We start from the raw sequence: 288,358 nt of genomic DNA, 5'->3' as shown, positions 1-288,358 counted from the left end.
AACATAAGCTATTTGCTGACAAGCAATTGGAGGTGCAAATAGCCCATTAAAATTCCTACTGCAGTAATAAAATATGTCAGCTGATCATGATGCAGCCCAGGTCACAGAGCGAGATTGCTCAGTGGTATTGGCAGAAATTAATTTACATAATAATTATGCCCCTCAGACAAATAGTTCAAACTCCCATCAGAACATTTTCCAGCAACATGTATTCCATAAGTGAAACCATTACTCAAGTTTTTTGACCAGTTTCATAACTACTTAAACAACTTGAGGGTCAATCTGATTCAGCATCTCGATCCAAAATATTAACTATCCCTTTGCCCTTGGAGTTGTTTAGTTTAGTTTAGGAAGGAACTGCAGATTCTGGTTTAAACCGAAGATAGACATAAAAAGCTGGAGTAACTCAACGGGACAGGCAGCATCTTTGAAGAGAAGGAATGGGTGATGTTTCGGGTTGAGTTTCTTCTTCAGTCTCGACAGTATGACAGACATCACCAACATCAAATCAAGTTGTTTCATAGAAGCCATTGTATTAATATTGAAATGAGCTGCTGGTTGGATTTGAATAACCCGAGGATAAGCCCAAACTATATTCATCGGCCACGAATTAAAGGAAGATAATCAAGTGAAAGATAAACAAAAGTGATAGAAATCTATCCATGGAATATCATGCATCATGTGCAGAACACGTCCATTCATTTGCCAAGAATGACACTTATGCCCCTGTCCCACTTAGGAAACCTGAACGGAAACCTCTGGAGACTTTGTGCCCCACCCAAGATTCCCGGAGGTTCCCGGAGGTTTTTGTCAGCCTCCCTACCTGCTTCCACTACCTGCAACCTCCGGAAACCACCTGCAACCTCCGGGAACCGCACGGAAACCTTGGGTGGGGCGCAAGGTCTCCAGAGGTTTCCGTTCAGGTTTCCTACTGTAAGTGGGACAGGGGCATTAGTTTCCAGTTGCCTGTCACTGGCACCCGCACATCTCTATCTTTGTTATCTTTCGCTGTTCCAAGGAAGCCCAGTGTAGGGACCCAACAACCTCAGATAAACGTTGCAGCCTTTGTTGAAGTTGGTGAGTTCTAGAGTAAGAGAAGGAAAATCTGGGGGTGTTCAGTGGGCTGAGCCGCTTCTGTGGGGAGGAAGTACAATTGATATTCTGAGCTGACAATCTTTAGTGATGGAGGTCATCGACCTGGAGTTGTGGTTTTATATTTTTCACTACAGATACCACCTGACCTGCCGTGGGCTCCCAGCCGTTTCTGTCTTTGTTTCAGATTTTACATTATCTGCAGTGTTTTGTTTTTTCAAAACATGACAGTTCCAATGTAATCCAATTTTATGCACACCACTGACGGGCTTTCCAGGTGTTCTAATTTATTTCAGATTTCTTGTCTCTAATTCCCGGGATGGCGGGACTGACATATGATGAAAGAATGGATCGAATGGGCTTATATTCACTGGAATTTAGGAGGATGAGAGGGTATCTTATAGAAACATATACAATTCTTAAGGGATTGGACAAACTAAATGCAGGAAAATTGTTCCCGATGTTGGGGGAGTCCAGAACCAGGGGTCACAGTTTAAGAATAGGCCATTTAAGACTGAGATGAGGAAAACATTTTTCACCCGGAGAGTTGTGAATCGGTGGAATTCTTTGCCACAGGCGGCAGTGGAGGCCAATTCACTGGATGCTTTCTAGAGGGAGTTAGAAATTGCTCTTAGAGCTAACGGAATCAAAGGATATGGGGTGAAAGCAGGAATGGGGTACTGATTTTGGATGATCAGCCATGATCATATTGAATGGGGGTGCTGCTAGCTCAAAGTATGGAATGGCCTATTCCTGCACCTATTTTCTGTGCTTCTTTGTTTAGTATCTATCAGTTCCATTTTCCTGTTTCCTTTCTCCTCCATTCTCTGCCAATTCCCGCCTCTTCCAGACTGATTAGTTGCCAGGAACAAACCGTCCTCACCCCTTCGCATTTGACACTGATCAGTGTCATCCATCTTCTTTTGGTCTTAGCCTATTTCCTTTGTTCTACCCAGCCTGCTCACCATCCCCCAACCCCACCTCAATTGTTTTTTTTTTTAACTTTCCCAGCTCTAACATTTTAGCAACTGTTTCTCCGATTATGTTGCCTGACTTGCCAATCAGTCCAGCGCTTTCTGTTTTTATTTCAGTCCCATTAACTTCAAACAAACCAAATTTTTGAACCAAGCATTGAACCAATTATTTAAGCAGATGATCAAAGACAAATTCTATCTGGTGGTTTCCATAGTATGGAACACGTTATGCTCTAAGTCCTTTTAAATTTTCAATGAAAATTGTATCCAAGTTGAAAGATGAAATCCAGTTAATATTTTTCCCCCAGCAAAGCATTGCAGTATGCTAAACCTTTGAATTTGCTGAAAAATCCAACTGCTAAAACTATATATTGGATGAGATGTTCCATGCCAGATGTCCTCATTCTTTAGGAAACGGGGTTGCCCACTTCCATTAGAGATGAGGCTCTCACTAGTGTCTCCTTGATATCCTGCAGCTCCGCCCTCGCTCCCCCTCCCCCCATTCGTAAAAGCCTCACCTTCCACCCCATCAGCCATCACATACAACGTACAATCCTCCAACATTTTTGCCACCTCCAACAGGATCCCACTACTGACAACATCTTCCCATATCCACCCATTTGTGCTTTCCGCAGAGACCGTTCCCTCCGAAATTCCATGGTCGACTCGTCCCTTCCCACCCAAACCACCCAATCCCCAGGTACTTTCCCTTCCAACCGCAGGAGATGCAACACCTGTCCCTTTACCTTCCCTCGACTCCATCCAAGGACCCAGACAGTCTTACCAGGTGAGGCAGAGGTTCACTTGCTCCTCCTCCAATCTCATCTACTGTATCCGCTGGTCCAGGTGTCAACTTCTCTACATCGGCGAGACCAAGCGCAGGCTCGGCGATCGTTTTGTTGAACATCTCCGCTCAGTCCGTCTTAACCAACCTGATCTCCCGGTGGCTCAGCACTTCAACTTCCCCTCCCATTCCCAATCTGACCTTTCTGTCCTGTGCCCCCTCCATTGTCAGAGTGAGGCCCAGTGCTAATTGGAGGAACAGCACCTCATATTTCGCTTGGGTAGTTTACACCCCAGTGGTATGAACATTGACTTCTCTAACTTCAGAGAGCCCTTGCTTCCCCTCTCCATCCCCCCCCCCCTCCCCTTCCCAGTTCTCCCACTAGTCTTACTGTCTCCAACTACATTCTATCTTTGACATCAGTCTGAAGAAGGGTCTCATCCCAAAACATCACCCATTCCTTCTCTCCAGAGATGCTGCCTGGCCCATTAAGTTACTCCAGCATTTGTGTCTATCTTCGATTTAATCATTAAAGCATCTGGAGTTCTTTCCTACACATATAAATTTTTTCAATTTTGTTTTGAGATACCCGCGGAAATAAGCCCTTCAGCCCACCAAGTACGCACCAACCAGTGACCCCTGCACATTAACACTATTCTACACACACACACTAGGGACAATTTACAATTTTCACTTACACCAGCCAATTAACCGACAAACTTGTACGTCTTTGGAGTGTGAGAGGAAACCGGAGCCCCCGGAGAAAACCCACACGGTCACGGGGAGAACGTACAAATTCGGTACAGACAGCACCCATAGTCAGAATCAAATCAGGTTCTCGGGCGTTGTAAACGTTGTAAGGCGGCAACTCTACCTCTGCGCCACCGTACTGCCGAGTGTAAGTATTGTAATGAGCCTTCATGGATTTTCGTTTAAGATTCTGTATGCAACTGACACGTACTTACAGAGACGCCATTGGCATCAGACACTGTCATTAACACTAGGCTGAGAAAGTAAACAAAAATATTGTTGCATTGCTGATCTACACCATTTAGTAAAGGCTCCAGCTTGCAATAGATTGAAGTCAATGCATGTTTACATGTGCACAAAGACCTCTACTGCAGGATAAACCATTGGAAGTTGCTCAGAGAGGAAATCCCATTGCGTGGAAAGAGAGGATAGGGATTGTGGATGGGGAAGGGACGAGTGAGTCAGCCTGGGGTGGAGGAGGTTGAGAAAGAAATCAGGCACGGAGACGATAGTAGCACGTGCGTGGTGGCCATCATTGGAATAATCCAGGAAAAAGTTAGGAAAAAGTAACAGAGTCCAATCCCACAGAGTATGAACTGTAGGATTGCACGTCTCATGGGTCTGGACATGGCAGTCTGGACAATGATGAGCCCCACTCAGTCTATGCCGCTTGCGAACTCCAAGACTGCCGATGATCCAGACAATGACAGGAGCAGGACATGTCATCAGCCGGAGGAGATGGAGCTTGAAAACTGATGACTTTCATAGCAAGAGGATTTGAGTATAGGAGCAGGGAGGTTCTACTGCAGTTGTATAGGGTCTTGGTGAGACCACACCTGGAGTATTGCGTGCAGTTTTGGTCTCCAAATCTGAGGAAGGACATTATTGCCATAGAGGGAGTGCAGAGAAGGTTCACCAGACTGATTCCTGGGATGTCAGGACTGTCTTATGAAGAAAGACTGGATAGACTTGGTTTATACTCTCTAGAGTTTAGGAGATTGAGAGGGGATCTTATAGAAACTTACAAAATTCTTAAGGGGTTGGACAGGCTAGATGCAGGAAGATTGTTTCCGATGTTGGGGAAGTCCAGGACAAGGGGTCACAGCTTAAGGATAAGGGGGAAATCCTTTAAAACCGAGATGAGGAGAACTTTTTTCACACAGAGAGTGGTGAATCTCTGGAACTCTCTGCCACAGAGGGTAGTTGAGGCCAGTTCATTGGCTATATTTAAGAGGGAGTTAGATGTGGCCCTTGTGGCCAAGGGGATCAGAGGGTATGGAGAAAAGGCAGGTACGGGATACTGAGTTGGATGATCAGCCATGATCATATTAAATGGCGGTGCAGGCTCGAAGGGCCGAATGGCCTACTCCTGCACCTAATTTCTATGTTTCTATGTTTCTATGACATCACTGCGACCAATCCACCAGACTGAGTTTTTCAGTGAAAGCACATATCGGGATTGAGTCACTCTGCTTTCAAGAGCCCATCTGTCTGTTATAATTATAGCTCGTTTTATTTTCCTTTGATATTGCCAAACCTGTTGGGCCTGCTATATCACCTTGCTACTGACAAACCAGAGAAATAATGTTTAAGAAGGAACTGTAGATGCTGGAAAATCGAAGGTAGACAAAAATGCTGGAGAAACTCAGCGGGTGAGGCAGCATCTATGGAGCAAAGGAAATAGGCAATGTTTTGGGTCTCGACCCGAAACGTTGTCTATTTCCTTTGCTCCATAGATGCTGCCTCACACACTGAGTTTCTCCAGCATTTTTGTCAACCAGAGAAATAATGTGTTTTTCAGAGTCACTTAATTGCCCCCATTAATCTATTTGGTCTCACTAAAGAAACATTTCCTTTGATCTACCCACCCAGCCCTACATTCTGTGCCACCATAACTAACTGGTTTCTCCCTCTCTCTCTCTGTCTTAGTTCTGACAAAGGGCCCCAGACCTGAAACCTTAACAGTTTCTCTTTCCACAGATGAGTCTTTCCAGCATTTTCTAATTTTACTTCAGATTTCAAGTAGTTTATTTGATTCTTGGGCCCCAGTGTTTTCTTCTTTTACATTCTTGTCCTTAATGTACTTATTCAGTACTTTGGGATTTTCTTTCATCTCGTCTTCCGGTGATAATTCATGCCACTCTTTGCCCTTCTAATTTATTTATTAAGTACCTCCTTACAATTTCTGTACTCCTTAAAGGGCTTCCCTATGTTCAGTTCTCCGCAACTGCCACAGGTTTCTATGTATTTTTAATCCAGCCCTTGATATCCATTCCCTTTAACTTTTATAAGGACAAGATAGTCCTGAACACTTATTATCTCATTTTTAATGGATGTGAGGATGTGCTTGTTGAACTTACTGTGGTGGATGTTTAATTTGTGTTTATTGTATGTTTTGTTTTTATTGGTTCTGTGTATGACTGCAGGCAACATAATTTCGTTCAGACTGAAAGGTCTGAATGACAATAAAAGAATCTAAAACTTGCCCACAAATTAGCCGTTCCAAGTCTACTTTTCAAGATCCTGTTCATGATATTCAAATTGGCCCAAGCAGAACAACTTTTAGGCAATCCTCATCCTTTTTAATAACTACCTTGTAATTATAGTCACTAGCTCCAAAATTCTCTATATTTGATGCTTCAACATTTCCATTCCCAAAGATTAGATCCATTACTCTCACTTTTCCAGTATAATTAACTACACACTGTTTCAAATTGGCTTCAGTAAGAATTGTAAATTGTCCCTCGTGTGTAGGATAGTGCTAGTGTATGGGATGATCACTGGTCAGCACGGACTCGATGGGTCTAAGTGCCTGTTTCTGCACTGTATCTCTAAATTAAAATAGTTCTTGGATGGAATTCAAGAAAATCTTGTCTAATAAAGCACAGAATACACTCCCAGCAATAGTAGTGAAAGCAGATTCACCAGTTGGTGTAGAAGGGGAATTGGAGAACAAATGAAGGGCAATGAAGAGCAGGGGAGTAGGCTGTTTACACAGGTGGCCTGAAGAGTTGGAACAAATTCAGATCCTATACCTTGCTTGGCTTAGCGATAAGGCTACTGTCGATCCTGCCTAGGGGTGCTTGTCTGTATGGAGTTTGTGCGTTCTCTCCGTGATCTGCATAGGTTTTCTTCGGTTTCCTCCCTCACTCCAAAGATGTAGAGGTTTGTAGTTTAATTGGCTTGGTATAAAATGTAAAATTGCCCTCGCATGTGTAGGTTTGCGTTATTGTGCAGACAACACTGGTCGGTGCGGACTCATACTCTAAACTAAACTAACGTAAAGGTACACAAAAAAGCTGGAGAAACTCAGCGGGTGCAGCAGCATCTATGGAGCGAAGGAAATAGGCAACGTTTCGGGCCGAAACCCTTCTTCAGACTGATCGGGGGCGGTTAGCACCTCATATTCCGTTTGGGGAGTCTGCATCCTGGGGGCATGAACATCGAATTCTCCGTAAACCTTGCCTTAAACCCATGCTCTCTGGTTATAGACACGTCTGCAGAAGAAGTTCCACCCCATCTGAGCCCCTCATAATTCAGATAGCAAACAAATCCTTGCTCTTTTCTAATCTCATGGCATTTCCTCGCAAAATTAATGCTCCACAATTATATCATTGTTACAGTATTGTATCTGTTTTAAGAACATTATGTATTTTCCTTCTAAGCACATTTTATATATATTGTGAGCTTGCGCAATAGCAAAGATAATGTCTCAATTTTACTGATCATTGATATTTAATCATTATACCATGAACAAGCATTTATTTTTAATGTTATTTTCTCTCGGGGAATGTAAATCTGCCATTGCACTTGTAGAGGTCGGTTGTACATGAAACATAAAAACATAGAAAATAGGTGCAAGAGTAGGCCATTCGGCCCTTCGAGCCTGCACCGCCATTCAATATGATCATGGCTGATCATCCAACAGTATCCTGTTCCTGCCTTCTCTCCATACCCCCTGATCCCTTTAGCCACAAGGGCCACATCTAACTCCCTCTTAAATATAGCCAATGAACTGGCCTCAACTACCTTCTGCGGCAGTGAATTCAAGAGATTCACCACTCTCTGTGTGAAAAAGGTTTTCCTCATCTCGGTCCTAAAAGATTTCCCCCTTATCCTTAAACTGTGACCCCTTGTTCTGGACTTCCCCAACATCAAGAACAATCTTCCTGCGTCTAGCCTGTCCAACCCCTTAAGAATTTTGTAACTTTTTTTGGAAGGTTGCACAACCAGTAAACGCCAATATACAGTAGATTATGTGCTTTCAGTAAAGGTGAGTCAACCCACAATCTCTGTCCAATTAGCTTTTTGTCAAGAACACTCCCCTCGCTATGGTTTTGTATGGAAAATGCCATTGTTTAGTTTAGAGATGTAGTGCTGAATAAGGCCCTTTGGCCCATCGAGTCCGCGCCGAGCAGCAATCCCCGTACACTAGCACAATCGTTCACGCTAGGGACAATTTACAGTCTTTACCAAAGCCAATTAACCTACAAACCTGTACGCCTTTGGAATGTGGGGGGAAACCAGAGCACCCAGAGAAAACCCACACGGTCACGGAGAGAATGTACAAAGTCCATACTGACAGTACCTGTAGTCAGGATCGAACCGGATCTCTGGCGCTGCAAGCGCTGTGAGGCAGCAACTCTACCGCTGCGCCACTGTGGCGCCCAACGGGAAATGCACAGAGTCTTTTACCCAGAATAGGGGAATCAAGAAACAGAGGTCATAGGTTTAAGGTGAGGGGGGAGAGATGTAATAGGAACCTACGGGGCAACTTTTTTTTACACACGGGATGGTAGGTATATGGAACAAGCTGCCAGATGAGGTAGTTTAAATTTAGACAAGTACATGGATAGGTTAGGTTTAGAGGGATAGTGGCCAAGCGCAGGCAGATGGGATGAGTGTCTATAGGGCATGTTGGTTGGCGTGGGAAAGTTAGGCCAAAGGGCCTTTCCACACTGTATGGCTCAATGACTCTCTGACAAAATTATAAACTAGCAATAATAAAGAAAAACATGCATATTGATGTTTATACTAAAATAAGATGAGATTCCAAACAGACTAGAATAAACTGCAAAGTTAGACAGAAGAAAACATTTAAACTAACAAATTATTATTTAGATTAACCCCATTTATTGCAACCGTGTAAAAATTATAGCAAAGGACATTTGTTTGGGGGTCTTTATTACAGTTGAAATACTGGTCCTTGGTAATATTTTCCGTTGAACTGAGGACTTTTACCTGAAAGATTCAATGGTCTGTATTTGCCAAAGATGCTGACAGACTGTTTCCAGAACCTTGTGTTTCTGCATTCTAACTGATTGTTTTCAGTGGAAGAGGAGGTGGGTTATATTGTGGGTGTCTGGGAATTATGCACATGATAATTGACTGTAGGAAATTGTTGTAAAGTTATCATATCCTTGTTTGTGCTGTGACCAAGAAACAATGTTATTGGTGTGAAAGGAAGATAAAAAAAAGTACTATAATGTGTCATTCAACAAACTGTTAAATCATCAATATCAAACCAAAAAATACCCTCTTCGTTAACTTTCTGTTAGTTGGTTCTCTTATAATTGAACTTTCTCCAGTTTACAACAAAATATAACATTAGATGGAGGCCTATGATTTTAAAGTGTGAAACATTTATGTCATAAATTACACCGATCAAAAAAATAAGAAATGATTTACGTAGCAGGATATTTTCATGTTGGAGGGAGTCATTTTTAGTTTTGAAAACTGCTGCATATAAAGGAGTTTGTTTGGGTGGGTAATAACAATGAGTTTGATTATCACAACATTCAGCTTAGCAAAATGCCAGACAATGTCGGATGATAATAATGTATCATGTGTCATACGAAGATAATCCACCCCTTGATTCCACTGGGTCAGCGTTGCCAAGAAAGTGACACATTACCCAGTCCCAGCAGGCTGCTTGAGTACAGACTGCTGAATGTTTAAAGTAACTTTCTGGTTTTGTGGAATGAAATCTACACTTAGAATGAACCTTAGCGAATAAAGAACGGTTACAATGTTGTTTTGTAAGGCAGTATTGATGTTTCCTCATTGCTTATCCACTCCACCAAATAAAGTATATCGGGTCTTAACTCAAGTGAGAAAGACGTAATGTCAAAAACTTCATTATGTAACCCCAAAATAACTGGCTACAAACAATAACGTCTGAACTTTCTCTCCCAAAATCAGATGATTAAGTTTGTTGGTATTGTTTTCTTTAATTGTCAGGTGTACCAAGACATACCAAGACAGTTTTGTGTGCTATCATGCACATCAAACTCTATATGGTTGTAACAATTAGTACCAATGAGAAAATAAACAGTGTACGCAATATACTGTTACAGCTTCAGATCCAATGAGTCCCTTGGGCAATATAAAGAGTGTAGGAGAGAATTTAAGAAATAAATCATGAGGGGAAAATGTCATAAACTATCCTTGGCAGAAAGGATTAAGGAGAAGCCATTGTCCTTTTTAAAAATATATTTTTAATTATATTAGGAGCAAAATTATAACTAAGGAAGTAAAGGGGGGGGGATAGGTTCTGAGGGACACAAAAGGGAATCTATGTGCAGAGCCAAATTAATTTTTTTTTCATCTGTATTCACTAAGGAGAAGAATTTGGGGAGTTCAGGGAGAGATACTAGAGCATGTCAGTATTTGGAACCTGGAAGATATAAGAGTGGATAGCTCCCCCAGAACCGGATAAGATCTATCCAAAAATGCAATGGAAAGTGATGGAGGAGATTGCCTGAGTCCTGATGGAGGTCTTTTCTTCTTCATTAGCCATAAGAACAGTACCAGAAGATCGGAGAATAACTAAAGTTGTTCCTTTAATTAAGAAGGGCAGTGTAAATAAACCAGAGGCCTACAACTGGAGAGCCCAATGCCAATGGTGGGGGGAAATTGAAGAAAATTCTAAAGAATAGTTTGTATAAAGTTTATGGGAGAGTCTAGGACCAGAAGGCACAGCCTTAGAATAAAAGGGCATTTTGTTTAGTTTAGTTTAGTTTATTGTCACATGTACCGAGGTACAGAGAAAAGCTTTTGTTGCATGCTAACCAGTCAGTGGAAAGGCAATATATGATTGCAATCGAGCTGTCCACAGTGTACAGATACAAGATAAAGGGAATAATGTTATTTTTATGGACGTACCTTTAGAATGAGGATGAGGAGGACTTTTTTTAGCCATAGTGTGGTAGATCTGTGGAATTCATTGCCACTTTTTTTAGCCAGAGGGTGATCAGTCATTGAATATTTTTAAAGTGGATATTGATACGTTTTTGATTAGTGAAGGTGTCAAAGATTACAGAGGGAAGGCTGGAGAATGGTAAGGAAAGGGAAAAACAGATCAGCCATGATGCAGACTTGATGGGCCTGGTGCCTAATTCTGTCCCAATATCTTATGATCTTGTAATCTTACACTTGGAAGGGAAGAGCCTGATTATGGATAGTCAGTACATTTCTTTGCAGGGAATATCCACTCTCACTAACTTGAAATCTTTTGAGGAAATAATAAAGGTAATTAATAAAAACTGAGCAGTAGATATATAATAAATGGACTTTATTGAGGCATTAAAAAGGCTACAGTGGGATATCCATCAGCAAGAAGCATTGGCAGATGGAATTTAATCTCGACAAGTGCTGTCCAATACGAGTTGAAGATATACCATAAATGGTAAGGCACCAAGAATGTTAATAAATGGTGAGCTCCAGGGAACCAGGTCTACAGTTCCCTGAAAGTAGCAATCCAGCTTGATAAGGTGATGGAGAAGCATATGGTATCCTAGTTTTCCTAAGTCAGGACGTTTAGTTTAGTTTTGAGATACAACAGGCCCTTTGTTATTGGGATGTTATGTTGCAATTTAGTTAAAAACACTGGTTAGTATTGTGTGGAGTTCTGGTTGCCACACTGTGGAAAGGTTGTGATTGTGCTGGATAACATGCAGAATAGATTCAGCATGATGTCGCCTGGAGTGGCGGACTTTACATAAATGGGGAGAGATTGAAGAGGCTGGGCTTGTATTGAGACTGAGCCTGTACCAAAGGAGGCTGAAGGGTGACCTGATAGAAGAATGCATGTTGTCCTCAGGTAACAAATGGATTCCGTTTTTACAGATGTCTAGAACTTGTTTTGTCCACACGCAACTCGATTTGGAACTGTACCTCCAAAAGGACACACCTTTAGAATGGAGATGAAGGATGAAGATAAAGGATGATACAGCTGATTTGAAAAAACAATTACTAAAAATGGATAGAAAGAGGAACCAGCTCTGGCCTTTGTAGGAATGAACGTATGTACAAGTTGGACCTTTGAATTTAATAACATATTGTAAGTTCGCTCAAATATAAATTGTGTTTGTAACCTGCGAATAGTCTGTATAATGTTATGAGAGGTGTAGACAGGTCAGATAGGCAAAATCTATTTCTCACAGTACATGTATCAAAAGAAAGACAGCATCAGTTCAGGGTGACAGCAAGGAATTTGAAAGGTGATCTGAGAGGTATGTTTTTTTTATACAGGGAGTGGTTGATTACTGGAAGACCGTGCCAGATAAGTTAGTGGGGTCAGATACAATTACTATTTTTAAGAGGCACTAGACCAAGTGGGACCAGTTGGTTCCCTGTCACATGGGGGGCCTTGTCCCCCAACGCAACCCGTTTCCCAACGCAATATTCCACCACTCACACATAGCCCCCAGGGGAGGCCTGGTCCCCCAATGCAACCCATTCCCCAACGCCATATTACACCGCTCAACCATAGCCGACAACTACGCAGGTGCTGATCATTTTGCCTTATGCACCCTCCCTCATTTTTAAACTTTTAATAAAATGCATTTGCACTTGCAAGCTAGCAGAACTCAGTGTACTGTGACTTTTAAAAAAAAGACATTTGCACTTTCAAGAAATGGCCGAAATCAGTGTACTTGGATAGCAACAATGTTGTGAGCAGGACTACAATCCCATTGTGACGTCACAGATGTAAGCACAGGGAAAAAGCAGTTATTTTTTCCCAAGTTTCTGCACATTTGTGATCATTTTGATAAACAATTACGCAAGAAATAAAGCAGAACATTTTCACACACACACACACACACACACACACACACACACACACACACACACACGCACGCACACACACGCACGCACACACACGCACGCACGCACACACACACACACACACACACACACACACACAATTAGGTGAGCCTCAAAGCATTTATTAAAACCTATTAAAACCTAATGGTTGATCTACACCAGACCAGGGACAGAACAGCCAGCTACAACTTGCATGCAGAATAAGGGAAACCCGGTTTGTTCATCTGTTTATACAACTACTTCAATAAACACCCACTGGAAATAATGACTGGAAGATCTGTTCTATTAGGTCTGCATAAGATCACTCCTACTTACCTGTGTAGTAACGGCAACTGAAAAAGAGGACACTGGAAAAGTTGGAGATTTCCATTACATGTAGATTGGCAAAAAGGTCACCATGGACATGTTGGGCCTGTGTTGTACAATGCTATAACTCTAACTCTCCCAGATTCTACCACTCATCTACAAACCAATGCCAAGTCACAGTGGCCAATTTAACTATCCATACATTTTTGGAATGAAGGAGGAAAACGGCACATACATAGCAAATCCACACGGTCACAGAAGGAATGTGCAAACTCCACACAGACAGTGCCAGAGGTCAGGATTGAACTCTGGTCACTAGAGTTGAGAAGCGGCTGTACTGTAGCAATGTTACTTCACCACCCATCTAAACAACAATGAGCAATTCATGACACATGTCACCGTTGAATCTGGTCGAGTGCATCTCTCACTAGAGTCTCCAAACTTGTCCAGAATATGTCCAAAATGACCTTATTTGCCAACGGCACCTGGATGATACTGGTCCTCTGAAAGAATTTGGGAACCTTGGAATGGAGTAGTGAAAGGTTAAAGATGTCAATGAGTACTTCTGCCAACTGGTCAGCGCAGGTTCTGAGAACACAGATGGGGACTCCATCCAGTGATTGCCTTCCACTGGTTCACTCCGAGGAAGGCCAATCTAACATCTTTGACAGGGACGTGCAGGAAGGAACTGCAAATGCTGGTTTAAGCCGAAGATAGACACAAAAAGCTGGAGTAACTCAATGGGCACGGCAGCATCTCTGAAGAGAAGGAATGAGTGATATTTCAAGTTGAGTCCCTTCCTCAGGCTGGTGAAGAAAGGTCTCAAACCGAAAAAAGTCACGGTATGTCGTTGTCACTTGCAGGCGGAGCACCAAGGCAAATTCCTTGTATGTGAAAACTTGACCAATAAACTTATTAATTCATGCCGATGTTCCATTTGATCCTGTTTCTATCTGCCTTGCATTCTGTTTTACAAGCTGTTGCTATATGCCCTTTCTTCTGACATTAGCACTTAAACTCTTTAAAAGAACAGTTGTTGAGCGAATGACTGCTGGTAACTATAACAGTGACTTGTGCCATTGTTGTCCCATAATACTGTCATTGTTTCGGGGAGTTATCCTCTGATTACAGACAACTCTTATATTTATGGCTGGAAAAGCACAGAATACCCGGGCATTCTTGACTGCAATCTCTATGGAAATAACAACCTTACTTACCAACTTTTTGCCTGCCAACTTCTACTGAACCCATTTATCTCCCAGAGTATCACACATCTGTCTCCAAGTACACAGTCCAAAGGTCCTCACAGTGACACTATTAGCAAAGTCATTGAGTATGACATTGTAGTCACTCATGGTTTAGCTTTACAGGCTGAACATGCAACTTTCTGCTATCTCAAATGGCATTGAGTTGAAATATTCACTCAACAACTGAATTACATACAGAGGTAAGAGGGATTTAGCTTTTTTATGGACATTTACTACTAAGTCTGTGAGTTTGAGTCACACTTTGGGCCCGATTCCATAAGTAATGTGGCTCTCTTACCTTCCCTCCTTTCAGCATTAATATGTATATTCTCAGCATGGCTTTTCAGATCAGAAATATGATTAGCTATTAAACACGCTTCCTAAACGAGATCTTCAGCGCGTCGTCCACAGAGCGCAGAGGATTATTGGGTCACAGCTACCAGCCTTGGAGGGCATCTACCACACACGGTGCCTCAGGAAGGCCGTCAGCATCCATAAAGACTCATCACACCCTTGTAATGGATTGTTCGAACTACTTCCCTCCGGCAGACGTTACAAGGCATTCTACGCCCGAACCTCCATTCAGAAACAGCTTCATTCCCAGAGCTATAGCGGCTCTGAACCGGCACTGCTGAGTGCCCCCCATCCCCCCTGGACTGTCTCCCTCAGATGGTCACGTCGCACATTTTATTTATTTATTTATTTTTTGACATCAGTTGGAAGCTGCAGACCAAATCTCGTTGCAGTGATGTGCAATGACAATAAAATATATTATTATTATTATTATTATTATTATTATTATTATTATTATTATTATTATTATTATTATTATTAATTATTATTATCATCCCATTGAGGGACGTGAGTGGCTCACATCCCTTGGTATAACTTCTAGGCTACCTACAAAGCCAGCTTGTATTTGGGTCATGTTTTTATTCTACATATTCCAAAAATAAACTTTACTCATTATAAAACATATACACAAACAAATTTTGTACAAAACTCTTCTAGTTGGCACAGCGATAGAGTTGCTGTCTTACAGCGCCAGAGACCCGGGTTCGATTCTGGCTACCGGTGCTGTCTATACGGAGTTTGTACTCTCTCCTCAAGACCTGCATGGGTTTTCTCCAGGACCTCCGGTTTCTTCCCACACTCCAAGGAAGTACAGGTTTATAGGCTAATTGGATTGGTAAAATTACATATTGTCCTTTGTGTGTCAGATAGTGTTTGTGTGTGGGGATCGCTGGTCGGCATGGACTCAATGGGCCAAAGGGCCTGGTTCCGCGCTGTATCGGTAAACTAAACTAAACTAAACTAACCTACATTCTCAGTGTGAGGGGCACGATTTGCATCCTTCTCCTCCCCAAGTAGTCCTACGCTGATCAAGCATCCTGTGGTTATACTTTTATTCTCAATTTTCTCCATCAATTTTAGGTTTACATCAACCTCCTTGACTTGATTTGACTTCAAACCTCAGTAAGTCCAGCTTTAAGTGTGACTGCTGGTATTCCAAAGTGACATCACTTCTTCCTTTGATCACACAATTTATTAACATGCAAAAATGCTCCACAATCACCTCTTGCCAAATTCGTTGCATCACTGTCCACAAAGTGCCCAGCATGCTATTGAGATCAAACTGCCTCACATGAATCTTCACTTTACACATCGTTGTCACAGACACCATTTCCTGTCTCCACAGGCTTTGCAGCATAATCATACTTTTGTGTTAAACTGCTTGAATCCATGGAGCCTTACCTTATGACGTGAATGTGTTCTTCAATAACACTTAGTTAGTTATCGAGGTACAGTGAAAAGCTTTTTGTCGCGAGCTATCCAATCAGTGGAAAGACTATATGATTATAATTGAGCCGCCCACAGTATACAGATACAGGATAATGGGAATAAAGTTTAGTCCAGTAAAGTCCGATTAAAGGTAGTCAATCAATCAATCAATCAATATCAGTTTTATTCGTCACTTGCACATAAAGTGATTCAGTCCGTGTGTCTCCAATGAGGTAGATAGTGGCTCCGGACCTTTCTCTAGATGTTGATAGGATGGTTCAGTTGCTAATAACAACTTAACATGCCTTACATGGATTACACGAAATGGAACGTAGTATAATGAAGCCCTAATTATCTGACTTTATCGACCACAAGAGGATTTGGGGGGAAACATTCATTCTGATGAAACATGTTAACTGCATTAAAATGTAGTCTGTCATGGGATCATAAAGTAAAAGATGAGGTCAGCCATGCTTGAAATCATTCATAACATGAATTTCCTGAATTGGTCCCAAATCCTCATCAGAGCTTTAAAGTATAAGACCAATTCCCTTTTGAGGTGTATTATTCCATCACAAACTCAGGAAGTGCTTTCCAGATTGTAGCAAAGTCACAGTGAAAACAAAGTTCACCTTCTCTCCAACATGTTTGCCTCACAACTTCAGCAATGCTGACCTCGAGTGCTATCGGTGTCGACTTTGCACATTCTTCTTGTAAATTTCTTCCCACATCCCAGATTGGAGGCTGGTGATTTTAAAAGCAGTGCTGTAACTAAGCTCTTATGAGTTGGAGGAGACACAGGAATCTGCAAGCAGTGAGCCAGATGCCAAATCATCAGTATTTCCAAATAATCAGAGAACATATTCTGAGTTTGAGCCTGAAGAAGGGTCTCGACTCGAGATGTCACCCATTCTTTCTCTCCAGAGATGGTGCCTGTCCTGCTGAGTTACTCTAGCATTTTGTGTCTATCTTCGGTGTAAACCAGCACAGCACAGCACAACCACACAGAGAGTGGTGAATCTCCGGAATTCTCTGCCACAGAGGGTAGTCGAGGCCACACAGTTAATTGGCTATATTTAAGAGGGAGTTAGATGTGGCCCTTGTGGTTAAGGGAATCAGGGGGTATGGATTGAAGGCAGGTACAGGATACTGAGTTGGATGATCAGCCACGATCATATTGAATGGCAGTGCAGGCTCGAAGGGCCGAATGGCCTACTCCTGCACCTATTTTCTATGTTTCTATGTTTCTATCAGCAGTTCCTTCCAAAAATTATCAGAGTTTTACTGATTATCGCAATTAACCAGAAAGCAACTCTGGATGAAGGTGTGAAATAGAAACATGATCTGGAATAAACATTTAATTTCAAACTAAAGATAGACACAAAATTAGCTCAGCGGGACAGGCAGCATCTCTGGATAGAGGAATGGATGGCCTTCTCTCCAGAGATGCTGCCTGTCTTGCTGAGTTACTCCAGCATTTTGTGCCTTCCTTTGGTTAAAACCAGCATCTGCAGTTCCTTCCCACTAATTTCGAATAGTTCGACTGTTTCATGGTTTCAACTGTTGACAAAAAAAATGGGAAAGGCTCTGAAGCAGATCTAATCATGATTGTTGCTATGATCAGTTGATGAAGTGGCATGTGAGAAATTCTGTAGGATGTGGCATGGAAACCCTAATCAAGCCATGCTTCGTATCACAACACTCTGTTATCTGCACAAATCTGACAAGGTCGCCACAAAGATAAACGCTCACTTTTTGAGAGGGTTAACTAACCTCCAGCTAGACTTACTATTGCCATTCAAATCAGCCATCAGAAAGAAGAAAGAGTATTACTGTTGACAGTTTATAGCAATGGCAAACAAGGAATTTTCATAGAGGTTGTACTGCTCATGAAACAAAGCCTTTCACTGTATCAAGGTGCATGTGACAAGAATAAACCTAAACCTAAATAAATAATGGTGCATGAGCTATTCAGCGGTAAAACGTCCAAACACAGAAACACTCAGAATGATTGTGCATTTATCCATGTGAATCCTTTGAATGGTGAGAAGAACTGATAGGATAAACATTGTCTTCAACGTTCAAAAATCCATGACATCTTGAAACAGTGACTGTTAGTTGAATTTGTGTTGGCCAATTGCCAGTTGGACTTGCCATGGAAGTTGATCTAAGTATCCAATCAAATTCACAGATATTTCAATAAATATTCAAATTACTGCAGATAAATAAGACAGAGGTTTATACCTCCAACTAGTTTTGTCCAATGCCATTGAATTTCCTTCCTTAATCTTGTATATTCCACTTTTTCCTGTTGTTAGTCACCCATTCTAAAGTGTCTACCTTTGATTCAACATGGTTTTATCACCTGAAAACTTTTTTGAAGCACCTTGGTATATGTTGAAATGCATTATTTGAATGCAAATTATTATTGTTGTTGCTAAATACTTTCAAGCAATCCAGCAGCTAAATAGCATTGGGTAATACACTGACAGAATGTTTACATTTATAGAGTTAACACATTGAAAATGATTACATCTTTGTGTCAGTATTTGAAGAAAAACTTAGATCTTAAATTGAGGTTGTCTCTCATTTCTACTTAGGGCATGGCATTCAGTTGCAAATAACAGCTTAAATCCTTAGTGTGTGACTTAAGCCTCATTTCAATGGAAGTCCTTATAGTCTGCTGCTTTTCATTAATGGCTCTATTCTCCTTTGGACATAATCCACGGAATAATTAGCCTTTAGTGAGATCTGACATCTACATAAAAGGTGGCTCAATGAAAAAGATTGTTTCCAGTCCCATTGCCTTTGACTAAGACCCAGGACATATGGAAGAACAACTCATCATCCTGTTCAATAAATAGTTAATTATGCATCAGCAGCTTCTGAATTTAAACATTTTGCAAATAATTTTTCAGCATTGTGGTCTCACTCCTCCTTTCATTATATCTTAGTACATGGAGGAATACAAGTTCTCAAATCTTTATAAAAGAATGTCTCTGGGAAATAAAGGAATGTGATTCTGGTACATTTTTCTTAAGATTAAGAACACTGGGAATAGTGATTCTATTCAGGAAATAGTAAATATTCAGAAATAACAAATATCAGCTCACGTTTATTTCAAGAGGGGTAGAATATAAAAACAGGGAAGTAATGCTGAGGCGCTGGTCAGGCTGCATTTGGAGTATTGTGGGCAATTTTGGGCACCATATCTGTGGAAGGATATCTGTGCTGGCCCAGGAGAGGTTTACAAGAATGATCCCAGGAATGAATGGGTTAACATATGATGAACGGTTGACAGCACTGGGCCTGTGCTCGCTGGAGTTTAGAAGAATAAGAGGGGACCTCATTGAAACGTGTCGAATAGTTAAAGGCTTGGATAGAGTGGACCGCCTTCCTCATTGTGATGGAAGGCAAAAAAAAGTTTTAATCTTTTCCCTTAGCTGGGGGCCTCAAGCCGGGATCATCTTGACTCTCGTAGCCGGTGGCGTTTAGGGCCCTCCGTATTGAGGTGATCAGCTCCTGCATTGGAGGGATGTCAGCTCCCCTGCGCCGGACGATCGGATTCCACGTCGGGGCTGGTCGAGCCTCTGTGTCGTTGGAGCTTCCTGACTTGCCTCTCCGAGACTGCGAGCTCTTGATAGTAAGTCTGCATGCGCGGTTTGAGTAATCCCAGGCAAGGGATCTGTTCCGATGTAAGTCCACGCCCTGCAGTGAGGCCCAAAGTCAGTCCGAGGAGGCCTCCAGCTCCAATGTATGTTTGGCTGCAGAGCAACCAGAGATGCAATCTGAAAATTAATCGCAGCTCCGGCAAGGTAAGAAACTGAAACAAATATTTCCCTAAACCCCTCCACTTCCCCCCACATAAAACAAACCGGAGAACATTTACACAGACTTTTAACACACATTAAAAAATTTAAAAAGACAAAAAAACACACAGACTATTGGCGGGGCTGCCAATCGTGCCAAAATGTTGCCAAAATTAAAGGTGTCACTTATTTATCCAATGCTTTAAGTGTGGTACCAGTATCACCCTGAATGTCTCTGGGTGGATGAAAATGTACCCTCTATAATAGGCACATGTGGTGCAGTTGCACAATGCACAGTGAATCCCAAATATCCCACTTCTGCCATTTGAATTTAAGAAGGAGAGGACAGAGCACAGAGCATGTTTTACACATACACCAAGTCAGGACCCTTCCTCAGCCTGATTGTGGTGGTGGGAGTGGAGAAATCTGGAAGTGGAGGGACAAAATGATTTTGCCAATTTTCTGTGGCAATTATTTCATTGTAAATGGTGCTACCCTCTGGCAAATTACTGCGCTGGTTGGTGTGGAGCTGAGGCACATAGATAAATAAAATACATCTTAGTCTAAATTATCTTGTTTTATCCCAGTTGCTGAAAATTATCTAAAGATCCAACAAATAAGACATTGGAGCAGCATTAGGCTATTCAGAGTCTCCTCTGCCATTAGAACATGGTTGATCTATTTTTCCCTCTCAAGCCCATTCTCCGGCCTTGTCCCCGTAACCTTTAACCCCGTAACCATACAGCCCACCTTGTGTGTGCCCGCCTCACAGAGAAATCTAAATTTCCATTTATCCTCTTCTCCCCACATTCCCATCAACCTACCACCTTCCCCCCCATCCTTTCACTCACCTGCACACCGCCTATGGGCAATTTACAGAAGCCAATTAACTTACCAACATGCACGTCTTTGGGAAGGAAACCCATCCACTTGAGAGAAACCCACAATGTCACAGAGAGAACATGCAAACTCCACAGTAGAGGTCAGTATTGAACCTGGGTCACGGGAGGTAGGAGTTGTCTGGCTGTATCAATGTACCATTACAATATAGAGGAGTGATAAATTATTCAGAGCTCCTATTCCAACGATTATGATGCCTCAGTTGTTCACCAAGTACCAAAGATTCCCAGTTCCTATCTATTCCCAGACTAAATTCTAGAGACTCACAGAAACTGATCCTCTAAATCAGAAACATGGAGAAAGAGAAGTATTTTCATAAAAGCAGTTCATTACTCCCATTGCTTCAATAACCAGCAAGGATCATTATAGGCTGCATCATAAGGCTGGAGTGGTGCCTATGTTTCCATAGCTCGAAGTTTGGATATGGTATATTTAGAATGTTATGTAAAGAACAATTGAAATGGCATAATAAGTAAGTGTGTGACAGAGTCTTGAAGGGCTCTGCAGTTTAAGTCAATCAATTCTGACTTTTCAACAATCATGTCTCCCTTAATATAGAACACGATCAGAAAGAAAGCATACATGAATTCTCGCTAAAAAGGGAACAACCACTGCATTTTAGTGTAGGAAGGAACTGCAGATGCTGGTTTAAACCGAAAATAAACACAAAATGCTGGAGTAACTCAACGGGTCAGGCAGCATCTCTGCCATTGAAGGGTCTCGACCCGAAACATCACCCATTCCTTCACTACATTGTAATGCAATTTTCAAGCAGGTAAACAGCATGGAACAACTCATGAGAAAAACACAATTGAAACTGCACAGTTCAAGCCACAAGAGAAAGTTTGTGCAGCAGTGTAACCTTTGTACCACAAATATGCATTCTTACTTGATGCAATAAAAAATAAGGTTCAAATCATTTGATGCACAAAAAAAGATCAATATTCTAATTTGTTGATACATACAAATACTTGGTAAAATTGTATGAACATCAGGTTTTATAAACATTTCTAAAATTCCCAAATGGGATAAATTATTAAAATAGATCACTGTGAGTATCAGTGGAGGTTTAAAAATGACACATCTTGAATAAAGTTTGTCATATGACCCAATGGCAACTGATGTATAGTCATTTTAACCATGAAAAGGGAACACACCAGACCAAAACACTATAAGTTTCACATTAGCTCTCTGTCATCTGTTCCACGGTCCATTAATCTTTTAACATTAAAGAAATACAGACATGAGAATTGGAGATCAAGACGAATGGAAAACAAGCACAAGACAAATGAGAAGATTGCTGCAGAGGTCATTGTTGCAGAGGTCATTGCATTGTTGTTCATCAGAATGCTGATGTTTTTGGCCGAAACTCAAACAGTTTCAACACACCAGGTTCTCAGTAAAATAACATCATAAAGGAGTGATATATCCTCATAATTTGTTTGAGCAGCTTACAACACAGTGGTACGAATATTGATTTCAAGTAACCCTCAAGTAACCCTTGCATCCTCTCTCTCTCCATGCCTCCCCGACTCTAGTTGTCGAAAGAAAACTGGAGCACTTGGCGGATACATGGTCACAGGGAGAACAAGCAAACTTCACATAGACAGCACCCGAGGTCAGGATTGAACCTGGGTCTCTGGCACGGTATGGCAGCAGCTCCACCAGCTTTGTTAAACGACATAATATTATCTGAAAAAGAATTAAAATATGTTTGTGTATCACAAGGATTAACATCAAATCAACTGGAAAAATCTGTTGATTCTGCATCACCAACGTCCCATGCACGCCAGATTATGGGAACGTTACTTTACCTGGAACAGATCAGTGGAGGTGATGGGTTGGGATAGGGTGGACTACTGCAGATGGTGATTTTAGTCAGTGGACCAGATCCAGGATGAGCTAGCCCAATATAGCCTAAACTAATGCAAAATAGGCATTGAAGAAACAAATATAGTGTTACAGCATCTGTCTGAGTTCTAAAAGAAAACTAATTGCTGGAAGAACACTTCAGCCAAGAAGGGAAATTAGCAGACAACCTTTCGGACAGGGACTCTCCTTCAGTCTGAAGGAAAGTCCCAACCCGAAATCTCATCCATATAACCATATAACCATATAACAATTACAGCACGGAAACAGGCCATCTCGGCCCTACAAGTCCGTGCCGAACAACTTTTTTTCCCTTAGTCCCACCTGCCTGCACTCATACCATAACCCTCCATTCCCTTCTCATCCATATGCCTATCCAATTTATTTTTAAATGATACCAACGTACCTGCCTCCACCACTTCCACTGGAAGCTCATTCCACACCGCTACCACTCTCTGAGTAAAGAAGTTCCCCCTCATGTTACCCCTAAACTTCTGTCCCTTAATTCTGTAGTCATGTCCTCTTGTTTGAATCTTCCCTATTCTCAAAGGGAAAAGCTGATCCACATCAACTCTGTCTATCCCTCTCATCATTTTAAAGACCTCTATCAAGTCCCCCCTTAACCTTCTGCTCTCCAGAGAATAAAGACCTAACTTATTCAACCTTTCTCTGTAACTTAGTTGTTGAAACTTAGTTAGTTGTTAATGCATTTCGTTGTCTCTGTAATGCATTTCGTTGTCTCTGTACTGTACACTGACAATGACAATTAAAATTGAATCTGAATCTGAATCTGAATCTGAAACCCAGGCAACATTCTAGTAAATCTCCTCTGTACTCTCTCTATTTTGTTGACATCCTTCCTTTAACTGGGCGACCAAAATTGTACACCATACTCCAGATTTGGTCTCACCAATGCCTTGTACAATTTTAACATTACACCCCAGCTTCTATACGCAATGCTCTGATTTATAAAGGCTAGCATACCAAAAGCTTTCTTTACCACCCTATCTATATGAGATTCCACCTTCAAGGAACTATGCACGGTTATTCCCAGATCCCTCTGTTCAACTGTATTCTTCAAATCCCTACCATTTACCATGTACGTCCTATTTTGATTTGTTCTGCCAAGGTGTAGCACCTCACATTTATCAGCATTAAATTCCATCTGCCATCTTTCAGCCCATTCTTCCAAATGGCCTAAATCACTCTGTAGACTTTGGAAATCCTCTTCATTATCCACAACACCCCCTATCTTGGTATCATCTGCATACTTACTAATCCAATTTTCCACACCTTCATCCAGATGATTGATGTACATGACAAACAACAAAGGACCCAACACCGATCCCTGAGGCACCCCACTAGTCACCTGCCTCCAACCTGACAAACAACCATCCACCATTACCCTCTGGCTTCTCCCATTCAGCCACTGTTGAATCCATCTTGCTACTCCTGCATTTATACCCAACAGTTGAACCTTCTTAACCAACCTTTCATGAGGAACCTTGTCAAAGGCCTTACTAAAGTCCATATAGACAACATCCACTGCTTTACCCTCGTCAATTTCCCTAGTAACCTCTTCAAAAAATTCAAGAATATTAGTCAAACATGACCTTCCAGGCACAAATCCATGCTGACTGTTCCTAATCAGACCCTGTTTATCCAGATGCTTATATATATTATCTCTAAGTATCTTTTCCATTAATTTGCCCACCACTGAAGTCAAACTAACAGGCCTATAATTGCTAGGTTTACTCTTAGAACCCTTTTTAAACAATGGAACAACATGCGCAGTACGCCAATCCTCGGGGACTATTCCCGTTTCTAATGACATTTGAAATATTTCTGTCATAGCCCCGGCTATTTCTACACTAACTTCCCTCAATGTCCTAGGGAATATCCTGTCAGGACCTGGAGACTTATCCACTTTTATATTTTTCAAAAGTGTCAGTACTTCTTTTACTTTGAAACTCATAGTATCCATAGCTACTCTACTAGTTTCCATTACCTCACATAATTCAATATCCTTCTCCTTGGTGAGTACCGACAAAAAAAAATTGTTCAATATCTCCCCCATCTCTTTTGGCTCTGCAGATAGCTGTCCACTCTGTCTCTCCAATGGACCAATTTATCCCTCATTATCCTTTTGCTATTAATATAACTGTAGAAACCCATTGGATTTACTTTCACCTTACTTGCCAAAGCAACCTCATATCTTCTTTTAGCTTTTCTAATTTCTTTCTTAAGATTCTTTTTACATTCCTTATACTCCTCAAGCACCTCATTTACTTCATGCTGCCTATAATTATTGTAGATCTCGCTCTTTTTCCGAACAAGATGTCCAATTTCCCTTCTCATCAGTCCATTTTGTTCCATAGATGCTGCCTCCAGTAATTTTGTTCCACTGAGTTCCTCCAGTAATTTGGATTTTGCTCTAGATTCCAGCATCTACAATCTCTTAGAGCAACTCACCTCTGTTGAGTTTGAGCATGTTTCCTTTCATATAACTAACAGCCATATTTTAAAAGTATCAATTAAATCATCCCTGAGGTCATGAAATATGGCATATTAATGCTGATTCTTAATTTCATTCTTTCTGCTTGCACCTGCCTCTCTCTAGTATCTTGTCTGAACAGCTATCCATCATCTGTGAGCCTGGATTCTAAGTATTAGTAGTCTATTTAACCGTAGGCACCAAGGTCATGTCTGTGTACACTGGTTGATAACGAGGAGTATAAATCCTGTCATCTTTTTTCTTCTCTATCACTTGCTTGGGGCCATAGGGAAAAATTAAAATCTCTATTCACCTTCCCATCCCCCAATCCACAGCCGCCAGAGCTAAGAACAAGTAACAGTGCAAATCATATTCCAAGATGGAGGTTTTATGATGTACTTTGTATTATTCCATTTATCGTAAATGTTGATGATCGCAGTTATCATGAGAGCCAACATATTTCATTGTAATAATGTTCAATAATGTATAATGTAATATTCTAATCAAATTTCAATAAAATGAAAGTAATTACAGGGAACATTGAAGGTTATTTATAAGGGGGTGTTCACTTACGGCTTAGTTTAGTTTAGAGATGCAGTGTGGAAACAGGCCCTTAAACCTACCAAGAACCTGCTGACCAACGATCACCCCTGTCTAACCTACACATTAATAACAATTTGCATAAGCCTATTAACCTACAAATCTGCACGTATTTGGAATGTGGGAGGAAACCAGAGCACCTGGAGAAAACTCACGTGGTCGCGAGAGAATAGGCAAACTCCATACAGACAGCACCCGCGGTCAGGATTGAACCCAGGTCTCTAGCACTATAAGGCAGCGACTCTACCGCAGTGCCAATGACCCGCACCTGGGAGTGATTTTGCCGCATTGCAGATCTACACTGATTGATAGGAAAGTCATTTTCCCAATGCAGCCTTTCTTAATGCCTCTGTAGAATGAGGGAAATGCTGCTCAGTTAAGTTGAGGGTACATAAAAATTAGGTTCCACTTTCACTTTGTACCCACACCAACAGCACACACTGGATCTACAGCAAATAAACCACAAACTGCTGACAAAGCCATCCCAAATCATTTTAAAATTAATAACTAGTTTAAAATGAGTGTTCAATGTGGCTTACACTATCTGGCTCCAGTTCCTGCAATCAAAAGTCAAACCTTACCTATTTATCCAGACTTTTAAAGATTTTTTTCTGCATTCTTCCTGCTGTACTATGCTCGCTTATTTTAGATGTGATTTTGCATAGTGTTTGTTGGGTCTCCTCGAACCATTTCTAGATGGAATTCAGAAGATGATTATACTCCTAAAAAGACACAAAATGCTGGAGTAACTCAGCAGGACAGGCAGCATCGCTGGATAGAAAGAATGGGTGGCGTTTTGGGTTGAAACCCTTCATCAGACTTCAGGCTGCCTGTCCCGCTGAGTTACTCCAGCATTTTGTGTTTACTGTATCTTTGGTTTAAACCAGTATCTGCAGTTCCTTCCTACACATGATTATTTCCCTGTATGATCCAGCCTGTGTCAATGTTGACCTGCCCAACTGGAGTCACAAAGCAAGGTTTCAAGTGCCTCTGACACAGATTCGTTTTTGTTGACTTTTTAAGCATTTGCCTCCCAGTACAAACTTCTTCACAGTAGCATAAACAAAATTTGAGAACTGGTAAATGCATGCCTTATGTTGCAGCGTGATCACTTGTTATTTAATAAGTTCATAAGCAGAATGAAACAAGGGCCGTCCAACCCATAGTGTCAACTCCACCATTCGATCTACATGTATTTTTCCCCATTCTCCTCCCTTCTCTCCATAACCTTTGACACCCTTACTCAATAACTATTCTGCTACAATGCAGTAATATGGCATCATCTATAATCAGATCAATGATATCACTGGAAAGTGATTGAGTACCTTGGCTTGACTATCCTATTGAAAGGCCATTCCTTCTAATGGGAAATACAAGAGGTCACAAGTATAAGATACTTGCTAATAATTTCAAAAAGGAATTTGAAGGGATGTTTACAAATTGCATAGAAGGTGGAACTCACTACCACATGGACTAGTTGGGGTGACTTGCTCTGATTGTTTTTTCACTTAATGAAACTATTGAGCTTTTGATCTCGATGTTTCAATGGTACTTTATAGTTCCATGCACTAAGGTACATTGAAATTCCATTTTTGCATACAGTTCAGTAAAAGTATTACTATATATAAGAACAGTCTTAGTTAAGTATGTGTATAGGAATAGCATGCTGAGACAGTGTACTAAGAATCGCCATGTGGTGGTGTCACTTTTCATGAATCAAGTCTGAAAGTTGTTATAATTGTAGAGATCTTGACTTGGCCATAAAGACCCATTGTCCTGGCGGCGCTGCAGAGTCAGATTGGTCAAGCAAAGTTGTTGGTGTCCTCCACCGTTGCTTCACTGCTCCGCGCCACTGCAGGCTGCGTTTGGTCCACATACTTGGCCTCTTGGAGTGGCACCTGATCCAAACGAGCCCCAGGCTGCTGCAGGGCGTCCAGCGACCCACTATCTTTCCCCATTCTCCTCGCCTTCTCCCCATAACCTTTGATACCCTTACTAATCAGGAAAATTAATTTCCTTTTAACTCTTTAATTATTTTGTTACAATGCAGAATAATGTGGCATCATCTATAATCAGATCAATGATATCACCGGAAAGTGGTTACCTTGGGTTGACTATCCAATTGAAAGGTAATTCTCTCTAATGGGAAATGCTAGAGATACTTGCTAATAAACCCAAAATGGAATTTGAAGGGACGTTTACAAAGTGCGTAGAAGGTGGCACATCCAGGTCTGAATCTACGTTGACCTCTGATTGGGATTCAACAAGGGCTTGTTGTATAAACCAGATACAACCCAAAACATGCTCAGCCTGGTGGTGAGGAGGAATGTGAAATGCATTGATCTATTGTATTCAATCTGCCATTATGGAATTCAATTTTGTTGCCCTTCAAGTTTTTCTCATCTGTTACATATTTTCTGAAATTCTCCACTCCATTTCTCCATTCTGATTTTGTACTCTATTTTTTAAAAGCACTTTTATTTATCAATGTCTTTCTGGGAAAGGAACATCAATCATTAGCATTCACTGGCAAACCTCGTGTGCTGCATTCATGCGTATGCTATCATTACACACGCAAAAACGCTCTTGAAAAGGTCAGTACTTCATTTAACAAGACATTGAAAGATAGAAGACAAATGATATGTGTTCCTGGTCAAATGTCCCTAATTAGAATATTCCTCTGAATCTGAATTCTATGCGGCTGCGTAAATAAAAATAAACACAAGGAAGGAATAGCGTGGAAAGAAAAGGTATTGTTAGTGGAACAAAGCTAATATGAAAGAGAGAAAGCCACAATGGGAATTGTTGATAGGAGGTTATGCAAAAAGGTTATGCAAAAATACTTTGGAAGAATGATCCAGACTTTACATGAAAACATTTAAACAAGCATCTGGGCCCTAAAAACAATGACATTTTGTAATAATGTTGGGAGGAACCTACACAACAAATGGCCATTTTTCTCTTGAAAGTTTAGTTTAGTTTAGTTTAGTTTAGTTTAGTTTAGTTTAGTTTAGTTTACTTTAGTTTAGTTTAGTTTAGAGATACAGAACCCTTCAGGCCCTTCGGCCCACCAAGTCCGCACCAACCTGCAATCCCCGACAATTTACACTTCCAAGCCAGTTAAACTACAAACCTGTACGTTTTTGGAGTATGGGAGGAAACCGAAGATCTCGGAGCAAACCCAAACAGTCACAGGGAGAACGTACAAACTCCGCATAGACAGCACCTGTAGTCAGGAATTAACCCGGGTCTCCGGCACTGCAAGCATTATAAGGCAGGAACTGTACCGTTGAACCACCTTGCCTCCTTCCAACTTACATAGGTACTCTCTGCACAGACTTCAACTCATCTGCTGTCGAAACCCCCACCCATGCACTTATAACCTCCCAGATACAACAATTCCAATGCTTTCTCAGCTGGCATCCCACCTGCTAAACTTGAGTTCATGCAAACAAAAACCCAGTGACCCCATCTGTCTATCTTGGCTCTCTGTGTAGAGATTAATGGTGGAGAACCCCAACCACTTTACAAAAACCTCATGAATAGAACAGTTCTACATTTGCAGGCATTTTGACCGAGATTAAAATATACGCCAATTGGAAAGTCCTGTCTCTTTGCTGAATGCTTTAAGAAATTACAAGTTTGTTCCTTTACATAATATGTACAGCTTTGCAATTATTCTTTAAATTAGGGATCTTTTACATTTTCCTTTGTGGGATAAAAAGCTGCCTATTTATTCTGGAACTGACTTTCACACACAAGATGGGTCACAGGCATTCATCAGTGCTATACATTTACGGTTCTTACAGTGCATTCTTTCTGGCTGGGATTTGTACTGGGGAATCACTCTGGGCATTTAATGATTTTAGTTAAAAGTAATTTACAGTATTGCATGTGCAACTAATATATTGAACAATTACATAATTCCAGACACAAAGCAATGTTTCCATTGCAATGTTTTTCATTTTACAGTAATTCAGCAAATCCATCTCAGTATTGTTCATTGTTGTCTAACCTCATCCCTCATTCAGTTAATGTGTCTCACATGCTAATAACCTACAGGCCCAGATGCATGCTCATTAATACAAAGCGTCCTCCATGAAATCAAAAGGGAAATCACGGGAGGAGTAGGACTAACCCTTTGGCAGATGGTATAAAGGCAGTCAGAAAGAGAGAGCTTGATTTTATAATAAACTTCTTCATTTTCTATCCATGATGGCCATGCCAGATTAGGAGGAAATGATTTGCATGGCAATAGCCTCCAGAATGAATACTATCCATACAAATGCATCGCATGTTTACATACTTGGCTAATAAATTAATTGCAAATGACAGTATCTCCTATTTAAAAAGGATAAGAATAATTGTTGGTTATGGATAATAATATAGGAATTGATCTTTACAGCTTCCTCCAAGGCAAAATGAGACGAGCTTTCTTCAATGACATTAGATGAATAATAGATTGTAGGAAGGAACTGCAGATGCTGGCTTACACCAAAGACAGACACAAAATGCTGGAGTAACTCAAAGGGTCAGGCAGCATCTCTGGAGAAAGGGAATAGGTGACGTTTCGAGTTGGGATACTTCTTCAGACTGAGAGTCAGGGAAGAGGGAAACTAGAGGCATGAAAGGTACAGAACAAATCAGAGCTGGCATAAAGTGCATGAATAATACCTGGATATTACATCATCAAGGCTGTCCTTTATGAAATAACAAAAGAAAATGGCCACAAATTTCACTCTTAAGCGATACCTTTTGGTCTCTCACATAGGATCGTGCAACCCACAAGGAGGAAGGCTATTTAGCCTGTACTGGGTCTTTTAACGCATTATCCATTCAGTTCCATTCCCCAATCATGCACTGTGGCTCTGCAAATATATTCTTCATGGGTCTATGTCCAATTTTCTTTTTAAGTTAACTACGCAGTTTTATTTAAAGCTATACTATCAGAGAGTGTATTAGAGATAATAAAAACTTGAGGCCTGAAAGTTAGTGTGGATGCCTTTACGACTGCCTTCCGATCCTTACATTCCAATTCTCTAGCATTTGGTGCCTTCCTCTAATAAATAAACAGACTAATTATTTATGTTACTAAGGATGGCTGGCAACAGAGTTTCCTAGATCAATAAATTCAATTGGATTTTTTTTTGTTTCATTCATTCACAGATCATGTTTCGTTCAAATAAACAGTGTTTACTGCGCAGTCATAGTGGCGTTTGCAAAAGCATTGGGGAGTAGCCCTAAAGTCTGCAGACTGTGTAGTGAAGGTGTTCCCATGGAGCAGATAGACAGAGATTGCCAGAATGCGAACACCAAACAGTCAAAGAGAAAAAGGAAGCCTACACTAAGGAAGAAACAATCTTCCCGATGTACTATTGGACAAAAATTGATCTAGGGAGACAGAGGAACTGAAAGAAATTTGCATCAGGCGAGAAATAGTATTGGGTAGACTGATGGGACTGAAGGCTGCTAAATTCCCAGGGCTTAATGTTCTGCATCCCAGGGTACTCAAGGAGGTGGCTCTAGAAATCATGGATGCATTGGTGATCATTTTCCAATGTTCTATATATTCAGGATCAGTTCCTGTGCTTTGAAAGGTAGCTAATGTTATCCCACTTTTCGAGAGAAAAAAACGGGGAATTATAGACCAGTTAGCCTGACATCGGTGGTGGGGAAGATGCTGGAGTCAATTATTAAAGAAGTAATAACGGCACAGTTGGATAGCAGTAAAATGATTGGTCCAAGCAGCATGGACTTATGAAGGGGAAATCCTGCTTGACTAATCTCTGGAATTTTTTGAGGATGTGACAAGTAAAATGGATGAAGGAGAGCCAGTGGATGAAGTGTATCTAGACTTTCAGAAAGCCTTTGGTAAGGTCCCACACAGGAGATTAGTGGGCAAAATTAGAGCACATGGTATTGGGGGTAGGGTATTAACATGGATAGAAAATTGGTTTGCAGACAGGGAACAAATAGTAGGAATAAACGGGCCCCTGTCACATTGGCAGGCAGTGGCGAGTGGAGTGCTGCAAGGCTCAGTGCTGGGGCCGCAACTATTTACAATATATATTAATGATTTAGATGATTGAATTAAAAGTAATAGTAGCAAATTTGCAGATGACACAAAGTTGGGTGGCAGTGTGAACTGCGAAGAGGATGCTAGGAGGTTGCAGGGCGACTTGGACAGGTTGAGTGAGTGGGCAGATGCAGTATAATGTAGATAAATGTGAGGTTATCCACTTTGGTGGCAAGAACAAGGAGGTAGGTTATTATCTCAATTGTGTCCGATTAGGGAAAAGGAAAGTGCAACGAGACCTGGGTGTCCTTGTACACCAGTCACTGAAAATAAGTCTGCAGGTGTAACAGCAGTGAAGAAAGCTAATGGCATGTTGGCCTTCATAACAAGAGGATTTGAGTATAGGAGTAAAGAGGTTCTTCTGCAGTTGTACAGTGCCCTGGTAAAACCAAATCTGGAGTATTGCATGCAGTTTTGGTCTCCTAATTTGAGGAAGGACATCCTTGCTATTGAGGCAGTGCAGTGTAGGTTCACAAGGTTAATCCCCTTAACTAAAAGTGTTAAGTCTGCAAGGTTGCTTTCATTATCATCTCTGAGTTGTGGCCATGAATAAAATTGTTTTTTTTTCAGTAGGCCTCTGAGAATGTTTTATTTTAAAGACAAAAACTTAAACCGTACGAATATATTAAACATTTGGGAAGGTTGGATCTTGAGCACTACCTTGAGTTCAAGTTCAAGTTCAAGTTTATTCAAATGTATTAGTCACATTTAAGAAAAGCACTAGATGACCTCACTCCTCCTCGTCTCGGTATCAAGTTCAGTTCCAAGAATTACATTCCTGTCATGTTGACTTCTTGGCATCTGATTTACTTTGGCCTTCCATTGAAGGTCATTCCATCGGCTGCCCAGGTCCTATCCTCTGCAAATCTTCCTAAACCTTCCTGTCTCAATCCCTTCTTTTGATATTTCTTATAACAACCTATCTCTTTTATCAAACTTTTGATTACAATGGTTCAATAGAACTGTATCATCAGATGTACCGAGGGTACAGTGAAATTCCTTTTTGTCATACAGTTTAGTAGAAGTGCTATTATACATAAGCACAATCTTAGTTAAGTACAAGTGTTAAGAATAGTACACTGAGCCGCATTCAAGAGTCGACATGTTGAGGCACCATTTTTCAGGATTTAAGTCTGAAGTTATAAATGTAGAGTTCTTGACTTGGCCATAAGTTGTTCCGGTAGTGTTGCAGAGTCAGCCTGGCCAAGTGAAGTTGGTGGGTGTCTTCCACCGTTGCTCAACCTCTCCATACGTCCGATCCACGTGCTCAGCCTCTTGAAGCGGCGTCTGATCCAATCGGGGCTCAAGCACCTCCAGCAACCCACTCCACAAACTCCTCGATCCGGATATATCAACCCGCAAACCGTTATACCTTACTTCACTCGTCACCATTCAGCCTTCGTGTCCCAGGGTTGCCTCCTGCAACCAACCTCCTAGGTAAGACCCCAATCCGTTTACCGGCACCTTTGTTTCCCCGAATTCGCCATCTTGAATCTAAACATTCAATAGACAATAGGTGCAGGAGTAGGCCGTTCGGCCCTTCGGGCAAGCACCGCCATTCAATCATCCACAATCAGTACCCCGTTCCTGTCTTCTCTCCATATCCCTTAACTCCGCTATCCCTAAGAGCTCTATCTAACTCTCTTGAAAGCATCCAGAGAACCAGCCTCCACCGCCCTCTGAGGCAGAGAATTCCAGAAGCTCACAACTCTCTGTGTGAAAAAGTTTTTCTTCATCTCCGTTCTAAATGGCTTACCACTTATTCTTAAACTATGGCCCCGGGTTCTGGACTCCCCCAACATTGGGAACATATTTCCTACATTGTACAACATTCGTAGTTGACCAGTTCCGGAAATCGGCACTCACCGCCCTCCTCTATTCACCCTCCTCTCTGGCCCTCGGGTACAGACAGGGTGCGGCGGCTTCCTCTCGCGGGCACCACCGACTGCTTTGTGGCACACGATCTCCTGACCAATGAAAATTTGTTTGACTAAGTCATCAGAAGTTGGTCAACCACATGAAAATAAATTGCTGTTGTTAATCATTGTTAGATCAAAAATAAAAGTAATAATAATGATGGGTTGATATGAACAACTGGTGTGTGTAGGTTCGTAGGTTACAGGGCAGGTTGAAAATGCCTTCACCTTGTACTGAACAGTAACCGAGGCCAATATTTGTCGGGCTGTGGAGGCCCATCTACTGTTGCCAAGGAATGGTAACGTGTGTGTTTACACCCATCATCACCTACGTATTTCAAGCCAGAGGAGGACAGGTCACAGCCCTATCATTGTCTCATAGTCAGCATGGGGTATTAATGTAAAATTAAATCTGCTTGCGCCTCTGCACAGCACAGAAACTGGTTTGACAGGGAATTATAAATAACAGGAAGAGGAAGTTGGTTATTCTCAGCTGATTCAATGGGATCATCTGATTGATGTGAATTTAAAGATGTTGCCCAACCTCTTGTTTCTGCACAACCTCGCCAATATTGCTAATGTGAACTCAGTTATTAACCCATAGCTTTATTTATTTGTGGAACATGGAAGTAGTTGGCTAAGTCAGATTATTTTTTTTCAATATGTCGAAACAAGGAACTCCGGATGCTGGTTTACTATGGTGCTATGGTGATTAGGTCCAAATGCAGATGACCCATCAGTGTCTCCTCATGAGCAGCTCGGGTATAAAGAATATAGAAAGACCCAAAATGCTGGAGTAACTCAACGAGTCAGGCAGCATCCCTGGAGAACATGGATAAATGATATTTTGGTTCACCTTTCTATGTTGTTCAGGGATGCTGCCTGATCCGCTAAGTTACTCCATTATTTTGGTCTTTCTATATTCTTTATACCCTAGCTGGTCACACAGAAACACTGGTGGGTCACCTACATTTCAACTTAATCATCGTAGCACCGCAGTTGGGTTCCCTCTGTTTTCACCTTCCAATCTACACAGTCAATATATCACCCACATGATTTCTGACCCTGCCACAAACTTTATCCCCACTTTATTCTGCATTCCAAAAGGACCGCTCCCTCTACAATGCTCTGGTTCATTGTCCAAATAAGAGCAACACAGCTTTTTCTTCCAAAGTCAGACTCCTGAGTCCACGTTGATCACATTAGTTCAATGCCATCCCACTTTCACATGCCAGGCCAATTTACAGAGGCCAATTAACCCGCACGTCTTTGGGCTAAGGGAGGAAATCAGAGTATCATATGGTCACAGGGAGGATGTCTAAACTCCACACAGAAAGCATCTGAGGTTAGGATCAAACAGCTCTACATGCTGCGCTACAGTGCCATCTCTTTGAGGTGTTGAGCATTTCCAGTTTTCTATTTTTAAAGCATAACTTCCATAATATTAGATTCTTCAAAACCATGTTTGATCGAATGCTAGTTTGATGAAACCTGACCAAATTCTAACCAAAAAACAATGTGCTGGAGGAACTCAGCTGGTCAGGCAGCATTCGTGGAGGGAAATAGACAGCCAACACCCTCTTACCTCTGAATTTCAAGAATGGATTAAGGTCCTAAAGAGGTCTGAAGTTAAGTGCTCAGAGTCAAACTAAAACTTCTCATGGAGTGATTATCAGTAACTGATTACTTATTGCCTGTTTACATGCTTGAGAGTAGGTGGATAGGTTAAAACCTGAGCCAACTGGATTCCTCCTCTGGTGGTACATGGATATGTTACATGGGTGAAATATCTCTGGGTAATTTTCTACACTTGTTGGGTTACTGGTAGTGTTGTAGATCTATAGGAATAGAAGCACACACTTGGCTAGAAACACACACTTTAATAGAAGCACACACTTGGCTAGAAGCACACACTTTAATAGAAGCATACACTTGGCTAGAAGCACACACTTTAATAGAAGCACACACTTGGCTAGAAACACACACTTTAATAGAAGCACACACTTGGCTAGAAGCACACACTTTTTTTTAGCACTGCACCAGTCTATTTTAGGGACCTTTAGCCTTTGGTTAAACTACTGAGCTCATTGATTTCTTCATATCATGTAATGTGAATTGAACTGGCTGAAGACTGGCTTGTGTTAGGAGAAGACTGAGAACGATCTCTCCCTAACTCTCCCAATATTGTACAATGGAGAAATTAAGGTGCTTATTGTTGCTAGTCTTCATGACCTGGACATAACTTCTCTGAGCCCTGCAAAGCCAATGTTACATGATAATATGAACCCTCTGTTTCGCGTGTTTCATACAACTACCTCGTCCTTCACTCTATTCATTGAAGCTTACAGCATTAACTAACAAACAATCTGACCCAAATCCAACACACTATTTGATCCAATCTGAAATACAAATTGAACCAAACTAAATGCACAAATCAACCCAATTCCAATTCCAATTTGGCATGTTCCAATCTTTACATTTTGCTACCTTAAAGGTGCAATAAAAATGTAGACTAAAATATTAAAAGCAGTTTCAGTTACTTTAATTTAAAGTCATCCAAGTTCTCTGAAATCTTGTTGCTACAGTCGTGCAGTCTACATTTATAACAGCATAATAGACGGAAGAAGGTTCTCGACCGGAAACGTCACCTGTTCCTTTTCTCCAGAGATACCGCCCAACCCGCTGTTACGCCAGATTTTTGTGTCTATCTTTGTTTTACACCAGCATCTGCAGTTCCTTCCTGCACTTTATAACAGCACAAGAATTTAAGCCTAATTACAACAATAAGCGTCATGTAGCTAAAATATTCTCTATCAGGGTTTCATTTAGTTTGGTATAAATCGAATGTTGAAAACTAAATATTCTTTGTGAATGGGAAGAATGATACTTGTATTTAATATTAAATGGTTCTGCATCACAAATATACTTTCACTATTTTGAAATCACAACTTTAGCACTAAAATAGGATTGGAATTCAGGAAACAAGTTCAGTTAGTTAAACAAAGAAATTATAATTGATTTACACGTCACATAAAATTGGCATTACTCCCAGTTATATGCTTTCTCTCTGGTTATTCATGCCAAGATTCATAAGTAAAGTTCACAGCAGTTAGAAATTAATTCATTGTGATGTATGGTATGGAACTAACGCTTCGAAAATAATTGCACTTCACATGAAATCAAAGCCATGCATTGTAAGGGTGAGATGTAAAGGGAGCACACTTAAAAAATAATTAACATGCTAATATATTCATTGAAACATATCAAGTTCATGAGCAAACATGGGAGGAGTGATATCCTCATTGTAAAATTATTTAACACAAAAAATAAAATGCAGTCCTCTTTGGTATGGATGAGGGAATGAATTACAGTTACCTCCAACTAGCATCTATCAAAGTAATGTTTAATTATGTAATTCAATTGCCTGCACAAGCAGAAATTATCTAAATCTGGAGGCCAAAGTCCATCATACAAGGAAGTAAGGTCTGCTTGGTCAGTAATAACATCATAATGTGGCATAAAGGTCTCTTTGTACAGTCACAAACTGGAATTTCAAGTGTAATTAATATGTGTACCATTGTGAGAGAATTGACAAAGTTAAAATAAAACCTTATACATTTGGCTGAGTATTCTGTCAATGTTGGCATAGGATTTAAAGAGATTGGGTTAACCAAATCACTCAGTGTTCAATATATGAAGAAACTTTGTTAACTACTAAATGAATTAAAATTAAGACTCTCTTATTCCAATTATACTAAATCAAGTAAAAACAGTATCAGCTACTTGGGCAATTCATGGATTCCAATTAATAACATTAACAATCCTTCTGAAATGTCCTCCTTTCTTTGGTACCTTAACAAATCGTTGATCATGAAAACACTTTACAGCTTTGCAATTTATCTAAAGGGCTGCTTTGCACTTCCATCCCTGACAATTGATATTTTGTGATAAAGAACATGATAAAACAATCAGTTCGATCCTACTTTCCTGTACATAGCCCTTAAAAGTTGGGCACACTTAGAATACAAATGTATTAACTTAACCAGCTATTATCTAATCACAATTTATATTTAGCTGGACATAGCAAAACCTCCAAAAATTTAAATCATTATCTAACAAGACTTGACATTGAACTACATGTGAATTTATTAAGGCCAGTAACTAATACTTTGGTTGACAAAATAGTTGTTTTAATGTAATGCCTTAAAAAGAAAGGACATGTAAAGAAGCAATGGCCTTTAAGGAAGAAATTCCAGAGATTGAAATGGGTGAGGTGATTACATTTATGGATGACCAAGAGGCCAGAATTTGTAGAACCTGGATTCATATCCTGTAAGCTTGTGGGGGGTTAAAGATTACATATATTTGGGATAAGGGTGTGCAAGGCCATGGGGTGAGTTAAAAATGAGAATGAGAAATGTTAAATGTAAACTTTGCTTCATCAGGAGCGATCACAAAGTGTGGTGAGTAAATGGGCCTCTACACAAGTTATCAGTAGGGTTCTGATAGCCTCTCATTTATAGCAATGCATCAAAGTGCACTGAAAAAGGCAAGACTTGAAGGAAACAGATTCATGCTTCATTATTTCACATCAGGTGATCAGACTCAGAGTTAGATTTGGACAGCATTTCAGGGGTCTTAATGAAGGCATGAATATGAGACCCAAACAACAGCTTTGGATCAAATAAGATACCCAATTATGATGGTTCTGTTCAGGTTTAGTCCCCTAGACGTCCCCTTCCTTATTATTCTTTGGCAAATTTAGAATCAAAGTATTTGAAATAGTAATGGGAACTATCAGGAATTACATGGAAAGTGAAACTAGGTTTTTGGATGATGACTCTGAACAAAAGCAAGTAGATGAGAAGCAGGAAAGATCAGGAGTAGATCCTTTGGCAACACCAGAGGTGTGGCACCTTAACAATAAGAAGAGGTACTCCAGGGCTACATAGACTGCAACTAACAATGAAACCCAGCTACAGTGGTCCCGCCCAGTAGCAGGATGGTAGAAAGATTCAGATTCAGATTCAGATTCAATTTTAATTGTCATTGTCAGTGTACAGTACAGAGACAATGAAATGCATTGGAGGGTAATGGTACAGTTAGTAGTGTCAAAGCAACAGATGAGAAAGACGGGGAGGGACAGGCGACTTTTCCAAAGTCATATATTGTTTTAATTGTAATTTGGGTTTATTGTTTTATTATTGTAGCAGGAACCTGAATGGAGAAAATGAAACACATTCTCTGGGGAAAAATAATACAAATTTGAGGAGTAAGTGCACATCAATACTTGGTGTAAGGAAAATTGGAGATGAAGTGTCAGTTTTTAGAGACAGATGGGTTTGTCATGGAAGAGTTAATAACAGCAGATTGTGTGGGAAAGAGAACATTACCTAAAGAGAGAGAAAAGGTAACAATATTAAGGGGGATATTGGGACAATTTAGTGGGCTCTGTGTAACGTGAACTACTCTTTTAAGTTCAGTAAATTGCATTTCACAGATACAGGAGATACGCGGTAACTTGTTGCACTGCTGCACATCAGGGCACCTTACAATAATGGCTCACAACAAAATATTATACATGGACCACTTTAGATGGCATGAGAGCTACTTCTCAGTAAAGACACAACATCAATGAAGAAGTACGTCACCACGCCCAGTGCACCAGCACAGTCTTCAGACATTGAATAAAAATCTCTAATCCCAGCATAAAACATAGTCTACCATGTGGAAGTGATTCTCGCCCTGCTGTATACCCCGGAGATTTTAACTATCTACAGCAAGCATCTCATGCAAGCAATGGAAATTACCATCAATCATGTCTCTGCAAAAGACTCCAAGTTTATGAAAAACAGGCTACTGTCAGGCCACCATCCCTAGCATTCAGGTTATCAGCTACTCAGCCAGCTCCAACAGAGAGGCTATAATAAGCAAAGCTAGAACCATGTGTGCAGGAAGGAACTGCAGATGCTGGTTTATACCGAAGATAGAGACAAATTGTTGGAGCAACTCAGCAGGTGAGGCATCATATCTGGAGAAGAGGTATTGGTGAAGTTTCGGTGGGAACCCTTTGGTTTGGAAGCAGGTAAGGAGTTGGGAGAATGCAGATATGTAAATATAGAACAGTTGTTGAACCATTTACTGTAAGTGGGCTGTTAAAAACGCATCATAGATTCCCTGGCATTGTAAATTAAGGCACTGAGTACAAAACTAAATAGATATGCTAACCATTGTACAACCACTGTTTAGACCCCAGTTCCTGATTAGTGCCAAAGCTGAACACTGGGCAAAAGTACATGTATGTCAAGGTCATGTAGGAAGTAGTGGCAAGATTTCTGAAAGAGTGGTACTGTACATTATAAAGAGAAACTGAGATGGTTGTTCTTAGCCTGGGGATTATAATTTGTTGCCTGTTTGTGATCCTGAGACTTTTCACAGATTAAAAAAGAAGCTACCTACAGTGACGGACAGCTAGAGATCACAAGGGATGTGCAATTTTACATGAGTTTCAATGATCTGGGATGCATTGCCTGAAGGGATGATACAAACCGATTCCGTAACATCTTTCAAAAGAAAATTGGATGCATACATGAAAGGGGGATTTTTAGAGTTGTGAGGAAAGAGCTAATGAAGATATGATGGACGGAATGCCCTCAATTTGTTCTGCATCATTCTATAATTGTATTATCTGGCTTTCCAGTATGAACAAAGGAATTTCTAACTCTATTCAGGCACCACATTTATTCTTTAGAAAACATTTTGCTCTCTGTTTTAAGAAAGCATCGGATGCTACAAAAGGTGAGGGGATCTTGCCAAAAGACACAAAGAAATTCAACTTTGAATGGAGTACAAAAATCTTGTAGATAAGAATGAAGTACAAATATAGTTTTAGGCCAATTCTGGAGAGAATGGCATCTTCCTCATAAAACACATCTGTAATTCATCTCCTGGCCATCTGCTGTCTGTATCGTCAGGGATTCAATGTTTTGCACTCATATGAAACCAGTCACCAAAATGAACACTGCAGCAAAAATGGCATCACTGATGAATAATAACATTGGTATGTGGCAAAATAATTCAATAAGAAAGGCTTTATAAAATAATTCAATATGCAAAGGCTCTAAGACTAAACACGTTTTAGCCTGAAAGCAAATTTTATCTTCCCACGCCAATGAAAATGTCCATAATAATTAAATGCATTTCCCTGTACCGATTTATATTCCTGTCAAACCAGATATGTTTTTCCTATTCATTTTACCTCATCCAGAACAAACAAGCTTAATTTTAACCCTTGACCTGTGCTTTAGATGTATATTTTCACAGTGAATGTACATCAGGGCTATATTCCATGCACTTCATGAGCCACATTCCTCTCACCGCTCTGCTACTGATCTCCGGTACAAGTTAGTGACATTAATTAAATAACATTTAATTTTGTGTACAATTGGTGTACAATTTTGGTCGCCCAATTATAGGAAGGATGTCAACAAAATAGAGAGAGTACAGAGGAGATTTACCAGAATGTTGCCTGGGTTTCAGCAACTAAGTTACAGAGAAAGGTTGAACAAGTTAGGTCTTTATTCTTTGGAGCTCAGAAGGTTAAGGGGGGATTTGATAGAGGTCTTTAAAATGATGAGAGGGATAGACAGAGTTGACGTGGATAAGCTTTTCCCATTGAGATTAGGGAAGATTCAAACAAGAGGACATGACTTCAGAATTAAGGGACAGACGTTTAGGGGTAATATGAGGGGGAACTTCTTTACTCAGAGAGTGGTAGCTGTGTGGAATGAGCTTCCAGTGGAAGTGGTAGAGGCAGGTTCGATTTTATCATTTAAAAATAAATTAGATAGATATATGGATGGGGAATGGAATGGAGGGTTATGGGCTGAGTGCAGGTAGATGGGACTAGGGGAAAATAAGTGTTCGGCACGGACTTGTAGGGCCGAGATGGCTTGTTTCCGTGCTGTAATTGTTATATGGTTATATCGTTATATTTCAAATCTAGAATACAAAATTGCCAGAATAAGTAGGCCATTCAGGACTGAGACGAGGAAAAATGCTTTCACCCAGAGAGTTGTGAATTCTCTGCCACAGAAGGAAATGGAGGCCAATTGACTGGATGTTTGCCAAAGAGTATTAGATATACTGTAGCTCTTAGGAATCAAGGGATATGGGGAGAAAGCAGGAACAGGGTACTGATATTGGATGATCAGCCATAATCATATTGAATGGCGGTGCTGACTCGAAGAGCCGAATGGCCTACTCCTGCACCTATTTCCTAAGTTTCTATGTTTTGAAGTATTGGTGCAACCAGTATTTTGAAACAAATCACTAAAGTTTCAATTTTACACTCCCCTAATCATCCTAGAAAAAATGATTAATTTGCACAAATGTAATCCACATTTCTAAATTGATTTCATTTGTAAGTAAATGGAAGAGATAATCAATGAACAAAAGGCCGATACCATGATGGAGTAAACCACAAAATGAACTTTATTCTTTTGAGATGAATAGGAATGTTCCTTTGATTGCGGAGGGAAAGTTGTTTGGCTTATCAATTGCTAAAAAACACAATGAAATTGATTCAATCTGGATCCAGATTTTATCGTACAATGCCTAGCAGCTTTGATTGCAAGTTTCAACTTCAATAACAGACGTTTTCAGGCTCAGAAGGAAGCAAACTATTCAAGAGAACATATTCTTCTTGGTCATGATGTCAAGGACAGATGCTGAGTTGAGGAAAGATCTGGCGTGCTCCCCTATAATGAAAGGGTTCAGAAAAGTTTTGTAATTTAAAAATATTTCCGACTGTGAAATTATACGATACACTTTATTTCACTGATATTTGTTATGGTCCATTCTCTGCTGAATTTGCCAAGACGTATAAACAGCTCACAATATGGAATGCCTTGCAGTTGAGAATACACATAGGTCATGACTTCAGACTTTGGTGGCATTAAAAGCAGTTATTCTGCTGACTTAATAAAGGTTTATACTTTTTAATTAACAAGCATTATTTGTTATAATTAATATATCAGATTTAGACACTTGCGGGTTTTTATTGAATATATCCAGGACCAATGATCTGTAGGATTTCTGACAATCTGGTTAAGATTTTTAGTTTAATGTATAAAGAATCCAATGTCATAGGTAACATTTTAAAGTAAATCAGAAGACTGCTGAAAATTATGATTCCTGAACTGTGAATAAAAACAGAAAATGCTAGAAATGCTCAGCAGGTCAGACAGCATCTGTAGATGGACAAACAGGATCAATGTTTCTGGTTGTAGGCCCTTCAATGGAACTGGAAAAGGAAGAAAACAGATGAGTTTTAAATTGCAGGGAGAGTGACGAATATCCTTGATGTGGTGCGACCAGGGTAACCATCATGTTTTATCGGTAGACGTTAGGAAAATAGAGATGCAGTGAAACCTGAATGCCCTTGTGCACCAATTGATGAAAGTACGCATGCAGGCAAATGGCACATTTGACTGCATAGTCAGAGGAATTGAATGCAGGAGGAGGAAATGCTGAAATCTGGAATAACTCGAGGAACTCAGTAGGTTAAGCAGCATCTGTGGTGGCAAAATAATTTTTACATTTTGGATCAAAACCCTGATTTACGATTAGGAGTGGAGAGAGAAGATGGCTGGAAAAAGGGGGAGGAGGAGGATTGGTGGGACAGGGGCAAGGGGGTGACGGTGGGCCAAAAATGGGTGAAGGAACATAGGTAGATCAAGCCAGGTAAGGGAGAGGGCAGGCTGGAGTTGAGAAACAGAAGCAGGTGGATGATAGATGGAGGTAGACAAACAAAAAGCAGATCGTGTCCGGTAGAGAGAGGGAAGGGGAAAGGTGGAGACAGCTAGATGAGTGATAAACAGCAATACAAAGGTTACTAGGAAAGACCACAACTTGCAAGCTGTGTGCAGTTTTGATCTCCTATCTTGCTCTGGAGGGAAGATTCACGAGACTGATTCATGCAGGATTGGCATGTGAAAGGAGGAAGGGACAAAATGAATGATATTTGTTAAATTACCAGATGTAGAAGGGACCTCACTGTTACATATAACATCCAGATGTGACTAGACTGATTAAAACAAATATCTCAGATAGTGTGGAAGTCCAGAACCATGATACTGGGTAGGTCACTTAGGACTGATATCAGGAGGAATTTCTTCACCTTCATCTAAAAATTGGATGAAGAATGAAATTCTGTACCATAGGATACCAATTTTTTAAGTATATTGAAGATGGAGTTATATATAGTTCTTATTGGTCACACGTAGATACTGTGCATTGTTTTGGAAGCATACCAAAAGAGAGTCACAAAGGCACCTGCTAGGATGAGTGAGTTGTCCTCTCAAGAGTGGGTAAAGAAAGTACATCTCAATTCCCTGGAGTTCAGTAACATCTGGAGTGATTTTATATACGATCCTTAGAGAGTACGATGGGTAGATGCTTCCATCAGTGGGATGACCTGAAATGAGGGATGAAGTTATAAGCTCACTCACTTAAAACTGGGTTGGTAATCTGTGAAATTTTCTATCCTGGCAATTTTGTATTCTAGATTTGAGGATTTTTGAAGGAAATTAATACACTTGTGAAACATAAGGAAATTGGAGAACTGGCGAAGAAGAGGAGAAGGGACCTGAAGAAGATTAGCTATGACAGAGCAGGGTAGAGGGGCTGAATGGCCTATTACTGCTCCGATTTGCTACACTCATGTTCTGATAGACAAAGAGGTCAAGTAATATGCAGAGAAAGCAGTAACGGTGCTGACTTTGCATGATGATATGAATGATGGAGCAGGTTTTATGGGTTAACCTGCTCTTAATTTCTACGGTTATTTGTTTCTATGATTAGTTAAATAGTTGTGGATGAAGCGATGTGGCCGATATTTTCATGCTGCAATCACAAGGGAGAGAGAGAGGGAGAGAGAACGCAGACAAAGGAACATGAAAAAATTGTGAAACGTACAGGCCAAAATCAGGCTATACCGGTGAAGAGTAAAAAACAGAAACATATTACAGTTTAGATAAACCAGAGAAAATAACGTACTTCTATTTTGTGAATTGAAATAGAAATTAATGAATGCAATATTGATTCCAATCTATGCAGAAGATGAGGTTTGGTTCCACAAGTATACATTTGGACTTGCAGTAACAATGTAGGAGCCATGGACAAAGAGATTAGAGTGGGAGAGGGTTGAGGGATTAAAGTGACAAGCAACGGGAAGCTCAGGATTGCTACTGTGTACTCAATGCAGGTGCTTGGCAAAGCGGTCACCCTATCTGTGCAATTTCCAATTGGAGGAGACCATATCATGAGCAATAAATGCAGTACACAAGACTGGAAGAAATACATAAGAACCAATTGTCAATGTTGAAATAATTGAATATACAGTATATCAGCAAGAAACTCCACTGATGTGTAGGCACAACCTGCATGTTGCTTTAATGTCACCTGTGGCACAGAGGTCTGAACATTGGGATGTGAGCTAGTTCAGAAAGCAGAACATTACAAAGTGAGAGTTGACATCAAGTGAATTCAGGCACGCACCAGCCCTTGTGGCTCAGTACCATCCTGTACACTACAATACACATCTCAAATTGTATAACCAAGTTTTTTAGTTAAAAACGAATGCCCAGCATTTGTCCCCACAGATTGATTTAATCGTGCCAACATAACATGGGCCTAGAAATGACAAGTCTTTACTGGGTGGACAACCAAACATGCTTCCTCATTATGTTTTCTTTAAAAAAACTCAACCCCCATTTGGATGACAATAAGATGGATCTGTTTTAGATTTTTAAAGTCATGTTTATTATGTATTTTATCTTCATCTTGAACAGTCCTTTGTGGTAGTGGATTCTGAGACGACAACAAGTCCTGTGAAGTATCCGCAATTGTTGCCTTCTATCGGGATGTAGTACAGTCTGCGCTGTGATTGTGGTGCACATAGTGTCACACAGCATGGAAACAGGCCCTTCAGTTCAACGTGCCCATGATGACCAAGATGCACTAGTCCCAGCAGCCCGCATTTGGCCCATATTCCTCTAAACCTTTCCAATCCATGTACCTGTCCAAATGTGTTTAAATGTTGATATAGTGCTTGTCTCATCTACTTCCTCTGGTAGCTCATTCCATATACGCACCACCCTCTGCAAAAAAACTTTTGGTCGTTGTGCTGAGAGCCAACACGTGCTCTATTTAGGGAGACTACAAATGTTTTGCACATTCCCAGGTTTCACTAGCAATTTGAATGGTGTCAGGCCTAAGTTCTTGTCATGTCTAAGAAGGATAAAACATTTGTTTCAATGACGCTTTGAGGACACCATTGTAGTGTCTCATTTATCCTACTGGAAATCTCTTGCTGTGATGCAGTTTGGCAGTGGGTATTCATTTCAGGAGATAGGTATATAGATGTGTGTTCATGGTCCCATTGAAGTTGGTGAGCTTCAGACCAAGAAGCTCCTTCCATAAACTAGGGTACTGTTCCATTCACCCCAGCCCAATTGCAGACATTGGACTTTGTCTCTGGAACTGGTGTGTTACAATGCTGAGAACTACATTCTGCACTTTGTCTCTTTCCCTTCACTCTACCTATTATAAGAGTTTGGCTTGATTATATTTATGTGTAGTATTATCTGATTTGATTGGATAGCACGCAAAACAAATCTTTTCACTGTACCTCAGTACACGTGACAATAATTAACCTAACCTGTTGATATGAGGGAGGACATCCTCCCAGAATGTCCAATCTGCCAATATATTTGAAGAGAAGGGCCTCAACCCGAAACGTCACCTATTCCTTCTCTCCAGAGATGCTGCATGTCCCACTGAGTTACTCCAGCAGTTTGTGCCTACATTTGATTTAAACTGGCATCTGCAGTTCTTTCCTACACAATATATTTGAAGGGTTTTATGGAAGCAGTAATGGTGATACTTACAATCTGCTTTGAGGTACCTACATAAAGTTATTCATTTGTATGAGTCATACGTTGGGAGCAGGATCATTGTTGATCTGTTGACCCTCAGCACAGTGGCGCAGCTAGTAGAGCCACTGCCTCACAGCACCTGAGAACTGGGTTTGAACCTAACCCTGGGTGCTGTCTGCGTGGAGTTTGCACGTTCTCCCTGTGACCGCTTAGGTTTTCTCCAGGTACTCTGGTTTCCTCCCACATGCCAAGGATGTGCGGATTTGTGGGTTAATTGACCACTGTAAAATTGCCCTAGAGTGCAGGGAGTGGTTGAGGAAGTGGGATAACATAGAACTAGTGTAAATCGATGGTAGACGTGAACTGGGTAGGCTGAAGGGTCTGTTTTCATGCTGCATTTCTAAACTAAAATAAACTAAACTAAGAATATACACACAGCGCTGGAGTAGCTCAGGCAGCATATTTGGATAACGTGAATAGGTGACGTTTCGGGTCAGGACCCTTCTTCAGACACCTAATTTTAAGACAAGCTAAACTAAGGCTAAGAATCCCACTATGCTTTTCCCCAGTCACCTGCTTTGGTGCACTAGAAACAGTAATGTATATGTCCCATGAGCCGGATTAACTATGCAACCCGAACAGGTGACCTATTGGACGGTGTTAATACCCTTTCTATTCACACGTAAAAAAGTAGCGACAAAGAGGGCGAGGCGGGAAAAAATGTGACAAGATTTCATTCCTGATGACCATTATATATTCCGTGCAAGAGGTTCCTGACCTGTGATGCAGTGTTCTGCAAGAGAACTTTTGTTGCACTTTGCTTTAATCTGGGCCGCGACGGGACCAATTGTCCTTTATTTCCGAGGTAAATGTCGGGCTGTTGTATAAACACTGTGTTAATTGCAGCTTTGCATTCCCATTCGCTTACTGTGCACAGGCCTCCCTCGCTTCACCTAAAAAGTCGGTCTGGGTAGTAAAGAAGCATTTAAAGGGGATCGGATGCACAGAATGTAAATACAACGGCTGCCTTGTACTTTTGTTACCGACTGTCGGTGCCTTGGTGCGAGGTTTGCAATGAAACATGCCCACGTCAATCAGGAGAGAGGGCAGCCAATGGTGCAGCTGGCTGCGGGCTTCCCTCTTCCCTGTGGGTGGACGGGAGGAGGAGAGGGAGGGAGGGATGAAGGGGCGGGAGGAGAGGGAGGGTGGAAGGGGAGAGAAGAGAGGAGGGTAGAGGGGAGGGTTGGGAGAGAGGGGTGGGGATGGTGGAGAGAGAGGGAGGAGAGAAGAGAGGGGAGGGGATGGTGGAGAGAGAGGGAGGAGAGAAGAGAGGGAGGAGAGGAGGGAGGAGAGAAGGGAGAGGCGGGACTGGTGTGAAACTGACAACAGCTGAATCACGCGGAGCGGTGGCATTGCACAGAGAGAGCAACAGTGAGCGGCGGCGGCGGCGGCGGTGCACAGACACACAGACAGACAACAGTGAGCGGCCGTAGCGGTGCAGACACACACACACACACACACACAACAGTGAGCGGTGGCGGTGCACAGACACACAGACAGCAGTGAGCGGCGAGAGCCCGGTGTCCCGATCACTGGCCGGGACCGGCACTGTAACCGTGTTTGCGCTGAGAACAGAAAGGAACAACTTGTGCGCCTGTCTACAGAGAGCGGGAGCGGCGGGCAGCAATGCTCCCACACTTTCTCCTGCAGACCAGGCAGAGCCTGATGTTGCATAAGTGTTTGGGGAGAGGAGTTCGCGTCCCCTGGATCGACGCAGCTGTCAGGACGGGAGCGTGTCCCACCAGCCGGCGAGCCCACATCCAGCCACCGGGCGCTGCAACACTGCCCGCCCGCATCGGTGCACGCAGGGGACTGTACACGGTGAGAAAAGCGGTGTCGGCTTTGTAATCTTCCCATCATAATCCTTGCAAAGCTCTCGCTAGAATAACTCCGCCGCCTGCCTTTTAGGCATAGGTCCGCTGGCCACCAGGATTTTTTTTTTTTTTTTTTTAAAAAGGTCTCAAACTCTTTGCTGTTTGTTCAACATGTGAACCTCGGGATGGAAAGTTGTTTTGTTTTTTTTGTACAAGCGGCCGGATCGATCTTTGAGCAGAAAGTCAGACATGTGCTTCCAACAATTTCCATATTGCTTCCAGCTCCTCGCCTTCGGGCTGAATTTGAAAATAATGTTAAAGCGACAGAAGGCAAAAAAAAAGGAAAACATAAGAACGCGCGGCTGAGTACTCGGGGTGGTATTTATTAGTTGTCAAATGTTGCGCATTAGCTGATCCAAGGTCAATAAGGAGATGGTTGGATTTGTTTTAGCGGGTTGCAAGAAGCGCACAGATAAATCTGAGGACATCTCCCTAATCCCTCCACAGTCCGTCAGTTCAGTAGCCTGAAATATAAAGGGAATGGGAGGTGTGGCTGCTCAGAGGAGTGACTGTTGGCATATTAAGGCGTGGTTTTTAGTCCACTGTTTTAAAATAGAACAAAACTGTTTACACAGGAGAATAATCCAACAAATCCTCCAAACAATTACAAAAGTAATAGAATATTTTGCAAAACATTTTTTGTATTATATTTTGCATCTTGGATTTCGGATATTTTAAACTTAAAATCTTCTGAAATCAATATCAGCTGTCGACGACTAAAGGGTATGTAGTGCGACAGTTCATGAAAATCATATTCTTGGGATTAATTCTTTGCAACAGAAAAATGAGGGGTATTTCCTTGTAAACTACTGATCATGGAAACTTTCCCAGTAGAGGGCTGTGTTATTTTTTTAAAAAAAGAGCAAGTAGTGAAGTATGCTGCTTTGGCATAGAGGTTATCTGAAACATTTAAAATTCCAAAGTTTACTGATGATGTAATGGGGAAAGAAAAACGCACCGGATTAAATGGTAAAGACCTTAATTACTGAAGAATGGCAGATCAGACATGTGCAAACCAATAAACCTTACTTTTTTCCTGTGTAAAAGCTGCAGGGCGAAAACCATGAAGATTATTGAGATTAAAGTACATTACAATTTCGTTTTCTGGAGATAATATGATTCACATTTGAATCATATGAGAATTTATGCTTTTTATTCATTTGATATGATGAGCAATTTATATAACTTTTTTTCTTGAGAGAATAATCCAATAATTTAGATGTTAATATTATTCATTCATCATGTGCTATCAAGTAATCTGCAAATTATTGAAATGAAATAGGCTTTATGTTTTCATAGATGTAATAACAGCCATAATATCATAAGTTCATATGTAATTTAAACAGTATCTTGAAAGAGTAATCTAATGCAGTTATAATTCCACATAATATAGTACACAAGGGACTTCACAATCTGTCATGTTATTACTTAAAGGAAATTCTGAGCTCCACTGATAAGTAATGTAATGAGTTCTTCCTATCTTTCATCCAAGGATGGCTTATTGCTCCTATTTACATTACTTACTCGCTCATTCATCTTGCTGTCCCAGTTTTTCAGTATTTTTTTCCATTGAGAATGAGGAATGAAATAATTTAACCAATGACAGGGAATTTCATATGAAACTTGTGGCCCATGAAATTGATCTCCCTTGTCACATGAAAATTATGGCCAGGGACCGAGTTTAAACAGAAACAATTAGTCAGCTGTGGCACGCTGTATCACGGTGACCCAGGTTTTGTAGGATAAAGCAGAGCAGAGTATTCTGGGTCAAATCCGTCTGGAGCTTGGGATGAATTAGGTTCTTTAAAGCCTAATGCCTGCAGGGCTCTGGAGGCTAAATACAGCATGTGCACATTAGCAAAGTGGAAGCTTGGATTACCCCTGCAGACCGCACCACATTGTATTGTGGGAGTGCTGCAGTTGGTGCCATTGTCTTGTAGGGCTGGGGCAGAGTGAAAATTCAAAGCTGGTCCTGTTTTCAGGTCACCATTTGGTCGTGACCCCCAGAGAGTCATATAACACGGAAACACTAATCCTACAATAATCTTGTTTTATTCTCCCCGCATTGCCATCAACTACCCTGAGATTTTACCATTTGCCTACACAATAGGGGCAGTTTTCAGAGGCCGATTAGCCTGCCAGGCCACCTGTCTGGAACACCAGGAGGAAGCCCACACAGGAAGAACATGGAAACTCCACACAGGCAGCACTGGACGACAGGGTGGCACAGTGGCGCAGCAGTAGCGTTGCTGCCTTATAGCGCCAGAGACCCGGTTCAATCCCGACCCTGAACTACAATCCTGGTCTGTACAGAGTTTGTACGCTCTCCCTGTGACTGCATGGGCTTTCTCTGGTTGCTCTGGTTTCCTCCCAGCCTCCAAAGATGTACAGGTTTGTAGATTAATTGTCTTCAGTAAATGGTCCATCGTGCGTCGGATGGTGCTAGTGTACGGGGTGATTGCTGTTGGCACAAGCGCGGGGTTGGGGGGGGGGGGGCAGGAAGATGGAGGGAAGAACCTGTTTTCCAGGCTGAATGATCTATGTCTAAAGGATTGAATCCAGGTCACTGGAGCTGTGCTACTTTGATATGGCCTTGTTCTGGTCTGATGGGTGAACACAGTACATGCTTAGACAACAGATCGGGGCAAGACAAACAGCATGACATGTTTCCCAAATAATGGCAGCATTGAGCCAGATAGTAGTGAGATCCTGATGACAAAGAGACCGTACCCCTGCAATTCACTTACACTGATGGGGACTTTGGAGAAGTGCAGATGCAGTTCTATTTTCCAAAAGATCTGACAGCGATAAAGCAGCGTTTAGCTGTTACATCTGTCCACCTTTATTTTGACATGACTGATCAAAAAGTTGATCGCTACACATGCGGGCATTTTTTTCCCCCACATCCTGTCTGTCAGAAGCTCAAGAGTAGTTCCAAGTATTCACATTATCTTTCTCGCCAGCCAGGTATAGTGTATCAGGGAGGTACCGGGTGGGGGAGGAGGGGGGGGAGTGGTGCTGGAGAAGGTATTTGGAAGCAAGGCCCCTATCATGTGCAGAAGCAGAAATCATAAGTTGCTTGGCTGAATTTGTTTGTTTACAGTTTTATTAAAGGCTGCAGATCCCCACGGCATTACACACTGTAAGGGTAGGAAAACACGGTTTTATAAACAGAGCTGACAGCTGTATAGCGTTTCCTGAAAGGACTTGCTGAGAAAAGTTGTGTTTTATTGACTTCAGCTTTTGTAGAAATCAGAGCTGTTAAGTAAATACTTTAATGAGAGGACTCAAAGATAAAACTTTGGAAAATATTTTACAATGTTTAGAATTATTTTGTGAAATTTGCTGTTTACAAATAATACATTCTTACATCAGAGCTATTTTGATGTCCTGGCTAAGGGGAAAGACCTATTTTACTCAAATTATAGTTGGAATAATATTCTTGAATCACATTCATTTTTGTTTCTATATATCCAGCTGCCCCTCTTTATGGAGTTGCATTGAAGTGTAAAGTGGATCAGAAGTCCTCGTTCTTATGTTCACCCCTCCTTCCCTGTAGTGGAAAAGTGCTTTGTATGTGTTCCCTTACTATAGCGGGAATGGAACACTGGCTCCAAGCTTGATGTTGGAGCTGTATCGTAAGGTGTTCGCCATAACTCAACTGTAGCACTTTTGTCACATTCAGAGGTGATGTGGGTCAGCTCAGAACACTAACCTGAGCTGGTACTCAAGTACTAGGGTGGCACAGTGGTAGAGTTGCTGCCTTACAACACCAGAGACCAGGGTTCACTCCTGACTACGGGTGCTGTCTGTACGGAGTTTGTACGGGTGACCTGCCTGGGTTTTGTCTGGGTGCTCCGGTTTCCTCCCACACTCCCAAGACCTATGGGTTTGCAGGCTAATTGGCTTGGTAAAGTTGTAAATTGCCCCTAGTGTATGGGATATGGGTAGTGTATGATGGTCGGTGTGGACTCAGTGAGTCGAAGGGCCTGTTTCTGTGCTGTACCTCTAAACTAAATTATTTTCTTCTAGACAAGACATTAAAATCAGTGCCGCATCTGACATTTGGGTAGACCCCACGGCACAGCTCAAAGAAAGGGGAAATTCTCCAAGATTTAACCGGCCTTTCAAATATCGCCAGGAGAGTACACTGGGTTAGCATAATATTGCTTTTTGTCAAAGCTGTGTTAGAGGCAAGTTGGCTGTTCTGCTACATTACAGCTGTAACTTTCCATGGTGGGTGGAGTGGGTGGAGGCTTTATTGGCTATCAAGTGCTCTGGGATATCCTATGAATGTGAATGGAAGTGTTTTACTGTCAGGAAGAAACGTGTGCAGACACTACCGTGAGGATTAAATTGCACTGAAAATCTGTTTCTTGCATAATATAGCTAGAGCAGTTACAACATTGAGCTGTGTAATAGTACAGCAATTACCTTTGGGTAAATATGAAAGGTACATTTGAATTTTATAAAGGTCCACAGCGAGGGGGGATGGCTGGTCCATTTAATTTTTAACTGCATATGAAGTGAATGGACAAAAGCTCGCTTTATGATCTCTGCAGAAATTCTCGTTATTTCTTCACAACGAACTTGCTGGCGAGATCGCAAATCAAATCTGCCCCCTCAGCTGAGCGCAAGAAGCCCTGCAGCATCTTTCTAAAGAGCGGGGTCCTGGCCAGTATTCATCTTTCAAGCAACTTCATTTAAAACCAAATTACAGACTAACTGGCTGTTGTTACATGGGTCAAGGGATTTGGCTTTTCCTATTACAAAGTAATTACATTTCAAAAAGATCTAGTGACGATTGTGAGTGAAAATTCACCAGACTTTCTCAAAATGGTACATTTGGGGGGAATTGAGCCAGTCTGACCTCCTATTTTGTAATGTGCAGGTGACTTTGTTGAAAGGTGGAGAATTTTCACTAGAGTTAACAGGGTAGATACAAGAAGGATGTTTCCCCTGGCTGGGGAATCTCAAACTAAGGGATTCAGATTCAAAAGAAGCGGACTATTTAAGAATGAACTGATTTCTGGATATTAAAAGGGTCGAGTGACATGGGTTTAAGACAAGAAAATGGCATTGTGCAAGAAGATTAGCAGAGAAGGCTTGAGGGGCTGATAGGCCTTCACCTGCTCTTCATTCTTATGAATGTGTTTGGCAGCCTGAGGATATGAAAGGTGGAGATGCAAGGAACTGTGAATGCTGGAACTCATAAAGTGCTGGAGGAACTCAGCAGATCAGGCAACATCGGTGGTGGAATGGGAAGATTACATTTTGGGTTGGGACCCTTTGTCAGACTAATTGAAGGGGTGAGGGGGGCGAAACCTGGAAAAGAGGTGGGAAGGTGCTGAATAAATGCATGCCATTTTTTCCCTTAAATGTGCATCTTGGAATGGAATATCAGAAAAATGAGCTTTCTGCTTTGGATGGGCAAAGTATGTGGTCTCATGGGAACTAATCACATTAGTTGAAATGGGTTTTTTTTTTCTGCGAACGGGTCCATTCCAGAGTTGTTGCATGATAGCTTTCATCACCATGATTGTTCTTAAAATAATGGAATGATGACGAGTCCATGGGAATGCAGTAAAAAATGTCTAAACTTGGCAATCAAGACAAAATTACCACTTTTCACGACTGATGAACAAAGAAACTTTGGCTGGGTGGTGAAGATGAAAAGATACACAAGAAGAGGATTTATGCATTCAGCAAGTGCAGCTCCTCACTGTTGTGTGTGTGACCTGATTCATACCACTGGGATCATCTGAAAAGGTCAAGGAATAAGTTTGCGAATGAGCCTGCTTTGGATTTAGACAGAGAGCTGCTTGTTCAGGCCCAGCATTTGGATGAATTGATCTGATGACAGGATTAAGGATGTTAGAAAACTTGGGCTGGGTATAGTTTGCAATATGTTGCTACAACTTGCATTCCATGGCAGTGTCAGTAGTGTTTAATGCATTGGCATGACCAAGCCTTGTCTGCCATTTTTAACAAATGTGTAAATCCATTTTATGATAAATTTCTGCATTAGAGTGAAGGATCATTCTAATTTTTCCCAACAAGGATATAATACCATAAGAGATTGTGTAGTATCTGCAGTACAAAGAAATTATCTGTAAAGGAGATAAATGCTTTTGAGGGGGAAAAGATTTAATAGGAACATGAGAGGTAACTTTTTCACACAAAGGGTGGTGGGTGTAATGAACAGGCCGCCGGAGAAGGTAGTTGAGGCGGGTACTATGGCAACATTTAAGAACATTTAGACATGTACAAGGATAGGACAGGTTTAGAGGGATATTGGCCAAATGCAGGCAGGTGGGACATGTTGGTCGGTGTGGACAAGTTGGGCCAAAGGGCCTGTTTACACGCTGTATGGCTCTATGACTAAATTATTTGAATAGGAAACTAGGGCTGTATAGGAAAACAAAAGGTGCATTGTCTAGCACTTTGTTTAAGAAGCTAACTGCAGATGCTGGAAAATCGAAGGTAGACAAAAATGCTGGAGAAACTTAGTGGGTGAGGAGCATCTATGGGTGAGACCCGAAACGTCGCCCATTTCCTTCGCTCCATGGATGGTGCCTCGCCCCTGAATTTCTCCAGCATTTTTGTCTATCTTTGTCCAGCACTTTCATCCCATTGGCCTAAGGCCGATCATGGTCATTGGTGATGGTACCTTTAGGGCTTTGCTTTTCTCATCATGTATTTTTGTTGCTTGATGTCTCCCTTCCCTTGCTTCTTGCAGCTGTGTCTACAGGGGTCAAGCACGCTGCTTAAACTTGTTTCCAGTTGAGCAAATTCTTCAGATGACCGCACCGTTTGATTTTCGGCACATGTAGGAAGCGTCGCTGTTTGTCCAGCAAACATTACGTTGTCACGTACCCACCCGGAGAGGTCTCCACGTTTGTATTTCACTGGATTTTGACATGTTTGGTATAAAAGGAGACTATTACATTTGCTATCCACATCTGCTACTTAACTGTTTCGACCTGTTGGATCACAATATGGAGTCAAACATAGACATCAATGGCATAAATGCATCTATACTAAACTGGTGCTTTCCCCACATATTTCACCAGTCATCTACACTAGGAACAATTTACAGTTAGCCAACCAACCCACGTGTCTTTGGGATGTGAGTGGAAACTGGAGCACCCAGGAGAAACCTATATAGTCACAGAGAGAACGGGTAAACTCGACAGTAGCTGCACTGGAGATCAGATTGAACTCTGGTCATTGGAGCTACCAGGAAGCAGGTCTGACAACTGCCACCAATGTGCTGCCATTATTATTGCACCTGATGGAAGTCCTCTGCAGTCAACATTTCTGAATGGTATAAGGATACCCTGACACATATCCTGCACACTGCACATCAATCCATCAAGGCAAGTTACAGCCACGTATGACTATGGTTCAAGAAGTAATTTTAAAATTCAGATTATAAATTTTCTTCATGCATTTAATACCATTAGTAATTGTTAAGGGAACTGGGGTTTGAGATTTAATACTCCATTTCATCTCCTAGCCGATTGATCAGTTTAATGTACACTTAATGATAGCAACACGGGATGTTTGGAAGTGGTGATGGGATAAAGGAGCAATGTCAGCAGTTCGCAGTATGGTCTGATCATGAGTTCACCGTGAGCATTCTGTTTATGGTCCACTTTTAAAAATTATATCTCTACAACAATCAATCAGTCAAGGACGACTTGAGAGTCATACAAAGTTCAAAGCTTTGTTGGACTAGGAGATCGGGCAAACTGATGGCTGGCCTCTTAACATTTGATTGCCAAAATAATAGAATTACCCATTTACTAAGTAGGCAATGTAAGAAGGACCTCTCTTCACTGTGATTTGATCGGAGGCCTAGAAACATCCAGAGGGAATAAAAAATGGATTATTTAATATTAACATCTATTTAAATCATGGATGGTGTCAGTAACTGAAGAAACTATTCATGTTGAAGATAGACACAAACCAGGAATAACTCAGCGGGACAGGCAGCGTCTCTGGAGAGAAGGAATGGTTGATGTTTCGGGTCAAGACTTCTTCAGACTGGTTAGGGATAAGGGTGGAAACTATTCATGTTTATTGCTTTAGAGCTATATATACTTAACCAAAGATGAAATTGCACCAGCTAAGGCCATAAAATTGTTGGTCAATGCAGAGTTTTTAAAGAAGGTTGTTCAGGAACTGTATAGGATCGAAAAGCAAAATTAAAATCTGTGCCAACAAGGAATGTTTCTTGTGAACATTGAGACTGTCAATGTAAAACTGGGTGAGCATACATTATGAACGTGGTCATAAACCTGCATTTCAAGGAAGCTTTGTGGTAAAAATACTAAAATCTGTTTTGTGAGACTGATCATAATTGGGACTAAACAAACTGCCTGCAGAAGCTTTGAAGGTTAGAGCTCTAATGGCAATAAATCATATCAGAGACACTAATCTACAAAGGTTTAAAAAAATGCCATGTCACGATTACTGTTGTGATTCAGTATTTGCAAACAACTTACATAGGATAAAGCTACATCGATGAACAAGGTCAGAAATGTACAACTTGGTCTTGTTTTACAATATAAATCACTTTGTTCTGTAATATCCTTGTAACATCTTTCCTCTTTTCCGCACCCTACAACCCATGTTAATTTAATTATCCCAGGAACGTATGTCGTAAATTTGTATCCAGTGCTTGAACAGAGATTGAGTATACTTATTCCATACCAGAAAACAAATGGCAAAGATGTTTTACAAATTAAGTTCTATCAAAGAGGACCAGGAATTCTTGGGGTGATTGATGTGGGCGGGTTTTTCCCCAGAGAATTTGGTAAACCGCTCACTGATTAGTCTGCGAGGTCGTTTTCCAAAGTGTGTTAGCCTGAAAGTAAGTTCTGTATAACGACAAGGCCGTCACCACTTGGAGTGGAACCAATCATCATTCTACTGTAAATCAAACTTGGCAACACACCATTAAGTGTTTGCACTTTGTTAATAGTTTGCAAGAAATTCTCTGCATTTCTGTGGAGAATTTTACCCTGTTAATGCTTGACAAGTGTTTGGTATGCAGGGTGGTGTTTAGCATGAGATTAATGCACTTTCTTATCCCATTCAATGTCGGGATTGGTGGATGTTGTGTATAAAGAAGGAAATTACAACCTTTCATAGAACACAAAATGCCAGAGTAACTCGGCAGGTCAGGCAGCATATTTCAGTCTGAAAAAGACTGCATGTGAAATCTGAAATGTTGCCTATCCATGTCCTCTAGAGATACTACCTGACCAGCTGAGTTTGTCCAGCACTTTGTGTTCTAAGCATGATTCCAGCTAATGCAATTCCTAGTGTCTACCAACCTTTCACACAGTCAAGGTATTTAAGCACAACAGACATATTTTTAGTTTATGACCATATTAGACTTTACTTGAGACTTAATATGATTTTGATGAATAAATATTGACCAAAACCCCTGTTTTTATTATTTCAGTAGTAGCATTATATGTTCCTATTAATTCCACACTTGCAGAATTGTGTGTAGTTTTCATCCTCTTCCCATAGATAGGATATACTTTCAGCAACAAAGGTTTAGCAGATTGATATCCGAGATGACAATATTGTATTGGGGAGATGAGGGGAAAAATTTGCCGAGTTTGTAAGCTTGAATTTCTGAAATGGACTTAAGGCCCACCCCTTTGAGAAATAGACGTTTAGCTTAACGCTATCAAACTGCTGTATAGAAACTAAATGTCTAATGTGGAAAATAAACATTTAGTGCTGACTGATCATGGGTTTTTTTAAATTTCAAAGTCAATTTGTAATGCATGAAACGATTCCGAGTTGCATCTGCCCAGCAAAGAAGTGCGCTTGGATTATTTACTCCTGGGTAAAGCAAAGGAATGGCACTGTACTTTCCTGAATGCAGAGGTCAATTTGTGAGTCACTCTGGAGACTAATAGAGGCTGTTAATTGAATAAGCTTGAATGTAGCTACATTACAACACCTAAAAATTTAGTGGATCTTTTTGCAGAGATTGGTACGACATACCCTGGAGACTGACTCGTCTTGCATTTAAACGAGAAGCTTTAGATTCCGAACGCAATCTGAATGCAATGACTATAACCGCTTGCCTCATGGCTGTCGTTAGTGCAGGTTCAATGTTTTATGCTGTAGGAATCTCTATGGGTTCCAAACGGAAGTGTGTATGATGGTACAATCAATAATACCCTAGCTTATTGTCAATAATACCCTAGTCACAGCTTAAAGATAATTAACAAATAATTTCCAGGAGTTAATGCTTTATCTGATTTTTAAAACTGTTCAATGCAGTGTGTACTATTTTAATAACTGAATAATTCTGCATTCAGAGGATAGAACATTTCTAGAATTTAAGATCTTCCATTGAAAAGCGTTTTTATTTAGTCTGAGGTCTTCATCGTTTACCTTTAATTAAAAGACTAATTAGACTGCCTTTGTGATTCATCTGTTCCATGAGTATTAATCGAATGGAACAGATGAAATCTATGCGTACAATTCACTGTTTGTACCCTTGTAAAATATCTCAGAAACTGCTGAAAGATTGCTTAGTTGATGAAGAAACATCAAGACCAAATGCAAAATTTGCAACAGGAGTGTCAGTGTCCAGGAATGTCTTGCTCCTCCTTAGAAAATGAGGACTTCATTGAAGTTTCCAACGTCTTGCAGATAGATGGTTGAGAGAAGTGTCTGCTGTACTAAAGGGATGATTATTTTGAGCATGTACTGAAACTCTGTAAGTTTCAAATCGAGAACAGATTGCAATCTACAGCATAAAACGGGACCTTCATCTCACTGAGTCCACACTGACCATCGATCACCCATTCACACTAGTTCCAAGTTATCGCATCCATTCCTTACATACTGGATGTAATTTACAGTCCAATTAAGGCCTACAAACCGGTACATCTTTACGATATGGGAAGGTACTGGAGCACCCTGAGGAAACCCATAAGATCACGGAGAATGTGCAAATTCCACACAGACAGCATCCAAGGTGAGGATCGAAGCCGAGTCTCTGGCACTGCGAGGCTGCATGCAGCTCTTCCAGTTGTGCCACTGTGCCGTCCCAAAGATCAGGTTTTCACCTTAAAAGGAATCCTGTTATGGGCCTTTTTTTGCCAAGGAAGGTCACTAAAGGTGACGGTATAAATGGATTCAGAAGCCAACATCACTGAATTACTGGAGAAAGGAGGGTTCACTGAACCTGTTGTTAAACCAATTTAAAATATGCACATCTATAAACTCGGTGAATCACGTTTAGAATTTCAGCGGGTGCAGCAGCATCTATGGAGCGAAGGAAATAGGCAACGTTTCGGGCCGAAACCCTTCTTCAGTCTGAATAAGGGTTTCGGCCCGAAACGTTGCCTATTTCCTTCGCTCCATAGATGCTGCTGCACCCGCTGAGTTTCTCCAGCTTTTTTGTGTAACCTTCGATTCTCCAGCATCTGCATTTCCCTCTTAAACACGTTTAGAATTTGTTGTGTTGCTGAGTTGAATTGAGATCTCTATTTAATTCCCAAGGAGGTCTGGTGAGTACAGGACAGTATGAGTTCTGTTTCGGGTGCCTCGGTTGTATTTAAACGTAGTGCAGCAGCTGATAGATCACCACATTGCAGGTTCCGTCTGGAGTTCCTGTGAGATGAGAACTGCTGAGCCTGCTAACAGATGAGCTGGAGGTGAATGGGTGCCATCTGACTTCAGCGCTCATCTGTGTGGGTGGATGCTTGTTTTAATGTCAGGGGAGCATTTTGCCCTTCTCTTCGGAAGATGGGGTGGGAATGATGTGGGGAATGTGCGTGGGCATTGGAAATGTATGGTAAGTTTCCGCGGTGATGTGGCAGTGTAAGGCAGGTGTGCGCGTTTCGGGGGCGTGAACGGAGGGAGGAGAGGGGGTGGGGGAGAAGTGTGGCGTGGGGAAGGTGTGACACAACAGATCAGTTCGTCCATCCTGCATTATAATGGAGGTTGCTGGTCAGTCACTGGTAACAATGATGTTGAATGATGGGAGCTGTAAAGCTACTTGGAGAAATTATATGCTGGAGTAGGAAACCTATGAACAGTTTTAAAGACACAAATTAAAAACCGTTTGCTCCAGCTGCATTTCTGTGGTGAACGGACTGCACAGCTGTATTTTACCAAAGTCTTTGATGTTGCTTCAGCTTATGGTTATTGCTAAAACTGCCTGCCTGTCTTTTGGGATTGAGATTGTGATAATGTAACAAAGTGCTTCCTCTCTGATGTATGTGAGTCTGTTAATCTGTGAAAGTCTTAGTGCTGATTATCTCTGCTTGTTGGTACTATTTTTCCAGTTGGTTTAAGAAAGCCCGTAGGAGTAAAAAGTAACAATTTTTTTTATCACAAGTATTTTTTTACTCGTGGACATTTTATCACAGTGTTGAAAAAACGTCACCAGTTACCGGATTTCCCGAGTACCTACCGTTAGCATAACGAGCCGTTACGAGACATCCATGAACTCCTATGGACCCACTACGGACATTCTCCGAGTTCGAATCGGGAAAACTCGGGAGAACTCGTGAATTACTTCGTACAGTGGGACAGGCCCTTAACCGTGAAGCAAACAGTAACTGGACTTCAGGAAGCTACATTACAGTATGTGTAAAGAAAAATAAGACACAGTGTCTTTTTTTGCACACTCAGTCTGAAGAAGGGCACAATACAAAATGTTGCCTGTCCCTGTCTCCAGAGGTGCTACCTGACCTGCTGAGTTACTCCAGTACTTTGTCTTTTTTGGTACACCAGTAGCTGCAGTTCCTTGTATTACAGTATACGTGCAAGCAATTTGTTTTTCACTTGATTGCTGATGGGATTAAATGCTGGGACTTTCTGTTATTTGTCATGTATATAAATGACTTGAATTAGAATGACTGTAATCTGATAAATTGCTGACCACACCAAGATTGGTGGGTTATAGATTGTGAGAGTGGCTGTGCAATGATACACAGGGCCATAGATCTGCTGAAAAGCTGGACAAAACCGTGCAGATAAAACTTAATCCAAACAAGTGTGACATAATGCATTTTGCGTTGTTTACTACTGACCATACAGTATCTAGACTTTAGAAACGACAATGGATAGTGTCTGATGAATCTTGTGTTCTTTGAGGATGTTGAAAAGTGTTGATGAGGGCAGAGCTGCAGACGTTGACTACCTGGATTTGAAGCAAGGCATTTGACAGGGTTCTGCTTAGTAGGCTGCTCTAGACTGTCAGATTGCATGGGATCTAGGGAGAGCCAGCGATAGGATAGAAAATTGGCTTCATGGAAGGATGCAGAGGGTGATGATGTTTATTGGACTGGAATTCTGTGATGACTGGTGTGACCCTGGGAGTGGTGTTGGGCTCAGTGGTGTTTGTGGTTTATATTAACAATTTGGATGAAAGTGTACAAGGCATGATCAGTAAGTTTACAGATGACACTAAAGTGGGTAGTATTGTAGATAGTGAAGATGGCCATCAACAATTATAGCAGGATCTTGTTCAGTTGGGCAAGTGGTCTGAGGAATGGTTATTACGATACGATACAATAAAACTTTATTCATCCCCGGAGGCAAATTGGTCTGCCAACAGTCACAACACACAACAAGGTACACAAAAAAGTTGAAATTAAAATTAAATTTAAAGTGGAAAAAAAAAGAAAATGACAAGCGGCTGTTGGCTGGCTACCGTGTGCACAGCGCCTTAACCCAAATAAACAAACAAACAAACAAACGAGTGAAGGCTTATCTCCTGGACAGAGGATACTAAAACTAGAGTGCCCCGCCCCCCTCCCACACACTGTGTCCCCCTTTGTTCTCCCACCGTTCCTCATAGCGGCCCCCCCACGCCGAGTCCTCCATTGGGTAGATAAGTGTGACGTATTGTATTTTGGGAAGTCAAACCAGGCCAGGACTTTCACAGTGAATGAAAGGGCTCAGGGGAGTGTTCTAGGAGTGTAGGCACTTCGTTATTTGAAAGCCTTTTTTATCTTCAATTTCTTAGTAGATGTAACGTTGTATTCTGCACTCCATTTATTGCCTTCTTGCACCATCCATACTAGTAACTTTTGGTATGATTTGCCTGGATAGCACGCAAATCAAAGATGTTTAGTTTATTGTCATGTGTACCAAGTTAGAGTGAAAAGCTTTTGTTGCGTGCTTTTCACTGAACCTTGACACATATGACAATATTAAACCAATACCAATTATTATTTGCATATTCCCATCAACCGATACTATTGCCTATACCCAGAAGGTAAATTACAAAGGCCAATTAATCTACCTACCTGCATGTTTAGTTTAGAGATACAATGCTGAATCTGGCCCTTCGGCCTACTGTGTCCACGCCAACCAGTGATTCATGTACACTAGTACTATCCTACACACAAGGGACAAATTACAATTCACCAGTCTGTATGTCTTTGGAGTGTGGGAGGAAACCTTGAGCACCCAGAGAAAACCCACGTGGTCACGGGGAGAACGTACAAACTCCATACAGACCGCACCCAGAGTCAGGATCAAAACCGTGTCTCTGGTGCTATAAGGCAGCAAATCTACCGCTGCACCACCATGTGCACATCTTTGGGATGAGGGAGGAAACTAAATATCCATGCAGTCAAAGGAAGAATATGCAAATGCCACATGCATAACAGCATTGGAGGTGAGGATTGAATCCAGATCTCTGGAACTGTGCCACCTTGCTGATATTTCCCACCCCGCGGCATGCAGGAGAAAAGCTCACATAATAATTCTGAATCTTCAAAGGAACTTTCATGTTGCTGCCACCATCTCCTTCCTTCCTAATCTGCCTTGCTCAAAATTTGTAAGTGTGGATCAAAGCTAGAATTGTATTAAACAGTCAAACTTGAAACAAGTTTTAAGCACCAAGCAAGCTGTGTTTAGCTCTACAGTGGGGCTGAGACCAGACTTTGGACTGATGCTGACCAGATCTCAGTTTGTTCTGATAACAGGCTCGGTACCTCCTTGCACTATCAGTTCTGGAGTCTTTGAAAATGCTAATTGGTTCAAGCATGTACAGTTCGGAAGGTAGCAAATAGGGTGTGGAGACAAATGCAAGGAGCTGGGCTATGGAGGGGGATGTTTACAGGAGCTGTGCGATATGAGAGTGGTGTGTGGTCGGGTCCACAGCTGCAGTGGAATGGATACAGAGCTCGTGAACGCCCTTGTTTTCTCTTCCTCACCAATATTACATTCCAATGTGATTGCTAAAACATATGTAAAACCTTCAAGGACAGGGTTGTTTTAATCATGTTCCAGCAAACTAGTGTTTATTTTAAGAATTGCATGTTTTTAAATATTGTCCATCAAGTAACAATAACAACTCGCACTATACACAAATAAACGTTCTTAATCTATGACTCTACCTATGTCATTGATTTTCCAGGCCTGTCTTTCCAGTGGTCACTTGGCCGAAATTCTGGAGGTGATTATATATATATATGTGTGTATATATGTGTGTATATATATATATAGTATAATATATAATATATATATGTGTATATATATGTGTGTATATATATATATATATATATATAATATATATATACCATCATCCAGAACAGTTCCCTCTACGGTGCACCTATAGAAGTTAGTAAGAGTCGTTTGAGACATGCCGAACTTCCTTAGTCTTTGGAATTGGTGTGATTTCTTAGCAGTAGCTTCAGTACCAGATGGCCCTGGATAAATTGTTGTTGAAATTTTTGCCGAGGAACTGAAGCTCTTGGCCATCTCCAACTTGGCACCATTGATGCTCCCTGTCTTGCTGCCATTGAGGGAGAGGTTGTTGTCTTCCACCACGTTACTAAGCTCGCTGTGTCTTTCACCCACTTTCAACCCACTACAGTGTAAACCGCTAAATGGAGTTAATGCAGAATGTTCCCATGTAGTCATGAGTATATAGGGTATATAGGGTGTATAATAGGTTGCCGAGAATGCATCCTTGTGGGACCTTAGGGCACTAGTGTTGAGAATTATTGTGCAGGACATTAGTCTATGGGTCAGGGAGTCACGGTTCTAGTGCCTGAACGGAGTGCTAACTCCTAGATGCAGGTGTGTGAAGAAGTGTTTGGTTGGGATTAGGGTGGCGAGGGGGGAATCTATTGTTAATAACATAGGTATGACGTAGGTGTCCTTGTTATGTAGATCTTCCAGGGATGAGTACAGGACCAGGGAGATGACGTCTGCCATGGACTTTTTCCAATGATAGTCAAATTGCAGTGGATCAAGACTGTCTGGGAGGATGTAGTTAATGTGAGCCATGACCAGCCTCTTGATACAATTCAAGATGGTGAATATCCTGGCCATTGGGCGGTAGTCATTAAGGCATGCTGTGTTACTTGTCTTTGGCACGGGTATGACAGTGGCCTTCTAAGAACTGGCAGGAATCTTAGAATGGAGTTGGGAGAGTTTACAGATGACTGTGAGTACTCTTGCCAGATGGCCTTTGCAGGTCCTTGGGATGTGATCCATCCAGGACAGTTGTTTTCTGCCTGTTCACTCTTAGGAAGGCTGATCTGACATCTGCGATGGTTGCCATAGGTACATGAACACCCGAGGCTGTCAAGGTGGATGATGTCATTCGACCAATCTTCGGCTCAAAGTGAGTATAGGATACTCGTCAAGGATGTGGTGTTTCCAGTGATACTGCCTGGCTTTGTAGCCCATTTTAGCGTGCCAGCTTTGCCACAATTGCTGGGTGTGCAGTTCATTATTCCGTGACTCTAGCCTGGTCCAGAATTCCCTCTTGGCATCCTTGATGGCTTTGTGAAGCTTGCAAATAGATTTAATGTACTGCTCAGGATTATTTGTCTTGAACCCTCCATACCAGGGCCACCTGGGGAATGGGCCTAACGATGCATCTGTGGCTTCAGGTTGAGGAAAACGTATATTGTCTTCTTTGACATCCATTCCTCTACACACTTACAAATGAAGTCTGTGACGGCAGTGGCATATTTATTTAGGTTGAAGATGCTCCTTTAAAATCTAACAAGGCCACTTATTAAACATTGGGTAAGTGTTCCTGTGTCTCTGTTTTTGACACATTTTTTCTTAACATTTGTGTGAAGCACTTAGAACTTTTTATCGTGTAGTTAGCGATCAACATGACAACCACTGCTCCCTCTGGGTATCTTAGTATTCCTGTTTAGAGGTTGATTGTGAACACATTGTACTAGCAAAGTTCACTTCAAATGTCAACACTCTTCCTTGCAGAGTATTACCCAGCACAATACTTTTGTATAAACCTACTGCTTCCATAATCATGAGTTATGCTTCCAAAGGAGTGGTCAGCCTAATCGTAAAAGATTTGCTTAAGGTGATTTACAACCTACTGTTTTTTTTGTATCATTGCTGTGGGTGTGACCAGTATTTAACCAGTTCTGTAGCATCTATGGTGTTTGGTTCCTGCTTGCAATATCCTGCTTTTCAGTTATGTACTGCACCAATGGACTTATTCACACAGTAATTTGGCTGAATAATCCATTTTTTGACAACATGACATAATATGTGGGGGTGGGGTGTGGGATAACAAAAGGAGGAGCTGGGTGCTTTGTAACTTTGTCTGTGCCGTAGGTGGCTGCTATTTGTATATACATTTGGTATGCAAGCAAAGAATTTCCCTGTGCCTAGTCATATGTGACAATAATGTATTCCATTCCATTATATTTTAAAGCACCAAATGATGATTATAAAAGCTGACAAATAAAACCTTTTAATCTTTCTCTGTCGTTCAGAACAATCACGGCTGATACCGTATTCCCACTCTATACCCACATCCTTTCATGCCGAGATATCTACCTATATTTTAAATATTCAGTGACATGAGCTCTACCCTGTTCGGTGGTACAGAATTCCATAATTTCGCCACCCTCCCAGTGAATAAAGTCCGCCTATAACTGGCCTAAATGCCTCTCCGTCTCAGTAGCAATCCGAAACCCAAAGTGCATTTTACATTTATACTCTTAAGATTAAAGAAAATAGCAGATTATTTAATACAATTTCAATACCTACAGCCTGTTAACCACCCTGTTCCTTTCCCCATCTCCATGTCATCTTTAATCCCAGAGTCCCACATTTCTCTACTATTCCCCCTTCTTTCACCTCCCTCCTTTCCTCTTCCATCCATATCCCTCCCTGCAGTGTTACATTTAATTTCTACTGTTTTGTTTGACTGACTCTGTTTTTGCCACCTTTTCTCCATTAACCTTTGTCACTAGGTTAGCTGTCTTCATGTTTTTTGGTAATCTTGCAAACTTCAATGATACTTTATTGTCACATGTGCCAAGGTACAATGACATTCCTTTTTTGCTTACAATTCAGTAAATAATCTTACAACACATAGGCACAATCATACAAGTACAATATACAAAATCAATTACACTGACGCAGTACCATGTTCAAACTTAATGTTCACTCCCTTTCTTCTGTGATTGCTTGATTATTTTCCCCCATATCTGTTTTACCTCCATTGAATGGTCCTGTGATCCTCTTCTGTAGTTCCCATGTAGCAACTGAGGTTCGATGTTGTGTGAGTTTCATCTTCCCACTTTTCAGCCCTCATTACTGCCATACCACCTGCTGCAACCTCCCATCTGACCCTTCCTCCCAGTGTGTCCCATCAGCTCCCTGGCACATGTGTTGAAATCACAGTGCAAACCGCGTGTCGTCATTGTCGTGCCTGCAGCGTAGTCTCTAAAGCTTCAGACTTCCACCGCAGCTGCTTGTCATGTACCACCAATCATTACTCTGCCTGTTGCCAGGCTCTCTCGCATGATCAGCTTATTGTCCAACCATGGCCATTTCGTGCAAGAGATTATTAACCTCCTGGTCAATATTAACACAAATGTACAAAGTTTCTTATTTATTTAGTGATTGTGCCAGCCATTTGCATCATGCCTCCTGAGAGCTTCTTTAGCAGATAATAAACAACAGTTGCATTTTCATCCGTGGTATCCTGACACCACAGACATTATGGGGAGAAGGCAGGAGAATGGGGTTAGGAGGGAGAGATAGTTCCGCCATGATTAAATGGTGGAGTAGACTTGATGGGCCGAATGGCCTAATTCCACTCCTATTCCTTATGACGTAATGACACTGCCGATAGCAGTTTCTCACTAACACTCAAATAACCCTATGAAACTTTTCAATAAATGATCACAAAGTCAAGGAAGCAGCCTCCTCTATGGACGATCCTGCCTCTAGGTTTGTCCTAACTCGTGCTTTGAAAGTTAATAGGTTGCAAATGTTCTGCACCATCACTTTAACACACAAATCTCTTGTCGATCGACCATCAGAGATCCAGTTCAGGCAGCATTAAGTCTGTGGATCCCCTTCAATCCAGCACCACCTTTGCCTCTCTGCGTACCCGAAACGTCTGACTGCGAATAGAACGCACTCTCAAAGTTCCATTCAAATGTCAACATTTATTTGAGTGCAGAATGTTACTCAACAGCATGATTATGCACAAATTTGCTCATGCTGCTCAAGCATTTCTGAGCCTCGCCCCTGTACAGGTGACCAACCCACCAGCAGTACCTTAGCACCACGTATCAAATGCGGTTCACAACCTGCTATTGTATTCCATATTCTCTCCCTCTATGTCTAGACATTGTACTGTTGTGTGGCAACAAGTATCTGGTTTGTTTACTTGGAACTAGCTCTGGCATCTGTGGTATCTGGTTTTTCTTCTTTGAATAAAGTGCTCTGTCTTCAAACATGCATTTTGCCAGCAATTATATTCACAAAGTCAGTTTTGTTTTGTTTGGTAATGTGACACTACTGTCTTGATGTAATCAGCACAACTTCAGCACATTGAAAGAAGTGTACTGATGTATGTTGTTGCTTCATAGTCTGTTCCTTCTCCTCCCCCAAATCCCGTACCCTGCCTTTCCAGTTTGTTTCCAATACTGCCGTCATCAGCTTTGTTTCTTGCCCTGTTTGCCATTCACAAAGATGCAGGGTCAGGCTCGGATAAAATGTGTTGAATCCTGTAGCACAGACAGTAGCCATTATGCCGTTGTGACTGTTCAACAAGAGCTTTCTCCTGTGGGGAGATGCCACCTTAATGCCACTATGAAATCCCAATTTTATTCTGCCAGTCTCAATTTGTTATAATTGCAGACAATGACAATGACAATGAGCACATTTAGAACAGGCCAAAGCTTGATTGCACAGTGGCGCAGCGGGAGAGATTCTGCCTTACAGCGCCAGAGACCCGGGTTCGATCCTGACTGCAGGTGCTCTCTGTATGGCGTTTGTACGTTCTCCCTGTAGCCGTGTTGGTTTTCTCCCGGTGCTCCAGTCTCCTCCCACGCTGCAAAGTTTGCAGGTTAATTGGCTTCGGTAAAAATTGTAAATTGTCCGTAGTGTGTAGGATAGAACTAGTTGGCGTGGACTAGGTGAACTGAAGGGCCTGTTTCCACGCTGTATCTCTTGAGGTCTAGGTGAAATCTAAAAACAACAAATTTTCATATATGCTAATCTTTTCTGAAATTGTGACAAGATATGTCCAGCTTTGTTCTCCCACCAAACTGGGGTGCTGTAACATTGGTGAGCTCAGCAAATGAAGGAGTCATTGCTTGGCTCTAGAGAGGCATGAGCACATTTCTGCAACTGTAGGTAGCCAGTATGCATGCAAACTTGGTAAACCTAACTTGATAACATGGGGGAGTCTTATTGATCTACTGCTGAGAGTCTTCATGGTGCGGCCAATTTTGAAAGGCAAGTGCATGTCATGAAGAATTTACCTCCATGAGTTTTCAATTTGAGTTTGCCAAAATATTTTAGCTGTTTTTTTCCGTTTAATTTTGATGATTCTGTGTTGCCAGTATATCTGTTCCATGTGGTTTGTTTGAAGGCGGTGAGAGTAGATAAGGATAGTTGCTGCTTTCCAGTGCAAGAGTGCAACAAGATAAGAGAACAAGCAGCTGATAATGTTAACTCTAAATCAATATGGTATCTTGTTGCTTCAACGCGGCTTCTGAGAGTGATGTGAGCGAGCACAATTGACGAGGAAGGCTAGAAGTTGCATTCAACTAATTTCAAGGAAACTGCATGAAATTATACTTCGACCCGATGACATCACATAAAGTAATACATTACAAAATTCTTGGAGGAGATTAATCTTATTCATTGCTATTTTCCTACTACATAATTATAATGCATGTCTGCTGAAGATATGAACATTCTAGCTTTTTAAAATTCAGAGTTTGTAAGATAAAACCTATGGGGGATAAAAAATGCTTCCGTGTGAGGTCATATTTGACCTCTGACCCTAAACAAACATTGTCAGCATTACAAAAATGTCACGATAAACTTAAAAAAATATATATGAATCCTATATACAGTACAAAACAATATGCCTGTAATGCTTTCAGAATTAGAAGAGATGTATTGCCCAATTTTTCTTTTTTGGGGGTCACAAGTGACTAAGAATGGGTCCTGAAGAGACTGCACTTCCAACATTCTGTCTCCATATCCTGAAAATTGTTCATTTATAATTGGTGTCAAAGATCCCAACTCGAAGCGTCGCCTATCTATCTTCCAGCCATGGTGCCCACTGAATTACTCCAGCACATTGTTTGACCAACATCTGCAATTCCTTGTGTCTACATTTAACTGCTCCACTGCAAAATCTTCTTGAGGTGTTATGACTTTGAAGACGTTCTCTTCCTTTATCTACCTATCAGTTGCCAGACCGTGTCCTGTTCCACCTCTTTTCCATCTTCTCCCCACTAAAGCTAGTCTGAAGAAGGGTCCCGACTCATAACAACACCTATCCAGAGATGCCGCCTGATCTGCTGAGTCATTCTAGTACTTTTGATAAACAGCGTCAGCAGTTCCTTGTGTCGACTTTAAAGATTTTGGAAGTCTGCTTAGTTTGGAGACTGGGGAAAAGAGTGAGACAAATTTCCATGTGTGCCTAGCTAATGGGAAACAAAATCCTGGACATCTTGGGATTCTAGATTATCTGTGAGGTTTTTTTTTCATGAGATGTTTGGGTAATGAGAAACCAAACTCTTAAAATATGAAGGCTATCAAAGTCCAACATATGAAGAGCCGAAAGCTGTGAATAAGTTAATTATTATTTATTTTACTTACTGTAAATCTGTGCAACACAAGCAGCAATTAGTGCTGTTGTCTCAATTCCTGCGACTTGGATTAAAACTGTTGTCCTTGTGCAATTTGCATGTTCTCCCTGTGACCATGTGAGGTTCCACCAACTGGCATGGTTTACTCCCACACTCTGATCTGATAGTAAATTAACAGTTTATACCAAAATACCCTTTTAGAGTAAGTAAATGGCTGATGAACTGATGGGAAAAAGAAAGGTCTGATGAGATTGTTCTGCTGGAAGTTAGCATACACCTGATAAGATGATTAGCCTTCTCCTGCGCTTTTTGCAATAAAGTAATCTTTAAAAGTTATTTATTAATAATTTGGTATTGAACACCTATCTATTCCAGTTCGCTTCCTCAAGAATTCTTAAAATATTAAATCTTTAATGATTTTTTTGACTAGCAAATGCAATAAATCACTTTTCTTTAAATGTACATATTTAGAGCCATGGTGGGTCAAACGACCTCCTGGCAGAGTTACTCCATGATTCTGTGACATTGAGGATCTGGTCAAGAAATCGGCAATTTCTATTGCCTGTGCCTGTCCTGGTGCAGAGGATGGTGTTCAGTTTGAATAACGTGCCTGTTCATTTGATTATGAATACCTTTTCAAGGTAGATTATATACCAGCTTTACGGCGGCGGACAGCGCTTGCTGCCTTTTGTGGAGTTGAGACTCGGATGCCATGCCAATTCTCGGATTACACATGGAGGTAATGAAACCCTTTGTTTAATCCTGCTCTATCCCATCAGCAGGCGGATTGCTGTGTCCACCTGCTTCTGGCAGGTGGGGGCCTGAGGGGTGACTTTGGCCTAGTAGCTATTGTCATGGTAACCTATCTGGATATTGAGTGGAGGACACATAGGCAGCTGAAGCACCTGCTGTCCATTGCTAATGGTGCTGGCACCACTTCTTAACCCCAGTGTAAATTGGCAAGAGAGGCAAAACACACTCTTTAGCAATGATAGTTACCAATCATCTTTTAAATCCCACGCTTTAGATGTTAGTATAGTTTAGAGATACAGCGCGGAAACAGCCCCTTCGGCCCACCGGGTCCGTGCCGACCAGCGATCCCCGCACATTAACATTATCCTACACATACTAGGGACAATATTTTTACACATAAGCCAAGCCAATTAATCTACGAACCTCTATGTCTTTGGAAGAAATGTTGTCATTTCCATCATTGGTAATCTGCGTCATTCTTGGTGCTACAAAATATTTTTGTTAGCATTAACAATATAGTAAAGATATATTTAAGGTGGTGACAATTATTTGAAAGTTCAAGGAATTGACACAAGAAGTCTGAGACTTGGTTGTTGAATGGTGTGGCAGACCTGAGGAGCCTGGTGGTCTATTAATGCTTCTATTTTCTTGTGGTAACAGGTTCTTGTGTGGGGGCACGTAGAATAAGGCATCCACATCTCAGACTTCGTATGTGTGTGATGGGCCAGTTTGCATTCTGTACTGTGAACTTTAGCTACCCCTCCAATGATTATTTTTATGCATGAATCAAGTTACATTGCTCACCAATCTTTACTGACTCCCATTCCACCAAAGACTTCAACAATAAAGGAGTGGGATGAGGCACCCTAGCCTCCAAAGCCTGCTCCAACTTTCAATGGCTGGTCTACCCTAGACTTGAGTTTGACATTTGTGTTCAAATCTTACCATGGCCTCTTCTTCCTCCCCCTTTAACTTCTGCTAACCCTACCACATTCTGTTCTTGCAACCTTTAACCTTTTGAGCATTGCTTTCCCTGCCTCTGCTGTTGGTCGGGTGTGTTTTCAGACATGCCAAGATCCTAGTTTAAAAATACTCTGCATTTTCTTTCAAACTGTTGACTATGTTCCCTTATTGACCATGTCTTTGATTATCTCTGCTCAAGATATCCTCTAGTTTTGGTATTACTTTGAATTGACATTTTTTCTTGTGAAGAACCTATTGGGTCATGAATATTGTTCACATTGAACATACTTTTATAAATGCACATTGTGCTTTGTAAGGTCAGTCGGACACAAGTGTTGATTTGTGCCAGCTCTTTTTGATTTGTTATTCACTGTCGATGAATAATTAAGCTTAATGCACATAGGAAATCTATATTTTGACCCAATGCATGAAACCGATACTCTGGAAAGTTGATGATGAGAGCTGGCTCCAATTACTTGGATGTGCAAAATGGATAATTAACTCCTTGCACCAAGCACCCTGATCTAGCAATTCAATAAGGAAATGCATCTTTAACACAGTGTGCAACTTAATTAAAGTTAAACATAGATCTATGAAATGATCAATGTTTGCCAGCATAGACTACAGATCATGGTAGGTTGAATCGCAAGGGCCTGTCAGATTTAATGCGGCTGCACATGGAGTTTACTGGACTCAACAGCAAGGGTGTTAGTCCCTATGCAACATGTATTTGAACTCATGCCACAACATTAGAGGATGGGTTCACTGCAGTTGGGAAACTGTATGATGGAAGAAAGAAGTTCTGCTCCAGCTTTTCTTGCAGATTTAAATTGTGGGGAAATATCCCACAGAGGTTAACAATGGATTGTGCTCAATGAGATTAATTCCCCAGCAGTTTCTGCATGACGATCCTTACTTTCTGAGGGCCCAGACCATATGAATCTTGCTTTTCGGGTCTTGAATTTTCGTCACTTTTCTCGTCCTAAATTTGTGTCGTTTTCGCGTCCTGAAATTTCGTCTTTTTTGCGTCCTGAATTTTAGTCCCTTTTAGACCCTGCTTCCCAACCAGCTGCTCCCACTCCTGGTGGTGGAGAAACAGGCCCCCGGCGACTATGTTCTTGCTGTTGTGATCCAAATGCACCTGACTACTGTGAGGAACATTGTTTAAAATGCCTCATGTCAGCATCCTGTATTCTGAATTAAGCAATGCTGCTCAATCCGGAGAGTTTTGACTGGAGATATTCTAGTGTATTTGCTTAGTAGATGCTCACACACACACACCAATGTAAACTTGTTTCAATGGTTGAAAAGCAAAAAAAAACTGCAGATGCTGGAAATCCCAAATAAAAACTATTTCCAGCACTTTCTGTGGGTTGGGCAGCATCTGTGGAGATAAACAGACAATGGTTTCAAGCCAATGATCTATCTGTATAACCTGATAACAGAATATCAACCTGAAACATGAATTCTGTCTGCTGCTGGGCCAGATCTCCTGAGTGTTAACAATAATTTTGTGTTTTTTATTTTATTTTCCAAGTTTTGGTTGAGGAATTAAAATCGATTTAGAAATCGGCAAGACCTTTCTATTTAGATTATTTCTATTGCTGGTGCTACACGCATTATATAATAGTAACAGCCACCGCTTCTCTACCAAAATTCAGCCCCTTGTGACTTTATTAAGTCTAACAGCGTGGAAACTGGCCCTTCGGCCCAAGTTGCCCACACCGACCAACATGTCCCATCCACACTAGTCCCTCCTACTCCTAATTCGCCAAAGCTATCCTATCCATGCATCTGTCTGAATATTTCTTAAATGTCACGATAGCACCTGCCTCGACTACCTGGTCCGGCAACTCGTTCCACACACCCACTACCATTTTTCTAAATAAAACGTTACCCCCTCGGGTTCCTATTAAATTGTTCCCTGCCAACTTTAAACCTATATCCTCTGGTTCTCGATTCACGTACTCTTGATTTAGAGACTATGCGTTTACCCGATCTATTACACTCATGATTTGTACACCTCTATAAGATCACCCTTCATCCTCATGCGCTCCAAGGAGTAGATCCTTGTCTGCTCAACCTCTCCCTATAGCTCAGACCCTTGAGTCCTGGCTCATTTGGATGTGGTGTACAATGTGCAGCCACTATTGTTAGTTCTACTGACTAGTATTTTTTTTTGGTTTATTACTGTCAAATGCACTGTGTAACACAACTTTGTTTTGGATACTATCCAGGCAAATCATACCATGCACGATGAGTACAATCAAACCATAAATACAATAGGTAGTGCAAAAGAGAAATCGGAGTGTGGAATGCAGTGCAAATACAGATGCATTACGAAGCACTCAGCTCTTTGAATAATGACAATCTATCTTTCAACATTACCTATGGGGAAGACAGAATTTGGTTGATACCTCATCTGAAAGAGGGCACCTCCAATTGGGCAGCATTCCCTCGGGACTGAATTCAAAACCGTTTGGCTGTCCTTCATAGCCAAATAGAGAACAAAATCTTCTAGTGGACCAAGTTCAGTTTGGCCATTCTTCTTCATCAAAATCTGGTCAAGGCAGTTGTTAACATAGTACGGGGCATTTTCCGAAATCTGATTTTTGTCCTAATGGAGGAAATCCAAATGCGCATGACATCCCAGCAAGAACAGAGGTCTCTTGTTTGTTAATGATTCAGCTTGTTCTGCTCTACTGCTCCACAGACTGGCTACAGGGTCGCTACTGCAGGCAGCTAATAACTCTGCTCTCAGACATAGAGTAGTTCTAAGCAAAGATCGCTCTAAGATCTTTGGTTCTAAGAGAGTATTTGTCAATGGGTGGGATCTCCCCAGGGCTACTTCTGGCCTTTGGAGTAGTCCCTTGTTGAACAGATTGTGAGGTGCTTGCACGAAGTAAAATAAAGGGGAATAACTATAAGGGTGCATGGATTTTATTGTCTTCCCATCCTGGGTATTATGACATCCTCCGGGACATGGAAGTTGGGCATCAAATGTAACAGGGATTCCTGAAGCTGTAATGTTAAGATAATAGAGATATATGGTTCAAAAACAAAAAGTTACGGTTAACTTAAAAAATGGATACTCTTCATAATACTTGGTGTAGTTTAGAGATACAGTGTGGAAACAGGCCCTTCGGCCCACTGAAGGCCCTTCGGCCCAGACCAGTGATCCCTGCACACTATCTCACACAGACACACTACAGACAATTTTACAATTTAAACTTATACCAGCCAATTAACCTACACACCTGAACGTCTTTGGAGTGTGGGAGGAAATCGAAAATCTTGGAGAAAACCGACCCGGTCACGGGGAGAATGTACAAACTCCGCACAGACAGCACCCTTAGTCAGGATCGAACCTGGGTCTCGGGCGCTGTAAGGCAGCAATTCTCCCGCTGCGCCACCGTGCCGCCCTTGTTCCAGTTCTAGACCTTCTGTCCCCAGATATCCCGAGATAGTCTCTACACTATATGTACACTCCGAGACATCTTTGGGAGTTTGTGGGAGGGGGCATATTTTGGCATGGGTGAGCAAGTATGGCTTTCATTCACATTTTTTCTGCTGGTGTTATGAATACAGGAAATGTGGGAAATATTAAGTAAATGAGGTGAGACTTGTGGAGGGAGAAACGTTTTGTCAAAGAACTTTCAATAATATTTCCTTATGTTTGCTGCAAATTTCCAAATTCCTGTGTCGTGTTTTTTTCATTTTGTGAATTGGTTTTGGCTCTGCGATAGGGAATGCAAGACCACATTATGGATCACCCATATTTGAATTTACATTCTAATTGGGTAGGTCGTTTTGTGGGACCTGTCGAGTATTACCAACTCATTGCCTCATTTATTCTGTCTGTCGACACTCTCACCAGAATTTGAAGCACACTGCTACTGTGTGGAAGTTAAAGCAATCCTAACCGTTACCAGTCTCCTGTGGTTTAAAGCCTTGCCAACACCTGGTGAATGAGTACAGTGACATTTGTTGATTACATTGCTTTATTACAAATATAATTTACAGCCACACAATTAAAATCTCAGAATGATGTTCTTATAGATGATGGGTTTTGTAATATACCTTTGGTCTGTTAACGAGGCAGTTGCCCCCTCTCAAACCTCCAGGCCTACGTTATTGATTGAATTAATACAGTACAGAGAAACCATTAATGCAAAGCAGTCTGAGTTGCCTAGAACAAAAAGCAGAACATTGGACAAATTCAGCAGGTCAGGCAGCAGCAGTGGTGACAAAACGTGGGTCGAGGTTTCAGGTCAACATGTTGCATCACTCCTTCTGAACTCTTCCAGTGTTTTATTTTGTTTTTGTTCTGGATTCCAGCATCTGTGGAAGATAGACACAATATGCTAGAGTAACTCAGCGGGACAGGCATCATCTCTGAAGAAAAGGAATGGGTGACGTTTCTGGTCGAGGACCTTCTTTAGACTTATTTTTGGCTGTTGAGTCTATTTTGGTTGTTGAGTTTTTGAGTTGTCTTGAGTTGAAATTTAAGCTTTTGCAGCAACGGGGATCCTTCAGGCTGTGCTTTGGTAAGTCTGAACAACGTTGTACTGCAGAGCGTGAAGGATGGATCTAAATCAAATGTGTCTGCTTTGACCTGGCTGGCTGTTCACAGGAAAGGATATCCTGGATAAGATGCAGTCTTGCTGTACATTCATGGTGGGTCCAGCAATAGATGTTGCCGCATGCAGGGCCAAACTTCATGTGAAGTCCAACATAGCAGCAGTAAGCATCTTGAGCCTGCGCATACAATCAGATCGGCCAGAATCTCATTGAATACAACAATTCCTCCCGATTCAGAGACAGTTTCTTTCCAGCTGCTATCAGGTAACTGAATCATCCTACCAACAGCTGGAAAGCAGTCCCAAACTACTATCTACCTCATTAGAGACCCTTGAATTATCTTTAATCAGACTTTACTGGCTTTATCTTGCACTAAACATTATTCGCGTCATTCCCTTTATCATGTATCCACACTGTGGATGGCTCGATTGTAATCTTGTATTGTCTTTCCGATGACTGGTTAGCACGCAACAAAAGCCTTTGACTGTACCTTGGTACACGTGACAATAAACTAATTTCAAACTTAATTGTACATTCCCTTCTACCCCAGATAACCTCCCGCTCCATTGCTTATCAAGAATCTATTTCTACCTTCAAAATAAGTGACTCCGCTTCTACTGCTCTTCGATGAAGAGATTTCTAAAGCTTCTCGACCCTCTGAAACGATAACAAACATCACTCAGCCCTGTCTTAAACGGGCAATCCCTTGTATATAAATACTAAGTCCACATCCCACAAGAGTAAACATCCTTTCTATATCCACCCTGTTAAAACACCACAGGATCCAGTATATGGTGTTCATTGTGCTGGAGTTATGTTGGTGTTTGACTCTGCAGCCCTCCTGAACTGGAGATGAGAAAAAGGTTCAGGGTATTTTTATAAACGCTATAATTGAATCTCTTATAATAGGTTGTTAAATGCTTAATTTAAATACAAATATTTAAAACATTTGTAACGGTTATTACATGATACCCTGGGAAGTGAAGCTCTGCTCTCAGCCTTGCCTTTTGTGATAGAGTATGAAAGTGTACTGGGGCAGGACCCCAGCAATGTGCCTTCTGCAGACTTGCTGTGTTTTGCCAAGTTTGAGTTTGGCCCAGGATGATCAGACCTCTCCCTGTATCTGGTCCGTACAAGAAGTGATGAAGCCACGTCCAATCAAACCCACCAATTGTCCATACTTTTGAGGTTCATTCCCTGTCAACAAGTTTATATAATAATGGCTCTGCATTGTGTGTTGCCTCTGTGGTCAGTTCCATTCACTTTGTGGAATTTTGGAAGCTGGGTACTTTGTGCAGTTGCTATTATTTAGCACCAGTGACCAAGCACGAATTTCCACATAAATTTGCCTTGCATTTTTAACTGTACCCATATCATTTTTTACCCTGTAATTTAAAAGTGTGCCTGTACAATCCTTAAAGCAGTGGTCCAGGAATCAGCTACGTTGACAATGCAACGGAATTGCACCGAGGGCTGTTTAGTTCTTTACATTAAGCACTGCATTATTCTGGACTATAATTTCAATGGAACTGAAGGATCTTTTCAAATACAAGTTGCCTGATCACTTAAAGTTGAAATGCAAAGCAGGATCTGTGGTGTGACAAGGAAGCAGCGGACATCTCCCCCAGAAGTTTTGCAATTAAGTAGATTGTTGGAAATCAAGGAGCAAGCAGACTAATCAATGATCTAACAGTTAATTCAATTAAACAGTAATATTCCTCAGTCTGGCATTGGAGGAAAAGCCTAGATTTTGTACGACTGGTTCTTTTAAGGGACTCTGCTCATTGTGCATATTATATCCAACATTAGGAAGACCGTGCAGTGGCAGAATTGCAGTCCTTTTATCAATGGCATTTCAAACACAATTATATTCTGAATTTCTACCTTCAAGTGTTTATAACTTCAGAATTTCAAAATTAATTCTGCTTCAAGCTCTGCAATAGAAAGTGTCCTAAGCTGCACCTCCATGATCAATGTATCCTTCTTTGCATTTGGCAGAACATGTGGGAGCAGAAAGCAAACAGCTTTTCAGTTAGAAAATTGACACTGCTTTGAAGAGAGTAAATATCAGGATTAGCAAAATCCTAAATTCTCCTGTTTCCTTATGACACATGGGAGGCCATTCAGCCCATCCTGGATCCACCATTTCTAGGAGTGCACACATTCACTGTCTAATTCTCGCATATCCATCACCGTTTCTTCAGTCGCCCATCAAGCTAAACATTTGCAGTGGTCAATTAACCTCAATCAGTAGTCAATTCCAGCGTGTCTTTGGGATGTGAGAGGGAACTGAAGCACCCAGGGAAACACGTGTACACCACTCCTATCTGCCTGTTTGTGTACACCACTCCTAGCTGCGTACTAAAGCAGTTTTCACATAGTCTCATAAATTCATTCAGTAATTTCTCAAGAGTTGAATGAAAGTTTGCTGCAACCATTCCTGCTGGCAAAATTACAGTGACTCTTTAATCTCCTGTACAAATTAACCCAACTGATGTAAGAGTTAAAGCTGCAACTCTTTCCAAAGTACTATAAAAAACATCAGCATCTATTGCACCAGCGCGTGCAGCAAAATGCATTATGTGAAGGAAGGAACTGGAGATGCTGCTTTCCCTGTTAGTTGGCCTCTCTGAAGGAGAGAATGAGTGCCCACTGAACCTCTGTGATAAAGAATCTTCACAACCATACATTTTTGTTCTGAAATTATCACTGTAAATTGCAGAAATGTTGTGTTTGCAGGGGCTCTGCCAGTACTGGACATCTTCCCCTACTTGCCAAAGTCAACGTGTTAATCCTACTCATTTAAAGACTGTCTTCCAGTCTTTCGGTAATTGTTTTGGGGCAGTGGATGCCAAGCTCTTGTGGATTTGAAAAGTTAAATTGGTGTAATTCTCTGGGTCATTCACACAGGCAATTTTACACCATGGAGATGTTAGAACCCCGCACGATGATTCCTTTCCCCTCCTGCCCTCTTCCAGTAATGGAGTTGCTATCACCCACTGTGCTTTTTCTGAAAGGCAGCTAACTTCTCGGGCTATTTGTAGTGTATGCTTTACTACTTTCATTTGATCATCATTTGAGTGTGGAATCAATCTACGTGTTCATTCAATACCCGAGGCTGGCGAGTTCAGATTGAATCAGTATTGTGCATCCACTGTATTAACCCAGTCTAATAGAAATTGTCCAGCATGTTGTGTATCACCCTAGGTTTCCACGTGACCTGATTTCATTACTCTCACAAATCTAAGTTCTACTTTACATTTGTGGTGTTCATTTTCTTTATCGGCAGTTAAATCGTTTGCTTTCTCTGTGTTTGTTTATTGCCAGTGCAGGAGAAGATACATGCTCCAAATAGTCTCCTTATTTGTACAAGATTCCATGCACACTGTTTATTTTCAATAGCTGCTTTATCGTGAGCCTTGACAGTGATTGATGTGTGGCGTACCTACTTGTGACCTGTTGTGGCATTACTAGTTAGGAACAGCTTTGTATAGTTTGGTTAGAACTTCCCTGCTGTCAATTGTACATTTCCTACGTAAAAACATGTACTGATGGTGTGAGCCTAGCTTTTTGAATCTGCCAGTGGTCTGACACTTCTGCTGTTCATTGCCCATGTTTAATTCTGGAATGCATTGGGACATTTGATACATTGAAAGTACAATGCTATGTAAGTTGGTTAAAGTCCTGGTTTCTGATTTTTTTTAAATGATTCACAAACACCACATTTAAAAGCAAATGTAGCGGGCTTGCAATATTACTGCAGGTGGTTGCTTAGTTGTATTATAAGGACCTGCTTTTCAAGCTGAAAAATAAAAGTTGCCTGCCTTTAAAAATACAATTTCTTTGATTCTAACGCTAGGGAAAATAGTTAAATATATGTCATTTTTCTTCAGCAGCAGTTTTGTCTCTGAAGCGTTTAAGATCTTCTGACAGATCTACAATTACAAAGTACTCGGGAGACTGCCATTGAAGGAAGGGGAACAGTGAGACATTTTAAATATTAGAAAAAGCAGACCAACTTATTCAGAGGGTAGGTCGGGGAACATCCCTCAAGGAACAGACACCTTCCTGGCTGACCGCCAGTTATTCCCATTTGTCAGCACACTGCCTGTCTAGTTTACTATCAGGAACTGGTCCGTGAAAGTTTCAAATTGTGCAACTGATCAGTTAGTGCCTACAAAACAGAATTACACTTATTAAATGGGTCTTGCTGGTTCCGTTCTCAAAACTTGCGCAGGACAACTGGCCGGAATCTTTGTGGACATCTGCAACCTTACATTACTGAGGTTTGAGGTTCTTGATTGCTTTAAAAGGGCACAAATAATACTGGCACCCAAGAAAAGTAAGGTGATATTCCTCAATGACTACTGACTGATGGCACTAATGTTCATGGTGATGAAGTGCTTTGAGAGTTTGATTATGGCGTATATCAACTCCTACCTCCGTAAGAACCTGGACCGCCTACAATTCCACGATTGCCTACCACCTCAATAGATCAATGGGGATGCGATCTCTTTGGCTCCCCACTCTACACGACCACTCTGACAATAAAAGCACATACTATACATCAGGTTGGTGTTCATAGACTACAGCTTGGTGTTCAACACCATTATCCCCTCCAAATGTGTCGACAAGCTCAGGGAACTGGGTCTTTGCGCATCCCTTTGCATTTGGATCCTCGACTTCCTCATCAACAGAACACATCGGTATGAATTGGCAACAGCCCTTACTGCTCGATAACCATCAGCAGGGGCACCTCAAGACTGCGTGCTCAGCCACCTTCTCTGCTCACTCTATACCCATGACTGTAGCTGAACACAGTTCCACCTCCATCCTTAAATTCCTTGAAGACCCCTCTGTTAAATGAATTACAGATAACAATGAGTCGGAGTACAGAAGGGAGATCGATCGTCTGATTGAATGGTGCCAAAACAACAACCTTGCTTTAGTAAAACCAAGGAACTGATTGTTGATGAAGACCGAGGATTCACAAACCTGTCTTCATTGATGGGACGGTGGTGGAGAGAGTTCAAGTTCCTGGATGTGTATATATCTGCCGATCTGTTCTAGATTCAGCACATCGACGCAATCATAAAGAAAGCTCATCAATGACCCTGCTTGCTTTGAAGATTTGAAATGTTGATGAATATTGTCTTGAACGTCTAAAAATATACAGTAGAGAGCATATTGATTGGTTACATCACAGCCTGGTTTGACAGCTCAAACGCCCCGGAACAAAGAAGATTACTAAAAGTGATGAACACAGCGCAATCCATCATGGGTACAGACGTTGCCACCATCAAAGAGGTGTACAGGAGGCACTGCAGACTGAAGAAGGGTCTTGACCTGAAACTCCATTCCTTCCCTCCAGAGATGCTACCTGTCCTGCTGAGTTACTCCAGCTTTTTGTGCCTTTCTTCAGTTTAAACCAGCATCTGCAGTTCCTTCCTATACTCCTGAGATTGAGGTTGACTTCTGTTTTGAAGATTCTGAGGTGGTGATGAAATCTCGGTGTGAACCACAGACTGCGCTGTAGTGGGTGAGTGGGTGGGTAGTTTGTGTGGTGGTGCACTCCTACAGCTACAGCGGGCCTCTGTGCTGCTTATGAGTGTCCTCAAGATTCTCAAAAGCATCCCCGATATTCATTTCACTCCAAGGGGCAAGATGTGGTACTGCAGTTTGAGTTGGTGTACAGGCAAATTAGGAAGACTAGACCAAAAGAAAGTTGTTTATGAAGTGGCTCGTTCCCAAACCTTTGACTGTCTGATCAGCTCTTCAAACAGATCCACTCACTTGTCAGTACATGTAAACCCAAGTATACCAGTATTAATACCAGTATTGAGATGTGTGGCCAGCCAGCCTATGTCCATACATGGAAGAGGCAAGTCACCAGGTTTGCAGAAGGTTCTTTCTCAGGACCAGCTCAAAATGGTTCCTTCAATGGGGATAAATTACCCTCCTAGGTGCTACCATCTCTTTCTACTTCCCATGTGTTGTAACAATACAGAAGGAGGCCATTCAGCCCAGATCAGCCACCCAGGAGTGCAATCCCATTTGTCATAATTGAGCCAGAGCTCCAGGAGCAGTGAAGCAGCAGCATTAACTGTGGCACTTCTCTGCCACTCATTATGCGTCATATTTCCACCTATCTTCCTTATAAATTTTTCTCTCGCCTTTTTGACCAATTACTAAAATCCGCACCAACGGAGCAGCTAGTATCCTCAGGACCAAAATACACTGAGATAGAGGCTTTTGACCAATTGAATTATTATTTTCACATGGACAGTATCTGCATAAGGTTTATTTCTGTTTCTGTACAGACTTTCATTAATAATGTGTGAACCATTTGGAAATCAGTATCTGATTCCACATGTTTTTCTTGCCCACACAAGATGTCAACATACTTTATGCTTATGTAGCCACTGCTTAAATTATCTCAAGGAATCTAATTTAATTCATTCAGAGATGTTTCTTTCTCATTCTGTTCCTACTATAATCTTCTTCCTCACTCTGTCCCTCCCCCAGACAGCTAGCAAAAATGGGCCGACAGAGAATGAAGCCAGGAGATCGGAGGATGGTGAGGATAAAAAGCTCAACAAATCCCAGCAGCTGAAACGAGTCTTCAAAGAATACGGAGCTGTGGGAGTGGTGTTTCACATTGGGATATCACTGACTTCACTTGGAATCTTCTATCTGGCTGTTTCAAGGTGAGTCTGGCAAAAGACCCTCATATTCTGAAAGAGTTAAAATTATATACATGGAATTCCTTCCTGTGGCCCAATTCAGTGTTGGCATCAAGCGCCCAACTACACTAACCCTACACTGATCTCATTTTATTTTCCACCCCTCTCCCCATTTCCCATTTATTCCTCCACTCCGTTACACTATCAACAAGTTACATCGGCCAACACGTCTTTGGGACGTAGGAATACAGAAGAACCGGGGGGAACTCACTCTGTCACAGAGAGAACACCCAAGCTCCATACTAACAGCACCAGATGTCAGGATTGGACCTAGATCATTGGACCTATGAGGCTGGAGCTCCACCAGCTACACCACTGTGCTGCCCTTAATAGTATGTGTCAGATGGGTGGTCCTGTTGTCCACCACAGGTAACATATCAGAACTGTGTGAGGATATGGGGGTTTTTCTTCTCTGCGCACTACATGTTGGTTTACTATATAAAACGCATTATCCTGATGTGCTTAATGACTGGTTAAAAGCTTCAGTTTAAAGTTTAGCTTATAAATTGCCACTTTGTGCTTAAGCTGTACAGCAATTAAGGGAATGGGATTTAGGGAGTTGATATCAGATGCATGTGATGTCCTATTTAATATATCACTCTAATATCCACATGATATCAACAGAGGATGTATATGAGTTGTGGTGGTGCAATGGAATAGTCTATTGTGAGCTTCGTGGAACTGTGAGGTGGCGACTATCTGCTGCACCACGATGGAATAGATTTTGGAAATGCCCAGTGTGATAACTTTCCAAATATTCCCCTTTTGCTGCCGTCTCCTAATGAGCACTGATTCAGTCGGGCATTTTTATGCCAAATGGCTTGGGTAATCATATAGAAACTCTAGCCTGTTAAATGCCGTGTGTGTTGGAACTGAAACTGAGCCTCCCCTCATCCTCATGTTGAAATGGCAGGAGACATTAGCCAGTTATCCCCAGCTGTGTTTAGCTAACGTAGCCTAGGTGAGTGTCTTGTTTCAGCAAGTATTGTATCACAAGTTGCTGACAGCATCAGCATACTTAAAACGCACACGTAAGGAAAAGCCGGCAGCTGGTTCAGGTCTGTTGCGGAGACGAACTGTTATTTGGAGGGGTGGGATGTGGAGTGATGAGTAGATACTTGGGGCAGGGTGGGGTGAGATTCAGTCAGTGAGTAGGGGTTTGCACAGTCAGAGAAGCTGTTGGGGTGAGGTTCAGAGAGATAACCCAGTGAGAATAAGAATTTGTTGGAGTAGAGTTTGTGGTCCAGGATCTGTCAGATGTGGCAGAGAGATGAGGTAATTTGCGTCAATGAGGTATATGGGGGAGAGGGAATGCCACATTATTTCCAAATGTCAACAGGGGCTTGAGACAGAGTGGCGATGAAAATGCAAGGGTTTGGACATGGTGGGATGAAGGAAAAGAGAAAATATACATAAACATACTATTAAGAGCAGCACAGTGATCCAGCTGGTAGCATCCTGGGTTCAATCCTGACCTTAAGTGTTGTCAGCGTGGTGTTTTCATATTCCCCCTGACAGCGTGGGTTTCCTCACGATCCTTGTTTCCCCAGGAAGATTACACATATCTCTGACTCCTTGCAGCAGATCTAGTTAGGTTGGGTCCTTTATTGCCAAAGCACGCATGATCAGTTTAATGAAGGCCTGCCTCATCGGCCAAGGCCTTGTGTCAGCCATGTATGTACAACAATTGTACACAAGTGACTTCAAAGTTTGTATCTTGATCCATTGACGTCACTGCACATTCTTGATGATCATCGTTTGTGCTTGCCATACTCAAGGAGACTAAACACAAAAAATCTGGAAGTGAGTTACTGACAGAGCAAAAACGCAAAGGCTTCCAGTGACTACTCTTTGACTAAATTTGATTGTGTAGCACATGGAAACATTGCACCAAATGGTAGTTTTATTTTAGCCCAAATATTTATCTTCAAACATTTATCTTGACCAGTGTTCTATTAATTGAATCTATGACTCTATAATTAACGTTATAAAATCAGTGGATAGCAGGATATCCATTTAATTAAGTTGCATGGTAGTCTGTGAACAAAGTTAGCTGCCATGTTCGACTACAGAATATAATTGTGATTTCAAAACTAGTGCATTGTTCGTAACCATTTGTGGAATAAATGTTCTTGAAGATAACACAAAGCTGGAGTAACTCAGCGGGACAGGCAGCATCTCTAGAGAGAAGAATGGTTGACATTTCAGGTCGAGACCCTTCTTCAGATGAGCAGGGTTTAAAATATTTTTATTTGTATTGTTTAAAATACTAGTACTTTCTTCCTCTAATAAAATCTTATAAATGTACTAAATGGATTAACACAGTGCAGATGGAAAACTAGCTTTAAGCAGTTTTTAAATGCAGTACTAGTTTTAAAACACAGATGTAAAAATCTATGTCTAGACAATATGTGCAGGAGTAGGCCATTCGAGCCAGCACCGCCATTCAATGTGATCATGGCTGATCATCCCCAATCAGTACCCCGTTCCTGCCTTCTCATCATATCCCCTGACTCCGCTATTTTTAAGAGCCCTATCTAGCTCTCTCTTGAAAGCATCCAGAGAACCTGCCTCCACCGCCCTCTGAGGCTGAGAATTCCACACACTCGCCACTCTCTGTGAGGGTCTAATGATGGGAGGGTTGTTGAATAGGTGAAAATATTAGTTGCTATTCAAAGGAATCCGAGAAATACAAATCTATTTTCCATCCCAATTCTATCAGCACAATTTTGCTGAGCTGATTTCCAGGAATTTAGTAGCCATTTGGTGGCCATTTTCAGAAGGGTTAGATAATAATACTGCATATTTTAATTCTAATTCAATGTTGTAACAGGATAGAATTTGTCTCCTTCATTGATCGTACGTTATGTCTTGCAGCATAATTTATTCGGAGCAGTTAGTTCATCAATTCAGAATTTCACTATTTTTTGCATTTTAGACATGTCAAGACAGTTTTAACTTTGATATCATATCTTCCATTTGGAATGCCTTGGTTGTTTTGCTACATTCTATTCACTCCTGCTAAATCAAATGTCTGTCTGTTCTGGTAGGAAGGCATGTGGACTGCATCACAAGATATGTGAAACTCTACACATATTGCTAGTTTGGAAGAAGCCTGATTTTAATCATGATGGGAGGATCTATATTGCTCTAGGCAATAGTGGTGATAACTGCACAAGAAACTAAAACCTCGGCACATTTTATCTGGTATTTTTTACAGACATTAGCTCTCAATATATTAAAGATAATTTAATTGGGACACTGGGTGCTTATATTCAGCTTCTTTCTGCTTGAAGACATTTCTGTCAATTCTCTGCTTTGTTCTCAATCTGTTCCCAGCCACCAAAGGGGTGGTGCTTGGGAATCTTTGCCAACTGCTATGGAAAGAATAACAAAGATTGCTTCCCCTTCATTTCCAACCCAATTCACACTGGTTTGACTGGGTTAAAGATTATAAGCTAAATAATCATAAGGTCGAGTCATTGCGTCTCATAGCCTGGGGCTTCTGAACCTCATGCTACCCTAAGTCCATGATTTCTTTTTAAGCTCTTTAACAGTGACAGCATCTCATCAGAGCTGGAATAAAAGATGCTTGTGACAATGTTGCTGAAAAAATGAGCATTTTCCAGCAGTTATTCTACCAGATTGTTAGACTATTGAGCTGTGATTTAATTTATTGAATCCATTCTCTTCTTTTCTCCCATTCTATCCAAAAATTAAACAAACTTACACGTCCTTGAACAGGTGTTTCAGAGCACAGGGCGGCAGGGGTGGAGTTGTTGCCTTACAAAGCCAGGGACCCGAATTCAATCCTGACTACAGGTTCTGTCTGTACGGAGTTTGTACGTTCTCCCTGTGACCCGCCTGGGTTTTCTCCGGGTGCACTGATTTCCTCCCACACTCCAAAGATGTACTGGTTTGCGGGCTAATTGGCTTGGTAAAATTGTGTGTAGGATAGTGCTGGTGTACAGGGATCACTGGTCGGCATGAAGTTTAGGAGAGTCCTCTTTGACATGCCTAATCTCCGTAATCTTCTCAGGAATTTGAGTCGCTGATGTGCCTTCTTTACAATTGCATCGGTGTGCTGGGTCCAGGAATGATCTTCTGATATATGCATGTTCAGGAATTTGAAGTTATTGACCCTTTCCAGCATCGTCCCGTTGATATAAACAGGATTGTGGGTCCTCATCCTTCCACTACCAAAGTCCACCATCAGTTCCTTGGTCTTACTGATGTTGAGAGCCAGGTTGTTGTACTGGCACCATTTGGTCAGTCGGTCAATCTCACTTCTATACTCTGACTCGTCCAACCACAGTGGTGTTATGGAGGTAATGGCATTCCAGCCCTGCCATAGTTGCTAAACATCCGTCTTATCCTCCAGCTTAGAGCAGAAGTCCCTTTTGGCCTTTTTGACGGCCTTACCAAGGTCGTATCTGGACTTCTTATAAACCTCTCCATCGCCAGACCTGAATCCCTGGGATCTGGTCTTTAGAAGAATGCGGATCTCATGCTTCATCCAAGGCTCTATATTCTGCTCAAAATGTCAGGAATAATATAAAATATTATTCTCAGTCACTATAATAGATATTATAATTAACACCAGTGAGAACCATTTGAATTGAAAGTGTCTTTGATCATGACTGTATACTTTTAATTGTATTCATGTATTTCTGCCTACATCCATATCAAAGCATGCAGTGGGTGCCCCTTAAGTCTAAAGTGCCTATGTGCCAACTCTAAATGAGCTATTGATTTAAGAGCAACCAAGTCACCAATAGGTAATTCTGCTATAATGCTCGTTTCCATACCACAGATTGGATACAACGCAATTCTGATCGGCTACTAGAAAACTACTGTCAAGCTACTTTTGAAATTGATCAGCAGAAAAAAAGCTGTCTTGCTGAAACAAAAAGTTAAAGGGAGAAAATGTTTCCGTTTAACCTCCCCATAGTATTCGGACACCATTATTTCTTAGAGCACAACTGCTACTTGAGTCATTGAAACTGATGAGCAATCTACACTGGCAATTACACTTGTGCAATGATACTCGATAAACAATGTAACACAGCCTTTAGTACTTTTTGCTTCCAGTAACAAAAATACACATAGCTATTAAAAATAATTTTTATTCGTGAAAATCCAGTGGGGATATAAATTGTCATTACGAGTCTGAAATGCTCTTGCCCACTAATCCCCATTTTTGCCATTGACACAATTGTTTTCCAGCATGATTTTCTATAACACAAAGTTCCTTAAGAACACAACTATCGCATTGTAGCAGAACTCCCTGTGCTACAATCACAGTACAAATTATATCATGTGTTTTATAACATATTGTGTTTGAATATTGTGGCAAGTAAATCTGAGCTGGTTTCGTTAACTTGGGAGCACTGTTCTTTCTCATGTTTATTTCAATCTAACTTCCTTTCCTGGGACTTCATCGGCAGAATGTTTTCACATTAATTGACTTAGCTTTCATTGTTCCATTCCCACTCTAGCTTGGTGAACAAATTAAAACTGTCTTTTAGTTGCAAATCATCCTTTATGTGAATAAAAGCAGCTGACACAAAGTTCCTTGAGTCGGAAAGACCATAGAACCAACTGCGTAGTAAATTTAACTGAGGAAGAGAAAAATAGCAGGCTCTGGTTAAAGTTTTGTTGTGCATTTTAACAGGGCAGTGTCTGATCTGGAGTTGTGCGTTGACAGAGTGGTTGAAATGTGAAATGTTCTATTACTACTTGAATACAAAACTGATAAACATAAAAAATAAGTGAGTTAGGTATATAATAAGCACTATAACTTAGAAATGTTATATTTGGTAGAGGGAGATTGTGCAACAGGGATCTACTGGAAATCGGTAGTGAAACGTGACATTGTACTTATAGTCTACGCAGTTAGATGAAAGAAACCTGAGATTTTATTGCTTATCAATATAAAGTGATAAGTTTAGATTGGTTTAATCCTTGTTTTGAGTTACATATTTGAAGGTACCAAATCATAGAAATGAGGACTGAAACACTGCACTAGTCAAGTATCTTCCCTTTTTTTCAAATAGGGAGGTCTGCCAGTAACATTTAACATTTTAAATGCTGACAAGTACTGCATTAATTACTGTCATGGAACAATCTGTAATTTTATTAGCTTTTAAATTTTCCTGTCACATTCCAATTATTAAGGCCTAAGAAAAGGTTCACAAATCTGGATAATAAATATGTATATAAAAGATCAGTACATCAAAATAGATTGTGGGCAGCAGCACATCTTTCTTTCTATTCCCCTGCCCATCAACCAGTTCCTTTCCCATGTTCCATCTACTCGTGTTTCCTTCCCTTTCGTTTCCAAATCCCCCTCCCCCTTACAACACTATCCCTCCCAATGGTTCTACATTTCACACCCCATCTTCCTCATCTGCACTTTCGTCTCCCCTTCACCTCCAGACTTGTGTTACAATCTCCACCCACCTGCCAATGACCCCATCTCATCTGCAATCAACTACCACGTGCAAGCTCTAACATTGCCCTTTCCTCTCCTTGCTCTTTCCAGCTTTCTCCCCTCCACTATATCAGCCTGATGGAAGGTCCTGACCCAAAACGTAATCTGTCTTGACCAGCATTTTGTGATCAAAATTAATTAAATTAGCTCCAAGTTTAATAAAAACATGTGCCTTTTACAATGGAGATGAGGAGGAATTTATTTAGCCAGAGGGTGGTGAATCTGTGGAGTCCATCGCTCCAAACAAGACATTGAGCATATTTAAAGCGGAGATAAGTTCTTGATTAGTAGGTTCATATAAGGTTATGGGGAGAGGGCAGAAGAATAGGAAGGGGGGGGGGGGGGGGGGGGGGGGGGGGGGGGGGATAGGTAGGAGATTTAATGGCAGAGGAGACTTGATGGGCTGAATGGCCTAATTCTGCTCTTATGGTCTGTCAGAATCCTTTAAAGATTTCTAATCATAAGACAAGACACTGGAAATGTTGCAAGTGTCAGAGACACCGTCTCTCTACAGATGCTGTCTGCCTTTCTGTGTAATAAGCAGTTTTTATTCTATATCATTTAATTATCCTCCTGTGCTACATAATGTATTGTTATTTGATAAATGTTTTTTTTTTTCCCCAGTGGTGTGGATGTAACTACAATCCTTTACAAGATGGGATTTAATGAAACAGTGGTGCAGTCCAGGATGGCAGCTGGAACCAGTACCTTTGTAATAGCCTACGCCGTCCACAAGGTCTTTGCCCCAGTACGAATGAGCATTACCTTGGTTTCGGTGCCACTATTAGTGAGGTACTTTCGCAAGATGGGACTTTTTAAAACTTCTCCTTCAAAACCATGAAGAACTACCGAGGAATCCCGTTTAAGACATTAGGATAGATGTGAAGTATGAGTATAGTACAGTGAAACCTATCCTGTGGTCACCCTCCCAGCCTCAGGCATGTTCACTGCTTGAAATTTATTGGCATTAAATGCTGAAATTGTCTTAACTTGAGCACCATGCAGGAGAACAGTAGCTGCTGGGTAAAATTAATCCTGGTGACAAATTCCATGTGGCTAACCTGCAATTTATGGTGCTTGTGACTATATTTACAAGTTACACAAGGTACCATAACAATGTCAAAAGGACAATCTGAATGGAGGGAACAGAATTGCTTGCTTTACCATGGTTCTTGAAGACTAAAAGGAAACTCCATTTCTTGGGCATATATTATAAATGGTATTTTTTTAAATGGCTTTCATAGGTTTATTTATAAATGCAATAATTTGGCTGTTTTAAGAACCATATTACTCATTCCTTCAGCAAGTCGTTCCTTGATGATCTACTTGAGCAGCCCTTTTGCTAATTTTCCCAACGCTCAACTTAAGTGCAAGGCAGAAATGACAGGAGGCCGTTTGAATTTTTCAGTTGGCCCATGGAAATTTGTTATTTGTCTATTGTTATTGCAAATTGAGAAAGTGTTGTGTCAAAGTAATAGAGGGCATTGAGGAAACTACAACTTTAATTTTCTCTTTCAAATAAGATATCTAGAAATATTCATTTTAATTAAATGCTTTGATCCTGAAAATCTAGATAATTGATCAGGAAAGTTTGACACTACCAGCATGTGCAAGCTTCGTTCCTGTCATAGATTGCAGGTAGTTGCTCAGTTCCATAATGTCCCAGCTGCTGTTCCTTAAATGCTCCAGAGAACATTCCTGAAAAGTTCAAGCTCTCCTTTCAAAGGTTTCAAATGTCTTTTATTGTCGCATGTACCAATTACGGTGCAGTGATATGCAAATTACCATACAGCAATATGAAAATAAAGCAACAAGACACACAACGACATAAATGTTAACATAAACATCCACCGCAGCAGATTCCCCCATTCCTTAGTGATGGAAGGCAAAAAATGTCCAATCTTCTTCCTCTTTATTCTCCCGCGGTGGGGTCAGTCGAACCATCCGTCTAGGCAATCTAAACTCCTGCGGCTTGGAGTTCCCGAAGTCGGTCTCCGTGATGTTAAGTCTGCAGGCACCCACAGTTAGAGATCTAAGGTCGGCCACTCGCAAAGGGATTGTGAGCTCTGCGATGCTACTTCTGCAAGCGACCGCGGTGGAGCTCTCAAAATCAGTCTCCAGCAAAGGCCACCAACTCCTCGATGTTAGACCGCAGTGCGCACAGATACGATACGGAAAACAAAATCCATCTCCTTCGCGATAAGAAAAAGTTTCCCAACTATTTCCTCTCCACCCCCCCCCCACATCCATCCATCATGAAACAAGCTAAAGATCACTAAAACATACATTAAAACACAAAGAAGGAAAGGACAGGGACTGTTGGCGAGGCAGGTATTGCTGGCGCCACCCAGTGGTTTATAGGCAGAGTAAATAAATCACATTTTTAAATTCAGGTTTAGCATTTTGTTGCACTCTTGTATATAATTTACCTTGCAGGACATTTAGTTAACCAACTCATATTGTGCAAGCTGCAACAAGTTTAATTCTTCGCCAATGCCAGGTAGTATCCAGCAATGTGATAATACAGTTGTGCTGCAGGTTACATCACTGATTAAATCTTGAAGTACTTAAAGTGAAGCACCACTTCAAAGGATACACATGTACCCTTCAAAGCCATTAAAATTGAATTCCTTGATCTATGGATTCCTGACAGATGATGCTTTTGCTGCAATTTCTCAGAAAACAGGGACAGAAGGTTAACTTGAGTTATTGTTTAAGTCCAGTGATCTCAAGTAAACATGTAATATTACATGTGTTGACCTATCGTGCAGAAATGTGAGATAATTACTTTGATCACAAATTGTCAACTTGTTAGTTTGGAAAAGTTAGTACATGCAAGTTTTTGACCCACATGGTCAAATGTCTTTATTGTGCATGTTTTTAAATCCACTTACTGCATTGGTTTTTTTCGTAAACATTTCCATTGATATAGGAAAGTGACTGATATGCTAATATTAAAAGAACTTTGGTGTCATATCAAAAAGATAAAACAAACAAATCTGCAAGCCTTATTGAGCCATTTCTGATAAGTAAGAAGTATGGCTAAATTACTGGATGATCAGCCAATGATCTGGACATCATACCAGAAGCATGAACCAAAATCAGACAGGGAATTTAGAGTAAATCTGGAATTAAAAATAATTGTTAAAGCTCAATCTTGTTCACCAATGCGCAAGGAAAACACCATCCTTACCTGATCTGGCCTAATGCATCTCCAAAACCATCCATTTGTTTGTTAAACTGCCTCAATTTAGTGGCAATTAGGGATGGACAATAAATGCAACATCCAGATCCCATGACAAAAACATTAGTAATATTAAACACCAATTCCTATTCTTGCAGTCTCCAGTCCTTCAACTAAAGTACATTGACCTTTTTGGAAAATAGACTACCAAGCAAAACTTGACAGTCAGCCTTCACATTTAACTGCTGCCGACACTAATCCAGAGGACAGCACAGTTGCTGCCTCAATGCCAGAGGCCTGTGCTCAATTCTGACCTCAGGTGCTGTCTGTATGGAGTTTGCATGTTCTCCCTGTAAATGCACAAATTTCCTCCCACATCCCAAAGACATGCCAGCTTGCAAGTTAATTTGCCTTAAATTATCCTTAATGTGTAGTGAGTGGATGAGAAAGTAGGTTAACAGAACTAGTGTACATGGTGATTGATGATCAGTGGACTCTGGGCTGAAGGGCTGCACCACTAAACATTAAAACAGAATTAGCAAAAAAATAACAATTTCATCCATCAGATTCACCAACTTGGGTGATGGCTAACTGTCAATTCCAAACTACTTTACTTGGCTATTTTAAACAACCAACACAAATCCTCAAGTTGCGAATGGTCATACCGGAAATGTTCTTGCTTCAAGCTTTAGTGGGAGCTAATAAAGGCACATTAAATGGCTGAAGTATCATGGAAACTATAACACTTAAGAGTACAGTGGGCAGTTTAAGATTTCTTTGCATCTCAAAAAATAGAATAGTCAACCATAAACCTGCCTTTATTTAAAATATATACATTTTCCCTTCCTGTCTTCTCCAGGATCAGAATTGATGGTCCATTTGTTCAGATTTCTTTTATCAATGCCACTGACAAAGAATAATTTTCAGACAGCACCATAACTAAAACAACCATGGCATTTGATTTAAGGGATTATAAGCCAAGCACATTAATAATTGTGAGTCTGAAACAGCATGTTATACGAGCAATAATCTCAGAGTAATTAAATAATGCATAACAGCACCTAAAGAGCTCGTGAAACACTCTAGGGTTTCACTATGCATTTTAAATAAATCTGGTGTTTGGACTTTAAAATTAAAGTAGCTGACCTTGACAGTTCAATAATGTTGGCAAGGCAAATACTTAAGCAATGGTCAAATCAAGTTTGTTGTACAATGTTTTTATTTATATCCACTTTGGTGAATTGGCATCCTATCAAACTTTGCTGTTTGTATTGTTTACACAAAATCAAAAGCAAAAATCATTTGTTACTAAAGCTTTATTTTCAAAAGTTGACTGGTTTGAAATACAAATGAAACTACCTGTACAGTAAATTTATATTGTGAACTGCATACATTTGAAAGTGTGGTATTTGTAAATAAAAGTTCTCTTTTATTGAAATAGTGTTTGGCTATAATTTTGATATTGATTTCCTTCATGTTGAACAAAGATTTTGCTGTAGATTAAATGCAAAAGGCAGGTTTTAGACCAATTTATAGACCACAGACCCTCATTTACATTTTTAGTGCAATATCACCATGCAATGTCAATATTGCTTTAAGACTCAATTTATGATTCATGTACCTTTTCATGACATTAGGAAATGGATTACATTTCACCAAGTGAAAGCCATTGAGTTTTAATTTGACAATAGATTTATGTTTACTAGAGCAAGTGCAGACCCGCTGGGTCTGTTCCCCCAACGTGTGGTTGCAGGGGGATGGCATGCGGCGTCACACACTAACTACCCCCCCCCCCCCCCCCCGCACACACACACTAACTTCCCCCCCTTGGCGCCTCTAGGGGGGGGGTAGAGAGAGGGGGGGGGGGGGGGGGGGGGGGGGGACAGGGGGGGGGGGGGGAAGAGAGACAGAAAGGGGGGGGGGAGAGAGAGAGGGCAGAGAGAGGGGGGGGGGAGAGAGAGAGGCAGAAAGGGGGGGGGGAGGAGAGAGAGAGAGAGAGAGGGGGGGAGAGAAGAGAGGGGGGAGAGAGAGGGAGGAGAGAGAGGGGGGGAGAGAGAGAGAGAAAAAGGGGGGGAAGGGGAGAGAGGCAGAAGGGGGGGAGAGAGAGAGAGAGGAAAGGGGGGGAGAGAGAGGCAGAGAAGAGAGGGGGGGGAGAGAGAGACCGAAAGGGGGGAGAGAGAGACAGAAAGGGGGGAGAGGGGGGAGAGAGAAGAGAGAAAAAGGGGGGGAGAGAGAGAGGGGGGGAGAGAAGAGGGGGGGAGAGAGAGAGAAAGGGGGGGGAGGAGAGAGACAGAAAGGGGGGGAGAGAGAGAAGAAAGAGGAGGGGGGGGAGAGAGAGAGACAGCAAAGGAGAGAGAGGGGGGGGAGAGAGGCAGAAAGGGGGGAGAGAGACAGAAAGGGGGGAGAGCAGAAAGGGGGGGAGAGAGAGGCAGAAAGAAAGGGGGGGAGAGAGAGAGAAAGGGGGGGAGGCAGAAAGGGGGGGAGAGAGAGACAGCAGAAAGGGGGGGAGAGAGAGAGAGAGGGGGGGAGAGAGAGACAGAAAGGGGGGAGAGAGAGACAGAAAGGGGGGGAGTTGAAGAGAGAGACAGAAAGGGGGGGGAGAGACAGGAAGGGGGGGGAGAGAGACAGAAAGGGGGGGGGAGAGAGACAGAAAGGGGGGAGAGAGAGAGAGACAGAAAGGGGGGGGGAGAGACAGAAAGGGAGGGAGAAGAGAGGGGGGGGAGAGAGAGACAGAAAGGGGGGAGGGAGAGGGGGGGGGGGAGAGAGAGACAGAAAGGGGGGAGAGAGAGAGACAGAAAAGGGGGGAGAGAGAGACAGAAAGGGGGGGGGAGAAGAGACAGAAAGGGGGGGAGAGAGAGACAGAAAGGGGGGGAGAGAGACAGAAGAGAGAGACAGAAAGGGGGGGAGAGAGAGACAGAAAGGGGGGAGAAAGGGGGGGGGGGAGAGAGAGACAGAAAAGGGGGGGAGAGAGAGACAGAAAGGGGGGGAGGAGAGGAGGAAAGGGGGGAGAGAGAGAGAACAGGGGGGGGAGAGAGACAGACAGAAAGGGGGGGGAGAGAGACAGAGAAAAGGGGGGAGAGAGAGACAGAAAGGGGGGGGAGAGAGACAGAAAGGGGGGGGAGAGAGACAGAAAGGGGGGGGGAGAGAGAGAAAGGGGGGAGAGAGGACAGAAAGGGGGGAGAGGAGGGAAAGGGGGGAGGAGAGAGACAGACAGAAAGGGGGGGGAGAGAGAGAGACAGAGAGAGAGAGAGAGAGAGAGAGAGAGAGATAGAGAGAATGAGGGGAGAGGATGATGGAAGGAGTGAATGAGTAGAGGGAAGGAGAGAGAGGGAAGGAGAGAGGATGAGAGAAGGAAGGAGACAGAGGGGGGGGGAGAGGGAGAGAGAGACAGAAAGGGGGGAGAGAGAGACAGAAAGGGGGGAGAGAGAGGCAGAAAGGGGGGAGAGAGAGACAGAAAGGGGAGGAGACAGAGAGAGAGAGAGAAAGGGGGGGGAGAAGAGAGGGAGAGAGAGAGCCAGGGGGGGAGAGGAGGAAAGGGGAGAGAGAGAGAAAGGGGGGGGAGAGAGACAGAAAGGGGGGAGAGGGGGGGGGGGGGAGAGACAGAAAGGGGGGGAGAGAGAGACTGGGGGGGAGAGAGAGACATGTGCAAAGATAGACACATGCTGGAGTAACTCATTTTCACAGGCAGCATCTCACTCGAAGGAATAGGTGGGATTTTTACCCTTCTTCACTCTAGCCGAAACCAGCTCCTGTCTAGTTTATTCCATTTTATTTAACATTGTTCACAATGTTTGGATGCCAGTTAAACTGCACATCTCACATATTCCAGGTTTTCCCATTTAAGGCATACATACAAAACAAGTCAGTAAAGGCAACCAAACGGGAACGGAGTCTTAAATATGCATATGGGAGAAATGAAAAAAGGTAAAGAAAGTATTTCAAAAAGTCAAATCTTTATTTTACAGCTATGATAATATCTAGACATTCATTGTACGCATTACTAAAATAAGCTTCTACTTGGATCAAGAAATTACAGGAAAATTAAAATTAGTCATGTATTCTTGAAACTGCAATCTTTTGATAATCAAATGTTGCCATTTACAGAGTTCAACGTGCAATCGTTTCACTATGCACAAGGTGTTCAGTTTAAAAGAATCCATGTTTAACAAATCCAAATAAGATCATCGTTTTTGAGCATGGTATTTGTGCAACCCAAGAAATTAACATAAACTAAACAATCCATAAAAACTGACTTCAGGCTACAAGCAAAATAAATTAGTGGGCAAAGGGAGACTGAAACATACAAACTCACCATACATCAGTACACAGATTTCCCCCATTTTAACCACCAGTCTTAAGTCAGAATTCAACCCTGCAATCATTTTATTAAACTCAACAGGCTTAACAAACCAGAACTGATGCAATCATACACACCTTTTGAACAGCAATGTCGTTTTGGAGATTCAAGATCACAATTTGGAGTTATTACAGTCACGTGTACAGATATTTACAGTAAACAGAATGCCATATAAAGCATCACAGTAGGGTTGAAAGGAATTCTACTTAATCCCACATTTTCTTTTTACATTATAACGGGCAAATTAAGAAATTCACCAATTCTTTTCAAGCCCGAGTTGTCTGTGGAAATAGTAACGGTAATTTCCAAGTTTCCCAAAGCAGACTAAATAGTGGCTGCAGCAGTACGAAAAAGTAATTGCACTGCAAAGTCTCATTCACCGCGTCTTCACCATTACCTTTCTGGTTTAGGGATTGGGATTAGATGAAGACAAAGAGGTTTTTTTCTGGGTGCTTGGTTTAGTGGAATTTTGAACCACCCATGAATGTTCAAGTACACCTTTCAGTGGCAGCCGTTGATTGGGGTTGTGCTTAAGCAATCTACTAATGAGATCCTTTGCACCCTCTGATATGATGGATGAAAATTTAAGGTCGACCTGAAAAATTAATGTTAACTACAATTAGCAATCATTGAAAACCAAAAACAAAATTACTGTAACATTGAGGAATTTCAAATGCTGCCCAGTAAAAACATTTAACCAAAAATTCGTCCTTTAACACCTTCCAGTTAAAAATTGTTATTTCCATCTGCCATTGAGACTTGGATATGGAAAGACATCGCAAATAGCATTGGCGTACAGGCACCCCAATTTATGTAATAGGTGATAATGTACAGTTAAGTGGGTCTGAAGGTGCCACAGTGACGAGGGCTCTGCCTGGGCCAGCTTTGGGGTTATGGCTGTGCCCAGGAGTCCCTTGAAAAAAGAACAAGCAATGTTCACTGGCACCATGGAGGAGTTCTGGGACATGGGGGGTTGATTGTATCCTAGATTAGGATAATACAGCAATTAGATATTTGATAGTCACCTTGGACTCTGGGAGGTGGCAGTTGAGCAGCAGAGTGGGCAAAGCAATGGGAGGAGGCGGAGGACGAAATGATTGCCGACAGGAAGTAATTCCAGATAGCAAATAAAGTCAATTTTCCTAGTTCAGAAATATACAAACATTTACCAATTACAGAACTGCCAGGTTTTGCCAGAGCATTTCAATATTCCAGTACCTGAAAATCAGTATTTTGCTGAGGAAATCAGTATTGTTAGGCGGTGCCATTTTTCTGAACAAAATGTTTTTTATGTGCCGTCATACCCATGTAAGAGTACAATGCATAACGTTTCTACCAATTGATGTCTTCTACACACCTTACTTGACAGTGCATTCATTGCTGTATCTTTGTATAATGCTGTTTGAACGGCTGCTTCCTGCTTTTAGCACCAGATGATGACGTAGAAGTCATTTTGGAAGCCTCAGTCTCCCTCCCCTACTCCCTCTATCTCTCCCTCCCCTGCTCCCTCTATCTCTCTCTCTCTCTCCGCCACATTTCTTTTTTTTCTCCCTCTTCTTCCCTTCCCCCCGCTCCCCCTTGAGCCCACCCACCTTTCTGTAAAATCAAGGCCAAACCCAATGTAACTGCAATCCCACTGGTAACCTTTCACCACTAGGCTTGTCCAGAATTCTACCACTGCCTGAAAAATAATCAAAGGCTCAACTTCCACTGAGAAAGAGAATTCCAAAGACTCATTGTTATACGAGAATTTTCCTGAACAGTCCGTGACCCATAGCGCAATGTGTAAAGCCCATAGCGCTCCAGCTGGTAGCACTATTTTTAGAACCAATAGCCCTGTAGCAAACAGCTCTTTGTTTAAATTCCCATGCGTTAAACTGACAACGCTGTTTAAACCTGGAAAGGGACACTCTGGAAAGCAGGAATGGGTGACGTTTCTGGTCGAGGCTCTTCTTCAGACTGAACTGAACTCCGTATTTAAAATCCGTATAACACAAAATCATATGTCCGTATTCTAATCGCACTTCCGTACAAAATACGGAAATTCCGTACTACTTGGCAGCTCTGCAATTAGCTAGAGCTCAAAGTTTCAGATTCAATACTTGAACTGGAAAGGGGCGCTCAATCACATTGAAGTAATGGTGAATATTAGGATATGGATCAAGTGAACTGCAACACTTAAGTGAAATCAAGGCAAAATATGGTAGGTAAACTGAAATTCATAATTAAGAATCATGATCATAATCTTTAATTGGGAATTAAGCCACTTATGCTACTCAGATCACAAAATTCCCATCTGAAAACTGAACAGGAACTTTAAGCAATTAGAGGGCAAACTGGTCCCTGCAAAAGAGTTTGCCCTATTTACTTACTTTAGATATTCTCCTAAAGGTTTCTTGGCGATCAGCTGCTTCAAATGGAGGACGGCCTACTAAAAATTCATAACACAGAACACCAAGGCTCCAAAGGTCAACATTCTCATCGTGCATTTTTCCCTCGATCATCTCTGGTGGCAGGTAGTCCAACGTGCCACATAGTGTTGCTCTCCTAAAAGTAGCATATGTATATTTTAATATATTTCATGCATCAATAATTTTCAGGCAGTTTTTCATACCACAGGTTTCAAAGTATGTAACTAATTATGGCAAAAACAAGATAGGCAAATGTAATATCCCTCATTTGCATCATATGATTATGAAAAAATATAGCACCTGGATGCAGGAGCATGCACAGACCATCCAAAATCAGCAATCTTTAATTCTCCATTTGCCCCAAGCAGTAGATTTTCCGGCTTAATATCTCTGTGAATCACTTTCTTTGAGTGGCAATATACAAGTGCATCAGCCAGCTCAGACATATACTGCAAAGAAAATCAGTGTTATTTTCAGAAAAACAAGTTAGTAACTCAGAAATAACCACAAACATTTATGTAGTAATTTGAAAAAAAATCAAGAACAAGGAAAAGGTCATTTCGTTAACTACGACTAAAGTTTAATCTTTTGTGCAAGTTGGTGAGGCCAATTTAAAACCAAATTCTGCTGGACAGATAAATCCAAAACAGGTGGTAAAGAGACAGCACATGGAGAGTAAACAATAAGCAGGGCAAATGCACGATTTTGGCCAAAAAAGCTCTACTTTCCTTCAATGGAAACAACCAGCATTTCCTTTATTGGAGTTCCCCCAAAGGAGACTATTCCCAGCTTCAACAATCTACCTATAACTTTCTCAATCCTAGAATCATTTCAATAAATCCTGTTGCCTCAAAAGCTTTCATATCCTTGAAGAATGCCAACCAGATATGGACAAACCAGATTACAGGCAAGTTTCTAATTTCCTCAATTTTGCATTCTAAACCCTACACCGGATTTTGTCAAGGGGATTTATGACTGTCCATGCACCTTTTGATATCAGCGTCCTTTGTACCACATTATTCTTCCTACCGAAATGTATCCCTTTGCATTAGTGCTCATTAAGCCTGCCATTTAAAAAACCATCCCACGAGCTAATGCCCTTTCGGTCTATCATTATACTCTAGTTCTCATTTGTATACTGTAAACTGTCCATTGTGCACCTAAAGCTATTAATGTACACAACCAGAAAAAAGCAAGTTCAATGGTGATTTTGAGAATCATCCACCTTCCTCCACTCCAAAACTAAACTTTGGTCATAATTGTGTAAATGTTGAAAGATTGAAAGTGTCCAAAGGAGTATGGAAGTCCCCATCCAAAGATCACCAAAAGTTAACATACAGATATGCAAACGGTATATTGGCCTCTACTACAAGTGGATTGTATTGCAAGATTAAAGATGCCGTACAATTATACAAGGCCCTGTGACATCGCACTGGATGCATAAGCAAGTAAGCTCGCCATTGTACACAATGAAGATTTGCTACAGATGGATTGCTGTGACAATTTATACAATCTGTGGGATAGCTGTTATAAGAGATCAAGTTGTCTTGGCCTTTGGAACATTGATAACTTCATTCAAAATTCAATGGGTCCTTGACAGACACCAGAAGGATATTTACATTGGCAGACTCTAGAAGTTAGGGCCATTCTGAAAAATGGATAGGACATACAAGAAAGAAATAGGGTGAAAGGGGTCGATAAATCTTTATAATTCACACTCAGGGGAACAAATCTTAAGAGATTAAATGAGTGTTCGAAACACTCATCTCTGACTATCGAAAATGAGGGATATGGGATATCTGAAAGCTGTGGATATTGAAGCACAGCATATCATGACAGTGAAGCAAACACTACCATTAACTGGTGACTATGTGTATTACAGCAAGTTTCAACTTGTGCCATGACTGTTGCAGTTAAAAGCACAAAAAAAGACATGTGCCACAGAACTAACATTTACTGAACAAAAGAACAAACCATCAAAATGCAGGTCAGTGCCAACCACAAACCATTTATGCAAAAGGTCAGGGACTATGATATTCCTAAGTGGATGCTATTTTAGCCAGCGTGTAGAATAATCAAGTCAAAAACATTGGATACTGGAAAAATGCAAAACACGAAAACACAACCAGGCTTGGGTATATTTTGAAAGCAAGCACCAAAGCATTCAACCCAAAATACAAAATAAGGACAAATAGTCATCTCATACTGTAGCACTTCGCCCATCATCAAACTTCCCACATTTCTGCAGCTCTTTGTAAAGTTCACCACGAGGAGCATACTCCAATATCAAATAAACCCTGGAGGCATCATGGAAGTACCCAAATAGCCTCAAGATGTTGGTATGTCTGTGGAAAGAAAAGAAAAGGTTATCCATTCAAAGAGATAGATACAATAGCAATGTTTAAGAGCTACTTAAACAGATATGAACAGGCAGGGCTAGAGGGATACAGGCCATGTGCAGATCGATGCGATCAGTTAGATTGGCATCATCGTTAGCACAGCCATTCACATACTGTCCAGTTCTGAGGAAAAACATGCCCAGCTTCCAAAGTATATTAGTATTTGCACAGCAATTCTTAACACTTTTTGAATGGGTAATTTAGTTTAGAAATATAGTATTGTGAAACATTGCTACCAAATTGCAGGTACCCATTAAACAAACTGACATTCGCTAAAATAATAATTGTATTACAGTTCATGGATTTCCCCATAACATAATTCTACCAATGTATGCAGAGACTAATTTTCTCTCAACTCTAAGGAATTGATCAAAAGTTTGTAGTTATTGCTGATCAATCTGTAGATGCGATCAGTACAATTGCTTTAAACCATCAATCTCCCAGGTACACCAATAACTATAGCAGTGATTATGGCATTCTAAAGCAAATACTAACTAGTATTACCAATAATGCCCCAAAGTTTCAAGACAGAATCTGATACATCTAAACCAAGACAATAGCATGTAATCAAGCAGACTGTTTAACATTAGAACATGTTGGTTGTGCTGCATTTTCTTTACATCCCACTGCTTATTGTGAACATTTAAAAAGAGGCAAAACTCTAACAATTAATAGTTTAGCCAAATGAAGAAACAACTTTAAAGAGGGACACACTAGTCTTACCAACTGACTCTTACTGGATTTCATTATCGAATTGCGAACCAATGAAACATGAACATCCAGGTAATTCAAAGGTATCTTCGTCCTTCACCAAGTAACTGCTAACGGTCTGATCTCTAGCAATTAATATTGGGCCTCCATATCTGAGGAATGATGTGCTGGGGTTGGAGAGGGTCCAGAGGTTTACAAGAATGATCCTAAGGATGATTGCATTAACACAGTGGTTGTTGGGTTTGGGCTTATACTTGCTGGAGTTTAGAAAAATTAGGGTGATCGTAATGAAACCTACCTTTTAATGAAAGGCCAAGATCGCATGAATGTGATGGGGATGTTTCCAGTAGTGGGAGTGGCTAGGACCACACGGTCCAACTTTAGAATAAAAAGTCCCACCTTCAGAATGGAGATGGAGGATTTCTTAAGCCAGAGGGGCGAATCCATTGCTACAGATGACAATGCAGGCCAAGTCATTGTTTATTTTTTAAAGCAGAGATCGATAGGTTCTTGATTAGTAAGGACATCAATAGTAACGGAGAGAAAGCAGGAGAATGGGATTGAGGCAAAATAGATCAGCCATGATCAAATGGCAGACCAGACTTAATAGGCTGAATGAGACGGACTCATTAACAGGAGCTGTTTGAGTATTAGGAAGTTAAATTAGAACCAATATGATTATTAACAGTGACAAAGAGGAAGAAATTCACGTACTTCAAGTATTTTTACCTGATTACTGTTTAATTCCTCTCTCCTCTTTCCTCTTTCCTCCCCCTGGCAAAACATTCAGGAGAACCCGGGATCAAATTTGAAAACAATCAAAATACAAATTGAATATTTTTCATCCAATTGTAGAGGCATGTCACTAATCTTTCTACAAGGGCAAGAAGTTCATAAATAGGTTTGTCAGTTCACTTTTATATTTTTTTAAATTGTGCATCTTCGGAACAGTACCTGAGATGTGACTGAATTTCAACTTCCCTTCTGAGTTGGTGTTCCACTCCAGCTTTCTCAAGTTGAGATTTGAATAGTACTTTTAATGCCAAGATAAATCTGGTCTGTCGTTCACGGGCCAAGTACACATTTCCAAATTTACCTTTTCCCAATGGACGGCCAATTTCGAAATCATCCAAACACCACTGTTTTCTGAAAACAACAATTTGATCATGCATTAGAATGATGCACCATTGTTTCAAATTATTTTACTGAACACTAGTTTTATTATTTTAGCAAATGGACGCCCAATCCATTGAGTATCCACATTCCAGGGGGTTTCCAAGTATCAAAAGAAAAACCCATGGGATAATTCAATAAAAACATCCACATCCTCATTAACAGGATTATGCTTTCGTAGAATTTTCTAACTTGTATGAATTTTAAACACCCGTTCAAAGGCTGAAGAATTGTTAAATCATGTGCAACATCGGAACATGGATTTCACTGATTTGTACAGTTCACCGATAACTTAATCCAAGGACACCAAATATTTATTCTCCTTTTAACGTAGTTAAAAATCAATTGGTCAAAACAAACGTTATTCCATTAGGTTATCAAAATTTACTGCAGTTTTCAATTTTAAGAAAGTATCATTAAGCCTCAGTTTTAAAGACAATTTCAACAAGATCAAGAATCTTTCCTCAAATACTTTGATGCCTAACTGTACACAAGCTTTTTATCATTTGAAAATCACAACCCAAATTAATACAACTTCAAATTACTTTCAAATGAATGCATGGGATTTGGTGTACCTTTAAAGACAATTCATTCACAGAAGCTTTGAAGTTTGACCAAAAATAAAATCACCAACCAAAGCCTGCTTAACAATCTATCACTCACTGGTTTCAAGTCAGTGAACACATTGCCATAGGTCAAAAAGTTCCAATCTTGGGGGGATGAAATGGCCCGTCATTGTCAAACAGTGGTTGGGGGAAAAATCGGGCAGAATGATTGCCCCTTCCCCCCCAACCCTTGTTTGACAATAGAGTTGCTGCCTGACAGCACCAGAGACTCGGGTTTGATCTGGATTACATTTTGGACTAAAAGCATCAACCATTTATTTAGATGCTGCACTAGTTGCTGAGTTTTTCCTGCATTTTCTGTGGGTTTTTTTAATGTACTAGATAATAAGAGTAAATCAAAACAGTGCCAAACATTTGCTTGGCCACTGGAATATTGTCCAGCATTGGAATATCTGGAATATCATTCAATCCTACACTTTGGGAAAGATAAGTAGCTGAAGAGGGTTGCTAAATTATTCCAAGGAGAGACCTTTAGTTATGCAAATAGACTGGAGTCACAGTTCTCCTTTCAATGAGAGATGCCTGATATGACAGGTCATTAAAATCAAATGTATAAACAGGAGAGAACAAATGATCCTATTATTGAGGGTGGTCAGGAACAAAAGACCAGAAAGGGTGAGGAAATTATACTCAATAAAGGGCTTGGGTCTACATGCATGTCCAGAGGAGAAGGCAGATGGAACTTGAGGAAAGAGCTGGATAAGTGTTTGAAGGAGTTGCATTGGCAAAGAGAAAGATAACCCCAAAATAATTAGTTTAGACTGGATGATTCTGCAATAGCAAATGGTTTTGGCCCAGGTGAATCAAACATAAGGCAGTTGATCCAGATCCAGCAAACAAAGGCTGAACTATTTACTTACCACAAACATTCAAGTCTACACCCCTGAGAAACAAAGTGGAAAGGAGGATCATTACTATAGTAAAACCTACGGCAAGAATGATTTTTGGAAGAGGAAAAGCATTAATGGCATCCAAGGCAATAATAATTTTTAATGGCTTGGCCTTGCAAAAATTATGTTGTGGCTGTGACTCAGTTTTGGCTATAAAAAGTTGTGGAGTACCAAGGCTAAAATGGTAAGAACCCAAGTGCATATATAAAATGACGTTGGCAGAGAAGGAATTGAAGGATGGAGCAGGTATCCCTTGTTATTCAGGAAATATGACATTAGACACGATTTTACCAGGTGGGGAGACAAATAGAGTGAAATCACTTGACAAAGCCAGTAGCCATGAATGAAAGTAGAAGAGTTTATTTGCAGAAAAATAATCAATAGAGGGCATAGACTATTGAAACATTACATTTATAACTTACTTTTTCTTTTCATGAGTGCTCTGGTCATCCACTGTTTTATTTTCTGCCGTTTTTCCTAATTAAAGAGAAAATATGCCAATGAGAGTTTGTTGTTCATACAAGTAACTCATAAATGTCCCAAGGGACAGAGCGTTTAGATTCTTTGCTCTCATAACTGCTTATCATAATTGTTAAGCATTTTTGGTCTCCTAATTTGAGGGAGGCCATTATTGTTATTGAGGGAGTGCAGAATAGGTTTACCAGGTTAATACCCAGAATGGCAAGACTGACGTATGATGAAAGGAAGAGTCAACTGGGCTTCCATTTGCTGGAATTAGAAGGATGAAACGGGATCTTATAGAAACATACACTTCTTAGAGGATTGGATAGGGTAGATGCAGGAAAAATGTTCCTGATGTTGGGAGAGTCCAGAACCAGGGGTCACAGTTTAAGAATAAAGGGTAGGCCATTTAGGACTGAGATGAGGAAAAACATTTTCACCCAGAGAGTGATGAATCTGTGGAATTCTGCCACTTTAGGCAGTGGAGAATAGTAGAATAGAATAGAATAGTTTCTTTATTGTCATTGTAACATGGGCCATGTACAACAAAATTTAAAATGTCAGCCAGTCAGTGCAGCATTCAAACATTTCTAAAGCTAACGAAACATCCACGGTAAAATAATAAAGATAAGCAAATAAATAAAAATCACAGACAAAGCACGCATACACACCCAACCCTCCATCCTTCTGTCGATTTCACCATTACCACAGTCCCTTAGTCTGTATCGCCCCTGCGTTCCTTGGCGGCCACATTTAGTGCTTTTATAGCCAATTCATTGGATGTTTAAGAGTTAGATTCAGCTCTTAGGGCTGAGGGAATCAATGGATATGGGGGGGGGGGGGGGGGGGGAGCCAGGCCAGGGTACTGATTTTGGATGACCAGCCATGGTCATATTGGAAGGCAGTGCTGGCTCGCAGGACTACTCCTGCACCTATTTTCTGTGTTTCAATGATCAATCAGGAGTTCTAACATTGTGGCTACAGCAAGCATTAATTCAAACAAGAATGAGTCTTCAGAGTACATTTACTAAAGCATATTGGAAGCAGTAATCAAATTTAAAAATGCAGCTTTGCAAACAAAAGTTGCCATCTACCAACATGATCATGAGACGTTTCCGTTAACATCAGACGAACACAAGACAATGGATTATGTTAATTGGCCTATATCAAACCAGAAATCTTCATCATAAGTTATTTCATACCATTGAGAGAGATGAAAGAAATGTCCAGACCAGACTAACTTTGGTACTTGGCACATCAAACGTCAAGCAAAATATGAGGTGCTGTTCCTCCAATTTGCAGTGGGCCTTATTCTGGCCATGGAGGAGGCCCAGGACAGAAAGGTCAGATTTGGAATGGGAGGGGGAGTTGAACTGCTGAGCCACCGGGCGATCAGGTTGATTATTGCGAACCAAGTGGAGGTGTTGTGCAAAGCGATCGCCAAGCCTGCGTTTGGTCTCACCAAGGTTGATCAAATGCTGAATAATCCAACCACATTTTTGTTTGCAAGTGGAAAGAAATAATAGAAATTGCATTCATTGCAACACGTAAAAAGAGTTGAGATACTGTTTTGTAATTTTGCTGCATGTCATTGTGGTATATATCATGTCTTGATTGGTGAATATGTTTAGTTTGTGACTTTATTTGAAGCAGAAATATGTGATTTCTTGATTGAGCATAATTCTGACTGGTAACTATGCACTTCGTCCGAGCACATTATCGAACGCGTAAAGCAAGCAGTCTTAAATGACCTTCTAAACTGTCATCTGGTAACCAAAAATGCTGTCTAGGTCATCCGGCTAGCATCAGAGAAAAAAAGTGAGAGCCCTGGACGCTGGTCAGTAACGGGATGAAACTCCCTTTGAGACAGCAGCTGATTGGAGAAATATAGGCCAAAGCGGATTTTAAGGGAAGCTGGTTGGTGATTGGACGCAACCCCCTTAGAGACAGCGGCTGATTGACCACCAAATAATCGGGCACAAAAAATTGAATAGGAAAAGAAAAAAAAATTGGAATTCAGATTTAAAACCGAAGAATATCATGCCTGGGGACAGGGTCTCAGACTTCAGATTCCTGGGCACACAAATTACGGAGGATCTCTCCTGGACTACAAACACCACCACAGCAGTCAAGAAGGCCCAGCAGCGACTCTACTTTCTGAGGATCCTCAGGAAAAACAACCTGGAGGAGAAGCTGCTGGTGTCCTTCTACCGCTGCTCCATCGAGAGTGTGCTGGCGTACTGTATAACCACATGGTATGCCAGCTGCTCTGCAGCGAACAGGAAAGCCCTACAAAGGGTCATCAACACTGCACAAAAAAAATCACTGGCTGTCCATTGCCTTCCCTGAAGGACATCTTCAGTTCTCGCTGCCTTGGCAGGGCAGCCAACATCCTGAAGGACCCTTCCCATCCTGGACACAACCTGTTCCACCTGCTGCCCTCTGGCAGACGGTACAGGTCTTTCAAAACTCACACAAACAGACTCAGAGACAGCTTCTACCCCATAGCCATACGTGCACTTAACAATGCAAAATCAGAAATAACACTCACATTCAACTGAATGGTTCTACCTCAGCTGCTATTGTTATATATCTGTAATTTTTTTTATGTATATATTTTTACCTTTTCTTATATATTTAAAATTGCTCTTGTGAATCGCACCGTGGGATTGACTTTTAAATTTCATTGTACCATGAAAAGAGATTAATTCATTCAACTGATTTTTACTATATGTAGTACTAAATTTTCCAGCAGATTCTCTAATGCAGGTGACTTGGCAAAGCAGGTATGAGACAGGAAAAAAATGAAAAAAAAAGAGGAAGAGAGATGGGGTCATTGCCCCTGGCGGAATTTATGCAGATTTTTTTTGATAACTATATCTCGAAATGACTGTTTTCTTGCACGTTTACCTGTAATTTCTTGCAGGGTCTTCCCCACTCACGCAAAACCCCTCACTGCTCACACTCGGGGAACCCACCCCTTACCTTACTCACAGGGACCCCCTCACTGCTCACTCACAGGAAACTCCTCGCCTTTGCTTGCTCACAGGGAGACTCCTCACTGCTCACTCACAGGAAACCCCTCACCATTGCTCACACTCACAGGAAACTCCCTCACCTTTGCTCACACTCACAGCAGCCCCCCTCCTCTCACCAGGGTTCACACACTCCCTCTTCTTGTTTTAAAACACATTGACACCATCAAGGCCCCGGCCTTTCCCCGTCCAGTGCCCACTCTCCCGCTCCACCAGACCTCGGCTTGTCTCGCTTCTGGACGTCTCCCTCCTCCAATTACCAAACTATATCCTCGGTCTCCCCCACACCCCACCTCTGACCGACGCCTCCCTCCAATCATCGTGCTCAATCATGCCCCCCACTCCCAACTGCCTGCTGACTGATGTTTCCCTCGTCCAATCGGTGCTCTCGATCATCAATCCCACAGTCTCGCAGAAAGTAATGTATAGATTTCAGAGATTTAAACATATTTTCTTTTTAACGAACTTCAAATCTGCAGAGAAATCTCATGCCTGTAAAGATATGGCAGCAAAACTGGCCAAGCACAAAGGAGACCATTCTGTCCCATCTACTAATTGCACAATTCTTTGTATCTTTTGTCCACCAGTTAAAGATCAGCAAGATGTTGAACCAGACTTTAAAAATACAGATTTTCTATTGCTAGATCAACTGAAAACGCATTAATTTCACTCAAATTTGCTACATGCACATGCTAAAAAATGGTCACATACATCAATTTGAGAGAACACAGAACAGAATGAAGAAAATTTTAGAGCACAGATAATTATTTAGCTGTAAAGATTGTAAAATGCTCAGCTTCATTAATATCCAAAGATTCATTTACAATTAAACATTGAGCATCTTATGCTACTTTTAACTGAATTTTGCACAAGAATACTTACCATCATTTGGCACTTCAGCAGGCTGTGGTGTGGTTGGATTTCTAGCAGGTTCACCAATTTGCTGAACATCTTTTTTGCAAGCCTGCTTCGAAAGTGGAGGCACTGGCATTGCTTGTTTTACTTGACCAGAAGGCACTTGACTTTTAGTCGGAACCAAATTATCAGACAGAACCCGCAATTGAAGAGGCTGACGTTGCTGGCCTACATTGCAAGTAGTTGCCATGCTTCTTGGACGAGGTGGATTCTGCGAAATTCGCTGAGGTTTCATAACACGATTTACACGATCCATGGCTGCCACCTTTCAAAATAATCATTTTCAGACAACAGAAGTAATTTTTTGCACAAGTAAATGCAACAAGCCTTACTCACCAAATATTATTCACTCTGTTTAAATGCACTGGCCAAAATAAATTACGCTGCAAATGCTGGCTACCAATAAAGCCCCTTGTCTCACTGTACGAGGTAATTTACGAGTTCTCCCGAGTTTTCCCCCCGATTCGAACTCAGAGAATGTCCGTAGCGGGTCCGCAGGAGTTCATGGATGTCTCTTAGCGGCTCGTAATGCTAACGGTAGGCACTCGGGACATCCGGTAACTCGTGACGTTTTTTCATCCCTGTAAAAAATGTCCACGAGTACAAAAATACTCGTGATGAAAAAAATGTTACTTTTTACTCGTAGTTAGACCATGACAAGCCGCTACGAGACATCCATGAACACCTACGGACATTCTCAGAGTTCGATTCAGGGGAAAACTCGGGAGAACTGGTGAATTACCTCGTACAGTGGGACAGGGGCTTAAGACAAATTGTTGGAGTAATTCAGCAGTATCTCTGGAGAACATGGGGAGGTGACATTTTAGGTCAAGATCATACTTCAGAATAAGATTCAGAGTAAGGGTCATGACCCAAAACATCATCTGTCCATGTTCTCCAGAAATGCCATTAGACCTGCCAAGTTACTCCAGCAATATGTCCTAATTTATGTCATGTTCTGGAAATCCCCCAAAATTAGATTCTCCACAGATCTGCTTTTAATCAATTATTAGTTGAATCAGAGACATCAAATTTCAGTCCAAATTTTCAAGTGTACAAATTTGGCATTCAGCATCCCACATTGCAGATGTCAGCCAACACCAGGGAGATGCCCAAAAATGACCATTACTACACCCCAAAAGGCAAATTTGAAAATTCTTGAGAAGAGACTCATTAACAGATCATATGTTAAGGTTATAAAGAGAACTGTTGCCTGATCTGCTAGAGGAACTCAAGAGGTCAAGCAGCATCTCTGGGGGAAATGGGCAGCCAACATCTCAGGTTGAAGGGTCTCGACCTGAAACATCACCCATTCCTTCTTTCAAGAGATGTTGCCTGTCCTGCTGAGTTTCTCCAGATTTTTGTGTCTATCTCAGGTTGAAAACCTTCAATTGGACCTCACCAGATATGCTCCAGATTACAGCATCTAAAATCTGTGTCTTTAAATCAAGTTAACCTTTCAACTGAAGTGTCAGGGCACTTGGATACAAGAATATTGCCCTGTGCCGATTTATAAATATGGTGCCCAAAATACCTTTCCAGCTGCAATGTGGCCTGTTGGTTTCTTCTCCATTTCTAACCAAAATCCTGCAAAAAGAAAGAAACAAATATGCAGCTTTCCCCAACACATACATCTGTTTCTATTGGTACAGTATAACCAATTGCAAGCCCAAGACACAGATTTAGTTCCTCAAATATGCCAAGTTCTCAGCAATAGAAACACTGGAATATGGAATTTGCAAAAACAATTGGAAAGAGTCAAAACAAGAATACACTTACAATAGACAATAGGTGCAGGAGTAGGTCATTTAGCCCTTCGAGCCAAACCATTCAATTTGATCATGGCTGATCATCCCCTATAAGTACCCTGTTCCTGCATTCTCCCCATATCCCCGGACTCCACTATTTTTAAGAGCCCTAGCTAGCTCTCTCTTGAACGCATCCAGAGAACCCATCTCCACCATCCTCTGAGGTTTGTGGAACTAGTAAATTGAAGTATGTTCTACTAAACTCATCCAACATGCATATATTCATACACCTGGAACACAATAATAATGCAAGTCACTTTCAGTTTAAAAAAAGAACTTTGTCAACCTCTTAAAAGCAGGAACTAGCAAGAACAAGGAGTGTTCACACAGAAATATGAAACACAGATTGCAATGCAGGCCATCTAGTCAATAAATCATTTTCCAATGTGCTGTGCATTTTGCTCGCTAATCTGATTAAAGCATTAAAAGATCATAAAATAAATAAAATGCAATTTCCATTGGATGTGCAAATCTGTAGATTTACAACAGGTCAAAATAAATGACAGACCATAAGCCATAGCAGAATTAGGCCATTCAGCCTGTCGAATCTGCTTCACCATTCAATCATGACTGATCTGTTTTGCCCCTCACTAATCAAGAACCTAGCCACCTCTGCTTTAAAAATACACTGTGCGTGCCTCCATTGTCATCTATAGCAGTGATTCCCAACCGTTTTTAGTTCATGGCCCCCTGGGGCTCTTTAATTTTTCTGACCCCCCCCCCCCGGACATTATTAGCAGAAAAAAAGTGCCCCCCCCCCCCCCCCATTGGAACATGTGGCCTCCTAAATCCCCAAATATTTCTGTGCCCCCCCCCCCCCCCCCCCCCTGAAATTTGCCATGGCCCTGGTTGGGAATCACTGATCTATAGCAATGAATTGCACATATTCACCACCTCTGGCTAAAGAAAATTCCTCCTCATTTCCTGTCTAAAGGTATGTCTCTTTTTTCTGAGACTGTGCCGTCTGGTCCTGGACTCTTCCACTACTGTAGACATCTTCTTAACATCCAATCTGTCTAGTCCTTTCATTATTCAGTAGGTTTCAATTAAATCCACCTTATCCTTCTAAACTCCAGCAAGTACAGGTCCAGTGCCGTAAAAGACTCAACAAACATTAACCAAAATCATCCCTGGGATCATTCTAGTGAACCTCCTCAAGACCCTGTTGAATGCCAGCACAAGCATCCAGAGAACCTGCCGCCACCGCCTTCTGAATCCTGCAGTAGCACTCCCGAGTCCTTTGATTTCTGAATTCCCTCCCTATTTCCAGAACAGTCTATGCCTTTATTCCTTCTTCTAAATTGCAAGCCAGCGAGAAAAGGCCCCCTTTATTCCCACTCACAGCTTCTGCCAGTTCACCAATTTTCTGCCCATGAGCTCCTATCTTGTTTAACAGCCTCGCATGTGGCACCTTAAAGGCCTCCTGAAAATCCAAGTAAACAACATCCACTAACTCTCCCTTGTCTATCCTGTTTGCTTCTTCCTCAAAAGATACCAACATATTTGACAAACAAAATGTCCCCTTAAAACCATTCAGACTTCAGCCTATTTTATCATGTGCTTCCAAGTACCTTGAAATCTTATCCTTAATAATGAGCTGTAAAATCTTACTAACCACTGACATCGGACAAAACAGCCTATAATTTCATTTCTTTTGCCTCGCTCCTTTTGAGACTAGTTACATTCACAATTTTTCAATCCTCTGGAGCAGTGATTCCCAACCTGGGGCCATATGGCAAATTTCAGGGGGGGCCACAGAAACATTTTGGTATTTAGGGGGCCACCAGCTCAATGAAGGGGGCCACAGAGCTATCACCCTGTTACCTCCTAAATTTCAGTTCTAATAAATTTAAATCTATGCAGTTGAAATCTATTTTTAATGTATGATTATAAATGGGTGTTTTATTGAACCCACAAAATATTTTTGATGGTTGTGGAATATAATAAAAGATAATATATGTGCAATTAATAGACCCTGATATTTTTATGTAAGGTATTATAATATTGAAGTACTTTTTTTCCGCTAATAATGTCGGGGGTGGGGGGGCACAGAAAAATTAAAAGATCCCAAGGGAGCAATGAGCTAAAAAAGGTGGGGAACCACTGCTCCGGAGCATTCCTGACTAGTGATTCTTGAAGGATCACTGCTAATGCCTCCACAACCTCTACAACTACCTTTCAGAATTCTGGGATGTAGCCCACCTGGTCCAGATGACATCCACCTTCAGACCTTTCAGCTTCCCAAGCATCTTCTCCTCAGTAATATTGACAGTACTCTCTTCTGCCCCTCAACTCTTGAATTTTTGCAATGTCGCTGGTGTCTTCCACAATAAACACCAAACAAAACAGGCATTCAGTTCACCCGCTAGTTTTTGCACAATCCGCAGGCATTATCACTTTCTTGGAACTGGTTTTAACAGAATTGAAGAGGCAATTACTTTTACATTAATCTTTTAAAGATTTAAAATGCTATATCATAACTCAGTGTTGATTAATGTGCCTAAATAACCGATCACACATTGGTGACATGTCATGGAAACCGAGGTCAAAATGTGTCAACCACTGGACCAGTGACATGGACGTTTAAATTGAAACGCGCCAAGGAATACAGGGCAATTAAAATGCACCTAACTAGTTGCCACTAGCTTAACATATTACACTTCCGCAGTTATAAATGTCGATAGACTGAAGCAGCACAAACGAACGCCAAGGAAAATCGCAAACAAGCATGGGTGGGGATATTTACAGAATCCAGAACTTGCATCCAAGAGATAGTCACCACTTAACTTGAAGGGTTCAGCCCATTGAGTATCGAATTAACGAGATCGAGTTAGACTGCGACTCGGCGTCTATAGCCGCCCTGCGGAGCCCAGGGGACTAGAGGCCATCGCTGTGGCCTACAAACTAGAGGCCGGGTCCCGGAGACGCCGACGGGACCAGGCCGCAGGGGAAACACCTGGTAGAGGGAGAGCCGGACTCCCTGCCACCCTGCCCGGGCAGCCAAACTCACCGACCAAGGCTGTGGCGGTGGGGGAAGAGAATAGAAGTGGGAGGATGATGGTGGCACCAAACCAGAGGCCGGGGCCCAATTCACCGGCACCTTCCTCCGGGGAAAGAGCAGTGGCGGCCCCCCGGGACCAAACTAGACACCGGCAGGCGCAGCACACACCGTGTGTAGGGAGAGCCGAAAGCCCTCGCACTGGGGCAGCCGACGGCCCAACTCACTCACCGACGGCCCAACTCACTCACCGACGGCCCAACTCACTCACTCAGCGACGGCCCAACTCACTCACTCAGCGACGGCCCAACTCACTCAGCGACGGCCCAACTCACTCACCGACGACCGCACCCGACCCGACCGTGCGCTTCCGCTCCGTCTGCCGTTTAAATTCAAATCCGCCGCTCTTTAACCCGCCTCGCGCTCCCATTGGACGGTGCCGCCGCCAAGCCCGACCGCTATTGGCTGAGCTGCAAAGAGCGGACATACGCATGCACGCACCGCCGTATGTAAATGAGGGTGCCACCCCACGTGACGCGTGTAGGTCTCTCACTGCAACAAGGCCAGTAATTACTCTAGTATCTTGGTTCTTGGTTTCTTGGTCCTCCAAAATATTCCAAATGGAATTTAAACTGGAGGTGGTTGAGGGAGGACTTAAGCCAGAAAGGGTTATTGGGAAGAAAGAGCTACTTTAAATTTAGTTGCATCTGGTTGGGTAACTAGTAGGGTGGAGATTATTCCATGCTTTAATTGTGCGGGGGAAGAACGAATTGCTGTATACATCTGTCTTTGTAGCTGGAATCACAAATTGGATCGAATGCCCTCCTCTGCTCCTAAATGGTATATTTGGTAATTACATTAGAAAATAGGTGTGGGAGATTATCCATTCAGTTTGATCATAGCTAATCATCCAGTATCAGTACTCTGTTCCTGCTCCCCCCACCCCTCCATATCCCTTGATTTCATTCGCCCTAAGAGCTGTATCTAACTCTTGAAAACATCCAGTGAATTGACTTCCACTGCCTTCTGTGGCAGAGAATTCCAAAGATTCACAACTCTCTGGGTGAAAATATTTTTCCTCATCTCAGTCCTAAATGGCCCACCCCTTATTCTTAAACTGTGACCCTCTGGTTCTGGACTCCCCCAATATCGGGAACATTTTTCCCGCATCTAGCCTGTCCAATTCCTTAAGAATGTTATATGTTTCTATAAGATCCCCTCACATCCTTCTAAATTCCAGTGACTAAAAATCCAGTTGATCCATTCTGTCATCATATATCAGTCCCGCCAACCTGGGAATTAACCTGGTGAACCTACGCTGCACTCCCTCAAATTAGGAGTTCAAAACTACACAATACTCCCGGTGCGGTCTCACCAGGGCCTTGTACAACTAAAGAAGGTCGCGACCCGAAACGTCACCCATTCCTTCTCTCCAGAGATGCTGCCTGTCCCACTGAACTCCAGCTTATTGTGCCTATTTGCAGTAGAGCCTCCTTGCTCCTATACTCAAATCCTCTCGCTATGAAGGCTTTCTTCACTGCCTGCGGAGAGGCCATTAGGACTGTAAACTCCTATCTCTCCAGGGACTAACTTTACTGTACCATTTTACTGTTGTGTGGTGTCTTTTTAAAATTGCTGTTTTTTTCCTTTTTCTTCCCACCCTCCCACAAATATGTAATATGTGATTCTGTTCCATTCTGGTTGTAGTTTGTTTGTTTTTTGCACGATTTGCGAGCATTGCCACTTTTCATTTCACTGCACATCTCGTATGTGTAGATGACGAATAAACTTGACTTGACTTGACTTGCTGTACATTCATGCTTACTTTCAATAACTGATGTACAAGGACATTCAGGTCTTGTTGCACTTCCCCTTTTCCTAATCTGACATTTCAATATAATAATCTGCCTTCTTGTTCTTGCCACCAAAGTGAATAGCGTCACATGTATCCACATTATACTGCATCTGCCATGCATCTGTCCGCTCACCCAACCTATCCAAGTCACTCTGCAGCCTCATAGCATCCTCCTCGCAGCTTACACTGCTAACCTCAGTTTTGTGTCATCTGCAAATGGAGACATTGGAGTCGTAGGTAGACACAAAATGCTGGAATAACCCAGCAAGTCAGGAGAGAAATAATAGGTGACATTTCGGGCCGTGACTTTTTTTCAGACTGATAGTCAGGGGTAAGGGAAACAAGAGAGAGAGATATCTCGTATAGAGAGAGATGCAGAACAAATGGATGAAAGATATGGAAAAAAAGTAACGATGATAGAGGAAACAGGCAATTGTTGGCTGTGGGTTAGATTTTAAAAAATGAGTTACTCACCAGGACGACAGTGAAACTCGTACAATGACTAGGTTGGGGAGGGACAGAGAGCGAGAGAGATAGAGAGAGATATAGAGGATACAAAAGTTACTTGACGTAGAGAAATTAATATTCATCTCCAGGGGTGCTGTCTGTCCAGCTGAGTTATCCCAGCTTTTTGTGTCTATTTTCCATGTAAACCTGCGTCTGCCTTTCCTTCTTGCACCAGTGTAGCAATAGAAAATAACAAAAATGTAAAATAAAAGCGATAAATGAAAATAAATAAACAGAATAAAAAATAGCAAAATATTGTTATTTTGTTTCCTGCACCAAAATAAATGGAGCATGTATATTATGCCAGCCAAGATGGCAATAGGTTTTAAAGCTGCTCCATGAGTTTTCCTGTTAGTGCATTGCCCGAGTTTCAAACAATGGCCACTTTTCACAAGGAACAGAAACGAAACTGCAGGCAGGAAGTACAGACAGTTGAAGCAAGGAGGCTGTAAATCAACTGTCGTTAAAGGCCAACCTACCTCTGCTTCAGTTTGAATGAGCTGTACTCTTAGTCACAGGATATGAGAAATGTTGGTAACTCACAGCATTTCATGACCTTAAATGTTAGCTGATTCTCTTTCGGCTGATGCTGCCCAAATTGCTGGAGGTTTTCAGCATTTTTTGTTTGTGTGTCCATTTAATGAGCTGCTGCCTGTCCCGCTGAGTTACTCCAGCATTGTGGGTCTATCTTTAGTGTTATCACGCTTTCCTCAATCGTTAAATGTTTATCTTTTCCTCTTTTAATACAATAATGGATTTTGATGCATTTATTTTTGCCTGGAAGGACAGCTAATCTACCCATACCTTTCTCCAAAATGCCTCCCTTCAGAAAATTCTCCAATAGAAACGTTCTTAGCAAGATTTAGCCCAGGCTTTGGTTTTAAAGTCTTAAAGGAAGATAACAGCATACACACGTTCCAAAAAAAACTGATAACAGCAGGAGCTAATTCAAACAAATGCTTGTGAGGCAAGGGACACCTTTTGTACAAAATACAAAATTCATTCTATTTATGTATCTTTGAGGTCCCAGAGGAAACTTTTCTTGAAATATTTGACCATACTCCCACAGAATGTATCATTGTGCTGACACTGCAACATACGTGGATATAGATGCGGCAACACGAGAGCTAGAGCGTGGATTGCAGTTATGACAACAGAGATGTCTAAATCTACCAGAGATATCAAGGCATAGATATGACACAAAAATGTGTTCAGTTCCTGAAAGTTGCCATGGAGATGTGCATTCTCTGTCTAAAAATGTGCGATAGGGCCAAGAACTTTGGCCTTCCCGATATTTAGATAGAGGAATTTTAGCCTTAATCCTGAGCAAAATTTTCAAAAGTATAAACATTTAAAGACAGGACAGGGGTAAGATTAACTGGATGCCAAGCTTGTACATATGGAAAGTGATATTGTATTTAAGGATGATGTTTACTAAGGCATAGCATGTTTATGAGAAATAGGATGATATGTCCTTGGGCAACATTATGTTGGATCCATCAGGTGAGTCTATGCTGATAATTCCCTCGCTGAGAAAGTAAGAATTAAAGGGTGCTCTTTTGAAAAGGAGGCGAGGAGGAACTTCTTTAGTCAGAGGGTAGTTCATCTGTGGTACTCATTGCCACGGAGGGCTGTGGAGGCCAAGGCAGTGGATATTTTTAAGGCAGCGATAGACAAATTCTTGATTAGAACGGATGTCAAGGGTTATAGCGAGAAGGCAGGAAAATGGGATTAAGTGGCAGAGATCAGGCATGAATAAATGGCGGAGTAGACTCGATGGGCTGACTGGTCTAATTCTACTCCTAGAACTTTGGAACTTGTAATTATTAAATCAGCCAAATGCAAATCCCTTCCCCATCTCCTCCACCACAACGGGATGACAGAAATGGAATTTAATACTGAAATATTAGGAATTGCATTTTGGGAAGTAACATAGGAAAGACCTACACAGAGAATGATAGGGCTCTAGGGAGTGTTGTAGAGCAGAGGGATCTATGATTGCAGTTGCATGGTTCCTTGACGGGTCGAATAGATAAGGTGGTCAAAAATGTGCTTTTGGTCAAAAATGTGCTTTCAGAATATTGAGTATTGAAGTTGGGAGGTCATGTTGCAGTTAGATAAGAGATTGGTGAGGCCGCATTTAGAGTATTTTATTCATTTCTGGGCACCCTGTTATAGGAGAGATGTCAAGCTGGAAGTGGTAGAGAGAAGAACTAAGAGGATGTTGCCAGGACTAGAGGGTATGAGGTGCAGGGAGAGGTTGAGTTGGCTGGGACTCTATTCCTTGGAGTAGTATCTTTGCTTGGAGCCCTGCACACAGACTGCGTATCCAGCCCCCCCCCCCCCCCCCCCGGTGTAACACTCACAGACTCTGCTACTAGAAGGCAGACTATTAAATCAATCCGGATTTTAACACTGTCACTACACAGACTGCTAACCAGAAGACAAGTTATTGAGTCAGGGTGGAGTTCCAGTACACGGAACTCCGTTACCGGAATCCCACTGCAGGGATACCAGCAGAGAGGGGTAAACAAACACACGAGGAATCATCTCACTGGGGAGCGCGAGGTAACTCACAGAGCATCTATGATCTTTGTCACAGAGAGCGGGGAGAGAATGGGAGGGAGGAAGGAAGAGGGAGCAGGGAGAGAAGGAGGGAGAGAGAGAGATAGGGAAGGGGAGAGAGGGGAGCAAGCCGACAGGAGGAGAGGGAAAGAGGGGAAGGAGAGGGCGGGGAGAGAGGGAGGGAAGATGAGAGAGGAGGGAGCGAGGAAGGGGAGAAAGGGCGGAAAGGAGAGAGGGCGACAGAGATGGGCAAAGATTATAGAGGAGCTATAAGATCTTTGGAGATGGGGAGGGAGACGGGAGATGGCGGGAAGAACGGACAATAGGAAGAGGCGAATGTGGACACTGCGAGTCAGAGGGGATTGGAGTGAGGTCATGGAAGGAAAGAGTGGGGAGGAGAAGGGTGGAAGAGCTAGGGAAAGGACGGGGTCAGAACGAGAGACAGCAACAGAGAGGGCAGAGGGAGAGATCGGGGAAGGAGAGAGAGAGAACAGTGGGGCCGAGTGGGTCAGAACACGAGGCCATGAGAGGAGAGAGGGGGCGGGTGGGTCGGGGAGAGCTGGGCAGACAGAGAGACTGGAATGAAACGGGGCGAGATAAAGTAGCGAGCGAGCGAGAAAGAGAGAGGGGACGGTGTGGGATACACTAGTGCGAGAGGAGGAACCAAAAAAATAACGAGTTGTGTGTTATTTGGTAAAATAATAGCAATATGACGACGCCATGACCAAAGCAAAGATACTAGAGCGGAGACGGAAGCCGGTTACGGAAATGGCGCTAAAGATTACCCATGATATACTACGGCTTCGTCGAGTGGACTATCTTGCTCCGCTCTATGATCTTTGGATGTAATTGACAAAAGCTAGCAGTGAAATGGAGAAAGAAAAGGTGTCAGATAAACAAAGTAAAGGAAGAGTAAAATGTAAAACAGTAGAGAGGGATATGGGTGGAAGGGAACAGGTTGATGGGAGAGAGGGGGGATAAAAGGGAAATGTGGAACCCTGAGATGAGAAATGAAATATTCCAGTTGCCTTCTTAAACGGTTGTTTCACCTGCATATTTGCTTTCAGAGAATGGCGCACAGGGGCACCGAGATCGTTTTGTGCATCAACATTTCCAAACCCATTATCATTTAAATAATTCTCTGATTTGCCTAATAAGCAGATAACTTCACATTTAACCACATTATACTGCATCTGCCAGGTATTTAACAATTCACTCAAACCATCCAATTCAGTTCAAAGCCTCTCTGCATCCTTTCCACAACTGACAAACACATCTAGTTTTGTTCAGTTTCGAGATACAATATGGAAATAGGCCCTTCAGCCCACTGAGTCCACTTTGAGCCTTTCACACTGGTTCTATGTTATACCACTTTCCTACCAATTGCTGCACTCTAGAGGCAATTTACAGAGGCCAATTAATTTACATACCTGGGAGGTGGTAGGAAACAGGAGCACCTGTAGGAAAGCCACGTGTCATAGAAATAATCTGCAAAATTCCACGCAGACATCACCCAAGGTCAAAATCGAACCCGTGTCTCTAGTGAGGAGGGCAGCAACTCTACCAGCTGCGCTACTCTGCACTTTGTGTTTAAAACTTACAAACACTGCAATTGCTTCCCTCGCCCAAATTATTGACCTATATTGTGAATAGTGGGGACACGAGCCTTGGTTCCTGTAGTAGCCCACATCACTGCCTGTCTCTCGAAGAAAGTTCCATTTATATCTACTCTCCTGGCTATCCAATTTTTAATCCATGCACGTATACCACCCCCAGTCCCATGGTTTGATTTTGCATTGTAATCTCTAAGTGTAGTACTATATCAAAACATTCTGATAATTCGTATACACCATATCCATTGGTTCTCCTTTATCTTGTCTCCTGGTTACATCCTCGGAAAAGGTCCTGCAGGTTTGAGAAACAGTTTCCCTTCTTAAAGCCAATATATTCATTTCCTGGGCCTGGTTGCTGGTCATTAAATCATTACTGTTTATGTTTCCAATTATGGGAAAACGACTGCTGCATGTCCTACATCGCAACGGGAATTTAACTTCAAAAACAATTTAAGGTGGACAAAAATGCTGGAGAAGCTCAGCGGGTGAGGCAGCATCTATGGAGCAAAGGAATTCGGGTCGAGACCCTTCTGCAGAAACAATTTCATCCTTTGGGATGTGTTGCATGATAGGCTCCGTATAAATGACAGTACATACTATCCCTTTAAATAATCAGAGGGTATAAAAATGTTTGTTTGGATGCATATTTTGTAATCATAAATGCCACGCAATGTCAATGCAGATCTTGTACTGATGTTACAAAAACATACACAATGTATATCCAAGGATTTACATGCTTATTTGCAATTAAAATATTTATTTTAAATATGCTGACGCCACTCTTCGTTGACTTTAATTGACAGCAACTCTTTTAAGGCGATCCTGCATTTTCCTTTACCAAGATGAAGATTACGGCTGCCGTCAGCCTCTGCAGAGAGGGGATCCGCCTTTAGCAAGACGGCCGCCCTGTGATTTCAGCCGATCACGCGATTGTTTTTAAACCTCATCACAACCCTGTTTCTTCGAGCCAGGAACCAAATCGAGGAATGAAAACCGAAAGTGACGAGGGTAGAGGTGGGGGGTGGTGTTGGTGAACGAGTGTCGCTTTATAAAGGAGGGCGAGCCTGCAGATGATCAGACGCAATCCGGCGCACAGGCAGGCGGTAGACGGAGAGATCTGTTTTGTCTTCACTGACATTTTGATTGTTTTGGTTTATTGCTGTCGCCATCGCCAGGCGGGGGAAGGAGTGAGGAGGGCAGTAACAACGCAAGGTGAGACCTACAACAGTACAGTAACCATCAGACCGGTGGAGACTGTAGCACGGAGGGGCACGGCTGGAATTTTGGTGAACATAACGTTAGTAACAATGTAGCGACTGCAGGAGGAATAGATACATTCCTCCTTCCATCGGCCGCCGCCAGATCTCGAGTCCAGACACAGATTATTCATCTCAGCCCCGTCTACTGTGAACAAAGTCCCTGCAGGAAGTAAACTGCGCAAACACAATCAGGAAGTATTTTTTTGTTGTTTAAGTGCAGTGAAAGGCTGTTTAACACCAGGCAAATTTCTGCAAAGATCCCACCCCCCCCATCTCCCCACCTCTCCTCCACAAAGGAGGTGGCCGCTTTGTGTTATAATCTGTTATACGTGATGGCCTGATTCAGGAGTCGGCCCGGCTTGTTATGTGCCTTCTGTGGATAGTTCATGTCCGCTGAAGCTGATGTCACAAAGTGGGTGGAGATTGGTGACCCATTTCTATTTCTCAAGTGCTTCGGTATTTTAATCTAATTTTCCGAAATGCTGTCTTGAGCAAAAACGAACATTGTGTTGACTTGATTCAGCAAACGGGAAGGAGGTATGTATGGCTGGAGACCGGGGGAATGTACGAAAATTCTTCTTGTCATCAAATATTTTTAAATTAAAGAGGCCTGAGAAAAAATAACAGTACCCATATATGTGTTACAGTTTTAAACAAGGGGAGCATCTTCACATAATCATCTGTCATTTAGCGCCTCCCTGTTGATATTCAATGTTGGTCTTTGTCCTAACTTTCTGAATAAATTGGCTGTAAACTGCCTGAACCGATGCCGCCCTTACGTGAGTCCGGAAATGTAAGCCTGCTTACTGTACCGGGGGTGTGAATTTACCGGTAATTCCGCGTTTGCTTTCGAAATTCGACTGATTTAAACAACCATTTCCCAGCATTTATGACTCAGTGAATTTGCTTTGATGACAATATAACTTGAAACAAGCGACCAGTTGAAAGTCATGCAGTTTGTTTACTGTCATTGCTGCATGATGGGTGGAGACCAATCTTAAAGCTGCAGCGATGCATTGGCTGGTATATTTTCTTTGACTTCAGTTGGAGGTAGTTTACCTGTTGGGAATAGGTGGATAATGTTGTTCTATGCAGCTAATCCATAACCGCCGTTGTCACTTTGGTCAAATCAAATATTTTGGCCCAGGTCTGCATTGAGACCGATGTGACAATTATGTCATTGCATCGAGCCTATCACGTTACCTTGGAAGTTTTGTTTTCTCGCTCGCCAAATAATATCCCAGTGGGATACAGCTTCCTATCAAAACTATGAATATGTGATATGAGAGCTAGCGCCATTTTCTGAAGCCTTGTAAAGCAATAACCCGGAGATGTATCCGAGTCGATTGTTGTGACCTTTATATTTTTCTTTATCTTTTGTTCCCACTGTCAAGGTCGAATTGCCCCTGTCGACATTACGTGTTAGGAATTCTGTTTCATATTTGAAGTGGACTGACCGCCTTCCAGGGAACTCAGTAAATCCAATGTTTAAATCCATTTTAATTTAAGCTTAACAGTGCAGTGATGCAAAAGTTTTCAGTTTGTCGGTACATTGGTTTGACCCCGCCTTTCTGCTGGGCTCGCAAATTTTATTGTGCAGCTGAAGGGAAGTGCTGAAAATAGGACTGATATTTCACTGGCGCTTCAGAGCACAACCTGGTACCGACCATCAGCAGATCTAACGAGCTGCAAGAAAGCTGGCTACACCGCCCTCTGGTGCTGCTGCTGACCCCGACTGGTAATAGAGTCTGGTGGGGAAATTACAGTGCCTCCATAATGTTTGGGACATTTGCCCCATTACCGGGAACTTCCGTACGATCCCGAGTGGTGTTATTTGTAACATAGTTGTTTGTAATTTAATGTCGGAATAGTATGGTGGGTGTGTCACCACGGCTTTTGTTTGTTTTCGTATCGTGCTGGTATTTAAATAAATAAATCATTGATAAATTAAAAAAATAATGTTTGGGACAGACCCATCATTTATTTATTTGCCTCTGTACTCCACAATTTGAGATTTGTAATAGAAAAAAAAAATCACATGTGGTTAAAATGCACATTGTCGGATTTTATTAAAGGCCATTTTTCTACATTTTGGTTTCACCATGTAGAAATTACAGTAGTGTTTATACATGGTCCCCCAATTTCAGGGCACCACAATGTTTGGGACACAGCAGGTTTAGTATTTTGGCGCATATCCTTTGCGTGCAATGAAGCCTTCGATTCATGGACATCACCAGTTGCTGGGTGTCTTCTCTGGTGATGCTCTGCCAGGTCTGTATTACAGCCATCTTTAGCTTATGCTTGTTATGGGGGCTAGTCTCTTTCAGTTTTCTCTTCAGCATATAAAAGGCATGCTCAATTTGGGTTCAGATCGGGTGATTGACTTGGCCACTCAAGAATTGACAATTTTTTAGCTTTGAAAAATTCCTTTGTTGCTTTAGCAGTATGTTTGTGATCATTGTCGCTGTAGAATGAACAGGCGGCCAATGAGTTTTGAGGCATTTATTTGAACTTGAGCAGATGGGATGTGTCTATACACTTCAAAAGTCATTATGCTACTACCATCAGCAGTTTTTTATCATCAATGAAGATAAGTGAGCCAGTACCTTCAGCAGCCTTATGCCCAGGCCATAACACCCCCACCACTGTGTTCCATAAATGAGGTGGTATGCTTTGGATCTTGGGCAGTTCCTTCACTCCTCCATACTTTGCTCTTGCTGTCAGTCACTCTGATATGTTAATCTTCATCTCATCTGTCCACAAGATCTTTTTTCCAGAACTGTGGTTACTCTTTTAAGTACTTCTTTGCAAACTGTAACCTGGCCATCCTATTTTTGCAGCTAACCAGTGGTTTGCATCTTGCAGTGTAGCCTCTGTATTTCTGTTCATGAAGTCTTCCCGGACCGTGGTCATTGACAAATCCACACCCGGATCCTGAAGAGTGTTTCTGATCTGTTGGACAGGTGTTTGGGGGTTTTTCTTTATTACAGAGAGAATTCTTCTGTCATCAGCTGTGGAGGTCTTCCTTGGCCTGTCAGCTCCTTTGCAATTAGTAAGCTCACCCGTGCTCTCTTTCTTCTTAATGATGTTCCAAACAGTTGATATTTGTAAGCCTAAGGTTTGGCTGATGTCTCTATAACAGTTTTATTCTTGTTTCTCAATCTCATAATGGTTTCTTTAACTTTCATTAGCACAACTTTGGAGCTCGTTGATAAACAGCAATAAAGGATTCCAAAGGTGATGGAAAGACTGGTGGAAAGACTAGGTGCTGAGAGCTCTCTTATACCTGCATTAAGGAGGCAATTAAACACACATGAGCAATTACACACACCTGTGAAACCATGTGTCCCAAACATTATGGTGCCCTGAAATGGGGGAACTATGTATAAACACAGCTGCAATTGCTGCCTGGTGAAACCAAAAGTATAAAAATACCCTTTAATGAAATCTGACAATGTGCACTTTAACCACATATGGTTTCTTCTATTACAAATCTCAAACTGTGGAGTACACAGGCAAATAAATAAAGGATGAGTCTTTGTCCCAAACATTATGGAGGGCACTGTATATTACTTCATTTCACCAGTCATCTCCATGGCTTAGAATTCCTTTGGTTCCAACAACACACCAAAGACTCACAAGAGTCAAATTACTGTGAGTTTCATGATATGGAGGATAAACAATGATGAATTTTGCATAAACAATCAGGTTTCATATTTCTTAGTAGTTGAGAGGAGGCCTATCAATTTCAGGAATGAACGAAAAATTTAATTAGATTCTTCCGGGGTGCCAAATTCATCACTTGAACCACGTTGCATTGAATTTAAAAGAAGCTAAATATAAATTTGCCAGTTAGTGGCCCAAGATCCTCAAGCACTTTTGCATTTTTTGAGAGCAGTGCTCAATGTTTGGGACAGCTTGTAAAATTATCTGTTATCTAAATACCTCAATCTATCAAAATTATCTTGCCAGTTAAATACTTTATTGATTTATATAAATTATCTGTCATCTAAATATCAGGATCTGTTATCTGAATTATCTTGCCAGTTAACAACAAAGTATAGGTAGACACAGAGTACTGGAGTAACTCAGCGAGATTGACAGCATCTCTGGGCGAAGAAATGGGTGATATTTTGGGTCGAGACCCTTGAAATGTTACCCTTTCCTTCTCTCCAGAGATGCTGCCTGTCCCACTGAGTTAGTCCAGCATTTTATGTCTACCTTCGATTTAAACCAACATCTACAATTCTTTCCTAAACGACAAAGTATAGATCTGCCATCAATAAGCTTGTTATTAAAGAGACAAACTATCCTTCCACTTTTAATATTAAGCTCAACAACTAGATTGTATGAATATTTATTAACCAATGAAAGAAGATAAATATGAAGTCATAGAGTGTTGATACAGTGTGGAAACAGGCCCTTCGGCCCAACTTGCCCACACCGGCTAACATGTCCCAGCTACACTAGTCCCTCCAAACCTGTCCTATCTATGTACCTGTCTAACTGTTTCTTAAACGTTGGGATAGTCCCAGCCTCAAATACCTCATCTGGCAGCTTGTTCCATACACCCACCACCCTTTGTGTGAAAAAGTTACCCCTCAGATTCATATTAAATCTTTTCCCCTTCACCTTGGTCCTCTGGTCCTCGATTCCCCTACTCTGGACAAGAGACTCTGCATCTACCCAATCTATTCCTCACATGATTTTGTATATTCCTCTCATGATTTTGTAACACGCCAAAAATGTGAATAAGTAGTGCAGTAGGTATGTTGCAATTTTTATTTTGAAATGTTATTTTTTATTATGGTGAGCTCTCTTGTCTAGTTTTGTATCACATGACAAAAACACAACATGTTTTTTTTAATCAATTATGATGTTATGCAAGAGGTATAGGAGCTCAGACATAAGACAGAGAAGATTTATGTTCTGTTTAACAAAGGTATCCAAATATATTTGAGGATGGATTTGGGTGTTACAGTGAAATGTGCTTATTTGCAATTGGAATCATATTTTTCCTTTTTAAAGATCTTAGTTTGATATAATGGAAAATTTGTAACAAATATTTCTTGCCTTGTCAGGATTAATTTCCCCAGCAACATCACAACACTTTCACTGATGCAGTTAATTTGAGATTTTTATTTATTGACATTTAATGCTTTGATAATTTTAGTTTTTACAAATTCATAGGAAAACTTGATGATGGAATTAAAACTGAATAAGTTGCATCATTTTAAATCCACCATGTACAATATGAGCATGTCATCTGTTAAGATTTTAAGCAGGCCAATGTATTTGTGAAACATATCAAGTAGCCGACAGATTCAGATTTGAGATCTCTGTATTTAATTAGCTATTCCCATTCAGGACAAAATTACAGCTGTTGCAAAAGCACATTATTGCAAATAATGGAAGTCTGAAGGAAAAATAGAAAAATGCTGGAAACACTTAACAGGTCAGTCAGCAACCCTGTAGACAGAAACAGACTTACTATTTAAATATAACCTAAATTATATACATTGTTGCTGATGTACTACTTGCCCACAGAAGGCATTATGTGGAAAGAAAAATTCCCATTTGTGTGACAAGTCGAGAATAATCTTTTGCACCTAAGTAACCACCAACTCTTGGCCATTTTTGATATACCAGATGACTGCCATGGGACAGAACCTGTAGTGTAAAAGATACACAAAACACTGTAGTGTAAAAGACTGGGGTGGGGGGAAGAAAATATTAACTGCATAAAGTGTGCAAACGATTGTCATTAAAAAAAACCAATGAAAATGAACAATTAAGTATATTATTTTCCCATTATAATCTGTAACAAGGCTGGAACATTTGGCTTGTTAAACTGCCTGAGACGCACTGTTACAGCACAGCAAGAAGCCTCAGTTGTCCATTGTTATTCTGTGTGTCTTTGAAATTGTCCTGTAAATGTGTCAACATATAGTATTTGTGTACACCTTTCTGTCCTGTTAGATATAGAAATTGAATTGTAATTAATGTTCAGTGGCTTATATAGTACTCTGTGTACACTTTAGGGCCAATGCTTTGTTGAAAGTGAAACTGCGTTAACTTAGAAAAATGTAATTTTGTCTGTAATGTAAGAATTAAGTAAAAACTGAAAGTTTGATGCTCTTGTGTTGTATTAATGAGATATGCACAAAGGATTTGTATGATATGTTCAGTATTACTGATGTGATTAGAGAAGAGTGCTCTTTGAAGGAATTTTGTTTGAATTGTTTAACACAACACTCACACCATTTCTAGCTTGCAGAAAATAAAACCGTTTTTAAAAATAATATTTTGATTTTTTAATATTCTACTTCTTCTTTTGAATCCATCTTGTTACAAATGTTGAGCTCGCTGTCATCATTCGTCCTGAAAAGGACACAAGCTTCCAGCGACAATCAGTGGGAGCCATCACTTGTCGCAATAGATGATGGTGGTAGCAGAATTAGCTCAGATGCTTCCAGATTCCAGCCCCCGCTTCTGCTATGGGGCCATTTTTTTAATGTTCATTATGGAGATTAGGGCAAGAATGTGGTGGACAAATCCATCATTACTCTTATCTATCAAATCCTCTCATGTATCATAAAATTACTTAAAAAAAATTTCAATCTGCTCAAATGGGAGCTGGGCATACACTGGCAAATAGAAAGTATCCAGGGAAGGCCAGTCAGATGCATTGTACAGCTGCTAAGATGAGATACTACAGTAAGTTTGGAAGGCTACTTTGCAATCCTTGAAAGGCCATCCCTTCATGTATGGGAAAACTTTGGGCTTTCTATATTTTTGCATTTAATCTTAACAGCTCTGCGAGTTCCATACTTATCCAAGTGACACTGTCAGATTCTACCTTTCCTTAAACTTAAGTAAAAGCTATTAGCTAATAATTTATTACTGAAACTTGCTGTCCATCCATCAGAGAATACTTTTGCACTTTTTGAGTGAGGCTTGTGCATATGATACGATTCAATATGATATGATGGAACTTTATTAATCCCAGGAGGGAAATTGATCTGCCAACAATCATAAAACACAATATATGAAATTAAAGTGATAAATACCATGCAGGTATATTTGTCTTTTACATTCTGAAGGGTTTTCTGTATGATGTGTGTGAATGACCATTTTACATTTTTGTAATTGCAAACTGACATATTGATAATATGGATGTGAAATAACACACTTTTGTTAACTGGTATCACATTATGTTATTTGAACAACTGCCTGATGTTCTAGGAAGTGTTCCCATTAATGTGAAAGTAAGTTGATCCTTAATGAGGAAATAATTCTCGTAGGTCTAATTGTATTGTGCACACACAGTATTTCTCTGAGGCAGAGGGATTGTATGCTGCCAACAGAATTAGGAGGAATTTATTTTTTAAACAACTGAATCATATGTAAGAGTATATTAAAGAACCATACTTGGATTCATGACAACATACCAATCTTTTCTAAATTAAATATTTGTAAATACTGTTGGAAAAAGGAAGGGCATTCTTGTCATAGAGGGAGTACAGAGAAGGTTCACCAGACTGATTCCTGGGATGTCAGGACTTTCATATGAAGAAAGACTGGATAGACTTGGCTTGCACTCGCTAGGATTTAGAAGATTGAGGGGGATCTTATAGAAACTTACAAAATTCTTAAGGGGTTGGACAGGCTAGATGCAGGAAGATTGTTCCCGATGTTGGGGAAGTCCAGAACAAGGGGTCACAGTTTAAGGATAAAGGGGAAATCTTTTAGGACCGAGATGAGAATAACATTTTTTACACAGAGAGTTGTGAATCTCTGGAATTCTCTGCCACAGAATGTAAATGAGGCCAGTTCATTGGCTGTATTTAAGAGGGAGTTAGATGTGGCCCTTGTGGCTAAAGGGATCAGGGGGTATGGAGAGAAGGCAGGTACAGGATGCTGAGTTGGATGATCAGCCATGATCATATGGAATGGCGGTGCAGGCTTGAAGGGCCGAATGGCCTACTGCACCTATTTTCTATGTTTCTATACCCCCAGCAATGAGAGATTCTCAAATCTCAATAAAATAAAAAAAAAAACCTGATTAAACCCAATAACTTGGAACCAATCATTGAAATATCACATTGCTAGGTATTTTCTAAGAAATTATGAATTTTATTATTCAGCAAAAACCGTCCTCATGTGGTCCCCACTGTTTTCACTGTTAGGATGGTTAACATATGAAGTAACAGACCATATAATGTGGGAATGCCCAAGAAACAGTTCCTGGGGAATGCAGTCAGAGGGCATTGTTAGACTGTGAGGCTTGGATTGAGAGGAACTGTTGGGTAGGACATAAAGTGCTGGAGTAACTCAGCAGGTCAGGCAACATCTCGGGAGTACATGGGTAGGTGACATTTCGTGTTGAGACCCTCAGCCTACTCGAGCACTTTGTGTCCTTTTGTGTATTAACCAGCATCTGCAATTCTTTGTTTCAACATTAGGGTAGGATTCCAGTTATCCAGTAACAACCTTTGATATCCATTGGAACCCGGGACATGCAATTTGGAGAGGGATCTAACTTTGCATTTGGCTTAGTTTAGTTTAGAGATACAGCATGGAAACAGGCCCTTTGGCCCACCGAGTCCGCGCCGACCAGCGATCCCCGGATACTGCACTATTCTATTCACTTGGGACAATTTACAATTTTGCCAAAACCAAATTAATCTACAAACCTGTACATCTTTGGAATGTGAGAGGAAACCGGTGCAGGCGGGGAAAATTCATGCGATTACGGGGATAACATGCAAACTCCTTACAGACAGCCCCCATAGTCAGGATAGAACCCGGATCTCTAGCGCCATAAGGCAGCAACTCAACTGCTGCTCCATTGTGCCGCCCATTCTGGTGCTCTTTTACCAATTGCAACTTGCAATCTGTCTTTTCCGAAACGCAAGTCCTTACATCAGGTCTTAAAAATTTCCATTTGTTTTTGCTAAAGTTAAATTATGCCTTTTCAGACCAAGCTATTTCAAATGGATTTTGGACTCAGGTGGAACGACCGTGATGTTGAAAAGGACAATCCATTCAGGGAAGCAGCTGCAGCAGAACACCCAAGACGAAACCCTAGGAGGGGTGATGGTGAGAGATATTTTTTTGAAGATTGTAGAAATATCTTGAAATCTATATCTTGGATTTAGTTTTCTTTATCTTTACAATATCATTTTCTTCCTCCTCTCCTTCATGTCTTTCTGAAGTATTCACGATTTACCAAAGTAGGAAGGCAGGTAAGTGAACTGTGTCCAAGCTGTGATGATTGCTGCTTGAAGTTGGATTGGTACAGAGCCTGGGGGAATTGGAGAATTATCTTGGGAATGGTAGAAGACTTCAAGGAAAGAGCAGGACAGTGGGATTAGATTGGGGATATAGGCCAGTGAAATCGGGTAAGGCAGTGATCCTGCTGCCATGGTTGAAGAGGAATTAACCAAGGGCACAGTGATCACATCTGCTCTATTCCATGGTTTGGAGTGCAGTCACATGAGGAGTGATTGAGCCTGGATCTAAGTCGAAAGAAAAGCGTGCTTGAGAGGGTCACTGATGAGGGACTGTTTCCATTGCATGGAGGGTTAGGAGCTACAGTGAGAGCATGCAGGTTTGGTATTAGCTGAGTTGAAGAGCAATTTCTTCACTGAGAAGAAAGTCTCCAGAATTCTCCATACTGAATGGTCAAGAATGCTTTGCATGCTATATTCATGACTTAGATGTGGGACATGAAGGAAATTAAGGATTATTTCAATTGAACATAAGAAAGTGGACTAGATACAGAATCGGCCAGAATTGCATGGAGTGGAGGAGCAGGTATGGGATGCTGACTGGTCTATACTTGGACCTAGTTCAGGTGAAGCTGCTTCTGAATTATGTGGTGCAACTTTTCATCCTTGTAAAAACTCTAGCGAGTACAGGACCAGTCATCAAATGCACCTTATACAGTGCCCCACATGATGTTTGGGACAAAGACCCATCATTTATTTATTTGCCTCTGTACTCCACAATTTGAGATTTGTAATAGAAAAAAAATCACACGTGGTTAAAGTGCACATTGTCAGATTTTAATATTCCAAACTGTTCCAAACAGTTGATTTTGGTAAGCCTAAGGTTTGGCTAATGTCTCTAACAATTTTATTCGTGTTTTGATAGTCTCACAATGGCTTCTTTGATTTTCATTGGCACAACTTTTGTCCTCATGTTGATAAACAGCAATAAAAGTTTATAAAGGTGATGGAGAGACTGGAGGAAAGACTAGGTGCTGAGCAATTAAACACACCTGAGCAATTACAAATGCCTGTGAAGCCATATGTCCCAAACATGATGGTGCCCTGAAATGGGGGGTCTATGTATAAACACTGCTGTAATTTCTATATGGTGAAACCAAAATGTATAAAAATGGCCTTTAATAAAATATGACAATGTGCACTTTAACCACATATTGATTTTTTTTTTTCTAATACAAATCTCAAATTCTGTAGTACAGACGCAAATAAAGAAACAATGTTTTTTTGTCCCAAACATTATGGAGGGCACTGTACATTAACCCTGGGATCATTCTCGTACACCTCCTCTGGACCCTCTCCAATGCCAGTATATCCTGGAGCAAGTAAACAAAAACCTTAGACATAATGCCTCTTCTGATAGCACCAGGAACTAGTTCTATCAGAGTACTGCAGCACAATGTTAACTTGCAAACTACATTTCAAAAGCACAGGTTTCAGTTAAATACTGTTGTGCTACTTTTCTTGAATTTGGCACAAATTGACTTTCTGTCAAAAATAACCAGTGTCAGTTATTGACTGTTTCTTTATTCATATGAGGAAGGTTTTATATTTATTCCTCTTACAGCCAATCAGTCTTAACCTGTTTATAGCTTAAAATAACTTTTTAATCATTTTCATTTTTTTTGTATTATCCTCTCATGCTTGTGCTTCTCATTCTTTCACTGTTGACTTTTCTTTCCTAAAGTTTGAATTAGATTGGTGTGTTTGATTCAGAATGCAGTATAAGTTTGAGCTTGGATTTGTGAAACTATCCATTAAAATGTCTTTCTTGCTTACATTATCACAATATGTTTGATAGCAATTGGACAGCGATAGCCCAAGTAAAGAGGAAAACCTAGTCGAAAAGTCCCAGAAGGCTCAAGGTTACTAATGTAATGGATCTAATGGAAAGCAGAAGACTGAATTTCGTTCCTATATCACATGATCTTTGGAAACTTTAACATTTCAGATGGCTTTATCAGATCATTTCTGATCTAGACAGTTGCCTTGACACTTATTTGCAAATTTCCTCCCTCTAGATTCGCGTCTAGTAGCAGCGTTAGGTGCTCAGGCAGACGATGTAGACTTGAACAATATTATAAGATTGGACCATGGAATTGAGTCGAGCCAGTAATGGAGTGGCTGTTTGGTGGTTTAGTTTAGAGATATGGTGTGTAAACAGGCTCTTCGGCCCACGGAGACCACACTGACCATCAAGCACCCGTACACTAGTTATGAGTTCCATGTTCTCCCACTTTTCCATCCTGCACACTAGGGGCAATTTACAGAAGCCAACACACAAAACCGCGCGTTTTTGGAATGTGGGAGGAAACTGGAGCACCCGGACAAAACCCAGAGGGAGAAGATGCAAACTCCATACAAACAGCCCTCGTAGTCAGGATCGAACCTAGGTCTAACGCTGTACCAGTGTGCAGTCTGCAGCTCTGGGAGTAAAGAAGTTCTCATTGTTTCTTGGTCAACTTGCACACACTTGCCATTTCTAACAAAAGCAAAACATGCTGAAAGATCTCAGCAGGTCAGGCAGCATCTGGAAAGAACAACAGTCAACACTGAGGGTCTGTTGCCCTTTGACCAAACAGTTTGTTTTTATTTCCAATTTGCAGCATCTGCTTTAACAAAAAAAATCATTCTTATTTCATCCATTACTTTTTGTAGGACCATGGTTTGCACAGAAAGGTTCCTGTGCATGCGGACTCAATAACACCCAGCCTACTTTCAAAGGAGCTCATTGGCTGTGAAACATTCCCAACAAAGTGAAAGATCAAACACAAATGTTTACATTTTACTTGGTCTCTCAGCGATTTTGTCTCTCAATGCCATATCTAATAGTGGCATTACTCTAGAAGGGGCATACAGTTGTTAAATGTACGGTCAATAAACAAAAAAAGCTGTAGATTCGGAAACTGCAGTGTAATCAGTTGGGTAATTTGACCGGTTTTAATTGGGGAATGTAAAATTTGTTTGAAACTACCAACTATCCTGCAATTAATAATGCATATACTCTCAGCCCAGTTCTAATTTGGTGCTTGAATATTATCTTTCTTGGATTCTTTGGATGTGATTTGAATCCAAGAAAGATGATATTCTTCAGTTCCAAATAATGTTCTTCAGAATTAAAGGACATTCTTTCAGGAAGGAGATGAGGAGACATTTCCTGTCAGAGGGTGGTGAATGTGTGGAATTATTTGCCACAGAAGGCTGTGGAGGATAGTCAGTGGATATTTTTAAGGCAGAGATAGATAGATTCTCGATTAGTGCAGGTGTCAGAGGTTATGAGGAGAAGGCAGGAGAATGGGATTAGGAGGGAGAGATAGATCAGTCATGGTTGAATGGCGTAGTAGACTTGATGGGCTGAATGGCCTAATTCTACTCCTATCCCTCGTGACCTTGATCTAACATTGAGATACAAATTTAGAAGTGGGCTCTGATAGTATATGCATTCATAGTTGCAGTTTCAAATACATTTTATTTTCCCCAGCATATTTTTCAAAATTTGCATTATGCGCTGGCCTTCTCAAACTGACTGGACTTAGTCCTGAGTAACAAATAATTACACAATGAATTTGGGAACATTCTTTAAATTTTCAGTAAATAAGAAGGATAAGAGCCTTTAGAAAAGCAGATAGCAATACACAATTTGACCATGAAATTAAAGAATATTTTTCTTGTCCATATCTTTAGCCTCTGCAGAACGTGCTTTACCACAAGGACAGCACTATAATAGGAACCAGAGAAATGCTACAGGAGCACCAGACCGGAGAGGTGGAGCACATCCAAGGAGAGCACTTTCAACTCCAAGGCCAGGGGAACTGCTACCGACCAGAGAGTTTGGGGGAAGGTACCAAGAATGTAACTTTACTCCCAATCCGAGGCATACCAGCAAGAGGCAAAATGCTGGCAGAGCGAATCAAAGCGCAATTGATAGAGTCCCCGGAGCTCAGGGCAATCGCCCAGGTCCGCAGCAGGGTAAAAGGGATCAGCACCATGAACGTAGACAAGAGCCATGGAGAAGGAATGACCTCCCCGAAGGAGGAAGAGGAAGGCAGGCAGAAATGCAAGATAATCCACGCTTTCAGAGAAGATCTCATGATGAGCACATGAAGGACAAGGAACACTATGTGAGAAAGTTGGGTTATAAAACATTGGAGAATCTTTTGGATAAAGAGTCATCTGAAATTGTTATAACATTAGCTTGCAGCGCTGGCATGATTGACCTATTAAACCAACAACAATTAAGTATTGGTTTCATCCAACTTATTTGTAAGGTTTTGTGCAAGGCTTGCAAGTCTAAGACTGACCGTCAAAGCATTCAGCATCTTCTCGGTGTGGTAAAGGACTCTCAGTTTCTGAAGGTTCACTTGCCTCACTATGTGGTTCAGATGAGTATAGATTCAGTGCCTTCCCGGAGGGGGCAGTACCCTGAATATATTGAAAAAATTCTATTCTTGCTTCAGGAGTTAATAAGCATCTTCCCTGCCAGTTCAGTTCAAGAGGTGTCTATGGTAATCTTGGTACTGGAGCCCACAGTGAATAATCTAAGGGCTGCTGGTGTTTCCATTGGTGAAGAGATTGAAAATAACATGGAAAAGATCAAAAATATAATTCAACACCTGCAGCAGAGAAAGCGAGAAGGAACACTCAAAACTGACACCCTCATGATGCTAGACAATAAAGAAATGAACCCTGAAGACAACTACAGAACAATGACAATATACCCTACGTACAATGAGGTGCATCTTGAAGAGAGGCCATTTCTGCGACCTAATCTTATTACTGAAAAGTATGCGAATGCTGAGGTGTACCTTGACACCCATTTCCGTCTTCTAAGAGAAGACTTTGTGAGACCTTTGCGAGAAGGCATCTTAGATTTGCTTCATAATTATGATGTCAAGGGCCTCAGGAGGAAGAAATTTGATGACATCAGGGTATATTTGAACACACGCATCTTGGTTCCCCTCTGCTCAGCTAGCGGTGTTGGATATAAAGTTCAGTTTGACACGCAGCCCTTGAAGTGTATCCGGTGGGAGAACTCAAAGCGTCTGCTCTACGGCTCACTTGTGTGTTTGTCCAAAGACAACTTTGAGACCTTGCTCTTTGCAACGGTGTCAGATAGAGATCCGAAGAAACTTAAGGAAGGCATCGTTTATCTGTCCTTTAATGCACGAAGCCGACCATTGCTTGCTGAGGTAGAACCCTCAGATTGTTTCTTGATGGTGGAAACAACAGCCTATTTTGAAGCCTACCGTCATGTTCTCGAAGGACTGCAGGAGATACAAGCAGAAGATGTTCCCTTCCAGAAGTATATTGTCAATTGTAACACGGATATCCAGGCCCCAAAATACTTGAATTTCCATAGTCGCTATGATCTTGAGCCACTAATGAAGGAAAAATCCAAACGCTCTGAAACGACTGGAGACCTCTTTGAATTTTTGCACAAAAAGACCAAAATCAATGTACTTGACAATGCATCATGGCCTTCAAAGGAAGAGCTCAACTTGGATGATTCACAGATGCAAGCAATGGAGATGGCACTGACTAAGGAACTGGCCATCATACAAGGCCCGCCTGGAACAGGTATGCTCTGCAAGCCACATTTTATTTCTAAATTTAGTGTGTTGCATGCTGTAAAATATATATTTGTTCATGTTCTTTCTTTCCCTTCCAAACTTCCCACCCACCTCCTGTTTTGTGTTCTGTGCCTGAACCTTCCTGTGAGTTTAATCTGAGCCATAGGCTTGTGTTGTGTACATAGCTCTTGCAAAATACTAGTGTTCCTAGATGGTTACAGGAGATGAGCACAGTTTTACTGAATGCACATTGTACTGTCTCTTCTGAGCTTCCCATTGTGCAAAAGGAAAATGATTGTCCAGAGTTAAGTAGAGAGGAGGAAGAATAGCCTGATGGCTGGCTACAACTGAGGGCCTGCGGTCTGGTTTAGTTTAGTTTGGAGATACTGAGCGGAAACAGGGCCTGGCCCACCGAGTCCGCGCCGACCAGTGATCTCTGCACCCTAATACTATCCCACACACACTAGGGATAATTTACAATTATACCATGCCAATTAACCTCCAGACCTGTACTACTTTGAAGTGCGGGAGGAAACCAGAGATCCTGGAGAAAAACCCACACAGGTCAAAGGGAGAAAGTACAGACTCCATACAGATAGGCACCCGTAGTCACGATCGAAACCGAGTCTCTGTCGCTGTGAGGCACTAACTCTACCACTGCACCACCATGCCACCCTGATCAATGAGTTCAAACTATTCCCTCTTTTAGTTCAATATATTGTTCATTTAAAATGTCCTCTTATTGGCCAGTTCCTCAGAATCAAGAAGCCCCAGGACACTTTGCTCAGATCACTAGGTTTCTAGGGAGCATTATTTGGGTATCGTTAGTTAAGTGATGACTTCTATTCTCAAAGCAAATCTTGCTGCTTGATTCAGATTGCACAACATCTTCTGGCTGACCACAGGTTTTCCCATCCTTTGAACACCCGACCGATGTTCAACCCATACGCACAGATGAGTGTTTGGGAGACTGGCGGGATCGATTTGCCCGCTGCTACAAGGCACTGGCATCCTCTGCCGTGTGGGAACTTAGTTTGCCACTGCATTTCCAACTGCTGTTGTTGTTATGATCGGTTCATGGAAACTGAACTCTGCCGTAATCCAGGGAGGATCAGTGCTGATAAAAATTAAAGCTGAGTGCACCTGCAGTGGAAAAAAGCACAATCATGAGTTTCCAAGTACTGTTTTAATTGGAAAGCTGACTGAAGGAATCAGATATCCCAGATCTAACCAAGGTTTCCTTTACATTACAAAAATAAACTTATATTCAGTCTTGTAATGCATGCTTATGCCCCTGTCCCACTTAGGAAACCGGAACGGAAACCTCTGGAGACTTTGCGTCCCACCCAAGGTTTCCGCGCGGTTCCAGGAGGTTGCAGGTGGTTGCCAGAGGTTGCAGGCAGTGGAAGCAGACTGACAAAAACCTCCGGGAACCGCACGGATACCTTGGGTGGGGCGCAAAGTCTCCAGAGGTTCCGTTCAGGTTTCCTAAGTGGGACAGGGGCATTATTGTTTTACAATATGGAAAATGCTTCTGGAAGATTTATGGTAAATAGATGTCATTCATCGGTTACTAGTTTTCTTAAAACTTTGAATAACACCAATTTATCCTTTACAGGAAAAACCTATGTAGGGTTAAAAATTGTGCAAGCTCTCCTGCACAATGAGGAAACGTGGCAAGCATATTCACAGAAGTCTCCAGTCTTGGTGGTATGCTACACCAACCATGCACTTGACCAGTTTCTTGAAGGTAAGGTTCTGGTGTTTGTCAGCTTGAAATACGTTTTCAAATTATACTGCTTCTGAGTATGGTATAATGTTGTCTCTGTACTGTACTAGCTGTAAATCTTGTGACCTGGCTGCCATTGCAGAATTGAATGGCTGCGGCCAGTGACATAGAAAATTGAGTTGTGAGGTTATAGCCCATTTGTCAAATCACAGTTGTATAGGACTCTGAATTAAGGGCAGAACCTAACAGCTTCGGCCCAAGTGACTACTTCAGTTGACATTTCATACCCATTACATGAACCACTGCCACAGTAATTTTGTCTAATAATGCAAATCACATACTCACAATACCAATTCACTGTTCTGTAACATTATTTGAAATGTCCAAATGATACAAACTGTGTTCAGAGATTTTTACCCCAACCATCCAGTAACCACACAAACTTTCTGTTCTGTTTTCTTTTCCCATCTCTGAAAATCTTTGCTTGGGAATACTGCCATACGATGCAATATTTTTATGTACAACAGGATAGAATTTTTAAGAAAACCCCAATTACTAAATCTAATTGGATACTTCCAGATATTTGATCTGGGTCCTCTGTGATTTAAAAAAAAACCCCTGCTGATTCAGGTCTTTCTGGAGGGTGACTTAGCAGCAGGATCCACAATGTCAAAGGCTGCAGGCAAGCCTGGAAAGTGAGGATGAATAATTAACAATGTTTCATAAACATTCACAGAAGTGCTATCTCAGTAGTGTTTATATTGATGTACAATTTTAAGTTGAAGTGAGTTCGCAATAGATCAACTAATTGGCAACTCTATTACCCAATTCCTGCAGATGCAAGGAATTAATGGCCAACTGTCAGATGTACAGAAGGCCCAGTGGAGACAACAAAAAAAAAACAGATTTGACAGCAGGTGATAAAATCTGGTGAGAATGATCAATAAGGGCCTAAGTCAGTTTACCTTGACAATGGACTGAACACGAACTAAGCTCTGGACCACTGTGATAGCTGGCCAACTTGTGTACATTTCTGCTCCCTGTACTGTAGCAAGGAGATAGTTATCAGAAAACCAGTGCAGTGTAGGTTAACTGTATTGATTTCTGGCATCAGGCGGTTGAGGAGAGATTGAATAAGATTAGTGTTTACTTGCTCAAGATCAGAAGAATGAGAGTTGACTTCATTGAGCCAAATAAGGTGTTGAAGGCAATGGGCAGAATGTAGGATCATGGAGTTGTGATAAAGTGCAGAAGGGAGTCAATGGCCCAGTCTGCATCTTCTGTTTTGTGGAGCAGTCCAATTAGATCCATCCCCTAACTCTCTCCCATTTCCCGTAATTATTTTTTTATTTCAAGTTATTTTTTGAAAACTATTGTTGACTCTGGTTGCATCGCCATAGCAACCATTATGATATAGAAACATAGAAATTAGGTGCAGGAGTAGGCCATTCGGCCCTTCGAGCCTGCACCGCCATTCAATATGATCACGGTTGATCATCCAACTCAGTATCCCGTACCTGCCTTCTCTCCATACCCCCTGATCCCCTTAGCCACAAGGGCCACATCTAACTCCCTCTTAAATATAGTCAATGAACTGGCCTCAACTACCCTCTGTGGCAGAGAGTTCCAGAGACTCACCACTCTCTGTGTGAAAAAAGTTCTTCTCATCTCGGTTTTAAAGGATTTCCCCCTTATCCTTAAGCTGTGACCCCTTGTCCTGGACTTCCCTAACATTGGGAACAATCTTCCTGCATCTAGCCTGTCCAACCCCTTAAGAATTTTGTAAGTTTCTATAAGATCCCCTCTCAATCTCCTAAATTCTAGAGAGTATAAACCAAGTCTATCCAGTCTTTCTTCATAAGACAGTCCTGACATCCCAGGAATCAGTCTGGTGAACCGTCTCTGCACTCCCTCTATGGCAATAATGTCCTTCCTCAGATTTGGAGACCAAAACTGTACGCAATACTCCAGGTGTGGTCTCACCAAGACCCTGTACAACTGCAGTAGAACCTCCCTGCTCCTATACTCAAATCCTTTTGCAATGAAAGCTAACATACCATTCGCTTTCTTTACTGCCTGCTGCACCTGCATGCCTACCTTCAATGACTGGTGTACCATGACACCCAGGTCTCGCTGCATCTCCCCCTTTCCCAATCGGCCACCATTTAGATAATAGTCTGCTTTCCCATTTTTGCCACCAAAATGGATAATCTCACATTTATCCACATTATACTGCATCTGCCAAACATTTGCCCACTCTCCCAGCCTATCCAAGTCACCTTGCAGTCTCCTAGCATCCTCCTCACAGCTAACACTGCCCCCCAGCTTCGTGTCATCCGCAAACTTGGAGATATTGCCTTCAACTCCCTCATCCAGATCATTAATATATATTGTAAATAGCTGGGGTCCCAGCACTGAGCCTTGCGGTACCCCACTAGTCACTGCCTGCCATTGTGAAAAGGACCCGTTTACTCCTACTCTTTGCTTCCTGTTTGCCAGCCAGTTCTCTATCCACATCAATACTGAACCCCCAATGCCTTGTGCTTTAAGTTTGTATACTAATCCCAAAGATGTGGAAGAATAATGCTGGAAAAAAAAGGAAAATAGTGGAAATACTCAACATCATCTGTCAGAGGCAACAATTATTATGAAGTTGATGCCAATTAAACATTAGCTGCATATCTCCATGTCTATGTAAACAAGGGCACTTTTCAAATTACATCAACTCTGACATTAACCTCTCCTGCCACCAGAAGAGTTATGTTTGGAGTATCATAAGATTCTCTCTCTTTCTATTTGTAACTAAATGATTTGTTTCTGAGAGGGAATCTGTGAGAATGAATCACCACATACTTGTACGTGGTTCTTTCTGACCTCCATGGCTCATAGGTAAAATTGGCAGGACCACATGATAGACCTCCACTGTCACCATTTTCACCTCTTGGTTTTTCAGGTACAACTGTCACCTTACCTCTGATCTCTGTGATGGGCCTATGCATGCCTTTGAACACATACATAGCACTTGGACCAAATAAACCAAAGAAAATAAATCCCCATCATGTACTCAATCCACCTCAATTGCATCACCAATCAGTTAAACTTAATCGCGGTGTTTAAAGTCTGAATTTCAAACCTTTTCTCAAACTTTAGCACTTTGAGTGCAACATCAATATTCCACTCACTCCAAAGTGCATATATCCTTCCTGAAATGGGATATTCAGAATGGAATGCAATTCATTTATAAAGTGTAACATAATTCCCTCTCTCTCGGCTTTGTTTATTTTGCATGGCATTTCCAAGGCTAATCCAACAGAATTACACTAATAACAACACTAACACTAAAGTACTGGATGCCACAGAATGTGAACCCAGAATGTTAGAAAGTTCTTCCAGAGAATGTGGGATGATTGTACACGGGTAGTAGACAAAGACCCCACCATTGTCCTCTCGGGCTGAAAGAGGAGAACCTTGGCCAAATAAACTTGCTTTTGTTTTGTTCAGGTATCTATGGATTTCTGCATACTGGTCTGGTCAGGGTGGGTGGAAGGAGTAACAGCGAACTACTGAAAAGATTCACCCTGAAGGAACTGAGGAATACCAGGGATTTCAGAAAAAAACTCCCTCAGCACCTGCGAGGAGCCTATTTTGAAGTAAGATTGCAATATGTATTTGGGTTCTTAGTTAGTCGCTGGTAACTGATAATTGATTGTTAATTAGTGTGTACTACTGGGGAAATCAAAATTTAGAGGTTTTTCACTAACTTCCCTGAGATTTTCAATTGATATGCCCCCCTGTCTCTACATTAATCTTCATATTCAACACACTGTCCCAGTAACCAAAGCATTGCTATTTGGTCCGTAACTTGCCTTACGTTCTTCTTCTTCTTGCGTATGGCGTGCACAGCCTAAAGTTGTAGGACAACTTGTTCTATTTGATCTTATTTGATTGTGCACACCAGGTTGATTGCATTCGTCGAAACAGTGAAGGTTGCAATCTCCCACCCCCATCAATAGGATAAATGGAGCATGTAGGAGGAGAGAAAGAGAGAGAGAGTTTAGGGGTGGAGTAACTAAAATGAGATTGTCGGAGAGAGAGTTTTACTTTTCTTTCTTCACTCTCTTGCACTGTCTTTCTCCCTTCTCTATCTTTTGTTTTTCCTTCCCTTTGCTCTAACCCCTTTTCCATTTCTCTCTTGTCCATTCCATCTTCCCACCACTGTTAAGCTATGGCTATCTTGTATTTTAGTTGTACATCTTCCCTGGCCAATAAAGCAGCACTGAAATCCCATGTCTTGAAATGAATATTAGCAACATTTGCATGAAGTAAATTATCTATAAATTATTACAGGTAACGAATCAGATGAGAGAATCTGAGCAAAAAATTTGCACCGCAGCAAGACATTTGGAGTGCACAACACAAGGAGTTCTTCATGAACAGTATTTGGAAAAATACATAGCAGGACACTGGAACAGCATGCAGAGTGGACTGGTATGTGCAGTACTGTATATCCTAGCTATTCTACTATTTTTCTCCATTTACAATCTTGTGAAGGTGTGGTTCCATAAATCCCAGTATGCTTTATCATTTTGAACAAATGATTATTCATCATATGGGTCAAAGGTGGTGAATCTGTGGAATCCATTGCCACAGAAGGCTGGAGCCCAAGTCAATAACCATATAACAATAACAATTACAGCACGGAAACAGGCCATCTCGGCCCTACAAGTCCGTGCCGAACAACTTTTTTTCCCTTAGTCCCACCTGCCTGCACTCACACCATAACCCTCCATTCCCTTCTCATCCATATGCCTATCCAATGTATTTTTAAATGATACCAATGAACCTGCCTCCACCACTTCCACTGGAAGCTCATTCCACACCGCTACCACAATGGATATTTTTAAAGCAAAGATAGATAAATTCTTGATTAGTACGGGTGTAAGTGGTTATGGGGAGAAGGCAGGAGAATGGGGTTAAGAGAGAAAGATAGATCAGCCATGATTGAATGGCGGAGTAGACCTGATGTGCCAAATGGCCTCATTCTGCTCCTATCACTTATAAACATGGATGTAGTAAGCATATTTCCTGACCGTCCTTAAATGGCATCAAGGATGGGTATCATGGCATATGGGTTTTTCTTGAGCATCCATTTCAATGAAAGCATAACTTCTATAATGCTCTATTGAACATTTCAATGCCATAATTCATTTAAAATACCGATATGAGTGTTTATATGGACTTTGGCCAGCTATAGCTGGACAATAGCGCCAAAACCTGGCTATTTTTGAATATGGTCTCAGTGTGTTGTCTCTATACATCCTGTACTTAATCTGGGATTGTATTTATGTATGGCAATAATTTTATTGAACAGTAAAAATAATTTGACTCTACCTTGGTACATATGACATTAAAGAACCACTGAACCATTGAACCATTGACATTCCCTTTACACGTGGCTCGAGCATGAAGGGCATTATGCTTAAAACAATGATTGTTTCTCTGATTTGCTGATAGTTTCCAGCATTTTCTGTTTTTAACCATACACTTTAATTTAATTTTATATGTTTTTAACCATAGTCTTTCCTTTCATGGTTAATATTGCTGGTTTTACTGAATGTTTTAATTTTGCAGATTTTTGATCATATGCTATTACCTAGAGGAAGGCATTCAATAATCTTAGAGTGGCTGGGCCTTGGCTTCATGGGTGTGAGTGAAATTCCAGGGGCATCACCTCTAAACACGGAACATGCAGGTAATAAGTTGTCCTGATTTTATTAATGCAACTCTTTGATTGTAACATAAAATTAATAATTTTTTCCATTACCTTCACACCCAGTTTGCTTGTCACAATACATTTAACCACTTAATATGATCCTAGTTTTAGTTTAAATCGAAGATAGACACATATTGCTGGAGTAACTCAACGGCACAGGCAGCATCTATGGAGAGAAGGAATGGGTGATGTTTTGGGTCGTGTCCCTTCTTCAGACAGGTTAGGGATAAGGGAAATGAGAGATATAGACCATGATGTAGAGAGATAATGAACAATGAATGAAATATTTACAAAAAAAGTAACAATGATAAAGGAAACAGGCCATTGTTAGCTGTTTGTTGGGTGAAAATGAGAAGCTGTTGCAACTTTGGTGGGGGAGGGATAGAGAGAGAGTGAATGCTGGGGCTACCTGAAGTTAGAAAAAATGAATATACTGTACCACAGGGCTGTAAGGTGCCCAAGCAAAATATGAGATGCTGTTCCTCACTCTGACAATGGAGGAGACCTAGGATAAAAAAGTCTGTGTGGGAAGGGGAATTAAAATGTTTTGCAACCGGTAGACCAGGCAAGTTCAGGCGGACCGAGTGAAGGTGTTCAGCGAAACGAACGCCCAGTCTACGTTTGGTCTCACCGATGTATACAATTTCACATCTTGAACAACAGATACAGTAGATGAGGTGGGAGGAGGTACGTTAATCTCTGCCTAACCTGAAAGGAATGTTGGGGTCAGGTGTTGCATCTTCTGTGATTGCAGTGGAAGGTACCTGGGGAGGTGGTGGTTTTGGTAGGAAGGGATGAGTTAAACAGGGAGTTGCGGAGGGAATGGTCTCTCAGGAAGGCGGAAAGGGGTGGAGATGGAAAAATATGACTAGTGGTGTCGTGGTTTTCAATTCTCGAATTAATTCAGGCCACGCGGAGAATTCTTCAAGAAGTTTAAACTTTTATTTGCAAACAAAAGTTGGATCCCCCCCATGTCATCAGTCCACGTGGAACTCTCTGAGTCACAAACAAAGGATCATCTCTTTTTATACAATTTTCAACTCTGCATGCCCCACCCCTGTTACATTTCCATATCCAATCATTTTCCACCATTCCCTCATCAGCCAATCACTTGGTACCACTTATCTCCTCCTTCCCAGTACATTTCCATATTTGCAACTGATGTAGGTAGTCACATGACTTCCTCATGTGGCCCCTCAACTGCCATGTGCTCTTAAATTATTTGTTCAGTCGTTTTATTCCAAGAAAGTGATATCCAAGAAAAGTGGACAATTCCCAGAACCCACTTCTCAAAATATAAGAGATACAATGGTCACTCAATTTATATAAACAAGACATTGTTCCCATTAAACTCTATATGTCTTGGGGAAGAATGTTACCTCTTAAACTACTAAACTAAACACAGGGGTCTAATGTTTATAATCCTAATTAAAGCACAATATATTCCCCAGATGATCTCATTATAATTCACATAGTTAAACTAACATTACCTTGTATTATAAACCTGAAAGGTATGAATTTGCTCTATCTTTGCAAACACACACCTCCTGTCTCCAGCACACAGGGGTCGTATAAATGTCACATTTGACAAATGACAATTGCTTCTTGGCTAGCTCACACACCCTCCCCCTTTCTTGTTATCTCTAGGGGTTGACATTCCAACCTCATCTTTGGGCCTCTTTTTATGGCTTTGCTTTCACACTGACAGCATTACTCAAAAGAATGTTTACATCTGCAGACCACTGACTTATCTCAGATCAAAACAAAGTTACTTTCTTGGATACATATATATATAAATAAAAGATACAACCTGCTCAAATGTATCACCTCTTATCTCAACATATGTGTAATTAAACGTATCAAACTTAATACAGAATCCATTATTATTCCAGCCTTGTGGTCTTGGATGTATAACCAGTCCATAAATCCTGAGTCATGTCATTACAACACTTCACAAGAATGAGACATCGAGAAAGAGCAAATGACCTGTGACCAAATGGCCTGAGAGACCCACTGCCTAATCAGACTTTTTAAGACATAACTTCTTTTCAATACAAGATTATATAAAATACATTTAATATAATATATACTATAGTGGTAGGGTCCCGTTGAAGGCGGTGGACATTTTTGAGGTTTATGTGTTGTATGTGATGGCTGATGGGGTGAAAGGTGAATGGCAGATGCAACATAGATGGAGGAATTTTGAGTAGGGGATAGAGTCTTTGCAGGAAGCAGGGTGGGAAGAAGTGTAATCGAGATAGTTGTGGGAGTCGGTGGGTTTGTAATACACGTCAGTCGATAGTTTGGTTTAGCTTCGAGATACAGTGGGCCGGCCCACCGAATCTGTACTGACCAGCGATCCCTGCACATCAACACTATCCTACACGCACTAGAGACAATTTACACTTATACCTAGCCAATTAACTTCCAAAGCTGTACGTCTTTGGAGTGCGGAAGGAAACCAACAATTTCAGAAAAAACCTAGGCAGTCATGAGTAGAACGTACATGCTCCGTACAGACAGCACCCGTAATCGGGATCGCACCCGGGCTTCCGGCGCTGTAAGGCAGCAACTCTTCCCTCTGTGCCACCGTGCTGCCCGCTTAATGATAAAACCATTTAACATGTACATACAAATTGACTACTGGAATATATCACTCGGTGAAGCAGAATGTTATGGGTGTACTGTCATTGCACCCATTGGGAAAAAGGAGGAATGGGACACTGCTTTTAGATGATCAGCCATTATCATATTAAATGGCGGTGCTGGCACGAAAGGCCTACTTCTGCACCTATTTTTCTATGTTTCTAACCTATAGAGTTGTGATCACTGTTCCTAAAATACTCTTCCACTGACACACTAGTCCCTGACCAACCCCTTTTCCCAGTACAAGTCCAGTATGGTCTCTCCTCGAGTTGGACTATTCACATATTATTTCAGGAAATCCTCTGAGATATACCTAACAAATTCTCTTGCACCCAACCCTTTGGCATTGAGTATGTTCCAGTTATAATTAGGGAAGCTAATGTTCTCCATAAAGTGCCACATAAAAAGATTACTGCATCAGATAGTAGTGCACAGTTAGTGATTATATATTGGCATAGATAGGGGAGTGGCTGGTTGACAGAAAATAGACCAAGGGTAACTGGGCCAGCTATGCCCAAGAAAGTCCAACCTGCAGTTAGCCATCCGTACATGCATGCTATTTGTTGTTTTGTTTTGTGCACTGGGGCATCCAGAACCCCTTGTACTATAACTATAATACAAGCCTAGATAAAATGGACGTGGAATGGATGTTTCCAGTAATGGGAAAGACCAGAAACAGAGAGCACAGCGTCAGAATAAAAGGACATACCTTTAGAGTGAAGATTAGGAGGAATTTCTTTAGCCAGAGAGTGGAGAATCTGGAATTCATTGCCATAGATGGTTGTGGATGCCAAGTCATTCGGTATTTTTAAAGCAGAGATGGATAGGTTCTTGATGAGTAAGGGCATCAATACTATAGTTATGGGGAGAAGATGGGAGAATGAGGTTGAGGGAGAAAATTAGATCAGCCACGATCGAATGGCAAAGCAGACTCTATGTATTGTATGACCTAATTCTGCTCCAAAGTCTTATGGTCTAACATTTTGTAGTCTTGCTCCATTTATATAAAACTTGCTTTATTATTCTTGATTCCAAACTAGATAGTGTCACGTTATCTGACATTATATGTGATTTGCCCACTTCTGCTCCACTCACTTGACCTTTCTCCCTTGGCTGGCTCCTTCTCATAACTTGCTTGCCACATGTCTTTGTAACATCAGCAAATGTGGCTATTGTATACATGGCCCTTCATTTTTTTTAAATTATTAATATAGACTAGAATTAGCTGAGGCTCCAGAATGATCCCTGTGGCAGGCAATGATATACTGAGTAGCAATCTGAAAATGACCCAGTTACCCTTATTCTATTTTCTGTCAGTCAGCCACTCCCCTGTCTATGCCAACATATTATTACTAACTGTGCACTCCTATCTTGTGCAGTAATCACTTTATGTGGCACTTTATTGAATGCCTTCTGGGAAACCAAATATATTGCACCGACTGGATCCTCTTTATTCATTGGTTTTTTTTCACCCTGAGGGAAATCTAAAAGATATTGTCAAAAATGATTTCTCCATTATAACATTAGATTGACTGCTTGATTATTATCGATGCCAGTGAATTAATTTACTGCCTTCTCAAGGAAAGAAGTGCTGTTACCACACAATGGTGTTTGGATGGTGAGATGTCTCAGGATTGATGCAAGGAAAACATTCTTCAGAGGGAGATAGACACAAAATGCTAGAGTAACTCACCAGGACAGGCAGCATCACTGGTGAGAAGGAATGGGTGACGTTTTGGGTCGAGACTCTTCTTCAGACTCTTCTCCAGAGATGCTGTTTGGCCCGCTGAGTTACTTCAGCATTTTGTGTCTATCTTTGGTTTAAACCAGCATCTGCAGTTCCTTCCTACACATTCTTCAGAGGAATCTAAGTGCAGAATTTCCAATTCTCTACTGCAGAGGGATGTAGGAGATTAATCTTTCATTACATTCAAGCTGGAGATAGATGTATGTATGGCCTCAGCATTAAAATTAAATAACTTGAGTTTGATAGAAACTGGGAGGTGAGATACACTGGGAATTTTTTCATTGACTGGGAGAGCAGACTCTATATTCTGTTCCTATTCCTTGCCTTCTAAAATGTAATTGAACCAAGGTTTGTGTGCAGATGGACAGGAGGATGAAGATGAGGTTGAAGGTGAGGAGGAGGAAGAAGATGAGTTGATTCATATCCCCGAGGAAGCAGAACTCATTCAGGCGGAGAGAGTGATTGATGGCAACGAGCTGAAAATGAGGAACAGGAAGAAAGAAGATGCTGATATTGCTGAACTGGCAAATACATTGCTAGCAATGAATCTTAACAAAAAGGGAAATCGGGGAGCACAACCCATGAATGATGAAGGCTGGATCGTAAGTCTAAAAGTTCAGAAAGTGATCTTTTCACTAAGTTATAAATGATTTAAATTACTAATGCTTATGTCATCAGCAAGCAATATATAATATTTCTGTGTAAATTCAACAGAGTACAAATTGTGAACCAGTTTAGTTTCGAGATACAGCAAGAGAAACAGCTCCTTTGGCCCATCAAGTCCACGTCGATCACCTGTTCACACTATGTTATCCCACTTTCTCATCCACTCCCTACACACTAGGGGCATTTTACAGAGGCCATTTAACCTACAAAACCGCATGTCTTTGGGATCTGGGAGGAAACAGCAACACCCAGAGGAAGCACACATGGTTACAGGGAGTACGTGCAGCCTCCACGAAGACAGCACCATTGATCAGGATCAAACCTGGGTCTCTGGTGCTGTGAGGCAGCAGCTCTACCAGCTGCGCCAGTGTGCCACCCTAATTCAGCAGAGTACAAATTATAAATCAGTGTTGGTCAGAAAAGTCTGGACTTGTGGAGGGGAAATTTTGGGAATATCGTAGACTAATTTGACACAGAAACAGGCCTTTCAGCGCAACTTGTCCATTCTGACCCAGATGCTCGATCTAAGGTAGTCCCGTTAACCTGTGTTTGGCCCACACCCATAAGTCATGAGACCAGCACATATAAGGGTGACAGGGTGGCACGTCAGTAGAGTTGCTACCTTACAGCACCAGAGGCCCAGGTTTGAGCTTGACTATGGGTGCTGTCTATACGGAGTTTGTATGTTCTCCCCGAGACCTACGCGAGTTTTCTATGGGTGCTCCAGTTCCCTCCCACACTCCAAAGACAAACAGGTTTGTAGGCTCAATGGCCTGGTAAAATTGTAAATTGTCCCTTGTGTGTAGGACAGTATTCATGTGCAGGGATTGCTGGTCGGCATGGACTCGGTGGGCCGAAGGGCCTGTTTCCACGTTCTATCTCTAAACGAAACTAAACGTGAACTCTTCTGTATTCCCAAATGTTGCTTTATATTTCAAAATAATTTCTTCATGTGGCTCTTCAGTCCTGCTCTTAGCACAGTGTTCTTGCTTTTAAACAGCAACCACGCGAACAGAAGAAGAAAATGAAAAAGAAAGCAAAGGGGGAATTGCAGAAGAGCGGCATTATGACTGCAGCGGAGCAGAAAAAAATCACCAATATCTGGCTGCTTCCTCTCAAGGATAGATGGCGTCTTTACAGGTGAGAGGATGCACATTGTCCTCAACATCAATATTTTGTGTCCCATTCTAAAACCAATAAACTGCAGAAAATCTGAATTAAAAGCAGTAAATGCTGTAAATTCAGCAGTTGAGACATCATCTGCAGAGAGCGAGTACTAATATTTTGAGTAGATGATCTGATGAAATGTCACTTACCTGAAGTGTTAAATTTTTTCCCCTTTCTGTAGATGCTGCCTGAGTATTGTCAGAATTTTCTGTTTGCACTTCATGTTCTAATTTGTGTGTGCTGCCTGAGTATTGTCAGAATGTGTGTGTGTGTGTGTTTCTGTGTGTGTGTGTGTGCGCACGCATGTGCATGTTTGTTTTTGTTGTTAATTAATTCCATGGTGCTTTTGAAAACAACTCTTTCTGCCACTTCTGTGAAGAAATGGTGCAATGCTGCCCATCGTGTTCTGTTGTCAACAAAGTGGATGCACTGGGACTATTGTCACAGTAGGTCGCCAAAGATTGCTTCACTTGTGGACTCTTGATACAAAGAATCCCAAAGAGACTTGTCAGGGTGGATGTGGAAAGTATGGTTCACCTTCTTGAAGAATCTAGTACTAGGAGTCGCTGTTTTAAATTGGACAACATCTTCTGAGAATTGTGAATCTTTGGAAATCATATCCACAAAAGTTTGGTGAAAGCAGAGACCTTGAACATTTTCAAAGCAGAGGTAGATAGATTCTTGATAAACAAGAGGCTGTAGTTTGCCATGAGTAGGCACGTGTGCGCTAGCAAGGACTTTATTAAGTGGTCAAATGCATCAGAGAGACTGAGTGCCTCCTCCTTTATATATGAAGCAGTGTGCCCATGGGGCTTTGAGGTTAGGGGAAGGAAGGATCAGTCCAGTGACATGAGCCAGGAGGATTGAGATGAGGGACGAAAGATCAGGCCTCAGGTGTTGATCCTGTGAGGACATAGTCACTGGAGAGATTTTGTGGATGATGTGGGAGATGAGGGCATGATTGGTATGGCTTGTATGAGGGAACATTTATGCTTTGGGTCAGTGAGGAATAAAATTGTGGAAGGAAAAGTATCTCCCGAATTGAGAGAATTGTGGAGAGGAACTCAAGATTAACAGTGACAGCAAACTAAGTGATGTTGGTGAGTGGGTTGCAGAAGGATGCAAGGGATTTGTCCAGCATAGTACTTATTCAAAGTTGTCCCTGGAATAAGAAATTCTGGTTCAGAATAACATAACATCAGTTCTCCTGCTATGCAAGGAATTGGCTGTTTAAATTTCCAACATGGTACAGAACAACAGGAATTGTTGCTATTCATGCTTCACTGTGGGAGAAGGGGAAAGTCCTTAGTGGAGTTCACTTTTCAATTACATGATAATTAAAATCTTCATTGGGCAATTGAAGGTTTATTTGTTTTAGATTTAAACAAAAGCATATAATTGTGAGCTGAATGCATTTGGTTTAATGCCCCCTCAAAAAAAACTGATGGATAGATAGCCAGTAAGGTTATTGGATTTGAAAAATGAATAGGTTTGAGGTTCAGATATGTGGTTCGGAACATGAACTTACACTTGCCAAACATGATACAAAAACCCTATATGATATTTTTGACACTTGTAGTTCTCTTAAGATGATGTTAATCAGCCAACTTGGTAGAAATGAATGCACTGAAATTATGTGGTTCCTGAAAAATATTTGTTCTTTTAAATTTAGACCATCTTTAGAGGCAGATACCACTCATGAGGGGGTCATATTCCCAACCTTTGACAATACAACCCTTTCCTGTTACAAAGTCTTGGAAATAACTTAGGCGGACTGCTCGCTGTAGCGTGCATGATCATAGAGTACATAAAACTTTGAAACGTGTAACATTCTTGCAGGGTTTGACAAAGTAGATGTGAGATTGATGATTCGACACGATTGGGTATTTCAGCAAAGGTCGGAACTCTAAATTAAAGGGGCAGCCAGATCTGATATGAGTAGATATTTGTTCATTTCAAGAGATTTTAACCTGTAGAATCCTCCATCAAATAGAGCTGTGGAGGCTCAGTCACTAAGTACAATCAAGATGGAGATTGATGTACTTTTACGTATTCAGGGAATTAAGGGATATGGACTTAGTGCTGAAAGTAGTGTGGAGATATGGAGCATCAGGAGGATCTATGAGCCCTATGCTTCCTTCTGGCTCAAGGCCCCAATCAGTCCCTCTCCACTAACACTACAATCTGCCTGGTAGATCTTGTTGTCACCCTCCACTTGACCTGCTGAGTTCTTCCAGCAGTTTGATTTTTGTTCGGGTTTAGAACTTTCCCTTTTACCCATTCCCGTCAAATTTGTATACATAGAGCGACCTCACTCCTGGACGATCCTGGACAGAAGGACGTGTGGCCTTCTGTGGTGCCACATGATGAAAACCTGTTCCCCACTTGTCTTTACAAAAACAAGAGACCCAGCTGACTTTTCTGTTGTTCAAGCCAGTTGCTGCCATTCCCTGGGATCGCTGGGTCTTGAGTTTGATAATAGCTATTAGGCACCCCCTAGTGGAAGAAGAGTGTCTTGCAGTGGCCCAGGCCAGAATCCTTGCACAGAAGGGAGTGGTGCGGTTATGAATTTTTCCCATCATGTTTTTATACCATTGATTACTTCAGCAATTAACTAGTATACTGTTTTGACATCATTCTAGGTTGTGGTTGTCCATGTATCAGATGGATATACGACGGCGGATAATTCAAGATGAGCAGCTCTATCAAGCAGCAGCGGACAGGCTGACAGAGTTGAGGCTGCAAGAAGACCTCTGGGTTCTAAAGGAAGCGAAAGTCGTCGGAATGACAACTACAGGTTTGATCTCTTTGAATTCATTAAATATTTGAATCCATGGTACTGTGCAATTATTCAGATTTGTTTTAACCACAGGGGCTGAAGAGGATTCCCTGTGAATTAGGTGTGAAAGTAATATAAACTAGTTTTAAATGTGATTTATTAACACACACTGCACAAATAAAACTTACTTTGCTCCTAACGACGAATTTAAAGCTTGAAGAAAAGAAACAAAGAACCGCAGGTGCTAGTTTACCGAGGAAAGACACACAATGCTGGAGTAACTCAGCAGGTCAGGCAACATCCCTGGAGAACATTGATACGTGATGTTTTCATCCAAAACATTTTGATGCGAAACGTCACCTATTCATGTTCTTCGGGAATGCTGCCTAACCCGTTGAGTTACTCATACATTTTGTGTCTTACCAATTTATAGGTTGAGATTGGGTGGCAAGGTGGTGCAGCTCACATCCTTACAGCGGCAGAATCCAAGGTTCAATTTTGGCTTTGGGTGTGGTCTGTGTGGAATTTTCCATTTTCTCTGTGACTATGTGGGTTTCCCTTGGGTGCTCTGGTTTCCTCTCACATCTAAAGACCATTGACTAATAGCAGTCAAATTATTATTAATTTGGACACATTAATAGTGTCCAATTAATTTTTTAAGGGACTGACCTACTTTCACGACCTAATTCACGACCTTGTTTACTCGTGGACATTTTTCATCATGCTGGAAAAAACGCTCCGACCTACTTGATGCCACGAGTATCTACGACCTACCTACGACCTACCTACAACCTTGTGACGACCTTGCTGCGAGTATGAGTCGAGGACAAACTCGGCAGAGGTCGTGAATTAGGTCGTGAAAGTGGGACAGGCCCCTTTAGATTACTAGTGTGTCATGACTGATAGAATCTGGGAGGAGTTGAAGGGAATTTGTGGAGAATAAAATGGGATTAGTGTAGAGCAGTGGGTTGCTGATTGTCAGCATGGATTTGGTGGGACGAAGGGCCTGGTTATCACACTATGACTGAGCTCCAAAATGTTGTAGAAATTTCAATATCCAGCCGTGTCTTCTCCTTCCATCTGATTGCCCATTGTGGATTTAATTATCCCCATTCCTTTGCCACCACTGATGATTACTTATTGCCCACCTGCTGCTGACTTTTACAGATAATAAATTAGCTCAGATGGGACATCTTGGTTGCTAAATACGAGTTGGGCCGAAGGGCTGTTTCGGTGTTGTATGACTGTTTAATGACAGAAGATGCAGTGGATTTTCCTGTTGTCAATTCAAGTTGATGCCACCACCTTGGTACCAATGAAACCTTTTAACGTGCCCTCATTGTTATCAAACTTCTGCATTTGGCTAAAAGCGCCAAAAACATGAGCATATCTGCTCTGTGGATTTTGCAAGGCCTCAAGCAGCAGTCTGTTATTGTGTCATGTTGATCAACCGCATAGAGAATTTGCACTAATAGTTCCTGCCGGAAGTTGATAACAGCAGGCTTTGCTATCCGTTGGCCTCTACAGCTCACATCCAAATTCCTGAATGTCTTGAATTTGTCACATTAAGTAAATTTTATTCAATCTCTTAAAATAGTCTAGAGCCAGACAACATGCAAATGATAGTGTTTCATAACCTCAAGCATTTAACTAAATTATTCATTCAAACAGGTGCAGCTAAATACAGGAAGGTTCTACAGGAAGTACAGCCCCGGATTGTGGTGGTAGAGGAAGCAGCGGAGGTTCTGGAAGCTCATTTAATAACAACACTCAGCAATGCCTGCCAACATCTCATTTTGATCGGAGACCATCAGCAGGTTGTTCCTCCTTTTGTTGTTGTTGCATATGTTGTTCCCTCCTTTTTGTCATTTCAGCAGTTGCACATTTGATTTATTTAGGTTGCATAAAATTTACTTGAGCCTTGCAATCGAGGCTAAATTAAAATGAATAGAACCACAAACTGGAATGACCACCACTTCAGCCAGAAGTTGGTACCTTTTATTTCCAGCATAAGGTGTTGTGCAATATTGTGGATTGTCAGCAGAAAGGCACCTATACCGAACAAATAGTGAGCCCATTCACGATACCGTTTGTCCTGTTTATAACATCACATGACTAAATGAAAAATTCAACGTAATAATCATATTAAGTGGCATATTAGGATGACACAATGATGCAGCAGTAGAACTGCTGCCTAACGGCACTAGAGACCCGGGTTTGATCCTGACTACAGGTATTGTCTGTACAAAGTTTGTACGATCTCCCTGTGACCATGTGGTTTTCTCCAGGTGTTCCAGTTTCATCCCACACTCCAACATCATAGAGGATTGTAGGTTATTGGCTTCTGAAAATTGTAAATGGTCTATAGCGTGTAAGGTATGCTAGTGTACAGGGCGATCGCTGGTCAGCGTGGATTTGATGAACTGAAGGGTCTGTTTCTATGCTGTATCTCCAAAGTGTAAAGTTTTCTATGTTTCAGGCTCATTTTTAAAAGACATCTTTAAACTCAGCTTGTTTTCACAATCCATCATTTGAGGTGTCTTATAAAATCCAAAGAGCTAATATTCTAAAATAATGGCAAGTTCAGCTGAGAAGTTGTACCATCTTCGAACGGGCGATATTGTTTAAAAATATTGCCTTGTTGATGCTTCGTTTGTTCCCGTGGGATTTTCTCATCACCATCGAAATGCAAACAAACAAATAGGCTCAAATTATTGTGGGTCTCAGTGTTAAATTGACTTGTGCTATTAATCAGTGAAGTACCAACAGAAGAAGATTATTAATCCTGTTTCCTTGCTACTAAATTATTTTACCCACATCACTAATCTCACTTAAATATCAACATATATTCTATAACTAGATTGAATATTACTAAATACAGGACATTAATGATCACTTTTTAAAAAATGTAACACATAATTAATTGACTGGGTTGAATTTTAATAACTGACTGTTGGTGAGGAAGATTTCACACCTGCTGCTTAAACAAATACACTTGACTAGTCTGATGTCTGGTGGGTGCTGCCTTGGTGAGTCCCCCTATCAACCCCAATGTTCCTTCTGCAATGGTCTTACTGCACCAAGCTCGATAATCAAAAGAAAGTGAATTGATTTTGAAACTCCCAAGTTTTAAGAAGATTTCCCTATCAGATCGACTTTATAATGCTGGTTGAGGTTATGACTCCAGCCATTAAATTTGCTAGTTTGCAGATTGTTAGTTGGAGAAAGAAGTCATGTAATATGATGGTAGACACAAATGCTGGAGAAACTCAGTGGGTGAGGCAGCATCCATGGAGAGAAGGAAGGTGACCTTTCGGGTCGAGACCCTTCTTCATGTGGATTTGGCCATTCATATTTGGATTATATGAATTATCTTGTATTTTATGTGCCTTTTTATCTTCAGTTATTAACACAGTGCTTTCTTGACAGCTTCGTCCAAGTGCAACAGTGTATGATCTGGCCAGAAACTTTCACTTGGAAGTTTCCTTATTTGAGCGACTCGTAAAAGTGAACGTTCCATTCGTACGGCTAGATTACCAGGTAAGGGCAGGAAGAATCATGACAAACAGTTTCATAGTTTCTGGAACACATTTCTATGCTATGCCCTGTTTACCTTCTAATTGCTTCACATACCCACATGTTAACCTTTAGTGATTCATGAATAAGGCCACCCAGGTCCATCTTTTAGTCTCCTAACATTTTAAAAATACTTCAATTTTCTCTTTTAATAAAGCAGTACAAATATAAACAAGTCTGGCAAGAGTTGACCCAAAAATGTAGTAGTGTCGTAATAGGACACATTGTACCAAACATCAATTTTAAAGTGAGTAAGTTCAGTGGACAGGACATGCAGGGGCAAGACAGGGTGCAAAGAAGTGTTTAAGAAGGAACTGCAGATGCTGAAAAATCGAAGGTACACATAAAAGCTGGAGAAACTCAGCGGGTGCAGCAGCATCTATGGAGCGAGAGTGCAAAGAAGATCTGATAGACAAAACAGTATTTATTTTAATACAAGAAGCCTGACAGGTTAGGTAGATGATGTCAATGAATTGATTGGTACATGGGACTGGAATAATGGAGCCATAACAGAAACTTGATTGAGATAGGGGCAGGAATGGTGCTTAATAGTCTAGGATACAGATGTAACAGGGACAATGGAGGAGGAGGAGGAGAGAAGAAGTGGTGTTATGCATTTTTGAGTCGAGAGAAATCATGGTGGTACTTATACAGAATATTCTTGGGGTATCGTCCAATGTGGCTATATAGGTGAAACCTAGAGATGAAAAGGAAATTAACACTTTGCTGGGATTGTAACCCTAGCCACTTCACCACCCACAATAATCATAGATAATTAGAGTAACAAATATGTAGGGAGATCGCAGATAGCTGGAGGGATTGCTAGTGGGCCGAAGGGCCTGTTTCCGCGCTGTATCTCTAAACTAAAAACACAATAATAGAGAAGTAAGAGTAAGTGATTTCAAGTATTCACTCGGATTGCGATAGTGCAAAGGGGTTGGATGTGGTGGAAATTGTTTATTGTTTCCCGGATTGTTTTCTCAAACAACATGTAGAATGCGAGATGTTGCATTTTGGTAAGTGAAATCAAGGTGGGACATAAATGGTAAATTGTAGGGATCTGGGAAGTGTGGTAGAACAGAGAGACACGAGGGGATAGATATATAGTGGCAACACAGATAGATGGGTTGAAGAAGAAGTCACTTAGCCATTTGGCATGCTTGCCTTCATCAATCAGTGCATTGAGTACAGGTTGGGAGATTATGTTGCAGTTGTACAAGTTGTTGATGAGACCACATTTGGAGCATTGTCGCAGTTCTAGTCACCCAGCTACAGGAAGAAAGAAAGGGTGCTTAAAATATTCAGAAGGATGTTACCAGGACTGGAAGTCTTGAGTTATAAGGAAAGGCTGGAGAGTTGGATATTCCCTGAAGCCTTGGCTACATCTTATTTATGGAGGTATATAAAAGCATGAGAGGAAATGATGTTCACAGTCTTTTTCCCAGGATAGAGCAGTTGTAGCTTAACTGTGAAAGGGAAATATTTAAAAGGGGCCAGAGGGACAATTGTTTCCACACAGAATGTAGTGGGTATATGGAACAAGCTGCCAGAGGAAGCTGTAGAGGCAGCTTGTTAAAATACATTTTGACAGATATATGGAATATGGGCCAAACACAGGCTAACAAGACTAGCTCAGATAGACATCTTGGTTGGCATGGACAAGGTGGGATGAAGGGCCTGTTTCTATGAGGTATAACTGACTCTTGTCACCATTTTCCTTTCAAACATACTTCCACATTAATATAGGTGTTTGTGATGAACTAAACTTCACCCTCACAAATGATTTCCATCTGGGGGAGATATAAGGAGCAGAAATTGAAATAAATGCAGCTTTTAAATGTTTCTGTTGCTTGTTGATTTGGTTTCCAAATCTGTGTCACACATTTCAGTCTAATGCTACAGCAATAGTCAGCAATAGCACAGCTCTGTAACAGAACCAAAGACCAACAACACCATTGGAAGTGCATTACATTCCTGTGGCAGCTTGAGCCTAACGTACACCGATGATTGTTTTTCCAATTTACAACCATAAGTGGAATGATTTAGACATGTATATAAAGTAAGATTTGTATTTCTTGCATGCATCCAACATAGCTAATGTTTTGCACCCAACCCCCCACTTTGTGCACCTTGGCTGTGTACCTCTTGGATTACTATCTCACCAATGTTAAAGACATCCACATGCCACTCTCCTTGGTACTGATCCCCTAAATTCCTTGCCCACCTTATATCAGATGCAATCACTGCCTTACTGCTATCCCTAAATCTATAACCCTATACCTTTAACCAACCAAAGTAATCTCGCCCATGACACTAACTATTTCCTCCCTTTGACAAACGTCCTGTGTAAATGGTAATGCATATTTTCCCTTCCTGTTGTGAGGTTTGACATAAGTATGAAGGAAACAGTATAGGAGAGGTGAAAGGTTGTCCTATGAAGAAAATTTGGACAGGTTAGGCTTCTAATCATACAAGTATGAAGGGGGATTTGATTGAAACTTACAACATATCAGAACATATCCTGCCCTCATTTTTGGCCTCAAAAACATTTCTAATTCTCATCATTAAATTGATTAGCGTACATTTGCAGGTCTCATCCCACAACCCTTTTTATTTTGGAACAGCAGATTTCAAATTTGCTACTCTCCGCTCCTCTGACAGCAACCCTGTATAGAAAGAGACTGGAAGAACACTAATTCAAGTGACAATCAGATCAGCAGAACAGGCCTGAGAGAGCAAGGTGGCCTGTTCTTGCTCCTACATTGTGTGTGTATTCATATATAATGCTAATCTTTTTTTTTTATCCAGCATCGCATGAGACCAGAAATTGCTGAGCTTTTAACTCCTCACATCTATGAACAGTTGGAGAATCACCCATCTGTAATGGATTATGAAAACATTAAGGTATGAACCTATAATATATTTTTTAGATTTTTAATAATGGGGAATGAAATTAGTAGCATTTATTGTCTTTGTACCCTGGTCATTGCAATGATTTAATTATTAGCTGACAAAATGCTATTACAAAAGCTTTAGTCAGGCTCTTCTCTCAGTCACTTGAATATCAAAAGTATAGATTTAAAATAAAATCTCAAATTTGACAAGATCAAGTCCTAGATTTGATGGTGCCATCCACACACTGCATTGTCATCCTGACAAACATAAGACAAACAAAGTTCCAAATGAAATTCCCAGGAAGTAGCTGGCACACCATTTTTCAGCTGCTGCCACCAACAAATATTAAACTAATACAGTAATTGGTATAACCTCTAGTATATTGTGATGCTGTAGACCTACACATATAGCCAGAACAGTTTCATTTAATTTAAAGAACTGCTTCTTGAATACTGGATGATAATGAAATAACCTAATCCTCTAACTTTGAGGGAGGTCAGGCTTCTGCAAACTGTTCCTTGGAAAAATGTTCATGGCTCTCTCAAATGTTTCCATCATCTTCCAGTAAATAATCTTCTTGTCTATCCAAAACAGTGACACAAGAGACAGCAAATGCTGGAATCTTGAGCAAAAAACTAAGCACAGAAGGAACTCAATGGGTCAGGCAGCATCTGTAGGGAATAGACAGACAAGATTTTGGGTCAGAACACTTCTTCGGATCCTCCAGCAGTCAGGAAAAGGATCCCGACCCAAAACATTGGTCTGTCCATTCCTTCCTGACTTGCTGTGCCTCTAGCACATTTTTGTTGGCGTCTCTGTCTATCTCAGTTCAAGTTAAGTACAGAATACTTCATTTTTGTTTGCGTTATTTTTAAAACCGTTCTCTTCCTCCACAATTTCTCCACAGGGAATTTCATCAAATCTGTTCTTTGTAGAACACAATTTCCCTGAAGAGGAAATCCGGGAAGGGAAAAGCCATCAAAACCAGCATGAAGCTGCCTTTGTTGTAGCTCTGTGTCATTACCTCATCTGTCAAGACTACCAGCCTTCTCAGATCACTATCCTCACCACGTATACAGGGCAGCTCTTCTGTCTACGCAAGATGATGCCTTCTGAAAAATTTGTTGGTGTGAAGGTACATGTAGTCGACAAATATCAGGGAGAGGAGAATGACATTATCCTGCTCTCTCTAGTGAGAAGCAATGAATCGGGCAAAGTTGGATTTTTGCAAATAGCAAACAGAGTCTGTGTGGCACTCTCAAGAGCCAAGAAAGGTCTTTACTGCATTGGAAACATGAACATTCTGGCAAATGTTCCCCTTTGGAGCAAGATTATGCATACCTTGCATGCGAAAGGTAACATTGGACAGTCATTGTTGCTCACTTGCCAGAACCACCCAAAAACGAAGACCTTTGTATCCAACAAGGAGGATTTCAGCAAAGTGCCCGAGGGAGGTTGCAGCCTTCCATGCGAATACAGGCTGGATTGCGGCCATGTCTGCACAAGAGCATGCCATCCATACGACGTCGATCATAAGAAATTTAACTGCTTGAAACCATGTCAGAAAGTAATTTGCGGTGCTGGGCACAGATGTACAAAATCATGCTATGAGAAGTGTGGCAAGTGTCAGGTAAAAGTGGATAAAATCATTCCGAAGTGTAAACATATGCAAAAGGTGCCTTGTTCCACGGAGCCAGAAAAGTTTGCCTGTAAAGAACCTTGTTCAAAAATACTGTGCTGTGGCCATAAATGCACAGCGACTTGTGGGGATGAATGTGCAAAGTGCAGCCAGGAAGTCTCTATCACCTTAAAATGTGGTCATAAGCAGCAAGTGGAATGTTATATGGAAACGGCTGTAAGGCTAGGGAATTGTGTTCCCTGCAGACAAAAATGCAAAGCGCTCCTGGACTGTAATCATGACTGTCCTGGATCTTGCCATCTTTGCAATGAGGGTCGCTTCCATGAGAGTTGCAAACAGCCATGCAAGCGTGTGCTGATCTGCTCACATGAGTGTTTGGAGCCCTGCACAAACCAGTGCCCTCCGTGTAAGCGGAACTGTGAAAACCTATGCAAGCACAGTAAATGCAGGAGGAAGTGTGGAGAGCTGTGCACTCCGTGTGTGGAGCCTTGTGAGTGGGCATGTGAGCATTACAGATGTCAAAAGCTGTGCTCAGAGCCATGCAACAGAGAACCGTGTAATGAGCCCTGCAAGAAATTGTTGAAGTGTCGGCATCCTTGTGTCGGACTCTGTGGTGAACCGTGCCCGAATAAATGCCGTAAGTGTCACCATGCTGAACTCACTGACATTTTCTTTGGAACTGAGGATGAACCTGAGGCCAGGTTTGTTCAGCTAGAAGACTGTAAACATGTGTTTGAAGTGACTGGTTTTGACCAATACATGAATTTGAACAATGAAGACGATAGTACGGTTATAAAGCTGAATGACTGTCCAAGGTGCCGAACACCCATCAGGAAGAGTCTTCGATATGGAGCAATGATAAAAAAGAGCCTCGGCGAAATTGAGAAAGTGAAGAAGCTTGTTCAGGGAGATGCAGAAAAAAAGAAGCAATCTGTAAAAAAATTAGTGTCTCTCTTGTACACGCAATCCATTATAGCCGAACAGTTTCCAGATATGCATGATAACTTGTTATTCTCGTTGCATTCATCTGCACCTCCAATAACTCTGTACAATTTGACTGTCATTGAAAATAAAATTGCATTTCTGTGCAGGCTGGCTGAACTTAAAAGACAAGAAATTAAATTAAATTTATCCATGAAGGGAAAGTTTAATACAAAGTTGGCTGAGTGTTTGAAATGGATAAACAAACAGCGTGGGAGATTTACAGAGCAGGAGCTTAATGACCTGCAAAGAGAAATTCAAAGGCTTACGTTCCTTGTCGACCTTTATATTCGGTGTAATAAGGCATCAAGCAAACAACTGGACCCTTCAACAGAACAGACTGTCGCACGTGTGCAGAAAATCCTCGAAGGCACAAAGAAATTCACTGAGGAGGATGAAAAGTTTGTAGAAGAGAACATGGAAAAATTGAAGGTGGCTCTGCCTGACAATGGCCTTGGTATATCTGAAAATGAGAGAGTAATGATAGTCAAGGCAATGGGCCTTCGTCAAGGCCATTGGTACAAGTGTCCAAATGGGCACGTCTATGTCATCACAGAATGTGGAGGTGCCATGGAAAAAACTAAATGCCCAGATTGTGATGCAACAATTGGAGGTACCAACCATGCTTTGGAGGATAGCAACGAGGTGGCTTCAGAAATGGATGGAGCTCAATATGCAGTCTGGTCAGATACTGCTAACATGTTAAATTACGAAGAACTCTGAGACTTTTTCAGATAATGAACAAGGGCGGTCATTCATTCCTATGCATAAGATCTTGTACTGTTTACATTAATGTTTAGATTGCTTTAGCTGAATATGATGATCCTGTTGCAACACATGGACATCAAGCTTTTTTTTGAGGGGCGGTGCCCTCTGTTTCATCCTTTGCAAATGTAAGGCAAAAAAATAAGGCTGAATTACGCTGGGTTATCTTGTGATTTATCTTAAAATGATTGTTTACTTTAGAGCAATTGAAGATCAGTCATGTATTTAAAATGCTTTAATCCAAAATTAATTTGGGTTATGCATGTGTTGTAGTCAATGCTCTTTGTAAACCCCAAGACAAGTGAGGTATGGGTGCACCTCTATTATGAGTTGCCCATTCATATTATTCTCTAATTATATAGTTTGCTTCTACTTGTCATTAAAATGGGGGCATTTGTTGTTTTTTCACTGGAAGGTAATCTACTGTTTTATTTGCAAAAGTGCACATTTGGAACCATCTATAAAGAAAGGGACACGGTTTGTTTAGTTGATTTTATACTTTACAAATTAATGTCACTGTCCCTCTGACTGATGTAAAACTGCAACCATCAACTAAAGGGATCGGAGAGCACTCAGGAAATTTCTATCTAAATATGGGTATAATCTTAAGTAAGCTTGGGGCTTTAGGAATAGCCTGGGGAAACTCAAGTCAGGAGAAGCCATGCTCCTGCCTTCTAGTGGGACATTTGTCTTAGGTACTGTAGGCCAAACTAGGTGTGTACCTCCTCTTCCCCTAGACCCAAATGCATCAGAGAAATTAGATATCAAGGAAACAATGTGGTATTGTTGTGAGTCCTCAACAACAAAAGATTTATTTTCATCTAAATTTTAATATTTTTTGGGCAAGTTTCATCCTGATGTGAAGACCCCTCTCTAATCTTAAATTTGTCATATAAACCATTTCCACGCAGAAGATGCTCTTACACAATTTCATGAATTAATTTATCAAAAGAACAAAAATTGAGTACGTTAGGTGGGTCCAAGCTTTGTGGAAGGTATTGGTTATTTTAGTCCAAATAACAGATCCCAATTTCTACAAACCTTTCTTAAGAGCACACTCTCTAAGTCCATCTAGGGTGGAGGAAGACCAATGATCTCAATACATTGCAGAGCTGCTGAAAACCTCACACTTGCCCTAGCTTCATATGCTGAGGTTTGAGGTGGGTGCATTGTGACGTATGATCGAGGAGTAATAGCCCAAGGTTATATCAATTAAAAATAAATAATGTTACATTTATAAGCAGTAAGCACTAATCCAGCAGATGAAGTAATTATGAATCTCCATAAGAACTGCACTACCCAACGTTAGGCACATTAAATGAGAACTGGACAAACAATGGGCAATAAGCATAGATGGACCGTAGTGCGAGCACACCCTGGGCAACACAGTCAGGGTTTTAACATAGTTTGTTGACCATGGAGTATGGTTTCCTTCAAAACAATGTCTGTCATTTCGACTAATGGTAAATCTCTCCGCAAAGATATGTTCAAGCAAAAATGTAAGAAGATAATTACCTACTATCGATATTATCCTTGTTCCCAGAGAAAGTGAAGAATTTGCTTTGTTCCTATTATAGTGTGGTTGTATGAATGATTTCTTATCACTTTTCTGTGGTTTTAATAGAAGGTCATTTAGGCTTTAGCAGACTTATGTTTTGCGATAGATGATTTTGTAAGAAACAAAGCTGTTTGTCACATTAAATAAACTACTAACTACAGCATTGTCTGCAACAAATATTGAACGGAATTTGAATAGCTTATCCTTCAAATGTAACTAAATACAACGTCTGTAATAAAACTCTCGAAATAAGTGAAACAAAATGCTAAATTGACATTGGGTTTGCAGTGTTAACATGCGATAAATTAAGGAAACATTATATATTGCATTGTGCTTCAGAATATGGAACAAACCCCTTTATGACTGAAAGACAGGTTCCCTGTTTGCCAATATTTATTTGATTCAGTTTGGTTGTGAGATTTTGACCAAGATGAAATTTAGCACAATTACCACTCTTATAGCACAAATCATCAAAGATGCAACAATAATGAGTTGTAATTATGTGGAAGATAGACACAAAAAGCTGGAGTAACCAAATGGGTCAGACAGCATCTCTGGAGAATAGGAAGAGCACGTTTCAGGTCAAGACCCTTCTTCAGACTGAGATTTGAGGTAAAGGGAAATGAGATATATAGACGGTGATATAGAGAAATATAGAACAAATGAATGAAAGATATGCAAAAAAAGTAATGATAAAGGAAACAAGCCATTGTTAGCTGTGGGCTGGGTGAAAACAAGTTATAGACAATGAGACTCAACAAGACGACTTTGAACCTAGTACAACGAATTAGGGCGGGGGAGGGATAGAGAGGGGATGCCAGTGTTACTTGAAGTTAGAGGTGTGGGGTGGGGGGGGCATGGCATTGGCGCTCACCTCGTAGACAGGCGCCCCCAGAGCCAATCACCCCCCACAAGGAAAATTAAAGAATTTATGGAGGCAATCAATCGTCCCCACGTTGGTGGGGGGCAAGGGATAGGGGTTGGGGGGTGCGGGCAGTGTGTACTTGATGTGTGTGGGGGGGGGGGGGGGGGTGTGGGCAGCTTTGGGGGACAGAGCCTCCCCCTCTCCCTCGATGGCGGCACGCAGCATTCTGCTCCAAGCTTCTGCTGCCGTTACCGTAGGCAACCTCTCCTTCAAGCTGTTGCTGCCATTACCGTTGGCAACGTCCCATTGTGATATGATTGTTGCACTCGGCAGCCTATGTAAATGAGATGTCATTGTGATTGGTGGACTGTGAAATGGAATTGTGACATCACTGGAAGCTGCTGGAAGACTATCGCTCTCAGAAGCCATTATTATTCTCAAGTAGGCTTTTTTTCAACTTTAATCATCAATAACGTGAAATATAGCATCAAATCTGAAGGAAACCTGATTATCGCAACGACTGGAAAAATGTGAGTAAGATTCTGTAAAAAATGTCAGCGCTGCCGAAGATACAAAAACACACACATACAAGATGAGACTTTTATAAGTATACTAGACCAAGTGCAGACCCGTTGGGTCTGCTCCCCCAATGGTGTGATTCCCCCAACCCAATATTCCACCATGCACCCGTCTCCTCCAATGGAACTGAAGCCGTTGCCAAATGTAAGTTTCCAGCACTCCCCTGCCTCCCTCAATTGCACCTCCCCTGCCTGCTGCAGCAGTGAAAAGTTCAGTGTTCCTGTCTTGCAACTTTGTTTTGAAGTGTGTTGGAAGCTGATAGGAAGGAGCAGCCGTCAACGAATCAAAAGGCAGGAAGGGATCCGTACTGCAGGCGGACGGATGGATTTGAGTTTTATATATTAATGGATAGATAGATAGATAGATTATCAAACTAATGGTGAATAGCTTGCTGAACGGAGCATCTTAAAATATAGTTAAGATTACCTTTTAAAGCAGATCTGTCTCAGAACCACAGATAAGGGTTCGATCCAGATCTTGGGTGTTGGCTGTGCGGAGTGTGTGTCTCTGACAGTGTGGGAATCCCTCAGGTAACATAGAAAATAGGTGCAGGAGGAGGCCATTCGGCCCTTCGAGCCAGCACCGCCATTCATTGTGATCATGGCTGATCGTCCCCTATCAATAATCCGTGCCTGCCTTCTCCCCATATCCCTTGATTCCACTAGCACCTAGAGCTCTATCTAGCTCTCTCTTAAATCCATCCAGTGATTTGGCCTCCACTGCCCTCTGTGGCAGGGAATTCCATAAATTAGGTATGGTTTTCATCAATTCAATCAAAAACCGGAATAAACTGGAACATATGATCTTGGTGCAAGAATTTGAGAGTGATTAAATGACACCCATGCTCGAGGTAGTTAAGGTAGATAGGCCCAATCTTTTCTGCAAAGATTACGAAGTGACCCTTAATACAGCAGAAGATGATAAATGGTATATTTTACCCTCACGGCCATTTCTCACACAACTCAATGTTGGTAGAAGACAGCAGAATTATCTGAGATTAAAAACCTTCAGGGTGTGTAACACAATGAGGTGAAATCATTGTCGAAGATACTCCAGGCAAAAATGGAAAAGATGGGTTTTTAGTGTTCGATATAACTTGTGCGATCAGGGTGATATCCCGATTGAAAACACAAAACCCTTGCATACTGTAGTTGAAGTGTTCAGAAGGTTCATCAACATAATGTTAAGTTTAAAACAAATGTGGCTTTGTGTGGAAGGAAGTGATTGATTTAGCCTGACAAATCTGTTGGAATTATTTGAGGAAATAAAGAGCTGGATAGACAAACTGGGATCAGTGGGATGTTGTTTACTTGGATTTTCAGAAGGTCAGTGTTGGGACCGTTATTTTTCACGTATATTCATGATTAAGACTGAAACAGTGTTGGGCCCTTGAAGACAGAAACAGGTGAATTTATTATGGGGGACAAGGAAATGGCAGACGAGTTGAACAGGTACTTTGGATCTGTCTTCACTGATGGGACTGAAAGCTGATAAATTCCCAGGGCCTAATGGTCTGCATCACAGAGTACTTAAGGAAGTGGCTCTAGAAATCATGGATGCATTGGTGATCATTTTCCAATGTTCTATAGATTCAGGTTTAGTTCCTGTGGATTGGAGGGTAGCTAATGTTATCCAAGAGTCAAGAGAGTCAAGAGTATATTTAATTGTCATTTGGACCCCTGGAGGTCCAAATGAAATGCCGTTTCTGCAGCCATACATTACACACAAATAGACCCCAGACACAACATAATTACATTTTACATAAACATCCATCACATACAGCGGTGATGGAAGGCCAAATAAACTTATCTCTCCACTGCACTCTCTCCCCCCCGATGTCAGAGTCAAAGTCAAAGCCCCCGGCTGGCGATGGCGATTGTCCTGCGGCCATTAAAGCCACGCCGGGTGGTGCGAGGTCGCACACCGGGTCTTGGTGTTGGAGCCCCCGGCGTGCGCTCGCAAAGTCCCGCATTCCAAGCCGCGCGGGGCAGGGTGCTAAGCCCCGCTAGGAGATTTCGACCCCGCAACTCGGGCTAAAAGTCGCCGTAGCAGGAGCCCCGAAAAGCGTCTCCCTCCAGGGATCCGCGGGCTCCCGGTACTGACATCCGATAGAAAATTGCAGTCCGACTGGCAGCAGCAGCGAAAGCAAAGAGCAGGCAGCAGCAGCAGCAGCCAGCAGCATGGCAGGCAGCTAACTAGCGGCTCCGGTCTCGGCCACCGCAAGGCTCGGTGAGGTGAGTCGGCACCTGAGTCCCCGGCTTCTTACAATATATCCTCGTTAGATGAAGGGATTAAACGTAACGTAACATAAGCAAATTTGCAGATGACACAAAGCTGGGTGGCAGTGTGAACTGTGAGGAGGATGCAGGGTAACTTGGACAGGTTGGGTGAGTGGGCAGATATATGCCCTCCCTCTGTGCGGCCCCAACGCAGAACCCGACGAGGTCGGGTCTCCAGTGCCCCCCCCCTCCCACCCCACCCCCACCCCCCCCCCCACACACACACCCAAAATAGATGCAGTTTAATGTGGATAAAAACGCGGACAGTGAGATTGTCCACTTTTTTGAAAGGTGGGAAGAATAGACCAGGAAGGCAGATTATAAAAGATTATCTGAATAGTGTTGTACCTGGACTTTCAGAATGGAAAGTACACATAGAGATTAGTGGGCTAAATTAGAGCCTTGGTTCATTGGGGGCATAAAAGTAAGCATGGATAGAAAATGCAGGCAGACAGGAAACAAAGAGTAGGGATTAACAGGTCCCTTTCAAAATGGCAGGCAGTAACTAGTGGGGGTACCGCAAGGCTCGGTGCTGGGACCACAGCTATTTACAATATATATTTAGATAAAGGGATTAAACGTAACATAAGCAAATTTTCAGATGACACAAAGCTGGGTGGCAGTGTGAACTGTGAGGAGGATGCAGGGTGACTTGGACAGGTTGGGTGAGTGGGCAGATATATGGCAGATGCAGTTTAATGTGGATAAATGTGAGGTTGTCCATTTTGTTGGCAAGAACAGGAAGGCAGATTATTATCTGAATAGTGTCGTTGGGAAAAGGGAAAGTACAAAGAGATCTGGGTGTCCTTGTTCGTCAGTCACTAAAAGTAAGCATGCAGGTACAGCAGGCAGCGAAGAAAGCTCATTAACCTCATCCTTCAAAGGTCTTTTATTGTCACGTGTACCAATTAAGGTACAGTGATATTTGTATTACCAGACAGCCATACTAAAAAAACACAACAAGACACACAACTACATAAAAATTAACATAAACATCCACCACAGCGGATTCCCCACATTCCTCACTGTGATAGAAGGCAATAAAGTCTAATCTTCGTCCCTCATTTCTTTCCCGTGGTGAGGGCAGGAACCACCCGTACTGCTCACGAAGTTCTGAGGGGGCTGCCAACGGCGGGCATTGGGGGGGATCGAAGCCCCTGCTGGGGGGGTGGTCAAAGCTCCGACGATTGGAGTCTCCCAAAGCGGATCTAACCAGTGAGGTGGGAGGTTTCTGTGCTCGGTTGACCCGGTGGAGCCGTACTGCTCATTTGAGGGCTGAGAACGGTTTAATGAGGGGGGGTCTATAAATAGTTGAGGCGAGAGAGGCGACGATAGTCGTGGCGCGGATTAGGTGTGAGGAGGAGTTTGGTAGTGAGGTATCGTCGAGGTGAGGGGATTAGACGAGGTGTAGGGGTGGAGGTGAGGGAAAGTGAGCATGGGTGAGAAGTGGGAGTCTGAGCTCAGGAAGGGAGACCGAGGTGCTACTGAAGGAGACGAGACCACTGCCTTCCGTGGCATAGAATTCCACAAATTCACAATTCTGGGTGAATTTATTTTTCTCATCTCAGTGCTAGGCAAAGAGGCATTTCAAGTAATATAATTTTTGTAAAGATTTTTTTAACTGTATGAGGCCATTTATTAAAACATAAGATTATTAAGGGTTTGGACACACTGGAGGCAGGAAACATGTTTCCAATGCTGGGAGAGTCCAGAACCAGGGGCCACAATTAAAGAATAAGCGGTAAGCCATTTAGAACGGAGATGAGGAAATACTTTTTCACTCAGAGAGTTGTGAATAGACAATAGGTGCAAGGATAGGCCATTCGGCCCTTCAAGCCAGCACCGCCATTCAATGTGATCATGGCTGATCATCAACAATCAGTAACCCGTTCCTGCCTTCTCCCCATATCCCCTGACTCCACTAACTTCAAGAGTGGATTGGCAGTGGAGGCCAATTCTCTGGAGGCTTTCAAGAGATAGATAGAGCTCGTAAAGATAGCAGTCAATGGATATGGGGAGAAGGCAGGAATGGTGTACTGATTGTGGATGACCATAGACATTCACATTTCCTTTTAACCTCTCATTTCTGAAGTCTGAGGTTCCCACCAGTTTTAAAAGGGCATCAATAATACCGGTGCCCAAGAAGAGCAAGATGATGTGCCTTAATGATTATCGACCAGTGGCACTAACGTCTGTGGCTTTGAGAGGCTGATCATGGCGCAAATCAACTCATACCTCGCCAAAAACCTGGACCTACTGCAGTTCGCATACCGCCGCAATGGTGGATGTGTTTCACTGGCTCTCCACTCTGCTCTAGACCACTTGGACAACAAAAACCTCATATGTCAGGCTGTTATTCATTGACTACAGCACGGCATTTAATACCATCATCCCCTTCAAGCTAGTTACCAAGCTCTCAGATCTGGGTCCGTGCATCCCTCTGCAATTGGATCCTCAACTTCCTCATTCACAGACCACAGTCTTGGAGGAAATGTGTCATCCTCGATAACAATCAGCACGGGAGCACCTCAAGGTGAGTACAGCCCTCTGCTGTACTCACTCTACACTCATGACTGCGTAGCCGGACATAGTGCGAACTTCATCATCAAGTTCGCCGACGACACCACTGTTGTGGGACGTATCACTGATGGGGACGAGTCAGAGTATTGAAGTGAGATTGACCGATTGACCAAATGGTGCCAGCACAATAACCTGGCCCTCAACACCAGCAAAATCAAGGAACTGATTGTGGACTTTGGAAGGGGTACGATGGGGACCCTCAGTCCCGTTTATATCAACGGGTCGATGGTAGAAATGGTCAAGAACTTCAAATTCCTGGGTGTGCATATTTCCGAAGATCTCTCCTGGTCCCAGAACACTGATGCAATTATAAAGAAAGCACATCAGCGCCTCTACTTCCTGAGAAGATTACAGAGTCGGTATGTCAAGGAGGACTCTCTCGAACTTCTACAGGTGCACAGTAGAGAGCATGCTGACCGGTTGCATCGTGGCTTGGTTCAGCAACTTGAGCACCCCGGAGCGGAAAAGGCTGCAAAAAGTTGTAAACACTGCCCAATCCATCGTCGGCTCTGACCTCCATACCATCGAGGGGATCTATTGCAGTCGCTGCCTCAAAAAGGCTGCCAACATCATCAAGGATCCACACCATCCTGGCCACTCACTCATCTCCCCGCTGCCTTCGGGTAGAAGGTACACGAACCTGAAATTTGCACCATCCAGGTTCAGGAAAAGCTGCTTCCCCACAGATATCAGGCTATTAAACTCAACTCAAACAAAACTCTGAACTTTAATAGCCCATTGCACTATCTGATTATTTATGTGTGTATATATATATTGAATAGTATATGATCACACTGATCTGTTCTGTATTTATTTATGCCTACTATATTCTGTTGTACTGAAGCAAAGCTAGAATGTCATTGTCCTATCTGGGATACACGACAATAAACTCTCTTGACTTGACGAAAAATGTCTATTGTCTATTTCATGAAATATATATATTTTGGAGGTTATTTTACTGCTTATGTGTTAGAAAAATTCTGAGCTTCTGTTATGTAAACTAACAGCAGAAAGCTTGAGAATCACCTTCAATTTATTGAAAATACAGGAGCTTCAGAACCCCCACTGGAGCTCTGCTCCTGGACCCCACCGCACCGGGGCCCTAGCTAGCCCAAATATCCTAGAGGAGCTCCTCTAGTATCTTTGAGCCAGCCTGTCGTGGACAACCCCATTAAAGAAGATAACAGTCAAGTCAAGTCAAGTCAAGTTTATTCGTCACATACACATACGAGATGTGCAGGGAAATGAAAAGTGGCAATGCTCGCGGACTGTGCAAAAAGACAAACAAACTACAAACAGAATGGAACAGAATCACATATTCTTTTACATATTAAATATTGTGGGCGTGAGGAAAAAGGGAAAAAAACAGCAATTTTAAAAAAAGCAGTGGTCCCTATGACTATGAGATAGGAGTTTACCTCGTTGCTGGTTGCGAACGGGCCCCCATAACAGTTCAAGCTTCAGGGCCCCCAAAATGTAGATCCGCCACTGACCTTGGTGGTGGAGAGGTGTTTGGGGGATTGGAAAGGCCCTGGAATGAAGTCAAGTCAAGTCAAGTCAAGTTTATTTGTCACATACACATACGAGATATGCAGTGAAATGAAAGGGTGCTGAAGTGTGATCTGGAGGTGAGGTATATGTTGACATTCTTCTCAACTACTACACCAGACAATGCTGAACCTGTCATTGCATCATTATGGCCTTATGTTGCGGGTCCACCTTACTTAAGATCTTTGCTTAACACCACACTGCAATTGATTAAACAGAGTTTGTGTGCATCGTGCCGCCCCTTCCCCCGGCTCCGCCCCCACCAGTAGCCCCGGCTCCCCCGCTCCAAGTTGCTGCGGCCGACGGGGAGGACAAGATGGAGGAGCAGCAAGTGGCGGAGGCCTCGCACTGCGCGGATGACTTGCGGCTCCCGCTGCGGAATCTGGTGCAGGGACTGCGGGAAGTGGCGTCGCAGCTGCGAGGTGAGTCCTGGCCTAGTGGCGGCTCTCGCCCATCAGGAGGAGCCGGGGACGGGGACAGGCTGGGTGGTTGGTGACTGGTGATGGCCGCCCCCGCTGCTGCATGAAGGGGGTTGCTGGTGTGGGTCTCTACCCGGAATAAACATTCCTGCTCCAGGCTCCCGGTGAGATGAAGCCTACGACTGCGACCCCACGGTGCCGGGGACTCCATACACGCCTTCAGCCTGAGGATCGTGCTGAACTATCCCGGCCATCGGCTTTAACACCACCGTTAGATTAGTTTTCTACACTGAAATCTAATGTACGGCTGTCAAGTTGACTGCGTAAAATATCTTTGTTGTATTTGTTGTAAACAGTCTGTGTTGTAAGGTGACTGTGCCATGCCAAAGCTTTCCTGGCCGGCCTGTCATCATTCCACTGTCCGTAACCTAAACCTATTGAAAATTGTGCTGGTGAATGTTTAAATCCAACTCTGAACAATCCTGTGTCAATTATTTATCTTTTGTTACTGATGTTGGAATGCTTAACCTATTTAATGCTTAATCATGTAGCCAGATTCTTAAGTGACTTTTGGCACCACAACAGCCTTACAGCCTTTCGAGAGATTCTCCAATTGGTACATTTGCTCCACTATTGGCAGCTGAGATATCTGACTGCTAACGTTTAAGATTCCCGACTTAAACACCTGTCTCTGCATTTTCCCTCAAGGTGCTGCTTAAAGCATTATTTTGATTCGGCATTTGGTCACCTGCACTGGTTTGGGGAAGCTTCAGGAGAATTAAACAACATGGCCCCTCAAGCCGACTCTGCCATAGATTCAGATTCGGGTTTACATAATAAGACACAGTGCTGAAGTAACTCAGCAGGTCAGCAAGCAACTCTGACATTTGGTTCAAGCCTTCAGACTGATTGTGGTGTGGAGTGACAATAGGTGCAGGAGTAGGCCATCGGCCCTTTGAGCCAGCACCGCCATTCAACGTGATTATGGCTGATCATCCCCAATCAGTACCCCGTTCCTACCTTCTTCCCATATCCCCTGACTCTGCTATCCATAAGAGCCCTATCTAGCTCTCTCTTGAAAGTATCCAGAGAACTGGCCTCCACTGCCCTCTGGGCAGAGAATTTCACAGACTTACAACTCTCTGTGAGAAAAAGTGTTTCCTCATCTCCGTTCTAAACGGCTTACCCCTTATTCTTAAACTGTGGCCCTTGGTTGACACCATTTAGATAGTAATCTGCCTTCCTGTTTTAGCTACCAAAATGGATAACCTCACATTTATCCACATTAAACTGCATCTGCCATGCATCTGCACCAACCTGTCCAAGTCACCCTGCATTCTCATAGCATCCTCCTTACAGTTCACACTGCCACCCAGCTTTGTGTCATCTGCAAATTTGCTAATGTTACTTTGAATCCCTTAATCTAAATCATTGATGTATATTGTAAATAACTGCAGTCTTAGCACCGAACCTTGCGGTACCCCACTAGTCACTGCCTGCCATTCTGAAAGGGACCCGCTAATCCCTACTCTTTGTTTCCTGTCTGCCAACTAATTTTCTATCAGCACTCTACCCCCAATACCATGTGCCCTAATTTTTCCCACTAATCTATGTGGGACCTTATCAAATGCTTTCTGAAAGTCCAGGTACACTACATCCACTGGCTCTCCGCTGTCCATTCTCCTAGTTACATCCTCAAAGATTTCCAGAAGATTAGTCAAGCATGATTTCCACTTCGTAAATCCATGCTGACTCGGACCGATCATGTTACTGCTATCCAAATGTGCCGCTTTTTCATCTTTTATAATTGACTCCAGCATCTTCCCCACCGCCGATGTCAGGCTAACTGGTCTATAATTCCCTGTTTTCTCTCCCCTGCCTTTCTTAAAAAGTGGGATAACATTAGCTACCCTCCAATCCACAGGAACTGATCCTGAATCTATAGAAAATTTGAAAATTATCACCAATGCGTCTACGATTTCTATAGCCACTTCCTTAAGTACCCTAGGATGCAGACCATCGGGCCCTAGGAATTTATCAGCCTTCAGTCCCATCAGTTTACCCAACACCATTTCCTGTCTTATGTGGATTTCCTTCAGTTCCTCCGTAACCCCAGATCCTCTGGCCACTAGTGCACCAGGAAGATTGTTTGTGTCCTCCTTAGTGAAGACGGATTCGAAGTACCTGTTCAACTCATCTGCCATTTCCTTGTTCCCTCCCCATAATAAATTCACCTTTTTCAGTCTTCAAGGGTTCAACTTTGGTCTTAACTATTTTTTTCCTCTTCACATACCTAAAGAAGCTTTTACTATCCTCCTTTATATTCTTGGCTAGCTTACTTTCGTACCTCATCTTTTCTCCCTGTATTGCATTTTTAGTTATCTTCTGTTGCTCTTTAAACATTATCCAATCCTCTTGCTTCCCGCTCATCTTTGTGACGTTGTACTTCTTCTCTTTTATTTTTATAATGTCCCTGACGTCCCTTGTCAGCCACGGTCACCCCTTATGCCCCTTACTCCCCTTGGAATCTTTCTTCCTCTTTGGAATGAACTGATCCTGCATAACCATATAACCATATAACAATTACAGCACGGAAACAGGCCATCTCGACCCTTCTAATCCATGCCGAACATATAATCTCCCCGAGTCCCATATACCTGCGCTCAGACCATAACCCTCCATTCCCTTCCCATCCATATAACTATCCAATTTATTTTTAAATGATAAAAACTAACCTGCCTCCACCACCTTCACTGGAAGCTCATTCCACACAGCTACCACTCTCTGAGTAAAGAAGTTCCCCCTCATGTTACCCCTAAACTTCAGTCCCTTAATTCTCAAGTCATGTCCCTTGTTTGAATCTTCCCTACTCTCAGTGGGAAAAGCTTTTCCACGTCAACTCTGTACACGTCAAATTTGTGCTCAGCTCAAATTCAGCATCTTCTGTATTATTCCCAGAAATACCTGCCATTGTTGTTCCACTGCCATCCCTGCTAGGGTATCTTTCCAGTCAACTTTGGCCAGCTCCTCTCTCATGGCTCCATAGTCCCCCTTATTCAATTGTGGAAAGAAAGTTGGAAGAGAGGAGGGGCAGGGCAAAGCCTGGCAAATGATAGATGGGTGAGTTATAGCGTCACAGCAAGGGAGAATACATTCTAGTTTGCATGTGATGTTCATTTTGCGAATCTTATCTGGGGACATGTCATTCGAGATAGGATCAAGTTAAATCTGTTAATATCATCTTTATTATTATGAATTGCAAAATAAGGTTTAAAATACCTCTCCAGACGATCTATTCCTGTGGGGCAACCCACCTCTGCCCCGGCATCATTAACCGCATGAAAACTCGTTTCACGGCCGCATTTCCGACGTGAGCTCGTAGTCATATAGTACAAGAACGGGTTCTAAGGCTCACTTGCCCATGACAACCGATATGCCCCATCTATGCTAGTCCCACCTGCCCATGTTTGGCCCATATCCCTCAAAACCTTTTCTATTCATGTTCCTGTCCAAATGTCCTTTAAATGTTGTTATACCCGCTTCAACTACTTGCTTTGGCAGCTCACTCAATATACCCACCACCCTCTTTGTGGAAAAACCTGCTCAGTTTCCTATTAAATCTTTCCCCTCTCACCCGAAACCTATGTCCTCTGGTTCATGATTCCCCTACTCTGAGTAAAGGATGCTCTGCATTCACCCTATCTATTCCCCAGGTGTTAATTTTTGCCTTAAAATGCAGATCTAACAAATTTATGATGTCATATTTGGTGATTTGAGATGATTTCTTGTTCATAATGATACATATATGCAACTTTCCTATTTTAAAAGCTATTTACAAAACAGAATTAAAAGATTGCACACTTGATTTTAAGTTTCTGATTAACTGGCTTCCATCATTTGGAATAGGAGTCTTGTTGGTCACAGTGTCTTTGTGAATTACATGGGGTAAACTTTGGCTGTTTATCCATGAGTATCCAGTGCTAAGAGGTTTGACGGGTTAGTTATGTGTGTGATTAGTCGTGGTAATAGACGTGCAAGATGATATGGGTGATATTTAGGCAGTTGAGGAATGTCAATTGCATTGAGGAATGCAAACAGTATAGAACAGCAACTTCAGAGATAAAAAAATTGGAGGGATGGATGATGTTGAGTGAATCACAAGATGCCCACCTTTTGACTGGTGTATGCATGGGTCAGGATCTAAGATTTATCTCTTACAACCTGCATTTTGCTGAACTTAAACCAAACATTAACAACTCTTGCTCCTTTTGAGTTCTACGTATGGAGATGGGCAGTGCAAGTGCCACAAAAAGCCAGTGTGGGATACAAGTGTAAGATGAGGAAGAGACAATGAGTTGAGGTATGAGCTCTTGGCCCCATGACAGAAATTGGATAGCTTGGTATGAATGGCTTTTAACGTGTTGCATTGTCATTTCTATTTTGTGAATCTAAAGTAGCATATTAATACAATCTTTTCTCTTTACAGAGGGAGAATCGTGGAAATTGGAAGATTTTGACTTGCAATTCTTCTGGAAAACTCTAGGTCTGGTATTTACTGCATTTCATTGTCTCTGCACTGCATTTTGTTGTCTCTGTACTGTACACTGACAATGACAATTAAAGTTGAATCTGAATCTAATCTGAATCTTAATATAAAATTGCAGAATTGTGAATGGTATACAGTATCTATGTAACTTTCAGTGTTCTCCACAGATACGATAAGTCTAAATATGGTGGAGGATACATTTTGAAGTTGCATATTCATACACCAAAAGGGGGTTTGAGTTTTTGAGTAAGGTATATTTTTATGTGTATTACCAGCACAGAAAAGATAACAAGATAACAAGTGAAAGGTGTAGTGGGAATTAGTTTGCTTATCTGTTCTTACAAACCTTTTGTTGATTTGAAACATTATGATGAGTTTCCATTCTCAGTATTTGTGCTCAGCTCAAATTTGTAAGTCAATTGTGGTGAGTCAATTGACTTTGACTAAATTGCACAGTGGATTCAACATTACACAGAACTATCCAGATCCTAAATATTTATAGCAATGTAAAGTTTAATTTTAAATACGAGGATTTAATTTTTGAAAAGATAGCATTCAATGGACTGCAAGCAGATTGCTATTTAAATCATGTTATGATTCACAAAGTCTTAGCAATGTTATCATGGCATTTTTCCCCACACTTTAACTGTACCTACTTTCTAAAAGCAAATAAAATATATTGAGATACTTATTGTGAATGGGGATGTATTTTTGTGGAGGATATTTGCATGAAAAGTAGTGATGTTTCTGCTTCAATAATAAATTGTTTGAAATGTTTTAGTTAATTACCTCCCTTTTTTCATTTGATGTGTTGATACTACAAGATGTAGTTTCACAAAACATCGTGTGACCCTGAACTCTTTTTCTTCCAGGTGAGTGTTTCAAAGCAGTATCTCAGGAAGCCACAAAGCTAAGTTTGGCTTTTTCAAAGCCGCCTCTGCCATCTGTACAAGTAAGTGCATAGGTTAAGATTCAGATTATGATCTCTGCAATCGCTGAGGTACACCCAAATTGTACTTACTGGTGTTTTTTGTACCAGGACTGCCAGAAGCTCACTGCTGAAATTCAGAAGAGCATCCTTAATGTAGCCAGTGTGTATTACTGGTTACCAAAGTGTCAAGGCAAGTGGTACTGACAAGACTCCAAATATATGCATTTAAATGTTACCAATGCACTAGTGAACATATGCATGAGGCAGAAATATGCCCAGTGTTTTATATTTGTAATTTTTAGTTGATATGATTTGAGCAACTGTTCTGTTGCTCAGTGTAAAAATTGTAAAGGCTCAAAATTATAGAGCGTTGCTTTTGTTAATATATATCGTGTCCTGGTAAGATGGAGTCCTCATCTACAGAATATTAAGCATGGAAATCTCACAACATCTCTCTTATGCAAATTGTGTTCACACAGTCTAATTTTATTCCAAGTACAGTTCTTTTCACAGATGTTCCATAAGACCCAATTGGTGCTTGTTTTTGTTGTCTCAGAACCACACAGAAATCAATTTGCTTGAGTTTCCAAATCAAGATGCCTTGCAGTCAGATTATAAATGCTTGAAACATCCAGAACCCCTGGGCCAAGGTTGGTGAGATAAGGGCCTTTCAAGTCTTCTTGAGGTATTGCAATAGTATAATCAATCAATCCTTGTTTTGGTTTATCATAGGCTTATGAGAGGATCATTCCGTAGTCTGATAACAGTGGGAAAGAAGCTGTTCCTGATTTTGGTGGTACATACTTTCAAACTTTTGTGTTTTCTGCACAATGGAAGAGGAGGGAAGAGGGGATGATTAGGGTGCACATTGTCTTTAATTATGTTAGCTACTTTCCCACTACAGTGTGAAGGGTAGATGGTGTTGGTGCGCTTTCTTGTCTGCAGCTTCAATGTGGTCCAGGCCCAATTGTCGGCGATATTTACATTTAAGAATCTGAAATTCGCAACCAACTTCACTTCGGCAACATTAATACCGACTGGGGCATGTACTCATGTCCAGAATAACTAACTCTTTCATGTTGCTGACATTGAAGGAGAGGTTGTTGTCATGTCACATTTTACTAAATATTAAAAGCCATGTTTTTGCTTGGCTATTATTAATCTCCCAAAATCTTAGCATGGTCTTCATGGTTTTCGAACCTCGACCTTAATCCAGCTGGGTTGGCATCCAAATAATTTCTTAGTACATTTACTTTGTAGTTTATTATGAGGCAACTGTGAAGAATATAGTGATAAAGAATAATATTAATTTAAAATGGGTGAAGACTGTCCAGGCATTAATGCAAAGAAAGATACTGAAATTAATACCAAAGGAACCAGCAGGTGGATTTTCAGAGGCCAAAAGTGTGAAAATGTGGAATGGATATCAAAACAAAACACCAATTAACGGCATACTATAAAGTATATGGAACAATAGATGGTTGACGTTCCATTTTCAGAAACTGAATTGATACATTTCCTCGAAGATGAATTACCGCAAATAATTGTTTACTTATTAGCAATTTTGTTGAAAGTTGTGCATTTAGCGTAATAATGCAACCATTAATTTGTGTTTTATAACCATCCATGAAGTGAATAGTATTTGCAGTAATATTCTTGTCACTGTCAAAAATTGCAACAGTACAGACTGATACGGTGATGCCTAGGGTGATAGGAGTGGATATTGGAAAGACAGTGTCCTCCATAATGTTTGGGGCAAAGACCCATCATTCATTTATTTGCCTCTGTACTCCACAATTTGAGATTTGTAAGAAAAAATCACATGTGGATAAAGTGCACATTGTCAGATTTTGTTAAAGGGTATTTTTATACATTTTGGTTTCACCATGTAGAAATTACAGCAGTGTTTACACATAGTCGCCCCCATTTCAGGGCACCATAATGTTTGGGACACAGCAATGTGATGTGAATGAAAGTAGTCATGTTTAGTATTTTGTTACATGCAATGACTGCTTGAAGTCTGCGATTCATGGACATCACCAGTTTAGTTTAGAGATACACCGCGGAAACAGGTCCTTCGGCCCACCAGGTCCGCGCCGACCAGCGATCCCCTCACATTAACACCATCCTATACCCACTAGGAACAATTTTTATATTTACCAAGCCAATTAACCTACAAACTTGTACGTCTTTGGAGTGTGGGAGGAAAACGAAGGTCTCGGATAAAACCCGTGCAGGTCACGTGGAGAATGTACAGACAGCACCTGTTGTTGCTGGGTGTCTTCTCTGGTGCTGCTCTGCCAGGCCTGTATTGCATCCATCATTAGCTTATGCTTGTTTTGGGGCTAGTCCCCTTCAATTTTCCCTTCAGCATATAAAAGGCATGCTCCATTGGGTTCAGATCGGGTGATTGACTTGGCCACTCGAGAATTGCCATTTTTTTGCTTTGAAAACCTCCTTTTTGCTTTAGCAGTATGTTTGGGATCATTGTCTTGCTGCAGAATGAGCCACCTGCCAATGAGTTTTGAGGCATTTGCTTGAACTTGGTTCAAACAAAACTAGATAGGATGTGTCTATGCACTTCAGAATTCATTATGCTTCTACCATCCGCAGTTGTATCATCAATGAAGAAAAGTGAGCCAGAACCTTCAGCAGCCATACATGCCCAGGCCATAATACCCCCGCCACTGTGTTTCACAGATGTGGTGGTATGCTTTGGATCTTGAGCCTTCTCTCCTCCATACTTTGCACTTGCCATCACTCTGATATAAGTTAATCTTATACCATCAGGGACTCCACACGATTGGCAGCCTCGCCAACAGTCTGTCTGTTTTTCGTCTGCTTTTTGTTATTTTTAGTGTGTTTTAAAGTTTGTGTAAATGTTCTCAGGTTTTTTTATGTGGGGGAGGAGGTAGGGGGAACTTTTTTTTTTTTCAATCTCTTACCCTGCTGGAGATGCGATTGTTTTCTGGGTTGTATCTCCGGTCACTCTGCAGCCTAACATCGTGGAGCTGGAGGCCTCGCTCGGGAATGACTTGGAGCCCCACCGCAGGGGTGTGGACTTACCATCGGAGTTGAACCCTTGCCTGTGATCGCTGCAACCGCGACCTGCAGATTTTACCATCGAGAGCTCACAGTCTTAGGTAGAGACCAGAGATATCGGGAGCTCCAACGTCACAGAAAGTTTCGACCAGCCCCGACCCGGGGTCCGATCACCGGCGGGGGGGAGCTGAGATTCTCCCCCGATGCAGGAACTTGATCGCGCCGACAAGTAGGGCCTGACCGCTAGCTATGGGAGTGCTGATCATCCCGTCAACAGAAGGCTCAAGGCCCCCGACCGCGGGAGAGCTAAGGGAAGAGATTTGTACTTTTTTTTACCTTGGATCATAGTGAGGAATGTGGAGCAGTCACTGCGGTGGATGTTGATGTTAAAATGTGTTTTGTGTGTTCTGTCGCTTTTTATTTGTATGACTGAGTTGGCAAATGAAATTCCTCATATGTTGCAAAACATACTTGGCTAATAAAGTATTATTGTATTGTATCTTCTTCTCATCTGTCCACAATACCTATTTCCAGAACTGTGGTTGCTCTTTTAATTAACTTCTTGACAAATTGTAACCTGGCCATCCTATTTTTGCGGCTAACCAGTGGTTTGCACCTTGCAGTGTAGCCTCAGTATTTCTGTTCATGAAGCCTTCTCCAGACAGTGGTCATTGATAAATGCACACCTGATCTGTCGGACAGGTTTGGGGATTTTTCTTTATTATAGAGAGAATTCTTCTGTTGCCAGCTCTGGAGGTCTTCCCTGGCCTGTCAGTCTCTTTGCGATTAGTAAGCTCTTTCTTCTTAATCATGTTCCAAACTGTTGATTTTGGTAAGCCTAAGATTTGGCTGATGTCTCTTCACAATTTTATTCTTGTTTCTCAGCCTCATAATGGTTTATTTGACTTTCAATGGCACATCTTTGGTCCTCATGTTGGTAAACAGCAATAAAAGTTTCAAAGGTGATGGAAAGACTGGAGGAAAGGTTAGGTGCTGAACGCTCTTATACCTGCATTAAGGCAACTGCCAGCGACTGTCATAGTCATAGCAGGTCGCCGAAAAACGGGCGACAACCTACGACAGCACCCACGTCAGGAGAAGTTGAGCTCCGCTCATTGGCATCAAACCCACTGTCGCCAAAAAATGTTCAACATGTTGAAAATTTAGCAGCAACCAGAAAGACACTACGACTACTCCCGGCGACCACCGGTGAATATGTGGTGACAAACTAGTCGCCTGTAGTTGCCTAAAATATCGCCAAAGTGGGACAGGCCCATGATAGACAATGGAAACTTTTTTTTTTTTTTTTCTTGGATGGTTTTTTACCAAGACGGTTTTATTTTTGCTGGTCAATTTCCAAAATAACTTTTAAGTGATTCCAGTTCTTAATCAAAATCGTGTCACAACCAATTTGGCCTGTAAACAAAGAACTGCAGATGTTGGTTTATAAAAATAAAACAACAAAGTACTGGAGTAACTTAGCGCATCAGGCAGCATGGAAAACATGTGTAGATGACATTTCGGACCGGGACCTACCTTCTGACACAGTCTGCGGTCTGCACAGCTCCAGCTGGCGTGGCGTCTACAGCCTGGGATCCCTCGTGGGGGACCAGGGGGGAAGAAGAAGCTTCCACTGCCGGCCCGCGGCCAACTTCTACCGCGGGTCCGGTATGGACTTAACATCACCCCTGGAGGGGAGCTTCGACCGCCGGCCCTGCAGACTGCGGTGCTTATGGCTGCGACGTGGAGGGAACTTTAAATCTTCGGCCGCCGGCCTATACCAACTAAAAGCTGCGGTCTCCGGTGGGGATGAGCCGACTCTGGACTTACCTGGACTTGTACCTTGTCCTTACCATCTGAACGCCCGCAGCGACTGCTGCGGAGGGTTGAGGTCCCGACCACGGGGGAAAATGGAGGAGGACTGGCCAAATTATGTGCCTTCCACCACAGTGATGAATGCTGTGGTGGATGTTTATGTTAAAATTTTATTGTGTTTTTGTGTGTGCCCTTTATCATTGTATCGCTGCTGACATATCATTTCACTTGCACTTTTTGTGCAATGTGACAAATAAACCGTTGTATTGTATTGTATTGTATTGACTGATTGTAGAGTGTGGGAAGAAAGCTGGAAGAGGGGGGCAGGACAAAGCCTGGCAGGGTTTAAAAAAACAATGTAGTAGAATGGAGGGGCAGGATAAACTGGGAAAAAGATTATGGCTGTCTACCCTATCTATGCCTCACATAATTTCATATACTTGTATTAGGTCTCCCCTCAACTTCTGGTGTTCCAGAGAAAATAATTCAAGTCTGTCCAACATCTCCCTGTAGTTAATACCCCCTAATTCAGCATCGTCGTTTTTTTTTTTTTTTTTTTTTTTTTTTTTTTTTTTTTTTTTTTTTTTTTTTTTTTTTTTAATGATGTGAATAGGGTTTATTTTATTTGTATTTAATTTTTTTATTATTGGAGATAGGTACATGATCTATTACATCTATTACATCATTATTACATCATTTTTAAATTGATAATATTGTCAGTTATTATTACATTGTCTCCAATACTTTTTGCATTTTTCTTCTTCATTTTTTTTTTTTTTTATAACTAGATAGGGCTAAAGGGATAGATGAAATAGAGAGAGGGAAGAAGGAAAAAGAAAACTAAAATAAAAAATAAAAAAAGGAAAAGGAGTGAAAGAGGTAGTTGAAGAAGAATGGAAAAATTTGTTAAAGTTTAAAAACATCATTCGAGATATGTTCGTACATTTCGAAGTATAGCATTTCATCCAATCTTTAGTCCGGGTGCTAGTCAGGTTCCTGTGCTGAACTGTTCTGACCCTTTAAATAATCAATAAAAGGAGACCATGTTCCAACGAATAATTCCTGTTTATCCAACAGGGAAAATCTGATTCTTTCCATGTTTAAGGTCTCCGTCATTTCTATAATCCACATTTTGATTGTGGGGGCCGTAGGGCCTTTCCAAAATTTTAGGATTAATTTTTTTCCTGTTATTAAACTGTAATCGATAAAGTTTCTTTGTGTTATTCTAAGTGTTTGATTTGATTCTAATATTCCGAATATTATTAATTTTGAGTTGGGTTCCAGTTGTGTGTTGATTACTTTGGATATTATACTAAAAATATTTACCCAAAATTTTTTAATTTTTGTACAGTTTGTAAACATGTGCGATAACGTAGCTTCTAAATGTTGACATTTATCACATATAGGTGAGATATGTTGAAAAATTTTATGTAATTTTGTTTTGGCGTAGTGTAACCTATGTATTACTTTAAATTGTATTAGAGAATGTCTCGCGTTTAGTGAACATTGATGTATGTGTTGTAGACTTTCTTCCCAAGTGTCTTTCGTTATTACCTGGTTTAATTCTTTTTCCCATGCTTGTCTGTGTAAGTCCGTCAAAGGAGTGTCACTATCTAATAAGATATTATATATATAAGATATTAATTTTTCTGTATTAGGATGCTTATTCCAACATTCATCTAGAATCTCTGGGTTTCTATTTCGAAAATTTTTAGAATTCGATTTAACATAATCTCTGAGTTGAAGATATCTGAAATAATCATTTCCTCGAAGTCCATAAATCTGTTGCAACTCCTGAAATGTCAAAAAAGAGCCTTCTTTGTAAAGGTGTCCTATATTTTTAATTCCATTATTCTTCCATTGTGTAAAACCCCCGTCTAAACATGAAGGCTTAAACAATGAGTTATTCACAATTGGAAGAAAAAGAGATAAGTTATCTAATTTTAATGTCTTTTTTAATTGTTTCCAAATTTTTATAGCACTAAATATTATAGGGTTTTCCTTATAAATTTTCTTGTTTAATTTAGATGTAGCAAATAATATCGCACCAATATCATAAGGCATACAATCTTCCCTTTCCAATTTTAACCAGTCTGGTTGCTGGTCTATTTCTCCCAACCAGAAGTTCATATTTTTAATATTAACTGCCCAGTAATAAAACAAAAAGTTAGGTAAAACCAAGCCTCCATTATTTTTTGATTTACACAGGTGTCTTTTGCTTATCCTATGATTCTTATAATCCCAGATAAAATCATTAACAATAGAGTCCAATTTTTTAAAGAAGTTTTTTGCCAGGTATATCGGAATCGTCTGAAAAAGGTATAATATTTGCGGTAAAAAAATCATTTTTATGGCATTAATTTTACCAACCATTGAAATAGGTAATGTTTTCCAGTATTGGATATTCTTATGTAATTTATTCAATAATGGGGGGAAATTTGCTTTAAATAATGATGTATATATCTTAGTTACATAGATACCTAGATATTTAAATTTTTCATTTACTACTTTAAATGGGAATTGTTGTATTATCTGTTTGTTATGTTCCCTTATTGGCATAATTTCACTTTTATTCCAATTTATTCTGTATCCTGAAAGTGCACCGAATTGGTTTATTAGTTTTAATAGGTTTGGGATACTAATTTCTGGTTTTGTGATGTAAATTAATACGTCATCTGCATATAGAGAAATTTTATTCACTGTGTCTTTACTGTTATACCCATATATTTCCGGATGCCCCCTAATTCTTTCTGCAAGTGGCTCAATTGCAAGTGCAAATAGTAATGGAGATAACGGGCATCCTTGTCTACACCCTCTAGATAGACTGAATTTAGATGACAGTCTTTGGTTGGTAAGTATTCTGGCCGTAGGATTTGTGTATAGCAGTTTTATCCATGTGCAAAATTTCTCCCCTAGCTGCATCTTTTCCATCACCGAAAATAAATAAGGCCATTCGACCTGATCAAATGCTTTTTCAGCGTCAAGTGAGATTATTGCTAAATCTTCATTAATAATTCTCTTGGTATATATAATATTAAATAATCTTCTTAGGTTATAATATGAATACCGTTTCTGAATAAAGCCTGTTTGGTCAGGGTGTATTAATTTATTCATCACTGTACTTAATCTACGTGCTAGTATTTTAGTTAGTATTTTCTGGTCTGTATTCAGAAGTGCAATTGCTCTGTATGATCCCGGATCTTCCGGATCTTTATCAGCTTTAGGAATAAGCGTTATTATAGATTCATTTAAGGTATCTGGGAGTTTCTGTTGGGTGTAGATATAATCATATAGTCTTTGCAAGCGTGGGCACAGCAAATCATGAAATTTCTTGTAAAATTCTGAACCTAGACCATCTGGCCCTACTGCCTTACCATTTTTAAGAGAGCCAATAGACTCCTCAATATCCTTTATCGTAATTTCCCTTTCTAATAATTCTCTATCCTTTGAATCTAAACCTTTTAAATTACATTTTATTAAAAAATCTGCTATTCCTTCTGATTGTGCTACAGTTTTAGTTGAATAAAGGTTATGATAGTATTGTAGAAATCTATCATTTATATCCTTGGGCATTTTTAATAATTCTCCTGTCTCTGTTCTAATTTTATGAATTATTTTCTCCCCTTCCATTTTTCGCAGCTGGCGTGCTAATAATTTTGTGGTTTGTCTCCAAATTCAAACTGTAATTGTTTGGTTTTTTGATAAAGTTTTATTACTTGTTCTGAGTACATTTTATTTTAATTTATATTTCAGTACAGCAATTTTATTATGTTTTAACGTAGATGGCGTTCTCGCGTTTTCTGTATCTAGTTGCTTAATTTCACTTTCCAGTGCTTTTTGTTTAATCCTGTTTTCTTTATTATAAAATGCTTGGGCAGAGATTAATGTACCTCGAACATACGCTTTGAACGTCTCCCACATAAGAGAAGCAGGTGTGTCAGGGTTGTCATTTACCTCAAAAAATATTTGAATTTGTTTAATAATATATTCCTGGCATGATCTTTCGTTCAAGATTTGCGGGTTAAGTCTCCAATATGTTTGTTTCTCGGACATTCCATTTAATTTAATCATGAATGTTACCGGTGCGTGATCTGAGATTATAATGTTATGATATTTTGAATTATAAGTAAATGGAATAAACGTAGAATCAACTAAAAAGTAATCTATTCTTGAGTATGTTTTGTGTACTGGTGAATAAAATGAATATTCCCGTCCGGTTGGGTTTTCTATTCTCCAGATATCCTTAATATTAGTGGTATTAATAAATGAATTTAAAAAAACACTTGAGTTGGATGTTGATTTTTTTTGCCTTGATGATCTATCTAAGTATGGGTCTAATGTACAATTGAAGTCTCCTCCAATTATTAATTTGTATTGTGCAAATTCAGGAATTTTATTAAATGTTTTGTTAAAAAAAGTGGGGTTATCGAAGTTAGGCCCATAAACATTTAGAAGGATCACTTTTTCACCATTTAACTCTCCAACCACTATAATATATCTGCCATCCATATCCACTATTATTGAGGAGGTCGCAAAAGGAATTCCTTTACGAATTACTATTGCTACTCCTCTTGACTTGTGGGAAAAAGAAGAATGATATGATTCAGCGAATTCAGGCATCGTTTTAATAAACATTCTTGTTTTATAGCAGAACTAGCTGTACTTGAAATCTTTAGTATGATTTGTGTTATTTAGCTAAAATACAAAAATGGATCGAAAATAACCAATCAAGGGTAAATTTCGATGTTTAATAATTGGATTTTTTTTTTGTAACCTCAGGCTTAACTTTACGTCGATTAGTTCGAAATGCCACCAAGGACGTAGTGGAGGGAGTTATTCAACTATTGAATGTGATACTGGGCACACCACTTCAAAGGTTCTAATATTTAAATCTAAATCTATGTTGAAAATTTGAAGGTGTGAAAAACAAACTTTCATTGGTGTTTAAAATTGTAAAAACAGTCTTTTTTTAAATCCACTACTTTCTAATGAAAACAACAAATGTTATGAATAAACAATTGGGTAAGGCAGCATCCGTGGGATGATAAATTGAATTAATGTGTGAGGATAAAGGCATTTAGACTGGAAAAGAGGGAAAACTATTACATTTAAATTGCGGCAATGACGGTACAAAGGATCGATGCACTGATGGTGAAAGTTAATGACAAAAGAGTGTAAAATGCTGGGCTGCGGGTCATGACAGCCAGACAGGCTGCGCTACTGATAGGGAACGCCTGAGCCAGCATCGTAGGTGGATGTGTAAATGACTAGTTTTGACACAGAAAGTGAGTTACGATGTTGTACAATTCTGGTTCTTGACCATTTTGACTTCCCTTCTCATTTGCAAACCAACCTTTCTGTCCTGGGCCGTGTGCATTGCTGGGAGTAAGACCACACTCGATCTTGAGGAAAACCACCTCTGAAGAAAGGTCTCGACCCGAAATGTCACCTATTCCTTTTTTCCAGAGGTTCTGCCTGACCAGCTGAGTCACTTCTGCTTTTTGTGTCTATCACATCTAGGGTATGGACATTGAACTCTCCAATTTTAGGTAACAATCCCCAAAATCTCCCTTTATTTTTTCCCTCTTCTCCCTGTGCCCATCTGAATGTGCACCCATTTCTCCCATAATTCTGCCCCCCGCCCCCCCGTCCCCTCCATCCATGCCCTTCCACCGAGAGCGAGGGCAACCACTTGAAAAATGTGATTGTATTGTTCTCTTTCTTATTTCTTATTTTGATTTGTATTTTGAATCTTAGTTTTTAGTAAGTAGTAGATAAGAAAAAGTGGTTTCAAGTAATCAGTTTGAAGGGGTCAAGGAAAGAGCGTTTACGTCACGGCCCTGTTTTTACCAATCTTTCCCCCACCACGCTTTGTACTAATAGAATAGAATAGTTTCTTTATTGTCATTGTAACATGAACCATGTACAACAAAATTTAAAAACATCAGCCAGTCAGTGCACCATTCAAACATTTCTAAAAGCTAACGATACATACAAGATAAAGTATTAAAAGATAAACAACTAAAATAAATATCATGAAAATAGCACGCATAAACACCCAACCCTCCATCCTTCTGTCGATTTCACAGTTTACCACAGTCCCTTAGTCTGTATCGCCCCTGCGTTCCTTGGCGGCTACATTTAGTGCTTTTATAGCAGTGGGGTAAAAACTGTTTTTTAGTCTGTTCGTCCTTGTCCTTGTAGATCTGTACCGTCTGCCTGACGGCAACAGTTCAAACAGGGAGTGTCCGGGGTGGGAAATGTCCTTTATGATACTCTGGGATTTTTTGATGCAGCGGGAACTGTGTAAGTCCTCCAAGGTAAGGAGAGGGCAGCCGACAATCCTCTGGGCGTTGTCAATGGCCTTCTGGAGCGCTTTCCTCTGAGCCGCTGTGCAGCTGGTGTACCACACGCATACACAGTATGTTAGTATGCTCTCAATGGAGCACCGATAAAAGGACAGCAGCAGTCTCTGAGTGATGTTATTCTTCCTGAGCACCCTCAGGAAGTGCAGTCTCTGCTGGACCTTTTTCAGCATCGCAGAGGTGTTCACGCTCCACGTCAGGTCCTCCTCAATATGGATTCCCAGGAAGCGGAAATCCGCCACCCTCTCCACACAGTCCCCTCTGATAATCAATGGTACCATGTCCGTTTTATTCTTCCTAAAGTCTATTATTAATTCCTTTGTCTTTAAGGTGTTGAGGAGCAGGTTATTTTCTTCACACCACACTGTCAGCTGCTCCGCCTCATCCCGGTAGGCGTACTCGTCCCCCCCGGAGATGAGTCCCACCACCGTAGTGTCATCCGCAAATTTGACAATGGTGTTGCTGTGGTGGGCGGGGGTGCAGTCATGTGTGTAGATGGTGTAGAGCAGGTGGCTCAGTACGCAGCCCTGTGGAGAGCCGGTACTGAAGCTGAGGGCCGTGGATGTATGATGGCCCACTCTGACTCACATTGTGTATATGAGGGAATTTTCTTTGTGAAATAGAATAATAAAATTGCTAACAATGTGGGTACAATGTAGCTTCTAATAGTGTTCAATATTAAATTGTACCTGTGCCTGATTTGTAAGTGTAGTTTTTTTTTTCAGTTTGTCCCAGGACCAACTGACATCCACGGGTGGAGTCTGGGAAGCGTGTGACAAGTTTTCCAAGATACCAAAAGGTAATGCAGATTTCAAATTGCAAACCAAAGTGTTTCTCCATCAGAAGGCCAATGGACAATGGTGATCTGGATAACAAGCAAAAGACCTTTTGATGTATTGGACACTATTCATCATATTAGTTTCAAGGAAACTTCGGTAAAGCTCAACATTTCACATCTCTCGTGTTCATCTATAACACTTTCTAATTATCCACGTCTCTGCAAAGATTTAATTGTTATCGTATGCAAGCGACAAAGTACGGTACTGATATTTTTCCAAGGCTGTCAACCTATTTGAATGGAAATTTGTTTGGAGTTTAACTTAATGCTTGACTTTTAAATATATCCTTTGTTCCTTGGACATTTGAAAACATCAGATACAGGTCCATGTCATAATCCATGTATTCAGCATTTTATGGTGTTTTTTGTTATGCTAATATTTTACTCTTATTTGTGTTTAAGTTTGAAACCCTTGCGTATTGTATTGCAAACATCAGCCAACATGTCACTTGATTGTGTAGATTGTTTGGTTTTTAAGACATTAGGCACAAGTTCTCCTAAAATGTAATTTTGAATATTGTTTATAGAGAGTCATATGTATCTTCATGTTATTTTTACGTATACATGGCCCTGTAAAAAATAGCATTTAGATTGTGATATTTGTCAGGTTTGCCTAGCTTAATTGAACCTGTCTGACACACTAATCTGTTTTGAACTTCCCCACAGATAATCATGCAGCTGTTCTATCCCTGATGTCCACTTACTCTGCTATTGTCGAAGATGCTTTGGAAGAAATGAAACAGGTGCAGTCTAATAGCATAAATTTAATAAATTATTTGATGAGTGTGCATTCCTGAAGGATATTGCAGATAGGGAACGAATATTCAGATTTGCTCTCTGATATGGGAAAATTGGATTACCTGGAAAATTAGGTGTTTTCATTTGAGCATTGCACTGTACAGTAGAATATAGTCAATTTAAAAATGAAAAAATGTTGAAACCTGTATTTGTGGAAAAGAGCATCTACTGAGTAAAAACTTAAAGGTGGTGAATGGACTATTCAAGATGTGGATTGTATTTATAGGATTTGGAGTTGAGGAAGAAGCAATGCGTAGATTAGATTAAATTTGAATGGGAAGGAGTTGAACAAGTGTAGGAATAATGTGCATGGATTTGTTGCTTTGATACAACATAAATGCTTTTTTGGACCAATGTTTCCATGTTATAAATTCCATATATAAATAAAAATGATTTAAAATTATACTTCATAGAATATAAATGATAAGATTATATAATTTCAGAACATAGCAAGAGGACATTTGGCCCAACCTATCCACACTGACAGTGTTACCCAATACCTTGTCCATCGCTCTCTATGCCCAAGTTATTCAAGTGTTTATCTATATGCTTCTTAAATGCTGCCAGTGACCCAGCTTCAACCTCTCTCAGGCAGTGCCTTACAGTTACTTCCCTTGCTCTGGATGAAGAATGACCCCTCATTACTTCTGAGTCTCCTTACCCTTTACCTTAATCCTGTGTCTTCTAGTTTTATTTATCTCTGATATAGGGGAATGTTTCCTGTATTCTTCTCTATCTATATCCCTTGTAATTTTCTACATCTCAATTGTGTCTCTTTTTAAACTCCTCTGCTCTTGGGAGAAAATTCCCAAACTTTTCTCCTGTCAATCCTCATAACTGAATTACTTTATCCCAGGCAACATCCTGATGAATCTGTTTTGCATTGTTTCCAGAGCTATCACATCGTTGCTATATCATGGTGACCACAACTGCACACAGTAGTCCATCTGAGGTCTGACCAAGGTTATATAAAGTTGGAGCATTACCTCCCTACTTCTGCAATCAACATTGACTAATGAAAACACAAGATAATGCAGATGCTGGAATCTTCAGTAAAATAAAACAAAGTGCTGGAGGAACTCAGCGGGTCAGGCAGCATCTTGGAGGGAAGGTTCAAATGACATTTCTGATCGGGACCCTTTGTCCAAACTGATTGGAGCACGGGAGCGAAAGGTGGGGGGAGGGTACCTGACTAATGAAGGCCAGGATCTTGTATGTCTTCCTAAACGTGTTTTCTATCTGTGTTGCCATCTTCAACTTGCACGAACTCTGAGGTCCCTCTTTGTCAATACGCCCAGTCATGGTGCATGTCCTAGCCTCAAAATACAATACCTCACTTTTGCCTGTATTAAAGCAATCTGCCATTTTCAGCTCATTTTACCAAAACATCAATACCTTCTACAATGTGAACAACTTTGCCTATCTTCATATCATATGTGGGCTTAGCGATCGTGCCTCCCACATATTCCTCCCAGACTATTAACAGTAAATAACCATTTGCTGTCCTCCAGTCATCTGGGACCACACTATATCCAGTGAAGTTTACAAAATCTCAGCCAGAGCACCAGCAATTTCTTCCCCTGCATCCCATACCAGCCTGGAATAAGTCCCATTCCGTGCTAGGTTTTCATCCACCTTTAAACCCGCCTAGGCATCAAGTACCCCTTCTTTATTGATGGAGACATGCACACAACTTTCATCTAACTCTTTGTTTAATTATCCAATTATCCTGTTTCATTTGAGACTATGGTTGAAAAGTATTTATTTAGGAGCTAGTGCATACTTTCTGGCTGCAAAAACAGATCGCTCCTTTTGTCCTTAAAGGGCCTTACTTTTTCCATTTGATCAACCACCTGTAAAGAGTTGTTGAATGGTTCCACTATCATTTTTTGTGACCATTTCTAATATCCAATTCTGTATTGAACTTGTTCTGCCATCATTTCAGACTGTGTACAATTCTTATTTACAACAACCTGATATTTATAGATCTTTTCCCAATTGTCTTAAATTAAAGTTTGTGTTACTGAGCCTTCTGCTGCAGCAAATAGATTTTCTGTGTTTAATGTTTCCAAACAGCCACAACTCTCAACATGTTTACATACGTTTATTAAGCTGTTCTGTTCCAAAGGGAACAATTTTGTACATGACTGAAGTCTCAAATTCTTAGTACAATTGTGGTAATTTTTTGCACCATTCATGGTTTTGTCCTTGTTCCTAATGTGCAATATTGGGAATTGTATACCTTGTCTTATTCCTTCCCTTTGTATTCTACACTTTTATTTTTAAAAGGGTGTACCTTCTATATATATATATATTTTTTTTTAACTTTAATTTATTCTACCATCTTTAAAACTTTTGAACAGGCATTCTCACATTTCTCTATCCAGTCACCATTTAAATTTATGCCATTAAGCTTATTTTGTTCCATTAGCACACCCATTAGCACAGTTTTTGGTAACATGTAAAATAATGTTCCTATTGCTCAGTCTATGACCTGCTGGTCAAATGTTTCCCTCTTTAATTTTCTCCGTAATTGAGTTGTAAATTTCAGCAAAGGCTGAAGTTCCAATAAGCTAATTACAATTTTTTGTGAAATTTTATTTTAAATTATTAAAAAAATGATTTACAATCTGATTTTGAAACATTGATTTCCTTGAGTTACTGGATTAGGGAGTGCCCTCATATAGTTTATTATAGCTTCTTATTTCTGTTGCTCATCCAATAATGTCACTTCTAAGAGTTCAGGAGAATTGTTGACATTTGCGACCTCTGGAGTGGAGCTAATTAGTTGCTTTAGGTTTCAACAAAAGCCTATGGCACACAAATCATATGTGATGTTGAGCTGAATGTTTTTTCTTCTGTGAACTACCATCATCCAAGAAAGAAGCTCTAAAGAGTAGATCTCTGAGCTTCTTATTTTGAACACTTGGTGGCAGCAAGGGTTACTCTTTAGATGTTACCATGGCACTTAAAAGTAGGAACTGGTGTAGACATTTTAAGGTTACTGTGTTGATTGCGAGCACTGCTAATCCTCCTGAGCGCTATTTTCTAGTACTATCTCTAACCTTTAGTTTTCCAGACATTAAATTAAATTCAGTCTTTAAAATAAAAATCTATGTTTTCATTCATTTAAATTCTGGAGAATTAAGGGCAATTTAGTTTGTACACTAAAAAAACTACAGTATCAATAAAGTTGAACAAAACCTAAGAATTTGATGTACAGCATTGCTGATCGGCATATAGCAACATTTAATGAAAACAAAATAATTATGAGATACATTACAAAAGAGCGTAATTTCTGAAGTTCATTAATCATAGGAGCAGTATTAGGCCATTCAGCCCATCAAGTCTACTCCAATCGTGGCTGATTTATCTTTCCCTCTCAACCCCAGTCTCCTGCCTTCTTCCATAACCCTTGACCCTTTACTAATCAAGAATCTGTCAATCTCCACCTTTAAAAAAAAAAAAAAAAACCTAATGACTTGGCTTCCACAGTCATCTATGGCAATGAACTCCACAGATTTACCTCCTTCTGACTAAAGAAATTCCATCTCATCTCCTTTCTAAAGGTACGTCCTTTTATTCTGAGTTTGTGCAACTAGTGGAAACATCCTCTCCCACATCCACTCTATCCAGGCCTTTCACTATTTGGTAAGAATGTAACCTAGGTAATATCATGCTCCAATTATGGATCTCTTTTCAAATCAGATGCAAAAAACTTTCTGTTCATCTGGTTATATTGACACCAGAAACATTACAGCCAATACGGAGCTTAACTAATCTTATGGTCTAGGTTAAAGTAAAATTAGTATGCATATAACCCAACAGTTAATACTCTTAGTAATTGTAAAATAGGATCCAGCTAAGTGGTGCTTTAGATGTTCCAATGGTTACATAGTCTTTTATTAGACTGAGATACAAGAAATCCAGATCAGAAAGAAGAAAAAAGAGTTCCAACCCAAAACATTGCCTGCCCCATTCCCTCCATAGATTCTGCCCAACCTGCGGACATCCTCCAGCAATTTGTTTGTTGATATTATTAGATTAATCTAGTTTCTGTGAGTTAAGGGATAGCTTCCAGTTAAGATGGAATCCAATTATGTGTGTATGGGGAAGTTACATGGTTTTGCAGCAGTTATTTGAATCTCAGAATGTAGGGAAGTTAGCCGGACTTTCTTTGTAAGTAATCGGGAGGGGAGGGAGTTGTGACCTAGACACAAAAGGACCCTGACCAGAGGTGTTGTCCATCCATTTCTTTCCACAGATGTTGCCTGACATGTTGAGTTCCTCCAGCAGTTTATGTTTAGCTTAAGATTCCAGCATCCGGAGTTCCATATGTCTATAATTCTAAATTGTCTGTTTGCTGATTATGAAATTAACTTAATGATTCGTATTTAACATATATGAGTAGTGCCCTTCGACCACCTGGTGAAAAAGATCCAACTCTCAAATTCATTCTAGCTTCATTGCTGCCTGTGTATTGAATCGTGCAATCTTCAATTAGATAATGAGCATTTGACCATGTTTCTGCGGTAAATGCATCAATCAACAATATCTGACCGAGAATGTAATTGAAAGAAATTAATTTTGTAACAGCTAATCTACTCCGAAGATTTGAATGTATCTGTGCTGTAGAAATAATTGTGATGTGTAATTGGCAGGCTCAACATGCAGATAATGCAGATCCATTCAGTAACATTTTTGAAGATGACGATTCCTACTTGCGAGAAAATCGGGACACTTACTGGTCAGAAGAAGACAAACAGGTCATAGCTCCTTGTTTGGGACTACTGAAAGCAGCCAAAGCATGTTTGAAAAAAGTCTCCGAAGCTGTTAAAAATCATGGAAAGGTAGACACGTTGCAAAACATAACACAGTTGGATGATCTGGGTGATGTCACCAATGAAATTAGCCCCAGGTAAGATTTTAATTGCTGATTACATAATTCTTGCAAATATTGTTTTGTGATGTCCTGGCAGTAGACACAGGTGACAAGCAAATAATGAAATACAAAGTAGAGTCTGTCAACATTTTGAGCCTGACCGAACATGATTTTTGATAAACATTTAGATTAAATGTTTGAAGTTAGGTTGGAGCACACTACAAACTTAGCTCAATACTTTATTCAAATCAGTATCATTTGTATTATGTTACAATGTGTGTCCTCTCTGTTGCTCAAAATTTGCAATTCATCCTAATAGAAATCAGTAGCATGTTGTGAGTTTGATAAGTTTTTGACGATTGTTAAAGTGGGTTTAGACTCTGACAGGTTTAGGGCAGGTAAGGTGAGATTGTATTTTTTCATGCCAGGACATCACGAAACAAGGTTTGCTTACGTGTGCTGTTCCAGTTTAGAAAATAATGAAGATTTTACAGGGGAAAGAGAGACTTCTCATCACAGCTATATTACTTATTCTGGTTTTCATGGCATTATAAAATCCATAGCACAGAAGGCAGCCATTTTGAACATCTAACCTAGATTGACTGAGTACAGTCCTGTTTTCCACATTATTCTGCAAACTATTCTCTCTCTCAAATGCCTGTTCAATTCCCTTTTCAAAAGTTTAATTTTGTTTCTTCCACGCCTGCATAGAATGCTGTGCAGATCTGTATGGCATTGTCACATAGATCATAAAGCTGCTGCCTCACAGCTCTGGCAACAGCTCTGGTTCAGTCCTGATTTCTGCTGTCCATTTGGAGTGTGCGTGCTCTCCTTATCCGCACCCCCAAAATATGTGGTTTAGTAATTAATTAATATTTTTCCCCATTACCTTCACACCCAGTTTACTCACATTTAACCACTTAATATGATCTTAGTTTTAGTTTAGTTTAGTTAGAGATACAGCGCAGAAATAGGCCCTTCGGCCTACTGAGTCCATGCTGACCAGCGATCCCTGTACACTACCACTATCCTACACACACTAGGGACAATTTACAATTTTACCAAGCCAATTAACCTACAAACCTGTACGTCTTTAGAGTGTGGGAGGAAACTGGAGCTCCCAAAGAAAACTCAGGGAGAATGTACAAACTTCATACAGACAGCACCCGTAGTCAGCATCGAACCCGGGTCTGTGGGGCTTATAAGGCAACAACTCCAGCATTGCGCCACCATGCCATCACTTCTATCACAATGGAAAATTGCCTTTTGTGTATTGGTGAGTGGCAAAATCTCAGACGAGATTGATGGGAATATGGGCAAAATAAAATGGAGTCCATGTGGTTTATGATCAGCTTGGATTCGGTAAGCTGAAGGTCCTGTTTCTGTGCTGTATTCGGTTAATTTTGGACCTCAAAAGAAAATATCTTAAATTTTTCCTGCCATCTTTTTATCACCAAAATGGTAAATCTGTGGAGATGCTGACTGAAGAGAACATCTTTCCTCTATCCTATTTAAACCAACCTATTCAAATTCACCAACATTGTTTTCTCAATATTAGGTAACAATCCATCCTTTTTTTCACCCCTTCTCTTTCTGGTGCCCCACCATGGTGTGCACCCAACTAATCATCTCTCCCCCCCCCCCCCCCCCCCCCCCCCCCCCCCCCCGCATTTCCCTCTCCTTTGTCCCCTTTCCCTGTCTTCATATTTCACCTTTTCTTATCTGACATCCTTTTGTCTTCTTTTCATCTCTAGCCTTTGTCTACTCGCCTGCCAATTAAAACTTCCCCTTCACCTGCACCCGCCTATCACTTCCCAGGCTTTGTTCCACCACACCTTTTCCCCAAAATTTCTCCCCCGACTACCATGAATCTAAAGAAGTGTCCCAAGCCAAAACATCTGCCTCCACAGATGCTGCCTAACCTGCTACTAAGTCACTCCAGCACTTTAATTTTTTAAATTGTATACCAACATCATGTCTTTCAAACCAGCCGTAATCTTGTGTGTCATGATCAAATTTCCAAGTAGTCTTTATTTTAAGAATGACTATCCTAGTTTCTGCAGTTTAGTCTTACAGCTGAAATTCCTGACCCCAGGAACTCAGGTTTTTTTTTCTGCATCTTCCAAGATATTACCATCCTTACTGAAGTTGGCTGACCAAAATTAGACGCACTGCAGTTGTGGCCTAACCAGTCTTTCACATGGCATTATGAACATTTATGATTATCATCTGCTTATAAATGGACTTCTTTGCTTGATATTTCATTTGAAAGGTAGATGCAAGTAACACAAGCCTTGTATTCAAACTTTATCTCGGTGTTAGCAATTACCACTGGTTCAGACCGTGATAAAATGTATACATTTTAATCTTCCAAATACATATTTCTGCTTAGACATGCACCCAACTATCATCATTTTTATTGGTGTTTAAACAACATACTGCGTTGAGTTAATTTGAAAATAGTGTTGATAAAGTTTTCTCTTTTTATAGTGTTGATGAATTGGTCTTAAGTCTTTATCCTCCAATGAATTATATCACTGTTCAAATGAATGTGAGTAGCACTCTTCATCTTGAAATATGTTGATTCTGATGTACATTGATTTCATGTATGTAATGTTTACAGGAATACAACAATAAATTAGGCTATGTGTTATGTATCTGGATGTCATCCCATTTATCTTAATTAGCATGGGTGGGTGTGTGTGTTTGTTATAGGTGCTGTTTCGTCTCTGTTGTCTGTATCTTTAATCTAGAACTAGACCAAGGGGGACCCGTTGGGTCTCGTCCCCTCAACGCACAATTGCGGAGGGCTGTGGCGTCACACACACACACACGGGGGAGAGGTGGGGGGGGGGGGGGTGAGAAAGGGGAGAGGGGAAAGATGGGGGGGGGGGGAGAGAGAGGGGGCAGAGAGAGGTGGCAGAGCGAGGTGGAGGGGGAGGGGGACGGGACCCAACGGGTCACCCTTGGTCTAGTTATAATATAAAATCTTGGATGTGGATGCACTGTAGTTGCTTGTGGATTTTGAAGTTAATGAGCTGAATGAGCATTGACATCACAATGGCTCAGCTCCTCGTGGAGAGCTGCACAGTTTTCAACGCGATGCCTGCTGGGCACTTTTTTCCAGGAGTGACGTCACCACCCTAAAAAGAAAATTATGGGGACAAAGACTGTTAACGCCATTTCATCGGCTTCTTTTAAACTGAGTACATGGATCATTGTTTTCTAAAAGAAAAAGTTCTGATTTTTAAATCTTTCTGATAAACAAAAGGAATTAATTACAACTCATAATCTCATCTCTGCTATTCAATCATCACCCATTGTCTTCTACGTTAACTAATGAGCGGTCTTTTGCTATAAGAAATGTTACATTTATATATGATTGTCTTACAGATCAATGGGAAGGTTAAATTTTGAATTGTTTTGTAATTTTATTTTTGTATTAGGCTGCGAAGGTTGCTTCTGTGTTGAAAAAATCACTGGAAATAACCAAGTGAGTCAAATATTTTTTGAGGGAATTGTACCTCTAGTATTCCCATTTTCAGTTCATTTTTCTCAAATGATGTGATGTCACTAATTTGATTCATCTAATAAGTTTACAGGCATGAGATTTCTCCGTGGATTTGCGCAGACTTTGAAATTCGGTTTAAAATAAAAATCTGTCTAAATCTCCGCTAAAAATGACTTTCTGCGAGACTGAGTGCGTGGAAATCCGCTGAGTCAATTGTAGCGGAAAGCATGTACGCGGGTGCGGACCGACCGTCTTTGCATGCGCACCTCTCTGGCTAGCGCTCAGCTCCGCACACGTAGAGTAGCGATTTTCCTCTGTACCTAGGCCTACCGTACTGGGGTTGGGGTGGGGAGCACAGAGTTACGTACACAGCGCTCACAATGTAACTACGGCCTTGGTACGTACGTGCGCTCTCCATCCAGCCAAATTCCGCGGATCCGACAGTACAAAATGTGTAAGTATGTAATTTTCAGCGAGTCATCCATTAAGTCATTAATCAGAAATTAAGGTAAGTGAGCTCATATTAGAAGCACATGTTGTGCAAAAAGGGAGTCTGTATCAAGACTTGGCAGCCCTATGAAAGATAATGGGAATACATCGCATCCATCTAGTATATGACTTGTTACAGTTTTAAAATATAAGACTTTCATTTGAAAAACAAAAGCATTCAAGTGTATGTCATACACTACAATGTTTTTCCCGTGTAATGGATACTTCTCTCTAATTAGAGTAAACAAGCAAGGAACACAGGCATGCTGTCGGGGTAGGCAAGGTAGGCACTGCCTACCCTGACTAAAATTATAAAATGGTAATTATTAAATATAAATAGCAAAGGCACGGGAGAATTATGCCCACCTAAGAGATCGATCTAGGAACATTTCCTTTTTCATATTGGATCAGACTCTTTTCCGTTGCAAGATGTGCTTGAAGAGAAACATTAAAAAAAAATAATGCAGAGAAGAAATACATTAGTCACTATAAATTATATGGTCTCATACCATTTTCTTCCCCAGTTAATATGGTTTCTAAATGCATTGGTTGGATTGCATAATACTTAAGGGATAGAGTGCTTCATAGCGTGGGAAGTACTTTTTAATTTGGATATTAAATTCCTGCAGCAACAATTCACACACCTGTACTCACAAGAACATGTAGAACCTGTTAATCTAATAAAGGTTGTCACACACACACCCTTTTCATCCCAATTTAAAACTGGCTTTTATTGTGCAATAGAATTAGATGATAAGGCAAAACTGTTGAGGGAGGGTGGAGATTTTAATTGAGCAGCAGTTTTAATTTGACAAAGGAGGTGGTAATGTGGTTATTGGTAAATGAGTTATTTGGCATTGCCAATTATGTTAAAATTACATTTAATCAAATTTATAATTGATTTTTAAACTTGGGTGTGGGCACTTTGTACACAATGGACACTTTTCAGTATTTTATAGTACCACAGTTTCATGAGCTAGGTAGACACAAAATGCTGGAGTAACTCGGCGGGACAGGCAGCATCTCTGTAGCCATGGAATGGGTGACGTTGGGTCAAGACCCTTCTTCAGAGCTAATTCTCATGTTTCTCAGAGTTTCGTGTGCTAATTCTCTTTTCTTTGGCATAGATCCAGTCACGTGTGCCTCGAATCAGAGAACAACTGGTTGCAGTTCTTAAGCGGAGCAATTGATCACAATATGGACAAAGTGAAAGATTTAACACATGGTTCTTAGCTTGTAAAAGGAGTTTACCGTTACCTGTCGCTTACAGAGAACAATAATGGACTGAAAAAGCATATGTTTATTCTATTCAGGAAACTCAACCGGTAAATAAACACTGTGGTCAATACTTTAATTGTCGATACGACTGTGTTTGTATGCCTGTGATCTATCTCCAGGGTAACCAAAGCATCTTAATTTAAAAATTGTCTGAATATTGATTCTTTAAATGCACTCTGATCTAGCATTGTTGTATATTGGCATGAATTCAGTGTTCTGAAGAAGAAAGAGTACCTTTTGTTCTTTGAAAATTGCAGTAATATTTTAACATCAAATCCAGATTTATTTTAGTTTTTGAGATAGGTTTTATCTTTCCATCAGAAATGCACAAAAGTCTTCTGTGTCTAATAAGATTGACTATGTATTACTTTAGTCTATATGAGTCCAGTTTCCATAAGATGCATGGTCACAGCATAGAATATATTTTGTTTAGTTTTGAGACACTGCATGGAAATAGGCTCTTCAGCCCACCAAGGCCCTACCAACCATCAATCACCTGTTCACACTTGTTCTATGTTATTTAACTTGCATTCACTCGCTACACATGAGGGGCAATTTGCAGAGGCCAATTAACCTAACATCCCACAAGTCTCTGGAATGTGAGGAAACCCACACGGCCACAATGACAACATGAAAACTCCACACAGACAGCATTAGGGGTCAGCATTGTACCTGGGTCTGTGGTGCTGTGATGCAGCAGTGCTACCAGCTGCACCACTGCACCACCTACATCTTATCTACTGGGGTAAATTATGGAATTTAATTAATGGGCAGAAGGATAACATTTAAGACAGTCAGAAAGTTTGCTGTGAAATTAAGGCTTCCATATAGGGTGATTTCACCAAATGTCAAAAGAGTGTAGATCCCCCCTCACGTGACCGAAAAATTTAACTGGAGGACATATGTCACTTCGGTACAAGTTAGTGAATGGGGAAACACGCACTTTCACACCCGTTAAAAACATGGAAAACGGCCGATTTTTGAGCTGAGATTTTCTGTGCTAGTCGGGGTGACCGTGAAGCACAGCGACCTAAATTTTCAGGCAAGAAAAAAGATAGAAAGTAAGGTAATTACAAGAGGGAACTGAAGGTGGAAAAACAGCGGAAGTGAACAGCAGACATTTGCCGTGGAGATTTAAAGATCCAAAATATCGGGAATTATCGCGTTTGCTCGCTGAATTTCATCAAAAGTAAGGCATTATTAACTTACTATTTTGGATCTTTAAATCTCCACGGCAAATGTCTGCTGTTCACTTCCGCTGTTTTTCCACCTTCACGGTCACCCCGACTAGCACAGAAAATTTCAGCTCAAAAATCGGCCGTTTTCCATGTTTTTAATGGGTGTGAAAGTGCGTGTTTCCCCATTCACTAACATGTACCGAAGTGACATATGTCCTCCAGTTAAATTTTTCGGTCACGTGAGGGGGGATCTACGCTCATTTGACATTTGGTGAAATCACCCTATAGACTAAAGAAAATGTACATTTTTTATGAGCTTTATTAAAGTTTATTCTGTTCTTGATTATCAAATTGTATTATTGTTTTTTTAACATCTTGTTCTTGTCCTGTCGAAATTCACAGTTTGGAATTTTGAACAAAGGTTTGACTGAATTGAAATTAAAGACCATATTGCACAATGCCTCCAATTTCTGAATTCTGAATCTTGGGGAAAAGGCAGGAACGGGGTACTGAGTGTGATTGATCAGCCATGATCACAGTGAATGGTCTACCCCTGCACCTATTGTCTATTGAGTAGCTAATTGAAACTCCTTTCCTGAGATAAATGTCATTCTACAAATAATCCCAAAGTTCATCGCCAACCTGGCCTAAACAGACCCCTATTGGCACAAATCTATCCTCGTATGTTTACAGCTTCCACTGTTGGCTTGTTGACTGTATATAAGCTGAACATAGAACAGTGCAGCACAGGAAGAGGCCTTTCACAATGTCCACACACAGCATGATGCCAGATAAATGAATCTCCTCTGCCTGTACATCTATATCTCTATAATATTAAAACTCTTTGTTTTGTTTGTGGCTGTGTGTGTGTCAATCCCTATTTTCTTCCAAACGCTAGGCCACAGCCTTCCCATTTTCACACATCCTAATCACATTTTTCCTGTTGAGGCGATAAACATTCTCGTTGCATTCACACCTATATTTCCAAACTTTTATTTGTTTAAAGTTAAAAAAACAGCCCACTCATCCATTTCCGCAACGAGTGATGTTACAATGTACTCTCCAGCGGAATTTTGCAGATTTTCAAATGACTCTGGGAGAGAGGGGCACTCCAGTCCTCCAATGACAACTCGCAAAGCAGGACGGGCCACTCCGGCTGGGAGGGGCGCTCCAACGCTCCAACGCCACTATGCACATTTCCAAACACTTAAGTTTCAAAAACGACTTTGCCATTGGTCTCTCTTCCACGCTGCAACTTCGCCATTTGTCACTCTTCCAACCGCTCTTCCACAACGTTCTTCAAGCCCTCCCAAAACAGTCAGGTGAAGATCGAGTTCAGTTATTTAAAAAAGACTTGCCGATTTATTGACATTTATTTTTTATAAATCGCCGCTTTTACATTTATTGAAATTGCCGAATGTTTTGATTAATCGGGATTTCACAATTTAATTAGATTGCTGCTTGCAAAAAAAAATTGTCATTTCATTCATTTGCTTTTATTTTACAACAGTTGCCTTTATTTAAAAAAGACTTGCCAAATTGCATTTACTGACATTTACTTTTTTTTTAAGTTGCCGCTTTTACATTTATTGAAATTGCTGATTGTATTGATTAATTGGGATTTCATACTTTAATTAGACTGCTGCTTGCAAAAAAAAATTCCCATTTCATTTATTTCCAAATGCCAGCCCACAGCCTTCCCATTTTCACACATTCCACACATTTTTCCCATCGCGGCAATAAACATCCTTCCGTCGCATTCCTACCTATATTTCCAAACTTTTTAATCGTTTAAAGTTGTAAAAAGAGTTTGAAAACTCACCCATTTCGGGAAAAAAAAAACGAGTGACGTCACAATGCAATCGCAAGGCTGGATGGGCCACTGTGGGAGGGACGGGCACTCCAGCGTCCGCGATGGTGGCGGCTGCTGGCACCCGACGCCCGAAGCCCAACAGGAAGGGTGGTGCTGGAGCTGGAGTGAGGGCCGGGCCCGTGGCTTGGGATGGGGTCATAACCGGGGCCGAAAAAGAAGCCGTCGCTGGAACCTAGGACGAGCCTGGGTCTGTGGTCAGGGACGAGCCCGGAGATGAAGTCGGAACCTGCACTATAGCCCAGGCGGCGGTCGAGCTGACAGCTGCAGTCTACAGCCAGGGCCGGGCCAAGTACAAGAACCAGGCCGCACCTGCATAGATGGGGGTTGTGCATGAGTGGTGCAATATTGCACTGGGGGAAAGGCTTGCATTGGGGGAACGGGTGAGTGGTGGAATCTTGCGTTTGGGCGTAGGCCCAACGAGTCTGCACTTGTTCTAGTTATGTTATAAAAGGAGAGAATGTAAAGGAAGATGGGAGTTTAGAGTTAATGTGTACATGGTAGATTGTATGTTGCGCGTGGTGAGCCTGCTTACATAAAATTGCTCGCTGATTAAAAACAGGTTTGGCAGAACTGCAAAGGGTTTTGTGGCTAAAAAGGGAAGTGGCCCAATACCAAGTAGAACTGCAGAGAAAAACATGTCTGTTCTAGACACGACAAGAACCGGTGCAGAAATGTGCTGATTGTGGGATTAGCTGGATCCGTGACTACTCATGTATGAATATACTGCCCATGCACAGAATAATTGAGTGAGACCACAAGGGACTACAAGTATGCAACCATACTTGGGGTTGCTCTCCCACTCCCGCATGCGTAATAAAGAGGAATTGTTGTATAGTAAAACTGACTAATGTGTTTTGTTTGATAGCGCGGATAGAACTTTAACACATTCACAACTACCAAATTTGGCTCTACTTCCATGCAAATTTGCATATGTCACCACCATTGTGGACCAGATCACAAGCAATGAGAAGCCAGAATACAGAAAGGAGAGAGAGAGCGAGCTTAGTAACATAGTGTTAAGAAAACAACCTCTCGTTCAATGTCTGTACTCAAGGAACCTGTCATTGACTTAAGGAATTGGGTGGAATATACGACTCAGTACTTATAAATGGTGTAGAAGGGGAGATAGTTGGGTTTTAAATTTGTAGGTGTAATTTTCACCACTCGTATGTACTGGTCCAAACAGATTAATGCTATGGCCAAGAAAGCACTACAATGCTTCTACTTCCTCAGAATACTAAGAAAATTTGACACTCCCCCAATGACGCTTACCAATTTCCGCTGGTGCACTGGAAAGGCATCCTATTGGGATACATCACAGCTTGGTATGGCAACAGCTCTGCCCCAGACTGCAAGAAATTGCAGAGAGTTGTGAACACAGCCCAGTACATCATGCAAACCAGCCTCCCTTTCCAAAATTAACTCCATCTACACTTCATGATGCATTGGGAAAGTAGCCAGCATCATCAAGGACATTCACGCACACTCTGGTCATTCTTCTTTCTCTCCGCTCCCGTCGGGCAGAAGATATGAAAAATAACAAACATATTCCACCAGTTTCAGGAATAGCTTCTTGTCTGTTGTTAAAGGCCATTGAATGGACCTCCCATAGGGTAAGGATGAAGTCCTGATCTTCCCATCTATCTCGTTGCAGCCCTTGCACTTTTTTGAATCGGCACATTCTCTAGCTGTAACATCATATTCTACACTCTGCTTTTCTTTTTTTGCATTAGCAGATGTACTCGTGTGTGGTAATGATCTACCTGCATAGCACGGAAAACAGCATCTTTCACTATCTCAGTCGATGTGACAATAATAAAATAAACATACCAATATCTCCAATTCTATGTTTTGACTTTAATATATTAAGTATTGTTATTTTCTGCTTATTTCTAATTTTATTTGCTATTTGCTTAATTCTCTTGCATTTCAATGTCTAATCACAAATGCCTTATAATCCAGTCAATCTAGCAAATTTGAGGGGGTTACCCATCACTAATTGCAAAATAATTCATTCTATTGCAGTACATTCCAGTATGATCCTCTAAACACCATACTAAAAGTCCTAAAAAAGCTTAGCATGGGAAAGTGGTGTAATTTGCATAATATGCAAATTAGCTTCCATAAGAGAAAATTAATATTTCATAATTTATTACATGAATTCAGGAACATGGCAACTTGTCTAACTGGTAGCAGTGGTACTCCACAGTTCAGTCCAGAAATATCTCTTCATTAGCATTCAAACAACCTTCTTTAATAGCCTTTGAATGTATTCTAATTATCTTCACGATAATTTTAGCCTTCAAGAAATTGGCATCAAATCTTATTAAAATATTTCAGCTCTCGAGAAGACTAATAGTTTTGATGAAATTCAGCGAGCAAATGCGATAATTCCCGATATTTTGGATCTTAAAATCACCACGGCAAATGTCAGCTGTTCATTTCCGCGGCTTTCTACCTTCAGTTCCCTCTTGTAATTACCTCACTTTCTATCTTTTGTTTTGCCTGAAAATTTAGGTCGCTGTACTTCAGGGTCACCCCGACTAGCACAGAAAATTTCAGCTCAAAAATCCATGTTTTTAACGGGTGGGAAAGTGCGTGTTTCCCCATTCACTTACATGTACCAAACTGAGAGATGTCTTCCAGCCAGAATTTTCGGTCACGTGAGGGGGGATCTACGCTCATTTGACCTTTGGTGAAATCACCCTATAGAGCATTTGAAGGCTTTTTGAAGGCTGGTATGGCTGCATAACCTGTCATAGTAATTTCAATACTATTAAGCATTCAAATGCATTAAAATACTCTGTTTTGTAGGTATGAAGGGAATATAAATATTGTGTATTTAAGAAAGGGTTTAAGAATTACCCAGTTGAACCCTAACCTAACCCTAACCTTAACACGAGTATTATCTCTATTTTCAAATGAACAACAGATAGCCATGGCTGAGTGTGTTTTCTGCAAGAAAAGTTTAAAAGATGGCCAGGATACTGCAATACTACGAGAAAAAGGGAGTGAGAGTATCAACAAGGCCAGTGAGCAGCAAGGAAGGAGTATAAGAACGCATAAAGATCAGCGAGTGTACACAGAATGCAGACGGGTTTTCACTCATCCACGGACGATTGCAAAGGTGGAAAAAAGTAACTGATGAGGATCAGCGCTCACCATGTGTCATTCGGTCAGAATCTCTAACATTCCGTTTCAACAGGCACTGCTTATTTTGCAGTGAATTAGCTAATTACAATGAGAAAAAAACATAATGGCATGGATGTCTATGCAGTAGGAACTACATCATTCCAAAATACATTCATTTGAATAAAGGAAAGATGAATGGTCTACGTTAGTTGCAGGCAGAATTGCATATGCTCAGGATCTGATTGCAATTGATGCAGTGTCATCAAAGCTTTAATGTAAACTTCAGGACTGGAAAACAAATTCCTCAGCAACATTCTTCGAAACTTGGTAATGTTGCAAAGGCTTGGGAGATCGAAAGAAGTAGAAAGACATGAAGCGTTCCTGTTGGTTGCAAAGTACCTGGAGGAAAATGATGATGAACAAATTGCAATAACAGAATTGATTGAGAAAATGGAGACATGTCTTAAAGGTGCAGAGGTTGCAGCTTACGACTTCACACATATGAAAATTAAGCTGGTGGAACATTTCAGTGACAACATCATAATCACCGACCTGAATGGGAAGCCAAGAAGACCAAGGAGCTCATTGTAGACTTCAGGAAGTCCAGAGGCGGCACGCACACCCCCATCCACATTAACGGGACGGAGGTGGAACGTGTTTCTAGCTTCAGGTTGCTGGGAGTCAACATCTACGATGACCTCTCTTGGACCCACAATACCTCAACTCTGATCAAGAAGGCTCACCAGCGTTTCTTCTTCCTGAGGAGACTGAAGAAGGTCCATCTGTCTCAGATCCTGGTGAACTTCTACCGCTGCACCATCGAGAGCATCCTTACCAACTGCATCACAGTATGGTATGGCAACTGCTCTGTCTCCGACCGGAAGGCATTGCAGAGGGTGGTGAAAATTGCCCAACTCATCACCGGTTCCTCGCTCCCCTCCATTGAGTCTGTCCAAAGCAAGCGTTGTCTGCGGAGGGAGCTCAGCATCGCCAAGGACTGCTCTCACCCCAACCATGGACTGTTTACCCTCCTACCATCCGGGAGGCGCTACAGGTCTCTCCGTTGCTGAACCAGCAGGTCGAGGAACAGCTTCTTCCCGGCGGCTGTCACTCTACCCAACAACGTACCTTGGTGACTGCCAATCACCACCCCCCCCCCGGACACTTATTATTATTTATTCAAATCATTTGCTATGTCGCTCTTCCAGGGAGATGCTAAATGCATTTCGTTGTCTCTGTACTGTACACTGACAATGCCAATTAAAATTGAATCTGAATCTGAATCTGAATCAAATGTTGCTTCAGCAGCAAATATTCTCCATGACTTTTACCAGGAGCAGAAAAAAGAGGATCCCGATTACTTCTTGCTTTATCCAATTTTTCATGCTTGCTTTCCTATGACTTTATGTTTCGGTGCAATTTTTTGTATCAGACACACAGATGCAAAGTTATCAGACAGTTTTTATTTTCTCTGATTGAAAAAAACGAATTAATGCATGTTAACCATAATATTAACCTGTGAATATGTTCATCATTTTCACAGATCATGAAAACATTGTTTTGGATACTTGAATTGCTGCTTATATTATAAATAACGCAATGAATGTGGAATTTTCTCTAATGGCAGAAGCCAATTTGCATATTATGCTAGGATGTTTTAGGACTTTTAGTGTGGTGTTTAGGGGACCATACTGTAATTCACTGCAGTAAAATAAATTATTTTGCAATTAGCGGTTGGTGAAGGTACGAGTTTGACTGGACTATTACCACCCCCTTTTACCCAGCTTCATCGTCATTCGGTGTCCCCTCTTTGGATGTCTGACCTTTATGTTTTGTCCTCCCCTGCATGTCATTCAGTAATAAAAGTGTGAGCTCCAAATCAATCTCTGCTGCATGGAGTGTCAGATGAAGAATTTGCCGAGACTATCCATAGAAAAAGGTTGGGCAAATTTAAAAGAGAGTTAGATAGAGTTCTAGGGGTTAGCAGAATAAGGGGATATGGAGATATGGCAGACACGGGTTACTGATTGTGGATGATCAGCCATGATCACAATGAATGGTGGCGCTGGCTCGAAGGGGCAGATGGCCTCCTCCTGCACCTATTTTCTGTGTTTCTATGTTTCTATGATCTTGCTTCGAAAAATGTTGTTACTCATTCAATCGATCAATCAATCAATCAACCTTTATTGTCATCTTGCAAGCAACAGTTGTACAGTGCAAAATGAAAAGACGTTTCCCAGGGAATACCGGAGCATCCTACATGAAATTTAAAACATTTCACACATAATAGCAGGAAAAACAACGTTAAAATACAGTAAAACCAATCATAAAAATGTCCGGGGCAGCTGATTTGAGTGGCCAGTGCCAGTTTTTAAAGTGTCCGTGCCAGCCGCAGAATCAAGTGACTGTGCGTACAGAGTGACTGTTTAGCAGCCTCACATCCTGTGGCAGGAAGCCGTTTAGCGGTCTTGTAGTCCGGGCTTTGATGCTGCGATATCTCTTGCCTGATGGCAGGAGATCCAGGTGTATGTGGAGGGGATGCAGTTTGTCCTTAGCAATTCTCTGAGCTTTTTTCAGACAGCGGCTCTGGAACAGTTCTTGTACCGAGGGTAGGGAGACGCCAATGATCCTCTCTGCTCCCCTCACTACCCTCTGCAGAGTCTCCCTGTCCGAGCAGTTGCAGGTGGAGTACCATGTATTTATGCAGTACGTGAGTACAGACTCCACCGTACCCTTGTAGAAAGTCCTGAGGATGTTGGTGGGGAGTGAGGCCTGTTTTAATTTCCTCAGGAAGTGCAGTCGCTGATGGGCCCGTTTGATTCAGTCCACATGTCTGTAACTTTGCCAAAAGACAAAACAACTGAATTGGCACAATCATGTAACAATTTAATGGTCAACGAGCGACCAACTATTCGACAAGTAGCAAGAGTAATTGGGGAAATGGTAGCAGCATTTCCGGCTACACAATTTGGACCTTTGCACTATCAAAACTTACAAATAGCAAAGGTACAGGCACTAAAACGACATACAGGTCATTATGATCGTATCATGAAATTACCCACTGAAGCAATATCAGAACTACAGTGGTGGGCAGAAAACGTTTGGCATAGTTTCAGCCCTATCATCATCATTAACCCTACTTTAGTTATTCAAACAGATGCCAGTGCTCAAGGCTGGAGAGCGACTAACTCCATATCCAGCACAGGTGGTAGATGGACTAACCTAGAGTCATCATTACTACTTACACTGGGCATTAACTATCTAGAGATGTTGGGTGCCTTTTGTTCAAAAGCATACGCATCCAATGTGCATCACTTGCATGAACGGTTTCAAATAGACAATACTACGGTGGTGGCCTACATTAACCATATGGGCGGCATAAAATTGATATCATGCAACAAATTGGTCAACACAATTTGGCAATGGTGTGTCGAAAGACATATTTGGCTATCAGCAACTTACCTGCCAGGTAAGCTAAATACAGTGGCAGACACCAGGTCACGCAAATTTAATGACAACACTGAATGGATATTAAACCCCAAAGTGTTTGCAAAGATTATTAAGCAATATGGCACGCCAGATATCGACTTATTTGCATCAAGGCTAAATCACCAGGTACCTATGTATGTCGCTTGGGAACCAGACCCTGAGGCAGCAGCGGTAGATGCGTTAGCGCTGGATTGGGGACATTTCTTCTTCTATGCATTTCCTCCCTTCTGCCTCATCAGCCGTGTACTACGCAAAATGCAAATGGACTCTGCTTCAGGTATTTTGATAGTACCCGACTGGCCTACACAGCCATGGTTCCCATTACTCCACGACATCCCTCCGAACATCCACAAGAAAACAGTACTTGTCCAGCATCAAAAAGTGGGAGAAGTACTGCTTGGATACAGGGACCACCTACTCAACCGCTACAGTTACCAACGTACTGGAATTCCTGGCGAACCTTCACCATGATGAAGGACTCAGCTACAGTGCCATCAACACAGCTAGAAGTGCTCTGTCTGTCTATTTAAAACAAGCTCCAGGACACCAGACCATGGGGTCCCACCCGCTGGTGGTCAAACTAATGAAGGGTATTTACAACTCTAACCCTCCTAGACCAAGATACACCCATATATGGGATGTCAGTGTGGTCCTGACATACCTCAGGGGATGGCCACCAGCCAGATCCCTCAACCTGGAACAACCTACGCTCAAAATGCTCATGTTGATGGCACTTGTATCTGCACAGGGTCCAGTCACTACACCTATTGCGACTGGACAACATGATCACAGCTCCAGACCAAATCTCTTTCATTATCCAGGGACTGATCAAACAGAGCAGACCAGGAACACCTAATCCAGTCGTGGAATTCCGGCCTTACCCGCCAGAACCACGGTTATGTGCCATGACCCACCTACTGTCCTACATAGACACAACCAAAAATATTCGAGGGAGTGAAAAAGCCTTATGGGTCAGTCATAAAAAACCTTATGGTCGGGTGATGAGCCAAACCATTTCGAGATGGCTCAAGCAGGTACTAAAAGCTGCTGGGATTGACAGTAACATGTACAAATATCACTCCATCAATGGCCGAAAGAATGGACGTGCCGATAAACCACATCCTAGCTATAGCAGGATGGTCAAGGGAAACAACGTTCAGAAAAGTTTATAACAATCCGTTGGCAAAACCTGTTTTATTTGCAGAAAATATTTTACAGACTGCAAATATTTAATTTAAGCCCAGGGGAGCAGTTTAATTCTTGTTGTTATTGTTAACAAATACCTTTGTGTTTTTCTACAAACAGATTCATTGGTTGATTACGATAACACACTTCCTCCCTCAAGGACTTCGGCAGTGAGTGAAGTAATAACTGTTACACGGTTTGAAATCACAGAGCTTTAAAATCTTCACGTAGTCACTCACGTGATTCCAAAGTAAAATAGTAAGATTAAACGAGAACTTACTAGTTTGAAGTTTGATCTGTATTTTATGAGGAGTTACGATGAGGGATTACGTGCCCTCCGCTCCCACCCTCAATAATATGGGTCAAACTGATAACTGATGTCTCCTTTTCTTTACTATGTTTATTTCAATAACTGTGTCTATTTGTGATTCCACACCGCTGCTTTGAAGTATGCCGCACATGCGCGCTGAGTGGGTTCTTCACGTAATCCCTCATCGTAACGCCTCATAAAATACAGATAAAACTTCAAACTGGTAAGTTCTCGTTTAATCTTACTATTATACCTCATGTTATAAACTGCATGTGTATATTCACACAACCAATCATACTAACAAGCTGCCCACCCTTTGTATTATCTTTTTCCTGCTGGGTTGTGCGAGCCTCCGAGTTATTAGTTCACTGTAATTGAGAAAATGTCACTTTCCTTGATGTTCGACCATAATCACATATGATTGATGGAACAAACTCTAGGTTTATCAGCAATCTGAAGAATTTATGAATGGGTTTCACTCCATCAATCCAGATGTGGAGAAATCCAGATGTGATGAAGCCGCATGTGGGAAGGAACTGCAGATGCTGGTTTACACTGAAGGTAGACACAAAATGCTGGAGTAACTCAGCAGGACATGCAGCATTGCTGGAGAGAAGGAATGGGTGATATTTTGGGTCAAGGCTTCTTCAGACTGAATGATGATGAAGCCATGTTTGCTATTCAGCTTCTCTCAGTACACAGACTGCCCTTAGAAGTTCACGAAAGAGCCCTTTACTCTTCATGACATCCAGGGATATTAAGGATGATTCATTGTTACGTAAGAGGGCCTCAAAAGTACCTTAGGCACCCAAGCCTTTTAATCTTAGTTTGGTTTAATGCACACACTGCAGGCCACGCCACATAACTTTTACTGATGTGCTGCCACCCCTCTCAGGTACGAATAAGCTGGGTATGTTGTTATTATTCAACAGTTTCTTTGGATTGAGGATAATTTGCTTCAATTCAAGTTTTATCCATTCTAAGGTGTCTCATGAGGCCAACATGGGAACCACAGATTATTCTATTAATAGAAGAGCTGGGTGAGTAGTTTGTGAAGTTCTCCACTCCATCTGCATATGCTCCATTTCATGGGTCACAGATTGCAAGGAGTCAGTGAAGATGATACAGTTCTTCAGGAAGTCTTTGGGTATGTCAATCTACCTGGTAATCTCATGAAGGTCTCAGAATAAATTGATTCAGAAATCCCCTGGTGGGCAAACAAAGAGTATGTTCTGCCCAATGCTGCTGATTGTAAATAGGATCTCAATGTTATAGATATTAGCCTGTGAAATTGGTTTCCTTGTCTTTCCAGTGAATTTCGACTGAGGCCACATCTGTGCAACCACATGAAGACCCACAGAATTATTTTGCTTGAATACAAATTGGACATTGAATTAAATACATGATCAGAAAGTTGTGTGTGCTTAACTGTTGCACTATGCATGGGTGAGAAGTCCATTGAAGTTGAAAAACTGAGAACTCATTTTGATGCTTGCATCCTAGAGGCTTAATTGACAGAAAGTCACAGAGCTGCCATACGGCATGGAAATGGACCCTTTGGCTCAACTTGTTCCTGGCATTGTCCATGTTGTCATTCTCGACTAGTTCCATCTGTCTATATTTGGCCCATATTCCTTTAAATCATTCCTATTTATAAATCTGCCCCAAAATGTTTTGAAATATATAATTTTATCAACTTTGATCATTTCCATTGACAATTCCCAGTCCTGAAACCTGCCAGTGCCTCAGCCTGTATTGTATCTGGGCCACACATGATGTGCAAGACTATGCTTCTGGTGGAACCAGAGGCAAAATTAAACAGAATTGGTGCTTTTCACAACCAGTAGATCCACCATCTAGTGGGTCTCGTTCTTTGATGACCATCTGACAAAGCATTTGAGAAAGTGTTACACGAGATTGTGCCTGTACACTCTGTCAACCCTGCAATCTTGACTGCTTTTCTCCTTTGTTCCCTGCAGTCTAACTGCAGCTTCATCCCCATTACCTTACTGCTTATAATGCTGATGGTTTACTTTTGTGAAGTGTAGGTATGACACCAGCCACCTGCTGTTACTTGTGTCGACAATTGAGACTCTGTAAACAGGCTTGTCACTCTCACTAAACTATTCCCCAGAGGAACTGAGAAATCAACTGTAAACTCTGAATGTTACACAAAAAAGCTGGAGAAAGTCAGCGGGTGCAGCAGCATCTATGGAGCGAAGGAAATAGGCAACGTTTCGGGCCGAAACCCTTCTTCAGCCCGAAACGTTGTCTATTTCCTTCGCACCATAGATGCTGCTGCACCCGCTGACTTTCTCCAACTTTTTTGTGTAACCTTCGATTCTCCAGCATTTGCAGTTCCTTCTTAAACACTGTGTAAACTCTGAATCATTGTTAAGGATAATCACAGTGTTCGAGTGGTTTTGCAGGACTCTCTCTGGATGAATAGTTGACTGTGGTTAAATTCTCACTTGGCTTTGTTTGGATCCTAAATTATTCATTCTACTTTATACACTCCCAAGGCCCAAATCCAGAGAGCAGTAGTTGAAAGAGCATGTTATTCTCATGTTAAGAATGTTCCCGCAATTTGCTAGTAAGTTTTCAACTCACTCATGTCCTTTGCTTTGAAATAAAGCTCCTGAGGTGTTCGTACACAAATAATGATTTGTTTTTCTGACAATACTTTGCAATCTTTATGGGGATGTTAATCTGAAAAAAACAAAACACCTGCACCATGCAAGATCCAGCAGCTGAGAAAGTTCTTACAGGCTTCATTATTTTTCTTTAATTATCTCCATGGGGGGATAACTCAATCTAGTCTCTGCTTCGCTGACAATAACTTCCTGTTACCTGGAAACCTGTACAAGAGGCTTTAAGGTTAACTGCCATAATATCATGAAAGGAGCCTCATTTAAAAATCACAGTATCTGCCCCGTATCATTGGATCATGTTACCTGGATGTTGTTAGACCGGCATTCAACCAGAACCAGTCAGCCACGATAAGTTGCTGGCAAGTTTCCAGCATTTGAATTCCTATTTCTAACTTCCTTGTGGCATTGGTGAGAGGGACTACAATATCTTCCAACATGTTCTAATAGCAAAATTTGCAGAAGGGTGAAGTACAAGAACTCCAAAGATCCTGTCAAAAGCTTTGTGATGGCAGGTGAGTTTAATTTTAGAATTTCATCTAGGGGTTGTGGTAAATCCATGCTTTCCATGGTTTCATGATCAGGCAGCCATGTCGTTCAGTCTGGTTGTTAATCCCAAAACCTAATCAGACAGTTTAAACCAATCCTGCTCATTGACTTTGGTGATTGGTGAGCAATTGAAAGAAATCTTAAGATATTTTCTTTTCATGACAAATTTCTCTCAACCGTTCCGCAGTAACAACTTGCGAACCTGGCTTATACCTTCTGCTTGAATGTACATGCTTGATATTTCTTTGTCTGTGATTGCAATGGAGATATTACCTCTTTCAAAACAAAAATCACAAATGTTACAGTGGCTCTGCAGGTGGTGACCCAGGTAGATGCTGACATAGAATGCATTCAGAAAGTATTCAGACCCCTTCACTTGTTGCACATTTTGTTATGTTACAGCCTTATTCTAAAATGGATTAAATTCATTTTTTTGTCATCAATCTACATACAATACCCCATATTTAAAAAAAAAACCAAAAGCAGGTGTTTAGAAATGTTTGCAAAGTAATCAAAAAGAAATAACTGAAATATCACATTTACATAAGTATTCAGTCCCTTTACTCAGTACTTTGTTGAGGCACCTTTGGCAACGATTGCAGCTTCAAGTCTTCCTGGGTATGACGCTATGAGCTTGGCACATCTGTATTTGGGTAATATCTTCCATTCTTCTCTGCAGATCCTCTCAAGCTCTGTCAGGTTGGATGGGGAGCGTCGATGCACAACTATTTTCAGGTCCCTCCAGAGATGTTCGATCGGGCTCTGGCTGGGCCATTCAAGGACATTCACAGACTTGTCACAAAGCCACTCCTGTGTTGTCTTGGCTGTGTGTTTAAGGTCGTTGTCCTGTTGGAAGGTGAACCTCCGCTCCAGCCTGAGGTCCAGAACACGCTGGAGCAGGTTTTCATCAAGGATCTATCTGCACTTTGTTCCGTTCATCTTTCCCTCGATCCTGACTAGTCTCGCAGTTCCTGCCGCTGAAAAACATCCCCACAGCACGATGCTGCCACCACCATGCTTCACCATAGTATGGTATTGACCAGGTGATGAGTGGTGCATGGTTTCCTCCAGACATTCAGGCCAAACAGTTCAATCTTGGTTTCATCAGACCAGAGAATCTCCTTTAGGTGCCTTTTGGCAAACTCCAAGCAAGCTGTCATGTGCCTTTTACTGAGGAGTGGCTTCTGTCTGGCCACTCTACCATAAAAGCCCGATTGGTGGAGTGTTGTAGATATAGTTGCCCTTCTGGAAGGTTCCCCCATCCCCCACAGAGGAACTGTCAGAGTGACCATCGGGTTCTTGGTCACCTCCCTGACCAAGGCCCTTCTCACCCAATTGCTCAGTTTGGCCGGGCAGCCAGCTCCATGAAGAGTCCTTGGTGGTTTCAAAGTTCTTCCATTTAAGAATGACAGAAGCCACTGTGCTCTTCGGGACCTGCAAAGGTGTAAACATTATTTTATACCCTTCTCCTGATCTGTGTCTCGACACAATCCTGTCTTAGAGGTCTAAGGACAATTCTATCGTCTTCATGGCTTGGTTTTTGCTCTGACATGCACTGTCAACGGTGGGACCTTATATAGACAGGTGCGTGCCTTTCCAAATCATGTCCAATCAATTTAATTTACCAGTGGTGGACTCCAATCAAGTTGTAGAACATAAGGATAATTAATGGAAATAGGATGAACATCAGCTCAATTTTGAGTGTCAAAGCAAAGGGTCTGAATACTTATGTGAATGTGATATTTCGTTATTTAGTTTTAATTTATTAGCAAAAATTTCTAAACACCTGTTTTCACTTCTTCATCCTGAAGTGAAGGGGTCTGAATACTTTCTGAATGCACTGTGTATGTGGAGTTTGCATGCTCTTCTTGTGATTGCGCAGGTTTTCACCAGACGCTCTGTTCCCCCCCCCCCCCCCGGTGCCAAAGACAGTTGGGTTTTAAGGCTAATAGGCTGCTGTGAATGACACCAAGTGTAGGTGGCTGGCTGGGGAATTAGGGGGCGGGGAGTGGGAAGCTTTAATGGGCAGGAGCAGGAGACTGATTTGAAGAAAGTAAGTGAGGGGTTAACCCTGAGAGCTGACACATAGTTGATGGGCCAAATGTCCCCCATCCTTGTCATAAGGAAATATTTAAAATAAATGGAAATAAATGAAAAAGCAATTTCTTGAAGCAAATTTACATTGTTTGTAAACTGAGTTGTTTTCTGTAGAAATTATTCAAGGATATAGCTTGGTTTCAGAGAGGGTTACAGATGAGGAACATCGTTTCGGGTATTCTCTTCTTGCCAGCTCAGAAATCAGTTTAGAAACTGCTTCAATCAAAACAAAAGCTGTGGTTATCAACTGCTGGTGTTAATTCACTGCTTTGGCATGACAAACTGCATGAGAAGATGACATGTTTCGGTGTTTTCATTTAAATAAGGCACATTGCAAAAAAAAAACAAGCAAAACTGTCTACGGTAAGAAAAATAGCTTTCTAATATATTTGCAACTCTTGAGTGTTCACGTTGCTTTGTTTGAGGAATTGATTGAACTGTTCCTTGTAATGTGGCGGGCACTATTTCTTAAAGTGAATGTTGTTGATATGTTAGATAAGAAATGTTTTGTGGTTAACGGGTACATTGTCTTTGTTGAATTTATCTGGTAGGGCAGAAAATGGTTTTAATCAATTTCGCCATTGTGATTTGTGAATAAAATGCGATGCTTTGCTTTGACACAAAGTAAATAATTCCATTGACTTTGTGAATAAAAAAAACTCAATTATTTAAAAAAGGAGCACGCCTTTAATGATCACGTGGTGTGTGGGGCAAATAAAGTGAAGCACAAATCATATGCAAATTTTGATCGCATGTTAGTTATTCCGTTTCAGTCATTATCATTTTACATCAAGGTGTGTGCACAAGTGTGTTTGCGAGAAACAAAGAAAGGCAGCCTACACTTCATACAGCATGGCAAGCAGTGAGTGAAAATGCAGGATTACTTGTTTGCTTTCATTTGCTTTCATTTTTACTTCTTAAGTTTTGATCAGATATGAACAACATACACCTAAAATGAAGGAACTGCAGATGCAGGTTTAAACCGAAGATAGGCACAAAAAGCTGGAGTAACTCGGCGGGACAGGCAGCATCTCTGGAGAGAAAGAATGGGTGACGTTTTGGGTCGAGGAGGAAGAGGCTCCAGCTTTTTGTGACTGTCTCCGACTAAAATGAAGGAGCAGTGTTTGGAGGATTCAGAGCTGCTGCAGGTCAGCTTTGTCTGGTAGTTGGTTTGGTCTTTTGTACTCTTCTACTTCGTGAAATAAAAGGAATGCAGTTTGCAGCGAATAAAGCTGAAGGTTAAAATTCAAAAGATGAAATCTCTCATCTGGCGATAGGAAACACTGCAGATGCTGGATTCTTGAGCAAAAGCTAAACTGCTGGAGGAACTCAATGGGTCAGGCAGCAACTGTTAAGGGGAATTGTCAGACAACGTTCCAGGTCAAGACTTTACCATTGTACTGAATGAGTGAAGGGGAGCTGGCCAGTTTCCCAACATCAACTATTTTAATTCACAGATGTTGCTTGTCCCACTGAGATCTTTAGTTAGTTATTTTCTAAGTTAATCGGTATTTCAGTCTGAGAAAAGATTGTATGAATATGCTGCTTTGAAAATATCTACATACAGAAAATAGTGAGGTATTTTTTCTTTGGTTAGTTTTGTTTCTCAGCACATGGGAGAGCATTCAGTGATTCAGCAAACAGCTGAAGCAGACCTTGATGAAACTTGTACTGGAAGTATTTATATGATATTAGAATATTGCGTTCAGTTCTGGGCATCGTGCTATAGGACAGATGTAGGCAAGCTGGAAAGGGTACAGAGAAGATTTGCAAGGATGTTGCCAGGACTAGAGAATCTGAGCTATAGGGAAAGGTTGAGTAGGCTGGGACTCTATTTCATGGAGTGCAGGAGGATGAGGGGTGATCTTATAGAGGTGTATAATATCATCAGAGGAATAGATTGGGTAGATGCACAGAGTCTCTTGCCCAGAGGAGGCGAATCAAAGACCAAAGGTCATAGGTTTAAGGTGACGGGGAAAATAATTCATAGTAATCTGAGGGGTAACTTTTTCACACAAAGGGTGGTGAGTGTGTGGAACAAGCTGTCGGAGGAGGTAGTTGAGGCAGGGACTATCTCAACATTTAAGAAGCAGTACATGGATAGGATGGGTTTGGAGGGATATGGACCAAATGCGGGCAGGTGGGTCTAGTGTAACTGCGTCATGTTGGCCGGTATGGGCAAGTTGGGCAGAAGGGCCAGTTTCCACACTGTATCACTCTATGACTAAGACTCTATGATCAAATGTGTCAAAAATGATCATCAACAAGGAGGTGATCGCACAAGATGTTGGAGTAATTCAGCGGGCCAAGCAGCATCACTGGAGAGAAGGAATGGGTGACGTCTCGGGTTGAAACCCTTCTGCAGACTGATGACAGGTGAGTGGGTGGGACAGAGATAGAATGTAGTTGGAGACAGTAAGACTAGTGGGAGAACTGGGAAGGGGAGGGGATGGAGGGAGTGGGAAAGCAAGGGTTATTTGAAGTTAGAGACGTCAATGTTCATAATGCTGGGGTGGAAGCTACCCAAGCTGTTCCTCCAATTTGTGCTGGGCCTCACTCTGACAATGGAGGAGGCCCAGGACAGAAAGGTCAGATTAGGAATGGGAGGCGTAGTTAAAGTGCTGACCAGTTCAGGTTAAGGCAGACTGAGCCGAGATGTTCAGCGAAATAATACCCGAGCCTGCACTTGGTCTTGTCGATGTAAAGAATTTAACACTTGGAACAGTGGATACAGTAGATGAGGTTGGAGAAGGTGCAAATGAACCTCTGCCTCAACTGAAAAGACTGTCGGGGTCCTTGGATGGAGTTGAGGAGGGAGGTAAAGGGACATGTGTTGCAGCCTCAGCAGTTACAGAGTAAAGTACCTGGGAAGGGAGTGGTTTTGGTGGGAAGTGACAAGTTGACCAGGGATTTGCAGAGGGAATGGTCTCTGTGGAAAGCAGAAAGGGGTGGAGATGGGAAGATGTGGCCAGTAGTGGGATCTCGTTGGAGGTGATGAAAATGTTGGAGGATTGTTTGCAGCGGCTGATGGGGTGGAAGGCGAGGTCAAGGGGGACTCTGTCCTTGCTGCGAATGAGGGGGGGTGGAGCAAGAGCGGAGCTGTGGGATATCGAGGGGATCCTAGTGAGAGCCTCATCTATAATGGAAGAGGGGAACCTCTGTTTCCTAAAGAATTTCCGATGATCTGGAAAACCTTATCCTGTGCGCAGATGAGGCATAGTCAGAGGAATTGGGAGCAGGGGATAGAATAGAGTAGGGGATAGAGGAGATGGAGGTGGTGTTGGAGTTCTTGAAGAGTGTTAGGGTGGATAATTCCCTGGGGCCTGGTGGGATCTGTCCCAGATAATTGAGAAAGGTAAGAGAGGAGATAGTAGGGGACTGGACAAAGATCTTTATATCTTTTATATCTTTATATATTTTACTCTCCAATGGTCTGGAGAGTAACTTCAGTTTAAAAAGGGAAGTAGAGTTAATCTAGGGAATTGTAGACCGGTGAGCCTCATGTTAGTAGTAGGAAAGCTATTGGATGGGTTCCTCATGATAGAACTTACTGACATTTAGAAGAGGATGGGCTAATTAGGGACAGTCAACATAGAAAGTTATGTCTTATCAACTTGAACATTTTGAAGAGGTGATGAAAGTGGGACAAAGGTTTCTGGTGGAAGGGTATTATTTTTGCTGGGATTCTGTGACCAGTGGTGTTGCAAAAGGATCTGTGGTAGGATCTCCTTTACGTATAGATGACAACAAAATTGGTGGCGATGTGGACAGTGAAGAAGGGTGTTGCTATATACATTTTGGGAGCTCAAATGTAAGCAGAAAGTACACAGTTAATGGCATGACCCTTAACAGAAAGTGATTTACAGAAGGATCTTGGGGGTCAGTCCATAGCTTCCTGAAAGTGGCAACAATAGTAGATAAAGTGATAAAGAAGATATATGGTATGCCTGCCTTCATCAATCGGGGCAATGAATGTAAGAGTCAGGAAATCATGTTGGACATTTATAGGACTTTGGTTAGTCCGTATTTGGAGAATCGCGTGCAGTTCTGCATTACGGGGAGGATGTGGTGGTTTTGTAGAGTGTACAGTCGAGGTTTACCAGAATGCTGCCTGAATTAGAGACTATTAGCCATAAGGACAAACTTGGATTGCTTACTCTGGAACGTCAGAGTTGAGGAGAGACCTGACAGATACATATATAAAATTATGAGTGGCATAAATAGGACAGGTAGTCAGAACCTTTCTCCTAGGGTCCTCCAGTCCTGACGTCAGACTCCCATCACCCCGGCGAGCGATCCTGAACATCGCGCCACCCGTAGCGGCGACAGCAGGGGGTTCGGGAGCCCCCCGACCACGGGAGGACAACAGAGGAGGATGACTGAATTTTGGAGCCTTCCCTCACAGTGGGAATTTGACCCTGCTGTGTGGGGATGTCTGTGTTAAAGACTTTCACGTTCTGTGCTCTTTATTATTCGTATGGCTGTATGGCGACCACACATTTCACTGCACCAATTGGTACATGTGACAAATAAATGTATCTTGTATCTTGTAGGGTGGAACTGTCAAAGACTAGAGGACATAGCTTGACAGTGAGAGAGAGAGAGAAAGTTTTAAGGAGATGTGTGGGGGATTTTCTTTACACATAAAGTGGTTGGTGTTTGAAACCTACTGCCAGGGATGGTCTTTTAGGCAGGCAAGGATAGGCACATGGATATGCACGGATATGAATCACATGCAGGGAGCAGATATTAGTTTAACTTGGCATCATATTCGGCACAGATGTTGTGGGCCGAAGGACCTGTTTCTGTGCTGTACAGTTCTTTGTTATGCCACATATGTAACTGGAAAAAATGTGAACAAGTAAGCACTGAGGTCCATGGTACAGGTTGAAACAATTTATCTGTCAGCAATGCCTCTGCAAATTAGCAATCATTTTGCAAAACACCAAATGTCAGCAGTTGACTGGAGCTCTGCACGCTACTCTCAATAAGCTTTCAATTTATTTGAGTAGCACTGATAATCTGCACACAGGGTGACTGACCAAGACTAGAAATGTCACAGAAGGTTATAGGGTTAATATAAAAGAGTGATACTGCGATAAAAGATCAGCCTTGATCTCATTGATCTTGTGAGGGGCCAAGTAAGCTACATTTGCTTTCATTTATTTTGTCTATGTGAGTCCTGGTTTAAGTTTTTGCTGCTTTGACCAAAGTAGTTTCCCCTGGAGCTGGAAAGTGTTGACAGACATTGTTCAAATTCCTCATTGTGCCTCACTGCACTTGTACATATGACGATAAACATGACTTTACTTGTCTCCTTTCTGACACAGCAATTGTACCCTCCATCTACAGCAATAGTGTTTACATTGCAGCTATGAATGTTATTGCAACATTCACATGATTACAGTATTCCGGTTTTGTGAGTGCAGCATAGTTGATATTACTTATTTCACATGAAAAGATTTACTATTCGCAAAGCAAAGCCATATTCCAACACTTTTGTTCTTGATAGTTTTCCACTTATCTTCCTCTAGGTTAACAATTTTCTTTACCTATCAACTGGTACTTTGATTTCTTCTTATCCTTATTCCTGAACCATCTGACCGTATTTTTTGCTTGCGTAATAAACCTGAGGATTTTTTTCAAGTGCTTGACCCAACCTTAATCCTTCCCATGAAATGGAACTTGAAATAGTTTTTTTTTAATTGGACGCACAGTCTCTTGCTAAGAGAAGGGGAATCCAGAACCAGAGAACATAGGTTCAAGATGAGGGGGGTGGGGATTTAATAAGAACCTGTAGGGTAACCTTTTCACACACAGGATGGTGGGTGTATGGAATGATCTACCAGAGGAGGTAGTTGAGGCAGACCATATCACAATGTTAACGAAACATATGGACAGGTACATTGATAGGACAGGTTTAACGGATGGGGGCAAATGCAGGCAGGTGGGACTAGTGTAGATGGGACATGTTGGTCTGTGTGGGTAAGTTGAGCCGAAGGGCCTGTTTCCACACTGTATGACTCTATGACTATGAAGCAAATTCTATGAGCAATTGTGGTAATTTCTGATAGAGATGGTCTGTATATTTTTTAATAATTGTGTTAGTGTAACATTCATATTCTTAGTTTAAAATTAGGCCATTAAAGCATATTACTGCAAATATATGTTAATTGTTCAAAGCTCTGAGATTCAAAACAAAATGTTTTATAAGATACATTTTTTGTTGTGGAAAGAATATATTCTAGAAGTCAAATGACGAATGAATTCAGAGGTAAAAACTGTCTTATGGAATGATATTGGTATATTAAATATTTAATTTGTTTATATGAAATTCCACACTTTTCTCTCAATGTAACAAGTCCCATTAAATGATTATGATGACATTATGGTATTGTGTTGCACATTAAGCTGCTATATATTTATATCTAATTACCATTATAGGCAAATGAAATATCAGCTTCAAACGGGAGGATTAATAGGTGAACAGAGCTTTACCTAGCAACACCAGCTCTGCAGCATTCAGCATTGGCTGATCTTCACCATTTGTGTTTGCTCAAAGCTGCAGGAACTCAAAGCTTAACGCATCTTTTTCTTTCCTTAAGCTGACTTTGGTGCCGGACGTATCGTGAGTTATGTTGACTTTCATTGTGGGAAGAACAACCGAGCACACAGAACTACTGAGATCAGTACCAAGCGACTAATAATCCGGCGAGGCCAGACTTTCCACATCACCATCCATTTCAATAAAAATCAGTATGATACAGATAATGACAGACTTATACTTGTGGCTCAGACAGGTAATCCATTTGCATTTAGTCAAGGAAATGAAAATGATTAGTTTTGGGCACAACGATTGTTAGTTTTGTCGTTGGTCTTATTGTTTTCCTGATTTAGTAACACATTGTGTTTAGACTCTTATAACACCCTCCCTTTGAATGGTTTGCTAAAAGCGTTAATGTCTGGCATTTGAAATGTAAACAAATTGTATTAAAAGGACACAATGGCTGATTCATTTTGTGGGATTTGAATATTCACCCATATATCAGACAGGAAATATTTATGATATTGTAGGTGCAGCATCAGTTCTAAGACATGGATTAATTATATAGCCTCATTACTCCAACAGCGAGGAATTATTGGACAGCTAATTTTTTTAAAGCCATTGTTACTAACAGAATGTTAATGGACTCTGTGCTTAGTCACTTGTTTGTCGTCTGCAGAATAACGACTCCTGAAATCTAAAGATGGAAAGTAGAATTCGTAAATACGTACTCTCAATATAGTGAGCAAGAAGGAATTTTGGCAGAGTATTGATTGATTATATATGTTTATTTATTTGTTTTGGGAATCTGGACGCCATGGGCATTTGTTGCATTTAATGTTTGGCTTCAATTGATCTGCTGTCAAATTAATCTTGTAAAATTCCTTTTACTTTAGGGCCAGAGCCGTCAGAAACTTCTGGAACCAAGATACTGTTTCCACTGACAGACTCCATAAATAAAAGGCGATGGAGTGCAGTTTCCTCATCATTTTCCAGGGGCAAATTGTCCCTCGAAATGTCTTCGTCACCGAATGCAAAAATTGGTCATCACGTTTTAATTCTGCAGAAGCTGTCTTTGAGCCAGACTGAGAACTGTCATCTTGGGGAGTTTGTGGTGCTTTTCAACCCATGGTGCCCAGGTAGCCCTTCTTTTAATAATAGATTACAATGTTTGCTGCAGTCAGTGGAATAGAACCAGGCACCAAGTGAAACATTTACTTTAAAGTAGGATTGCCTTCACAGGTCATGTCATCAGAACAAGAAAATCCCATCCTGATAATATTGGCGTTATGGGCTCTGGACCAGGGTTCTGCATTCAGAGTTAGTTTCCTGATCTTAGTAGAGGAAATGAGACCTACATGGTATATAAATATATTTAAAACAAATTTGGGAGACCACATATGATAGTTGTGGTTTGGTTACAAGGCAATTGGCTGCCTGGATATTTCCTATCTTCCTTACAAAACCTTGCTTTTTATGTTCAAAAACCATCGGAATATCTTCTTCATTCTCCACAGTCTTGGGTTATGCTAACTTGCATCATTTCACAAATATTTTGTAAATCAAACCAAAGTTATGTACCCAAGTCTATACAAGCTAAAAAACAAAGAATTAATGTGGTCTCCTGCACACCAGCGGGACTAATCGTAGACTCTGGAACTGTTGCCTCGAACACTTATGCTTGGTCTGCCAAGGCCTGTTGGATCTCTCGAGTTGCTTCGCATTGTAACTCCTTTCCCAATCGCATACTGACCTTTCTGTCCTGGGCCTCCTCTATTGCCCGACCAAGGCGACACAAAAACTGTAAGAACAACACCTTGTATTCCGTTTAATAGCTTACAACCTAAGAGTATAAACATTGAATTCTAAAATGTTAGACAACTGCATAATTCCCCATGTCCCTTATTCCCCCATATAAATCACCCACCCCTCATTTCCACCACCCCTCTGTGCCCCACCGGGACTTGCACCTATTTCTCCCCTCTCCTTCCCACCTGCATTCCTTCCACTAGCTTCACAACTCGCAATTCTCCAATCCTTTTGAGTCACACCTTCTGTCTTTTCATTGCTGGCCTTTGTCCAACCATCTGCCGATCAAAAAAACTTCCTCGCCCAGTATCAACCTATCACCTGTCAGGCTTTGTAGAGATGGGACAAGCTGCGGAATGGTGCCAGTTTGTCTAGAGCCTAGATCAGAGCTGCAGGAAGAGAATGGGAACATCTGCAGACCCTGACAATTGGGTACAAAATGCATAGAATGGGTTGGATGAATGCAAACCAGGACATACACATTGTAAATAATGTTGCAAAGCTTTATTTTGCTGGATGTTGATTGGATTAAGTATTGAGCCTTGTCTGGTTTTCTTGCATATCAGGGCACATGTTGCGATGTTCGTTTCCTCTGAGAAACACTGTTTGAATACAATGTATTAGCCACTGTATTATTGGGTTAGGGAAATGTCTGTCATGTATGGGGTTAATCGATATCTGTTATTGGATTGTAAAGAGACCACCCCCATGTGGTTCGGCCCCTCTAGGTCCGGGGACTTATAAAAGTCCGCTACCTCCCCTGACATCAGTCTGAAGAAGTCTCTCGACCCGAAACATCGCCAATTCCTTCTCTCCATAGATGCTGCCTCACCCCCTGAGTTACTCCAGCATTTTGTGTCTACCATTAATCTCCTTGATATTTTAACTCCTGAAACCTAGCTACTTGCTAGAATAGCAGATATAAATAGCTTTTCTCTACTAACTGCGCAGAAAAAAATTGACCTAAGTTCTTAATGGAATGAACGGTAGACAAAAATGCTGGAGAAACTCAGCGGGTGAGACAGCATCTATGGAGTGAAGGAAATGGGCAACGCTTTGGGTTGAGACCAAAATTATTTAGTATCCAAATGTGGAGAGCAACTTGTAAGCTATTTCAATATCTGCAAAGTGGCTGCTCAAAGTGTTATGAATGGAGTGGCTGCGAAGCTCTCTGGTGTGTAAGAGGTTGAGAAGATGGTACTAACGTTCACAAATTCACCATCGATTCAGCTGTTACAGTGTCTGTTTTTTATTTCTTTTTTAGAGGATGAAGTCTATCTGAATGATGAAGAAAAGCTGAAGGAATATGTGCTGAATGAACAAGGAATTGTCTTTACTGGTTGCGCTGATTATATTCAGGGCGTGCCTTGGAATTTTGGACAGGTGCTGTAACGCTGGGGAAAATATTCTATTGAACTTTCTTTGCACGCTATCTTTCACTGCACTAATTCCAATAAACAATGAATCTCAATGATATTCCATAGGGCAGCTAAGACTGTGGAGTGAAGCTGATAGTGGATTAGGCATTTTCTTGGAATCAAGCAAATATTTTATGCAAAACACTACCATATCACTCCTGGTGTCAGATTACAATGCCCATTCCAATAAATGTCCTCCCTTGTCTCAGTCACAAAGTAAAATTCCATCAGTTTTACACGGATCTCTGTGAGGTAACCAATGCACAGGGTGACTATTTTATTCGGTGTTTCCAATTGTACCCAGGAACAAGGAAGTAAAAGAGGTCATGAATAGAGATGTGTGCCATGTGCTGTTGTGCCAGGAACTTGATGCAAACATCTCCCCTGCCCTGTACTGGGCTAGAACCATGGTGCAGGACACCTGGTTTGAACCCGTGCACCCCCCCCCCCCCCCCCCTCTTTCTGGTGCTCTTGTAGCAATCTCAACCACCCATATCTTGGTGTGCAGAAGCTGTCTGTGTGGGCTGATGTTGGGAAGGCTAGGCTGGGTGAAGCAGCTGTATCCTGACTGTGTGCAGTGATACTGAACCATTGATGGAGACTGACTGACAGTTGCTTCTCCTCACCAAGATTGTAATGTTTCACTCATTGCTTCCTGTTGGATATGATGCAAGTTTTTGTGCTATCCCCTCACTCCCCTTGTTAGACATCACATTCCCTCCAATATGGAGGCTTCTCAATGATTTGAGTTTAGAGAACTATTTGCCAGACAGTTTCCCCTCTCCACTGTTGCTATCCAACAGAATGGCACCTGGCAAACTGAGTAGCCAATGCAGAAAGAATAAAACATTATTTTTAGCTAATGTTTTCTAACACTTTACTGAGTGATCAGTTAGAACTGGAATGTACAAATAAGAAAAGTTGAATGTCACAGAAAATCTTTAATGAAAATAAAATTATAATTACTTAATATTGATTTTGAAATAGCTACGCAAACTATAATCTGCCCACATTTCAGTGTTGATGGATCAGAAACTATTAATCACTTATTATGACCTTATAAATATCAGGATCTCAGGCAGAGCATAATATTTTTAAGGATGTGTTAAAGTCATATTACTGGGCAATATTTGAAATGCTTCCTCTTCTAGATAATTTCCATTGATGTTGTTAAAATGTCTCTAACATAATGATGGGATGCACTGAATTACTGATAGCTTCTTGTCTGTTTTGTTGCGTAATAGCAGTGGATGCCATTAAAACTCAGTATCATTATAACCACAACATTTAAGCAATTAAGATAGTTTCTGCATGCATTGAACACTGAACAACACAGCACAGGAACAGACCCTTCAGCCCACAATGTCTGTGCTCAACATGGCACCAACTTAAACTAATTTCCTCTGCCAGCATATGATCCATATCCTTCCATTCTTTGCATATTTGTATACCTATCTAAAATCATTTTTGATGTAATTCTTCTATCTGCTCCCACCACCATCCTTGGCAGCATGTTTTAGACTTCCCACCACTCTTTGTGTAACAAAACAAAATCTCTTAAAAATGCTGCCCTTCTCATCTTGAATCGATGCCCAAAGGTTTTTGACACTTCCACCGTGGTTAAATGGGTCTCACTGTCTACCATATCTATGCCTTTCATAATTTCATATACTTCTATCTGTTCTCCCCATAATCTCCAATGCTGCATAGAAAACAATCCAAGTTTATCCAGCCTCTCCTTATAACTAATACCCTATTCTGTGAGCACCCTGGGAAACCTCTTCAGCAACCTTTGCAATCTTCCTGTAATGTGGCAACTAGAACTGTACACAATACTCCAAATACGGCCTAACCCAAAGTTTTATAAAGCTACAATGTGACTTCCTGACTCTTATAGTCAATGCTCCAGCTGACGAAGGCAAACATACCTTGTGATCTTCTTTACCACTTTATTTACTTAGGTTACCTCTTTCTGGGAGTTATGGACTTGGATCCCAAGATCCTGCGGTACATCAATTCTGTTAAGGGTCTTGAACTGTTTACTTTCCCTTTACATTTGACCTTGCAGCATCGCACTTGGCTAGATCAATTTCAGTCATTCCACCATCCATGTTTTTGGTTTGAAGTCAGTGACTTTTGTTTTGTAGGCAAAAATGTGCTGGTACATATATCAATTAAAAAAAAAAAAGCTTTATTTAATCAACAATTTTCCATCAATATACCACCACTTTTGGTGTGTGATCAACCGATTTAATGAACTAATAATTGAAGAATATAAAATCAGCACATGTTAAAAATTAAATATCTTAAAATAACAAAACACTAAGAAACTTACCAGACTTTCTTTGCTAGAAGATTCCAAATTTTGTCCAAGTTATCGTCAAAGGCAATCTCCCAACTCTGGGCCTTACTGTCAATGCCCAATGATTAAATACTGATGTTGATTTTCACAGACTTTGATATAAAAATTCACAGGACGTTATTGTCTGCTGTACATTGAACAATTATTGAGTTCTACTCTACCACCAAAAGCTGTTTCAGGGCCTAACCACCTAATTTGATTAATACATTTTTTTTCCTTTCATAAACTTTTTGTAATAAAACGGATAATGTAAGATTGACCATACCAAAATGACCATACCAAAATTTCATTTTTAACAAGACGATCATAACTTCACAAAAAAGCACTGTCTGAATCTGATCTACATCCCACTGTATCCTTTGCAGCCGTCTGCAGTCTGCACTCCACCAAGTCTGCAATCCACCAATTCTGCTATCATCTGCAAACTTACTAACCATCCTATCTACATTTTCTTCCGTAATTATATGTATGTATCTAATGTGGCGTCAAGGATTATGCTGAGTTCAGCGGTACTTTTGTGATAGGTTTTATTTATAGTGAGTACAAATTCCAGGACGACATAGAGATGCTGTCCCTTAATATCAGGGCATATACGTAGAGGTACTTTTGATCTCGGGCTTGTCCTGGCAGCTCAGTCCTGGTCTTGAAGGAGGAGGTGTGATGATCTTGGGCTTCTCCCTGCCCTTGACACAAAAGAAGGCAATGGCGGTCTCAGGCTTACCCAGGTGGCTCAGATTTGGACTTGAAGAGGCAGCCCTGGCAGTCTCAGGCTTAACCTGGCAGCTCACTCTTTGCCTCTGTGTGCGGGCACAGTCCCTTGTTGTGTGTGAACAGATAAGAGGCACTGCAGTCTCATGCTTGCCCCAGTCATTCAGATGGTGATTGTGGAGGCACTGACTGTCTAGAACTTCTTCCCAGCTGCATAGTCTTGACCACACGGTGGCGCTGGTTATCTTAGGTTAGTCCAGTGGCTCAGTCTTCCTCAAACCTGCAACAGGGAATGGAGTTAGCAGCGAGGCGCCCCACATCCTTTCTCCTCCTTTCTTGGTTCTTCTTCTTCTTTATCCTTTCTCCTTCTTTCTCCTCTATTCTTCTTTCTCCCCTGATTATTCTTCTCCTCATTCACTGGAATGTCTGGGTTTTATCAGGCGTAAGCTGATGTTCTAATTGGACCCAGCTGTTATTAATAATACTGAGAAATGGCCTTTCCTGACCTGTGAGCCAGAGATTGGGATCAGAGCGAGGAGGCGCTATCGCATTCTGTGCGTGCGTGTGTTTCTGTCGTTTTGTGTTATCCAAAGGCTCACAAGTGACAGAATTCACATCATTTGATTGGTTCCTACAAAATTGATTCACATAATAATCTGTTTCCTTTTAGTTTGAAGAAGATATATTGGATATCTGTCTTAAATTATTAGACAACAGCCCTAAGCATCTGAAGAATCCAGCAAAGGATTACATGCGTAGATTTGATCCTGTTTATATTTGCAGGACTGTGTCCGCCATGGTAAGAGCAAGAATGTTAAAAGATTGTAAATTTGTTGGTTGGTTTTGCTTTAATTATGATTTGTCAACAAGTCTGGGCCTCTTCTTGTGTCCTTTTAAATTTCATTTTAAGCCCATATTGCTTGTAAATTCACATCACATTAACAAAATACATGGCTGTTAATGTGAAGAACAATGACCTAGAGGGCAACAGACAGAGTGCTGGGCGGAGTGAGGGGTGACGGTGTGTGTGTGTGTCTCGTTTACAATGGGCTGGAGAACATAAAGAGTCCAAAAGAAAGTTGAGTAAAATGCAAAGAAACTGGTGGAAGCACAACATCTATACTGAACTCTGCCATTGAGGAGATTCCGAGGCAGTCAGAGAAGAAGATTTAAGAATGCGTTCAAAAACTCATTGAAGAAATTCAAGTTCCCCACTGATTTTGAGGAAGGCCAATCTCAATCTTGAATTCACCCAATAACCAAACATTCATGGTATCCTGAGGAAGAGACTTCCAAAGATTTACACGGTTCTTGCTGGGCTGACTCATGATACATAACAAATTAGCACAAAGGTACAGCAAACCATTAGGAATATGAATAGTAAATTGTTTGTTATTGTAAAGAGATTAGAATGTAAATTTCAGGAAACTTTGGCAAAATTGTGCAGGTCTTTAGTGAGACCACACCTCAAGAACTGTGCAATTTTGAACATTTAATATCTGAGTAAAGATGTATTATCTATTAAATTAATCTACCTTAGATTCTTGAGATTAACCTTGTTGAGTAAAATTGGCCCATAGCCATTGAATTTTGGATGATGGAGAGATGGCCCCATTGAGACATCAAGGATTCTGAGAGGGATTGGTGGTGTAGATATTGAAAGGCCAATTCCTCAGACTCAATGTTCTGGAGCAATGGAGCATAGCTCAGCTGGGCAGGGGTCTTTGAGGATTGAGATGAAGAAGCATCCCTTTATTCATGGCATTGAAAATCTTTGACCCTCTCAGTCAGAGAATTATCGTTGAGAAAATTGAAGACTGAGATTGAGGTACATTTGTACACTAAAATAGTTGACTGAAATAGGGACTTGTGGCACTGGAACAATTATGATCATGCTGAACAGTAGTGCATGTTTATGACCTACTATTATTTATTAAGATTTTATGGCTTTGAGTTCTTTCATATCCCTTGTGATTTTCCTGGTTGATTGTAACTGGAATTATTTATCATGAAAACAGATAAAACGATCTTAAAGCACACTGAGCAACTAAAGTGCTCTTTGGTGGAATTATTTTTAGTACAGCTGACAAAGGTCAATGCAACGGGAAAATGGGAGATGCTTGCAATAGCTCAATTCATAAAATGGTTAGAGCTTATGCAATAGACTTTACTGTCCATTGTTGTATTTGTCAACTTTGCAAGACTGTCAACACTATAATACCCTTACAGGTGAATTGTAATGATGACAATGGAATACTTTTTGGCAAATGGGATGATCCTTATACCGATGGAGTCTATCCAGGGAAATGGAATGGAAGTGTTGCCATTCTTCGTCAGTGGAACAACAATAATTATCAACCAGTTTGCTATGGACAGTGTTGGGTCTTTGCAGCTGTGGCCTGCACAGGTACTGGGCTTCAATTATTACACAATTATAAAGTATTTTCCTGGATATTTGGAGTGCATTTTCATGATATGTGAATTCTATGTAGAAAATATTTAAAATTAAATTGAAACGTTGTTATTTCTATGCTTTTATATTCTATGAGAAATATTTATTTCTTTATTGCATTTTACAAGGCATTTAGTTGAAATTGACAAGATAAATTACAAGCATTTTACTGGTGCTTGTGATTTACCCTGTCAATTGCAACTAACATTTGCTTGTATTTGGCATTTCGTCCCAGTTTTTTTTGTTGTTGTTGCCATTTTCTCTTCTTTCATAGCAATAACTACTTATTGCTCGTATCTGCATAAGGTTGTTTATATAAACTATGCTTGCTTTGTGTGTTTTGGACCTTTAACAGGCAAAATATATAGACTGATGCACACGGAGACACAGAGAGCTTTTCAAGGTCCATCTCTAGAACATCCTACTCTCACTATGACTGCTGTCTGTTCAACTGCTGCCCAATGTAAGCTTGTGGAACAGCAGCTGATCTTCCCTTTCAACACATTGTAATGCTCAGGATGCTACATTGAATTTAACAATTTCAGATAAGCACCTGTTTGCTTCAGTGATGATGCAGTGTCATCCAGCTGTAACTTTAATTAATTTTCTCTTGAAGGTAGACACAAAATACTGGAGTAACTCAGTGGGACAGGCAGAATCCCTGGAGAGAAGGAATGGGTGATGTTTCGGGTTGAGACCCTGCTTCAGACTGACGACCCAAAACATCACCTATTCCTTCTCTCCAGAGATGCTGCATGTCCTGCTGATTTACTCCTGCATTTTGTGTCTACCCTCAATTTAAACCAGCATCTGCAGTTTCTTCCTACTCGTTTTCCCTCATTCAGCATCTGCTGACTGATCTGCTGGATGTTTCCAGCATTCTGTCTTGTCTCAGATATTCAGTAATTACTTTGTTCTGATTGTCGTGGTTCCAACATCTTTTGTTTGTTTTGGTTCTCTGACTGTTAGCACTGCTGGTCAAGAAAAAAAACGTACATTTCACCAATCTTTCCACCACCACACACAAGAAGCACAAGACAGACACCATTGTATGCAGATGCCGAGATGTGTGTTCAGCTCTGGCTGAGCAACTTCTAATTTGGTGTGTACACTCAATAAGAAGAAGCACCAAAGTTAATGTTTCTGGACAACCTTGTCTTTTTCCTGCAACATATAATATATTTGTCATCTTAGTTTTCCAGTTCTGATGAAGGATGATTGAGCTGAATTGTTAACTCTGTTTGGCTCTTCACAAATCTCCAGCACTTTTTGTTATTGTTTAGGATTGGCTTGTTGTTTGGTTTGATACATATTTAAGCTTGGCTCCCTTTTATTCATGCTTTGCGTTTTTAAACATATTTTCACATTGTTCTGGAAGTTATGTTAAACACAGTTGGATGCTAAAGAGAATTTTTCCAACCTACCTTCAGCTCTCAGAAGAACCTTAACCTCTAATAAAGTCCATTGCAGAGACAAGAAGCACAGAACTTATACAAAATATGTGCCATTTGTTAAGGATCCTTTGCATCTCTGCAAACTTGGATAAACATTCAAGGAGCTGATGGCCTTACAATGAAAAAAAAAGTTCAAAATTAATACATTACAGACTGGAGTCTATATCTACAATGGACATCAGAAAAATGCAGTCAATATGATCTAATTGAAGGTTACACAGAAAAGCTGGAGAAACTCAGCGGGTGCAGCAGCATCTATGGAGCGAAGGAAATAGGCAACGTTTCGGGCCGAAACCCTTCTTCAGACTGATCTAATTGAATTTTAGCAGTTTTATTATACTTCAGACTGGCCAACTCCTATTCTAACTATTGCAAAACCTAGCTCCCTTAATTAATGGCTCCAGTCTTTCTGCAAATGTGTTATTGCCAATTGTTCCAACAAACATATGTGTCACCATAGTTTCTGTGCAGAGTTTTGCTGCATTAAATCAGCCCCGAAGTTTCTGAAGTGAGAAACATAACCCTGAATCATAAAACGTTTTTGTAAGATTTATCTCGAAATATAATTCCAAATTACTGACTGCCTTTCAGAGGATTCCTGGTCTATAATGGTTGTAATTAGAAATACTTTACTCATATTTGTTCTTCTTAGTTTTGAGGTGTTTAGGAATTCCTACCCGTGTGGTTACAAACTTTGAGTCTGCTCATGACACCAATGGGAATTTAACGATTGATAATGAATACGATGATGAAGGGATGGATCTGGAAAGATCAACGGATAGCATTTGGTGAGTTACAAGTGAACATAATCTTTCAATGTATCATGCTCTTCAATGTATATCTGTTTGGAAATTGGATTTCCACTGTTTAATTTGTGCTGAAAGATTGCGTGAAGTGTTCGTGCAAAATTATGCTCCCTTCAAAAATTGTCCAACCACATTAGGATGACTAATACCCCAAAAAGAATCACGTAAACATAGTGTGTACCTTTGCCAATGTCCAATTAATTCATGGAATGTTAGTGTAGCTATAATTACTGCCCACCAGCAGTTAGGGAGTGTCATCCACTATAAAAGATGCACCGCTCTTGGCAGCGCAGTGAATTTGGGCTGTTGCGGTGGGGAGAGAGAAGCCTTAGGGGAGTGGTGGACAGAGGTGCAGCTCCAGTTAAATGTGGTAGGAGGGAGTCCCTGCATACTGAGGGGGCAGGACACCCACCGGGACCAAAGTAAGAAGATCCAACCAGGACACGTTTCCTCCAGAGGTGAATAATCCCACACAATAGCACATAACCAAATAACGTTGATGACCCTTCAATGCCAAGGTGATCTATACATTACCCATATTAGTGCGGTCTTAAAAATGAACACTTAGACATAAATGTAGATACACACATGAAAGGTGTTTTTGTATCAACACCTATTGTGTGTCTACCCTTATCTAAATCACCCTCCACTCTCACTGCACCATTGACATTCTATTCCCCTGATCCCCCACGTAGGTATGAACCGTACAGTTGCATGACTGTAAAAACGTTATCTTTCAACTCGTCAATTTGGGCTAAACCATTGAGGAACAATGCGTAGAAAGGGGTCCCCCTTAATGCAGCAACTCATTAAACCAGAACCAGAAGTCCGTGTTAGCTATTACAGCTTGCTCTGACCCCCTCCTTATTTTATATTATTTAAATCACTTCACTGACAATTTGGCTGATGCAACGCATCTCCTTCACCCACCCATTAAACTTTGATGGTACCATCAATCTGGTCTTTTGCCGTAAGTCTGTGGAACTGGTTCCTTTTTAGTGAATTAGTTTATTGCATTCTCAAGGGTGTTGCAATCTTGCACAAGGCCTGGTGTAGGCCTCGCCAATGTGGTGGTTTGTTGCAAAGTAGGTGTGATGGAAGGGCTGGGAACAGAGTATCTATGCATCTCTATCGTGCAAGAGCAATGATTTTCAAACTGGGGTGTGGGGAGTCAGTTTACCCCACGGCAGAAGGGGGAGGAGGTGTACAGTTTGATAACCACAAGGAAAAAGGATCTCCTGTGGCGTTCTTTGTTGCATCTTGGTGGAACCAGTCTGTTGCTGAAAGTGCTCCTCAGGTTAACCAGTGTTTCATGGAGGGGATTAGCTGTATTGTCCAAGATGTTCCACGATTTGAGGAGCATCCTCCCCTCCAAGACCATCTCCAGTGAATCCAACTCCACCTACAAGATGGAGCAAGCCTTCCTGATGCGCTTGTTAATTTTGTTGCCATCCGCGGCCTTCACCCTGCTGTCCCAGCACATGAAAGTGAAGAAGATGGCACTGGCCATCTTGATGCATCCCTTCATAAAATCTCCCATTCATCTGTCACTATAGTTTCTTGGACAGTACATTCACCCACACCTAATCATCCCAGAGTGCTCATGCAACTGGTCCTGGCCACAGTCTTCTGGTGGTTCATTTGCACCAAGAGCGTCTTGTGGATCATCAAATACATTTGCATGAAGTGAAAGGGAACAGTCTTCCATCGGGTGGAGTGCAGCAATGTAAGGAACATCATGATGTAGATCTAGAGCATTGAAACCCACATGGTTATCTAACAGGAAAGATAGATACCTGCGTATGTCATTTTACAGACAAATGTAATTGTTTCTCCATTTATGTATTGTTTGATTTTACTTTATATTAAATATCATGAATCTTGCAAAGTTCCGATTTGTTCTCATCTTTGGTACAAACATCAGTGTGCAAAGATAAGTTGCAAGAGTATGTCACTTGTTGCTCTTTTTGCTAACACCACGATGCCTCACCTTGTAAATGTTTTAATGACATTTATTTCATGTCAATACATGTCAAACAAGGCCAGGGTTACCAATAGATGGTGTTTAACTCTATTCCATTAAAAGTTATTGCCTCACTGCTGTGAACTATGGAAATAACGACCAATGTCATAACTTCCATTTTATTCCAACAACAACTGTATATGGCCTCTAGTTCAAAAATTTGAGTCCTGTCTTATGATTTTTTTTTCATGCATGATCGACTCGTGTTCGTAACTGGTAATCTCCTATAACAGTGGGGAAAATGTGGCAAATTGGATGGAGAAAAACAATGTTTTATTTGTATTACCCATTCTCTAGGATCCACCCCGCCACCAATACTTAATAATAATAATAATAATAATAATAATACATTTTATTTATGGGCGCCTTTCAAGACTCTCAAGGACACCTTACAAAATTTAGTAGACAGAATACAAAACATGTAAGCAAAATGAAACAAAACAAAAAATAACAACAAAAAATAAAAAGTAAATAGTAAAGGCATCAACAAGACACAATTCAAAGAGAGAGCAGCGGCAGCTAATCGCGCCAGCGTTCACTCTCCCTTCCGGCAGCCATCTTGGAAACGGAACAATAAGGATCTTTAAAATAGAAACATCCCCACACAATGGTTACCATTATGAGGGAAGGCACAATGTCCAGTCCCCATCCCCAGTTCACCCATAGTCGGGCCAATTGAGGCCTTCACATTTGCCTCTACGGAGGCCCGATGTTCCAGGCCGTTCTCGCCAGGAGATGGTGCTCTGGCGTCGGGAGAGTCCTCTCAGCGGCTAGGGACACCTGGAACAGCCGCTTCCTTACCGGAGACCGCAGCTTCTGAAGCCGACAAGGCCGCGACGGTTGGAGCTCCACCACTGGCGATCTCATCGGGAGATCCCAGGCTCCAGATGTTGAAGTCAGCGCCACCGCCCGCAGCTGCCCGCTCCGCAGACCCGCAGCTCCGCGATGTTTTTATCGGCGGTCTTCAGCTCACCGGAGCACCAGCGCGGCGACCCAGGCAAGGCATCGCCCGCTCCACTTCGCGATAGCGCTCCAGCGCTGTGCCGCCGCCGAAGCCGAGGTGCTTGGTGGTCCCCTCGGGAAAACGCCGTTCCAGGCCCGCTGGTAGGCCGCGAGGACGGGTCGACGGTGCAGCCCGGAGAAAAGCTGCGTCTCCGACCAGGTAGGGACCTAGAAAGTAGTTTCCCTCTCCCCCCCCCCTTCCCCCCCACATAAAAAAAAAGTCTAGACTTCCTAAAAACAAACACTGAAACTCACTAAAAATTAAAGAAAAGAGTGAAAAAGACGGACAGCTGCTAGCTAGCAGTCGTGCCCCAAGATGGCGCCCCCTTCGACTTATGAGATTGAAAGAGACTCCACCAAATGCAAGAACGTTCACCCTCTCTCCTTATGTCTAATTTGACAGTCCAACTAAACCGTTCCAGATGGGGTAAAGTTATCATGGCTCATACTCAACGTATTTTTAACAATTTGTTAAACCCAGCACTCTTCCATTTTACTAGGAACATTTTGCACTCATGCTGTTCTTTTTAATTTCATATTTTGCTGAACCTAGCACATATATAGGAGATCTGGCCTATCCACAAAAATTGAACATATGATAATTAATAGATATAAGCCTTTCTGAAGTGCATCATCTTGCCCATTTTGTTGCTATCGAGCCCTTAAATTAGTCATCTGATGTCTTCTTCGTCAGTAAAAGAAAGGTCTCTGTTTTGTTCAATGTTCAGCTTTTTTTTAATCCCAGCCTGGTTCACCTAAATTCACGTAAGCACTTCAAAACGAGTTTCACATAAATAGCTACCCTGGCATTATGATTTCCAGTAAATTACTAAACAGGTTCTGACTTGACAAAGGCAGGTCTATAAGGCTCCAAAGCCACACTCAGCAAAATCAATAACCCCACTCTCACCATCGACGGCACCACTGTCTCCCCATCTCCCCAGGCCCGCAACCTTGGCGTGATCTTTGATTCCACCCTCTCCCTTGAGCCTCACATCTGCCATGTCATTAAAACCTCCTTCTTTCGTCTCCGCAACATCGCCAAAATCAGACCCTCTCTCACACCGCCCGCTGCTGAAAGGCTCAACCATGCCTTCATCTCCTCCCGACTGGACGATTGCAACTCACTTCTCCTTGGCATCAGCTCCACCTACATCAACTGACTCCAACTGGTCCAGAATGCAGCCACCCGACTCATCACCCACACCAAATCCTGGCATCACATCACTCCAGTCCTCAAACAACTTCACTGGCTTCCCATCTCCCACCGGATCACCTACAAAATCCTGATCCTCACCTACAAAGCCCTCCACCATCTCTTCCCCACATATCTCACTGACCTCCTCTCCCCCTACCAACCCTCACGGTCCCTCAGATCCACTTCTGCCGGTCTCCTCTCCATCCACAAGTCCAACCTCCGCAGTTTAGGGGACAGAGCCTTCTCCAGGGCAGCTCCCAGGCTCTGGCTCCCTCCCCCAACTAATCCGCAATTCCGTGTCTCTCACCATCTTCCAGTCCCGCCTCAAGACCCATCTCTTCACCTCTGCCTATCCTTAGCCCCACGTTCCCCTCCCTTTTCATCTGTGCATTAATTGTTGTGTGGTTGTGTCATCTGGTTGTGTGAGCAATGTAGGCAGCCGTTGATGTTACAGGAGGGAGATGAAGGAGCTTGTGGATGCTTTTGACAAACGTGGCACTGACTAGTAAAGAATAACCCCCATGATCAACAACCAGCTGTATATTTAAAGAGCAGAAAAGTTCTCTGCTCTTAATTAGAACTTAGATAGGTACATGATTACAGTTCATGGCAGCTTGCAATCCTGGGGAGCCAGCAACACTTGCGAATGCCAGAGTTTAACATCCCACTCTCTCTTGAATAAAAAGCAAAGCAAATTATTCTCCCATGAATCGAGAACAACAGTGACTTCTCCAATTCTGCAGAGAAAGGCAAATTGAGAAATATGGCTTGGTTATGCTGATAGCCAGGAAATTGAGTCACAATGGTCTTAACCTCAACACAGAAGGCAGTCCAAACATGAGACTGTGGCCACAAGCCATTGAATGCCACATGTCTCCATGATGACAGATCTCGAAAGTGTGAGCCTATGAGCAAGATAGTTTTCAGATAGGGTGCAGTAGGTTGTGGTGTCTATGATTCTGTAGGAATAAGCTTGCCATGAAATTACTGTGTCCAAGCCTGTTATGAATAACCGGCTAAGTCTATCCTGTAGTCCCTGGTAATGCGTCGGAAAGAACTGCAGTTGCTGGTTTAAACCGAAGATAGACACAAAATGCTGGAGTAACTCAGCGGGACGGGCAGCATCTTGGGATAGAAGGAATGGGTAACGTTTTGGGTCGAGACCCTTCTTCAGAATGGGAGAATCATGAATCAGCCCCAAGTAATGTATTGCTTTGCTGTTAGGATATTACCTATTACCTATTACTATGGAATGAGTAACCCAGGAGTAAGTGCTGGGAAAACATTTGCTGTCAATTGCAATACAGTCTGTGGGCTTTGGGAGCTTCAATCAGTTCAGAGGCTGCTACATTGGATTATCCAATATTAGTGGGAGCAGCAAGAATGCATGCAATGTGCTTCAGATTCTAATGAGATTGTTCATCAATGGTGACAGAGTAGAGCCTTGAGCTTCCGTTGATGTCAACCGATGTGTTGGACCTAATGTTGTGCCAGAGTTTAAGATCCTACCCTCTCTTGACACTTGGATTTTGACCCTCCCAACATTTGGAAAGGTTCAGAGATGTTGATATGTATCATGACCTGAAATACTCCATCTAGTTTTTAATTGCCATAGAGTCACTGTGCCATACTGCAACGAAATAGGCCTTTCAGCCCAACTTGTCTATGCTGACTGTGGTACCTATCGGAGCTAGACCCATTTGAAAGTTCATAAATTTCATGTTGTAAATATGTCAAAAATTGATCAGCCCACGTTCTATTTAGTTCCTCAGTATAATTTGAAATTTGATTTTTTTTTAAATGGAATTTAACTATTTGAGAATCTGTTTACTCTGCATATGTCTGCTCCTACACTTTTAGGAATTTTCATGTCTGGATAGAATCTTGGATGGCTCGATTTGATTTGAGACGTGGCAATGATGGCTGGCAGGTACTCGATCCAACACCACAAGAGAAAAGTGAAGGTAAGCAAACAATAGATAATAAGGTCTAATTTGCACATTTAATATTTGAATAACAAGTGTAGGTTGTGAGATAATGAGGATTTAATCAATGGTCATATTTTGAACGAGCAGGAAATATCTGATTGTCATTTGAATTTCTAACTCCTAATAGATACATTTCTATGCAAAAGTATGTAATTATTAACATATACAAATCTTTTAATTTTGCTATTGCCCTGAATAAGAAAGTCAGAGAAAAATATCCAGAGATATGATTGAAATAAAATATCACCACAATTGCTGAAGAGTAAACATGCTGTTAGGTTCAAATCACATTTAGATTTCTTTAGAGAGACGTTGTCATTTCTTTTGGTAGGAGTGTACTGCTGTGGCCCAGCGCCAGTCAAAGCAATCAAAGAGGGAGAGATCGATATGCGCTATGACGTTCCCTTTATATATGCTGAAGTGAATGCAGATTGTGTGACTTGGATGTGTCCTGAAAAAGGAAAAAGGATAAAGATTGACTCTGACACCAAACACGTTGGTCAAAAGATCAGCACCAAGTGTGTTGGCAGTGATGAGCGTGAAGATATCACAGACAATTATAAGCATCCAGAAGGTACATTTATTATTATTTTTGATTATCATTGACAATTGCACTTCGATAAATGGTAATGTCTTCCCGCGGCACGGTAGCACAGCGCTAGAGTTGCTGACTTACAACCCCAGGGACCCGGGTTCGATCCTGACTACGGGTGCTCTCTGTATGGAGATTGTACAGGAAGTACAATCACTGTGACCTGCGTTGGTTTTCTCGAGGAGCACCAGTTTCCTCCCACACTCCAAAGACGTACAGGTTTGTAGGTTAATTAGCTTGGTAAAATTGTAAATTGTCCCTAGTGTGTGTAAGATAGTGTTGGTGTGCGGAGATCGCTGGTCGGTGTGGACTTGGTCGGCCGAAGGGCCTGTTTCCGCACTGTATCTAAACTAAACTCTGACAAATTGAATGAAATTACATAACTAGGCCGAAGTCTGCATGGTTTTGTGAAGGGAAGATCTTGCCTGCGTATCTGCTGGAGTTCTTTGAGGAAGTTAATAGCAGGACAGAGGGGAGGCTGTAGATGTTGTTTACCTAGATTTTCAGAAGATCTTTAATAAGGTGCTGCATGTCAGGCTGCTAGGGAAGATGAGAGTCCATGGTATTAAACGGAAGAGACTAGCATGGATAGATAACAGGTTGGCTGGATGGCATAAGGCAGAGTTGCAATAAAAGGTGCTTTTTCAGGTTGGCTGCCAGTGAATAGTGGAGCTCCACGAGGGTCGAGGTTGGAGCCACTTCTCTTCATGTTGTATGTTAATGTTTTGGATAAGAGGATTGACGGCTTTGTAGCCGAGATTGCAGATGATAGGTATTACATAAACTGTGATAGGAACAAATCACCTCGGATCCCAACATTAGCCACCTTTGATTCCACAAAATCAGAGGAGATGTAAGTAACTTCAATCCTAAGGGGCTGCTTAAGAGGAGGAGAAAAAGGTGTTCCCACAATGCTCTTGGAACTGCCGATGTAATTCTAAGGCAGTATTGTATAGTAGTTGGAGAGGAAACTGAAGCTATTAATGTTTCCTTGCATCCGCTGCCCTTGTTTATCTTGCCGGGAGGAGTTGTGGGTTAGGGAGGTACTGTTTGATATCTGCATCTCAGTCAGCGAGGAACTGCAGTGCAAGTGGTAGATTGCCAACAGTGCTGCCACTGTGCTTCAGTGTTGAAGACGTGAGAATGAATGTTAGGATGGTGCATGAGATTCTAACATGTGTGCTGCTTTGCCTCCGGTGACATGTAGAAACAAAGAACTGCAGATGCTGGTTTATATCAAACAAAGTGCTGGAGTAACTCAACGAGTCTGGGTTACGTTTTGGGTTGGGACCTTTCTTCAGACTAAATGTTGGTGGTGGGAAGGGGGGGGGAGAGGTGAGAAGCTGGTCTATTCTCACCACCACTCTTCACCTCCTCCCTCCCTCTCACCTGCCCCCCTCACTCCCTAATTTGAAGAAGGGTCCCATCCCGAACCATCACCCATCCTTTTTCTCCAGAGATGCTGCCTGACCCGCTGAGTTACTCCAGCACTTTGTGCCAGGTAATGTATGGCAACTTCTGCCTGAATGTCATCCTACAGTGTTGTATCTGATCCCTTGTGGTACTATTGATCACTTATTATTAATTAGTGTTGATAACCCAAGTTCTATGTCATAGATTAGAATAGAATTTGTCTATATCATACCAACCCAAACACATTTGTTTTAAGGCTCTTCTCTGGAAAGATATGCCTTTAAAACGGCCGATAAAAGAAGGCTCCCTCAGAAGCCAAAGAAACAACTTGACGTGTATTTGAAGGCTGATGGTCCAAATTACAATGGAGCCAATATTAAAGTGTCTGCTATCATTTCCAACAAGAATTCAATGACAAAAAATTGTACACTCAAATTTTGTGCAATGAAAAAGAAATACAATAGCCGCTCCAAACGGAAATTTATAAAGAAGTATCAGGAAGAGATCACCATCCGTCCTGGTGAAGGTAAGAATGCATTTACGATGTATTGACTTTTGAACCAAAAAAGTTATTACCTACAATTGTAATAGATTATTAATCAAGGTTAGGTTACATTTTCCTAGAGAGATACATTGTGGAAACGGGCCCTTCAGCCCAACTTGCCCACACTGGCCAACACATCCCAGCTACACTAGTCCCACCTGCCCGCGTTGGGTCCATATCTCTCCAAACTTGTCCCATCAATGTACCTGTCTAACTGTTTCATAAATGTTGGGATAGTCCCTGCCTCAACTACCTCCTCTGGCAGCTTGTTCCATACACCCAGCATCCCCTTGTAAAATTCAGTGTCAGTATATGTAAGAAGAAACTGCAGATGTTGGTTTAACAATATATCTGATTGTAATGCTTGGCATACCAAGTTGTGTAAATGAGCAAGCTGCTGAAATAAATGTGTACACTAATAATGGACAAAACTTTGCTCGTTAAATCATCATAACTTGTTAATCAATATGATGGACAACGTAAGTATGATGAAATATTTAGTGTTTCAATGATTCCTTTTCCAACATAAACATTGGAACAAGTTTCTATAAATTAAATAGAATTTGTTCATTGAAAACAGACAAATCATTTGCTTCTTCTAGGAATGTGATATGGTTAAATTTAAGAACAGATTATTTAATACGTGCATTGACATTCCAGATACAACAGTGGAACTGGAACTAACCTATGCAGAGTATGGGGAGTGTCTTGACAAGTATAATCTGATCCGGCTGACTGCTCTTATAATTGATGGAAAGACAAAAGAAAGTGCATTCACCCTAAAGGATATCTCCTTGATCAATCCTAATATAAAAATCCAGGTATTGACAAGAAAGTTTAGGTATAACAACTGTTTGTACTGACATTAAGTTTTCCCCACATTAAATTTTTCTCCTTTCCTTTTAAGTCTACATTCAATAATTCGAGCAAAAACGGGTAAGTCAGTTTCATGTTGGTATGAATGAATATTCTCTTATTGAGGGAAATGCAATTTTGCAACCTGATCAAAAATGAAATTGTGGTCCCACTATCAAGCTGAGAATTGTGAACATTGTACTTTAACAGAAAGAAAGAGGTGTGAGCTTGCAGCTTGTGGACAAGGCTTGGTGTAGTTGTGGCCACAAGATTCAAGATTCAAGAGAGTTTATTGTCATGTGTCCCAGATAGGATAATTACATTCTTGCTTTGCTTCAGCACAACAGAATATAGTAGGCATAAATAAATCCAGAAAAGATCAGTGTGACCATATACCATTGAATATATACATAAATAAACAAATAAATAGATAAAGCTATTAATGTTCAGAGTTTTGTTTGAGTTGAGTTTAATAGCCTGATGGCTGTGGGGAGCAGCTATTCCTGAACCTGGATGTTGCAGATTTCAGGTTCCTGTATCTTCTACCTGAAGGCAGCGTGGAGATGAGTGTGTGGCCAGGATGGTTTGGATCCTTGATGATGCTGTCAGCCTTATTGAGGCAGCGATTGCGATAGATCCCCTCGATGGTAGGGAGGTCAGAGCCGATGATGGGCTGGGCAGTTTACAACTTTTTGTAGTCTTTTCTGCTCCTGGGCGCTCAAGTTGCTGAACCAAGCCATGATGCAACCGGTCAGCATGCTCTCTACTGTGCACCTGTAGATGTTCGAGAGAGGCCATCTTGACATACTGACTCTCTGTAATCTTCTCAGGAAGTAGAGGTGCTGATGTGCTTTCTTTATAATTGCATCAGTGTTCTCAGACCAGAAGCGATCTTCAGAGATATGCACGCCCAGGAATTTGAAGCTCTTGACCCTCTCCACCATCATTGACCCTCTCCACCGTTGATATAAACGACAGATCTCAATGGGCTAAAATATCTCCTGTAAATGTGGGTATTGAAATAAAATAATTAGTTGTGTGATAGTTATTTGATTTCTTCCCATTTCCAGGTGCATGCTCAGGAGCAGTTCTGAGTGGAGGAATTTGGAGTATAAATGACCTGATATTGTGGATATTCTTAAGAAGTTACTTGTTTCTGCAGGTATTGGGAACAGCTGTAATGTCCAAGAAGCTGACTGTCCGAATCAATTTTGAGAACCTTCTACCTGTGGAACTGAACAATGGTGTCTTCACACTAGAGGGAGCAGGTCTGATCGATGGTCAGATGGAAATCGGGTAAGCAAGAATATCGAAAATGAACAGCACAGGTCGGACAAATTAACATGCCTTTGGTGCTCAATATGTATGCAATAAGTTGATTGTAAGAACATCATAAACATTGAACAAGTTGGGACCAAAACTCCATTTAACATTTTTCAGCCTGGAAATTTATAGTTCCTGTAACTAGATTATATAATTAAGGATAAGCAAATGAATGAAAAGTATTCAGTGCAGCTGGTAATTAGACAAGGAGGAAGATTCCAGGGATGATTCATTGGAAAATTATTTTGGAAAGAGAAGTGTGTATACGAATTAAATTATAATTTCTTTTTTTCCCCCTAATTTTTACCTCTTTTCAGGATTGGGAAGATAAATCCTGGGGAAGTGATTGCAAAGGAGATCTCATTTATTCCCAGCAAAAGGGGGCTGAAGAAATTAACTGTTGATTTTGACTGTGATAAACTGAAGGATGTAAAAGGATACCTAAATATTGATGTTCAAGAATGAGCAATATCATCCAAAAAGCTCCTGCTTCACTTATTACATGCAATATGAATTTGTTGAGGCATACGTTTAGTCACTTATTACATGCAATATGGATTTGTTGAGGCATACTTTTAGAATGTTAGATATTCATATTTTTTTAATATTGAAATTCAAGTCGTATTGCTTTTAGCTGGCACATTTTTTCTATTTTAGTTTTCTATTCATTGCAAGTTCATTATTTGTGTGGATTGTTGTAGATTAGATTGTATGCAGACACACCTGTCTGCATAATAAATCATTTATGATGGATTGTATTTCTTATTGTGTTCAAATTGTGCTTATACTAGTAATGACAAGATAATTACCATTGTGATACAAGAGGCACAAAACATCTGCTGGAAACTGTCCAACAAATTAAAATATTGAGCATTTAAAATTTGAAAGAGCTTCCATTTATAATTCAGTTCACTTTAATTGACAATGAAGAGGAAATAATTGCTCTTGCTTCATTTAGATGTGACCCATTTGTTGGTCAGTTACCGACAGTTGTTTGCAGAGCCTATGATGCTTTTGAAATTGGGGTACGTGCATCGATGACTACGTAGGAGTCTGCGCTGAATATTTTGTGTTATTTGCTAACAGCTATGTGGGGAATGAAAGTAAATACAATAAGTTAGCTGCTGGGTTAACTGGTGTTGTGTGCAGATTTTGCAAATAAATCATTTTACAGACGTTGTGGTGAGCATTTTTGTTTGGTTGCTTAGTAACTCAGTCATCTTTGAATTTGGAGATTCTAAACTACCAATCTGGAATTTCACAATATATCTGTTACCACTACTCAAACAATGCTTCCTCCTTCATTTATATTAACTGTGGACATGCAGGGCAACTGCTCAACAGACAAACATCAATGTTTAAGAGGGAACTGCAGATGCTGGAGAATCGAAGGTTACACAGAAAAGCTGGAGAAACTCAGCGGGTGCAGCAGCATCTATGGAGCTGTTTGTTTAATCATTGAATTGTAATATCTATTTTATGAATTCATTGGAATCAAAGTACTCAATACAGTGAAATTAATTGTGACATTACTTACATTTCTACTTTTTTTTTCAAGATATGATAAAATCCACCATTGATCGACCACAGAGGGCAGTGTAGGCCAAGTCACTGGATGGATTTAAGAGAGAGTTAGATAGCTCCAGGGTCTAGTGGAGTCAAGGGATATGGGGAGAAGGCAGGCACGGGTTATTGATAGGGGATGATCAGCCATGATCATAATGAATGGCGGTGCTGGCTCGAAGGGCTGAATGGCCTCCTCCTGCACCTATTTTCTATGTTACCATGATGGATCTTAGTGAATACAAGTGAAATGCACAGGAGCTTTTGAATACTTATATTGGTTTGGCTATTCTGGCTAACTATTGGTGTAAACATTATTATTGGTGGGATTTATGAAAGGTAAATCATGTCTGGTGAATCTTATAGAATTTTTCGAGGGTATAACTAGTAGAGTGGATAAGGGAGAACCAGTGGATGTGTTATATCTGGACTTTCAGAAGACTTTCGACAAGGCCCCACATAAGAGATTAGTATGCAATCTTAAAGCACATGGTATTGGGTGTTCAGTATTGATGTGGCTAGAGAACTGGCTGGAGACAGGAGACAGTAAACGGGTCCTTTTCACAATGGCAGGCAGTGACGAGTGGGGTACCGCAAGGCTCAGTGCTGGGACCCCAGCTATTTACAATATATATTAATAATTTTGGATGAGGGAATTGAATGCAACATATCCAAGTTTGCAGATGACACGAAGCTGGGGGGCAGTGTTAGCTGTGAGGAGAATGCTAGGAGGCTGCAAGGTGACTTGGATAGGTTGGGTGAGTGGGCAAATGCATGGCAGATGCAGTATAATGTGGATAAATGTGAGGTTATCCACTTTGGTGGCAATAGGAAAGTAGATTATTATCTGAATGGTGGCCGATTAGGAAAAGGGAGGATGAAAGGAGACCTGGGTGTCATGGTGCACCTGTCATTAAAAGTAGGCATGCAGGTGCAGCAGGCAGTGAAGAAAGTGAATAGTATGTTAGCATTCATAGCAAAAGGATTTGAGTATAGGAGCAGGGAGGTTCTACTGCAGTTGTACAGGGCCTTGGAGAGACCACACATGGAGTATTGTGTACAGTTTTGGTCTCCTAATCCGAGGAAAGACATTCTTGCCATAGAGGGAGTGCAGAGAATGTTCACCAGACTGATTCCTGGCATGGCAGGACTTTCATATGATGATAGACTGGATAGACTTGGCTTGTACTCGCTAGAAGATTGAGGATCTTATAGAAACTTACAAAATTCTTAAGGGGTTGGACAGGCTAGATGAAGGAAGATTGTTCCCAATGTTGGGGAAGTCCAGAACAAGGGGTCACAGTTTAAGGATAAGGGGGAAGTCTTTTAGGACCGAGATGAGAATATTTTTTTTCACACAGAGTGTGGTGAATCTATGGAATTCTCTGCCACAGGAAGTAGTTGAGGCCAGTTCATTGGCTATATTTAAGAGGGAATTAGATGTGGCACTTGTGGCTAAAGGGATCAGGGGGTATGGAGAGAAGGCAGGTACAGGATACTGAGTTGGATGATCAGCCATGATCATATTGATTGGCGGTGCAGGCTCGAAGGGCCGAATGGCCTATTCCTGCACCTATTTTCTATGTTTCTAAAACGCACATTTTGTGAAGCTAGTTTTCTCAGGTTCTACTCATTGTCTTAACTGCTGTTTTCAAAGAGTACATTGTGAAAAAAAACTACAACAGAACATGCTGAAAATCTATTGCAGGTCAGGCAGTGTCCGTGGAGAGAGAAATAGAGTTAACATGTCAAATCAATTTATTTTCATCAAGAATCTTTACAGCTGAGTATTTCCAGCGTTATCTGCTTTTATTTCAGTTTTCCAGCATCTGTAGTTTTTCGTTATGCTTTGTTGTGAATGGACATTGAATGCATTCTCCAAGTGAGGTCTCACTCAGCACACACATTGTAGAGGGATTATGTTGACCAAATAAACTCAAAATTAACTGTATAATGATATGATTTCTTAAAGCATCTTGGAAACATAATTCTAGTTGAAGTTGTAGGAAGTAGAAACTGCTCTAGCCCGATAGGTGGGATGGTTTGTCCCCAAATTACTTGCTATAATCAACTGCATTGCTAGATAATACTTTTAAACAGGTTTTGTATAATATTTCTCTGTTTCCATTGACTGTTCTTCGAAGTTATGGTCAAGTCAAGTGTTTTATTGTCATATGTCCCGGATGTGACAATGAAATTCTTACTTGCTGCAGCACAACAGAATATGTGTATATGTAAACACAGTACATTAACGGAGGAAGAGGAAAAAAAAGAAAAAGTTCAATAAATAACAAATGTAGTGCAATAATAATATAGTCTGTTAGGCTATTAGAAGTCACATGAAAATCACAAATGATAGCATTAGACCATTTGGCCCCTCAAGTCTACTCCGCCATTCAATCATGGCTGATCTATCTCTCCCCCCTAACCCCGTTCTCCTGCCTTCTCCCTATAACCTCTGACGTCCATAATAATCAAGAATCTATCTATCTCTGCCTTAAATATATCCACTGACTTTGCCTCCACAACCTTCTGTGGCAAAGAATTCCACAGATTCACCATCCCGTCTAAAGAAATTCCTCCTCATCTCCCTCCTTGATGCTATGACCTCTAGTCCTAGACTCTCCCATTAGTGAAAAATCCTATCGCTATATAATCTAACCTGAGTAAGATACAGTATCTGCTGCATCAGACGTCATCTATAATGTTTTGGGTGGTACAGTTCAGCCTAATGTTTGTCATCTCTTTGTGCTGGTTCAGGCTAAGCTAATGCGAAGCCACTACAAATGCTCCATTATTTTCCTTCTTCCATTTGTGAAGGAGTAATTGAAGCAGAGGTTTTATACGTCCATCCTGTCAATTATTTCCCTTATCCAAATAAATAGGTGTGGTCACTTCTCATTGTTCTAAAATTATTTGTGGAATGAAGATACCAGGTGCACTACACCTTCAGAGTGCCGACACAGCCTTGGCTAACTGGAAAGGAATGTTCAAAGACTAAGATCTCAAAACAAACACATAGTCAAAAATTCATAAGACAAATTCGGCCCGCCAAGTCTACTCCACCATTCAATCATGGCTCATCTATTTCTCTCTCCCAACCCCATTCTCCTGCCTTATCCCCACAACCCGTGTCACCCGGACTCATCAAGAATCTATCGATCTCTGCTTTAAAAATATCCATTGACTTGGCCTTCATAGCCTTCTGTGGCAAAGAATTCCACAGATTCACCACCATAGATTCATGGCCCATGGAACAGCAGTGATCCATTCCCTCCTGTGTGTTTCAGAGGTCCTATCAGTTTCCTGAAACAGCTACTGTACTCTGAGTTCCATCATGGAAACAAATTGGCAGGAGGTCCGTGAAAGGACTTTAATTACATTCTTCAAGTCTCCATGAAAAAAGTTCCATCCCCTCAAATTCTTTAGAATAGTTGGCCTGTTGTCAAACCAGTGTTGTCAAAATCAGGTCAATGTATATGACAAGATCTGCATGTTGTACCCCTGACCAGATACCTCCTCCCATCCCCTCACCTCTACCAATCCTCCAGAATTGAATTAAATAGCGACGGAGATTAGTAAGAATGCCACACCAGCACATTTGTTCAGTTAGATTCAAAAGCTTTTTCATATTTGTTTAAAAGATGGTCATGGTGCCCAAGCTTCACTGGTCTAGATATGTTAGGCAAGACTTCTGAATGCTCTAAATTATGTATCATGAATAGGTGGCCAGACATAAGCCTATTGAAGGGAGCATCATTGAGGGGTGGCACAGTGGCGCCAGGAGAGAGTTGCTGCCTTACAGTACTTGCAGAGACGGGCTCCTGGGTTCGATCCCAACTACTATGTGTGCTGTCTGTATGGAGTTTGTATGTTCTCCCCGCGACCGTCTGAGTTTTCTCTGAGATCTTCAGTTTCCTCCCACACTCCAAAGATCTATCGGTATGTAGGTTAATTGGCTTGGTGTATGTGTAAACGGGGATCGCTGGGCTAAATTAAACATAATGACTGTCCCTAAGTAGACTCCTTAGTTGTGGGAGCAAGGAGCACTGCAGCATGTATGACCATTTTCCTGCAATGTCTATCTATCTTTTACATAATAGCTTTACCTTCTTATCCCCATGCTTTCAAATATATTGACATTCTTTGAGTCATTGCTGATCCTGTGATATGATGTTATATGGACGAATGGCAAAATGTTCACCTGTGCGAATGTCAGCACCAAGTAAAGGCATAATTTCCTATACAATACGAATAAGCGAGTTTGGTATTCGAAAAACTACAAGAATCTTAGGATTTGTCAAAGGTCATTCGCGAAAAAAAAGCGAACAGGGTGCCAGGTAGCGGGAGAGCGGTGTATAACAGCAAGAGAGAGTGGGCAGATGTGTGGGAGTCAGAGGGAGAGACTGGATCGGTGGAGAGATGGTGAAAGGTGGGGGAGAGAGAAGGGGGGTTTGTGTTTTGCTCACAGGTATGTTTAGTTTAACATTCAGCGGGGAGTGCCGGGGTTTGCACGTTGGTTGCAGAGGCGGGCAATGTCTCCCAGTCCCTCCCTCCAGTCCGGGGCAGGGGATGGGAGGGGGTGCAGGGATTGTCCTAGCGCCGGGGAGTTATTGTGGTGACGGGGTGTTCAGGGACCTGCAGTGAAGCCGCGTGCCGGGTCCCCTTCTCTCTCCCCATCTCTCGTGCAGAGGCCCCCTCCCCAGGCCCCTCCCCATCTCTCTCCCATCCCTCCCTACATCCCTCTCCCCATCCCTCTCTCCATCCCTCTGCCACCCTCTCTCCATCCTCTCTCCATCCTCTCTCCAGCGCCGGGGATCCCTCTCCCCCATCTCCCTGACGGGGTCTCCCCATCTCTCTCCCCCTCTCCCCACCCTCTCAGTCAAGCCGCCATCCCTCTCCCCAGTCTCTCCCCATCTCTCTCCCCATCCCTCTCCCCATCCCTCCCCCATCCTCTCTCCATCCCTCTCTCCATCCCTCTCCCCATCTCTCTCTCCATCCCTCTCCCCATATCTCCCCCATCTCCCTCTCCATCCCTCTCCCCATCCTCTCCCCATCCCTCTCCCCCATCCCTCTCCCCATCCCTCTCCCCATCCCTCTCCCCATCCCTCTCTCCCATCCCTCTCTCCCATCCATCCCTCTCCCATCCCTCTCCCATCTCTCTCCCCATCTCTCCCCATCTCCTCTCCATCCCTCTCCCATCTCTCCCCCCATCCCTCTCCCCATCCCTCTCCCCTTCCCATCCTCTCCCCATCCCTCTCCCCATATCTCTCCCCATCTCCCTCTCCATCCCTCCCCTCCCCATCCCCCCCCATCCCTCTCCCCATCCCTCTCTCCATCACTCCTCTCCATCCCTCTCTCCATCCCTCTCCCCCATCCCTCTCCCCATCCTCCCCATCCCTCTCTCCATCCCTCTCCCCATCCCTCTCTCCATCACTCTCCACTCCCATCCCTCTCCCCATCCCTCTCCCCATCCCTCTCCCCATCCCCCCTCCCTCTCCCCATCCCTCTCAACCCTCTCTCCATCACTCTCTCTCTCTCCATCCATCCCTCTCCCCATATCTCTCCCCAACTTTCTCACCGCCACCTCTCCCTCTATTCCCCCAGTCCCTACCTCCCCCCCCCCCCCCCCCCCCCTTCCCCTCCCTCTAACCCCCTTCTCACTCCCCAGGAACTCGATGTAAACCACCACTGGCCCCGTTTTCTCATCCACATCGGCAATGAAGTTGTATTTGAGGTGGGGGCTGCAGGGGGGGGGGGGGGGACTGAGCGACCTGGGGAGGGGGAGGGAGAGGCCGAGGTCGCGACCTAGTCCTTGTCCTGGGTCCCGCTCCTCTCCCACCCCACGGGCCAGGAGTAGCAGCACCGCCACCCCCAGACATGCCCGCACACAGGCATCGCTCAGTAGGAAGGAACTGCAGATGCTGGTTTACATCGAAGGTAGACACAACGTGCTGGAGTTACTCAGCGAATCAGACAGCATCTCTGGAGAAAAGGAATAGGTGACGTCTTGGGTCGAGACTCTTCTCCAGGGTTGTTGCCTGGCTCACTGAGTTATTGCAGCATTTTGTGTGCATCCCCATTGATGACTGGTGTTCGGCTTTCGACGGCATGGAGGGGGTTAACCGACAGCCAGTGGATAAGGTGAGAGGTGCAGCTGACGGTTCCCCTGAAGTTGGAACAGAGTTGAGCTGCACTTAGCGCTGGCTGTAGGGCGGGGCAGCCGGCGTCCCATCAACCCGGACATCTCCGGCCGCCCCTGGACAATGATGGGCACTCGGGAGGGGACTGGGACGGTACTGAGATCACCCGTTCGCACTTGTCTACATTATCTAACTCCAGTAGCAATTCAACAACGCTTGCAGCGCCGGAGACCCGGGTTTGATCCTGACCACGGATGAAGCGCAGCTCTGCATACACGCAGCGACTCTGATGTTTATCGCGAATGACCTATGACCTAGGCATGCACAGTCGGAATACCAAACTCACTTATTACATTCACATGCATTCTATTTTATTACATTAATGTCCAAAGGAAGTAAGCAATTAACGACGTGAGCAATGTGCGACTACTGGCCTATCTTGTGACTGTTTGGCTCGGCCTACTTGTTCACTCATGCCTCATAAATGGAAGCGAGATGGTGACCTTTCTATTCCTATAGGGAAGTGCCATAATCTGCATCTCTGGACATTATTTTTATGTAGTTCAAATTTCCTCTGATGTTTGCTGCGGTTCTAAGTGATCATTGTTTCACTGGGCTCTGGAATTACACCCATTGATCGTCAGGGCAATGACATCAAAATGGCTGCCAGATGCTGAAGCCATTGAGCGAGGTGGAGTGCATCGCCAGAGATTTTCTGACATTATCACAAGGGACATTATCACACAAGTGACATGAGAATGGAAACTGTCAAACATCATGTGGCAAGCTTGATTTACCACAAACATCCTTTTTAGTTGAATGCCCCCTTGTATCTGGATCTTGTGCTCAAAGTGACTGCAGTAGACATGAGAATGGAAACTCCCAGACATCATCTCGGATCATGTGGCAAGCTTGATTTACCACAAACATCCTTTTTAGATGCATGCCCCCTGGCATCTGGATCTTCTGCTCAAAGTTGTGCAAAACCTCTTCAGCATTCATGTACAATGTTCAGTTTTTTTTAATCATGCCTAAATCACCCGATATATGTTCTTGTTTAAAGTTGCAAGTTCCAAATGAGCAACAAACCTACACACGATTAAATCTTCTATGCTTGGCCTTTGTTAATCTCAGGCTAAATTTGCTTGATCTGCACAGGAATGTACACAAGCACTCTTCATTCGCTTTTGTCACCCTACTATAGGAATGAGGCTATTACGCTGGAAATAATGCAGAAAGGATTTACCAAGCTATTGCCAGGAGTTGGGAGATTGAATCATAGGAACAGATTGGGCATGCACCTGCTGGACTATATTCCACATGTGAGAATGTGGAACACTACGCTGAAGTGAGATTCACCGCGTGGCGCCATACAATGGTAGCCTTGCCAACAGCCTGTCTCTTCCTTTTCTTTCTTTGTTGTTTTTAGTATGTTGGTAAATCTATTTTTTTAGTGTATCTTTAGCTTTGCATTATCGGGGGGAGGGTGGGGTTTCGGGGAAACTTTCTAAAATCTTTTTCCTCGACGGATATGCAATTGTTTTCCGTACCGTATCTCCGTCCACGCTTCAGCCTAACATCGAGGAGTTGGTGGTCTCTTGCTTGAGATCGACTTTGGGAGCTCCAAATGCGCGAGCCTGCGGACTTAACATGTTGGAGTTCGCGGTCCCTTGGTTAGGGACCAACTACGGGAGCTCCAACCACTGGAGCTTCGATCAGGTGCTTCGATCACCGGCTGCAGGAGCTTTGATTGCCCCGAATGCGGATGGTTCAACTGCCCCGACCGCGGGAGAATAAGGAGGAAAGAAGATAAGACTTTATTGCCTTCCATCACAGTGAGGAATGTGGTGGAGCCGTTGTGGTAGTTGTTTATATTAATTTTTATGTTTCTGTGTGTCTTGTTGCTTTTTTCTGGTATGACTGTAAGGTCAATCAAATGTCACTATCTTAAATGGCACACGTGACAATAAGAATCATTGAACCATTGAAAACAAAAACATCAGTTGTACTTCCGGTGGCGCTGGTGCCAGCAGCCTCCACCTACAGCCCGGTATCTTTTTGTTTTTTTGTTTATTTAGTTATGTTAAAGTGTGGTTTTTTAAATTTTTTTGGTGTCTTTATGTGAGGGAAGAGGGCACAGTGCGGGGGATACCGTCCTTCAGCCGCTTCCTGGTGAGGACGCGACTATTATTCGAGTCGCGTCCTCGCCCCCCCCCCCCCCCCCCCCACAGCGGCCTACCTACCTGGATTGGCGCGGCCTTTCCTGCCGGGATCGACCGGAGCTCCAGCAGCGGCGGGACAGCGCTGGAACATCGCGGGGCTGGCGATGCCTTACCAGGGGTCACCGTCTGGAGCCCGGAGTGCTGGACCTGCTGCACCAACATCATGGAGCTGTGGTTTGCGGAGCTCCCAACGCGGGCTGCGCTGATGGACAGCGCGGGGTCCTGCGACTCTGCCCGGCTCGGCCTGCGGACTCGGGAGCTGCAGACTCCGGCAGCGGGAGGCGGCTGATCAGGAGGTCCGGGCCGCTGAGGAGGAGGATGCTCACCGTCGGGGTTCGGCGTCGGTGTTCCACCAGCCCGGCGTGAGGGCCTGAACATCGGGCCACCCGGGGCGGCGACTGCGGGTGCTCAGAAGGCCCCGACCACGGATGAACACGGAGGGGAGGCTGGCTGGACTATGGTGCCGTCCTCACCTGGGTGCCATTTATGTTATGTTGTGGACTTTCTGTGTTTGTGCTTTTTTTATAATTTAATTTCAATTTTATTTTTAATATGTTTTATTATTTATTTATTATTTATTTATTCTTTTTTATGATTTTATGATACTGCCTGTAAGGGAAATTCATTTCGTTGTCTCAAATTGAGACAATGACAATAAATTTGAATACAATACAATACAATACAATCAGATGCAGTGCAATGTTAGACAGAACAGCAATCTTCCATCAGCCACCCAAAAGGAAAGTCTCACATCAGTGTGATTTGCAATGTTGCTGTAAAGCCATTATAAATACATGAAACAATTTCCTGGCTGAGATATTCCGTTTTTTGCATATTGAATAAATGTTCGAGAATGTTGGTTAGGATGCCAGAAAGGTTTTCCTGCAGCTTTTAGAATGGAGCACACATTAAGGGCAGATGGGATGCATGGTTAAGAACTAGGTCAAAAGATAGTGGTTTTTGTCACGTGGCACTTCATTAGTTTGTCATTGAATTGGCAGCCTAGATTATTTGCACGTGTAGATTGGATGTGTAACCTCATTATTCAAAGATATGCGTATTTATACTGGCTGTTGGGTGAATTATATAATTACAGTTCAATTACACAATGTGTGCTAATCTGAGAGTCGATCAATAAAGCAAGCACTTGTCCACCTCTGCCTACCTTCCTAGTAATTGCCAATCTTTTAACTCACTGCAAACATGTGACTGGTGTTGGAGTATTCGCTCAGACCAATTACATCAGTCTACACAGTATTCATGCTAACATAGTGCCTATGGGAATTCAAACAAACTGACCCAGGGCACTCAAATCATGATCGCTCCTGCACATCAGCACACAGAAAGCTTTCTTAATTGGAATAAAAACAATGCACCCAGTAGCACAGCGGTGGAGTTGCTGATTTAAAGTGCCGGAGTCCCGAGTTCGATCCTGACCACAGATGCTGTCTGTATGATGTTTGTACGTTTTCCCTGTGACTGTTAATCCCGGCTAAATTGGACCAGCTAGGACTTCAAAATGGGGTTATGTTTCAGGGTTGCAGGGAGATATGGTCAAATTGGAATTGCTCTCTGCAGAGCTGGGACAGGCTGCGAGTGGTGCCAGTGAGTCTGGGACTTAGATATAATTTGCCCTGTCAATCTGGTACTAAATGCATAGAATGGATTGGATGGCTGCAAACCAGACATACACCTAGTAAATGGTTTGTAAATAATGTTGCAGAGTCTGACTCTGCTAAGTGTTGATTGGATAGGATGTTGATGAGATTTCTGTTAATCAGAGAAAAAGTTTCCAAGACGACTTCATCTCGAAGTCCGTTGTGAATCCAATGTATTGAACTGTTGTATCATTGGGTTAGGGAAATGCCTGTTATGTATGGGGTTAATCAATATCTGTAATTGGGTGATTAAGAGACAACCCCCGTGTGGTTTGGCCCTCGTGTTCACGGGGCATATAAAAGTTGGTGGTCACGAGGCTCAGCGTCGATCTTCTGAAGGAGCGCTCAGGACCGCATACCCCTATGGAGTGACTCTGTTTGCGCGAGACCTAGAGGGCTTGAATAGATAGATGCAAGGATTAAACCTGCGGTGGGATAGGTACAATGTGTGATCTGTGATGCGCTTTTGGTCAAATAAAATTGAATTGATTCAAGTGCTTGATTCAGTGTATTTATTGAAACTAGACGGGGTGGGAAGCTTGGAAATGAACAATTATCATTGGGGGCTCATCTGGGACCTCAAAAGACCCCCACACACAAGTTTGCAATCAAGAGTGTTGAGCGGATGCAGAAATCGACGTAGCTTGTGAAAGGGTCGAAACAAGATCATTAGAACAGAGTCTAGCAGGCACGGGGGAGTGGTTAGCATGCCTTTGGGTTGGAAGCCAATAAAAACCAGGCTAGGGTTGGATGCCCTGGTGGGGTTGGTTGAAGGCCCGGTCCTTGGTTAGGGGCCTAAATTGGTCGTAGTTGGGCAGACTGCAGCTGCCTTTAATGAGAGCCTAGCGAGCTTCACCGGGTGAGGGGTGGCCCAAGGGTAGACCTGGTATCCGAATTAGGTGGGGTATTCAAGACAGGTCTAATCATTGAATGGATCACTACTGGGAGCGTAAATTGAGAAGGTGCGCTTCGATAAACGGCATTGATAATTCACAGCGTGAAGCGGCAAAGCGATGGATCCTCGGTACTTAGCAGAAGGTTTGACTGTGTGTAGATATCCGAGTCCTGTGTGACTGATGAGGAATCTCGAAATGGTACAGAGCTTGGATAAAGGATATCAGACAGGAGGAAAATAAATAAATAAATAGTGTTACTGTCCACCCCAAGAATGGTGGCTTGTAAATTGGGGATAGGAGAAGATAATATACCTGATCTTTCTCTGGACATTTCAGAGCGGGAATGAGGGAAATTAATAAACCAACAGCAAGAGCAGGAGAGAGTGTCGTCTTACAAAAAAGAGACTGCTGAGATGGTAATTAAATCGGGTAAGGATGAGAAAGGGTTTGCACCCCTTGAAGGGAATAATATATCAAACTGGGAAGGATTTTTGGGAGTAGATATAGAGCCACAATGTCCACCAGAAAACTCTCATGTTCCTAAATCAGAGGAACCGTGCCCAGCTTGCGAGCGGGGCCACACTGGAGGAGTCAACATTAACTCCGGCTCCTCCCCCTAAATTTGAATCTAACATGGAAACATCGGGAAGAGATGTTCTATCTCCTGGGATTGCCCCACGGCTGGAAGATAAAAATATTGGAAACCCAGGAGCTAGGAAAAAGACTTTGTCGACATGGGTGCCAAAATTGATTAGGGATACCAGTAGTGAAAGAGTAAAAGAATCCTTCTTGAGGTATCGGAATAAAACAAATAGCTTTTCAGGGGGTGAGATAAAGGGGGAGTATGGGTGGATTGATCCGGACATGAATAAGATTATGGCATCGGAACGAGTCGCCACAGAAGAGAATTTATGAAGAAATCCCCGTAGACAATGTGTGTGTAGGGAAATGCCCGCATCAGGTGTAAATCAGACAATCAAACATCAAGGCAGCCGGGTCAAACGGCAGCGCGGACGTTAGAGGTCCAAATAAAGGAGATAAGAATGAGTGGGGATAAAGAGGAAGAAGACCTCAAGGCCTGGATAGATCACCGATTTACAGAACCAACCTTCCCTAGGTTTGGCTGGTGAGGTCGTGGAGCAATCCAGCCTGATCAATGCTTTAGCTGTGGGGGATTTGGGCACTGGAGTGGATCGTGTCCCATGAGGGTGTATCATCGAGAAGGAAGGGAACAGAGAAGGAGGCCATGGGGTCACGGAAGCCAAGGTCCCGGTGACCCTGAAGGTAGAGGATGGCGACACTGGCAGGGGAATCAGGGAGACCAGGGGGAAGAGACAGTCCAACAGTCTGACTCATTTCAGTGGCTCTGAGCTGCCAGTGAGCAACCATGTCACCTGATAAAATTAAAAGGCGTCCTCTTGCCTACGAAAAGTATTGTAACATCACGCATTCCTAACCGGAAAAGATACAATTAATCTGACTCGGAGAATTCTCACTGAAGGAGGGAGAATGGCAAGAATAACATAGTAGCTAGCGTGGGAAAAGATAACAACTGAGGAATGGAAATGGCAGAGAAGAAACAAACTTAAGCCCCTGTCCCACTTAGGAAACCTGAATGGAAACCTCTGGTGACCTTGCGCCCCACCCATGGTTTCCATGAGTCGCCAGAGGTTTTGGTCACTCGCCTGGAAAGCCTCGACCGAAGCGTGAGCTGCATCTACTGACCAAAGATCCTGCAGGATCTTTGCTACCGACTGCACACACACACAGCACACACACACACACACACACACACACACACACACACACACACACACACACACACACACACACACACACACACACACACACACACACAAACACGCACACACACACACACACACACACACACACACACACACACACATCGCAAAGGTGGGGGCCAGGGACAGCGGAGGAGCGCTGTCTGCATGATGAAGAGGAAGGTAAACGGCTGCCACAGAGCACGGTAAATCCTTTATAGAGCGCAGGAGGGAGGGAGAGAAGGTGAAAGAAGGGGAGAGAGAAGGGGGAGAGAAGGGGAGAGAGAAGGGGAGAGAGAAGGGGAGAGAGAAAGGGAGGGAAGGGGAGAGAAGGGGGAGGGGGGGAGAAGGAGTGGAGACAGTTTTAAGAAGTTTAATAAAGTTAGCTGGCATTTTACCTTCCGGCGGATCTTCTAGGTCCTGAAAACCAATGATCCTATAGGATCTTTGCTGAAAACTCCAACGAGCCAATCAAAATGGTCGGTCAGCGAAGGAGATTGCCTTCGACTGCCTGAAAGTAAACAGCGACCCCACGCCACTGGCTTCAACCAAACGGCAACCTATTTTTAGTCGAGGCCGGTTTTGATTTTGTTGAAATAATCGCAGGAATATAGAAGAAGCCTCGACTACATGGAAACCACTTTCCACCATTAGGGAGAGTGACCAAAATCTCAGGGAACCTCCGGGAACCTCACGGAAACCTTGGGTGGGGGGCATTACTGTGCAGGAGAAATGGGAGTGGGGAAAAGAAAATATTGCACTAATGTATTGCTGAGTTTTGTGCCTGCAGGACAGGGTGTCAACAAGAGACTATCTGGGGAGTGAGATAAAAGAATACATAGACCCCTAAGAACGGGAGGAAGACAGCGGAAGGTAATGTAGCTCCCCAGAAAAAGGTGACCAGCAGGAAGAATTGACACTGTCCTGCCCCTTTAAGACACTTGGGAAGGCCAGCAATCCCCACTCCCTAGCAACAGATACCATCATTAGAAAGGAGGAAGAAAGGACTTACCGTCGTGCCCAACTCTCGATCACCTAGCTACTGGAAGGAGAATAAAGGACACTTTAAACATCTTTGAAGGAAATAACATCAATACCTTCTAATGACAAGCCTCACTCTAAAGGATTGATTTCATATAAAATATTTCTCTATGGGTTTGGGGCAGAACACCTGAATTGCGTCCAAATTATGGGGTTTAGAAACAAATTTATAAATTTTGGATTTGGTCTCAAAACTGGGTGTTAATGAATTGGAGGGACTTTAAAGATTTTTTTTTGATTTGGAATAGACTTGTAGAATCTGACTTGGGACTAATTGGAGTTTGATGATTAACTGACATTGTTGTTAACTCGTCCTCAGAAACGCGGACAAAGATGGAAAGGATTGGTTAAAGGGTATCAAGAAGGGTGGAATCTTGGGAAGATCTGGTAATATGGAATTACTTAGGGAATATGAGAGTTGAATTAAAATCGGGATTAAAAATTGGAATGAAATTTGGAACTTTAAGTGAGAATTGGAATTGGAATATAATTGGACATGGTCAAAAGAGGAACTGTAAGCAACAGGACTTCCCTTTAAGAGACCGGATTAAGACATCATTCAGTGGTTGAGAACTATAAGAATGAGAACCCCTAGACAGAGAACGAAGCCAACATAGTAAAAACAAACATCTTAAGGGCTAATAGAATAAAGAACCAACATAATGGAGAATTAGCATAGTAACTAGTCATACATAAATAAGAGAAAATGGAGGACAGACTTGGTTAACTGTAGGCGGAAACTTGGATTAGCAGAGCCGATGTGTATTCGCCCAATGGATTTGAATTGTTTAATCCTTGATGGTAAAGAGGCTTATATGATCAAGGTGGAAATAAATTGTCCCTGGATTTGGCATTTTTGATTGGATTTAGGATGAAATTAGTAGTAAAATAAATAGATTGTTTAAATTTGAACAGCTGGGAATTCTCAAGTCAAGTCAAGTCAAGTTTATTTGTCACATACACATACGAGATGTGCAGTGAAATGAAAGTGGCAATGCTCGCGGAACAACAAAACAACCAAACAAATTATAAACACAATCTTAACACACATATTATTTTACGTAATAAATAATAGAAGGAAAAACGTTTCTGTACAGTTAGTTCTATCCTAGTGTGTAGGATAGTGTAGTGTATGGGATGATCGCTGGTTGGCGTGGACTTGGTGGGCCAAAGGCCTGTTTCCATGCCACAAGTGTGGTGAAGGCATGAACTTAAATGACCAGACATTTCATATTTTGCCTTTGGTAATTGTTTTGTTCCACCCCATCTTCCTCACTTTTAACCAATGCTTATTGTGTTGTATTTTGCAATGTCACATTTTGTAAAGTGGAAGTTAGAAAAGATTGTGAAAAGTAACAAAACTGTTACAGTAGATAAAATTATGCCAGGTCCTTTGATAATTGAAAGTAGAACTTGATAAGAAAATGTTTTTATTTGCAAGCACTAAGTAGTTGCGCAGAGGCTTTGGTTCATATAATTGCAGTCGTTCTTGATTATTACTTAAGGTGTTGGAGAGAACTATTTTCTTTTGAAATAAATAATTATGCAATTTAATTTTCTCTGTGGTCGAGTTAAGTAATCATCAGCTGAAATAATTTAATAAGATCATGCTCCAAGTTAAGTAGTTCATGCAATCTGGCAAACACGCAATGGGCTGAATATCCTCTTCCTGCCCAATATCATTCTTATGCATAAGTGGGTGAGTGGGATCTCATCATGCTTTATATTATTTGGTTTTTGGACCTGGCTGTGATTGGCAAGACTAGCATTTGTTGCCTATTACTAATTGCATGTGATGAAATGATAGTGATCCATTGCAGTCTTTTGAAGCTCTGCATCTTGTTTCTGAAAGCGCTTTGACAGTACATTGTCCATAGCAAGTTTCAGAATTTGGTTCAGCAATGCTGAAGGACCAGTGATATATTTCTATCAGGATGGTGAGTGACTGTGAGAGGAAGCTGGAGGATACGGTGTTCCGAACATGCTGGACATCTGCATTAAAAACAGAAAATCCTGGAAACACTCAACAGGCCAGGTAGCATCTGTGGAAAGAGAAACAGAGGTTGCATTTCAGGTCAGAGACCCTTTGTTGTGTGTTCCCATAGACCTGTTGCCCATGTTCTTTTTGATGGTGAAGATGTGGAAGGTGGAAGTTGACTGGGTTAGCAACTGCAGTGCATTTTGGAGATTGGATGTACTACTGCCACTCTGTGTCATCGGTGGAGGGAATGAATGTTTAATGCAGTTGCCAATTCTCTTGGCCAATTGTTCTGGATGATGTCAAACGTCTTGAGAATTGTAGGTGCTGTAATCATCCAGGTGAGTGGACACTGTTCCATTATGTCCCCAGTGGTGGAAAGGCCTTGTCACCAGTGGGTCACTTGCCCTCTTTATGAAGCAACGTTTCCTTGTCTTGGGCACTTTTTGATTATGCTTATTTGTATATTTACAATTATACAATCTCACGTTTGTAGGCACATGTTGTACTTTATTCGTAAACTCTGACGTCATCTCCTTTTTTAGTTTAGTTTGATACAGCGCAGAAACAGGCTCATCGACCCAACGAGTCCGTGCCGACCAGCGATCCTTGCACACTACCACTAGACTACCCTACGCACACACTCGGGACAATTTACAATTTTATATAAGCCAATTAACCTACAAACCTGCACGTCTTTGGAGTCTGGGAGGCAACTGGTGCACCCAGAGAAAACCCATGCAGGTTATGGGGTGAATATATTAACTCCGTACAGATAGCTCCTGTAGTCAGGGTGGAACCTGGTGAGGGGGGAGGGACTCCACTCAGCAGCCACCGGCCACCGGCCGCGGCACAACACAGCACCTCCCGACTACACACAGCGGCTACCCGACTCCACACAACGGCTTTCCCGAATCCACTCTTGCGGACTCACTCAGCACAGCTGGTTTACTCAGCCCCGCCTCCGGGGCTTTATTCTCCTCGCCCCGCCCGATGATTAACAGCGGGTGCCAGAAGGGGCGTAACCTTCATGGTGACTGACAGGCGAGAAGACCGATCTGCTGATCTCACGATTTTTTAAACCTTCATAACTTTTCTCCTATTTCACCGACCGGAACAAACCTTGGTGGCTTGGCGGAGAGGAGTACGATGAGTAGGGTGGCGAAAAAAATCCTAGTGATATAGGGTAGCGTTTTTGGGAGGGTGGTTGATTGGCCGTGTAGACATGGTGGGTCAAAGGGCATGTTTCCAAACCATATCTTTGGCAGTATTCTTTGTAAATGCAATACACTCACCAGTAATACCATGCTCTTTTCACGGGTCTCAAACAGGCCGACTAGAATAGGAAGACAAAATTGTGACTGACTAACAGAGTGGACAGGAAAAAATCTTTGCTCTGCAAGAGAGACAGATAATCAAGAGGTAAGTACCAGAGTGGTGATGGAGAAAAGCTGACCCATGTAGCAAATTGTTATGATCTGTAGTAAAAGGAGAATTGGGGGCAGATTTTTTGGTAACTTTTACATACTGAATTGGATACCTACTTGGAAAAGAAAGATTTCCACAGATATAAAAAAACACAAGAAGATTCCATTGGAGATAGGGTAAGGCACAACAAGTTTCTTATGTTCTAGAAATGACTTGGGTGTGTCAAGGTAATAGTGGCTTAAATTATCTCTATTTTTAGACAATAATTTTGATAATTTAATTTGGTCTATAACACAATAGATGCAAATTCTTTGAGACTTGTTTGCAACATTTTGCCAGTGTCACCTGGGGCACAGTGTAAATAAAATCATGAATAAATATAGGTGTTTCCCATTTAATGTAGAAATGAAAACCTCTATTGTACCATAGCAGATTAGAATGGGGATGATGAGCATTGTTGCAGTTCTATTTTCACCACGTTGTTACAGAAATATTCATGAAGCTATCTCTTGTTATTCTATACCTTAGACATCAGAAACTGAGCCTACCTAATCTCCCCTCATATGACACCCGCTATTCCAAGAACTAGTCTGATATACCTTAGCCGAACTTCCTTCCTAGCAGATTTAGTTCAGGAGACAAAATTACAGGCAAATTCCAGGGCGTTATCAGCCCTCACTCAGAAAACAAATATTGCACAACTGTGAAGTGTTGCACTTTGGGAGGTTGAATGTAGGAAAGAGTATACAGTTGATGGATGGCAAGACCCTTAACACATTGATGTGCGGCAGGAACTTGGAGCAAGTTCATAGCTTAGTAAATATGCCAACACAAGTAAATAGGGTGGTAAAGAAGGCACATGGTATGCATGCCATCATTGCTATGGGATTAAATATAAGAGCCAGGAAGTCATGATGCAACTCTATTGGACTATGGTTAAGTCGCATTTGGAATATTGCATGCAGTTCTGGTTGCTTTATTACAGTAAAGATTTGGAGGCTTTGGAGAAGGTGCAGAGGAGGTTAACCAGAATGCTGCCTTGATTAGAGTACTTTAGATGCTGGGAGAGTTTGAATGCACTTGGACTGTTTTCTCTGGAACGTTGGAGGTTGAGGGGAGACTTGATCAAAATACAAACAATGATGAGAGGCATTGATAGGGTAGACAGTCAGAACCTTTTTTCCAGGGTGGAAATGTCCAACACTAGATGGCATAACTAAAAGGTGAAAGAGGGAAAATTTAATGGAGATTTGTATCCTACACATACTAAGGACAATTTACCTTTATACCAAACCAATTAACCTACAAACCTGTGCGTCTTTGTAGTGTCAGAGGAATCTGAAAATCGAGGAGAAATCCCACGCGGTCACAGGGGCGAACGTACAAACTCCATATTGACAGCGCCCGTAACCGAGATCGAACTTGGGTCTCCGACACTGTAAGCACCGCAAGGCAGCAACTCTACTGCTGTGCCACCGTGCTGTGATCTATATTAAGAAAAAAAGAATTGTTATCTAAATATCTTAATATCGAATTATGAGAGGCATTGATAGGATAGACAGCCAGACGGTGCAAATGGCACTATACCAACTGATATCATAGACAGTGAATATGGTTATCAAAAATTACAGTAGGCTCTTGATCAGCTGTGCAAATGGGCATAGGAATAGCTAATGGAGTTCAATGCAGATAAGTGTGATGTTACTTTTGGGGAAATCAAACCAAGGCAGGACCTTCACGGTGAATGGTAGGATCCAGAGGAGTTTTTAGAACAGGGGGATCAAGGATTTAAGGTACATAGTTCCCTGAAAGTGACATCACGGATAAGGTGGTAGAAGAGGCTTTTAGTGAGTTGGCCTTCATCAGTCAGGGCATTGAGTTGTACAAGATGATGGTGGGACTACATTTGAAGTACCTTGTTTAGTTTTAGTTAACTTTTGGTTAACTTTTTCAAAAGGATCCCATTAAATGGCAAAGAGTGGTGAGAAGATTTATAAGGATGTTGCCAGGACTAGAATGGCTGAGCTATAGGGAGAGGTTTGGAAGACTAGGACTTTATTCTTTGTGAGTGGATTACTCCCTAACTTCCACCAACATGTCTCCTGCTGCACCAGAGGACCAAACAGCCTTGACCACTGCTACGCCACCATCATGAATGCCTATCGCTCTATCCCTTGCCCTCACTTCTGTAAATCCGACCATACCGCGGTGCTGCTTCTTCCTGCCCTCAGGCAGCAATTAAAGAATGCACACCCAGAGGTGAGAACAGTACAGATGATGAGACAGATGTTCGGCAGCTGTGGCGGGGCCTGAATGCAATCGCCTCCTACAAGGCGAAATCAGGAGGCAGCTCGAATGTTGGCGAAACATCACTCCCTGATGAGCTCAATGCGTTTTACACACGCTTTGATGGGGAGAACACCAATGTGCCTTCCCGAGCCCCCATTTGCTGTGATAGTATATAAGTTTACATAATGGTATATGGACATCCTGATCTGTTTTGTAGTCAATGCCTACTATGTTCTGTTGTGCTGAAGCAAAGCAAGAATTTCATTGTCCTATCAGGGACACATGACAATAAACTCACTTGAACTTGAACTTGTACATAACATGTACATCTACATTAAAAAAAAAATATTCATAACAGCTTTGTAGGTTGAGAGACCTGCATTCAAATTCTCCGACAATGCTTTCAAGAGAGCTAGATAGGGCTCTTAAAAATAGCGGAGTAAGGGGATATGGGGATAAGGCAGGAACGGGGTACTGATTGGGGATGATCAGCCATGATCACTTTGAATGGCGGTGCTGGCTCGAGGGGCCAAATGGCCTACTCCTGCACCTATTGTCTATTGTCTATTCTCTACAGCAGATTGTTTGTTGCTCCAGATTCCATCGTCTGCATGGGTGTGTCTTCTGTCTGTTTAACCTGATTGATGTCTATAGGGCAGGGCGTTTATAATTTTTCAAATATCCAGTGACAACAGGTTTGCACCTGAATTGATAAGTTATATGCAAGGCAGAGTCAGTTGATATTTTGACAGGTATGAGGTGTCAGATGTCTGTGGAGTGGGTGTGTAACTTATTGTGTGTGGAAACGTTTATTTAACCGGGATTGGACTGATTCCAGGAAAGTGCCAAAGGTTAAAATATTCAAATGTATTTGCCTAAAGCAATTCACACATAGAATTTCTTCACCCTATAACTTATCATTATTTTGAAATTACACAAAAAATTCAGATTCAGCAGATCCAGTCATGCCCCTCCCGCAACATGCTTACACAATGGCCATAACGTCATAGTCCCAAGCATCAATCCATGCTCCGTGTTCATCTGCTTTCTCCATAATACTCCTTGCATTGAAATAAAAAATACTTTAGTTCATCAGCATCATGATATTCCTTCACCTCTCGTTTCCTGCCATTCCTTTGGGACTTACTGGTCCTGACCTCCATCTTCCCATCGCTCCTTACTATTACAGACCAACTACTCTGTTTCCGACCCCCCCTCTCCTCTCTAGTTTAAACCCTCCCGAGTAACACTAGCGAACCTCCTGGCAAGGATACTGGTCCCCCTCCTGTTCAGATGCACTTGTCCCTTTTGTACATGTCACCTTTCACCTCAAATAGATCCCAATGAACTAAAAATCGGAATCCCTACTCCCTGCACCAACTCATGAACCATGTTTTTGTCTGTCCTATCTTTCTATTTCTACTCTCCCTAGCATGTGACACTGGGAGTATTCCAGAGATTACTATGCTTTCAGTTCTGCATTTTAATCTTCTGCCTCTAGTTTCTATCATGCTTTTGTTGGGCTTGTTGTAATAATGCAGGAGCCACAGATTAAAAGGTAAAAGTGAGAGTGGGATGAAGAATTAAAGTAATGAAACCAATAAACTTATACCAAATTGAATACATTTTTTTCACCTTGGTGCCCATTGAATGAGTTTTACCAGGTCTCCTAGATGTCACATCCAATCAAATGCTACCCACCTTCATATCAAAGGTAGTTGTTCTCAACTCATCTCTCGAATTCAGTTCTGTGGATGAAGATTTTGATCACGCCTGGAGCAGAATAGTTCTGGCCAAATCAAACCTGGTCATTAGTGAGCAGGTTATCATCAGTAAATACCATTACGCATTGTTACTGAAGCTTGCCATCAGTTTGCTAATTTTTGAGAGTAGAACTGTTTGGGCAGTAATTACCTAGAATGTATTTGTCCTGCGTTTTTGTGGCCTGGATAGAGTTGGAAATTTTTCCATGTTGATGGATAGGTGGCAATTTTGTAAATGTATTTACCCTAAGGGTGCATTAGGGTCTGGGACTACGTCTTTTTTTCTAATGTGTAGGAAAGAACTGCAAATGCTGGTTTAAATTGAAGGTAGACATAAAATGCCAAAGTATCTCAGAGGGTCAGGCAGCATCTCTGGAGAAGGAATGGGTGATGTTTTAGGTTGAGACCTTTGTTCAGTCTGAAGAAGGCTCTCGACCCGAAACATCACCCATTCCTTCTCTCTAGAGATGCTGCATGTCCCGATGAGTTACTCCAGCATTTTGTGTCCATCTTCTTTTCTAATGTCAGGATGTGACCTGATCCCAGATTCTTGCTCCATTGAGTGCTCTCACTCATTTTTTTTGATATTACATGAAATGAACTGAATTGTCCCAAATCATCCACCTATATTTTGTTGAAGTCACAAGCACAATTTGTACTACTTCGCCATAAGAACACCAAGGCATCAAGGAGGAAACAAACTACAAATGCAGCATCTCAGCACTCCATTAAACTAGTTTTTAGGCCATAAACTGAAGGGCTAAAGTTCCTTCTAGGGATCCATGTATAACTTATTTTATTGAAGGTATGGAAATAGATGAGGCTCATTTAGAGTCCTAGAGCATTGATTTCACCTTGGCTCCACAGTTTCCTCCACATCGCAGCCAGTAGGTTGATAGGTTGATGGGCAGGTGTAAATAAGACCTAGTGTAGGTAGTTGTAGGTAAAGAGAATGGAAATATGTAGGGAATGCAAAGCACTGGGGTTACATTAAAACACAGACGCAGTGAGCAAAATATCCTCCATCTTAGTTTAGTTTAGCTTAGAGATACAGCGCAGAAACAGGCCCATCAGCCAACCGAGCCAGCACTGACCAGCAATGCCCGCTCATAAACACATATACACTTACAGAAATATTCATGAAGCTATCTCTTGTTTTTCTACACCTTAGACATCAGAAACGGAGCCTACCTAATCTCCCCTCATATGACTGACCCGCTATTCCAAGAACTAGTCTGATATACCTTAGCCGAACTTCCTTCCTAGCAGATTTAGTTCAGGAGACAAAATTATAGGCAAATTCCAGGGCGTTATCTCATCATTTATAATTTGGGTAAAACAGCCCTCACTCAGAAAACAAATATTGCACAACTGTGAAGTGTTGCACTTTGGGAGGTTGAATGTAGGAAAGAGTATACAGTTGATGGATGGCAAGACCCTTAACACATTGATGTGCGGCAGGAACTTGGAGCAAGTTCATAGCTTAGTAAATATGCCAACACAAGTAAATAGGGTGGTAAAGAAGGCACATGGTATGCATGCCATCATTGCTATGGGCATTAAATATAAGAGCCAGGAAGTCATGATGCAACTCTATTGGACTAAGGTTAAGTCGCATTTGGAATATTGCATGCAGTTCTGGTTGCTTTATTACAGTAAAGATTTGGAGGCTTTGGAGAAGGTGCAGAGGAGGTTAACCAGAATGCTGCCTTGATTAGAGTACTTTAGATGCTGGGAGAGGTTGAATGGACTTGGACTGTTTTCTCTGGAACGTTGGAGGTTGAGAGGAGACTTGATCAAAATACAAAAAATGATGAGAGGCATTGATAGGGTAGACAGTCAGAACCTTTTTTCCAGGGTGGAAATGTCCAACACTAGATGGCATAACTAAAAGGTGAGAGAGAGAAAATGTAATGGAGATTTGTATCCTACACATGCTAGGGACAATTTACCTTTATACCAAACCAATTAACCTACAAACCTGTGCGTCTTTGTAGTGTCAGAGGAATCGGAAAATCGAGGAGAAAACCCACGCGGTCACAGGGGCGAACATACAAACTCCATATTGACAGCGCCCGTAAGCGAGATCGAACTTGGGTCTCCGACACTGTAAGCACCGCAATGCAGCAACTCTACTGCTGTGCCACCGTGCTGTGATCTATATTAAGAAAAAAAGAATTGTTATCTAAATATCTTAATATAGAATTATGAGCGGCATTGATAGGATAGACAGCCAGACAGTGCAAATGGCACTATACCAACTGATATCATAGACAGTGAATATGGTTATCAAAAATTACAGTAGGCTCTTGATCAGCTGTGCAAATGGGCATAGGAATAGCTAATGGAGTTCAATGCAGATAAGTGTGATGTTACTTTTGGGGAAATCAAACCAAGGCAGGACCTTCACGGTGAATGGTAGGATCCAGAGGAGTTTTTAGAACAGGGGGATCAAGGATTTAAGGTACATAGTTCCCTGAAAGTGACATCACGGATAAGGTGGTAAAAGAGGCTTTTAGTGAATTGGCCTTCATCAGTCAGGGCATTGAGTTGTACAAGATGATGGTGAGACTACATTTGAAGTATCTTGTTTAGTTTTGGTTAACTTTTTAAAAAGGATGCCATTAAACTGGAAAGAGTGCTGAGAAGATTTATAAGGATGTTGCCAGGACTAGAATGGCTGAGCCATAGGGAGAGGTTTGAAAGACTAGGACTTTATTCTTTGTGAGTGGAGAGGAGCAAGATTTAATAGGAAGCTGAGGGGCAACATTTTCACTCAGAGGTTGGTGAGTATATGGAATAAGCTGCCAAGGGGGATAGTTGAGGCAGGTACCATAACAGCATTTAAAAGACACTTGGACAGTTGCATGGATAGGAAAGGTTAAGGGGGATATGGGGCAAATGAAGGCAAATGGGATTAGCTTAGATGGAGCATCTTGGTTGGCATGGATGAGTTGGGCCAATTAACCTGCTCCCATGCTGTATGGCGATGACTCCAAGGCTTTGACTGTTTTTTCGAGGGTGGAAATGTCAAAGACTAGAGGGAATGGCTTTGTGAGAGAGGCAAAGTTTAAAGGGAAGGTTTTTTACACCTAGAACGGTGGATACCTGGAACGCATTGCCGAGGGTGATGCTGGAGACAGGCATGATAGATCTTTGGAACTTTGGAGACTGGAACTTTGGTGCAGCAGGGTCTATTTTTAATAAACTAAAGGCAAATGGCGCACATATTAAAACCAGGCTAGTTCCATGAGTTTTATTTTCAAACCCGCACCTCTCCCCGTGAAATACAGATGCAAAACCAAGAGGAAAGTTGCATAACTGGTTTTCTAGGCTACATCAGCCACCTTGTGATGAGATGCATCATTTAGTCTTGTGCCACAGTGCGATTAATCCTATTGACAAAAGATGGGTGGCACCTTGGCATCAGAAGACCAAATTTGGTTCCGTGAGTTCTGTGAAAAATAAATTTGCACAGATTGCAGAAACTATTTAGGCCTGTTTATTCAGCACCAATTTTTGTTCAAACATGTAGCATGGAATAACAATGTATGACTAGTTTTGGAGTAGACTCAAGTTTGCAACTATCACTACTAGGTGCTATGCGTACAACTTTAACTCTAGTGTCAGTCGATGGGATGTCTCTGCATCTACAATTTGTTTCAGGTCTACCAGTCAAGGTATATGGATGTTGGTATCAGTCTACACTCACAGGTGGACTGTCAGCCGAGGAAGGGATTAGGATGTTCTCAGGGACTGACCTTGCCTGGTAACTTGAGAGAGCAAACTAGATACTGCACAAATTCAGACTGCACCTTAGAAAGAGCTTTTAATTACAGTATGACATTAATCTCTCATCTTTTCATCCAGTGTGATAGAATCACAGAAGGAGTCTTTTCATCTCATATGTCAGGAGTGTGTTTGCATTTTGCATTTTCTTTTAGAATTATATAAAGAGTCTTTTAAGCCCATATGCCAGGTGTGTGTGGGCACCTGAAAAGTTCAATTATATGTTTTTTGTCTATGGTCTGCATTTGTAAGGCAGCAACTTTACCGCCGTGCCAATTCCTTACTTGCCTTGCTTTCTTAGTAGTTGCCTCATTATCCCTCCACATCTTCAACTTTTATTGCCGCTATCATCACCACTCAACACCCTTTGGTGGCAAAAACAGGAAAGCAGACTATTATCTAAATGGTGGCCGACTAGGAAAAGGGGAGATGCAGCGAGACCTGGGTGTCATGGTACACCAGTCATTGAAAGTACGCATGCAGGTGCAGCAGGCAGTGAAGAAAGCAAATGGTATGTTAGCTTTCATAGCAAAAGGATTTGAGTATAGGAGCAGGGAGGTTCTACTGCAGTTGTACAGGGTCTTGGTGAGACCCCACCTGGAGTATTGCGTACAGTTCTGGTCTGCAAATCGGAGGAAGGACATTATTGCCATAGAGGGAGTGCAGAGAAGGTTCACCAGACTGATTCCTGGGATGTCAGGACTGTCTTATAAGGGGTTGGACAGGCTAGATGCAGGAAGTTTGCTCCCGATTTTGGGGAAGTCCAGGACAAGGGGTCACAGCTTAAGGATAAGGGGGAAATCCTTTAAAACCGAGATGAGAAGAACATTTTTCACACAGAGAGTGGTGAATCTCTGGAACTCTCTGCCGCAGAGGGTAGTCGAGGCCAGTTCATTGGCTATATTTAAGAGGGAGTTAGATGTGGCCCTTGTGGCTAAAGGGATCAGGGGGTATGGAGAGAAGGCAGGTACGGGATACTGAGTTGGATGCTCAGCCATGATGATATTGAATGGCGTTGCAGGCTCGAAGGGCCGAATGGCCTACTCCTGCACCTAATTTCTATGTTTCTATGTTTCTATCACCTCCCGCCACCTCTGGTGCACACGCTCCTGTCCTATACTCTCTCCACCAACCTCCCTCTAATCACTAATCTGTCCACACATTTTCAGCTCAGTCCAAACCATCTTAGTTCAACCATTTTATTCCATCAAAAATGCGTTCCACCTGATATAATTTACCATAGGTAAATTCATCAATTATGCGTGCAATTGCGAAAAAACAAAGGCTTTATAACAGAGCAAGAAAATCTGGGTCAACTTCGGCATGGTCAGATTTCAAGAAATGTTGGCGTTCAATTGACAGATAATCAGGAAAGCGCATCAAGTATACACCCATGATGTGATAGGGGAAAGTTTAAAATCAGAAGACACAAAGCCTTTCTGGAATTACATCAAGAAAATGAGCCAGGAAGTATTTGTAATCTCAAGCTTAACATCAATGGGGCGGACAGTTTCTTTGGCAGCAAAAGGCTAAAGTGTTAAACCAGCAGTTTTCACTAAAGAAAACATAGATGAATTCCCGTTCTATGATTGGCTGAATGTTAACATTGTTCCCATCTATAAAAAAGGAGATAGGATAAATCCTGCAAAGTATCGCCCAGTTTCACTGTCCTCCATACCATGCAAGATTCTCGCACATATAATCCTCCGACATATTATGGACCATATTGACTTCCACAAGGTACTAACAAACCACCAACATGGCTTTAGACAGGGTCGATCATGTGAAACCCAACTGGCGGGACTCATCGACGACCTAGCCAGGTCACTTGATAACAAGGGTCAGACCGACCTGATTATATTAGACTTCAGTAAGGCTTTGATAAGGTTCCCCATAAGGTTCCTGTACAAACTCAACCATGTAGGAATAGATGGCAACCTCTTAAAATGGATTGAGATCTTTTTGACAAGGAGACACCAGCGTGTTCTCTTGGAGGGAAGGACATCTATTGAAACTTCTGTGATATCAGGTGTACCACAGGGGGCTGTCATGGGTCCATTGGTCTTCCTACTGTATATCAATGACATTCCAAATGCACTTTCGTCCAGAGTTTGACTTCGCTAATGGTGCCATAATTTATAGAGAGATTAAAACACCAGACGACAGCTTGTCCTTACAGAAGGATCTGGATGCTCTCTGTGAGTGGGGGAAAAACCTGGCGGATTTCATTCAATACAACCAAATGTCATGCCATGCATGGCTCACACAAGATCAACGACTTTTATAGGAATACAACATGGGCAGCCATACATTGCTTGCTGTCGACCATCACCCATATCTAGGTCGAATTAAGCAAAGATTTAAGTTAGGTGACGCATATTAATCAAGTGTCTAAAACGAGGCAAATAGAACTCTTGGCCTTCTCAAGAGAAATGTTCAAGTATGTAGTACATCCGTCAGAGAGAATGCCTACAAGTCCTTGGTCAGAGCCAAATTGGAGTATTGTGGGATCCTTTCAACAACAACAACAACAACAACAACAACAACAACAACAACAACAACAACAACAACAACAACAACAACAACAACAACAACAACAAGATCACCCTGGAAAAAGTACAAGGCCGAGCAGCCCGCTTTGTATGTAATGACTACAAGCGCAAGTCAAGTGTGAATAATATGCTGACTTTCTCTGATGGGATACCCTAGAGCTCTGTAGAATCAGGCTAAGACTTATTGCAATTTACAAGGAGATTCACAAAATCACACCATCAAATCTCCCGTCATCCCACAGCACCAACTACCATGAAACAAGACAAAACAACGGTCCCTACATCATCAACTGGTTAAATGTCTATAAACTTTGCTACCAATATTCCCTTTATCCAAGGACGATAAGGGAATGGAATATGTTACCAGCCAACACACGTGCTGCTCCCGATGTTAGGTCATTTAAAAAGGGGATCATGCAACTAGATCTCCTCAACTTGATCAAAAAGGCCCACTTCAAAATGTAATTGCTACTCTACCCACTCAGACCTGCGCAAGATAACCACTGATGAAGTGTTTGCGCAGTAATCAACCAGAACCATAGACTCCCAATTCTCATCCAACCACCCTCAACCTGTGTTCCCAGCCCCAACTAATCCACTCTAGCCCTCCGGCAGGCACACAGAGACACTGCTGGTGGGGGCCATAGTGGTGTTGGATTGGGAGGAAGTTTGAGCCATGCATAAGACAACCAACTCATTTTCACAATCATGTTTTAATGTGGAGACAAAAAAAGGCAGCAGATGCTGGAATCTTGAGCTCAAAAAACAGATGTTATAGGAACTCAATGGGCCAGGCCGCACCTGTGGAAAGAAATGAACAGATGACTTTTAGGGCGAGACCCTGTCTTCAACCCTGAAACAACATCTGTCCACATCCTTCCATAGGCATTGCCTGACCCGCTGAGTTCATCCATCACTTTGTTTTTGCTGCTTTAATGTTTCTTTCTAGGCTCCATACATATTGTTAGTCAGATCTTTCTCCACCAGTCCGCCTCACTTCTTTATACTTGTTATCTACTCTGTGCTCTTTCAGTTCAGATGAAGGGTCCTGATCAAGAAAATAATGTTTTGTCCATTTCTTTCCTCAGATGGACCAAGCTAACCAGTCAGCAGAATACATGATAACAATCAAGCCATCTACAGTGCATAGACACATAATATAGAAACATAGAAAATAGGTGCAGGAGTAGGCCATTCAGCGCTTCGAGCCTGCACCGCCATTCAATATGATCATGGCTGATCATCCAACTCAGTATCCTGTACCTGCCTTCTCTCCATACCCCCTGATCCCTTTAGCCACAAGGGCCACATCTAACTCCCTCTTAAATATAGCCAATGAACTGGCCTCAACTACCTTCTGCGGGAGAGAATTCCAGAGATTCACCACTCTCTGTGTGAAAAAAGTTATCATCATCTCGGTCCTAAAAGATTTCCCCTTTATCCTTAAACTGTGACCCCTTGTTCTGGACTTCCCCAACATCGGGAACAATCTTCCTGCATCTAGCTTGTCCAACCCCTTAAAAATTTTGAAAGTTTCTATAAGATCCCCCCTCAATCTTCTAAATTCTAGTGAGTACAAACCGAGTCTATCCAGTCTTTCTTCATATGAAAGTCCTGACTTCCCTGGAATCAGTCTGGTGAATAAAGGGAATAATGTTTAGTGTACAATATCCTCTCACGGATTGTTTAGCAATTCAGATTCCAGCAGTCCTTGGTGTCTCCATTATCCATCTTTCTCTTTGGTTCATTTGCCATGTACAGGTGCACAACCTTTTATCATAAGTTCCAAATAACGAAAACCTCCGAATAGCGACATTTTTTCAGTCCTTGAAGAAAGGTCCTTGAAAACGTTCACCGAGGGCGGCCCGCAGAGGTGACAGCGGAACCTCCGGTCGGTCCTCGAAGAAAGGGGAACTAAATCCCCATTCATAAAAGAGAAGGTGAGGGTATATTGCGCGGGAGGGTTAATAATTGACAATCTGCTGCTGCCTGCCCGCTGAGTTAAAAGGTTCCCACGGTAGACTCACGATACACAGTGTATCGTGAGTCTTGCATGAGAACTTTTTAACTCAGCGGGCAGGCAGCAGCAAATTGTCGCTCCCTTAAGTTTCACCCCACCTACACCCCTCTGCTTCCCGGCCATGTGTGTGACCCCTTCCCTCCCCTCTCCAGCTCCCCGCCCATTGCTCCGGCGCGGGGGTTTTGCACTGTCTTCACGTCGGAGCTAGTGCCAGTCACCGGAGACGTCAGGACCAACGGGACACCGACCCCCAGGCCCACTGCAAGCACGGAGATCCCAGAGACCCACAGCCAGCAGCAGCCCAGCCCCGTTCCAATTCCAGAGGAACACGCTCCCCGTAGGGACAGAAGCTGATGGTGTGCAAGGTGCGTCTTGGTCTTGAGGTTGCGGATGAGGGGGCGCAGCTCGGGCTGTGACGTCTCCGGCCACCCCCCTGTACAGGAGCTGAGACTGGGAACTGTGGAGTTGTTTGCAGTTGCAGAGGGAGGGGGCAAGGGCGGTACAGTTCCCAGTCTCAGCTCCAGTCCAGAGGGGTGACCGGAGACGTCAGGACCAACGGGACACCGACTGCAAGCACGGAGATCCCAGAGACTCACAGCCAGCAGCAACTCTAGCCCAGCCCCGCTCCAACTCCAGAGGAACCCGGGTTGCGGATGAGGGGGCGCAGCTCGGGCTGTGGGCGAACTGCCACTTGTCGCCGTAGCGGCCCATCGGGGAGCGGATTCCTCTGGAGTTGGAGGGACAGGGAGACACAGCGGCTTTTGAGAATGGTGGGCAATCACTTCCAAAGTTCTGCCCACACAGTCAGTACACCTCTCCTACACTTGTCTCCCGCACTAAGATTATCTCGCAGAGAATGATCCCAGCCTAACCCTCCCTATTCTCTCCTATTCTGCAAGAAAAAACTACATTGAAGACTCAAACTCGCGATCGAGTAACTGCCGGGATCGAGGCGCAAACTCGCGACCTTGCGGATATGAGCCGAGCACTCTACCACTGAGCCAGCCGTTAAAATCTACGCTAAAAATCTTCTATTCCGAAATCCGAAAAATTCTGAATTACGAAAAGTGTCTGGTCCCAAGGCTTTCGGATAAAAGGTTGTGCACCTGTACCTTAAAATTGGATTCACTGGGTTATAACATAGAACATAGAAATTAGGTGCAGGAGTAGGCCATTCGGCCCTTCGAGCCCGCACCGCCATTCAATATGATCATGGCTGATCATCCAACTCAGTATCCCGTACCTGCCTTCTCTCCATACCCCCCTGATCCCCTTAGCTACAAGGGCCACATCTAACTCCCTCTTAAATATAGCCAATGAACTGGCCTCAACTACCCTCTGTGGCAGAGAGTTTCAGAGATTCACCACTCTCTGTGTGAAAAAAGTTCCTCTCATCTCGGTTTTAAAGGATTTCCCCCTTATCCTTAAGCTGTGAGGGGGAAACCTCCTCTGTAAACTTGCAGATGTTTTCTCCCCCTCTTCCTACTCGTTAGTTAGTTATGCCCCCGTCCCACTTAGGAAACCTGAATGGAAACCTCTGGAGACTTTGCGCCTCACCCAAGGTTTCCGTGCGGTTCCCAGACGTTTTTGTCAGTCTCCCTACCGGCCTCCACCACCTGCAACATCCGGCAACCACCTGCAACCTCCGGGAACTGGACAGAAACCTTGGGTGGGGCGCAAAGTCTCCAGAGGTTTCCGTTCAGGTTTTCTAAGTGGGACAGGGGCATTAACTAGCTAGCCAGTTAGCAGAATGCATGATAACAATCAAGCCATTTACTGGTTATAGGCACATGATAAAGGGAATAATGTTTAGTGTACTAGATAGTGTAGTAGATAACAGCTTGGAAGAAAATCTCCCTGAATGTAGGTGTTTCTATACCTTTTGCTCAATGGGAGAGGGTGGAATAGGGAGTGTCCAGAATGCGACTCATCCTTGAGTATGCTGCTTGCCCTGCCGAGGCAGCGTGAGGTGTAAATGGAGTTAAAGGAAGGGAAGTTGATTTGTGTGATGGTCAGAGCTGCTACATCTGTTACTAAGTCTGGCTTTGGATTCATATTGTTGAAAGACTGTGAAACACTGAGAAAGTGGCCGAGCTATGAAAGGATTCCCGATCTAGCAAATCCAGATTACATTAACAGAAATGTTCATCTATAGCAAGGGCAGCAGAGTTTAGCCTGGTGAAAGCAATAGTTAGACAGGTACTGAAATGCAGGCTAACAGTGAGACATGTATTATGGTTCATTTGTTGGTATGTATGCTCCCACAACCACAGCTAGAAAACTGTCTGCCATCTAGGCATTGGTTTATTAATGTCACATGTACTGAGGTACAGTGGCAAGGTTTTGTTTTGCATGTTATCCAAACAGAACAGATATACTATATATAAATACAATGTTCAAACTCAAGTACTCAATCGAGTAAAACTCAAAAATTCAAAACTCAATCTAGCAAAAGGGAAGATACAGAGTGCAGAATATAGTTTCAGCATTGTAGCACTTTGTAGCGCATCGCTATGGTTAGGCAAAATCAAATGCAGGAAATCCAATGTGGCCTATCCTTTCAACAACTGGTAAGCCTGTAGAGATACTCTTGGGGGGGGGGGGTGACTGGTCAGGGGATGGCAGCAGCAGCAACGGTTATGTCTGTCATAGAAACATGAAAATAGGTGTAGGCCTCTCATCCTTTCAAGCCAGCACCGCCATTCAATATGATCATGGCTGATCATCCAAAATCAGTACCTCGTTCCTGCTACCTCATTAGCCCTAAGAGTTATATTTAATTCTCTCTTCCAGTGAATTGGCCTCCATTGACTTCTGTGACAGAGAATTCCATAGATTCACAACTCTCTGGTGAATAAGTTTTCCTTCATCTCAGTCCTAAATGGTCTACCCTTTATTCTAAAACTGTGACCCCTGGGTCCGGACTCCCTCAACATCGGGAACATTTTTCCTGCATCTAGCCTGTCCAATCCCTTAAGAATTTTGTATGTTTCTATAAGATCCCCTCGCATGCTTATACATTCCAGTGAATATAGGCGCAGTTGATCCAGTCTTTATGAAAGTCCCACAAAGGAGAGCGCAAAGTTTAACGTACTCTTTGAAAATTGGGAAGGGCAAGTGACTGAAGTGTCTGTGGGTCAGCCTTTTGAGACCTGAGTCCACAGCTCTATTAGCTTTAAAATAATTACGGATGAAGGCAGGACGTGCCCACGTTAAAGTTCTGAAATGGGGCAGCGCCAACGTTGATTGTATTTGCCAAGAGCTTGCAAAAGTTGTCAAAACAAAGAATTGCAGATGTTGTTTAATACACGAAAGGACATAAAACGGTGGACAATGCAGCAGGTCAGGCAGCATATTTGGAGAACATGGATAGGTGATGTTTTGGGTCGAGACTCTTCACCAGACAGCAAAAGATGATTGGAGTAGGTTATTTGCAAGGAAAGAAATGTCCAGCAAGTGGGATGCATTTAAGAGTGTGATGTTGAGAGTTCAAGGCATGGGTGCTCCTGTTAGAGCAAAGGGCAAAGCAGGTGATAGGAAGGATGCCTTTGTGACAGGGGCGAAAAACCCGGGGGGGGGGGGGGGGGCAGAGGGGACACATCCCCCCCATGTTTTGAGAGGTGGGTGACATCCCCCCCCCCCCAAGTTTTTGTGATCCGGATTTTAAAACCCTGGTGAAATCTCCGCTTTCTGTGAGACAGTGGGGGTGGGACTGATGATCGAGGGCACCAATTGGATGAGAGAGACGTTGGTCAGCAGGCAATGGGGGCGGGGCATGATGATTCAACGCGATGATTGGAGGAGGGAGGAGTGGGTGGGACTGAGGATAGAGTGCGGTGATTGGAGGACGGAGATGTGGCGCCTCGTCCGCAGCCAGGATTGATCCCGCCCGCCTCTCCGGCGCTGTCCCAAGTACCCCCCCCCCCCCCCCACAGGTGGCCAGAGAGGTCGGCAGTCAAACGCGAGTGGTGCCCCCAGACCCACAGCCAGCGCTAAATCCAGCTCACTCTGCCTGTCCCGCCAGGTGAACCTACAGCTCTTCCTGGACTTGCAGGAAATATGGCCAGCGCGGAGAAGCAGCGCTGGTGTCCCATCAGTCCAGACAGGGCTACAGTTAACCCGGTGAGACAGGCAGAGTTGAGCTGCATTTAGTGCTGGATTGAGCCTCCGAAGCCTCGCGGTGTGTGTGAGTGTGCGCATGCGCACGTGGCCGCCAAAGAATTGTGTCACCTGGTCCCCTCCATGTTTTGATAGCAAGTTCCGCTCTTGCTATGTGATGTGTGAAATTGGATAGGTAGAGGCAGCTAGAATCAAGTGTATATCTGGAGGAGTTTGGGGGATTCAAGAAGATAAAAATGGGGTCTATCAATGCAACTCCCATTGGTCCATATCCCTCTTATTACTTCCTATCCATGTACCTGTCTAAATTTATTTTACATTTTGTGACTATACCTACCTTTACCACCTTCTCTCATCTCGTTTTCTCTATTTCTCCATCAACTCTAATTTGTAACTTTGATGTTTTTCTATGATCCACTCTCATCCTTCTAAATTCTAGTGCATACAAGCCCAGTCGTTCCATTCTTTCATCATATGACAGTCCCGCCATCCCGGAAATTAACCTTGTACCCTAAGATGCACTCCCTCAATAGCAAGAACGTCCTTCCTAAAATTAATGAGATCAAAACTGCACACAATACTCCAGGGGTGGTCTCACCAAGGCCCTGTACAACTGCGGAAGGATCACCTAGCTTTGTGTCATCCGCAAATGTGCTAATGTTACTTTTAATCCTTTCATCTAAATCATGAATATATTAGCAATGTTACAAAATTTTGAGATTTAAAAGTCATCAATTTATCCCATCAGATAAAGCATAAAAAGTGGTTTATTTTGACACCTAATTCACTTTCATATCAAGTATCAAGTGTCCTTTATTGTCATTCAGACTTTTCAGTCTGAACAAAATGTTGTTGCCTTGCAGTCATAACATAGAATAAAATAACAAAACACACAATAAACACAGATTTAACATCCACCACAGAAAGCCCACCAGGCACCTCCTCACTGTAATGGAAGGCAAAAAGTCTTAAAGTCCTTGTCTCTTCCCTCCTTGTTCTCCCTCTGCGCTGAGGCGATCCAGGCCTCCGATGTTGTAACCCCGCTGGCTGATGGTAAGCAAGTCCCACGGCAAATTCCGAGCTCCGCGAACAGGCCGGTTCAAACTCCGCGGCCTGGGGTGGTGGAAGCTCCTGAAGCTGCCGCCCTCCAGTCCAGCGGACGAAGCTGTTGTTGCGGGAGCTCCGGAAAAACAGGTCACCAACCTGGGACCTGCGAGCTCCCGACGATGTCGTCCACTGGGCCCGCGGCCGAGCCTCCGAGGCTCCGAAGTCGGGTCACCGCCGGCACCACAGCCCCGAAGTCAGGTCGCCGCTGCCGCAACGCCGCCACAGCCCCGGTCGGATCAGTATTAAAAAAGTTATGGCCATTTTCATACTCGGAAATTTCCATCTTGTTCCCTATTGCTTTCCCATTGACTTAACACAAAAGTTGTGATCGAGGAAAGTCAAGTCCATAACGTTCTTAAAAATTAAGAGAATTGAATGACATTTTCAGTTATTATACATTGAAGCATTCTGAAACAAATATAAAACATCTTACTTGGATGACCAGAAATTAAAGCATATAATTAGTTAATTACCTAATTGTAGCTAGTTACAAAATTGACCGCTGTGTTGGAAATAGTAATAAACACCCAGACTGCTTTGAAAATTCAAAAACGTAATATTCTCACGATCAGAACATTAATATTATTGTATTATATGCTGTAAGTCTGTAACAATTAGGTAAATAAATTACAATTTCTAGCAATAGACCAAGTCTTTATGGAGAAGATCAGTTGCTAGCTGGTACATTGGCATATCATAATCAGTAGCATCATCATACTCCTCAGATTGTAACGAATAAGCAACTCTGTACACCTTGTTTTTCCTCAGCTTTTCAATTTTGGCATTGTAAACTACAGGTTTTTCTCTTCAAACCACACATGACATGCCTTTCTGCCCACTACTTTCCCATTAAGAATGTCCTGTGGATTCCATTTCTTAAGAAAAGGATAATTATTAAAAATAGCATAAGTATCCAAATAACAAACTAATCCCATTCACACAAGAATTCACAATATAACATGATTTTTAAATCTCACTGTCATGAACATATGCCAAATGGAAGGAATTTATTGTTTAATTCCCATAAATTAATCTAGAACCATCCACTTAATATAATAAAAATTATTATTTATTTGCACAATACATGGGACTAAAATATTTAGTATAAAAATATTCACTATGGATAGACAATATAGATGATTTAGATGCTCTAATGACATGATGGTCCAAAAAAAAAGAGTATTTTAATCATCTTGCTTCTGGAAAGCGATCGATTAGACGTTGCATTTGCGGTGAATTTGAAACCCATATTGGCAGGAAAGACACTACCTTATCGTGTGGGGCCCAAATAACATTTTCGCAACGTAAAATTAGATTAAAGCCATCCCAAGAAGCAAGATTATATGTAAAATATACGACTTGACCCTTTGTTTTTCCCGTTCTTGCGATCCGTCACATTGTAGGAGTTGATGTCACGTTAGAAGTCGCTTTTTATTTTAATTCAATTATTAAATTGTCTCGCGATTTCAAAAAATCAAATTGTGAATGGAAGTCCGATCGATTTTTCTTCAGCAGCTAGCAGCCCGAGGAAATCCTCTTCCGACAGGCAGTACAAAACTGGATTTTAATCCCGCCCCCCACACCCTCCTCAAAGGCGCCAAAGTGGCAGAACTGCAGTGCCGCTGAAGGTAAGTTTTGTATCATGGCTAAATATATATTATGAATAGCTGTGGTCCCGGCGCAGAGCACTGTGGCACCCTGCTCGTCACCATCTGCCAATTTGAAAGGGAACAGTTAATTCCTACTCTTTGTTTCCTGTCTGTCAACCAATTTTTTATCCATGTCAAACCCAACCCTCAATACCATGTGATCTAATTTTGGCAACTAATCTCCCTTGTGGGATCTCATCAAAGGCTTTCTGAAAGTCCAGATACACTACATCCACTGGCTCTCCCTTATCCATTTTCTATTCCATTAATTCCTTTTGGCCAAACTGTTCCTGTGGCAGCTTGTTTTTCTGGTAATGAAAGTTATCATGAAAGAAATCATGATCAGCCATAATCATATTACCATATAACCATATAACAATTACAGCACGGAAACAGGCCATCTCGACCCTTCTAGTCCGTGCCGAACACGTATTCTCCCCTAGTCACATATACCTGCGCTCAGACCATAACCCTTCATTCCTTTCCCGTTCATATAACTATCCAATTTATTTTTAAATGATAAAAACGAACCTGCCTCCACCACCTTCACTGGAAGCTCATTCCACACAGCCACCACTCTCTGAGTAAAGACGTTCCCCCTCATGTTACCCCTAAACTTCAGTCCCTTAATTATCAAGTCATGTCCCCTTGTTTGAATCTTCTCTACTCTCAGTGGGAAAAGCTTATCTACGTCAACTCTGTCTATCCCTCTCATCATTTTAAAGACCTCTATCAAGTCCCCCCTTAACCTTCTGCGCTCCAAAGAATAAAGCCTTAACTTGTTCAACCTTTCTCTGTAACTTAGTTGCTGAAACCCAGTTGATGAAACATATTGAATGGCGGTGCAGGCTTGAAGGGCCGAATGGCCTACTCCTGCACCTATTTTCTATGTCTATGTTTCTATGTTAAAATTCCTCCCAATAATTTACTATGGTCTCACTTTTTGAATGAGTGCATGAATGAATGAATACGTTTTTTGGCCAAGTATGCACACATACATGGAATTTGCCTTGGTACTCCACTTGCAAGTAACAACACAACATACAGTAAACAATTAAGAATAAAACATAAAACATTAAAACATTTGCATGGAGAATATGCACTCAAATATACACTAGGAAACTTCAAACTTCAAGTATAGTTGCTTTTAGCTTTCTTGACCATTCACTTGCGTCCTTGTGTCTATGCTCAAAGTTTAAATCAAAATAATAAATGTTTCCTCAAATCTGACACCAAAACGCACTGGCATTTGCAGGGATTCCCTATTAACACACACCAGGTCCTGGAACACTTTCTTCAAGTTTTTAAGTTGATGGGAAAATTACAGGAATCTATTGTACATCTCAGAAACATACTGTAGTTACTTCTCAAGGAATATCATCATAGTTCCAGAGTGACTTGCAAACCAAGAGATTTCTGCATTATCAGAGCTTTAAAAGACAATATTAAAAGTCAAATTTAACTGGATGAAATCTTCATTAGATATCTTGTAAAGTAGTGCTCATGCATTTTCCACACAATGTTTCCAACTATTCCCAGTCACCTCTTGAAACCCGTGCTGTCGTCATGGATGAACTGGAATCTGACAACTTGCATTCATTTTCCAGATACACTTTATTTACTTGTACACAGGGAGAGCAGCACAGACCCAGTTACCGTATTATTAAATTCTACTTGGAAGGGTCAACATTTGGCGCTTTGATCCTTGAAATCGTGGGCATGCTCTAATTTCTTATCACCAATCGCAATACATTCTTAAAACCACTAATATCTCATAAATGCTATTCAATCCTTTATTTATATTTAATTTTATTAAGAGTATCTAAGCACCCTGTGCTGTACATCAAAGGATGCCTAATAGGAATCTTATGCTGTGCAGCTATCTTAACTTTTGTCATACTGGTGTTTCCGCATTCCCCTACCCCAATGAACTGTAAGCAGATTTCCCACAGGTTGTGGTCTCTTTAGAGAGGGGCAATGAACCTGCTTCTTTATGTGTCTCTTCTGCCTCTACTGTCCCGGAAACGTGCATGTGGGTAGGGGGTGGGAGATTGCAACCTTCACGTGGTCCATCCCTTAGCACCAGCCAGAATATAATCCTTTTACTGTAAAGAGAGTCAGAATTCTAAGGCCCAAGGTCAAATTTACCAAGATATAATAATTCTGTTTTAAAGAAGGGTGAAACTGAGCATGTGTAAATTACACCTTCTGCAGTCTACTTCAGTAGGATCCTGTTCTCTGTTGTAAAAAGGGCAAATGGGGTGACATTTGGCTGTGCTTAGAGTTCTGTGTTTTCCAGAGGTGAATGGTCTGTGAGTGTTGTAAAACCATTTGGGAAGAAGGAAACTCCTTTGGTGATTGCTATGGTAAACGGAGTATCAAAAGGAAAGTCTGTATATAAGTGGATGGGTCTTTGTTCGTTGAACAATCTGCTAGATTGTTCCAAGTATTTGGTGCTCTTGAATAAAGTCTTGATTGTCTCACCCGATCTTTGTGTTGTGTTTTAAAGTTTTCTTTAACAAAATGGGCAGAGTGTCATGAACAAACAGGTAAGTGCGTTGTTGCTATTTTTGGCATCTGCACAAATACAAAGTAGAATTGATAAACATAGAAATTATAAACATAGAAAATAGGTGCAGGGTAGACCATTCGGCCCTTCAAGCCTGCACCGCCATTCAATATGATCATGGCTGATCATCCAACTCAGTATCCTGTACCTGCTTTCTCTCCATACCCCCTGATCCCTTTAGCCACAAGGGCCACATCTAACTCCCTCTTAAATATAGCCAATGAACTGGCCTCAACTACATTCTATGGCAGAGAATTCCAGAGATTCACCACTCTGTGTAAAAAATGTT

General features: G+C 41.7%; 5 protein-coding genes across 19 annotated transcripts; 4 read left to right on the top strand and 1 right to left on the bottom strand.

Moving 5' to 3' along the window:
- Positions 1-48,107: 48,107 nt before the first annotated feature.
- fam210b (family with sequence similarity 210 member B) lies at positions 48,108-94,858 on the top strand. 2 transcript variants are annotated; one of them, XM_055652440.1, is made up of 3 exons: positions 48,108-48,526; positions 83,526-83,707; positions 90,861-94,858. In XM_055652440.1, exons 1-3 carry the CDS (start codon positions 48,332-48,334, stop codon positions 91,075-91,077), a joined length of 594 nt encoding a protein of 197 aa, XP_055508415.1. In that variant the 5' UTR covers positions 48,108-48,331; the 3' UTR covers positions 91,078-94,858. The 2 variants fall into 2 exon arrangements, with proteins under 2 accessions (XP_055508415.1, XP_055508416.1); XM_055652441.1 differs by lacking the exon at positions 90,861-94,858 and adding an exon at positions 86,794-87,038.
- Positions 94,859-97,356: 2,498 nt separating this feature from the next.
- On the bottom strand, positions 97,357-115,568 carry LOC129707417 (aurora kinase C-like). 9 transcript variants are annotated; one of them, XM_055652432.1, is made up of 9 exons: positions 115,506-115,568; positions 111,934-111,987; positions 110,367-110,664; positions 106,410-106,464; positions 104,253-104,444; positions 102,395-102,533; positions 100,489-100,637; positions 100,150-100,324; positions 97,357-98,372 (listed from the first exon to the last, which is right to left on the bottom strand). In XM_055652432.1, exons 2-9 carry the CDS (start codon positions 111,970-111,972, stop codon positions 98,184-98,186), a joined length of 1,236 nt encoding a protein of 411 aa, XP_055508407.1. In that variant the 5' UTR covers positions 111,973-111,987; positions 115,506-115,568; the 3' UTR covers positions 97,357-98,183. The 9 variants fall into 9 exon arrangements, with proteins under 9 accessions (XP_055508407.1, XP_055508410.1, XP_055508408.1 ...); XM_055652435.1 differs by lacking the exon at positions 115,506-115,568 and adding an exon at positions 115,457-115,474 and having other exon boundaries at positions 111,934-111,986; XM_055652433.1 differs by lacking the exon at positions 115,506-115,568 and adding an exon at positions 115,417-115,461 and having other exon boundaries at positions 111,934-111,986.
- Positions 115,569-122,592: 7,024 nt separating this feature from the next.
- znfx1 (zinc finger, NFX1-type containing 1) lies at positions 122,593-166,048 on the top strand. Of its 4 annotated transcripts, none has more exons than XM_055652426.1 (15): positions 122,593-122,957; positions 131,986-132,106; positions 132,223-132,252; positions 135,979-137,871; positions 139,483-139,614; positions 143,095-143,243; positions 143,941-144,081; positions 145,225-145,345; positions 150,120-150,361; positions 151,426-151,565; positions 154,235-154,389; positions 156,043-156,188; positions 157,801-157,911; positions 160,756-160,851; positions 161,750-166,048. In XM_055652426.1, exons 2-15 carry the CDS (start codon positions 132,001-132,003, stop codon positions 164,183-164,185), a joined length of 5,898 nt encoding a protein of 1,965 aa, XP_055508401.1. In that variant the 5' UTR covers positions 122,593-122,957; positions 131,986-132,000; the 3' UTR covers positions 164,186-166,048. The 4 variants fall into 4 exon arrangements, with proteins under 4 accessions (XP_055508401.1, XP_055508403.1, XP_055508402.1 ...); XM_055652427.1 differs by lacking the exon at positions 122,593-122,957 and adding an exon at positions 123,007-123,541; XM_055652428.1 differs by lacking the exon at positions 132,223-132,252 and having other exon boundaries at positions 122,601-122,957.
- A 7,853-nt stretch (positions 166,049-173,901) lies between these two features.
- Positions 173,902-204,188, top strand: ccndbp1 (cyclin D-type binding-protein 1). Its single transcript, XM_055652425.1, has 11 exons — positions 173,902-174,058; positions 178,542-178,598; positions 179,474-179,553; positions 179,641-179,722; positions 189,169-189,265; positions 191,480-191,553; positions 192,259-192,335; positions 197,052-197,308; positions 199,763-199,823; positions 200,719-200,765; positions 202,400-204,188. Exons 1-11 carry the CDS (start codon positions 173,953-173,955, stop codon positions 202,503-202,505), a joined length of 1,044 nt encoding a protein of 347 aa, XP_055508400.1. The 5' UTR covers positions 173,902-173,952; the 3' UTR covers positions 202,506-204,188.
- Positions 204,189-216,698: 12,510 nt separating this feature from the next.
- LOC129707414 (protein-glutamine gamma-glutamyltransferase 2-like) lies at positions 216,699-248,678 on the top strand. Of its 3 annotated transcripts, none has more exons than XM_055652424.1 (13): positions 216,699-216,880; positions 225,617-225,811; positions 226,452-226,694; positions 228,629-228,747; positions 232,523-232,651; positions 234,082-234,259; positions 236,411-236,546; positions 242,648-242,751; positions 243,107-243,349; positions 245,037-245,306; positions 245,985-246,145; positions 247,342-247,475; positions 247,820-248,678. In XM_055652424.1, exons 1-13 carry the CDS (start codon positions 216,874-216,876, stop codon positions 247,965-247,967), a joined length of 2,067 nt encoding a protein of 688 aa, XP_055508399.1. In that variant the 5' UTR covers positions 216,699-216,873; the 3' UTR covers positions 247,968-248,678. The 3 variants fall into 3 exon arrangements, with proteins under 3 accessions (XP_055508399.1, XP_055508396.1, XP_055508397.1); XM_055652421.1 differs by lacking the exon at positions 216,699-216,880 and adding an exon at positions 219,113-219,374; XM_055652422.1 differs by lacking the exon at positions 216,699-216,880 and adding an exon at positions 219,747-219,873.
- Positions 248,679-288,358: the final 39,680 nt, after the last annotated feature.

The sequence above is a fragment of the Leucoraja erinacea genome, chromosome 21 (assembly GCF_028641065.1).
Source record: "Leucoraja erinacea ecotype New England chromosome 21, Leri_hhj_1, whole genome shotgun sequence".
Classification (NCBI taxonomy): domain Eukaryota; kingdom Metazoa; phylum Chordata; class Chondrichthyes; order Rajiformes; family Rajidae; genus Leucoraja; species Leucoraja erinaceus.
Note: the sequence above shows the minus strand (reverse complement) of the source record. Positions and strands in the feature narration are given on the sequence as shown.

What these genes read in the sequence shown, in the direction of transcription:
- znfx1 (XM_055652426.1), top strand. Translation starts at nt 132,001, where the DNA reads ATGGATTTTGGACTCAGGTGGAACGACCGTGATGTTGAAAAGGACAAT. An exon ending in TCTAAACACGGAACATGCAG is followed by an intron (nt 145,346 to 150,119) that starts GTAATAAGTTGT and finishes GTTTGTGTGCAG; the next exon opens with ATGGACAGGAGGATGAAGAT. An exon ending in GATAGATGGCGTCTTTACAG is followed by an intron (nt 151,566 to 154,234) that starts GTGAGAGGATGC and finishes ACATCATTCTAG; the next exon opens with GTTGTGGTTGTCCATGTATC.
- LOC129707417 (XM_055652430.1), bottom strand. Translation starts at nt 114,425, where the DNA reads ATGTCATCTGGACCAGGTGGGCTACATCCCAGAATTCTGAAAG. An exon ending in TGCTGAAGTGCCAAATGATG is followed by an intron (nt 106,465 to 110,366) that starts GTAAGTATTCTT and finishes CTCTTTAATTAG; the next exon opens with GAAAAACGGCAGAAAATAAA. An exon ending in GAAATTCAGTCACATCTCAG is followed by an intron (nt 102,534 to 104,252) that starts GTACTGTTCCGA and finishes TTCTTTCCACAG; the next exon opens with ACATACCAACATCTTGAGGC.
- ccndbp1 (XM_055652425.1), top strand. Translation starts at nt 173,953, where the DNA reads ATGGAGGAGCAGCAAGTGGCGGAGGCCTCGCACTGCGCGGATGACTTG. An exon ending in ACCAATGAAATTAGCCCCAG is followed by an intron (nt 197,309 to 199,762) that starts GTAAGATTTTAA and finishes CTCTTTTTATAG; the next exon opens with TGTTGATGAATTGGTCTTAA. An exon ending in AAATCACTGGAAATAACCAA is followed by an intron (nt 200,766 to 202,399) that starts GTGAGTCAAATA and finishes TCTTTGGCATAG; the next exon opens with ATCCAGTCACGTGTGCCTCG.
- fam210b (XM_055652440.1), top strand. Translation starts at nt 48,332, where the DNA reads ATGCTCCCACACTTTCTCCTGCAGACCAGGCAGAGCCTGATGTTGCAT. An exon ending in CACGCAGGGGACTGTACACG is followed by an intron (nt 48,527 to 83,525) that starts GTGAGAAAAGCG and finishes TCCCTCCCCCAG; the next exon opens with ACAGCTAGCAAAAATGGGCC. An exon ending in TTCTATCTGGCTGTTTCAAG is followed by an intron (nt 83,708 to 90,860) that starts GTGAGTCTGGCA and finishes TTTTTTCCCCAG; the next exon opens with TGGTGTGGATGTAACTACAA.
- LOC129707414 (XM_055652421.1), top strand. Translation starts at nt 219,311, where the DNA reads ATGTTTCGGTGTTTTCATTTAAATAAGGCACATTGCAAAAAAAAAACA. An exon ending in AGATCAACGGATAGCATTTG is followed by an intron (nt 236,547 to 242,647) that starts GTGAGTTACAAG and finishes CTACACTTTTAG; the next exon opens with GAATTTTCATGTCTGGATAG. An exon ending in CAATTATAAGCATCCAGAAG is followed by an intron (nt 243,350 to 245,036) that starts GTACATTTATTA and finishes ATTTGTTTTAAG; the next exon opens with GCTCTTCTCTGGAAAGATAT.